We start from the raw sequence: 279,812 nt of genomic DNA on the forward strand, positions 1-279,812 counted from the left end.
GCACTTGATCTAATAGGCTTATTCGATTAAGTACATAGATTTTATGCATGTGACTTGTACAAGTCGACCCAGCCGATGAACAAGTCTAATGGGCTTGACCAAACCTTACAACAAATCAAGATATGTCATCCTAAAACCATATATTATAAGCTTTTTGACATTTAATACAAAATGTTACACTATTAAAACCAAACAGTTTAATATAATACAGTTTGTGTTGTTTTAGATTGAAGTATAACAAACAAGAAACTTTTAGACAAAAACCATGTTGTATTTTATTTATATGTCGATTTTTTATTTTTTCGGGGGACATCCGATTTCTTTTTTCTCAAAATTTAAAATCTGGTATTGTTTAAGATGGTCTTTATACTAATTTATATAGCCAGCTAAAAAAATCAAAACTTGTTTGGTATTTTCAATAAATCAGATGTAAAGATGGTATAGTTTAAATGATATCCTCCCCCATCTTAATTTTGGTTTTATGAATTAGCTGCTTTTCTTTTCATTTTTGGCTTGATAAGTAATGGCCGTAGATTGTGGGGGGTCGAATGTACGTGACACTGACATCTAACTGTGCTCTTTCTTTTCATGAATTGCAATCAGTGGCTCTCATATCTACAGAGCGTACGGGTTAAAGCCAATAAAGCATATAAACAGAATTAAAACTTTATTCTTCCGTCTTCAAAATAAATATTCCGTTTATGAACTTTCTTCTTCTTTTTATTATTCCTATAAACTACTACTCTATTAACTTTAAAAAACACTTAACCCTCATAAATTGTTTTTGTTTTCTTTTTAAAAGTAGCAAAAGTCAGATACCTCTTTAATCAACAAAACAAACTGTAGCTTCAGGGATTTTTTTTTTTATAAAACAAACCATCTAATTTATCTAATTAATAGAGTAATAAAATCTCAAACAAACAAATTTCGGGCTTTACATCCTATAACAGTTTGATTTATTCTTCAAGTAGTAAGATTTTTGTATAAACAAAGAGTTTTCTCTTCAAACAAATTTAAATGTTTATATAATTTTGTTTTCTCCTTTCTCATTTTTTTTTAATGTTCTTATCTTTTGTTAATAGAGAAACAGGATCGTTGATTACGAGACAAGCGAAAGCCATCCAAGTACACTTTTCCTCTTCACAGAGAATCTATCGGAAAAGAAAACTGAAAGTGGATGGGACCCACCTCGATCGAGATCCAATCGTTACACATACGCGCGAAGCTTCATCCGGGACCCATCACTTGTTGTTGGTTGTGTTTATAAAAAGAAAAAAGTTTCCTATAAACCATCCAATATATGAAAATATGTCAACAATTACATGAAGTTTATGTTAATATATGTCACATGTACGAAGTAAATAATAATATGATGGCAACATCACAATCGGATTTAATTGATTTTAAGCTAAGTTAACGAGGTCAATCCGTAATTTACTAAACTTAATAGACTTAATGATTTATTAAGTTTAATAAACTTAATTGATTATATTAATAAACTTAGTAATTTAATAAACTTTAACTTAAAAAACTTAATATTTTATTATACTTAACAAATTTATTAAACTTAATAAAATTAATAATTTAATAAACTTAATAAACTTAATGGTTTATTAAGTTTAATAAACTTAATTGATTTTATTAATAAACTTTTTAATTTAATAAAATTGAACTTAATAATTTATTATACTTAATAAATTTATTAAACATAATAAACTTAATAATTTAATAAACTTAATAAACTTAAACTTAATAAACTTAATAAATTTATTAAACTTAATAAACTTAATAATTTATTAAATTTAATAAATTTAACAAATTTATTAAGTTTATTAAGTTTATTAAATGAATAATTTTATGAATAAATGATTACGTTTATGAAGTTTATTAATAAATGATTATGTTTATTAATAAATGATTAATTTTATTAAGTTTAATAAATTTATTAATATTTATAAGTTTAATAAATTATTAAATTTATTAACAAAATCAATTAAGCTTATTAAAATTAATAAATCATTAAGTTTATTAAGTTTAGAAAATTACGAATTGACCTCATTGACTTAGCTTAAAATCAATTAAACCCGATTGTGATGTTGCCACCATATTATTATTTACTTTGTACATGTGACATGTATTTACATAAACTTCGTGTAGTTGTTGACATATTCTCATACACAAGATGGTTTTCACCATATTAGTGTAAACTTCGTGTAGCTAGGAAACTTTTTTCCTTTATAAAACATCCCGGTTACATTACTACTTGCTTGCTTGGTTCGTATGTAGTATGTAAAATTTTTTTTTTGGAAAACTGGGTGTATAACAAGGAAAAACGAATAATTCACCAAATAACCAATTTTTCCATCTTTTCTATACACATCGTCATATATATATATATAATAATATAGTATTGTCACTTTTTGCAACCGGCGTAATCTGCAGGACATTTTTTTAAAATAATAATAATTATTATGTGTAAAAATAAATCGTAGTTTAGTTGTCTTCACATCGTCACCGACACCGAGTTCCTCCAAATCGTCACCTCCATCGAATTCATCTTTTTTTTTCTTTATTCCTCAGTGGTTGCAACCTGTGCTCAACTACTCTTCTGGAATTGTCAGACACACGACATCGTTATAGTTGCAGCGGCGAATAGTGCGAACCAGTACCCATTACAATTCCAACCATCAATTCTTCTCATATCTCTTCAATCCCAGTACGTTCTCAGGTTTTAACCATCGATTCTCTTCATCTTCTTTTATTTTATTTCATATTTGCGCTATACTGAGAATTAGAGTACTCTTTTAGTAAATCTACAGTCTCGTTGCCGTTGCATGTCGTATCTGCTTTTCTGGAACGAAGTTCTCCAATTGATTTAGGGGTTGGGTGATTTTGGGTTGGGTATCCAGCTGTTCTTAGTCTTTGTTAAATTTGAATTTTGTTTTTCTAGCGGATATACATAGTACATGGTGTAGTTATATAGTTTATTGTATGGAATATCATTTGCGATATATAGGTTTGTCTGTGTTGACATAGTATGATATCTTTCATTCCTATTCTATTTGAAATGGTATAGGTTAGCATGCATGTGAACATAGTAAGAGATCATTCATTACTATTCAATTCGACATAGTCTAGTATAACTGTATGTAAACATGTTTTATTTGAGATGGAATTGAGTGGTTGCTTTTCCAGTATTTTGTATTTCATTCAATTTATTTGCACTATAAAAATTCATATCTATATAAATAGAGTTGAGTACTCTGTCCTAACTGTGTTTACCTCCTACCTTCATCCTTCAGATATGGCATGGACGATTTAAACCTTGCGAGTAGATTGTTTGAGACAAATTTTGAACCCACTGGAAACAAAAGTGTTAACAACTATTTCAACATATGTCATCGCCACGCCCATCCGCACACGTGCGCTTCTACATAACACAATTATTCTGTTAGAGCATCTATTATATATTTCTATTATATTTTGATCATGTAAAATGAAAGTCATCTTATTTGCATTCTTGCTATAAATTGGAACATTTAATATCACCTTATTTTGCTTCTGAATTCATACAAATTTAATACTTACGTAGTTTGATATATGGATTAGGGTTTATATTTTCATGTAGGGTTTAGTTATGATTGGATAGGGTTTAGTTTCTCGAATATTGGGTTCACCATTGGGAAAGCATTACTTGTTTCTATTCTGTTTGGATATGGAATAGAACCCTTCTGAACTTTCATATCATGTGTTTTAATTTTGGGGATATAAAATTGACATATTACATAATATAATTTAATATAACATAACATAATATAATTAAATATTACGTTACATTATGTATTTTTTAGATTTTGATATATGAGTTTAGGGTTTATATTTGGGTTAGGGTTTAGTGATTAGATTTTAGAATTTAGTTTTTAGATGATATGGAATAAAACATAGATTATATGTGTATGGCTTTTTCTTCTTTCCAAAAACCACAAGGTCACTTACTTTATAAATTGTAACTGGCAACCTACTACACGAAAGAGCAGAACCAGATAGAATGTGTACAAAAAGTCTAACACTAAATTATGTCAAAATCAATGATAATTACTTAATTTCACATTAAAACATGGCTATCTCACCAATAAACCCTTTTTTTGGTAAAATGTTCGATATATTATACCAAATTTTTAACTTTTTTACAAAAAAAATCAAAGAAACTAATAACAGAACTGCAAAAATTAAATTTAAACACTAAGCAATATACAAAGACGGGAACTCGACTAAGGCAAAATATGAAGTCAAAGTAACAGAAGACAACGGAGCAAGCTCAGACCAAGGAGACGGGAACGAAGCGTGAAGGCCCAACGGTTGCCACGAGTCCGAGAGGAAAACACCCTCAAACCTTAGGTGCATGGTGCATGCATCTTCTTCCTAGAGACCCAAATAACACAAACTAGTCCAAAGAATCACAAGCATTGACTAACTCACCACATGGAACGAACTACAACCGGTGACATAAGGTTGCAACACCATCTTACGATTCCATTGTATGAGTGGAAAAACCCCTCCAAATCTGCCTTTTGTGACCGTATACACTTTTTTAACCGAAAGTCTATATAAAATAAAAAGACTGAATGAGTACACACCTCTGGAGCAGTTAACTTCGAGCGAGAACACGCAAATCAAGAGTCTAATTTTCAACATGTCACTAATAAAGACAATCACTACAACCCTCAACAGAGCAAATGTACTTGTAAGAAACACAAGGAGAAAAGACAGAGGCGTAGAAGGCCACACCCCCCAGTAACTTAGGTTTTGAAGTGGAGAGCTAAAACTAACCACAAAGCACCGTCATTGAAGACCCCCGTGAGGAGGGTCGAGGCCCATCCTCAGAAGACTCCACGCTACCCACCACCAGTGAAAAACGAAACCCTAGCTCGAGACCGGAGCAGAACAGCTCCAATCAGACCCCAAGAGAAACACATCCTCACAAAAGTTACACGCCACACTAAAGGAGGAGAGAACACCTCGGAGAGGCCGCTAATGTCTCATGTGCCACCTGTCATGAAGAGCTGAAACGAGATATGAAAATTTTACTAGACAGAGATCGCCATCAAAGAGGAGATAGGTGCGACGAGGCGAGCACTGTCCTCAAGCACCTTCCACAACACCGAGAGCGTCCTAAATCTACAACGGGAGCTCTAGATTTGAACCGGGCGAGGTCGACTCGTTAAGTTACCCTCCGCCACAAAGAACACTGACGACTGTAAAGGAGGACGCTGCGACCGTCGGAGTAAAGAAAAAATAAAACTGTCTATAAAATTTTTTAGAGAAAAGCAAGAAAATATCTCTGACGGCTTGTTTTGATCGTTAATATAAAGATTTTTTTTTTTGTTTTAAACTATATCATCTTTATATATTTTAAGATGGTATAGTTAAAAAAAACTCAGTTTTAAAAAGTATCTGATTTATACCATCTTTAAAAAATATTGTATTAGTTTAAGATGCTACCGTTTAAGAAATTAAACTATACCAATCTTTATACTTATCTTTTTAAAAAAGTTATTTTTTCTACGCTTTTAACCTTGGAATATTCTGCAAAACTACCCTACGATTTTGTTGGATTGGATCATAACAAAAAAAAAAATTGAGAAAAGAAGAACACTCAAGACAAAAAAAATCGTTTAAATGTACTTTGAGGTCCCAACAAAACAAAACTCTCCATCTTGTCAGTCACAACCTTTGAACTGCTCTCGAGATCTCTCTCTCTTACCTTTTTCGTGTTTCTGCTACACTTCTTTTGTTCTGAGATTCCAAGGTTCTTCTTCTACAAAAATTAAATAAATTATTCACTAATTAAATCCCATTTTGACAATTCTCTCCTCGAAACTCGCCTTCCCTTTTCTATATATATATCGTTTTAAATACTCAAAAACCAGATTACTAACTAGGAAGAGAGATAGCGATGGCGGCTTCAGCATCTGAACGTCCTCAATTCATATCGAGTAACGGTGGGAACAGAAGCTTCTCCAACGCTCCACTCATCGACAACTCTGATCCTAATCAGATTATTGTCCCCGAGGTTTGGCTTTTTATAATCCCTTAAAAAATATTAATCTCTAGATTTACGTCCCTTGAATAGTTTGTAGATTTTGCATGTGTTCTAATCTTCTAAAAATTCATAGGTGTTCGATTGATTTGTTATATCACTAGGTAACTGAGTTAATCCAAATTCAGTTACAGTTGTTTCGGAGTCAAGAAATATCCCTGTCCGAGTCAACAAAACCACACCAAATCTAGATTTGATATGTTTGATTAATAACTTTATTTGATTTTTTTTCTGAATATGTTTGCAGAAAAAGAGCTGGAAGAATTTCTTTGCATACTTAGGACCTGGGTTTCTTGTTTCAATCGCATATATTGATCCTGGAAACTGTAAGATCATCATCTTTTAATATCATTTTCAGTAATTATAGATTATTAATGCCTAAACTCTACAAATATCATTCTTGTGTGTTTGCAGTTGAGACTGATCTTCAAGCAGGAGCACAATACAAGTATGAGGTGGGTAACTCTTTTATAGTTTTAGATTTATTAAAAAAAAAAATGTATATATATATTGATTTCTTTGTATAAAAACAGTTACTTTGGATCATATTGGTGGCTTCTTGTGCCGCTTTGGTGATTCAATCTCTGGCTGCAAATCTTGGTGTTGTCACAGGTTTAACAAAAGTTTTACTCCTTGCTTCTAAGTTGTTACACATCAACTTTGCTAAATCCATTTGGCTTATATGATCATCACAGGAAAACATTTGGCTGAGCACTGTAGAGCTGAATACTCCAAAGTTCCAAACTTTTTGCTATGGGTTGTTGCAGAAATTGCAGTAGTTGCTTGTGACATTCCAGAAGGTACCAACTTTCTTTACTGTTGTTTCAAATAACGTTTCTCTAATCAAATATCTCTCGTTTCTACAGTTATTGGAACAGCTTTTGCTCTGAACATGCTCTTTAGCATACCTGTTTGGATTGGTGTTCTTCTCACAGGCTTAAGTACACTGATGCTTCTTGCACTTCAACAATACGGGGTATTCTTTTTTTTTTTTTTTTTTAATATCTTTAATCATTTTAATTTCACTGTGCTATGGTTGCTCAACTCTTATGTGGTGAGATATACAGGTGAGAAAGCTGGAGTTCTTGATTGCATTTCTGGTGTTCACAATTGCTCTATGCTTTGTCATTGAGCTACACTACTCAAAACCAGACCCAGGAGAAGTCCTACATGGTCTCTTTGTTCCACAACTCAAAGGAAATGGTGCAACTGGTCTTGCAATCTCTTTGCTTGGAGCCATGGTTATGCCGTAAGCTCACTCACTCTCTCTCTCTCTTCACCCATCTTCATAAAAACTTTCTTTATAACGACCTCTCCTTTTTTTTCCACAGGCACAACCTCTTCCTCCACTCTGCCTTGGTTCTCTCCAGGAAAATCCCACGTTCATCTACTGGGATCAAGGAGGCTTGCAGGTTTTACTTGATAGAAAGCGGATTGGCTCTAATGATAGCCTTTCTCATAAACGTCTCTGTGATATCAGTAAGTGGTGCTGTTTGCAATGCCCCTGACCTAACCCCCGAAGACCGTGCTAAATGTGAGGATTTGGACTTAAACAAGGCTTCGTTTCTGCTACGAGTAAGTTTCTTGCTTGCTTACTTGCCTTATGCTTTTGTTTCAGAACGTTAAAGCTTTTTTGTTGCATCTTCTGTTTTGAAACAGAACGTGGTGGGTAAATGGAGCTCAAAGCTATTCGCCATCGCGCTTCTTGCTTCAGGGCAGAGCTCAACTATAACTGGAACTTATGCTGGGCAATACGTGATGCAAGGGTTTCTTGATCTAAGACTCGAGCCATGGCTCAGAAACTTCTTAACTAGATGTTTAGCTATTATCCCTAGTCTCATAGTTGCTCTCATCGGTGGTTCTGCTGGAGCTGGAAAGTTAATCATCATTGCCTCGGTACACACAATCATATCCCATCTCTAATCATATACTCCTCTGTTTCATACTAATTGATTATATAGTACAAAATCTACTTTTTCTTAAAATAACACAAAAAATATAATATAATTTTAATTTCTTTAATTATAAGTGAAATAGTAAAATAGTTTTGATTATAAAGTTTTTGATACTTAAATATGTGAAAAGATCTTATATTATGAAACAAAATAAAATCACATAAACATTGTATTTATTGAAACAGAGAGATTATATGACTTACTATATACCTTATGGTCTGTATCATATCATTGACTTGTTAACTTTAAACAGATGATCTTATCCTTTGAGCTCCCATTTGCGCTAGTTCCTCTTCTCAAGTTCACTAGCTGCAAAACCAAGATGGGTTCACATGTAAACCATATGGCGGTATGTAACTACCCAACACATTTTTTACTTAACCAAAGAAAAGAAAAGATGGAAAACCGCCCATTATCTATTAACTTCATATGCTACTTTGTTGTCTAACAGATTACAACTTTGACTTGGGTCATTGGTGCTCTAATTATGGGGATAAACATATACTACATAGTAAGCAGTTTCACTAAGCTGCTCATCCATAGTCACATGAAGCTTGCCCTTGTCATCTTTTGTGGAATTCTTGGGTTCTCAGGCATTGCTATCTACTTGGCCTCCATAGCTTATCTTGTCTTCCGGAAAAACAGAAAAGCTAGTCCTCTTCTTGCTTCAACAAACTCACAAACAGTGGAGACACTTCCAAGACAAGACATTGTTGACATGCAGTTACATGGTAAAGCGGCTGCCTCAGATCTTGATTGAGTCTTATTCAATCATATCTTGAAAATTAGGATTCCAATAAAATTGGACTCAAACCAAGTCCACAAAGACCTCTTTTTAGTAGTTAAAATGTTTTTAGACGTTATAAGTGTTGGTTTTTGTCATCTTTTTTAAAAGGGATCAGATTCTCGTAGGTTTATATAATGAACAATGTTACAATAACATCGGATAATAGAATTATTGCGTTATCATATCATACACTATGAGTGATGCATATTATAGATTACAAAAATAGCAATCAGCTATATATTTATGTGTGATTAGGATTAAACAAATAACTTTGTTGAATCAAACGTATTACTTTAGAATAAAGCTTTTTTATGTGGGTGTATGGTCAGAGTGTATGGCCGTTTCCTGTTCTAGGATTCGATTATGACGTTTTGGTTCGAATCTTGAGGAAGAGGAAGATGCCCTTTCTCTTGCAAGCTCTTGACAGATTCGTAGAGAGATTGCTTGATGGGTTTAAACTCCAACCCTAAGTCTTTTATCTTTTGAGTAGTGAACTTGTAAGGCTTTGCCCTCGGATTCTTCTCGTCTGAACACCTAAAAGAATTTAAAAAACAACAATATGATAATCAATATACGAAATGTGGATAAGATTTCTTGTGTAACACTCTGAAGTAATAACGTATCAGTTATTGAACTAGCCAAAAGAGATACAAGTCGTCAAACTAGTGACCAAACTTTCCTGGGAGTAGGTGAAGAAAAACAGGTACACTTCCGTTTTTTTTTGTCAAATGGAGTTAGACCCGTAACAAGACTACACGTTTTAGTGTATAAACAGAAAGACAAAAACACAAACACAACGTGTATAAATATGATTTTTTTGTGATCTCTACGTCAGCATTAGGTAATACATGACATGGACATTGTGTGTGGCAAGTGACAAGTGCCAATACCAAACACCACTCATGTCCCTTTTATCCTATCTAATAATATTTATTGATTGTTAAAACAAAAACGTATCTATGTATCGATTAGACTGACAAGATCGTGTTGACTTTGATATAATTTTAGACCAAAGTGTTAAAAGAGACAAACGTTTTGACTTACTTGGTAGGAAGCGGATACTCCGGGAAGAATTTAGCAAGAATCTCAACAACCTCCCCACGGTGAAGCGCCGTCTCGGCGAGGATGTAACGGCCTGAGGCGGAAGGTGATTCGTAGACCATAACATGGCCTAGTGCAACGTCACGGACGTCCACGTACACCTGAGTCAGATTAGCGTAGGTCTTGGCTGAGCCGGTGAGGTACTTGAGGATATGGACTAGACTAGCGTTGACCGCTGACTGGAGCGGTGGTCCAAGAACTAAAACAGGATTTAGCACCACTAAGTCCACACCTTTGACCTTCGCCGTCTCCCATGCTGATTGTTCCGCCACCATCTTCCCGTAGCAATACCAATTCTACAAAGTACCAAAAAGGTTAAAATATATTGAAGTTTTCGTGCTAAACACGTAAACCTACTACAGCCACATGCTACTAGGTCACGTGGATTTTGGTCGGTGGGTTTTGATGAAAACTTCTAGCCAAAAATAGATAAATATATATACCTTTGTGTTCTTGCAGAAATCAAGATCACTCCAACAATTTTCGTCGACTATGGTTTGATGGTCACGGTTAGGGTTCATGTAAACCGCACCGATCGATGACGTAAACACAACACGCTTGACCTTGGCTTTAGCCGCTGCGTCGATCACGAACTTGGCTCCGTTCACCGCCGGCTCCAACATTGTCTCCTATTTAAATTAATTAATAAGACTTAAACTAAGAAGACATATACGGATCAATTGATTTTATGAAAATAGTTCACTAACGGGGTCATCGGTCATTGGAGAAGCGGTGTGGAAAACGCCATCACATCCATCGATCGTGGCGCATAGAGCTTCATAGTCGAGAAGATCAGCACTGTGAAGAGTGAGTCTTTCTTTTGCTCCTTGAAGCTCTCTGAGATGGTTGTTCTTGGGATCAGCTGGGTTCCGTACGGTTCCTCGTACGGTGTAGCCTCTCTCCAAAAGCAACTTAACGATCCAAGAAGCTATGTAGCCGCCGGCTCCGGTGACGCAGACGAGTTTCCCGTCGGCTGGCATTTTTTCTGTTGCTAAAGCAAAAGATCGATGGCTAAGAAGGTTAGAGAATGGTATGGGTTATAATGTGTCGTTACAGGGAGACTTTGTGATTTATTTATAGAGTGACTTCAAAACAAATGACGGTTTTGAGGTTATGACTTTGCCGTGTTTCACCTAACCATGGTCAAGAGTTGGTGAGTCTTCATAAGATAGTAGTATATTTTTGTAAAAGAACAAACCGAAAAAATTGAATATTTTCTTTTTGTAGCCCTGTGGGTCTGGTGAATGAAATATTACCGGGATCAATACTTTATTTTAATATATTTAAGAACACTACAGAAGTAGAATAGTTCGAACTTCAAAGTTGTAGGTGATAAGTGTAAATGCATTTAGAAAAAGACCAAACGTACGAAATCGTTAACTAAAGGTGTTGTGAAGCTGACTTTTTCCTCCTTTTTTCTTTTGCCAAATGGAAATCCTTATTGGTTAGCTTTAAAAACTTAGAAATACGAAATTGCTAAATATGTTTTTTTTTTTAAATTGCCAAAGAATTATTAAGTTTTTCTTTTTGGTAGCTGGCTAAATAATCCTATTAAGTTTATAATTCAGATATATGATGGAGTTCTGGCAGACATTGATAAGAAGTTAGCAATCGTATAAGATCTTCCCTAAAAGTCTAGGAACATTGCTTTTTAATTTTTAATTTGTTTCTCAATTGGTTAATTATCATTATCTTGTTTTACAAACCACAAGTGGTGGTAAGAGAGGTTGAGAATATTGACATTTGACTCTATTGAGCATCCGTATTTCACATTATTAACTAATTAATTTGATCCAGGCCTAGGATTCGAATCCTACACTATGCAATTTATTGCAGATTATAGAAAATTCAGATTTCAAGTTATGGAGAGAGCAGTTTATTAAACAATTATGCATACTACGGAAGAAAAGCTTACAAGTGATATTCAACATGGTGCAAATAAATCTGGTCAGACGTAGATCTTCATAGAATAACTCAGTTGATACATTTAAGCGTAAGTCTTCATAAATCATGTAATACTAGGTTAAGATCCACGCCTTGCGCGGGATGAACGTATCAAATGAGCGTTAAAAAAAATATAACTAATTTGACGTATCTTCGTGGAAAAGATTGGTAAATCTTCAGTAGTCAATAAAAAGTAAGTAGTACATCATTATTAGGTGTACAAGATGGGTGTCTAATTCAAACCGTGTCCCTTCCAAAGATTGTTGAATGTCACTAAACACAGGATTTCCGAGTGGGTTCCCTCAATACAGAAGTCAAAGTCGCACGTGGGAAATAACTTAACAACAGACAGAGAAACGTGGCTCACTACAGAATCCAAATTATTGCGCTTGAATATTACGTAACAAATGGGGGCCTCATAAAAATCATAATCCATTCATACAGAACCAAGAACATGTCCAATTCGGATTCTTCTTACATTTTAATTCAGACCCAAGAGTTCAATTTCAGATAGTAGTGAGTGTTCATCCTCTTCACTTATGATCCTAATTTTCAAAATTCAAAGCCTGGATCAAATAAGTATTAGTGATCATGAATTTCATACCAGTAACAAAACCAACCAGACAATTTTAAGGAATTTTTATTTGATATCAGAGAGCAACCTGACCATTTTCAACACCTAATCCATACAAAACACCAGCATATTTCTGCAAGGGACCAGCAAAGAAGTTCTCCTTAAGCTTTCTGAAAGTACAAGAGGTCAGCAAACTATCCGACCCAGCCTGGTGACAGATCCCAACTCTCTCCACCTCCAGCAACTCCGCCAGCTTGTTCAGACCACCGTGAAGGCTGTTACAGAACTTCATCAAGTGCTTAATATCGTACACCATCGGAAAATAAACATTGATCAGCTGGAAGAAGCCCGTCTGCGAATCGGGAAGGTCTTGGCATGTGAGAAGCTTCAGCAGGTATCCAAAATCGTATCCACTGTGAAACGTAACCCAATGCACGTTCTCGTTCAACACGATCCCTGAAGACATTAGCAGCTCCGCGAATCTGTTGGACTCGATCCCTTCTTGAGTGTTTTTCGCGAAGTCGATGCCTGATTGCTTAAGAAGGTCGATGGAATCCACGGCGAAGATGTCGGAATCGAGATCGAACTCTCGGAAGTTGAACTGCCAGATGCAGTACTTGTCGGTTCCACAGGTAGGGAGGTTACCTTGCTCGTTGGAGAAGGTGAGACCGAGCTGGATTATGCTGAGGATGTTGACGTTGAGCTTTAAGGTTTCGTAGTGGTAATCGGCGTTTGATTTGAATGTTCCGACGGGTCGCACGACGATTCCGGGAAACTCGGTGTCCATGGCGACGTAGGGGAAGTCGTCGACGACTTGTCGGATCAGATCCATCTCCTCGAGGAGGTTATCGTTCCAGACTTCGCGGATTTGAATCGAATCGTCTTTTAGAAACAGAGACATGTCTATGTGCTACGAATCTCGGTAGCATCTGGATACGACGGTGGAGATCCGAAACGTGGAACGGATCTAGAGGTAGACCCGATCCGGTTTCGTCAAATCTGCGAGAAATTCAACATGCGAATCAATTAATATGAAATTTAATTGCAACGAATCTGCATATTCGGTGGAATCGAACCTGGTAATCAAAGGAGAAGTATGTGGAAGAGGCGGGCGGCGATTGGTCGTGGCTAGGGTTTCAGAAGAAGATGTGGTGGTTTATCGAAAGGGGAAATGGAAGGAGATGAAGTGATGATTATTACATCATAATTTATACCATTTTTTTGGTCAGCCATAATTTAAACTTTTTAATTGTTTTCTGCTCTCTCTTTTTTTTTGTATAGACAAATTAAATAATTATGAAAACTAATAACTATTGGCAATAGTCTATTGCTATTAGATCTGGGACGCATCCGGATATCTGTCTCTATATTCTATTATTCGTGGATATCCTCTATATTCTATTATTCGCGGATATCCAGTTACAGATTCGGATCCACAAAAATAATTTTAAATAATTATTTTTTTTTTAAAAACTACTAAAATTTTAAAAATAATACTTAATTAAATATTTATACAAGATTTATAAATAAATATATATATATATATGTGTGTCTATAATATTGTAAAAACTAAAATATAATACTACAAATTAATTTATGTATAAATATTATTATATAAAATATAAATATTAATGAAATATAAAAATTTAATGTGTTTTAGAAAATGGAACCGAATATCCGAACCTAAAAATTAAGATATCCGGATTCGGTTTGGATTCGGTTTGAATGTTTCCTGTGGGACAAATTGATTTTAAATGTATCATTTTATATGATTTCATTAAACAGATTTCAGTTAAAATGAAACTTTTTTACTACAAATTCACATATTTTATTTTCGAAAAATATATTATTTGCAGTTTTTCATTTTTCAAATTTTAAACGTCGATAAATAAATAGAAAGAGTGGAATTTACAATTCAATTAATAATTTTAGTTTTATTCTATTTTATATATCATCCATTTTTTATTTTACATATAAATTTTTCCAAACTCTCTTGATTAAAGTCATATGATGCAACAAACACGTTTTTTTTTCTATTATCATTAGGGAAATTGGCATGTAACCATCAAACAAATTTACGTATAAATATCTTAATACACTGATATTCCGTGCACCTTTTATATAATAATATTAATTTGCCTTCTTATACAACCGGTGGTAAAATCTGTAAACAAACAAAAAACTAAATTAATAATATTAACCTAACAAACGTATATCCACTGTGTAACCACCAAAACCATAGCTTGTAGAACAAAAGTGTTTTTTTTTTGTACCATTACTGATCCACTGTGTAACCATCAAAACTATTTATAGAGTAGCTTTTTCTAGGAGATGCCCATCTGCAACGGTTCGCTTGGCAACTGACGGGAAGCTTCGCGCATCTGAAATATATGGCGTCGCCGACAACGTAAACGGTGCCGCTGCGAGGTGTGTTGATTATTTATTACGGATCAATGAAGAGACGGATAATGACTCGAGTTGTTTTTTTCTAAGGTCAGAGCCTTGGACATAACGGATTTTTCCAGCCACATCTGCGAGTTTATCAGTTATGATAACGAAACATATTATAAATTCAGATGCAATATGATAATATACCTGGGAGTTCTAGGTTTTTGTTCGCAATCACTTGAAAATTGTCAAACAGTCTAATTATGATTGGAGATTGATCTCAGGAGCACCCGTGATGACTTCATCAATAATAGTTGGTGAGATGAAACGAATGAGGAATAGATGATCAATTATCTTGTACATGCTTGAGCACCTAGCAACCTCAAAATGATCGACTTTCACAATGGAATCGGCTTTCAAAGATGACATGTAATGATTAGCACGTCCGGCAGGAATAAACCCATAAATCACGGAATCTACAAATAATATTATTTAACAAAGAATTAGGAAATCAATTAAAAATAATTATATTAAATACGTGTGATAAATCGAAGATTAACTTACCTTTTCATCAAGGAAGAGAACCGTGATTCCCATAAACTCATTGTCTTTCTTGAAGTTCAGGGAATCCCATAAGCGAGGAGATTAGGGCTATGCTCTGACTACTACGACCAACACGAAGAGACTCGAATGTTGAGTGATGGATGCCGGGAACGCCGGTTTGAGGAACTAGAGAGGTAGAGAGACATTTTTTAGAATATCGTTAAATCTAAGAGGAATCAATGAATTTTGTGGAGATGCAGATTTGGTTCATTAAAGATGAGAATCATATATATATAGTTTACAGAAAGGCTACAAATCAAGAACATTTAAGATCAAGCGATTTAAGATGGCAAGATGAAGAGTTCACCGGTGAAAAATAGGCTACGAACAAACACACAAAGCAACTTTGTAACTCAAACTTGTCTAAGATAATGATGAAAAAAAACCATAACTCATGTTAAACGAAGACATTTTACAATATGGAAAAACTATAATTGTTGTTTTTTTCATATAACGTGATCACTTAAAAATGAAACTCATAATACACTTGTAGGTCCGACCCATAAAGAAAACCGAATAAGCAAAGGTTTCCGACCTTCATATATATATATTACTTTCAGCCATCAATGTACAAAATATCTTTTAGTTTAATGGTATAAATGTTGATGTTTATATCTTAATAACCCGAGTTTGAGCCATATGCCTGATACTTTTTCACATTATTTAAAAGTGAGATCTACCTAAATGCTGACGTGTTGTTTTGGAAATGACTCAACTGTCTCATTATATTATAGATTGTTTCGGTCTTCTAGAGTATCAAAGAGATTGGCGGTGCAATAAGTTGGATTGGGAAACGAAAGTATTATGATTACGAAAGAGCAAATCAATGACGATACAACTTGTTAACAATGGGATTGTGCGGCTCGATAAAGAGTTACATTAAACAAAAAACTTATTTATTTAAAACAGAAACAATATTTTGTATTTTTCATCTTAAAATCTGATTTCATAAACGGTGGTTCATCTGATTTCGTACTACAAAGGTATGTGTACATCTATAAAAAACTACGGCTTCGAATGGTATAAGCAGTTCAAACAGGACAGATCAAGCAGATCATGCAGATCAAGCAGGACAAGTGCAGATCATGCAGATCAAGCATGACAAGTGCAGATCAAGTGGATCATGCAGGAGAGAACCAGATCAAATAATTTAGTATAACTTATGAATGACAAAATCAGTTCAAAACTATAGATCAGATATTAAAACAATAAAAATGACACTTAGATATCTAAACAAATATCTTAGATGTTATATGATCGGCCGAAATACTTGTAAATGTTTTTTAAGATACTTATACTTCTTTTATTTTCTTATATATAAAAATTAAAAATTATATGACAAAAAATAATAAGTAGAGAATGATAATTTTGTATTGTTAAAGTTGTAAATAAAAATATTGTATTCATAAAACTAGATAAATATATTTTTAAAGTTATGTGTTGCAACAAAGTTATTTATTAACCAAAAAAAAGCAGATCAACACCACCAAATGTTGGCGGGTGAGATCTGCATGCAGATCTTCTGCTTTTTCTACACAAAGACAGAAAATATTGAACTGCATGCAGATCTCCCGCTTGAACTGATTTTGCAAACAGAAAATGGTGAATGGTGAATGCAGTGCAGGAAAACTCCATGTGCAGGAGATCTGCACTTGTTCTGCTCCTATATTCGGACACTACATATATGCTCTAAAATATAAAAACTGTATTTTTTTTAATTTTAAATTGGATGTGCAGCAAAAGAAGTCGAATTGGGAAACGAAAGTTATGATTACCTGTCAAATCAATAAGAGTTTTAAATATGACTTGTTAATTAAATTTTTTTTTGACTTGTTAATACATAATTGATTTGCACTACTCCATAAAAAGTTTATCTGTGCAAGTAAGAGTTAACATTAAACAAAAAAAATTATCTATTTAAAACAGAAGAAGGAACATCAGAGGTGGAAGCAACCAAAAATAAAAATAAGATGAACCCTAACCACAAGATCGAAAGCGATAAACTTGCAGATTGGCTGGCTAAGAAAATTGTGGAAGAGATAGAAAAGCGGGCGAACGAAATGGCGAAGCAAAAGAATGAAGAGCTGAAGAAAGTAAGGAAAGAGAAGAATGAAGAGCTGAAGAAAGTAAGGAAAGAGCTTAAGCAAATAATTACGGATAAAGATAAAATGTTGAAGAAAGTGATGAAGGAGAAGAAGGAAGAGCTTGAGAAAGTAATAAATGACAATGATAAAATGCTGGAGGAGGAGCGTTGTGAGTTAGAACAGTTAGGGGAACTCGGCACTCATCACAAAAGAACGTCAAAGCACTTATGAGTTACAAGAAGCACACTCAGAATTGATTAGGGTAACTTATATATTCAAGATTTATTTTCATTAAAAAATATTTATTTTCATTTTCTTGAGTGCTGGTGATATAACTTCTGTTTATGTATTTGCAGGGATTCAGAGATTTATCAGGTGAAGGATCCGTGATCGGAGTAAAGAGGATGGGAGAAGTTGATGAAAAACCTTTTCTGAAAGTATGCGAACAGAGATTCAATGGCGAAAATGTCGGGCTGCAACATGCCATGCTTTGTTCAGAATGGCAGAAAAACATCAATGACTCAGCGTGGTACCCATTTAAACTAGTAGTAACTGGAGAAAAAATGAAGGTATCGTTATATCTCATGTACCTTTACAAGTACTCTCTGTACAGTTTTACAAGTTGTGACTTTGGTGAATGGTGTAGGAAGTTGTGGATGATGAAGATGAGAAACTTAAGAAAATGAGTGAAGAGTGGGGAGAAGATGTGAAGAACGCAGTGACGACAGCACTCGAGGAGCTTAACGATTTCAACCCAAGTGGTCGGTATTCTGTTCCAGCACTGTGGAATTTTGAACACGGGAGAAAAGCCACACTCAGTGAAGGTATTGCTCACATGACGCAGCAAATCAAAAATCTCAAACGCCAACGGACCTAAAATGTATGTGCCACAACTTTGCAAATGAACCTCTCTAGGTTTGACGGTATACACATATACATATAGTGATGCGTCAGTTTCGTTTTATGTTGATGATACTAAGATTAGTGTAACTTGTTACAGGAAGCAGGATGATCAGTGAAGGATGTTAAATAGGTTCTTAACGGGTTTTGGATTGATAAGCAAGGAGATACTTGTTTTGTAAGGGCTTGTTACTTTCTAGTCAGTGCTTCTCTAATTTTATTTTAAGCAATCTAAACCCGTTCGAATGTACTGTTTTGAAACTCTACTACATTCCTATTAGTATTAACTATTTTCTTCTCGTTGGTTTTGGTAACACGTTTTTCTTTTGTGTCTTATAAACTAAAACCATCGTTAGGGTAATTAACTTACGTGGCCTTTCTCAAATTCTCATGTTTTTTTCTTGTAAACAATTGCTATGGACGTCTAGAGAGCTGAGTAATCACAGTTAGGCACCCATTTATTTGTACAAAACAACAGTGGAAAATTGATAGACTCATCTCATATGCCTCAGTTCATCACTCAACAACTGCGCAACACACAAGGAACAAAGTTTACCAACCTGATGAGAATGCAGAGAAGAGTTTAGTTTCAATCACTAACTGTTAGCACGCTTTGGTTTAATTGTGTGGCTCAAAGAACAATATTGAGACGAACTTCAAGTTCTTTATATACTCCCTCCTTTTTTTTATAAATGACTTTGTATCATTTCACACAAATTTAGGTAACTAATACTCCCTCCGTTTTTTAATATAAGTCGTTTTAAAGCTATGCACGTAAATTAAGAAAATCATTAATTTCTTATATTTTCGAAACAAAAACATCATTAATTATTTACCTAACTACAATTCAACCAATAGAAAAATAGAATATATATTATCATTGGTCAGACAACATTAATTATTAATAAATGTTACATAGACAACTGAAAGCGACATATAATTTGGAACAAAAAAGTTTCTCTAAAACGATTTATATTAAAAAACGGAGGGAGTAAAATATATATTCTTACCTTTTATAATTATTTAAATTTAAGAAAATTAAAATTTCGAATTTTAAAAGAATTTAAGTAAAATTAAACTTATAAAACCCAAAAAATTCAAACCTTGAGAAATTTTAAAACTTATAAAAATTCAAGTAATTTGAATTTTTAACTAAACTTATAACTACATCCACTTTGAAATTTTTTATTTTCTTAAATTTTAGACAATTTATAAATATTCAAATTTATAAATTATTTGAATATTTATAAATTATTTGAATATTTTTAGTTTGAGAAAGTTTGAGATTTATTACTTGAACATGTAATACTTTTTAAAAAAAAAATACGTTTAAAAATCATTTTTCTGACTTATTTCAGTTTCTGATTTTATTTATTTTTTGCTAAAAACTGAGACTCCTCAATTTTAACTTATAAATGAATAGTTTGGTCACATCCTTAACTTGATGAACATGTAAACTAAATACGTTAGAAGTTTGAAATGTAATTAAATACCATTTTGAGGATTTTTATGCAATTTTCTCGTTAATTTTCTGGCATCACTTTTTTTTCTTGGCACAAATGTTATGATGCTTGCTTTGAGCTTTTTTTTTTTTTTTGACAAAAGACTTAATTTGCTTTTATGTGTTTAGAGTATTTTCAACAACATTCCATTTTAAAGGTGGTTGATAGAGTTTAACAGTGAATTGTTCTAATGACAATTTTAAAAAATATTTTCATTTTCATTTTGTATTTTTCATCTTAAAATATGATTTCATAAACGGTTGTTCATCTGATTTCATACTACAAAGATATGTATCTATAAACTTACATATATGCTCTAAAATATTTTTAAAAAATGTATTTTTTGAATTTTAAATTGGCTGTGCAGCAAAAGAAGTTGAATTGGGAAACGAAAGTTATGATTACGAAATGTCAAATCACTAACGATACGACTTGCTAATAATGAATTGAGCTGCTCGATAAAGAGCATGCAAGAGTTCATTAAACAAAAACTTATCTGCTTAAAGCAGAAAGACGGAACATCAGAGCAACCAAAAACAAAAATAAGATGGACGTTGATGAAGATACGAAGAGAATCGAGGAAGAGCTGAATGAAACTATGGTAGAAATAGAAAAGCTGAAGAAAGAATTGAAAGAAGAAATGAAGGAAATTAGGGAAGAGATAGAAAAGCTGAAGAAAGAATTGAAAGAAGAACTGAAGGAAACTAGGGAAGAGATAGAAAAACTGAAGAAAGAATTGAAAGAATTGAAAGAACGGAAAGAAGATCTCGAGAAGAAGATTGAAGAAAAGCTGAAGAAAATAAGGAAGGAGCATAATGAAGAGCTAAAGAATGTAATCACTGAGAAGAACGAAATGGTGAGGATAGTGATGAAGGACAATGATAAAAAACTTGAGGAGAAGCGTTGTGAGCTAGAAGAGTTAGAGGATACAAACTCGACACTCATCATAAAAGAACGTCAAAGCACTGGAGAGATACAAGAAGCATTCACAGAATTAATTAGGGTAATATATTTACGAGTTATTTTCATGTTCTTGAGTGCCGTACTGCTGTTGGTATAATTTATATGTGGGTGTCTCATGTAAGTCTGTTTATGGTATATGCATGCAGGGATTGAGAGATTTATCGTGTGAAGGATCTTTGATCAGAGTAAAGAGGATGGGACAAGTTGATGAAAAACTTTTTATGAAAGTATGCAAACAGAAATTCATTGACGAAAACGTTGAGGTGGAATACGCCATGCTTTGCTCAAAATGGCAGAATGCCCTCAACGACTCAGCATGGCACCCATTTAAACGAGTGGGGACTGGAGAAAATATGAAGGTTTCGTTATGTCTAATGCTCTTTTCTGTACCAGTACTCTCTATATTGTTTTACATGTGGTGATTCTGGTGAATGGTGTGGTGTGGTGTAGGAAGTTGTGGATGATGAAGACGAGAAACTTAAGAGTTTGAGAGAAGAGTGGGGAGAAGATGTGAAGAACGCGGTGAAGACAGCTCTCGAGGAGATGAACGAGTTCAACCCAAGTGGCAGGTATTCAGTTCCTGTACTGTGGAATTTTGAACATGGGAGAAAAGCCACACTCAAAGAAGGTATTTCTCACATGACTCAGCAGATCAAAAATCTCAAACGTAAACGAACCTAAAAGGTATGTGCCATAGCTTTTCAAATTAATCTAATTAACCTAGGTTTAAGGCTATACACATTAATATATGAATGCGTCAGTTTCATTCTATGTTTTTAGCTTTGCATAAAATGGTTTTGTAAAAATATAAACTAAATGATGATACTAAGCGCTCGTGTTCTTGTGTTACAGGGAGCAGGATGATCAATGATGGATGTAAGATTGGTTATTAACTATCTTTTGTAACTGATAAGTAAGCAGCTATGTGTTGTTTTTTTAAAGGCTTGTTATTTGCTTCTCGGTATTTCTCATTTTGCATTTTAAGCAATCTAAACCCCTGGAATGTACTCTTTTGAAACTTTGCTACATTCCTACTAATATTAACTGTTTTCTTATCCTTCTCCAGCTCTTTGGTTTGGTGACATGTTTATCTTTGTGTCTTGTAAAAAAACCAACGTTAGGGTGAATACTTGGATACAATCAATCACTCACCGGTGTAAAGCACACCAAGCATCTCATAGTTAGACTCATTTTCATATCTAAGCAACAGTGGAAAATTGATAGACTCATTCTTGTATCCAGGCCTCACATCACTCAAGAACTGCAGCACATAAAAATTAAGCAACAAAAGTTTCCCAACCTGATGAGAATGCAGAGAAGAGTTTAGTTGCAATCATAATTTTCCAATCTAACAGTCGAACCAATAATGGCATCACATTTTTCTTTGGCACAACTGGTAGCATTAGCACGCTTGCTTTAATTGGGTTGCTCTGGGATGAGTTTCAAATTTCTTATACAACTTTTTAATGTTTAGTCCGAATTCACTTTTCTAAGTTTTCATCAAGTATAACATAATATACCAATATCTTTTCTTTAAAATATTTGGACGGGCCATATACATAACACGGTGGTTAATATGATTTCATATAAAAATACGTATATACACAGATATCCCCTATATATTAAAAGAGAAGCATTACAACATATTTTGTAGCCACATGTCATCACCACAATCATTCTTAGAATCCTTAGAAAAATATGTTGATCCATAGAAATATATAATAAGCTTTTTATTAAACTAACCATAAATTAATCATAAATGTTCTTCATTGTTTCCTTAAATAAAAATTACGGAATTACCTAATATGACTAAAGTATATATGATAATTAATGATTTTGAATAATAAAGATTTGATAAAATTTAGTCTATTTTCTATCATTTTTTAAAATTTTAACTTATTAAATTAAAATTAAACAACTACATTAATTATATAATAAAAAATTTAGATTTTTTCATATATTTTATATTTTGAATTTTTAAAAAATGAATACAAATGACTAAAGTTGTTAAAAAATATCACATTGAAAGTTTTGTGATCCTTGGTTTAAAATTTATGTTATAACAAGAAACAAATGATTACGAAATTAAGTAAGTAGGAAATCTCATTTAATAAATATTATATATGTATATTAATATTAATATTTTTCAAAAATAAATTATATACCATATAAAATACATATTTATTTTAATTTCGAATTTGTTTTGAATTTTTTTGATAAACATTTTGAACAATTATATATAACTTAATATTAAGATTTTAAATTTTGTATTGAATGTTCTTAAACTTGTAAATTACTAAAACTATTAAACATCCCACAATTTTTTTATTGTTATCATTGATTTAAAATTTTTGTTATAACGAAATACAAATGATAAAAATAATATGAGTATAAAATATTTTTTAACAGATGTCAATATTAAAAATGTACTATATATCTTAACATCATTTAAACTTAATTTTATACCATATAAAATAGAAAAATAATATTTGTCTGGATTAATAAAATTTATTTAATTATTTGTACCAATTTAATTATATACGTAATAGTTACTAAATTTTTAATTATTTAATATATATTTATTTATTTCATAATATGTAAAAAATATATAACACTTAAAAATAATTTTTATATAATATTCATTCCGCGCAAGGCGCGGATCTTAACCTAGTATATATATATATCATTAGAAGGACCAACAGAAGCGCTGAATTGAACGTTTTTCTTTTGGCCGAATCAAACATCGAGTCAATTATGCTAACCAAACAACTTAAGAAACAGAAGGGAAAAGAAGACAAAATAAGACTCAACGACTACAGTGAAGTGAGCCAGCTATATTTTTTAAAAAGAAATTAGAAAACAAAGAAAATAATTACGAAAATATGGAATATAGTTGACCAATTCATGCTAGCCACGATTAGTGAGGGACAAAATTATTTGGACCGGACTTTTTGATAATTTTACTCGACCCTACAACATTTCTATTTAGTCTCTTCTCTCTTTTACACTTTGATACATCCCCTTCAAAGTCATATCATATTCTTTTACATATACGCAACCAAAATAACTAGTCCTAATTTATTGTCACTAAGGATGTCATTAACAAACACACTGACACACACATTATATATATACTATTGTCAAAGATATAGTAAGACTCGATTAATTATAGATTTTGCATAGAAAAGTAAGTTAATTAATCAGAATTACCACAAAAGAGAGGAAGTAAATACTTTTTTTTTTGTCACAGAGAGGAAGTAAATACATGATTAAGGAATCCGGTTAGTACTAAAAGTTGATCCAATAAAACAAGACGCTACTATTATTATATCTGTAAAACCTGCGATGTGACGTCGGGCTTTAGAACAAACAGTCGCTTCACCATCTTCGAACGGTCCTGATTAGTTCCTCCACTCTCAACAATCCAACACCACCACACACATTGACACACAGTTTTTTTTTATTTTTTTTTATTTCTATAATTTTATATAATAATTCACCACATCTATTCGATGACGCAATGTGATGAAACATTAAGGGGATGGACGAAATTTAATTGGTAATCTTAGTCCTATGAGGTATAAATTCTTCGAATGTATAGACCTTTAGTTGTGCATATATAATATTCTCAATCAAATCGAGGCCATTCATTTCCTTAGTTTATAACACTTAACAAATAGTGTGTTCTGTACAGTTAGGCACAATTAAGAAAATTACATACTTGGGAATAAGTTATGAAAGCGAATAAAGGTCTACAAACAGATTCTTTGGAGAAAAAATATCAAATAGAATATGAAACGAAAAGTTTTATAATAATCACAAAACATGAACTGTAAACTGATTATAAGAAGAGAAATTCTCTAAGAACTAAAAAATTTTTTGTCACAAAAATAGATCTTAAAAATAAAAATGACCAAAATAGACTTAAATGTTTTATCAAAAAAAAAATACACTTATACCCATAGAATTAATTAATCTAGACATTAGGGTTTAGAGTTATAGGGTGAAATTTAAAGTTTAGGATTTAAAGTCTACGGTTTATGGTTTAAAGTTGATGAGTGGGGTTTTGGGGATAGGATTTCAAATTTTTTAAAATAAAATAAAATTAAGATTTTCAAAATAAAAAAAATATTGTTTTGGTCATTTTAGTTTTTAAGGTCTATTTTTATGACAAAAAATTAAAAAATGTATATTTGATAGAATTGCCCTTTTAAGAATACCGAAAAATCTCAGGTATATCTTTAATTTGACATGTAAACATGATTGAATCTTGTTTTATTTGTAGGTAATAAACCGCAGATGTACGTGACTTATTTTGGTGTCGTATTTTGTAAAGTCATTAATAGTTGGGTTTGTAACTCTACACACTTGCGTTAGTATATTTCTATCAATTAGTTTTACCCAAGAAAATGTCACACTCTCAACAGTATGTAGCATGACAGAGTTCAATTAACTAAAATATGAATGGTAGGAACTTTTGCTGTTCCACTTATTTTCATGCAGTATAATAAAATAATTTTATTTCCTTAACTTTTTAGTTTGTTAAAGTAAAATAAGTAAAGTTTTAAATACTTTTATTTTTTTACTTCTGAAACCAACAAGTTCCTAGACCCTTTCAACTAGTATATTATTATTATTAGAACTAGATATTTTATCTGTTTTGATTTGATTTGTTATTCATTTCGATTCAATCAGAAAAAATTAGGATATTCGGAAGAAAATAAATTAAAAATTGATATTTGCTAAAAACGAAACAAATCATAAATAATAAATTTTATAGAGTCTGATATCCATTACACTCTATTAAATATAGAATTTTAAATATATAATTTATATAATTGTTATTTTAACACATAGTTTTATTATTTTATTTGTAAAATTACTTATAAAAGTAATAAACTAAGACAAAAATATAAAATCTTTATAAATCTAAAAAAATTCTAAAATCTTATATTTAGACAAAATTTGAAATTTTTTAAAAATTTGTGCAACATATAATTTAACTAATATTTATTTTTATTTCATATTATGTAAAACAATATTTTAAAAAAAAAATATTGTATATTTTTCAAGATTTATTTATATTGAACAAAGTAGATAAAATATCCGTAAATATCCATGAATATTCGCAAATATCTGTAAATCTTTTGAATATCTGCAAAAACTAAATATCCGTATTTTTTTAAATTAAAACAGATCAGAATTAGATATATGCAAAACAAGAAACAAATCATAAAGACTAAAAATTATGGTAGTATTCGGTATGTGGTCACCCTTATTATTATTATTATTATTATTATTATTATTATTATTATTATTCATATTTTTTGTCAACAACATATATCTTACAAAGTGATATATTTTACTGCTAAAGACAAAATTTTTGGAAAGATATATAAAATATCTATTGCGACTTTAAAATCACCATAAAATCAATGAAAGAAAACAGTCATTGTTTATATTTATATGTATGTAAGACCTTCTTCAATAGTTTACTCTAGTTTTTATTCTAAAATAGAGTAAATCTATAATAGAGTTTGCTCCAAAGGTACTCTATTTTAGAGTAGAAAATAGAGTGATGAAAAAAAAAACAAATTACTCTATGTTTAGAGTAAACTTATTTTTCATTCTATTATAGAGTGATAAATAGAGTACCAATCAAATATTTTTACTATAAACTCTATTTTGAAGCGAAAAATAGAATGAAGTTGGAAATGCCCTAATAATGTATTAGAGATTAACCCGAAATGATTACCAATACACAAAAGAGTCGACCGTGACTAGGATCAAGAACCATCGCTTTTATCATCATTCTCTTTGCTAAACAACTCACAACCACACACAAACACCCAAGTATTCGATTTCTCGTGGAAAAGAACAAATTAAGCAAATAATGCATGTTGCGAGAGAGAAAGAGATCCCACAATGATTCCTTCATGCTAAAAGCTTCTTTAGCGTACACTACGATACATTATCATGTAAGTAGAAATATAAAAAGATGATATACACAACGCATTCTCATAAAGAAAAGCAACATTTCATGTTATACAGACAGTCTTTCTTACGACACATGGATTAAAATTGAGGATTACCAACCCACTCACTCTCTACTCACTCAAAACCAAATACTCACTCTGTTTAAAATATATAGTCCCTCTGTTTTTCAAAGTAGGATTTTCAAGATTTATTTTTTGTTCCAAAATGATAGATTTTCTAAAATTTTAAGGTACTTTTAGTAGTTAATATTGAAAAGTTGTATACTTTTAAGAAACATTAATTGAAAATATTTGAATTGTTTAAATACTATTGATTGATATTTATTGAGAATATATAGTAAAATAAATGATAAATTTAATTGTAAATATTTATTATATTCTTAATATGCGTAAATACTCTAGAAAATTCTTCTTTCGAGAACGGATAGAGTATGTTTTAAGCAAATACACAACTATTAAAAATATATTTTTATCCAAAAAATACCACTAAAACATATTAAAATTTATTCAACTAGATATAAAATAAACTCCATATAAATTTTACTGATCACACGGTTTTTAGTAAAATTATAATTATCTAAAATATGAAAACATTTTACGTATTAAACAAACACAAACTCTATTAAACATCTTACATTTCTAAATGGAGGTATAGTATCATTCTTGTATGTAGGATCCTACACTCAGAAGTCAACTCTCAAACATCTTCTCCTATAAATACCCTACACATCCTCTTCATCTATCCACAACACAACAATCACAAAACATATATATATCCTTAAAGATCCCATCTCTCTCCCTGCAATGGACCACGAGGAGATTCCATCAATGCCCTCAACGCCGGCGACAACACCGGGAACTCCAGGAGCACCGCTCTTTGGAGGTTTCGATGGGAAGAGGAGTGGACATAATGGTAGATACACACCAAAGTCACTTCTGAAAAGCTGCAAATGTTTCAGTGTTGACAATGAGTGGGCTCTTGAAGATGGAAGACTCCCTCCAGTCTCTTGCGCTCTACCTCCTCCTAACGTCTCCCTCTACCGTAAGGTACACACGTACATACAAACTTAACTTGTTACCCCTCCATATATAAGCACATAGCTAAAGATCAGTTTGTGTACAGTTGGGAGCAGAGTTTGTTGGGACACTGATACTGATATTCGCCGGAACAGCCACGGCGATTGTGAATCAGAAGACAGATGGAGCTGTGACGCTTATCGGATGTGCCGCCTCGGCTGGTCTGGCAGTTATGATCGTTATATTGTCCACCGGTCACATCTCCGGGGCACATCTCAATCCGGCTGTCACCATTTCATTTGCTGCTCTTAAACACTTCCCATGGAAACACGTCAGTTACTTTAATTTTATTTCTTGTATACATTTTTGGACGTTACTGAGACGCCCACATGAATTATAGACATGCACATGCACCTTCTATTAAACTAAAGATAATTTCGAGTGACTTTTAATGGAAATTATTGATTAGTGTCTAAATAATTCATTGTGTAAAAAAAATATCAGGTGCCGGTCTATATAGGAGCGCAGGTGCTGGCCTCGGTGTGTGCGGCGTTTGCACTGAAAGCAGTGTTTGAACCAACGATGAGCGGTGGCGTGACGGTGCCAACCGTGGCTCTCAGCCAAGCTTTCGCTTTGGAGTTCATTATCAGCTTCAACCTTATGTTTGTTGTCACTGCTGTCGCCACCGACACTAGAGCTGTAAGTTAATTAACACAACAATAACTTTAAAAAACATTTCAAACACATGTTTGTTTGTTTCTGAAAATATTCACAAAATTACAGGTGGGAGAGTTGGCGGGAATAGCGGTAGGAGCAACGGTCATGCTTAACATACTCATAGCTGGGTAAATATTACTCCAAGTTCTTAAATATAAGGTGTTTTAGATAGAAGCAAGCATATGAAAAAGGCTACTTTTCTTTTAAAATATTTTCTTAAAAACTATTTAATTGATTACAAAATAGATTGTAAAATATGAAGTAAAATTTACTTAAAAACATGAGACTATCTCATATCCTAATATAAAAATTTAAACATTCTACATTTCAGAACGGAAAGGAAAGAGTACATTGAATAGATCTAAATCACTATTGTCTCTTCTTGAATCTTATATATATTTTTATGTTTTGTTGATTATGATTAACAGACCTGCAACTTCTGCTTCGATGAACCCTGTAAGAACACTAGGTCCAGCCATTGCAGCTAACAATTACAGAGCCATTTGGGTTTACCTTACTGCACCAATTCTTGGAGCGTTAATAGGAGCAGGAACGTACACGGTCGTGAAGCTCCCAGAGGAAGACGAAGAACATAAAGAAAAGAGGAGCTTCAGAAGATGATGGATGATAAAAAAACTTCAAATACATTCGCTATGTTGCTCTGTTTCTGTCACATATGTTTATAATATAAGCTCTTAAGCCGACGATATCAGTATAAAATTGTGAATGTTTTTCTCCAAAAGGTCTCATACAGATTTAACTAAAAAGAAAACATAGTAAGTAGCTGGCTTCTTCTGGAAAACTATTGAGTTTCCAAAACATTTTCTATAATAGAGATAGAAAATGAAAATTGAAAAACCCGTTTGAGAGTTTAGAAAAAATATGTGGTTTAAGGAACCAATATACGCAACCTCAAACGTAAAACAAACAGCATACAAAATCGGCGTTAGGCCTGGGCATATTATCCAAAATCCGAAAACCGAACCGTAAAAATCAGGACCGAAACCGGATCAAAAATTACAAAAATCCGAACGGTTCTTATATTTCTAAATCCGAAAAACCAAAACCGAACCGGGACCGAACGGGTAATATTTTGAATATATTGAATTTTTTATTATTTTAAATTTTAATATATATAAAATATAATTTATAAGTAAAAAAAATCTAAAAAAAATACCCGAATAACCCGGATATATTTTTGGTATTATCCGTGTTTAGCTCGGGTTTTCGGGGTTTTTTGGTTTTTAGGTTTTAAACCCGAACCAAACCCGAATTATTTGTAATACGGTTCCATTTTGGGTTTTATAAAAAAACAGAAACCCGACCCGAACCCGACAGTATCCGAACCGAACCGATCCGAAAAAAGTCCGGTTCCTAAACAGTTCCTAAACATCACAATCCGAATAACCTAAAAACCGAATAAACCGAACCGATCCGAACCGATAACCCGAATTCCCAGCACTAATCGGCGTAGTGAAAATTCTATTTAATCAGGCTGAGGTTGGTTATGGAGATTGAGAATTGAGCAAATAACTCAATTTGGGCAGTGTAACTCTGACCGAATGGAGTCATGACCTAGTTGTGAATCACCACTAGCACCAAACTCAAACAATCTTCCCTCTCGAGTGAACACCACGGTGCAAGAGCCTGTCAAATCCTGACCTCCCGAACCTATACACCAAGCCAGCTTCTACAAAAAAAAAACATCGTGTTCATATAATCTGCACAAACCTGCAAATGTTGAAGACAATATCAATTACATTAGTTGAGCTTTTAAGAAAAAAAAAGAAACATTTTTCTCAGATATGAACTACTAAATGGTTCTTAAGGCTGAACACAACTTCAGGAGTAGTATGTCATTCTTGTCACCCTGTCCGAGAGTACATGAGATTGCTCCACCCCCATGTGTATACCTTACACTTCATAAAAGAAACTGTAACGAATCCAAAGAAAGTGAGCAAAATGATGTTTAGGATTGAAATCAAATACTCAAGCTTACATAGTCATTCGAGTCTATAGCAGCAACATGACTATCACCAACAGATATATACTCAATATATGAATTACAAAAACAAAAATAATTTACCTCTCCCGACTCCATGAATAAAATTGTTGGATACACTTTGAATTTTTGATTATCAATATATGCATCTGTCAATAGAAGGTAACTCAGTTAAAAACACTTCAGTGTAACTATTAACAAAATCTGTCACATTCAAGCTTACAGAAGAACACTTAACAAAGAAAGCTGAATATCGAAATGAGTTTAGAGAATACAAAACTTGCCGGCTGAAATATGTGCCATCTCATATATACCTCTATGACTTTTTGAATTAACAAGGATCCATTCCAGTTAAGATTAAATCATGAGTCTTACATACCCAAGATTAGAAATAGCATTGGACAATATTGCCCAAAATTTACACCACATACCACATGAATTTGATATTTTATTCCCAAGTAACATACCCGCAATATTCATTACATAATGGTCTATGATTAGGTGGTCAAGAACTCTAGCGAGTTAGCAGAAAATTGGTGATTAGTTTTGATTTTTTTAAAAATATTTTTGACATATATATATTAAAAATAAGTTTCTCAAGGACATCAATTATTTTGTCTTGGTCGATTGGACAACATCCAATCTCAAGTTCAACAACCAGTTATGCGATTTTTTTTATCATTCATTAATGTCATAAATGTAAATACGTAATCTTTTTCATTTAATTTTAATCGTTTTCCAGAACTCTGTGATTATGCAGAAAATCTATAACCTTTACCATCAACTTGCAAAGAAAAAGATGAATGACGAACTCGATTCAATTTGTTTTCGTCTCAAACTGACGTTGCTTTTCTCTTTGATATGAAGTTAGAGAACCATCAACAGATGATTTCGATCATTCACTACATAGATCTAAATCACAATTTATCTTCTTGTTTTTCTATATACATGTTTTGTTGATCATGATCAACAAACATGTAACTTCTGCTTCAATGAATCCTGTAAGAACACTAGGTCCAGCCATTGCAGCTAACTATTCATGAAGCTCCCAGAGGAAGACGAAGAACACAGTAAAGAGGAGCTTCAGAAGATGATCAGTGACCAAAAACTTCAAATCCATTCTCACTGTTACTATATTTCTGTCACATGTGTATAATATAAGCTCTAACGATATCAGTATAAAATTGTGAATGTTTTTCCTTTCAAAAAGCAAAATTGCATTAGCGTTTTTCCAAAGGTCTCACACAGATTTTTTTTTTTTAAGGAAAACATAAGTAGCACGCTTCTTCTAGTTCATTTTGATGATGAGATCGTTGATCTTGTCTTCACGGTTTCCAGTATCTCCACCATCACTGAAAACCTGTTTCTTCCCACGCAAGACACCAGCCTCAGGCTTGTTGAGTTTCAATGGTCCCAAGAATCTCATAACTTCTCTGAAATGAACACCGACCCTTGATATCTCATTCACAAGGTCTTCTATGCAGAAGATTCCATGTTCTCCTAGAGCCTACGTTACAAAACAGCATGGTCATTATCTGCAATAAGCTCTTGTATACTTTGAATAGGAAACTACTTATTACCTGTTCGATTATGTTGTTGTCGGTCAGAGGAACAGGATTGCCTTCTATGATTGTGTATCCCTTTTTGAATATTAGGTCCTTAACGCTCTTATCACTCGGGTATCTTCAAGAATCACAAACATTATCAATAAAGATAAATAGCATTGAAAGATTTGATTTTGTTTATGCTCACCCATAGGTAACGTAAGGCTGAACTTTGAGAAGCTTTTGAAACAAACCGTCAGTTGCTTTGGCAAAGACACCAGTAAAAGTGCTCCTTAGTTGCATACTGTTGAGAACCTTCTTGGTCTTTGGGTGCATATCATTCTTGCTGCTCACCAAAAAGCAAAGGGGAGGAGATGATGACGACACTCGCAGAAATAAAAAGACTAAAAATACCATTGGAGAACATCAATTACCCTTGTATGCGTATGATGAAGACAAGGTTTGAATTTATCGGTGCAGGAGATGACTTTGGCCTCTTAACCCTTTGCTTCATCCGAATAAGATCTACTTCCTACATGAACATTACACCAGTCAGATTACAAGAACTATGCAGTATACATAAACAAAACAAACAACAAGCCATGTAAGCACAATCTTATAGACTGGGAGAAATCTTAAATGAGAAACACATCCGACATGTAGAACAATTACAGTATAAATTTAAATTTAGTTCAAAGCCCTTAAACATTCCATGGATTACAAAACAAGTTCTACCAAGATGTGTACACAAGTCTAGAAGCAATACCATAACGTTAATGGACAAACAGAGTTCTGAATCAATTCATTACAAAACAAAAACTACTAAGATGGTAGACAAGTGAAACTAATGGAGATACAAAGGAGATTGAGGAGGTACCTTAGCTCTGAACTCTAAAACAAAATCTTCTGGGCGTTTGATATCAGCAACTTTCTTCTTCTTCTTGCCGAAGTTTCCGAGCTCAAGCTGTTTCTTCCTGATAAAGGCAAGCTCATCTCTGTTCTTCCTCTTCTTAAGTATAACCTCAGGTATGTAGTCCAAACCCTTCGGTTCTTCTACAGCCATCACTGTAGGTTCTTCTACAGCCATCACCTTAGGTTCTTCTTCAGACATTATTATTATTATCTCTACAAAGGAAACACATCTTAGATTCTTATACAAAAATGTTATGAAAGGGGACGTAACAAAACAAACAGGAAGAGAGCTAAACCCTAGAACTGAGTCTAGAGGGACAAAACACGAAGCTTAACGAGGCAAAATAAGGAGAAGAGAAACAAAACCTACCGGTGGCGACGAAGCAATTGAACGGTGGCTGAGAATGAGATTCTAGGGTTTATCAACTCTCTGTTAACAACAACCTAAGCTCTACGTCTACCATATATGGGCTTATGGGCTTCACTGCATTTTAATGAGTTAGCCCATTGTTTCGTGATATCCTTTCAACAAAGAGATGGGCTTCATAAGCATGATGGTTAAATCAAACACTGTATAAGGTAAAATTGTTTATGATAAATCAGGGCGTCAAATAGCCATTTACAAAAATAGCATTCAACAAAGAAAATGATAAAAATAATTTATTTTATTTTAAAAAATTTCATATTTATTTTTATTTTTAGAAATTTGAAACTCTATCCCAAAACTCATATCTTAACTCTAAATCCTAAGTCTAGATTAATTAACTTTAGAGTAAAAATGTAATTTTTTAGAACATAAACTAAAAATGGCTATCCTAAAAAATTTCTCTATATTAGGGGTAATTTAATTATTACTTAAAATCAAGTTTCTATAAATTTATAATGTTATAACTTTCAAATTTATTATATATATATATTAGAGATATTTTTTTAATCTACAATTTTTTAAAAAAAAACTCAAAAGAAACTTAATCTATGTATAAAATGATTTATACAAATTCCAGATCATGATTAATAGTTTTGTTTATCGAAAAAATTTAATGTGTTTGAACCTAATAGATTATATAGATGAAATTATACATATTTATAAGTTTCATATTTATAAAAGCAAATTTATATTTTTAATATCCTTAATTGATGTTGGTGTTGATGATAAATTAAAAATGATGCAATGATTTATTTACATGAAGTTATGTATAAGAACTCAATTATCATGTCTAAATATTTTCAAAAAAAGGATGTATAAATAAATATATAACACTAACAACTAAACATACAATAAGTAAATTAAGATTGAGATTAATTAGTTTTAATAAAACTTTAACTTAAAGTAAAGATGCAAAATTTGATCATATTTTAGTTCTATTTATACATGTATAAAAATATCAAATTTAATTGTACGCAACTTTAGACGAACTTCGGATGTTTTATACATCTTATATATTAAAACAGAAGTCATGACTTCTTTTCATGTGTGATTTTTTTAGTTTGGACTATTCCTAGAAAATATCATATTTTACATAATTTTATTATTATATCTTTTAATATCTTTATATTTTTATTTGAAATACAAGTGAATATATTTAAAATGTTCTAACAAAATCTTTTTAATATCTTCTTAGAATCTTTTTAAATTTACTTTCAAAAATTAGTTAGTTTTAATTTAAATTATCATAAAATATAATTAGAAATTAAAATTGAATATAGTTTTGGTTTATAAACGAAAATTTAAATAAAATGAAATTAATTAATTTCACAAATACGTTTACTAATAATTTTTAAAGATTTTGTTAGAAATAAATATTTATTTTTATTTTAATTTTTTTCAAATTTGTTTTCTAATAAAATAAAATTATGATTTTTTATTTTTATATATTAAAACAGAAGTCATGACTTCTTTTCATGTGTGATTTTTTTAGTTTGGACCATTCCTAGAAAATATCATATTTTACATAAGTTCATTATTATATCTTTTAATATCTTTATATTTTTATTTGAAATACAAGTGAATATATTAAAATGTTCTAACAAAATATTTTTAAAATCTTCTTAGAATCTTTTTAAATTTACTTTCAAAAATTAGTTAGTTTTAATTTAAATTATCATAAAATATAATTAGAAATTAAAATTGAATATAGTTTTGGTTTATAAATGAAAATTTAAATAAAATGAAATTAATTAATTTCACAAATACGTTTACTAATAATTTTTAAAGACTTTGTTAGAAATAAATATTTATTTTTATTTTAATTTTTTCAAATTTGTTTTCTAATAAAATAAAAATCATGATTTTTTGATGAGTGATATTTTTATTTGGACCATCATTTAAATTTTATATTAAATGTATATCACTAATGCTAATATATATAATATTTTTAACTACTTTAATCATAATATCTTTTATATCTTTTAATTTTTAAAAAAAAAAAAATTAAAATTCTAACAAATTTCTTGAAAAAGATTATAATAAGATCTTAATTGTCATAAATTGAATATAAATATTTTCAACTAATTTTGTAATTAGTAATGAAATGTTACTAAAAGAATAAAATCATATCCTATTTTATCAAATTTATAATAATATCTATCATTTTAAAATAAAAATGTTATATTGAATAAAATATGATAAAATTATTTTAAATTGATAAGTTAACATATTTTATTTTCATAAATATAAAATATTTATGCTAAAAATATAATATGTTGGTAGAATGGGTTAATATTAGTAAAATATATAATACATGTATAAAAATTTAACTTATCTTAAATTTTTTAATATACAGTAATTTATTATATAAATTAATAAACATTAAAAATTTACTACAAAAATCTAGCAATTTGAATTACGGATCATGATTATAATAAATTAAATAAAAAATTGTTTTCATATATGTTATTTTATACATTAAAAAATTTAGTTTAGTAATCAAACGCAAATTTAATAAGACAAATATATAATAAGCAACATATATATGTGATGATTTTAATTTACAGCATGAAAACTATAAAATTATTATATTTGGCATAATTATACAAACATTTAAATATGTGAGTAATATTAAAAATATATAATAATTATGTAAAACAAATATCTATATATATAAATGTGAAAATATATGCCCGCACGGTTGTGCGGGTGGAAATCTAGTTTTTTTTTTTATTTTTGCCTTTTCGTTTGGTTAATAAAGAATGAGAGGATGGTCCATATATATTTTTGGTGCGGAGGTTGGATCGACAAGGTAATCTAGGAGGAGATATACTGTCGAAGTTGATTAGACAAAGCAAAAATAAAAATAAAATGCATCACCTCACAAGTCACTACGGTGAAACAAAAAAAACATGTACTTTTGATACTTAAGCTTGGATGGTTTCTTTTTCCCAGCAGATGATGTTTTTAAATTTCAAAAGAAATCAACAATATGTATATTAGGGAATCATATGTTGGTGATAAGATTATAGTTGGTTGGATGTATTAAAATATGAAAATCGTAATCTCAATCATTGGCCAGCCAGAAAAAAACATTTCATGTATGAAAAAAAAATTTCATGTATCAAATAGTGTGTTTATAAACTGCAGAACACACACATCAGATTTAAATGCATTTTACATTTTACATACCTTGTTATAAAAAACTCCCCTTTTTTGTGTCACAAAGATAAAAAGGTCCTCTCGTATTTTTACGTGTGTATATTGATGTTAGGAGTTTTCAAGGCTCCTAAGACAAATGTTGTAGTATAAAAGATTGTCGAACCAGTTCTGAGGGATATCAAAGCACTGAAAATGCAAGTACTCACTTAATCTAAGTGCAACCAATGATTTAGATGAGTTTTAAACTACTACTAATACTAGAAAGCAATAACAGAATGATATTTTCTTGACTAAGGGAAAAGAGAACTCATGGGCATAGGGATTAGACCTTGGGTGATCAAGTATCGAACTAAGGATGACAAATGATCAATCAAACTATCAACCTTAAGCCTAGACACAATTCTAAGCAAGCTCTATGTCTAGATGAATGCTCATTTGCTAACATATCTCAAACATCAAATGTCTTTGGTTGAATAATATGAAAGCAATCATTACTAACAAGTCTATTAGCTATCTTAGCACCTTTAACAACAAATGTCTTTGGCAAAGTATACTAAAAGCCTAGGAGAGTTGTCTCAGGCATTTCATCAAACACCTTTTGGGTGGGAAATGCCTATTGATCAACTTTTGAGTGGCCAACTCAGAAGATGCATTATGAATACTCTACTAGCAAGGAACAAGAATGATCTACACTAAAACAACCTAGAACTAACCTAATCACCCTTAATCTCCCTAACCCATGAATTCAAAAGGTGATTACTCACTAATCTCTATGATTCCTCTTAAACCCATATTGGATTTTAGATTAACCATGTAGAGAAAATAGATAAGAAATCAACAAGAACACAAGATGAAAGCAATGAAATCTGAATCAAAAGAGGTTTTTTTACTAGTTCTTCTCTAGAAAAGAGATTATCTTGCCTCCAATGGCTTACAAAAGTACTTAACTTAGGTTTAGAAAGTGTAAAAACATCAAAACAAATGACCAAAAGGCCCCTGAAATAACATAAAAATCGTCCAAGCAAAACACGCAGAGTGACCTAGCATAGTCGCTCCAGGAGGTCACTCCCGACGCGTTTTTTTGTGTCTCGACGCGTCAAAACGCGAGTGACTTGAGCTGGTCGCTCTGGCTGGGAGTGACTTGAGGTAGTCGCTCTGGACTGGTCGCTCTGGCTGGGAGCGACCTCGGTAGGTCGCTCTGAGAGGTCACTCTGCGATGCTCGACCAGGATAGATATGCCTCTAGTAAATTGATCATAACTCCTTCATTACATCTCCAAATGACTTGAAACCACTTCCATTAGAAAGCTAACTCAATTTTCTGTGTCTTCACAAAATCTTAGCAACAGAAGATTTCTATAAAGGCTCCATCCATGCTCATCTTTCACCCCCTTTTGGATCACAATGCTCCCAAACATCTCAAATCACTCCATGGCACACTCCAGCACCTAATAAGGACAATGAATGCAAAATGCAACCTAGACATGGCTAAATCCTAATCTATATGATGAAAATGCTCATGGATGAATGGATAAAACAATGTAAATATGCAAGATATCAACTCCCCCAAACTTGTTCTTTTACTTGTCCACAAGTGAACTTTCTAGAACTCATAGGGAGAGAGGTTGAAGGTGGGAGCACATAGCCAAAAGAAACACAACTAGCACACTATCTTATTACACTCTAGCTTCTCTAGGCCTATCTTAACTCTTTTTGTTCTTACACTCATCATCAAGCATCCACACATTCAAATCAACCAACTCTCATATTCATTAAGCACAAAACATCAGGTGAATTCTTGCAAATGGTCAGTTGGTCCAAGTCATTTGGTTGGGTAAGGGAAGGCTTTTATTCAAGTGATTCAAGAGGTTCAAAACATATGATCTTTAAGGTGGTTTACTCTCGAAACAAGTAGCCTTGACATTGCACATAATATATCTAAGAAAGGGATCAACTCATGCATACAATGCTCAATCTCCATTGTTCTACCCTTTTCCCAAACATACAATTACACAATCATTCCCAAATGTCAAACCCAACTCACATCTCTCACCAAAAGATCCTAAGAACTTTAACTCCTTCTCTTTGAAATCTACAAGTGATTTTTTCAGAACCTCAAAATATTTCTTAGCTCCTAACAACTTTGCTAGCCCCTTTTTCTTTTTTTTCTTTTTCTTTTCTCTTTTTTTCGTTTTTTTTTTTTTTTTTAGGTTGGGGGCCAAGACTTTTCAAAACTTGAGCTAGAGGCTTCTCTACTTATCCCAATAAAACAATTCACTTAAGCACAAAGAGTCTATTCTTTTCCTTTTTCATTTCTCCCAAATCATAATCACAACACTCACCCCCCACCTATAGCTAGACAATAGAATGCCCAATCTAGCAAGAATGAAGATCAAGCATTGTCGTTCCCGATACTCTCAACATTATGCACATGTAAGACTTTCCGAAAAAGGCCTCACTCATCAAACAATGAAAGCTTAAAAGGAGGGAAAGGTTTTGGGAATGGTTTACCACTAGAGTTTGTCAAAAAAGATTGGCATAAAAGATGTGACAACTCAAGTGTGTATAGCCATGACTCAGTACACAAGGGACCATGAGCAAGAAGCATTAAGTTCGTTCAGTTCAAATAAGGTTGTAGTTGGGTTTTGGGAGTTTTCAAGGCGCCAATTTGATGTTAGGAGTTTTCAAGGCTCCTAAGACAAATGTTGTAGTATAAATGATTGTCGAACCAGTTCTGAAGGATATCAAAGCACTGAGAATGCAAGTACTCACTTAATCTAAGTGCAACCAATGATTTAGATGGGTTTTAAACTACTACTAATACTAGAAAGCAATAACAGAATGATACTTTCTTGACTAAGGGAAAAGAGAACTCATGGGCATAGGGATTAAACCTTGGGTGATCAAGTATCGAACTAAGGATGGCAAATGATCAATCAAACTATCAACCTTAAGCCTAGACACAATTCTAAGCAAGCTCTATGTCTAGATGAATGCTTATTTGCTAACATATCTCAAACATCAAATGTCTTTGGTTGAATAATATGAAAGCAATCATTACTAACAAGTCTATTAGCTATTTTAGCATCTTTAACAACAAATGTCTTTGGCAAAGTATACTAAAAGCCTAGGAGAGTTGTCTCAGGCATTTCATCAAACACCTTTTGGGTGGGAAATGTCTATTGATCAACTTTTGAGTGGCCAACTCAGAAGATGCATTATGAATACTCTACTAGCAAGGAACAAGAATGATCTACACTAAAACATCCTAGAACTAACCTAATCACCCTTGATCTCCCTAACCCATGAATTCAAAAAGTGATTACTCACTAATCTCCATGATTCCTCTTAAACCCATATTGGATTTTAGATTAACCATGTAGAGAAAATAGATAAGAAATCAACAAGAACACAAGATGAAAGCAATGAAATCTGAATCAAAAGAGGTTTTTTTACTAGTTCTTCTCTAGAAAAGAGATTATCTTGCCTCCAATGGCTTACAAAAGTACTTAACTTAGGTTTAGAAAGTGTAAAAACATCAAAACAAATGACCAAAAGGCCCCTGAAATAACATAAAAATCGTCCAAGCAAAACACGCAGAGTGACCTAGCATAGTCGCTCCAGGAGGTCACTCCCGACGCGTTTTTTTGTGTCTCGACGCGTCAAAACGCGAGTGACTTGAGCTGGTCGCTCTGGCTGGGAGTGACTTGAGGTAGTCGCTCTGGACTGGTCGCTCTGGCTGGGAGCGACCTCGGTAGGTCGCTCTGAGAGGTCACTCTGCGATGCTCGACCAGGATAGATATGCCTCTAGTAAATTGATCATAACTCCTTCATTACATCTCCAAATGACTTGAAACCACTTCCATTAGAAAGCTAACTCAATTTTCTGTGTCTTCACAAAATCTTAGCAACAGAAGATTTCTATAAAGGCTCCATCCATGCTCATCTTTCACCCCCTTTTGGATCACAATGCTCCCAAACATCTCAAATCACTCCATGGCACACTCCAGCACCTAATAAGGACAATGAATGCAAAATGCAACCTAGACATGGCTAAATCCTAATCTATATGATGAAAATGCTCATGGATGAATGGATAAAACAATGTAAATATGCAAGATATCAACTCCCCCAAACTTGTTCTTTTACTTGTCCACAAGTGAACTTTCTAGAACTCATAGGGAGAGAGGTTGAAGGTGGGAGCACATAGCCAAAAGAAACACAACTAGCACACTATCTTATTACACTCTAGCTTCTCTAGGCCTATCTTAACTCTTTTTGTTCTTACACTCATCATCAAGCATCCACACATTCAAATCAACCAACTCTCATATTCATTAAGCACAAAACATCAGGTGAATTCTTGCAAATGGTCAGTTGGTCCAAGTCATTTGGTTGGGTAAGGGAAGGCTTTTATTCAAGTGATTCAAGAGGTTCAAAACATATGATCTTTAAGGTGGTTTACTCTCGAAACAAGTAGCCTTGACATTGCACATAATATATCTAAGAAAGGGATCAACTCATGCATACAATGCTCAATCTCCATTGTTCTACCCTTTTCCCAAACATACAATTACACAATCATTCCCAAATGTCAAACCCAACTCACATCTCTCACCAAAAGATCCTAAGAACTTTAACTCCTTCTCTTTGAAATCTACAAGTGATTTTTTCAGAACCTCAAAATATTTCTTAGCTCCTAACAACTTTGCTAGCCCCTTTTTTTTTTTTTTTCTTTTTCTTTTCTCTTTTTTTCGTTTTTTTTTTTTTTTTTTAGGTTGGGGGCCAAGACTTTTCAAAACTTGAGCTAGAGGCTTCTCTACTTATCCCAATAAAACAATTCACTTAAGCACAAAGAGTCTATTCTTTTCCTTTTTCATTTCTCCCAAATCATAATCACAACACTCACCCCCCACCTATAGCTAGACAATAGAATGCCCAATCTAGCAAGAATGAAGATCAAGCATTGTCGTTCCCGATACTCTCAACATTATGCACATGTAAGACTTTCCGAAAAAGGCCTCACTCATCAAACAATGAAAGCTTAAAAGGAGGGAAAGGTTTTGGGAATGGTTTACCACTAGAGTTTGTCAAAAAAGATTGGCATAAAAGATGTGACAACTCAAGTGTGTATAGCCATGACTCAGTACACAAGGGACCATGAGCAAGAAGCATTAAGTTCGTTCAGTTCAAATAAGGTTGTAGTTGGGTTTTGGGAGTTTTCAAGGCGCCAATTTGATGTTAGGAGTTTTCAAGGCTCCTAAGACAAATGTTGTAGTATAAATGATTGTCGAACCAGTTCTGAAGGATATCAAAGCACTGAGAATGCAAGTACTCACTTAATCTAAGTGCAACCAATGATTTAGATGGGTTTTAAACTACTACTAATACTAGAAAGCAATAACAGAATGATACTTTCTTGACTAAGGGAAAAGAGAACTCATGGGCATAGGGATTAAACCTTGGGTGATCAAGTATCGAACTAAGGATGGCAAATGATCAATCAAACTATCAACCTTAAGCCTAGACACAATTCTAAGCAAGCTCTATGTCTAGATGAATGCTTATTTGCTAACATATCTCAAACATCAAATGTCTTTGGTTGAATAATATGAAAGCAATCATTACTAACAAGTCTATTAGCTATTTTAGCATCTTTAACAACAAATGTCTTTGGCAAAGTATACTAAAAGCCTAGGAGAGTTGTCTCAGGCATTTCATCAAACACCTTTTGGGTGGGAAATGTCTATTGATCAACTTTTGAGTGGCCAACTCAGAAGATGCATTATGAATACTCTACTAGCAAGGAACAAGAATGATCTACACTAAAACATCCTAGAACTAACCTAATCACCCTTGATCTCCCTAACCCATGAATTCAAAAAGTGATTACTCACTAATCTCCATGATTCCTCTTAAACCCATATTGGATTTTAGATTAACCATGTAGAGAAAAATAGATAAGAAATCAACAAGAACACAAGATGAAAGCAATGAAATCTGAATTAAAAGAGGTTTTTTTACTAGTTCTTCTCTAGAAAAGAGATTATCTTGCCTCCATTGGCTTACAAAAGTACTTAACTTAGGTTTAGAAAGTGTAAAAACATCAAAACAAATGACCAAAAGGCCCCTGAAATAACATAAAAATCGTCCAAGCAAAACACGCAGAGTGACCTAGCATAGTCGCTCCAGGAGGTCACTCCCGACGCGTTTTTTTTGTGTCTCGACGCGTCAAAACGCGAGTGACTTGAGCTGGTCGCTCTGGCTGGGAGTGACTTGAGTTAGTCGCTCTGGACTGGTCGCTCTGGCTGGGAGCGACCTCGGTAGGTCGCTCTGAGAGGTCACTCTGCGATGCTCGACCATAATGGATATGCCTCTAGTAAATTGATCATAACTCCTTCATTACATCTCCAAATGACTTGAAACCACTTCCATTAGAAAGCTAACTCAATTTGCTGTGTCTCCACAAAATCTTAGCAACAGAAGATTTCTCTAAAGGCTCCATCCATGCTCATCTTTCACCTCCTTTTGGATCACAATGCTCCCAAACATCTCAAATCACTCCATGGCACACTCCAGCACCTAATAAGGACAATGAATGCAAAATGCAACCTAGACATGGCTAAATCCTAATCTATATGATGAAAATGCTCATAGATGAATGGATAAAACAATGTAAATATGCAAGATATCAACTTCCCCAAACTTGTTCTTTTACTTGTCCACAAGTGAACTTTCTAGAACTCATAGGGAGAGAGGTTGAAGGTGGGAGCACATAGCCAAAAGAAACACAACTAGCACACTCTCTTATTACACTCTAGCTTCTCTAGGCCTATCTTAACTCTTTTTGTTCTTACACTCATCATCAAGCATCCACACATTCAAATCAACCAACTCTCACATTCATTAAGCACAAAACATCAGGTGAATTCTTGCAAATGGTCAGTTGGTCCAAGTCATTTGGTTGGGTAAGGGAAGGCTTTTATTCAAGTGATTCAAGAGGTTCAAAATATATGATCTTTAAGGTGGTTTACTCTCGAAACAAGTAACCTTGACATTGCACATAATATATCTAAGAAAGGGATCAACTCATGCATACAATTCTCAATCTCCATTTTTCTACCCTTTTCCCAAACATACAATTACACAATCATTCTCAAATGTCAAACCCAATTCACATCTCTCACCAAAAGATCTTAAGAACTTTAACTCCTTCTCTTTTTTTTTTTAGGTTGGGGGCCAAGACTTTTCAAAACTTGAGCTACAGGCTTCTCTACTTATCCCAATAAAACAATTCACTTAAGCACAAAGAGTCTATTCTTTTCCTTTTTCATTTCTCCCAAATCATAATCACAACACTCACCCCCCACCTATAGCTAGACAATAGAATGCCCAATCTAGCAAGAATGAAGATCAAGCATTGTCGTTCCCGATACTCTCAACATTATGCACATGTAAGACTTTCCGAAAAAGGCCTCACTCATCAAACAATGAAAGCTTAAAAGGAGGGAAAGGTTTTGGGAATGGTCTACCACTAGAGTTTGTCAAAAAAGATTGGCATAAAAGATGTGACAACTCAAGTGTGTATAGCCATGACTCAGTACACAAGGGACCATGAGCAAGAAGCATTAAGTTCGTTCAGTTCAAATAAGGTTGTAATTGGCTTCAAAGACTGAGTTTCTGCAATCAACAAGTTTCAGGAAGAGTTTTCAAGGCTCGAAACATACAAGTCTTTTTGAGAGGTGCAAAAGCTACTCAGGTGAAACGTAGTGTTCTTTACAAGGCATTTAAAATCATTGCTCCCAATGCAAGTGAATGCAACCTATATGTTCTAGACTATCCTAGAAATGCAAATGATGCAAACTAAATGATTGATTTTTTTTTATATATATGCAAATAGGTATGCAATGCATGACTCAATGAAACAACATCAAAGCAAACATGATCAAATACTTGGTACCTCCCCCAAACTTGGGTTACACAGTCTCTGTGTTGTCAAGTAGAGAGAGAGATACCGAAAAAAAAAACTAATATGCAAAAATGAAATGGTATATACAAGGGAGTGTGGTGGGTTACCTTCTATGGGGAATGAGTAGAGGGAGATGCTCTCTCCTCGTCGTCCTCAGGTGGTAACTCTTCAAGGTGCTCATCAGCAGGAGTGCCCATCTCTTCAATGTAGAAGACTTGCCCGAACACAGTTGGTTTCCTCATTTTCTCCTTAATGTCAAAGTGGAAGATGTTCTCTTTACCCAAATGGAGATCAATCGTGCCCTCCTTCACATTAACAATAGCTCCTGCTGTAGCTAAGAATGACCTTCCTAGAATCAATGGGTCTTGAGCCTCCTCACCCATCTCAAGCACCACAAAATCTGTAGGTATCTCATACCTTCCAATCTTCACAGGGAGGTCCTCTAAGATGCCCACAGGGTACTTCACTGAACGATCAGCTAACACTAGAGAGAGTCTACACTTCTTGTACTGAGTGAATCCAAGCTTCTTTGCAACAGACAAAGGCATCAAGCTGACACTAGCTCCCAAATCGCAGAGACATTTCTCAAATACCATAGGTCCAAGAGCACAAGGTAGTGTGAAGCTTCCTGGATCCTCTAACTTATCTGGAACATCAAGCCTCTGGATGATGGCACTGCACTCATGGGTAAGAATCATCATGCCTTCCATCTCCTTCTTCTTTGCAGCTACAACATCTTTCAAGAACTTGTTGTATTGAGGAATCAACATAAAAGCATCGATGATGGGCATTGCAACCTGAGCTTCACTCATTTGCTTCTCAAACAGAGCCTTGTACTTCTCTAGCAGCTGCTTCTTGAATCTACCAGGGAATGGAAGTTTGGATTCATATGGAGGAGGAACAAAAGAACTTTCACTTGCTGGAGTAACAACTTCACCATCCTTTAATGTCTTCTTCTCTTTCCCAACCTTTCCTTTACCTTTGGCTTCCACTATCTTCTCCAAGATCTCGTTATTGATCTTCTCATCAACAATCACCACTTCATCATCTATGTTGATGGCAACCCCCTCACTTAGTTTCTCAGCATCCTTGGTGAGGGTTCTAGGAGGTAACTTCTTACCACTCCTAAGGGTAATAGCTTTGGCATCCTTGGGGTTTTGGTCAGACTTTCCAGGTAGAGATCCTTGCTGGCGATTCTGGTGAGTGTTCATGGAAGCAAACTGATTCTCTAAATTCCTGACTGTAGAAGCAAGGTGTGAGAATTTGTTGTTGAGCTCTGTTAGGGTCAAAATCGGTCACGACGGAATCAATGTCTGAAAGTCCGTAAAAATCAGCATAACCGTTTTTACGAAAAGTAATCTTCGTAAAGATATCTTTACGAACAGCCTTGCAGTAAAATATCGTCCAAATCTCAATCGAACCACTAAATACCGATTGTCCGAAGGCAACGGACATGTATCCAAATCGGCCGCGGACAAGCTCGAGTATGGAAATCAGACCGCGGACAAGCCAAGCTCGATCGATACGCGGCGACCAAGCATGCACACAGCTCGGTCGCTACGTAGCGACCGAGCTCAGCCAAGCTCGGTCGCTACGTAGCGACCGAGCATCCGTCTCGCTCGGTCGCTACGTAGCGACCGAGCGATCATCCCGCTCGGTCACTACGTAGCGACCGAGCGATCGTCCCGCTCGGTCGCTACGTAGCGACCGAGCTCGAGCCAAAGCTCGGTCGCCACGTAGCGACCGAGCGATCGTCCCGCTCGGTCGCTACGTAGCGACCGAGCGATCGTCCCGCTCGGTCGCTACGTAGCGACCGAGCGATCGTCCCGCTCGGTCGCTACGTAGCGACCGAGCGATCGTCCCGCTCGGTCGCTACGTAGCGACCGAGCGCTCGTCCCGCTCGGTCGCTACGAAGCGACCGGGCTCGAGCCAAAGTTCGGTCGCTGTGTAGCGATTGAACCTTTCCGAACGTCAATACGACACCAGTTCTTGCATTCTTCGACAAAACCTTCGAATGCTATCTCCCGAAGACCGTAGCAAGCTCAGGCCATGTTTCCCGCCATTCTAATTCATCGATCAAACTTCGCGGATTAGAAACCGCGGAAAACTCGTAGTAAACGTGTCGAGTCGGAAGACGGCCCAAAGGGACCTAAAACACGACTCGAGGCCCATCCTACGATTTTCCTAATCAAAAGCCCGTAAACCACAGCCTGGTTTACGCTTGGTCCACAAGGAAGGATAAATGTCAAGTTTCCGCGGATAAATACGGAAGTTTTGAAGATAATTGTGAAGATCGGGAAAAATGGAATATCTCCATTTTTATGCTATGACGGCTTAAGGGCAGAAGAGTAAAAGCGTAAACCGACCTTGGAGCTAGTATATAAGGAGTCCTAGGCGAGGAGCAAGAGGGAGAACTTTTTCAGAGAAAACTTATTACTTAGAGCGATTTAGGCAACTTTCCGTTTTTGTTATTTCGAACTGCGACTCAATTAGGTTTAGCCGTCTTAGGGTTGCTAGAACTAGGAATCTCGCCGACAGCTCTCGAGCCCAGGCTTATACCTTGTTGTAACGCTCATACGCAGATTCGGAATAAGATCTACTTTGCTCTCTTTTCGATTTCTTATTTTTATCGTTGTCATTCTCGTGTTCTGATTGCTTGACGTGTGGTAATTAACAGATATCCGGGTCCTCTGGGAAACTAGGGTTTTCTTAGTTTCCTTATTTAAACGGAAATCGACAGTGCGAATTTCGGTTCCCACAGTTTGGCGCTAGAAGGAGGGGGACTTACGGATCAATCTAACCCGTAAAATCCACAACACTCTCAATCAGACATGTCAACTAACGACGCGGATAACGTGCAAACCCCTCTTAACGGAGGCAGCAGCACCGATCTCCATTCTCCAGCAGCGGACGTATCCGCGGCCAACGCACAAGCCAACGCCGCGACGCTCGAGGAGTTTAAAAAGATGTTCGCCACCTATGAGAAAAGGTCGGAAGAACAGGATAACCTAGTGAATACCTTGACCAAACAGGTTGAAACCTTAACGGCAAGGACTCGAGCAATCCATCCCCGCGGAACCACTAAAGTTCGCGGGAAAAGACTCGACTTCGAAACACCACTCGATAGGCCTGGAACCGCGCGGTAACGACCAAACTGTGGAAGTACGGATAAAACTGGGGGTAGATCGGCCTTGGTCCGACCATTCGCTACGTATTGAGCAACCAAGCCAATCGGTCGGTCGCTACATATTGAGCGACGAAGGCACTCGGTCACTCACTATGTATTGAGCGACCTAGCCATTCCGTCGGTCGCTACGTATTGAGTGACGAAGACTCTCAGTCAGTCACTACGTATTGAGTGACGAAGACTCTCAGTCGGTCGCTACGTATTGAGCGACCAAGACACTCGGTCGGTCGCTACGTATTGAGCGACCTAGCCACTCGATCGGTCGCTACGTATTGAGCGAGCAAGACAGTCCGTCGGCCACTACGTATTGAGTGACGAAGACTCTCAGTCGGTCGCTACGTATTGAGCGACCAAGACACTCGGTCGGTCGCTACGTATTGAGCGACCTAGCCACTCGATCGGTCGCTACGTATTGAGCGAGGAAGACACTCCGTCAGTCGCTATGTATTGAGTGATGACTCTCAGTCGGTCGCTACGTATTGAGCGACCAAGACACTCAGTCGGTCGTTACGTATTGAGCGACCAAGACACTCAGTCGGTCGCTACGTATTGAGCGACCAAGACACTCCGTCGGTCGCTACGTATTGAGTGACAAGACATTTGGTCGGTCGCTACGTATTGAGTGACCTAGCCACTCGATCGGTCGCTACGTATTGAGCGACCAAGACACTTCGTCGGTCACTACGTATTGAGTGACGAAGACTCTCAGTCGGTCGCTACGTATTGAGCGACCAAGACACTCGGTCGGTCGCTACGTATTGAGCGACCTAGCCACTCGATCGGTCGCTACGTATTGAGCGACCAAGACACTCAGTCGGTCGCTACGTATTGAGCGACCAAGACACTCCGTCGGTCACTACGTATTGAGTGACGAAGACTCTCAGTCGGTCGCTACGTATTGAGTGACCAAGACACTCGGTCGGTCGCTACGTATTGAGCGACCTAGCCACTCGATCGGTCTCTACGTATTGAGCGACCTAGCCACTCGGTCGATCGCTACGTATTGAGCGACCAAGCCACTCTGTCAGTCGCTACGTATTGAGCAACCAAGCCACTCGGTCGGTCACTACGTATCGAGCGACCTAGCCACTCGGTCGGTCGCTACGTAGTGACCAACCTGCGAACGAGTCGATCGCTATTATTTTTTCGGAAAAACTTTCGTAAAACTAAAATAAGCAACATTTGACAACCTTCAAAATTCTAACAACAATCGTAGAAAAAAAATCTCTGATAAGAGAAGCGATGGAGCAAAATCCGAGAATCAGAATTCGCTCATCCGCCTCTCTCCACGATCTCCCAATCCTTCCTCTCACAACTCGATTTTTTCGACGATATGCTCATTCATTTTCGTAAATCCAATGATATTAAGATCAAAACATGGATCACGAAAAATCGAAAAAATTGGTAGCTGCCTAAACGCGGCCAGGAAAGCATAGATATCCAGGAAGAATCAATATTCTTGCTATTCGAAATGAGCAGACAGACACGAAAAGAGTAAGGGCAAATGAGCAAGCAAAACAGAGAAGAGGCTAACCCAGATCTACGAGAGAACTAAGGTATTCCCTACTTGAAATCAGGCTTGGAATTTCGTAGAAAATTACTAAGAAATAGAAACGCCTAAGAGACTGCCGTAGAACTTTAGGGAACTTAAAACATAGGTGGATAGTCTAGCGAAATAAGTCTTAGGCGATTTTTCCTGTCTCGGTATATTGTTCCATAATTGTTCATCCAGATCTTGCAAACCGATCTAAACTCTCCGAAAGTCGAGAAACGATCGCCACGCATATCATGCTCGCTTCCTAAAGAGAGAAAAAGTTAGAGATATGAACGTCGTCTTAAAACCGATTCGTTTCTGGCAATTTTCTCGGAACCGACATATCCCAAGTCGTCAACGTGGAAACAACCAAATCACAGTCCAAGCGTCGTCTATAAATCGCCCCGAATTATCGATCATTCCAAACATCAGAAGAGGAAACGTACACAACCCTTCAAAGTATCGGTTCAACCGTTTTCTTTCGTAAAAAAAAAAAAAAAAAGGGGGGAGTAGGTACGTATACTACACTCGTATACTCCCAAACTTCAAAAAACTTCTTCAAATCGTCAAGAATAGGCAAACGACAATCTTAATATTCGTCTAAACGCTAGCAACATATCCAGACGATCATGAACATAATCTCAAAAACTATACATCATTTCTTGTCGCAATCATGCGTACAGAAAACTTGTACCAATATCAAACTGAAACTCGACGATTAGCCAAAGTATTGAAGCCTTTTCCGGCTTCAGAAAGCCAGTTTCGTTTTAAACTTAGCGGCGAGAAATCTTCAATCACCAAAGCATTTCTTTCAGTTTCCGTTGTACCAAGTAAGTCACGGAAAAGTATCGAAAACATTTGCGACGAAGAAAACTCGAGAATATATGTAGCATCGTGCACATTAAAAGGAGCACTTTCCTCCCGATGGTTAGCTAGATCCACTTCTGGTTGACCAATTCGTTCAAGAAACAAATGTGTCATGAGAATCCTCTCGAAAAACCTATGAAAAATGTTCCGCGACTAGATCGTATTGAAATAAACTTCGGTAATACTCCATGGGTAACGCCAAGCAACTTTCACCTAAGATCAAAATCACAGCGGGAACGTTTCTCGTAGAACCCGCAGAAACAATGCTACTTTGACATATGTATACATATCACTGATTTACGACCTTCGTAAAATCGGTTATATGATATGATAAATTATCGTATAGCCCACAATCGGAAATCATATGATAAATTCTTCATAACGAAACTAAGTCCTAACAACCAAACGGTTAACGGAAAATCTAAACTTTTCGAAAATTGACCAAGTTCAATACGCTCCACAATTCACTTTAAGCCCGCAACGTTTTAACCACAATACGCGGCATGTAAGGAAAAATTCGTAACAAAGCTTCTAGAGCTATACGAAACATCCTAAAAAATGCACGAAATACATCTCGGAAGGCCAACTCTTCACAAAGCACCATGAAGGAAAACACTTGTTCCCATGGACAAATTTACACGACACCTCAGTCATAATTCCTCGATCGCAAACAAAACTATTAGCATCCGAGCAGGAACAACAATTTTTGGCTGCGAACATTCTTAGTCAAACCAGAATGTTTCTCAAACACAGGGCTAATACTAAACCCTCGCAACATCGCGAAATATCTTCAAAGCCCGCGAACATTTCAAGCACGAAACGTGGCATACGAAAGAATAACAAATCTTCAGCATCGCGAGACGTCGCGGACGCCTGAAGATTAGTTCTTCGACGAAATTTCCTTCCTCGATAAAAACACCTTCATGGAAGACCAGACAGTCATACGCACTAACATCTTCTCAAAACATATTCTTCGCGAAGACTCAAAATAGTAATTTTTACCATTAAGTTTGTTGCTGATCACAACAAACTCTTAACGTCCTAAACAGACTTAGCCATCTCGTAGAAGATGACTCTCTTACATCCGACACAAGGATAATAGCGCTATAAAAGAAATCCGAAATTTTGGTCCAGCACTTCCGGTCTCCGGAGAGATGCTCGATTCCAACCATACAAGTCGTATAAGCCGAGAACCTATCGCGGACTTTAAATCGGTATGGAATCAGGATGAAACTGAAACGGGATACGTAAGTCGAATTAGTCATCGCACCCTCTAAAACCAGGAGTAAACCTAGGTCTTGCCCTAAACCCAGCGCACTGGTCTCTAACATCTCTAGGCATAGTATCAAACACCCTGATACGAGATCCCAAAATTTGTCTCTTTGCCAATATTCGAACGTCTTCAGAAAATCCCGCAAGTTTACACACTGCGGAAAACTCTCGAAACAGATTATGGATATGGCAATTCACACAGAGTTAGATTACGAGACGACAACTCGTAGTCTTCCCTCTACACCCATACAAAATGCCATCGGCAGCAACACGCCTTATAACCGCTACATAAAAACTAGACCATAAAGGTCCTACTGGAAAACTAGTCATAAGAACCTTAACTCCAAGATGAACTACGAAAGGCTTGATCCCTTCAACAAGGGTACGTAGGCAGCCGTCATAAGGCGCAGCCCCAATCTTATCGCGTTTTCTACTTTTAGGAGAGCGAGAAGATCACTTACCACAGACCTTTTCAACCATTAATTCCGCCTAACTCACCTAACTTGCCTAACTTGCCAAGCCACTCGCTAGAACCTCACGCTAGAAGCTCATGATTCTAACGAGCTGGGGGGCTAACTGTTGGGGTCAAAATCGGTCACGACGGAATCAATGTCTGAAAGTCCGTAAAAATCAGCATAACCGTTTTTACGAAAAGTAATCTTCGTAAAGATATCTTTACGAACAGCCTTGCAGTAAAATATCGTCCAAATCTCAATCGAACCACTAAATACCGATTGTCCGAAGGCAACGGACATGTATCCAAATCGGCCGCGGACAAGCTCGAGTATGGAAATCAGACCGCGGACAAGCCAAGCTCGATCGATACGCGGCGACCAAGCATGCACACAGCTCGGTCGCTACGTAGCGACCGAGCTCAGCCAAGCTCGGTCGCTACGTAGCGACCGAGCATCCGTCTCGCTCGGTCGCTACGTAGCGACCGAGCGATCATCCCGCTCGGTCACTACGTAGCGACCGAGCGATCGTCCCGCTCGGTCGCTACGTAGCGACCGAGCTCGAGCCAAAGCTCGGTCGCCACGTAGCGACCGAGCGATCGTCCCGCTCGGTCGCTACGTAGCGACCGAGCGATCGTCCCGCTCGGTCGCTACGTAGCGACCGAGCGATCGTCCCGCTCGGTCGCTACGTAGCGACCGAGCTCGAGCCAAAGCTCGGTCGCTACGTAGCGACCGAGCGATCGTCCCGCTCGGTCGCTACGTAGCGACCGAGCTCGAGCCAAAGCTCGGTCGCTACGTAGCGACCGAGCGATCGTCCCGCTCGGTCGCTACGTAGCGACCGAGCGATCGTCCCGCTCGGTCGCTACGTAGCGACCGAGCGCTCGTCCCGCTCGGTCGCTACGAAGCGACCGGGCTCGAGCCAAAGTTCGGTCGCTGTGTAGCGATTGAACCTTTCCGAACGTCAATACGACACCAGTTCTTGCATTCTTCGACAAAACCTTCGAATGCTATCTCCCGAAGACCGTAGCAAGCTCAGGCCATGTTTCCCGCCATTCTAATTCATCGATCAAACTTCGCGGATTAGAAACCGCGGAAAACTCGTAGTAAACGTGTCGAGTCGGAAGACGGCCCAAAGGGACCTAAAACACGACTCGAGGCCCATCCTACGATTTTCCTAATCAAAAGCCCGTAAACCACAGCCTGGTTTACGCTTGGTCCACAAGGAAGGATAAATGTCAAGTTTCCGCGGATAAATACGGAAGTTTTGAAGATAATTGTGAAGATCGGGAAAAATGGAATATCTCCATTTTTATGCTATGACGGCTTAAGGGCAGAAGAGTAAAAGCGTAAACCGACCTTGGAGCTAGTATATAAGGAGTCCTAGGCGAGGAGCAAGAGGGAGAACTTTTTTAGAGAAAACTTATCACTTAGAGCGATTTAGGCAACTTTCCGTTTTTGTTATTTCGAGCTGCGACTCAATTAGGTTTAGCCGTCTTAGGGTTGCTAGAACTAGGAATCTCGCCGACAGCTCTCGAGCCCAGGCTTATACCTTGTTGTAACGCTCATACGCAGATTCGGAATAAGATCTACTTTGCTCTCTTTTCGATTTCTTATTTTTATCGTTGTCATTCTCGTGTTCTGATTGCTTGACGTGTGGTAATTAACAGATATCCGGGTCCTCTGGGAAACTAGGGTTTTCTTAGTTTCCTTATTTAAACGGAAATCGACAGTGCGAATTTCGGTTCCCACAAGCTCATTGTAGCTCCCATCAATTTTGGTATGAAGGTTCTTGAACTCATAACCAACATGCTTCTCACTTCTAGTCTGAGACTCCAAGATTTGTTTCAGTAAGGTATCAGTGCTGCTCTCTTGAGGAGCAGAGGAACCAGACGAGGGGTTTTGCTGAGGCTGATAGCTGCCTTGCTGGTTGTTTCTAGGCGGATAACCACTCTGTTAGTTGTTGAGATAGGATTTCTGTTGGTAGTTGTTGTACTGAAAGTTGGGCTCTTTTTTGTACCAGCTACCATTGTTGTTGATGAAACACAGCTCTTCCTGACCTTCCAAACCCTCAACCTCATGAACAACAGGTGGTGTCTCTTGGCTTGGGTTACCCACAAAGTGCAGCTGCTCTTGGGTGGCTTTATCAGCAATGAGGAGGTCTATCTTATCCTGTAGAGCCTTCAACTCCTTCCTCGTCTGCTTATCATCTGTTCTACTGCTTCTGTCGTGATCTCCACTGTAGACTGCATCACTCTTTACCATGTTGTCAACCAGCTCTTCTGCATCCTCCTCAGTTCTCCCCAAGAAAAACCCATTGCTAGCTGTATCCAGTCTGGCTCTGTACTTAGGAAGAGCACCACGGTAGAATGTGCTCAGCAAGCTCTCTTTAGAGAAGCCATGGTGTGGGCATTGAGCTTGGTAGCCCTTGAATCTCTCCCAGGCTTCACTGAAGCCTTCCAAGTTCTTCTGTTGAAAGCTGGAAATCTCGTTTCTCAGCTTAGCAGTTCTTGAAGTAGAGAAGAATTTCTCCAAGAATGCTTTCTTGCAGTCATCCCAAGTGGTGATGGAGTCGCTGGGTAGAGACTTCTCCCACTGACGTGCCTTATCCCCCAAATAGAAAGGGAATAGCTTGAGCTTTAAGGCATCTTCGGACACACCATTGGTTTTTGACAACCCACAGTAGCTGTCGAATCTGTCCAAGTGATCAAATGGATCCTCTAGAGCCAAGCCATGATACTTGTTGTTCTCGATCACGTTGAGGAGTCCTGATTTGATCTCAAAGTTGTTGGCTGCCACAGCTGGTGCTCGGATTCCTAATCGATGACCATGAATGTTGGGGCGGTCGTAAGTGCCAATGGGTCGAGCTGCTCGCTGTTGGTTTTGAGGTATGTCTCCCATATCAGTATCCAATCTCTGCAAGTGAGCCTGTTGCTCTTCTTCTCTTCTCTTTCTAGCACACTCTCTCTCTAAAGCTCTGATGTCTGCAGCTCTTGGAACTAGGTTTGATGGACCCCTGCTCCTCAAGTTCATACACCTGTAGATTAAAGGGAGGTGAAGAAAGAGAATCAGTAACAAAAGAAAATAAAAATGACTTAGTCTCAAGCAAGTGACTAAATCTCAATGTTTAAATCTACTCAGAATTTGGCAACGGCGCCAATTTGATGTTAGGAGTTTTCAAGGCTCCTAAGACAAATGTTGTAGTATAAAAGATTGTCGAACCAGTTCTGAGGGATATCAAAGCACTGAGAATGCAAGTACTCACTTAATCTAAGTGCAACCAATGATTTAGATGAGTTTTAAACTACTACTAATACTAGAAAGCAATAACAGAATGATATTTTCTTGACTAAGGGAAAAGAGAACTCATGGGCATAGGGATTAGACCTTGGGTGATCAAGTATCGAACTAAGGATGGCAAATGATCAATCAAACTATCAACCTTAAGCCTAGACACAATTCTAAGCAAGCTCTATGTCTAGATGAATGCTCATTTGCTAACATATCTCAAACATCAAATGTCTTTGGTTGAATAATATGAAAGCAATCATTACTAACAAGTCTATTAGCTATCTTAGCATCTTTAACAACAAATGTCTTTGGCAAAGTATACTAAAAGCCTAGGAGAGTTGTCTCAGGCATTTCATCAAACACCTTTTGGGTGGGAAATGTCTATTGATCAACTTTTGAGTGGCCAACTCAGAAGATGCATTATGAATACTCTACTAGCAAGGAACAAGAATGATCTACACTAAAACATCCTTGAACTAACCTAATCACCCTTGATCTCCCTAACCCATGAATTCAAAAAGTGATTACTCACTAATCTCCATGATTCCTCTTAAATCCATATTGGATTTTAGATTAACCATGTAGAGAAATAGATAAGAAATCAACAAGAACACAAGATGAAAGCAATGAAATCTGAATCAAAAGAGGTTTTTTACTAGTTCTTCTCTAGAAAAGAGATTATCTTGCCTCCCATGGCTTACAAAGTACTTAACTTAGGTTTAGAAAGTGTAAAACATCAAAACAAATGACCAAAAGGCCCCTGAAATAACATAAAAATTGTCCAAGCAAAACACGCGGAGCGACCTAGCATAGTCGCTCCAGGAGGTCGCTCCCGGCGCGTTTTTTTGTGTCTCGACGCGTCAAAACACGAGTGACTTGAGCTGGTCGCTCTGGCTGGTCGCTCTGGCTGGGAGTGACTTGAGGTAGTCGCTCTGGACTGGTCGCTCTGGCTGGGAGCGACGTCGGTAGGTCGCTCTGAGAGGTCACTCTGCGATGCTCGACCAGGATGGATATGCCTCTAGTAAATTGATCATAACTCCTTCATTACATCTCCAAATGACTTGAAACCACTTCCATTAGAAAGCTAACTCAATTTGCTGTGTCTCCACAAAATCTTAGCAACAGAAGATTTCTATAAAGGCTCCATCCATGCTCATCTTTCACCCCCTTTTGGATCACAATGCTCCCAAACATCTCAAATCACTCCATGGCACACTCCAGCACCTAATAAGGACAATGAATGCAAAATGCAACCTAGACATGGCTAAATCCTAATCTATATGATGAAAATGCTCATGGATGAATGGATAAAACAATGTAAATATGCAAGATATCATATATAAAATCACACAATGACACACACATATATATATATATATATATTTTAATTTATTCACTCCCACGATTAAAAGAATAATGTCTAAACAAAACAAATACAACTCTTTTTGATGGATAAACCACAATTTCAGCTTAAACGAAAGACTGATTTAACAGTTTAGTTGACTTATACCAATGATGTATGGTTTTGTAAGTTAACGAGAACGCATATATAATCATAAACAATGATTAATGACATTTTTATGAGAGATGGATGTGTATGGTTTTTCTGTTTTGGACATTCAACCGAAACGGGAGAATCTATTAAAAAGAATTGAAACGAAAGGGATTGTCGGGGAGATTTAATTGGCTTCGTAATCCTTTTCCAGTGTGCTAAACTCACCTAACACTTAAAACAAATAAAGACAGCTTATTCGTTTAGGGTTTTGAATCAAACGTCTCACCTAAACCCTAAATAAATGGAACTACGTGCATACGGTTTAGATATGTTTCATAATTCAAAAAAAAAAAAATTATGATGAAAAAACGATAATTAAGAAATTTACATAAAAAAACTAGGTGAGGACAAAGACAAACTCATTTGATTAAGATATGGCTACTTATAGCATTTATTACAATTAATAGGTATAACATGAAATCATGAACATTCATTATTCATGTCCCTAATAAATCAATAATTCAGATTATTACAACATACTCTTTCAAGTGTCCACTACTATACAATTACATGTGTGGGCTCTGTAGCTCTAGGTCAGATTGCACACATCAAAAGTGTCTTTTTTTCTTCAAACACCATTCAATTATTTTAAAGGTCACATGTCTGGCCAATTCCATAAATAGAACACACACTTTCACTTCCCACGACCACATCACTTCACATCTATTTCCAAATTTTACTTTCTTTCTCTTTATATATTCTCTATAGGCTATATACACAAAATACACATGGATCCTTCCGTCAAAGAATATCAAGAAATGTTAAAAATCGAGAAACGAGGTCATCAAGATCTTGATTTAGGCTTGACCCTTTTCCGTGGTACGACTTCATCAGAGTTCAATCTCATCGATTCTTTTAAATCCAGCTCATCGTCGACTTCTCATCATCTTCACAATCATCAAGAACATTTGGAAGATCCGAGAGTGTTCTCATGCAACTATTGTCAAAGAAAGTTCTATAGCTCACAAGCACTAGGCGGTCACCAAAACGCTCATAAACGCGAACGCACCTTAGCCAAACGCGGGAAGTACTACAAGATGAGTCTCTCCTCCTCCCCTCCTTCCTCGGCGTTCGCGTTTGGACACGGTTCAGTCAGCAGATTCGCAAGCATGGCATCGTTACCGTTACATGGCTCGACTAGTAACAGATCAACGCTAGGGATTCAGGCTCATTCAACGATCCATAATCCCGTTTTAGGAAGACAAAGAGCGAGTTTAAGTCATGTTTTCAAACAGAACGTTCACCAGAGACCGGCCATCGGAAAGATGCTGCCAGAGAAATTTCACCTTGAAGTGGCCAGCAGTAATAACAGTAATTTTACTGCTCCTGAGTTGGAGAGGATTGGATATTTCAAGAACAAGCAAGAAGATCATAACCAGTTTAGCAAGATTGACTTGACTCTTAAGCTATAATCTCTTATTGTCATCGTCTTTTAGTCTTTATTACTGTAACTTTCAATTATATAAATATCTTTTGATGCTTATCTTTGCTTGATACAATGATTGACTGCAGAATGTGTAAAGAGTTTCATTAACTAAGCTATACCTTTTCCATGATATCTTGTTTTGTAGTTTAATAACTGAGGTCTCTTTTAATATATGCAGTACAATACTCAAAGCTTTTATTAAATTAAATTACTATGTTAGGTATTGGACATATATTATTAGGATGATTCAAATGAGAGAACTGCAAAAGTATTTGTGGAGTAGAGTTGATAAAAGAAACAAAACATGTCCTACGTTATACGCATTATTGCCCACTAAACTGTCGCCGATCAATTAGGCGTGAACTGACTTTAGTCAATCAATAAGAATAATATATATGTATTCTATATAGTATATATAAAAGATGATAGTCTAGTGGTGATAGTCTAGTGGTGGATTTTCTTCATCATATGACAAAATAAATTGGCATAAGCAAGAATTTACATTTTTAAGAACAAAATCTAGAGTGGATACAATGTGATTATCGAAGAGAGGTCCTACATGTAGTTAAAAGAAACAGACATTAATCTACAAGTGAAGAGTTCGTCAGAGGTTGTGTTGTTTTCATCGCCATGTGACTATTAAAGTTAAATTCCGATGGTCCTTTTTAATCTAATCTTGTCATGTCGCTACTATTATTTCACAATTTAATCACATTACAAAAAATAAAAAAAATATTATAATCGATTACCAACTCAGAAAATAATAATCTGCATTATTGCATATATATTTTGTAATAATTACATATGTTAATTGACATTTCACAACTTATATAGCTTTTGGAATGATATATAACCATGTGGGTGAGAGGGATCTATTAGTGAAAATGAATTATTATCTTGGATGTACTGAATTATATAACCCAAAGAATCTGTGAAGTTTGCTTTGGATGGGGTCCGTATCAAGTTGATGTTTACACTAAAGTTATAATTATGCTAATCATTGCAATTAACAATCAACTAGATATTGACCCGTCCTCGAAAGGACGGGTATATGTTTTGTTTTTAAAATTTATGTCTAATATAATTTATATGTTTGTGTGTTTGTATAATTATATTTTAGTATGATATGAATTTAATAGAATAGATTATTTTTGTAAGTATATTAAATAAATCAAGTTTCATATGTACTTGTGTCTTTCCTTGTATCATATATGTATTTGTTTATAATCATATTTATGATTTTTTATCTGTGATCATATTATAAACTACATGTAAGGGTAAGAGTTCGGGTTCGATTCCGACTATTCAGATAATGGTCTTTAGATAAGAGATTAAAACCTATTTGGATATTTATAAATTTTAGTTTGGATTCAGTTTGGATCATTACGGGTTCAGTTCAAATACGGGTACTCATTTAAATTATGTCAAAATATAGACATACAAATATACCCGTCCTTTAAATTATGTAAAAATATTTTTGTTTTAATTTTTTGAAAATTTTAGTTTTTATAGTTGTATTTTTGTAATCATATTATATTTAATTAATATATTTTTGGTAGTTAAATTAATGTTAAACATAATATGATTACAAAAAAAACACAAATTTTAAAATTAAATTTTAAAAAAAAATTAAAACAAAAATATACCCGCTAAAATCTAGTGCTTTTTAAAATAACCTGTAAAAAGTTCTAATCACAAATTTTTGCATGTTTGATGTAAACTTAATAAAATTCTAAGGTTATTGTTTATTAGTATAATTTTTATTGCAAGTTAATTTTCTTTCTAATAAAATGCTAAAATAAAAATAAATATAGTTTACTCTTCTTTAGATGACATCGTATTGGGTATCTTCATCGTTTGAAATAGTTTTTACTGGGTAGTTTTTTTTTTGATGAAATGATATGGCATTAATTGTATTAAAAATGACGTGGCTATAGAAAACTATTACATAAGAACGAAAGCTATGGAATTAAAGTAACTCAGCAGTTTTAGCTATATAAAAAGTGGGTCCCGATTATTTAGGAGTTTATAGTGGAAGTTATTTAGCGTACAAAGTAATTAGTGTTAATTGTGTTTTAATAATATTGATATATGAAAATAATTGTTGGACACTATTTTTATCAATAGATCACACTGCTGTTTTAATAGATTAGATTTATAAATTGAATAACTTATTAAAATCCCGTTAAACTAAATGAGTTTATATGAATATTTATTTCTATTAAAAGTTCACTTATAAAAATTAAATGTCATTAATAACCCGTTCCACCACTAATTAATATTAATATAGTTAACTTTTTCTGTTTGAAAAAATATTAGTTAACTTTATGAGTTAACTTTTAAAGTTTCATTTTATAGTAAACAAACTTAAAAAATATATTTCCACCGGTTTATATATATATATTTAATATTATATATATTCAAAAATATTTAATATTTCTTATAATATATTTCTTAAGTTTCAGATAAATGTAGTTATATATTAAGTTAAGAAAGAGGTTTTTTAATATATACAGTATAATCTTGGTCTGTTGGAAGCTTGGGCCATTTTACACTCTTGTATTCGATAGATATATTTATGTAGTGTGTATTTTTTTTTTTTGAGTGGCATATTTGTAAATATTTCCACCTTCCCTAAGAATATTTTAGAATTCTCTGCAACATTTCAATGGCAACCATACTTTCATAATCGATCAACTTTTAAGTTTTTCTTGTTGTTTATGCCTTAAACTTGTAATCCATTACAAAATATCTGATTTCAACCTTTTAAAATGCAAAAAGTCAGGTACTTTAAATTTTCTGATTTCTTGTCCGATTATGACAAATCAACACAGTGAACCACCATGAAACGTATAATCGCCAGAGAATCGATCACCATGGACGCGTTTTGATCAGGTCTAAAATCTAAATCAATGAATCCGATATTGTTGTGATTGAAGAAACGTAACTGATTGTTATAGACAAAAAACGTGATTAGTTATTTAATATAAGCAGTTATAAAATAATCAGTTTTTTGGAAAAATAATAATTGGACTCTACTTTTATCAATGGGTCACACTGCTGTTTTAATAGAATAGACTAGATTTTGACCCGCGCTTTCAAAGCGCGGGATTGTTTTCGAAACATTCTAAATTTATTTGATATAAATTTGTATTTTAATTGTATCTACACTTAAATATTACAAATAGAACATTATATTCAATGTTTTGAAACCCGACCCGATCCGCAGTAAAATTGGTAAATTCGGTGGTTCATATGTAATCCATTTTAGTTTTCAAAAAAAAAATTGTTATTTAAAAATTCTATAAAACCCGTAATAACCGCTAAAACCCGAGATCTGGTTATCGGTTGAGTTGGTAGATGATCCAATATGTAATTCGGTTTGATTTATTATTATATTTAGAGTATTGTAATATATATTCATGAATGTTCAGATGAATAGTGAATATATTATGAAAGTGATATTCCAATTTAAATACAATTTTAGTCCAACTAAAATTTCATCTTGTTAATGGATCAATATTTGAGAGGATGCATACTAAAAATGAAATAGATTTGAGCATCAATAATGTGTATACGTCTATTACAAATTAATGATTGACGTTTGCAAAATAAAATTGTTTATTTATTTAGTTAGTTTACTTTTGTTATTCACATGTTATTAGATATTTTTTAATGTTTTGTCTATGGCTTATTTTAAATTTAAAATTTAATTTCATTATTTGCATTAGAAATGTAAATATTTATTATTTTTTTTATATATATATTTTTATTATATTTAATTCTTAATTTTTATAATTTATATATATATATATAATTATATTTTTAAATAATTATAATATTAACCCTTACTCTCTAGCATCGATTCATGTTAATGTAATATTTTATGATATATTTGGAGTAATATATAGTTGTATATATACAAATGAATAGATATATATATAAATATATAAGTATTTATTACATTAGTAACTAAAATATAATTGATTAGTTATTTAAATTTTGTATTAATATAAATTAAATTCATTAGTTTAAAAAATAACAGATTAGTTAGTTAGTTCCTTAATTTTAGGTATGATGTATATTTAATAATCAAATTAGATATGAATAGAAATAATAGGAAATATAATTAAATGTAATGGTTCAACCTAGACTATTTGTAAGTAGATAAAAATTGCTTCTGTTTTAATAGTATTGATATTTTTCACAATCAAGATGTTAACGATGCGGAAATCATGTTGTTATGCACCATTATTACTTCACTAATCCCTCACATTATCCTACAACGTCACATCGATTAAGATTTCTATGTAGATACCAAAGTCATGTATCACAGTGGAAAAAGATCCAATATTCTCCAGACAAGGATATATTATCATATCCTCACTACGCAAGCTTATTAGATGCTAAATTACCCTTTTTACATATGATTATTTTCATCATAAACTAATGTCAGTAATTATTCACCACAAAGAGAGATAAGTAGCCTAACAAATAAAAAAAAATATCCACATTATAATTACGATTGTTTTTCATCATCATAATAATAAAATGAATTCAGCTGGCTTGTCCCTTTTAACTTCTGGTGTTTCACAGTAAATCCACACTAGGGAATAAAAAAAAGAGTAAAGAAGTCATTAAATCATGGAGTTGCTCCTCTGTTAAGGAACACTAAGAATTGGTTTGGAAGTCACCAAGTCTGTCTGACAGAAGTATTAGCTAGCAAGTTCCCTAAGGGGAAAAGGAAAATTACCCCGAGAAGTCATCATTCTACAAGCTTAACTTTCTAAAGCACTTTTAATCTCTTCATTTCTGGTAAGAAACAGTGCAAACAAGCAGTCATACCCACATACTAAAGAACGAGACACAACATATCTGGAATGTTGTACATGTGACTGTCTATGCTCGTAATTATGCACCAAGGAGTCGTTTTTACACAATCTCCGAGCTAAAAAACAAGTCAAGGGTAAACTTTTGTATATTGAAACTGATTTGCTACGTAGCTTGAATACTTCGTTTCTGCATCGGTAAAATGTGGAATGTTAGTGGCAGTTCTATGTTCCATCACTTGTGTTTGTTAAACTCTTGCTTTGTTTTTCTTGTAGAGTTGACAACTATCTTGGTATTCTACGCGGGGCCAATTTGGAAGAGACTTCCATGCATGATATATCATGATTATATTTCCAACAGGTGGATCTCCACTTTCAGGTATGTTCTTCCAGCAGTTTGTATTATCATTATTTCTATGGTCGTTGATACAATCATTTTCAACACTTAGAAACGAAAAGTGAACATTCTAAGTCAATTAAAAAGAAAATGGGGTAATCTTCAAGACAAAAAAAAGTTGAGACAAAGATAAAGGAATATTAAGCTTTATATTGGACCCCATAATATACTGAATTATTAAAGCAGCATACCGCCAATGTTAATTTATAAACCACAGAATATAAGCGATTCGTGCAGTAACGCCTGAGACTTATGATAGGTACTTAATTCGTTTATGAAAAAAAAATCATAACAAGCGAGGATAAAATAATTTTTTTACAAAATTATTAGTTTGCAAATATAGCAGAGCAGAATATTTGAATATAGATCTCATATATAAGTTTGCAAATAATATATATATATATATATATATATATATATATATATATATATATATATCCCCTAAACTATATTTGAGAAGTGATTTATATATGTGTGTCATCACTACATTAACTTTCACAAAAAATGATGACATGGCTTAAAAGAAATATGACATGACATAAATCTAATTGTGACATGTAAAATTTACTATATTTAGATTTATGTTTTTGGTAAGATTTCTTAAATATAATAATGATAAATTTCTATATATGGATTTATATTTTTGGAAAAGTTTCATAATATAGTAATAACTAATAAATTTTATATCAAAAATATTTTTTCTCAGTACATATTCATTTTGGTAAGATTTTATGATACCTAATAACTTTTTTATATCTATTAAAATAATATGTTTTTATATATAAATAATAATTACGAATATTTAAATTTTACATCAATATATGAATCATATTTTAATTATTAAAATAAGTGTAGTTTAAAATATATTTTATCAACGTATATAAGTTATTTTTATTTAATGTATATATTATTAGAAATAATTTATATATTTACAAATAGACATATTTAAAAATGGTAATTAAATAAAGAATAATATAATAAAGTAACTTTATAAATTTCAATTATTTTTATCAAAAGTTAAGTAATGCAAAATTAAAGGGTCAAAGTAAACTTGAATAAATCAAAGTAAAAACAATTACATTATGGTTTTATTTTTTAAACTAATAAAAGTAAAATATAAAAATAGAAAATTTTATTTATATATAACATTTTAAAATATTTTATATCTGCACATGGCGCAGGAAAACTCCTAGTATATATATATATATATAACATTCTGTTCATCAATGATAACAATAATCAAATTTGAAGTTATTGTGAAAAAATGGAGGCTGTTTGAAGCTAGAGAGACTAAAACAGTTTGACAAATATGGAAACTATCATGCTTGTTTTTCGCGCATCCACTCAAAAAAATTGTCTAGAATCAGTGGCCACGCAAGTTCTAGACTGTAGTTGGTCATGTCCGGGAAACTTATCTGTAATGTTTAAAAAAAAATCACATTAGATGCAAATAACGTTTGGTTAAAGAGGATGGCCATGGAGGAGGAGGAAATATGGAAATATATGGAAAGTACCTCATTGCAGAATCTATAAAAACCCATCCATTGGTCCATAGTGATGACTTTGTAATCATTCTGGATCTATTCACAATGAGATGATACCATTTACAAGTGCCAAACACTTTGAAGAAGATGTTTTGAAGACAAAAAAAAAAATAGTGGAGTCAAACCTTTAGGTAGTCGACAAAGTGATCAACCTGGTCACGGAATGTTGATCCTAAGACCAAATCTAGGAGTTGACAAATAGTCTCAATGTCTATGCAATTTTGTCTTTCATCTGGATGGATTATAATAATAATATAATGTTATTATGTTTATGTTAAAGGTCACACAAGCAAACAAAACGAAAAACACAAATCATATAATGTCATGCTCATGATGGAGTAGATGATTTCACCTGTCAAACAATAACGAAAGGCATAAGCATAGAAGTCTGCAAAATGCAATGGCTTTCTGACCTGAAATAACGTAGAAACATTAACGCAAGGATATATATATATAGAACATGCTATTAATCAATATGAAAAAAAAAATTAAAAAAAAAAAATATATATATATATATATATATCAAACCTCTTTCTCGAGCTCAGGAAGGGCTTTCTTCAATTTTTTGATAGTGTCAACCTTTAACGTCTTGAGTGCTCTTCTCCATTCAGCCTATTATAGGTGTCAAGCGAGTAAATTAAGATCATACAAACAAAAGTAAAACCAAGAACCTAATTTTAAATATAAAGGTCAAGGGTTTGATGGAATCATGTGAATCCATATATATACATATATATATATATTGTAAAGGGGAGAACAATGCTATTACCTTTGTGAAGTAACCTTGTCTTTCAGCCTTCATTTTCCTGCAAGGAACGAGTTTAAAAAACTAAGGTATTAAGGTTATGCACTTGTGCTCGGAACCAAGAGTTACATATATATAAATATAATAGAAGAAAATTAATAAATATTGGTGGATTGATTGGTTACCAAGCTAGCATCAAGATCTTGATATCAGTATGAGAAACTTTCAATTTTGAGCAAAGTTTCTCAATTCCTTCTGGACTGTTTGGTGCAATAATTAAGAAGAAAAGTGTTAGAACCTTGTTCGTAAACTGAGTTGCATTATAAATACCAAGAAGAGGAATCTGATCTTGTGTGCTTACTCAATGACACCAGAAGATGTATTGGCATACTTATTAAACAACTTATATTTTTCATCATTCTCTTTGGACGACTTTTTAGTTTTACTCGAAGCTGTACCAAACACACAAAGATTGTTGACTTACTTGCTAGATTCAACCGAGTTCAAACTTGACTATGACATAAACCCTTATGTTCTTGTTATACCTGAGGGAACAGGATCCGTGTCTGAAGAGGTAACTGTATAAGGTTTACTCCGTTTCTTCGTCGGCTTGGATGCAGTACGAGGCATCTAAACCGCAACCAAAGTGCACTTTATTTGAGACTTCAGAACAGTAAATATATAAATATATAAAAAAAAAAAAAAGTAAATATATAAATATAAACTACATATAGAGTGTATTTGATTAATTACTTTATCAGCGGGGACAAGGCGATTTCTACCAGGAAAAGAGCGACGGGAAGTTTTTTTCAATAGAAAAAGAGAGTAGTAGCTTATGTCAAGGAAGGGCAAAGCAATAGAAAAAGAGAGTAGTAGCTTATGTCGAGTTCTCTTCTCTTGGTCTTCTTCTTTTCTTTTCTTTTTTTTTTTTCTCTTGGTCTTTTTATATGTATATATGATTTTATACAATTTTTCTTTTAACGAGATAAACTAATATTTTCCTAAAGTTTTTTTTTAAAACTAATATTTTCCTTTTTCTTTTTGATAAAAATCCTTTCCTTTGTCAGTTTACCTTTTTTCTTTTTGATAAAAATCCTTTCCTTTGTCAGTTTACCTTTTTTCTTTTTAATATCAGTTTACCAATTTTCTAAATAGTGTATTTTAATCAGATATCTCTAAATTTGTGTTATCTCAAATAATTTTCTTTTATAATCTACTTTCTAACGAAGAAAAATTCTACATTTAAAAACAATACCGAAGCAGACGTGACTGCTGCTAAGATTCACGAAGATGCTAGACAGTGGTTTGAGGTGCATCAATCGGATAGGAATGGGATAAGAGCAACTTCAGTTTTGTGCAAAGGGAAGAAGAAGTGGCGACCCGATACTCTGAAATGTAATATTGGTGTTTCTTGGTCCGGTGGTAAGAATGTAACGCCCGACTATCCATGGTGGATCATTTACGCGTCGTTCATTTGGTCTGTGGACTCCATCCCATTTAACGGTGCAAGGTTCGATAAATTTTGTTTACTAATTTTGCAATCATACGATTTCTTTTTTGTTTTGGCCTCTCACTCGCACGGTATCGCGAATCACTTTCCGAATCATCCATTTTTTTACTATTTTAACCCAAACACACTTAACTCTAGAGTTTTAAACAGATGTATGACAAAAAAAATCAACTTTAGTAACCTAGATAGTCAAATTAATTTTTTTAAGTTTTTTCATATACCACAAACCGGAAGACTGTACGGCGTCACACAGATTACATAAGGTGATGTTGGAAATAGAAGCGCCGGAGTTGGTGGGAGTGATTACACTGAAACTCCAATATCTTTAATCTTAGCTTTTCTCGATTCTGTTATGGATTGCAATTTATGATATTGGAGTTTTCACGTGAAAAAAAAAAATCGAGAAGTCTACATTTTTTTCAGTTCTCTAAGAAAAGACTTTCCCTTTTACATCTATTTTTTTTACCTGATAGTGTAACAATAATATTTATAAGATTTGGGAATTTTCTAAAACAACATGACAAAATCAAAACCATTCACGCTTCTAAACAGATGACAAAGCCAACCGAATCTCTTCCACTGACCAGAGTAAACACAAAGACCCTCCTCCTCCTCCTCAAAGAGTAATAAGCAATGAATGGGTCACTAAGCTGATGTTTGGTGGCCTGTCTCTGAGAGATATAGAGAGAAGAGAGAGACAGCATCTTGCAGATGAGATGATCTTACATCTTCTGGTAATGGAGCTTTGAAGGCTGTCATAAAACAGCTTAGCTGAGAGTCTCTATCAGGATACACACTCAGACCTGATAGAAGCAACTCGCAGATTTCCTCTGCCATCTTTGTGTATGCGACTCTGCAGCCATACCAAGAGAGTTTGTACGTTAAGTGTAGTGTGTTGTAACCAAATTTAATAAAATGCTTTTGGTGAATCAATTTAGAATGCGTGTGAGATGTTTGACCCGTATCTGTCCACACAGCAAACTTGAGTTATGTAGTCATCAGAAGCCAACTGCCTTAGTTTAGGAGCAATTACTATGGATACCACCAAATTTAGAAGGATCCATCCAAAACTGCTCCATTATGTATTACTTTCTAGGTTATTAATATGTAAGACGAGGTCTACCTAGTAGGATCTTATACAATGCAGTGGAAAATATGAATGAACAAGGAACAAACAAGTGCATGCAAGTAGTGACTAGTTCTTAAGCTACTGGCAAGTGTGAGATATATGGAGTACGTACCTGGCTTCAACCGGTAATCTATCACCCCAAACAGCCAATGACTCGTTTAAACGACCGACAAAACTTCTGCACGACTCGTTTTTGCTCTCAGGGGAATCCTGCCGAAGCAAAAGTTGTGTTGTTCATGTCATGCATGTAATTCACACATCAAGAAAACGATCATCATCATTTCCATGAGCATAGGGAATTGAAAGCAATTTCGTTGAGTATCAGTACAAGATTTAAGCAGCTGCCTAACTAAAGTTTAAGCAATTTGAGAGCTCTACGAGTTGAATCTCAAATATAAAGATTATCACGACATAGACGTACCAGTTCTAGCATTGTATCAGCATCTTCTTCCAGTGAACTCTTTAGTAAATAAAATGACATGTAAATCCCAGCACCCAGGTCCCAATTTTCAATCTCAGACTTGCGGTCGTCCATTGAAGTAGCAATTCTCCATATTTCTGAGTGGTTAGCTGCATTTATTAAAGATAAAACAGATCAATCCAAACAGATCGTTCCTACACTGCACCGGAATCGTGTTCCAGTTGAGCAATTGGGTCTGCACCATAAGGAAATGAAGAAGCTTACCTGACAAAAACAATGAATGAGCAACTGATGTCATAAAAATGGAATGAGCTCTTTGCCAGTTAGCGCATTCGATAAAGTGGTCAAGATCCTTTACGAAATCTCCATGGTAATTGTAATAAACTGCCTGCAACAGAGGCAAAAACAAACAGCAATCAGCATATCAGTATAAGATGGAAAACGGTTTTGAATAGTGTGCTTACCAGAGCTTCGTGCATCCATTCAGAAGGGATACCCAAGTTCTTGATAAATTGCCGCTGTGATTCCACAGAACTCCAAGTTTCACAGAACTGAAACAGGATTTCCCGAATGACAGTGAAGTGTAGATATGGACGGTCTTTGCGGTAGGGCATGTGAAGAACAACGTAGATAGCCCAATGACAAAGGCCCTGAGAGAGAAGCTGTGCAACAAATCCCATATCGAGAGCATGGAGGTCATCTGAAGTGAAGGCTCCAACTGCTTCTAAGATTCCTCGCTGGTGCCAGATCATATGATAGTCAAGTGGGTCATCAGTTGAAGAGAAGGCACTGAACATAGTCTTCAGAAAACCAATTTTCCCTCTTCTCTGCTGTGCAAAAGCATAAGATAATACAACAGGTCAGAATGCTTGGTGTTGCTTACAATTCCATCTGCTGGTCCTTCATCAATATATATTGGGACTGGCCACGGAGCCTTTCCCTGATCTAGTAGGAGTTGGTAATTTCTGAAGATGACAGGCAAGGAACTGTCTGGAGCCAGATGATGCCACATCAGCAACCCTAGGAATCTCTTCCAGTCAATTGCAACATCTTGTAGTGCATCGTGGATGTTACCAGCAAGCAATTCGTAAAGCTTAATTCTATCCTTTTCAATGTAGTTAAAATCCAGCCCATTCCTTCCCCAAAGGTGAAGCTGCTGCATGATATCATCGCGGTTTACAGTTGATCCACCAACCTGGCTCAACAAACAAGCAAGTCTAACATCTCCCTTAGATATGGCAAGTTCCACAGCTGAATCAAGCTCTCGTCCCATTAGAAGAAAGAACAAGTGCTTAAGGTAGCCAGAACCATTTAGATCACTCACGTCTTCTTGTACACGGTGACTGACACATTCTTGGAGCCAGCAACTGAATTCTGCTCTTCGGATAAGTGGAAGAGCTTCTGTATCAACTTCCGCAGACTCTTCTTTGACATCTTGCATCATATCTTCCTCATTATCAGAAACTGCATAAGTACTCTGTCTCTCACAAAAGAGAACTTTTATGAGTTCCCACACCATGACCTGGTGAGTCAAAAAGAGCTTCGCAGAGGTGGACAACCCAGGAAACTCCAGCTGTTTCTCGATTATATCAATATAGTTTCGGCAGATATCTGAAAGAACCACACGATCAGTGACAACTTTCTGAAGTTTAAGACTAAAAGAGCCAAACCTGACTTCTTTTTCTTCTTCACGATACAATTCCTTGTGGAGACTTAAGGGAGTCTCAAATGCAGAGTCAATAAGTTCTTTCTGAACTTTTCCCTTTTTATCCCGAACCACCTTGTCAACTGCTATCTTATCTACATTGATCACAGAAGACAATACTCTCTGGGAACTAGAACTGCTTATTGGATTACCAGTGTGAAGAAGCACGCCATTTGGTCCCCAACCTGCACGGAACGACCTTCCCATGAATAATGCTGCATCTACAACATTGCGGGAATAGTTATCAGTTAATGGCGTCTCATGGCTGATGTCCAGCTCGAAACCTCCCATCTTCGACTTTCTGACTGCCAGGTTCTTATTTTGTTGGACCATCAGGATACTGCCTGGGGAGCTTTTATCATTCCCAGGGTTATACTCCAGCAAAGCAAGTGGCGTTTTCCGCACAACCGGTGGAGTATCTTGATGAGTATCTCTTTGAGAATGTTTCTGTGAAGTTCTTGCCCTTCGTTTAGTCAATGATGTCATGGGGAAAGAAGTTTGATCTCCAAACTCCTCACTTTCGTCAAGATCTTCCCTAGGAAACATCAGCATTCTCATTTCTTTCATCTTTCCAGGATCAAGTCCTAGATGCGCTGGAAGAGAATGAGAAAGCTCAGACTCAGAAGTTTCCATTTTGTCAACGTCAGCTACCACCATGTCACCATTCAGTCCCACATGATTCTCCAAACGTGGGGCATCATCCATAGTAATATCTTCTGCCTCATCATCACTCAACCCAAATCTGCTGAAATGAGGAACCAAAAACTTCCAGAAACCCATCTCAGGAACAAACGAGATGAAAGTTGCCCCTTGTCTTTCAGTAATCTGTTTTAATTTATAAGAAACATAGCCAGCCCGCTCTTCCCCACGAGCTATGTTAACGATCAGAATGACCTCAGCAGGCTTGTTAAGCCCCTCGCCAAAAGCAGGTTTGGAGCTCTCATCATCATAAACAACCACATCGTGCCTCTGAAACTTAACAACCTGATCCAGGTCCAAGTTTCTAACATCTGTACTTCCAAGAAACTTGATAAAACCGTAACCGATCCTCCCAATGGTGAAATCAGGAACCCGGCTGCAAAAACCAGGGGTTTCAATTTCTCGCTGGACCAGCTCGTTCATGGATGGCTTCAAGAAGTAGTCGGGTGAGTTCAAGGAAGGCAATGAATCTCTGATATCATTTCCATCAAAAAGGATCTTTCTGTGTGAGTCCAAACTTGTGGCCATCGTTGAAATCTCTGTCAAGAAAGAGTATAGGGAACTTAAGAGATGAGAGCTGATAAAAAAGGAAGCTCAATCAACCCTAAGCAATGCAAAGGACACTCCTTTGAAACTCAATGAATCAACTGACCAAGTCGATACAGTGAAAGAAGCCATGAATCGCTACAATCAATAGTCCAAAGAGTTACCTGGAGCTTGAAGAATAGAAAGAGACGCCGTGATTGACCACCAAGGTAGAGAGAGAGAGAGAGAGAGAGTCCACCGCTCACGGACGGTGGCGCTGAAGGACGGCGGCGACAGTCTAAAACCCTTCTTCTTCTATCTAAGACGCTGTAGAGAGGGAGGGAGGGAGGCCGAGCTCTCAAATTTTGTCAGATCTGCCTGCTTTGGTTAGGATCCGTGGATCCGTTTTCCTACCCGACCCGTTAAACACTAAATAAATATTGGGCCTAGGCCCAATACTAAGGCCCATTTACATTTTCCTTTTAATTTTTATTTATGAGTTCATCAGCGTCCGAACAACGCTTCGGCGGACGTCAATTAGACGCCAGGGCGGAGGATCTTTCTATATATAAACTCTTCTTTGTCTGGCTTTCTTTTTCCGACTCACTTCGTCTTCTGCTTTCCGGAAACGTCTAATCTCCCACGAACGTTCTCTCTCTCTCTCTCTCTAGGTAAAATGGCTACCTTTGGTGCGACGGCGAATACTAATCCTAACAAATCCTTTGAGGTAATTCTTCTGTGGCCGTTGTTTGATTTAGACTGAGAGATCGAAGAGCTTTCTCTTGGCTTAGGGGAGTGTGTAAACTAATGACCAAATTGGATTCTCACAAAGTTTGCTCCTTTCTTTATTGCTGCGAAAACCCTTTTTTAACTGTCTTGCTTTGTTGCTGTAACTCGTGTTCTTGAGACTTTTGTTTCTATTAAAGTTCCAATCTTTTTATACTTGTACTACAAATTTCACATAATGGTTTCTTTTTTTCGTGCAGGTTACTCCATCACCCGCAGATTCTATCTCCAGCTTAAGTTTTAGCCCAAGAGCCGATATTCTTGTCGCCACTTCTTGGGACAATCAGGTTTTATTCTTTCCCCTCCTTTCTTTGTTTCTCCTCTATTCGTATTCTAGTGTTTGAATTTGCTTCGTCTCTCGTTATAGGTGCGGTGTTGGGAAATATCCCGTAGTGGAGCCTCTCTAGCAAGTGCTCCTAAAGCATCTATATCTCATGATCAGCCGGTAATTTCTTGTTGCTTCCTATCTTTTTTTTCGTTATCTTGCTTTCCCTTTTACTTATAATCTCATGATTGTGTATATCTTTTCTTGTGTTTAAGGTCTTGTGCTCTGCTTGGAAAGATGATGGAACCACTGTCTTTAGTGGAGGTTGTGATAAGCAAGCCAAAATGTGGCCCTTGTTGTCCGGCGGTCAACCTGTTACTGTTGCTATGCACGATGCTCCTATTGTTGACATGGCCTGGATCCCTGGAATGAATCTCCTTGTTACTGGAAGCTGGGATAAAACATTGAGGTAAAGATTGATTTGTTAATGTCTATTACGAAATCAAACAAATGATAGAATTGCCTGACTGATAATAAAACGAATGTATGTTGGTTTCCTTTCCAGATATTGGGACACAAGGCAGCAAACTCCTGTGCATACCCAACAGCTTCCAGATAAATGCTATGCTTTGTCTGTGAAACACCCTCTGATGGTTGTCGGAACTGCAGATAGGAATCTTATTGTCTTCAACTTGCAAAATCCTCAGGTTTGTTTTCTGTTTTACGACTTTTGTGCGTGATCTCTGGGTGCTAACTAAGACTGCTGATCATCAAATAGATGATCAATTTAGCAACAGATGGATCAATTGAATATGCATGTATAGTCTATCCTACGAATAACTACTCTGGTGGCTCATGAAAGCGTTTCGACCATCTGATTTACTATTCCACTTGTGTATTGAACTTTTGATTAATTTGGTAAACTGCAGACTGAGTTCAAGAGAATCGTGTCACCACTGAAGTACCAGACGAGGTGTGTTACTGCCTTCCCTGATCAGCAAGGATTTTTGGTATGTCTTCTTATATTATCCTTTACGATTGTGGTTTGGTTAATTCGATGGCACAGGACATTGATCTCACGTGCTTGTAATTATACTAAACGTTATCCTTTTCAAGCTTGAGAAGTTTCTGTTGGTTATTCTAGTAACAAATTAAGTATAGTAGTGTTGGAAGTTGTTTCATCAGTCACATCTTATCTAGATCACAGAAACTGTCAAGTATATAACCAGATCCGATGCTCTCTCTATATAGGTTGGTTCAATTGAAGGGCGAGTTGGTGTCCATCATTTGGATGATTCTCAACAGAACAAGAACTTCACATTCAAATGCCACAGAGATGGGAATGAGATCTATTCTGTCAACGCTCTGAACTTCCACCCGGTAAGCTCTCTATGACTCAGTAGTCTTAAAGCTTCAGCACCATGAAAGTATATTGTACAGATGTTAATTGTTTGAGTTGTGTAATATGAAGGTACAAGGAACTTTTGCCACTGCTGGCTCAGATGGGGCTTTCAATTTCTGGGACAAGGATAGTAAACAAAGACTCAAGGTAATATCATGTTGCTTATGTGCTTTTCATTTAACTATTGTGTCTTCTATATAACATAATATCTAACTGTTGAGTGCATTGTTCACTGATGAATGTCAGGCCATGTCAAGGTGCAGTCAGCCAATTCCTTGCAGTTCGTTTAACCACGACGGGTCGATATATGCATATGCGGTATGTATGCTACATCTTCTTTGTTTTCACTTTATATGATGTTAAATCTGCAAAATCAAAAGTGTATTTTTATCATAATATAGAAATGACTTTGGAGAATATAGAGTAGAAAGTAATGTTCTTTTGAACATTTTTGTATTGTAGTCGTGCTATGACTGGAGCAAAGGTGCAGAGAATCACAACCCAGCAACTGCGAAAAGCAGCATCTTCTTGCACCTTCCACAGGTGTGTTTAGTGTGCAACTCTCAACTCATTAAATCTGCTTCATGTTTCCAAACATTAACCATTAGTAGTTAGTGTGTACTAATTTTGTATGGCTGAACTTGCAGGAAAGTGAGGTCAAGGCGAAGCCAAGAGTAACGACCGGCAGAAAATGAGATTAGCTAATTGCTTTCAGTGAGAGAGGATGTCTTCCTCCTTTATAATAAGTGGTGGATGATGCTTTTAGCTGTCTTGATATTGTTTTAATGTAGAGTCTTTCTTTCCCATCAAGTAAATTATCTTTCTGTCTTAGATGTTTCTCCTTTCGGCTCAGTTTGGAATTGTGTTTGTCTTAAGTACTACTACCCTCTGAAACATAATGAAACGCTTCTAGAACTCTTAATATATTAATTATTATCCAGTTATTAGGATTAAATGGACAACATTATACGCATATTGCATAGAATATACGCATGTTTTTTCTACGCATGTTACAAAAAAAAAAAAAAAAAAAATACGCATGTTTTTTCTTTTGTGAAAAAAAAAAACTATAATCCTTGAACGGAGAGAGCAAGAATAAAGTATCGAAATATGGTTATGGCTAGGGTTAATATAGCAAAAGAATACAGAGAGAGAGAGAAAAGAAAAACAAAAACAAAAACAAATGGGAGTTGATTAGTGGAAGCGGGAGTAAAGCGAAGGACCTGGACTTTGTCCCATTGCAAAAACCCCCGCTCCTTCACTACTACATAGGGGTGGACGTTCGGGTACCCGTTCGGGTTCGGATCGGGTATTTCAGATTTTCGGGTATTTCGGTATAGAGGTGTAGGACCCGTTCGGGTATTTCTATACTTCGGATCGGGTTCGGGTATTTTTAGTTCGGTTTCGGTTATTTTGGATCGGGTTCGGATATTTAGATTTTGAAAAAAAATTAAATTTTTCATTTCTTAAATTTCTTGTATTTAAGAATATAAATTTTACTTAACTTTTTTTTATTTTTAATAGATTAAATGGTTAATAGATTTGGACATAACATTTTAAAACTAAAAATGCATTAATTTAGTTATTGTTTTAAAATTTTGGATGTAACTTTTTGTTAATTTTTGAAATAAAAAAACTTGACATGCTTTTTAAGTGAGTACTAAATCATTTTTTTCGTAATTGCATGTATATCATATGAACTTAAAGTATGTGTAGTATTAATATAAATATTTTATATAAAATAAGAGATGTAAACTAAAAATATAAGGTTAATTATACATATGTTCGGTTATCTTCGGATATCCATTCGGGTTCGGATATTATCCATTCGGGTTCGGGTATCCAATCTCTCCTAATTCAATACCCGTTCGGGTATTTTGCTACTTCGGTTCGGATTTCGGTTCGGGTTTTTCGGATCGGGTTCGGGTGCCACTTCGGATATCGGATAAAGTGCCCACCCCTACTACTACAACTGCTAATCATCTTCACACTCTCTCTGATATAAAACACTTGCAAACTTCAGGCTCCACCTGCAAACAAGGAGAGTTAGAAGCTGTTGGTGTTCACACTTTCTCTGGCAAAGCTGCTCATTTAGTAGACAGCACAAACCAAGAATGCCATTTCCAACAAGTGCTGACTGCTATAGGAAACTTCTGCAACTGCTCCATCGCCATAGGTATGATCATTGGGATCGTTGTGATGTATTCTATTCAACACCGTGCTTATAGAAATGGTATAGACTATCTTCTTGTGCTTCTCATTGGAGGTATCTCTATTGCAATGCCAACTGTTCTCTCTGTCACAATGGCTATTGGATCTCACCATCTCTCTCAACAAGGAGCTATCACAAAGAGGATGACATCAATTGAAGAAATGGCTGGGATGGCTGTTTTGTGTAGTGACAAGATTGGAACTCTTACACTCAACAAGCTTACTGTTGACAAGAGTATGGTTGAGGTTTTTGTCAAAGATTTGGACAAGAAACAGTTTCTTGTGAATGCAGCAAGAGCCTCTAGAGTTAAGAATCAGGATGCTTGTATTGTAGGAATACTTGGAGATCCCAGAGAAGCAAGAGAAGGTATCACTGAAGTCCATTTCTTTCCTTTTAATCCTGTGGATAAGCGTACTGCTACCACTTACATTGATGCTAATGGAAACTGGCACCGCGTCAGCAAAGGCGCTCCAGAACAGGTAATAAATGCATAAACTTAAGTTCATCATCAGATATGCATGCACTAAGTGGTAGAGCTTGGGATACGTCATTGAGAACAAGGTGAGGTTAACAAGAACACTAGTCCTTCTGCAGTAGTACTGTTTCTAACTTTGTTCCTTTTGTTTTAGACCGCTTTCACTTTAAAGGAGACTATGGAAAGGGAGAGAGAGAAGAACAGTTGGTACAAGCTCAACGTACCTGATAGACATCTAATATCAGATGCTGACGTGGGAAAGGAATAGAGCAAACTCTCCGGATGGTTTGGCAGGTTTGCCGTTAGAAGAAGACTCACGATAGAGACTGAGATATAAATAGAGTTCTCCTTCTTCATTCGTTCTTTATGCTTTGATGTTGCTGTAGATTGACGCCATGAGTCATCTTGACCCGATCACCATGAGATCGGTGACGAAGGTGAAGCTCGCCATGAGAGCCTAGCCGGAGTCAAGCTCAAAGCTATTCGTTTATCATCTTGTAATCTCTGTTCTAGCTTGTACTTGGTGTTGGAGTGATCAATAAGAAGAGTCTGAGAGTTAGAGATATCTAAACTCTATCATTGGTGCGGTGATACTGGTTCGGATTCAACGCGGTGCTGCGATTGTGTGACGGAGCGGCGAAGACGAAGTGATCGGATCAAACTAAGTGGTGCGACAGAGTTGACGGAGCGGTGAAGCAATTTGATGGGAGAGTTCGTCCTCGATCAATAATACAATTTTGTTGGTGACGAGAGTTGATTCGTGATTTTACAAGCAATTGGTGTGTTGGTGAGCCGTTCGATTGCTGCGAGGTGACGGTGAGCTCGGATCGTGTGATTGCGACGGTGTACTCCGATCGATCAGACGCAACTGTGAAATCGGAGCGTGACGATGAGTTCTGAGAAAGTTACGGTTTTCAGTGGCGTTTCAGGTGATTTGCGGCCATGGATAGCATATATGGAGTTTGGATTCTCTCTCTTCAAAAATTTAGAGCTTGACAAGTTATCTTGGGCTAAGCTATTCATGGATGGTACAGCCAAAGAGTATGTTAAAAGGTTAGAGAGGATATCTCCTTTTAAGAGCTGGCATGAGATGAAATACGCTTTGTTGTTGGTGTTTGGGGAGAATGATGATCCTGATAAAGTTAGGTTGCAAATAGAATCTGAGCAGAAAATGAAGCGTTGGATGGATTATTATGATCGGAAGAAGAAACCATGGAGAAAGTCTGAAACGATCCAAGATGATGCGAAAATGAAGCTTACAATACATCATAACGTCAATTCTCTGGATATGAGTGGTTCTGCAGTAGAAGTGAATTTGGGAGAGGATGCAGGCTCAAACGAGAATTCTGTTGATGAGATGGAAGTAGAGCAGGAGACAAACTCATTACTTATGGAAGATTCTGAGGATAAAATTGTGACAGAAAATACAGAAATTGTGATTAAGAAGGGTTCACTTTCTGTATTTGATCACATAGCAGATTTTGGAAGTGAAGTAGGATCTACTGACCTTGTGGCGTTGAGTGATTCTTTTACACAGTACGAACCGCAGAAGCCAAATCCATCAGGTACAGAAGCAACTGAGGAGAAAATAGTTGACAAAATTGTAGAGATGTCTCAGACTCAGACAGATATGGTGCAGCAGATGACTTTATCATCGGTGGATGGATTGTCTGTGAGTCCTAGTGGTCGTCTTGTTAATAGTTGCTCGTCACCAGAATTGATGCTGAAGCAAGATTCATTTTCTATTGCTGTTCAAGAATCAAGTTCTGAGACTGTTCAAGCGGAAGAACCAAATAAGGAGATAGTGTTACCACCTGTGGTAGAAGTTACAGTGAGATTGGATGACTGTCTCGGCTGGAGTAGTTCTTCTCCAGAAATTTTACTCAATAAAGATTCATTTGGAGAGATTGACCACGAGATTGAGTTGCAAGACTCTGCTGATAATCTGGTGCTGAATGATTTGTCTGTGGAGAATGAATTGCAGGTGTCGAATTCATCTTCTATGGAAGAACTCGAGGAAAAATCTGGGGTGCAGGAGTCTTCTTTGAGGCATCCAAGCTGCTTCCTTGACCCTGTTTTGTCTATGAAGTTTAAAGCAACTGCAGAAAGGCCTCACTGTTGGTCAGAGTTTTTGAAGCCTGCAGTAGAGCATGCCTATGATGCGTATTATATTGCTCAGACTGAAGCAATGCTGCAGATGAATCAGCAGTGGACTGATGTATCAAGGCAAGGTCGTGGAAACCAACAGAAGTGCCGCAAAACTTGGAAATTCAAGTTTAAAAAAAGGAAGTTCTCGCAGAGAGTTCCAGGACAGCGTTTCAAATTCACAGAAAAGAAGTTTAAGCTCATGAGCAGAGTAGATATTGTGGGGGAAGAGACTATGAATACGAGATGGATGAAGGTTGCAGGTGTCTGGTTTGGGATTTGGAGGACGTTGATTAATGAGGCAGCTATACGGAATGTCAAATGGAACTGTTGTCTTTATTTGCTTGTCGTGGCATTCAACAATAAGAATTTGCAGGAAGGGGACAATGCAGTGTATAGGAGCAGACTGAGACACACACATACATCACGAGTGATATGTAAAATGAGATTGATTCAACCGGTCAAGGAACTGAAACAGTTTGCTTTAAAGGATGGCAAGTTTCAAGTGAAGCATAAATGGAGGTTTAAATCTGCTTCAGTTTGGTCAAATGGGTCTTCTCATGAATGTTTTTCTATCATGTTAATCAGTCCAAGCTTGTCGGCAAGCTTGTCTTTGAGGGATGGAGTATATACGAGAATAAGAGTGTGTGGGCTGATAGAGGTTGAGGTGATTTGGTGCGTTAGCCAACTGTGGGAAAAAGAAGTACGAATTACACATTATCTGTTACAAGTTGTGAAGCATCTACTGAATGATAAAAGATGCAAGTGGTGGATATACATCAAGAGTCAGTTACAACAAGTTCTCGTACAACAAAGGCATACGTGGAAGAAGTGTCCCAAGACATGGATGTTCAAATATAAAGCTAGAATAAAGCACACGCAAGCTCTGCCATTACATGTTTTGCTTAGTCTGTGGAGGTGTTCTTGCTTTGTTTGGCATCGCTGGAGAAGTAAGGATGATTCCACTTGTCCTTCTGAGATGGTTGGCGTATAAGAGTGGCAAAAAAAAAAATGTATAGAGATTGAAGCGGGAACGTTAAAGGCATATAGACTTTCTCAATGGAGCTGCACGTCAGTTTATGAATGCATAAGATGGTGGTTTCTTTTCATACAAGCTTGAGGGCAAGCTTGTTTTGGTTGAGGGGAGTATTGATAGACATCTAATATCAGATGCTGACGTGGGAAAGGAATAGAGCAAACTCTCCGGATGGTTTGGCAGGTTTGCCGTTAGAAGAAGACTCACGATAGAGACTGAGATATAAATAGAGTTCTCCTTCTTCATTCGTTCTTTATGCTTTGATGTTGCTGTAGATTGACGCCATGAGTCATCTTGACCCGATCACCATGAGATCGGTGACGAAGGTGAAGCTCGCCATGAGAGCCTAGCCGGAGTCAAGCTCAAAGCTATTCGTTTATCATCTTGTAATCTCTGTTCTAGCTTGTACTTGGTGTTGGAGTGATCAATAAGAAGAGTCTGAGAGTTAGAGATATCTAAACTCTATCAGTACCCTTCATGGATTGCAACCTGCTCAACCCTCAGAGATGTTCAACGACAAGAGCACTTATAGAGAACTTTCAGAGATAGCAGATCAAGCCAAGAGACGAGCTGAAGTTGCAGGGCAAGGCTCTAAGCAACTGATTAATCCATAACATTTCTGTTCCTAAGAATATGACCTTGGCATAATTATTCTCTTGTAATTTTTCAGGTTAAGAGAGCGTCGTCATCCATTGAATCAGTAGTGAAGCAGAAGGGGGTTGACATAGAGGCTATCCAGCAACACTACACCCTGTGATTTTCAGAAACAGGTGGTTTTTTAGTTTCGTTTAGAACCAAACCCACAAGAGTAATAATAAACCACCGCCTTCATCATTAGAAAAATACTGCAAAAAGAACCAAAAAATGTTTATTTGACTAGCAGTGGCTGTTGGCTGCTTTATTTGTTTTGAGATATTTTTGTTTTATTGCCTTTACAAAACTAATAAGATTTCACATTACAAGTTTTATAAAATAGCATAAGGATTGAGATATGAGGACCAAAACAAATTCTGATACAGATCAACAACCAAAACAAATTAACAGATAGCAATATACTTTAGGCATCCCTCCCTTGTTAGAAATGTATAATGACTAGTCTACTAAACTCTCAGGTTACTTCATCTGAGTAGATGATGATGAGTTACTGATGCAGCTTTTGTCTGCTTTGGCTTTACATGGTCAAGATACCAGAGCGCTCCTTCAGCTGCATGCTCAGCAGCAGCTTTCTTCTTGTGTTTGGGATCACCAAAACATTCCAAAACAGTTGTTCCTGAAGAATCTCTAATCTCAACCACAACTTTATATGTAAACCTTGACCCAAAAACATAAATAAACCAAGTTCATGCAAATTAAAAGGTTGTGAGTAGAAGCAAGGTGCAGGTAAGTTATGTGTGACTTACAATCTCATATGACAAGGTCCATCAACATTACAGCAATCATAAACAGGAGGTTTCCATCTCTTGGAAATACACATTTCGTGTAACAATGATTTTGCTGAACCTTTCTTAGATTCATCTGGACCACAAGCGTTTACACAAAGAAACAAATCTCAGCATGAGAAAAAAAAACAAAACCTAAAAGTTAAAACCAGTCACTTTAATGTGATGAACCTAAAAGATAAAACAAGAAGATGACTAAGGGAGGTGAATGAAGAAAAGGTAACACCTTTAGATATTGATTTGGCATCTTCTACAGGTTTGAGAACAGGGTGATTCTCTTGTGTGGTGCTAACGCTTCTTGTGCTATTAGGATCGATCTGAATGTTAGAGAAGGAAGACTTGACATTGTCTTCTTCAAGCCTCATCTCTTGGTATCTCTGCTTTGGCACAGTACCTGGCACCATCATTGTTCTTGGCTTCTGACAAAACAATTGAAAACGTCTTTGGTATTAAAAAAAGAATAGCCAAATCAACGAGGAACGTTACAGAACAATCGAATTTGGAAGTAAAATTGAATGAAGAAAGTATATATTTATATTTACCAGAGAGGAGTGTGTTGGGGGGATAGAAGAAGGATCCAAAGGAGGAATGTCTTTGAGACTGATGATGATAGATCTTCTTCTTGATGTGGTTTTCTGATCCTCCTCCATCTTCTCTCTCTCATAACTCAATTCGTCAAGTTTCTCGCTTAGGGAATCGAACAAACGGATAAGGTTAATTAATTACAACTCTTTCTCTTTCTCTCAGAGTTTTGTCTTCTTATGTTTGGTCCCCAAAGTCAAAAGCTTTTGTCTATTTTTTTTTGTGTTTGGTCAGAAAGTCAAAAACCTAATTAATTGTACTTACCAAACTACTTGATACGATTACCAAAAAAAAAACAGATAAAAAGTGGAATTTTGCACAAGAACACCAACAACATTCAATTCAAAATGAAAAGATTACAATAAAGGAAATGAAAATGTGTTTTTATAAAATTCTCAATGATCCGCCGAGGTCTAGTGGTAGAAGAGGGATGAGTGAGTGCAACACATCGGTTATAAGTGGTCTGTAACTTGGCTCTGGCTGCACACACAACACTGCCACCGCTGCTACCTGATAAAGATGCTTCAAATCCATGGTTCCTTTGATTGCAGGATCCAATATGTTTGGCAGATTAGCTCTGTCACTCAGCTTTGGTACAGCCTGTTCAACAAATAGATATCTTAAAAAAGCCAAAGAGGATTTAAAGCACATTATCTTGAAAGTTTGTACGTACCCAAGTGACAACGGATTCTGGTTCAGTTGATGGTTTCTCCACTACTGATCTCTTCCCCAGGAGAAGTTCTAGGAGAATCACCCCAAATGAGTATACATCATTCTTGTCTGTTACTTTCCCTTTAAAAAGATGAAAACACACAAAGAGACAATTTTGAGCAACAGATAAAGAAAAATGTGAGAGACTAGTTGTTTAGTTATTACCATCAAGAAGATACTCAGAAGGTCTGTTCAGATTTTTGTTCTGAGTCATCAACACAGTTGCATACCCAAAATCTGATATCTGAAGAGAGAAGCAAACATATATCATTACAAGAAGAATGTTACATTATTATTATACATATCAAGCTTTTATCTTTTTACCTTTGCGTTGAAATCAGAGTCTAGAAGGATGTTAGACGATTTCAAATCTCTGTGAACTACAGGAGGATGGCAATGCTCATGAAGATACTCTAACCCTCTTTATTAAAGAAAAAAGAGAAAAAACTTTGTAAGCATACAAATGTGCTTGGAGATTAAATGAAACTGCTAATGGATGAATGGACTTTACCTTGCTATATCGACCGCGATTTTCATTCTAAGCTGCCAAGTTAAACCTGAACCTTGACTAGGCCCTTCAAATATATCCAAAAAAAAAAAGTAAGAAAAAATGTTAAAAGATTGAACAAAGAGTTCATAAACTAGGATCATCTCCCTTACCATGCAGCCGACTCTCCAAAGATCCATTCTGCATCATCTCATACACAATACATCTCGTTTGCCTATAGACGCTAAACCCCAAAAGGGAGATTACGTTCTGATGCTTGATCTTCGCCAACCAGTCTACCTCATTCTGCATTATAGTTCAACAAAGAAACCAAAAGAGTTATGATTCATTAAATGAGATGGTTAAATACTGTGGAAGGAAGCCGATCAAAACCTCAAACTGTTTTTCAATGTCTGTCTCTCCACCAACATCAAGCTTCTTCACAGTGACAGAAGACTTCCCATCAAGACAAGCGCTGTAAAGACATCCACGACCACCTCGGCTCAACACATTACCATCGCTAAACTTGTTTGTACCAGACTCCAGCAGCTGGTATTCATAGACAGGGATAGTTCCTTTCTTCACAGAATCAACCTTGTGTACAACAGGTTTCGTGGATCCACTACTCTTCACAGAATCTTCAGATAATAAACAAAGAACCAAAAAAAGTAAGCACAACAACACCAAGAAGATTACATTTGTAAAGGATAAAAAGAGTTAAGCTTTAACATTACCGGACTTCCCCTTGATCCCGTTGAAGCTGTTGTTGTTCATACTTCGGTACCTCCATAGCAAGAGGTAGAGAATCATCATGACTGTGATACAGAGGAGTGTTGAGGAGGCTATAAGAGCAATTAGAATCTTCTTGTTCAGGTCCTGGCGAATCACCACTTTGACAATGGGAGGCCCTGAGAGAAAGTGTATAATTGAAAAAGGTCAACTTTTTGTTTTATCAGTGGAAAGTTTCCATTTTTGTTATACCAGAAATAGTATCAATTTCATGTAAAGTCGATTCCTTTTGGTCTCCTCTAGCACTCAACCAGTAAGACCCAATCACTCAAAATCAGTAGCTTGATTTTGAATTTTACCTGGGGATTGAGCTCCTCCGGTTCGAGGAGAAGCCTGAGAGATAAGGATTTCTTGGGGAGCAGCAGTAACGAAAACAACGGAGAAGAAGGAGAAGCCCAGAAGAACCCAAATAGGCAACATCAAATGACGAAGGAGACACATTCTTTTTAGTTGGTGTTTCACAAACATGCAGAGAGAGAGAGAAAGAATGAAACTATTATGAAGCTTCTTCCTTTTGAGTTCTTTTAATGGAGATGGGAAGAAATCTTTGAGATAATCTTTGTCTGAAGATGGAGACAAGAGAGGAGGACAGGACACAGTTGGGGTTGGGAAACGGAGAGAGAAAGACAGTGTATTGGTTTGGTTTTCATGTGGCAGTTATCAAAAGGTGTAAAAAGTTGAAACCAAACCCAAAAAAAGAGAGTGCTGCCTTGATGAGAGAGAGAGAGAGACTGGACGTGGGGTGATAAGACGTGGAATTGTGGACTGATAGAGAAGATTAATATCATGCTCCATTCTCTCAATTAATTTGTATTTTACTGTAGATTACAAACAAAAATTAACATCCCAAGATAAGATAAATGCTCTGCTTATATAGAGATAGAAAAAAAAGGAATATAGTAATCTCTATAGGTTTGTTTGCATTGAGGCACATTACTCCAAATGATTCGATTGGGTCACTGTGCATAATTCAATTCATGCGGATTTAGGGACAAGTCATGGTTGAAGGAACTGAATCCAAAGAATATATTTTTTCCTTTTTTAAAAAAATATTGGAAGAAAGGTCCAAAAGTCTTGAACATTATTCATGTGAACTTTCTATGTCTGTCCTCTTCAACTTTAATTGCCCACACAAGTGGTCACATACACTTACACACAGCTGTACAGTTGACAATCAGCTCAAATTAAAACTTTTTTCCAAAACTGAACTGATTGGGCCTTATAAGAATAATGAGCCTGAGAAGATAGTAAGCCTTAACAGGCCCAACGGATCTTAAAGAGAAGCCTTTCAAGATGCTAGCAAGACCAAGAAAATGAAGTAAAACTCATATTCATGTCTGAGATAAGATACATTGGATTGGACTATAATTTAACTTTATTATCAAACTTCTCACACAACTTTAGTCTATTTGCCTATATAGCCTGCAGTAATAAACTCTAGCACAACTCTTCTCCCCCAAAATGATGGAACAGAAAGACCAACATTATCTCTTTTGCCAAAATGAAAAAAAACAAAAAGAGAGTTACAGAGATCAAGATTCATTTGTTTAAAACTTGTAATCAGGGTTGTCACGAAGACCGAGTTTTGAGAGTGAAAGGCAGTAAGAGTCCCAGTCTGTTCGTCTCATATACTTGAGCAGTTTCTTCCGTCTATGCACCATTGCTATAAGTCCCTTTCTCGAATGCTTGTCCTAGATTAGGTTTCATAGGATACACAATTATGTTACATAATCGAAAACCGCCTCTACTGGCTTCAGGAAGATAAAAAAAAAAAAAGAGGAATAAAAGCTACCTTTTTATGTAGAACAGAGGATAAATGCTTGATCTTAGTAGTCAGTTGTGCCACTACAAAGGAAAGACCATAGAAATCACTAACCAATTATGTAACAAATAAAATTCTCTGTCATTAACCAGTCAGATTAGCCTTGTATTGATAGCTAAAGACAAACATTGATCAGGACAGAAGCTCCCTTTGTGGGATTCAAATATACCTTGAACACGTGCAGAACCACAATCGGATTCAGACATCTTGAACTCTTCCCTGACCTTTGCAAGCTCGATTTTCATCTTCTCCGCAGATGACATGTTATCCGGGTGGAAATACTGCGTTTGATTTTACACATAATCAATGCCTAAAATCTTAAAGATTCAAGAAACTAAAAAAAAAAGACTTACAGTTTGAACTAGCTCCTCTTTGGGAGGCTCCAGCAAATACTTTGGAGTATCACTAAACACGCTGAAAAGATCCACGTTCTGAACTGCAAACAGCAGATCAACCTTCCAATTAAACCACAAAAATATCAACAGAACACCAAGAATATCTAAACACTGCAGGAGGCAGGGGAAGTCAGGAACACACGTACATGCTAGTGATTTTCTGGCTTCTGCTTCTTTCTTTTCTTGAATACCAAACCTGAGATCATCGAAGGGAAGCCCCTTCCTCGTCCCCTGAGCTGCTTCCTCTTCCACCTCTCTCAGCTTAACAAGCCTCTGGTTCAGCTCCTGCAACGAGAACCAACCTTCTTCTTTCTTCCCCTCTGGTCTATACCGTCTCAGCATCTCCCCCAGCTCTTCAGTGTTGTATCTCTTGATAAACTCCGACTTCATCTCCTCCGTCTCATCTCCCTTCCTCTTCCTCTCTTCAAGCTCCTCCCCAAACACTGAAACAGGCAAACCGACGTTGTTATCATTACGTTTCGCCTTCATGATCCCCTGAATGCTCGATAGATTAGACCACCTCGTCTCTTGTGGTGGCCTCATCTGCCTTAAGTTTTGCTTTAGGTTCTCAAAAGACGAGCTTTCGGGTTTGGGTTTAGACAGCACGGTTTGCTTGTAAAGATCCTGCAAACCCCTCGCCGGAGGAGATGCTGCTCTTCGCCGGAACTCGTTGAGATTGCGCCTGATGTCCTGAAAGTCTCCGCCGGAAAAGGTTTGAGCTTTGGCATCGAATCTAGCTTGAGATTGTTGTTTCAGGCTGCTCTTGATGCCACTGAAGTAGGAGGAGATTTTGAGATCCGACGGTGGTTGTTGAGGAGGCTGTTCGCCGGATTCGTTCCCGTCTTGAGGAGATGAGGTGGAGAAGAGATGAAACAGAGAGGGGTTAGATTGTAGCCTTTGTTTGCGTCTGGCGAGGTGAAGCGCCGCCATTGGAGCTGATGATCTCGGCGGCTCCAGGTGCTTTAGGGTTTTTTTTGGTGATGAATGATGATGGAGAGAGGGAGGTGTTCAAGTGGAAATGAAAGTGATGGAGTCAGACCGGTTATCTGTAAACCGGAAATTAGAAAATGCGATTTTGAAAACCGGATTAGTGGGGGAACGGTTTTTTAACTTTCGGTAAAAGTGAGAAGACAACAATCATCATTACTTTTACTACTGACTTCAGGAAACTAAAATCCTACGTTTGTGAGGTCAGAGACTCGGAAGGTTCTTATTCGCTAGCATCTTCTTTTCAAAATGCAACATTTGTTTTTGGTTCAACTAAAGTATGATTAAAATGATTTCAATAAAATGAGGTCGGAGATGAATTTAAAACCTACGCTTATGAATTATGAACTATTGTAGATGATAGTATACAGGCCCAAAATGTGATTTAAGATGCTACTCTTTTGAATGCTAGCTCCCTGACGATAAGGTACATTTTCGAGAGAGAGAGAGAGAGAGGGAGAGACGTATGTGGTCGACTCATATGAAGATCAACGCTTAGCAAAGGATGTGTATTTACTGAACGAATTCATTGATGTCATGACACTTGTTGTTTACACTTTGGTGTTAACACACAGAGGGAGTACTACTAGTATACCTTGCAACCAAAACGTGTCTAAAACTCATTCAAATGGTTTTTCCTTGCATCTTGTTCCAACTTAATACTATCCAGTTTTAAATTTAGTATATCAAAAGATTCAAAACACCTTCCAAAAATCGAAGGTAAAAAGCGCTCTCGAGAATTTTTTTAAAGTTCTATTTGACGACTTTTATATTGGTTTAGCTGTTGGTTTATAGGTTCGCTTATTTATATAGGGGCGCATAGATTATGACGGTCATCCATCTCCATACTTCAAGGCCATTCCATAAGTAAGTAGTCGACGTGACCAAGAAATTGAATAGTCATAAATACGTTGGAAAAATAGAAATTTCAAAATAATACTACTCGGTCATATTCGTCCTCGATAATACATTGAAATAAGTTTATGGATAGAGTTTATGAATAAAGAATTCTGGACAGAGTTTATGGATAGATCAAAGCAACTGTCGAAGATATGCTCCCGACCGGATCTATCAATCAAGTGTTCTAAGTCCAAAAAATTTTGTTCGTGCGACCCACAAAAAAAACATTGAAGATTCAAAAAACGATTCTCTAGGTGCCCCGACAGATTTAGACGCAAGAGATTCTTTCGGAAGAAACGAGGCTTAAGGAAATCAACAAAATGCTTTCTATGTCGAAATGAATGACATTTTGCAAAAAACTGTCCGAACAAGTCAGCTAAAAAGAAGCAGTACTTAATCAATTCAATATCTGAAATAGCACCAGATATTGATCTCGAAGGCCACGATTTAGAATCAGTTCTATCTTATGATAGTAACGACAACGATGCCATTTGTGGTTACTCAGATTATGACAACTCTTCTGATTCATCTGCCGAAGAAGAAAATGATTGCTGCTTCAAAATTACAAAAATGCCGCGACATGACGACATACAAACTCCTCATCTACCAGTGATGATTTTAGACCCATCTGGTCAAGAAGACCCGGTTCGCGCCATTGCATTCATAGATACCAGAGCCCACACAACGATCATTAATCCCAAGATTCTTTCTCCGTCGATGTGGCTACCTCACCAGCAAGAATTTCGAGTCGCTAACTCAGGTTCATTGACAGTAAAGCTCAAGTCAAAACCTATCAGAATCGAACTTTTCTCCGGTTGTCATATTACTACGGAAGTCCTTGGCTCTACGGCACCTGGGAAAGATCTAATACTGGGATGAGATTCATATTATGTCTTCAAGAAAAAATTTGATATCTCTATCGAACCGCACGGTTTAAAATGGAGAAGTCTCTTCAAAGCATTCACGTCAATTCCACGACTTTTCGCAGTTGAAGGATTAATTTCTCAAGAATTTACTAAGATCAAGGAGAAGTTGACGGAGATTTCTTGTGCAGACTCTCATACAGAATTCCTACAGAAGTGCAATAACCCGCTGTGGTTAAATTCGGAGTTCTTTGTTTCTTTGCCATTCAAAGAAAACATACAAACAACTCCGACTAAAGCGAGTCATGCGGGAATGCCACCAACCCTACTACAACAAGCGAATGAAGAATGCGACCAGCTAGTACAACAAGGAGTAGTCTCTGCAACCAACTCGCCATGGGCATGCAAAGCCTTTTACGTTAACAATCGTGCAGAACAAGCAAGAGGGAAGCTAAGACTAGTCATCGACTACAAACCACTGAATCAGTATCTACAAGATATCAAATTTCCGCTACCAAACAAAATGGCGCTTCTTCAACATCTTCAAGGGGCAACTATTTTCTCAAAATTTGATCTTAAGTCAGGATTCTGGAAACTTGGCGTTCATCCTGAAGAAAGATACAAAACTACGTTCTGTCTTCCTAATTGTCATCTGCAGTGGAACGTCTTACCTTTTGGACTCAAGACCGCACCATCATTATTCCAACAAGCGATGCTTCGTATATTCAAGCCTCTACTTCATACGGCCTTAATTTATATTGATGACATATTGCTGTTCTCGTCTACCGAAACCGAGCACATTCAGCTTCTTCAGCAATTTCAAAGCATTGTCATTCAATATAGAATCATGCTTTCGGCCCGAAAAATGGTCATAACCCAGCCCAATATCGACTTCCTTGGAATGCAAATTACAGATGGCAACTTTACGCCTCAGGCCCATCTGGCTACAAGGCTCTTAGATTTTCCCGACGAAAATCTCACAAAACGACAAGTCCAACAATTCCTCGGTGTCATCAATTATGTTAGCGACTTTATCCCGTAACTTTCGCAGCTGACAAGACCCCTACAGAAAATGCTTACGAAGAATCCACCACAATGGACAAACCGACAAACTGAAGCTGTCAGAAGCCTAAAAATAGAGGTGCAGAAGCTACCGCCTTTAAAGATTTCCTCCACTGGAACACGCATTTTACAGACTGACGCGAGTGACAAATAATGTCAAAGCATGGCAATTATTTTTCGAGTGCATTACTTTTTAGGATACTTTTTTTTATCTTTTTGGACACTTTAGAACACAATTCGCTGGAGGCACACTTTCAAAGAATCCAAGAGAGATGTTGGACATTAATACCCTTTTGTCCAAGGAAAGTACAAAAAAAATATATTTGTTTTATTCAGTTTAGTTAGTAGACAGAATATTTAGTTTCTTTTTTTAATTAAGACTTACCTTCCGATATTAATATTTTATTTGTTTTTATTTGTTCTTTTCTCAGTTTTTTTGTTGTTTTATTTTACAGCAAAATTCTTATTTTTTTGTTTTTTGTCAAAGTTTAAAATATTTAAAGAAAATATAATCATCACAGTAAATTGTAATTTGTTTTTCTCTATATTTTAACATCCATATTCATATATATATTTTATATATATTAACAATTATATAAAAAATGTATGGACATAAAAACTATGGACGAAAAATTATGGACAAGTAAGAACAAATACATGAAAAAAAAGATGTGGACATGGATAGATACAAAAATATAAAAAATCTTTTAAGAAGTTTCATGGATGTGTTTTCGTTGATAACATTCTTATATTTTCAATCATCTATAAAAAAGTGGATATGGACACTTAGATAATAGAGTTATAAACTATATGTGGACATGGACATCAAAGCTGGACACAAACACTAAAACGTTAACATCCATACTTTTCCCAAGTTTGGTCTATAATAATTACATATGTTGACATAGATATGAAATACAAGACCAAGTGAAAGTAGATAAACCACGTTTTGGAGTCTGGATAGGAGGTGTCGAGCTGCATCATCCATAGACTCTTAATGGGTGGGAACAAGATTGATGTTTAGGACGTTGTTGTTGTGGACTACGTCATAGACTTTTGATGTGGTCATGTAGTTAAAATATCTTGCTGCATTATCATGAATTCTTGTTGTGGTCATGTCAAGTTTGGCCCAAAAATCCATCTAGTCATATAATCAAATTATCGATTCAGAGCACTAGTTGTGGAAAACCAAAAAAAAGATAAATAAAAAATTGTTTTAATTAAAGTCAAAGACTTTTACTTCTCAGATCTCTAATACAAAGAAGAAGTGTTCAACATTTAAATCCCAGAAAGATTCTGATAAAGAAAGGAAGTGAAATTGGAATCTGTAAATGTCAAAATTGAGCTCTTTGAAGCTAACCTTCACACCACGAGAGCTTGTCGTCTTCTTTTCCACAATAGAGGCATGACCTGTTCGTCGCCGCGTCATCTCCGCACCGGAGCTCAGATCTGCTGGCCGTCATGTCATCCTCTCCACAACAGAGCTTGGACATGCTCGCCGTCACATTGCCCTCTCCACACTGGAGCTCTCAGATCTTCTCATTATCTCTCCCATCCACAAAATCTCAGAGATTCGATCCAATTGGAAAATTACAACATAAACAAAAAAAAACAAAAAAAGTTAGGGATTTCAAAAACTCTTTAAAGTAAAAAAGAGTTAAAGAATTCAAAATATAAACTTCTGTTGTCGATCTGCGATGAAGAAGGTTGACTATTGAGGTTCTCTTTCTTCTTCGACTTCGATTTCGCCATGGTTTCTCGAAGCTGAACGAGGTTCGGGGATAGATGATGAAAAGGGATCATTGCAATTAGATTTTGAGAAACTATGAAAGTGATTTCAATTTTTTGTCTCAAAATATGAAAGATAATGGATGAATTGTATTTTACTATGTTTCTTTAATTGAGATGTGTGTTCAATTGGACAGATTATTGTTTTATTTAAAAAAAATTTAGTTACGAAAGAAAAAATGTTAAGAAGAAACAATATTGGAGGTATAAGAGACAATCACGAGAGAGAAAGTGTACCTCCAGCAACATGTGTTTGATTGTGTAAATTGAAAGTGGAAATGTATCTTAAAGCTTAAAAATTTCTTATTTTTCCCAACTCATGCAGTGTCATGTTACCATAACTTATCTCATCAGTGGATCCGCGCGACGTTACCCTACTTCTCCTACAATTCCAGCACACGATAGAATAAAAAACATTGCCACAAATGGTCTATGCCACGTATGTATTTAAGTGGGTCCCACAGTTATCGAGGATAAATAAATAAAACAAAACTAGTTCTCTTCAATCTAACTCCTCAATATATATAACAAAATCCACACATTAAAGTTTGCCTCACAGATATCTTCCTCTCTACTTTTTCGCCACCATCTCTCCCTCTCCTTACCTCTCTCTCTCTCTCTAAAGCTGTGTAAGATTCAGACTATGTTTGGAAAAAACTGGACTCAAGTGGCTATGTCTGACGACTCGTTGGTGGCCGACGCGCTGCTCCTGCTCCGCCACTCGGAACCAACACCACCGCCGAAGAAAGCCGAAGCATCTCCCATCAAGTTGAAATGGAGCGTGCGTCAACGGAGATCGAAGAAAGGAGACCAAACGCGAGCCAGCCCCACAACTCCTCTTTCCTTGAGCGGGGCCACGTCTCTTAGCGGTGGTTCGACCACCGTAGAAGGCCTTGGAGAGTCCAGCGCCACCGTCAAACCCTCTGAGACCTTTAGATCTAAGGTTTGTCTCGACCATTTCACTCGTTTTATTTTTGGTTTACCCGATTTGAAAACTACGTGTAGCACGTAGACTCTTAGGTAGGTACTGTTTCGTGCGTCTGTGACGTATACATATCCCTCGCGATGCGGCGTTTCAAACAGTCATAGGTCTTTTAACGAGTTTCCTTGTTGTTTGGGCTTATCTGTTTCCAATTATACCCTTGACCTTACCCAGACGGCCACACGACGAGACTTGGGATCTATCCACGATCGGCCTAGTCTCTTAATGATGATCATCATCATATAGGTACACCGACTTCTAGTTGACCAAAATACCCCCACCGTGGACTCAATATTAGGCAACTTGATGTGTTTCTTTCTTTTTTTTTCCCAAGAAAAACTTTCTCGATATGTAGATTTGGTTGTCTTCTTGGAAACACTTCTTGATTTGAGTTTTAAAACTCGGTGCTCTCTTGCTCTTTTTTTTTTGCTCCTTTTGCAAAACAAAGAGTCACGTTTCCCACTTTTGGTGCATCCCAGTCACCTCTCTTTCTGCTTTTACGGAAAGACCAAAAAGTCCTCACTTCAAGGGAGGTGCCTTCTGGTCAAATCACACATTCATTAACAATTAAATTGAAAAAAAGCACCCCTTGTCAGCAGATGAGCTCTTTTTACACGGTAAAGTGTTGTCCCGGTCAATGCGAGAGATTATCGTTTGGTTTAGGAGGCGTTTTCGTAGAATTGAATCTACGTTTAGAAGAGTATGAGTGGATTAGGTACGTGTGTGGTAGGGTTTAGTGGGGACTGGGGAGGGCGGTTATTAGATGTGGCGCGTTGTCAGTGGTCAAAGTCAGTTGTTGCAAGTGATTGGGTTCTCGTCCGTCATATATTATATTGCTGACAGGCAGTTGAGTTAACCAGTTTATGTAAAACAAAACATTAGTTAGCTAAGATTGTTTTCTGATCTTTGAAGTTGACTTTGATCGGTGGGTATAATTTTCTTTTGAGAGCCAATGTAGAGAGTCTTCAACTAAAGAAGAAGAGGAAATTAATAAAGAAATATTTTTAAAATGATTAATAAGGACAAGTGGTGCTGTGGAGAATACGTGACACTAGTTTGGTTTTGAGGAGGAAAAAGCATGACGTGTGAATGTGACGACCAAACACACGCGTTTAAGTCCAAGAACTCACGCTCCACTCACGTGATTCTATGTTTTCTCTTTTTCTTTTGAGGGGCATATGTTGTTGACCAAGAAGATTCTGAATTTACACGGTTAGAAGTTTTCAAAGTTGTTATTTGTTAATGCTAACTCGAGGTGATTCTTTTCTTTCCACCTTATCGTGCCTCTAAAGTCATCTCTTGAATGGTAGGTATTAGTGTTTAGAGATGAACAGAAGAGAAAGATCTCCTTACGTCATTCATGGAGGTTTAGAACACAAGATGACAAAAGGAGAGAGAGAGTAAAAGGAATACTTTTCTGTTATTGAGTAAAGTGTGAGCAACACACGATATATACATGTTGACGGCTTATCCGGAACAAACCGGTTATTGAATCAATCTAACTGTACCACTAAACCGTATACAATGTACCTATAATAAACCAATATTCCCCCTCAAGATGGAGCATATATGTTAATGAACTCCATCTTGCTCATAAGATGTCGGAAGGAAGAAGGATACAAAGGTTTAGTAAGGATATCAGCTAGTTGATTTGCTGTTCTGACATGTAGAGTTCTCACCAGACCTTTCTTAACCCATTCTCGAACAATATGACAATCACGTTCCACATGTTTAGTCCTTTCGTGGAATACAGCATTGTTGGCTATATGTATGGCAGCGGTGTTGTCACAATATAGCGGTGCAGCTTCCCGACTCTCTATCCAAAGATCCTCCATCATATTTCGAAACCAGATCATCTCCTTAACTGCTTCAGACATTGCACGATACTCAGACTCAGCTGAAGAACTAGAAACGGTGTCTTGTTTATTTGACTTCCAAGCAATGAGAGAAGGTCCAACAAAGACGCATAGACCAGACACACTCTGACGAGTATCCGGACATGAGCCCCAGTCAGCATCAGCAAAGGCTGAGAGCTTCATGTCGGAATTAGCAGAGTAGAAAAGTCCCAAACCAACCGTCCCTTTGAGGTAATGCAAGACTTTATATGCTGCTTGGAGATGTGGCGCTCGAGGAGAGGAAGTGAACTGACAGAGTTTATGTACTGCGAAGGTAATGTCTGGCCGAGTAAAAGTCAGGTAAAGAAGCTTCCCAATCAACCGACGATACATCTCTGCGTTAGGTAGAAGATCACCATCTTCAGTAGATAACTTGACGCTGGGATCCATAGGAATGGAGGAAGGCTTACATCCAAGAAGACCAGTGTCAGTTAACAAGTCAAGTATGTACTTGCGTTGACATACAGAGATGCCTGCTGATGATCGAGCAATCTCAAGACCAAGAAAGTAACGTAGAGTGCCTAGATCACGCAGTTTGAAGGACGCATGAAGAGCTGCTTTGAGTAACTCCGTTGCCTTATCACAACTACTTGCAATGATGATGTCGTCGACATAAACCAATACAGCCATGTAAGCTTTGCCAGAATGCTTGAGGAAGAGGGTGTGATCACCGGAAGAAACTTTGAAGCCCATCTGTAATAATGTCTCAGAGAATTTTAAGAACCACTGACGTGAGGCTTGTTTGAGTCCATAGAGAGACTTCTTTAGTTTGCAAACAGCATTAGGAGGGAAAGATTCCCCCTGTCTCGGTGAGTATCCCGGAGGAAGAGACATGTAGATTTCTTCATCCAAGTCTCCGTTTAAGAAAGCGTTTGAAACGTCAAGTTGAGAGAGAGACCAATTCTTTGCAGCAGCAACAGCAAGAAGCAACTTGACAGTGGATAGCTTGGCAACAGGGGAGAAGGTTTCGACATAGTCAATACCTTCTTGTTGGGTATATCCCTTTGCAACAAGCCTCGCTTTGTAACGCTCAAGAGTGCCATCTGCATTCAGTTTAACCTTGAAGACCCATTTGCAACCCACAGCTCGCTTTCCTTCAGGCAAAGAGCACACCAACCAAGTGTTATTTTCTTCCAAAGCAGTGATCTCAATTCCCATAGCATCGCACCATTCTTTTAGTTTGCACGCTTGATCAAAGTTACGTGGCTCAGGAATGCTATTGACAGCATTGATGAAGATCAGATAAGGATCAGATAGACCGTCATATGAGAGGAAGTTTGAGATAGGGTGCTCGGTGCATGAGTTGATGGAGTTGCAGTCATAGTCTTGAAGGTGACGCGGAGGTTTAGAGACTCTGCGTGTAGAAGGCTGAGGATCTGTACCAGTAGTAGGAGCTGGGACAGTATCAGGGGTATCTGAATCAGTATGCAACTGAGGAAAGAACTCAGCTTGACCCGCAGTAGGAGTGGAGTGAAGGAAAGGAAAGAGATTCTCATGGAAGACCACATTTCGGGATATAAAAACTGCATGGCTTTGAATGTCAAGGAGCTTGTAGCCTTTATAACCTGATGGATATCCAAGGAAGACGCAAGCTCGTGCTCTATCCTGAAACTTGTGGCGACCCTTCGGAGACGTACTAGCATAGCAAAGACATCCAAACGTCTTTAAATTAGAGTAATCTGGAAGCTTGGAAGTGAGCATCTCAAAGGGGGTCTTGTTGCCAATAACTTGAGAGGGTGTTCTGTTTATTAAGAACACCGCGGTGAGAATGCAATCTCCCCAGTGGCTAAGAGGGACACCAGATTGAAAGAGTAGCGCTCTTGCCACGTTGAGCAGATGTTGATGCTTGCGTTCTACGACAGAGTTTTGCTCAGGAGTTTCAGGACATGAGTGATAAGGTATGATCCCCTTTTCCTTGTAAAGAGCGTCAAAGCGTAGCTCAGGAGCATTATCTGCTCGAACAGACTTAATGTGAGCATCATACTGTGTCTCCACCATTCGAATGAATTCCGGGAAGATAGTGAGGACATCACTTTTCAGTTTAAGAAGGTAAACCCAAGTGACGCGTGTGTGATCGTCAACTATGGTGAGGAAGTATTTATATCCTTCTTGGGTAGGTTCAGAAAAGGGCCCCCACACATCAATGTGGAGAAGCTCAAATGGCATAGAACACAGCTTAGGATGTAAATGGTAGGACAATTTCTTTTGTTTTGCACGATGACAAACGTCACAATGCATTAATCCTTTATTCTTTGTCTTTGAAAATCCAAGTACATCAGAAAGAAGCTCTATACGCTCAAAAGAACTGTGTCCAAAACGTTGGTGCCAAACAGAAGCATCAACAACAGTATTAGCAAATGAAGAAGAAGAAGCAGGTGCCGCAGAGCTTCTGTCAGCGACATCCAGGACGTACAGCTTCGCAATCCTCTTACCTCTTCCAATCGTCGATCCCCTGATAGGATCCTGTATAGTGAAAGAACCAGAATCAAAGATCACTTGAGCGCCAATATCAGAAGTTAATGAACTGACACTCAGAAGATTAAGTCTGAATTCGGGGATGAAGAGAACATTCTGTAGAGTCAAAGTGTCATTGATATTGATCCGACCGATTCCACTAACTTTGAGAGTGGAACCATTAAGAAGATTCACGAAATGCTCAACAGAAGTATCAAGAGTATCAAAGGCATCACGTTCATGAGATACATGGTGTGTTGCACCAGAGTCTACTATCCAAGTGTGCTTATCAGTGGCACATTGAGTGACACTGAGAATTCCAATAAAACTGAACGTGGAAGAGGAGAAAGATATACCCGACTGGTCAGTGGACTGAGATGCAGAAGCATGAGAAGCACCACGATCAGGTTGGAGCTGAAGTTGTGAACTGAAGTAGGCAATAAAGTTCTGAATTTGATCTTTGTTCAGCTTCCCAACGAGATTGTCAAGACCAGAAACAACAGAAGAAGTGTCCTGGACAGCAACGTTGGCTGTAACAGCAGGAGGCTTCGGTTGTGAAGGTTTATCATTGTTCCATTTCCCTTTCTTCCAGCCAACTGGGTATCCATGTAGCTTGTAACAACGGTCAACTACATGGCCAGTGTTTCCACAGTGAGAACAAACAGCTCCAGGCTTCCTTTGGAAAGCATTCAAGGCGCTCTGAGTAGAAACGTTTGAGTCACCAGCATTTCCACCAGGTGAGACCGAGTTAGAGGATGCAGGCAGCACAGAGGACTGAGAGACACCATGACTAACTTGAAAGGCAGTTGGTGCAATGACAGAGTTAAACTGACGCTGGCTATCATCTTGATCTAAGATGTTGCAAATCTCAGCAAGATCAGGGAGAGGCTTTCTCATGAGAATCTGACTACGGATGATAGAATACTTCTCATTAAGACCAGCCAAGAATTTTATGATTCTGCCTCGTTCAATCTTGGCTTTGGCTGCACGTTGGCTTAAACAACTTGTTGTCTTGCAACAGAGACAGGTTTCAGGAGATTCCGTGCCATCCAAGTTATCCCAAAGGGTTTTGAGAGTGGTGTAATACCCAGAGAGATCAAGGGAACCCTGACGAAGGTCCTGTATCTGTTGAATCAACTGAAAAGTCCGTGGTAGATTTGTCTTATGGAAGCGATTATGAAGATCAACCCAGATCTCAGTGGCGTCATCAAACGACAAAATACTACCATAGATTTGAGAGGAAACCGAGTTTAGGAGCCAAGATTTTACCATACTGTTGCAACGAGACCAGATTCGAAAGAGAGGGGTAGCGGAATCAGGACGAGGGAGAGACCCATCAACAAACGCGATCTTGTTCTTTGCGTCGAGGGCAATCTTCATCGCAGAGCACCATTGGGTGTAGTTGGAACCGTCCAAAGTAATGGAGATAATCAACAACCCGGGATGATCGGCATGGTGAAGAAACAGCGGCGAGTGAACGCTATCTGGGTTCATCGCGGCAGCAAACGGATCCGGAACAAGCGAAGCACCCACAGTTCCAGCGGAGGGAGAAGGGCTGTTAAGCTGTGGATTCGAGCTACCAGCACGCGTGAAACGACCAGTTCGGCGAGAACGGCGGAGATTAACCACCATCGCAGCAACGCAGCAAAACGACAAAAGAAACGAGATCGAAGAAACAGAGCAAAACGAAGCTCAAAAAGATCAGGAAGAAACGATGTTGAGCTTGAGCTCAACGCTCTGATACCATATTAGTGTTTAGAGATGAACAGAAGAGAAAGATCTCCTTACGTCATTCATGGAGGTTTAGAACACAAGATGACAAAAGGAGAGAGAGAGTAAAAGGAATACTTTTCTGTTATTGAGTAAAGTGTGAGCAACACACGATATATACATGTTGACGGCTTATCCGGAACAAACCGGTTATTGAATCAATCTAACTGTACCACTAAACCGTATACAATGTACCTATAATAAACCAATAGTAGGTGTGTGATTTCTTTATAAAGAAAACAAAACTAATTTGTTTTTATGGTATAAGTTTGGTGTGAGCTGGCTTTTTATCTGGTGGGGTCGTAAGTCATAAGCCATAATCTGATCTGAGTTTTGGCTTTTGGTGTACAGGTTTTTCAAACGAGTGCAATAACAACAACTCTGTTCAAAAGATCAAGGAAGAAAAAGGTAAAAAAGTAAAAAACAGAAATGACTGTTTCTTCATTTACTGGGACTATATTACAAGGCTCATCCATGGCGTATATGAATATGTTTAGACATATACTCTGAAGTTCTGCCAAGGAATATCATTACATATCTGTCGATTTTCTCTAATAAATGCGTCCTTGTGGACAGACTCTGGCGGAGCTAAAAGATGAGGAAGTCATGCTCTTGAAGGAAAGCAGAGGCCTGAAAAATGTACAAGCCTTCTTTTGACTTTCTTATGCATGTCTCTATATTAAGTCGGTGTGCTAATCTTAGTATTGGTTATTGTTTTTTTCTCTCTTGAATCAGGAATTAGCAAGTATGCGCGAGTTGGTCGAGCAACAAAGAGCAAGAAACAATGCTCTAAAGAAGATGAAGGTGAGCCTATTTTTCCCTTTCTCTCTAGACATTTACAAATTATCATGTAACTGAACAAGTAGATCATATTCATATGTTGCAGGCTGAGTCACAATCTGCCTTGTCCTGCAAACGCGAACAAGGCTCCTCCTTCTTGCTCCCTGACCTAAACATGCCACTAGATACCGACACGAGCCCATGAGCATATTATTCTTTAGTTTTTCCCATCACACTCAAACCACTATACCTCCTACCCACAAATATGTTTTTTAACTGTAACTATATGAGTATGAACAATGTAGATTACTGTTAACCCTTTTGGCCATTTCCCGTGGCCGCTGTAGAATATTGGCCTCAAGGTGAGGTCATTCGAGTTTATGTTTCTCGATATATCCTCTTCTCTAGGCAGTAGTATGATTTTTTGCTCTGTCATTTTCCCATTTTCACAGGATGAGATGTAATCACCATCATAGATACACTTCTATCTTTCTTACTGTCTTTAGTAATATGTATTGCAAGATCACATGGTCCTTTCTATCAATATAACACGTTCCAAAACTCTTTATACTGTAACTGGATTACCTATTTTGGAATGAAATTGTGTGGAATGATCAGTTCCATTAATTTCATAAAGAAATTTACCATCTAACATGAATGGAATGGAATGATATTATATCAAGTCCAAAAAAAACGAAACAAAATACAAAACAAAACATTTCATATCAATTCTATCTTTCTATTACATTCCATTTCATTCATTTTATTCTATTCCTATTAATTCCATTTTTTTTTTAAAGTGTACCAGTTACAAGTTACAGCTATAACTTTGTAATTTGATTAATGAATTGTTTATGTCATATGATGTCTCTCTCTAGTCTCTACTGTCTTTAAAATCTCCTCTTGCTAATTTTGGTTCACATTGTCAATCCAACACAATCAGTCCTAAACTGTAATTATGAAGAAGTATAGGGTTATTATCAGTTGATTTTAAATCTAAAAGCCTAAAACCCTACACTTAAGTTTAGTTTCAGCTTCACTGTCTTTTTTTAACGACTCTGTTCCTTCTCCGACCAAAAGCGAAAAAAGAAATGGCGTCTCTAGGCGAAATCACCCTCCCGCGAGCGCCGTGGTTGCAGAAGAGCCTCCTACGCCGTCCGATCAGAACCCCAATCAGATTCAACGGCCGGATCGCGAGTGTATTGACTAACGCGGGTTCGGTGAAAGCGAGCGTGAGCCAGAAGGTGATTGAAGAGGAGGCGAAAGTTCTGGTGGGTACCTACGCGCGTGCTCCAGTGGTTCTCTCGAGTGGGAAAGGTTGTAAATTGATGGACGCAGAAGGGAAAGAGTATCTTGATTGTGCATCTGGAATCGCTGTGAATGCTCTGGGCCATGGAGATCCTGATTGGCTTCAAGCTGTCACTGACCAAGCTGCTCTTCTTGCCCACGTCAGCAATGTCTATTACACCATTCCTCAGGTATTAATTTGGTATCTTTTAGTAACATTAGTCCTAAGGTTGGAACTTGGAACTTGTGTCTAGGCCATATATGTGCATTCTTAATCATTGTGTATGCTATCGTGCTCATATTGTATACTTCAACTTCATACACCACGATACTAGAGTTTTGAAATGTTACCAACTTCTCTGCAGATTGAACTAGCGAAACGCCTTGTGGCAAGTTCGTTTGCAGACCGTGTATTCTTCTGTAACTCTGGAACAGAAGCCAACGAAGCAGCCATCAAGTTTTCTAGAAAGTTCCAGAGATTCACCCATCCTGAAGACAAAGAAGTCGCCACAAGCTTCATCGCCTTTACGAATAGTTTCCATGGTAGAACCTTAGGAGCTCTTGCATTAACAAGCAAAGAACAGTACAGAACTCCTTTCGAACCTATCATGCCAGGCGTTACATTCTTGGAATACGGTAACACTCAAGCAGCCACTGATCTTATCCGCTTGGGTAAAATAGCTGCTGTGTTTGTGGAGCCTATTCAAGGAGAAGGTGGGGTTTACTCTGCTACAAAAGAGTTTCTCCAGTCTCTTCGCTCAGCTTGTGATGCTGCAGGATCTCTTCTCGTCTTCGATGAGGTACATATCATAGTGTAATAGCTTGAAAGTTCCTGTCTAGTGCTGCGCATTTGGATTTTTGGTTCGGATCCGTTCATGTTATTTGGGTTGGGGTGTTTAGGACCTGCACATTTTTTTGGATCGGATCAGGTAATGTTAGGTTCCACTCGGGTTTCTAGTATAAAACCCGAAGTGAACCGAATTAGAAAAAGTTCGGGTTTGATTCTGGTTTAAAGCTAAAAACCAAAAAATCCCGGCAAAAACGAAAACCCAAAAAATATACAGGTAATTTGGGTAATTCCGGGGGTGTTGGGGGGGGGGGGGGTGTGGTGGGGGTGGATATTTTTATTTATAAATTATAAAATATAAAAAATAATTATTATTTTTATTATTTATAAATGATATTATATATATAATTAAATAATTAATATTTTTATTACATTTCAAATATTAGGTACCCATTTAGTTATTTGTTTGATTCCGGTTTGGTTTTGTTTTTTTTTTAGAGAAATAAAAACCGTTTGGGTTTTTGTAAATTTTGGTTCGGTTTCAGTTCGGTTTTTGGGTTTCAGAGAATATTCCCAGGACTATTCTTGACTTTGATCTTGTTCTTTTGGTCTCTCTACGTCTCCAGGTTCAGTGTGGTTTGGGTCGAACCGGTAACCTATGGGCATATGAAGCATTTGGTGTAACACCTGACATAATGACAGTTGCAAAGCCTTTAGCAGGTGGTTTACCAATTGGAGCGGTGCTTGTAACTGAAAAAGTTGCTGAGACCATCAAATATGGAGATCATGGAAGCACATTTGCAGGGAACCCTCTTGTGTGTAGTGCAGCCATCGCTGTTTTTGATAAAGTATCTAAACCCTCTTTCTTGGCCAGTGTCTCCAGCAAAGGTTTATACTTTAAGGATCTGTTGGTGAAGAAACTCGGAGGAAACTTGCACGTGAAGGAAGTTAGAGGAAAAGGGCTTATTATAGGAGTGGAGCTGGACGTGCCGGCAGGTCCGTTGGTCGATGCTTGTCGTGATTCTGGTCTTCTGATCTTGACGGCAGGGAAAGGGAATGTCGTCAGGATTGTTCCGCCGTTGATTATATCGGAGGAGGAAATCGAACGTGCGGTTGAGATTATTTTCCATAATTTAACTGCGCTTGACTGAATATTGAGGTTGAACATAATTGTTCATCGACTATGAACTGTGTTTTTAAAATTCTATACTTTACTTAAATAAGCTCAAGTGTAACAGTAAATTTGCCTGTTACAGTTCGTAACTGCTGTTTCTTGGTTCTGTTTTTTTTTGAAACATGTTTTTCCTGGTTCATTCATGATTAAGTGTGTATAATTCTTTTTTGATAGGGTATTAATAATTAACTAGGGATACGCGTGGATTATATACTATAATTTTTGTACAAATTTATTTTTAATATTGTTATTTGACTTGTTTTGTGTTCTTTTATATTTGAATTATTGTTTTTATTTCAGTCTGTGTGTATGTATTATAAATTTTACAGAAGGTTCCAACATTTAGAGAATGAATTGTTTCATTTAGAATGTTATAATTTTGTATGCCATGATATTGCTGTTACTCTAGTTTTGAATAGTTGTATATTCACTTAAAATTGAAATATCTAAAACGTAAGTAACAAAAAAAAAACTGAATATCAGTTTTACTTTTCACATAATGGAGAAAAAGAATGATCATATGTGACTTTTGAGTTTAAAACAACAATAAAGTATATAATAATTTTAGATGTTAACTTATTTTATGTATCATTTATGTTAATAAACTCAGCAAAATTTAATTTTTTATTTAAACTGAAAGGTTGTAAATTCTCGTTGTTTATTTAAACTTGTTCGATTTGTTGTCAAATGAATTTTGTAAAGATTTTTATTTTTAAAGATATATTTTATTTTATTTGGGAGTGGTTCTGTTTTAGGTGAAGTTGCTAAATAATAATTTTTGTTGGTAATGGTGTTTCTAATTTTTTTTTTTTTTGTAATTTTGTAGACAACTTGCAATCTATCTCTATCCAAAAATCACACAAAAAGTTTTGATTATTTGATATTAGAATGTAAAAAACTTGTATTTTTGGTAAAAGAAAGTTATAAAAAAATTTAATGGTTATTTCTTAGAAAACTGAATTACACTTTGTTTTTTATTTTTGTATTCTCTTTTTTTTTTTTGACAGCAAACATTTACAGACTCATGTAGACTCTGTAAACCAATGTGGCATCTTTTCATCCATGTGTATGACGAAAGACGACTAAATCCGCGCACTGCGTGCCAAGCGATCCGCCTTTGTGTTTTCCGTCCTAGGCACATGAACGATGCTTGAGTTGGTGAAGCTCCTTCTCAGAAGCATAATGTCTTCTAGGTAGCTTTCAAATGCTGGACATTCCTCTGGTTCCGAAACTATCTTCACCACTTGGGAACAATCCGTTGCAAATGTCACCCAAAATTGTCTTAAATTCTTCATACATTCCATTGTCCAAATTAATGCCTCTAACTCCGCATGAAGAGGAGAGAGACATGCCATTACATTCCTAGCCTCTAACAACCCATCGAACCCTGGTAGTGTACTATACCATCCTTGTCCTGAAAATCAATCCTTATCTTTCCAGAAACCATCCGTAAAACACCATCTTCCTGTATCTCATATTTATGTTTCTATAGCTTTTTAGCAATTCATATTCAAACTGGTGTTAATTAATAATTTGTACACTATTTTAATATATGAGAAATATAGTATTGTGATTTTGTTTGAATTGTTTTTGATCCAAAACACTTATATGTTCATCAAATATGAAAATAAAAATTATTTTATTTATATATATATATATATATATATATATATATATTTTTGGTTATTTATTATTTTTCATTTTATGCTATTTAATACTTTTACTTCTTTAATATATTTGAAATATTTTGGTATTTTTTTCTTTATAGATTGTTATATATTTTGTTTCTTTAGGTATTATGATAAGGTTTGTGTATTATATATAGAGAAATAAAATTTTATGTTCATCAAAGAAAATATGTGCAATAGAAAGTTTGTTTATTTTAGTTATGACTTTCCTAATATTCATAATATTTATGTCAAATATTTAGCATAAGTACAAAATTTATGTCTTGGGCGTATATTTTAAATGATCCATTAATTTATTACTTATCGATCATAATAAAACAAATTCAGTATAATTTATTGTATATTTTTTTGATAAATGCTTTTGTTCATTAAAATTCTTTATTTAACCCACTTACTCATATCAAATAAATAACGTATAATATTTTTTTAATGTATATGTGTTACTAAAAACACAATATAAGTGGCCATCTTGATATAGAACCATAGATGAAATTCTATTTTAGAGTTGATGAAACAAAATTTTTATTTGTTATTGCTTAAGCGTAAATATTGAATAGTTTGAATTATCTCTATAATATTATTTGAGAAGTCAGTTTCCTATGTGTGGCTCTCACATTAACTCTGACTATGGTTGATTACACTGATACCCTTAATGAATTAACTTACATTTAAAATACAATTATTTATTATTTTATTTAGTTTCCTTTTAAAAAAATTCTGAAAATATACGCATATAATAAAAAGGAAATTTTTATAAAGTTAAAAAAAATAATTGAAAAAACGAAAATATAAGTATATATAATATGATTTCATAAAAAAGGAAACTTCACAAAATAGAAATAATACATGTAAAAAATATTTTTAAATAACATAAAATATAATTTTGAACTAATAAAATACTTTCTTTATATATATATTTTTTCTTAGATGAAAATTATAAATTTCTATATAATGTGATTTCATTAAAAACATTTTACCCAGATAATATTGATATTAGAAACATAAATATTATTTCTTTTAAAACATAATTTAAACAATACAAAAAAATTCTAAGTAATAAAAATATTTTTATATCTATATATTTTCTTAGATGATTACATAAAATAATTAAGTTACATAAACTGATATATGCTTAATTGTCTAAAAATATTTTATAATTAGTAATATTGAATTGTTTTATATTTTATTTTTCATAAATTTAGTTGACTTTTATATCTTTCAATTACAGAAAAAATATTGATAAATTATATTTTACTTATATAATATTATTTTAAAATACAATTACAATTTTTACTGCATATTTTAAGAGATATTAGAAAAACTAAAATTAAAATTTTAAAATAAAAATAGTTGCAAAATAGTTTAATGAGGTAGATATATTATATTTTATCATTATTTAAGTTATTTTTTCTTAATATTAAATATTCTTTTAAATATTATGTTTTTATATTTGTGGAACTTAATAGAACCATAATCAAAATACCAAAGCAAATCTGAATTCTCATTTTTAAGGTTATTTAAAATAAATTTTAGTTTCCATTCAATAAATCAAAGGCATAAAGTTATTTAGAAATTTTAAAATATTTTAATTATTGTAAATATTGATATGTGTACATGAGCTTTCAAAAATGTATCAGCTACTTTCGCATGTAACTTCCTATTGATCATCGCTTTATTTTCTAATATTTTTTTACAAAAACATCAACATAAAATTTGATATATATTATGAAATACATACACATTTGACTTAATTATAATAAAAAAATAAATATACTTCATTTTGAATTTGAAGGAATATATGTAACTCAATATACTCACAACATGAATGATTCCACTAATCCAATTTATATCTAAAATTATAGATTTAATTACGATAAGAATATATAATTTTATAAGAAATAGTAATTTATTTTATAAATATAAATCATAGAACAACTCAAAACATATTTAAAATGAAAATAAAATATTAACTAACTATTACAATTTAGTTCTTTTGTAAAATTTATATATATGCATGAGACTTCAGAATATTATCGTTTCGTTATATTAATTTATGTAATTTGGAATTAAACACTTTAGTTTATTTTTTTATTTCATTCTAAGCACAATATATCTTAAGTTATACATAATCTTCATAAAATATATTTACATATCGAAGAAAACAACCACCTAAATGCAAACAAGAAATTAATCAAAATTTTAAAATATAGAATAAAAAATACTATAGTTGAATTCATATATGCAATCTAATTTACCGAAATGATAATTAAATCGACTGAAAAACAACAAAACTGATTAGATAAAACATATATAAAATCATATGTATAATTAAAGTAATATAATATTATTAATATAAATGATGCATATAAATTATAAATTAATTTGAAATTAAAAGTAAGTAACAATCAATTATTATAATATATTTAATTTAAAAATATTTATACCCGTGCATGAGCATGGAAAAATCACCTAGTTGAGTAGTATTTTACCATCTCAACGAAAAACAAAATGCACCGTTTACATCAACCGGATTTACCGATTTGGTTACTTCAGATTATTTTACATTCCTTAAGTCATTATATAAAGATAAGCAATTTATGTAGCTTCTTGTAGGAATAACTAAATTCTGCATACGAATACAAAACGGGAAAGTTCAAACTAATTGACAATCCACAAACTGTAAAATGCCATTGTCCATCTCTGACATTAGCATGATCAAAACATGCACAACAAATATTTGCTTATTCTCCCTTTGTCAAAAAAAAAAACTCTTATTCTTCAAGTGCAGCAGCATTTACCAGACGTTTTCTTATCTCTTCCAATTGTTCAAACGACAACAAAGTGAATGTTTATATAATTACATATCCAAGCTTTGGGTGAATGTTTACTTCTTGTCATGTTATGTTCCAGTATCTAACATTACACCAAAATTATATAAGCAAGAATTTATTTATATACTTACTCAATATAAACTTATGGAATCCTATTTGATTACTACAATATAAAATCACTAAAGTTAATCACCCTGGAGTTCAAAGATGTAGATAAGAACAGTATTGATTCCTTTTATTTGATCCTAGTAATCAGTCAACTCGAAAACCGACTCAGATAATTACATTTTCTATTATTATCTGACAAAAGGAATTTATAATGTATATTACATGGTAGTTTCCTACTATTTTCGAATTAATTATATGGAGTTTTTGACCCCTTAGATTTCAAACTTAAGCTTAGCATATGGGTAATGTGTACATATATTTATATCACATGTTTAATTTTCAGTTTGATTTCTTAGTTAGGCTTTTAAATACAAAACACTGAAGTTTTTCAAACCACTCCAATTTTGAATCTGAAAGAAAACATAATTCGAATTTGAACTCTTTATAGTTTTCAAATTTGATTTATGAAATTTGTTTCCAAAAAGAATCTAACACCAATGGATATTCTAATACAACCAATTCATATGGTCGTTATATAGACTTACTACTAGGTGTTTTGTCCGCAATGCAGGCTTAAATATTTTCATAATTTTTGAAAAGTTCTTTGTACACTATATTTTATACTAAAATAAATTTTAAAATAACTTAATATTATATTTTTAATTATATAATTAAAAATCTATTTGATTAATATTTAATTATGTAATTTATGTATTTAACTTTTTCAGATAACAATACAATATATATATATAGAAATTATCTTTTTGTTAATTTTATTTTTAGATTTTAGATAATTAAATATTCTATTTTTAATTATATAATTAATAATTTTATTTGATTAATATTTAGTTATATAATTCATGTTTTTAACTTTTTACTAAAAAACTTTTTCAGTTAAAAATACAATATATACAGAAATTATCTCTTTTTTTAATTATATTTTCAGATTTTTGGATAACTCTTACTATTATTAATTTTAACCAATTATCTAATCAAATAAATTAAATTTTCGTTTTTAATTTTTAGTTTAGTTATACATTTTATTCATTAAGGGTATAAACGTTATTAACCACTCTAACTTTTAACGTGAGAGATTATCTAATCAAATAAATTAAATTTTTGTTTTTAATTTTTAATTTAGTTATACATTTTATTCATTAAGGGTATAAACGTTATTAACCACTCTAACTTTTAACGTGAGAGCTCGATTCCAAAAATTTACTTCGCAAATAATAGTATAGATTAAGGGTATAAACGTTATTAACCACTCTCACTTTTAACGTGAGAGATTATCTAATCAAATAAATTAAATTTTGTTTTTAATTTTTAGTTTAGTTATACATTTTATTCATTAAGGGTATAAACGTTATTAACCACTCTAACTTTTAACGTGAGAGCTCGATTCCAAAAATTTACTTCGCAAATAATAGTATAGATTTGTCTTATTCATAATGTATAGATAATTGTGAATGTGAAATTTTCATCTCTGTATTTATCTTAGCTTATGTTTCGTATTTAGTAAAGAACTTATGGAAAATGACGGCGAAGTTGACATATACGCAAACAACTATCTTCCTATATATTAATTGAGAAGTCACTTTAGTGATTTATGCTGACATGTTGCTCATAGAAGAATTCTCCAATTAATTATTATAATTTTATTGGTTGATATTTTTCATTTTTATTTATTTAATTAAATTTTTTAAAAGGAAACTATTCATAGAATTACCAAATTTAATCTATGTTTCCAAACATACAATTAAGCATCTTAAATATAGATGAACTAACATAATTTGTTAATGTGGAAGCACCGTAGCCTAATGGTTAAGGTTTAAAGGCTTCTACACCCAGGTCTGAGGTTCAAATCCCAGGCTATGCAATTTCTTGCAGATTGCGCATTATGTGAGGTCTAGGTTTCAATTCCAGGAGAAAGCGATTTATAAAACAATTATACAGACTATGGAAGAAAGACTTACAAGAGATCTTCAACATGGTGCAAGTAAATCCGATCAGCATAGGTCTTCGTAAGACGGCTCATGTGATCCAGTTAGGCGTAGATCCTCATAAGGCAGGTAATATTGTCGGTTGTCGAATTGTCTATGTAATCTTTCTCATAATTTAACTCTAGAACTAATTAATACAAATTACCAAATAACACAAATGATATTACAAATAATGATTTATGGTAACTAATTGTAGAATTAAAGAAAGAATATATATGTTTTATCAATTTCTTCATTTTATCAATTAGTTATATATAATTAATTAAAATGCTTTAGCATTTTTTATAGAAATAAATTTAATGGTTATATATTATTATATAAAAGAATTATATTTGTAGGTAAGAAATTATTATAACTTTTATGTTTTTAGAGCTCACCCAAAACCGTTTACAAAAGATCTTTCATAATAAAAGTCTCCGATCATTGTATTAGTTATACTTGAGTTACACAAAAAAACACACTCTTTTTTTTTTTTTCTCTCTTGAGAGCTAGAGTATTTTCGGTTTTTCATGTATTAATCTAAAATATAAAGTAATTCTACAACCAATTATCTGAATTAATTACAATATTCTTTTCTGTAATAGAAAGATTTTTAATGACTAAGGTTTATGTTTTTGAACTATTTTAAATCTCACATATCTTATAAAAATATATACTGAAATTTTGATTATCCAAATATTTGAAATTAAAAATTTAAAATTAAAAATTAAAATTAAAGTTAAAATTAAAAATTTCTAATTATTATTTAAAAATTATAATAGTGTAAAAATAATATATATTTTTTTATATAATATAACTACCCGTAAAATTGCGGATAAACACCTAGTATAACATATACACACTGACGTCATGCCATTGCCGCACACAAAAAAAAGAAGTCAAATAAGTAAAATATGTTACAATATATATATATATATATATATATATATATATACACACAATATTAAATAGTTATATATATATAATATAAAATCTGAAACAAAGAAAATACAGTTTAGTGCTCTTTTACAATTTAAAAAATAATTAAACATATTCCACCAAACAGAATTTATCATGTTGGAACAACAATCTCTGACTCTGAAAACTAAACAACATAAACATCATGTCTAACTGTAGGAGAAGACGTGAAGTGGTCTTTATTACTCTCTTCATAAAACTCCTCACTTCTTGGATCCCTACACAATGATTTTGTGATTCTTTAGATTATCAACTTTGCTTTTTGCTTCTCCAAGCTTTGACAACATCTTGTGAGATTGATTACCAGCTAATGCATTCTCCTCTTAAATCAGTTTGATCCATCTCTTTAGGGTTTCCACAAAACACTGATATATTCATCAAAAATAAAACAAAATAATGACCTGATTTTTAGTCAAAAGTCAGTATTGTCATTTGCTGCTGAAACCGGGTAATAAGAATGACACAACACACCTCCAGACATTACTTGATTTGCATCATTTTTTTGCAACGCTATTGCTACGTTATCTCCAACTCTCGCAATGGTGCAACCCTGAGAGCCACGCTCCAGAGAGCGCATGGTTCCTTGATCTGCCGAATCGGAGTCCCGTTGGCGTAACCATTAATTACCTAGCAGAAAGTTCCACTCATGTAAGCCTTTAGTTGAAGCAGTCTCAATAGTAATCTTAAACAATATACTGTAAGGCAAATTCATAAGAAAGTTTTCCGATTTAAAGCTAATGACAACAAAGAGAACTTGGAAACCCATAATGCCAAAACATAACTTGTACACGAAATAGTAGTTCGGTACCTTAGTTCCTGAAACTTGACAGAGTCAACTGCATCCAATAAACATGGACCTTGATACCTGTATTTCAACAAAAAATAAACCATGACATGAACTGTTTCAGATTTGCTAAATAACTGGAAAATTTCGGTTTCTCAAATATCTAGAAAATTTTAGAATTTTCACGGATATCCGATTTGATACATAAATACAATAAAAATTTAAAAATAAATGAAAAATCTAAAAATAATATAAATAATAATATTTCATTACAAAAGCAAATTATTATTTAACTTTATTAATTCTAATACCAAATATAATAAATTTAATACATAAAATATTGTAAAAATTATATAAACTATAATATATATAACTTATATATTTAATTATTTAAATATATGCATATATTTGCATATAACTGATCAAATCGGATATACGTTCCTAAAAATATTAGTATTTTTTATATGCCTTTTTTTACAGATATTGCAGTTTAGTATTTGATTTACTTCGTATTACAGATATCTGAATTTTTTGGTTCGATTCAAAATGGATAACGAATCGAAAACAAATTTACGAATATTTTGTCTAGCCTATCCGTAAATAATAAAAATAATACTATATGTATAATTGGACTTTCGATTCATTATCCATTTTGATTTGAATCAAAGAATCTGGATAGTGTGAGTTTTACTAGAACCTTACACGTGAGTTTTATATTTAAAAATAAAACGTAAAGTATATAGCGTGAACACATTTATGTAGAGTTTGGCTGAGAAACTCTGTACACATGACACGTCAGCGTGCTCTAAAATCGCCGTGAGGTTGCCACGTATCGATTATAGTGTGAATGCATTTATTACAAAATTTTTTATTTAATATATAAGAGATTCTAATTTATATAACATTATTATGTAACAATACTATTTTCATATTTCTTTGTATTTGTAAAAAAAAATATTTTGTAAACATTATTATGTAACAAAACTATTTTACATAATTTTGTGTTTCATTTCTAAAATTTGGAATTTATATGAAAATTAAATTAAAAATGAACCTAGATAATCGAGAAGATTTTTTTGGGATACTAGGGAAAACAACAAAACTTATTTTTTTAAAAGAAACTATAATATTTTGTACTTGCAAAATGATTTTGTAGTAAAGATCCTATTTGAGAAATTGCTTGAAATACACCAACTTGGATAGCATTAAAAAAATCAATTAAAGATGTCCTAACATTTAAACATAGTGTTTAACGATTATTGTTTAGGATTTATTATTTATGTGGTGAAATTGAATTTATAAACTTCTGTAAATATTTCTTATATAGTTATAAATGTTTTGGAAGGGTTAATTTTGTCTTTTAATAATAAATTTAAGATATTTCTAAAAATAAAATAATTTAAATGTAAATTTGAAAAATAGTATTAAATATGAAGTAAAGTTCAACTTTGTTGAAATTATGTTATATACTGTAACATTAAATTAGTTTGATAAATGTGTGTTCTCTTTGTATAGAACTGTGTTGGAATATTAACCTTTTTGACATATATAGGTCATTCATGCTAATGACATTAGTATGCATATAGATGATAAAAACGTGTTCATTGTTTAATGTATTCGTTAACATATATATTCATTTTGTATATATATGTATATATTGTTCGTCATTTATGGGGTGAGTAGGAGATATAAAACTTTATATATAGTGATTAATAAACCAATTTGGTCTAGTATTTCAATATTAAAATAAAATGGTTTTTTAACTCAATTGAATATATAAACGCTAATAATAGTTGACTAAAGCTTTATATATACGATACGTAAAGAGGTTAAATGTTTCATTTACAAAACGGTTGTAAATTAAAATTTAATCACTAATAAGAATTAGATTTGTGTTAAAAACTATTGACATAAGTTATAATTTTACATGATAAAAGCATTTAAAGTTGTGGCCTCTAAGAGATGGTGTAAATTTAAAAGTCACATTTGTAGTAAGTCATGATTTATGTGTTTAATAAATAAGATATTTTTAATTTAAAATTTTAATAGAAATGGATATTGCTTGCCAACAAAATCTTTGTAAAATGTATTTTTGAAAAGTAATAAATGTAAGTTGTTATTATCAATAAAATATTTTATATAATTTTTAATTTTTGTTCATAAATCGAAACTAAATTAAGTTTAAATTTTTGATTGTATTTTATGATAACTAAAATTTAAAGTAATCAATTTTTGGAAATAAAATTTAAAATGATTCTGAAAAGATTTTTAAAAGATATTGTTAGAATTTTCTTAAATAAATATTTATTTTTAAATAAAATTAAAGATATTTAAAGAAATTATAATTAAGTTATGTACATTTGATAAAATTTCTAAATAATGGTCCAATTTTGTGAATTCTATTTAATAGAATAAATGTTTCTCAGGTTAAGATTTTAATGTCTTAGACTGTATCACATAATTTGAGGTAAAAAATATATATGTGCAGTGAAAAGTACATTCTCTCTAAATGTAAGAAGATGTGTTATAGTTAGCAATAATGTATTACTATATATGTATTTCATAATAGTCACTAAATTTTATTAAGTTTTATAAAAAGCGGTATAGGCGGCCGGCTACGTGGCGCTTAAGCGCTAAGTCTTATAAATCGTGGTAATTATCTTCTAAATCGCCTAAATAATTATAATACTGTATAATAAATCATATATAGTTTATTACGCAGAAAATATAATAATTATTATTTTATAATAAAAATCTTACAAGACCAAAATAAATAAACTTTATCATTTATAAATAATGATATTTAATATAAAACATTATATGTATTTAGTATATTGTTATAATTTATAAGCATTTAAATCGCCTAACTAATAATCTAAGTGTTCGTTTAGTCATTCTAGAAATTAGGCGTTGAATTATTGTTTTCTTAGAGTATCATTATCCCTAAGAGACACTTAGAGATTTTTAATCATTTTTAATATTTTTAAATTGAAAAAGTGAGTTTAAGAGACTTAGTTAAGAGACGGGAAAATTTGTGTGGATCCATTGCAAGTCTCTTATTTTAGGCTTCTTAAAAAGCTTTATATATATATATATATATATATATATATATATATATATACTAGGTTAAGATCCGCGCCGTGCACGGGATGAACATTATATATAAAATAATTTTATATATTATATGTTATTACATATTCTGAAATAATAAATATATATTGAATAATTAAAAGTCATTAACTAAAAATCATTCTAGTGATGACACGTGACTACAAAAAGAAGTTAAAATACTTTTCAAATAATATATAGGAGATATATATATATATATATATTTCAAACTATGTTTTATCCTTTTGCTAAGAAAAATAGTAGATTCTATTGGTATATTATAATAAATACATTATACATGTATCAGCACGTTTTAGATTTGAGACGTGTAAATTGCTCGGACTACTACCGCATAGCTTGACTAACCGATTGAAGTCGGTCAGTGTAAGCACGTGAGGCAGTTTTATGTAATAGAAGCCAGCATGTTAGACTTTGAGTACCGTCGAAAGTTTGCGAAAGGAATCAAAGGTTTTGTTGGGTCGCCTATCTTCGTCATTCTTAAATAAAAATTGATTAAACGAAACAAAAGATAGCGACCCCACAAAACCTTTGAATATTTTTTTTTTTTGAAAATCAAATGTAATGCAAAGGTCCTCGTGTAAATAACGAAACATTCAAAAACCTCCACTACCAAATGTAATTAAATAGTTTATTTTTATAGCACTAATGAAACGCAACCCGAGTCTTGTAAAATCTATAAATATAACGTAGTCGTACCCAACATTCGAAAAGGCATACATAGCTACAACTTTAGAAACATACCTCTTCTTGCTCTCTATGTCCTAGACTCTTATCCACAACTCTAAACGAACATGTTTCACGGCGCTGACAAGGCAGTTGAGGCGCTGCTTCGTGGCCAATAAAGCGCCAATCTCTTGAAGACGGTGCTCGAACACCGGAGGACAAGCTCAGTTTCAATCGAGCCTCTCTTCGATACCCTTCTTGATTCCTTCTCCTTTGCTATCTCTCTTTTTGCATCTTCTAACACTCAACCACACCGTGACTCTTCTCAGTGCAAGGCAACCCCCGGGACGGCCCGAAAATCTTCCAAGAAGTAATTGACTGAAAAAATACTAATAATAATACTTGTATATTGATTATTGGACGTTTGATTTGATCGTTTAGAATATTCCATGTTGAAGCAACAGCAATGAAGAAGAATGTTTAGAGCAATACAGCCATGATTCACCAACTCCGCTTCTAAACGACGGTTTTAGTTGGAGGAAGTACGGACAAAAGAAAATCAAAGCCTCTTCCCACCAAAGGTTAGAAAAAAATATCAAAACAGAGTATTACTCTGTTTTATTGAGTACTCTTGGTAACTAAATAATGAGTTTCGGACTTACTTGCACAGGTGTTACTACCGTTGCGCCTATGCCAAAGACCGAAACTGCAACGCTAAGAAGCGGGAGCAACAGATCCAAGACAGTCCTTCCGTTTATAGAACAACTTATGTTGGAAAACACATCTGTGACGTTAATGTTTTTTCGGAGCCTGATGACGATATTGCAAACGGTTCCAAGATGATTCGGTTCGACAAAATGGACCAAGCCATGCCTGACTCGGTTATGCCTCGACTCGCTCCAGTAGAACAGCAAGCAATTACAATCGAAGAAGACACGGACCAAATCATGAACCTAGAATTTGACATTAACGAGTTTTTGGTGGATGATGACCAGTTATGGGAGTATCAGTTTCCTTCGTTTTCTCCTGGATTTTTGGACGATCTTTCTGAGTTTGATCACAATCCTTTCCTCGTTTGATTGAACAAGCACCCTTTTCAAGCTTCTTCTTATGTTCACATTATCACATAGAGGGCAGACCATGTCCTACTATAATATTAGCTTATATTTTGGTGTGTGTTAGTTCATAGTTCGTCAAGCTGTTTTTGCGTCACCCGTTAACGCTGGTGTTGTGACCTATCTGTTTCAGTTTGATTCAAATACTGAAAACAACTACTGTTTTCTTTTCCCTCTAAATGTCAATATTCATTATAATGAAATTTAAAATGTCAATATTCATCATATAATTAGTGTTTCCTTGGCAAAAAAAAAAAGAAAAGAATAAAAAAACAAGGAGAACACAAGGGAAGATTGGGTTGTTGATTCACCGAATCCATAAAGACACGAGGGTACAGAATTTTCTCATCTGCCTTCTTGCCGTAATTGTGTTTCTTACATCTTCATCCACCGTTTTGAAGATGTGAGGAGTAGAGGATCCGTTGAGATGCAGTATGTTGTTGCGCTGTCCTCAGATATTGTAAATTCTTGAGTGTGCAGCAAGCATCGTTAGTGTTGGAGGTGCTGCTGGAGACGAATGTCGGGTCCAGGAAAGCAGTTCTCCCCAGGTGAGGATTAGCAGGCGATTAGAATCCAGACGCGCTAGTACCACCAATTTCCACAGAAAATAACATATTTAAGAAAAAGAGTTTTCAAGACTATTTAGATCATATCCCGGTTATGTATTATACCAGTTGGTTTAGCTTCATTTTACTAAACCAATGTAATATATAAACAAACCCATGTAACAAACTTTAACTAAGAAGCTTTAACTGAAAACATTCAATATGGTATCAGAGCCATCTATGGCTTCTTTGTCTTCAACATTCACGAGTTTTTGAGTTAATTATATTTCCGTTTCAGGGCGATGAGCTTGTTTGAGCTTTGATTGATATCTCTCTTCATCAATCTCATTGTTTTCCTGGTGATTCAACTCTTTCTTGGTGATTCAACTCGTTTCTGTCGTTTCGTGATTCTTGATTTCGTGTCTCTTCGCCTGAGCTTGCGATCTTCTTTTGATCCTCTTTTGCTTCACTTCAATCATGAGTTCTGCTGCTGCGATTCCTCAGTTCTTGGACCAATACGAGAATCCGTACTTCCTTCATATTCCCGGATCATGTTGGATTGGTGCTTTTCTTCTGGTGCGGATTTTCATTCTTGGAAGCGCCGGTTTGTATGGACATGAATGTTTGTAACAAGCTCGGTTTCGTCGATGGTACAATTCCTAAACCTCCTGATAATTATCGTGATGCTGGATCTTGGTTTAGGTGTATTGATATGGTTGTGACTTGGATAATGAACTCTATTTCTAAGAAGATAGCTCAAAGTCTTCTTTACATGTGAACTGCTGAATCAATTTGGAAGGATTTGTTGGCTAGATTCAACAGGATGATGCTCCTTGTGTCTATGAGAAAGAGTAACGTTTAGGGACTATAAAACAAGGTTCAATGGATGTCACTACATACTACACTAAACTTGTTAGGTTGTGGGAAGAGTACAAGAACCTTGTTGATCTTCTGGCTTGCACTTGTGGCAAATGCGAGTGCAATTCTGCTGCATTATGGGAGAAGTTACAGGAATGAAGTAGAGTGATGAAGTTCCTAATGGGACTAAATGAGTCTTATGATGCTAGCTGAAGACATATCTTAATGATCAAACCAATACCTTTTCTTGAAGATGTCTTCAACATGATAACTCAAGATGAAAGGCAAAAGTGATGATGTGGTGTTTCAGACTACATATACCAGTACACCACGTTACTAGTCTTTTGATTTTTTTTTTAAAAGTTTTCTGCAGGTTAAGCTAGCAAAACGCCTTGTGGCAAGTTCTTTCGCAGACCATGTATTCTTCTGTAACTCTGGAACAAAAGCCAACAAAGCAGGCATCAAGTTTTTGAGAAAGGTCTAGAGATTCACCCATCCTGAAGACAAAGAAGTCACCACAGGCTTCATCACCTTTACAAATAGTTTCCATGGTAGAACCTTAGGAGCTCTTTCCTTGACAAGCAATGAACAGTACATAACTCCTTTAGAAGCCATTATGCATGGGGTAACATTCCTGGAATACGGTAACATTCAAGCAGCCACTGATCTTATACGCTCGGGTAAATAAGGTGCAGTGTTTGTGGAACCTATCCAAGGAGAGGGCGCAGTCTACTCTGCTACAATGGAGTTTCTCCTGTCTCTTCGTTCTGCTTGTAATGCTGCTGAATCTCTTCTCGTCTTCGATGAGGTACATGTCATAGTGTAATATTTTGAAAGTTATTGACTAGTGTTGGACATTCGGGTTTTCGGTTTGGGTTATTCTATTTTCGGGTTATTTGGGTTGAGGTGTTTAGGAATCAAAATTTATTTTTTTTGGATTGGATCGGGTAATGTTAAGTTCCGGTCAGGTTTTTTATTAAACCCGAAGTGAAACCAAATTAAAAATAGTTCGGGTTTGATTTGGGTTTACCAAGAAAAAATGAGTTAAACCGTAAGAAGAACCGAAAATGTATTTGGGTAATTTGGGGTTTTAATTTTTGTATTTATAAATTATATTATATATATAAATAAAATTTATTAATATCTCCTATAAATTAATCTTGGAACATTACAACATGTTTTCGTAGTCACGTTTCATCACTATGATGATTCTTAAAATTCTTAGAAAAATAAGTTGGTTTATATATATATTATACTTTTAATTAAACTAACTATCAAATTTATTAGTAGTGTAAAAAAAATATTATTTCTTTCATTAAATAAAAACTACAGAATTACTTAATATGATTAACATATATGATAATTAATGATTATGAATAATACATATTTGATAATAATTTTTGTATCCTTTCTCTTTTTTTTGTTTAATTTTATATTATTAAAAAATTAAATAGTCACATTAAGCATATAATAAAAAATTGTAATTTTCTTATATTTATATTTTGAATTTTTTTAAACGACTATAAAGTACTAAAAATGGTAAAAGTCTCACATTGAAAATTTTATGACCAATTGTTTAAGTTTTTTTTGTTCAACCAAGATACAAATAATCATAAATCGTATGTATATGAAGTCTCATTAATAGATATTCATATTATATATATATATATATTAATATCATTTAAATTTAATTATATACTATTTAAAAATATAAAATATGTTAATTTCAAATTTACGGTGAAATTATTGAGATCTTCATATTTTAATTTTGAATTTTGTATTGAAAAGTCTCACATTAAATTTTTTGTGATTAACTGTTTAAATTTTTGTTACAAAAATATATAAATGTTAATAAAATCATATGAGTAGGAAGTGTCAATAATAAATATATATATATATATATATATATATTAAAATATACAATATATATTCATGTCAATATCACTAAAGTGTAATTATATACCATATAAAATAAATAAATTGATTATTTTGATTTATTATAGCATCGTGAGAAACAACTTTACAATTGAGAACATAAATCTGATCTACCAACAAATACGAGATAATCTCACAGGAGAAGAAGACGAGAAAGAACATGGGCACGAAGGTGAGTCTTTTCCGGTAAAAGTGAGAAACACCGCACACTGAAAAGGTAAACGAAATACATATATAAAGGTTTGTTGCTTAAGTGGGGCATGATTAATTTTTAATTATTAAAACTAAGAGAAGCAATTTTGTTAAGCAACACTTAGTTATATGGGTTTATTGGCAGTTGCTTAATTAAGGATTTTAGAGAAGAAGATGCCATGAGATGAATTTTTTTAGATTTTTATAAGTGTGCTTGTGATGAGAATTGATGATCAAACGATGATTTTGATGATCAAACGATGATCTTGATATCGTAAGAAGGAGAATATGTGTGATAAGAAGAGACAACGACTGAAATGAGAGATGAAATTTTTTCAGACTCATCATTGTCATTACTTAAACATGAAACAGAGAACAGAACAACAAACAAGTTATCATTCTCATTACTTAAACATGAAACAGAGCACATAACAACAAACAAGACATCATTCTCCTAAACTAAACATGAAACAGACAACAATGAAGAACATGAAACATATAACAAACAACTCAAGAAACCTTAAAAATACACTTAAACAGATGAGCTTCTTCTTTTGATAGATGGAACAAAAGAAGGATTCAGTTTAATAGAGGAGAAAAAGAGAAATGCATTCATCACACACACACAACCAAATGGACTTGACATTTAGCTAACTCATTAACCACACTTACACATTCGTTTCTATCTATCTCATTAATCACACTTACACAATGGTTTCTATCTAACTCATTTATCACACTAACACTTTTCTATCTAACATTAACCACACTTACACACCTGTTTGGCAAACTTATATTAATCTACAGAAGCTACAGCATCAGAAGAATTAGTAAAACAAACCTCTATTGCAATAGTATCGATGAACCTTCCTCATGTTTCTCTCCACAGAACAAATCAAAACTGGATATCACAGGGAACAATAGCCTTCAAGACCGTTTCGAGACCAGGACTGTTATCAGAGAACCTTCCGACATGCGTGATAAGCTCATGAACTTGTTCATCTTTAGCTCTAAGCTGAGCTTCGTAGGAGAGGTTCTGAGCTTTGCAGCCACCACAGTAGGAAGCATACTCACACGGAGCTTCTACTAAGTCACGGTGTGGAGTTAAAGTCTTGATCTTTGTCACCTAAACAACATATCAATAAGCAATTACGAACATAAAAATTGTAACTTTATTGCTAAAACAAAAAAAAAAAGCTTTTTTCAAAAACAAAAGGAGAGATTTTTAATGGAACCTCGGCGTAGCTGCCTTTGCGGCGAGTGACGCAGCCGAGGAAACGCTCGCCGGGAAGAGCACGGTCGCATATGACGACGAAGACTGTGCCGTGGACTTTGCAGATTCCTTTGCCTTTGAACCCCAAACTCTCGCAGACGAGCTCCATCGTCACACGGGAGAGTTCACGAAGAGTGACGAAGCCACCTCTCCTCTCTCTCCACTCACTTGCCCACACGTGTCCGTAAGCAACATTCCTTCTGGACCTTAATTAAGCTACGACGCTTCTATTATCAAGTCTTTTTGATTTTCTTTTTAATGAAAATTAGGCTAAGCAACGCCTTAAGCGTCCGCAATGCACATGCTCTAAGCAGCATGTCACAGTTTTAATACTGCCAAGATAAAGCCTCCCTGGTGGGCCGCTATCTTTTGTCTCGTTTGATCTATTTTTGTTTTACTCACGTTTAAATAATTATTTTTTTAATAAAAATCGTCAGAAAAAATATATTATAAAATTTAGGGACAAGGGTCTGGTCCCTCATGCACAAAAACAGATGTTTTTTTTATTTCTCCCTTCCATCCAAAGTTCCAAACACTAAAGGGTATATAATCTACCATGAATGTGCGCGAGTCTTCTCATGCAGCATTGCAATTTTATTAGAATATAAGTCATTTGTCTTAAAATACTTTAAATGAATGGATGATTTGCGGCTTAATTGTGTGAAAACACTTCATTATTATTTCTGCGCAGCTTTTTTGTTTTGTTTTTCTTTTGATAATTTGTGTAGAAGTGCTAGTAATAACTAAGTTCATTTTTCTACTTAATTATTTAGTGCTATCTTAATATAATTTTTGTGGATGTTATTTAATCTTATACTAGGTTTTACATACATAAAACATATGGATGTCTCATCAACAATGAATACTTTAAGTGACTTAAAAATTCTTTTTTATCCCTTTTATCCATTCATTTGTTAGTTAGAGGAAATCTCACAGAAGATTGGTCTTAAACTGTAATACATAAACTTTTTACTATTTTTCTGTTGACAATATTTTTTCTGTATGATTATATCATTGTCAAATTATATTTTTCTCACAGCCCAACGAAATAGTAGTTTATATATCCCTTATATATTAATTGAGGAACATTTGAAAAGATGTAACCTCAATTTTGTATTAATTAAAAGAGGCCCCAATGCATAGGTGGCACTCAATTAGGTAGTCAATTACATTCAATTGAAAAATAAGTAGGTCCACATTCGATTTTTATATGTTGTTAGATACATAAGTTGGTCAAACTATATGATATAATGATATGATATGATATTTTCTTTCCTTAAATAAAACCTACGGAATTACCATAAATGACTAATATATATATGACAATTAATGAGTTTAATAATAAAGATTTGATAACAATGTATATCTCCTCCATCATTTTTTGTTTAATTTTATATTATTAAAATAAATTAAACAATCAAATTAGCTATAAAAATAAAATTTAGATTTTTTCGTATATGTTATATTTTGAATTTTAAAAAACGACAATAAATGACTAAAACTATTAAAATTATTATGTTAAAAATTAATGATCAATGGTTTAACATTTTTATTATAAGAAGATACACATGATTTTAAAACCATATGAGTAAAAAATATCATTTAATAATAAAATAAATATATATATATATATATATATATTAAACACTATATACCATAAGATTACATAAATATTTTAATATTAAAACTTTCAATGAATTTTCAAGAACATTTATAAATTATAAACTTATTAAAGATTTCAGATTGAAAATTTTGTTATCGATGATTTAAATATTTTGTTATAAAACGATATGAACGATCATAGAACCGTATGATTATAAATTCTTATTTAATAAATAACTATACAAAATATACTATTCCTAGAAAAATAGGTTGGTCCATCTTAACTTATATTACACTTTTTATTAAACTAACTATCGAATTGATAAATAACGTACCAAAAAATGTTTTGCACTTTCCTTAAATAAAAGCTACGAAATTACCTAATATGATTAACGTATATGTGAAAATTAATTATAATGAATAATAAATATTTGATAACAATTTTGTATCTTAGTTCTTTTTTTAATTTTATATTATTAAAATATATTTAAAAATCACATTAAATATATAATAAAAACATTTATAATTTTTCTTATATGTTATATTTTGAATTTTTCAAACGTCTATAAATTATTAGAAATTTGAAGATCCCCACTCTGAAAATTTTGTGATCAATAGATTATTTTTTTTGTCATAATAAGTTACAAATGATCATAAAATTGTATTAATATGAACTTTTATTTAATATTATAAGAAGATACACATTATTTTAAAACCATATGAGTAAAAAATATCATTTAATAATAAAACATACATATTTATATATATATATATAGATTATACTATATACCATAAGATTACATAAATATTTTAATATTAAAACTTTCAATGAATTTTCAAAAACATTTATAAATTATAAACTTATTAAAGATTTCACATTGAAAATTTTATTATCGATGATTTAAATATTCAGTTATAAAATGATATGAATGATCATAGGACTGTATGATTATAAATTCTCATTTAATAAATGACTATATAAAATATACTATTCTTAAAAAAATAGGTTGGTCCATCTTGACTTACATTATATTTTTTATTAAACTAACTATCGAATTGATAAATAATCTACCAAAATTTTTTTTGCACTTTCCTTAATTAGAAGCTACGAAATTACCTAATATGATTAACGTTTATATGAAAATTAATTATTATGAATAATAAATATTTGATAACAATTTTGGTATCTTAGTTTTTTTTTTAATTTTATATTATTGAAAGATATTAAAAAATCACATTAAATATATGATAAAAATATTTATATTTTTTCTTATATGTTATATTTGAATTTTTCAAAACGTCTATATATTATTAGAAATTTGAATATTTCCACTCTGAAAATTTTGTGATCAATAGATTATTTTTTTGTTATAATAAGTTACAAATGATCATAAAATATAACGCATATGAATTTTTATTTAATAAATATTCAAACTAAATAATATATATATATATATATATATATATATATATATATATATATATATATATATATATATATATAAACACTAATGATTTAAAGCAACAAGATTGGCTGATCAATTTAGTCGTCCAGTTGAAATCTTTCAAAAGTATGTGAAAGACTAAAGTCAAAGTAAATATGGATTTAGAATAGTAGTTATATTTTACTAACCAAATACCGAAAAAAGCGAACCGAACCGAAACCAACCCGATATTCGGATTGAACACCTGTAATCCAAATGAAGCCAAACTATTGTTTCATTCTCCAAAATATAATAAAAATAATAACTTAATCCCGCGCAAGGCGCGGGTCTTATTCTAGTTTTTATAGTATTATCTAAAGCAACCTGTGTAAACTAAACCATAAAACATCCGCTACTCAGGAAGATTCGTCGCAACTCAAAATCTCCCTTTTACCCTTTTCTCCTTTCATCCACGTATTGTCCAAAACTACTATAAATATTACCTACCCATCGGAGAATCAAAAAGAACAAATGTACAATTACAGAAGCAGATCTCTTCTTGCTCTCTAAGTCTTAGACTCTTCCACAACTCTAAACAACCATGTTTCACGGTGCTGACAGAGCGGTTGAGGCGCTGCTTCGTGGCCAAGAAAGCGCTAATCTCTTGAAAACGGTGCTCGAACACCAGAGGACAAGCTCAGTTTCAATCGAGCCTCTCTTCGATACCGTTCTTGATTCCTTCTCCTACGCTCTATCTCTTTTTGCATCTTCTAACCCTCAACCACTCTGTGAGTCTTCTCAGAACAAGCCAACCCCCGTGGTGGCTCGGAAATCACCCAAGAAGTAAGTAAAATCAACGATATGAAATGTTTAAAAAACTTATATGATTAAGGGATGATTGACTTGATCGTTTCAGTATTGCAGAAATAGCCATGGAGAAGAAGGTTTAGAGCAATACAACCATGATTCACCAACTCCGATCTGCAACGACGGTTTTTCTTGGATGAAGTACGGCCAAAAGAAAATCAAAACATCTTCCCACCAAAGGTTAGAAAAATTAAAACAGATTATTACTCTGTTTTCAGTTGCTTGTTTTATTAACTAAGTATTCTTGTACTTAAAAATAAAATAAAACTAAGTATTCTTGTTAACTTTCACGGTGTTACTATCGTTGTGCCTATGCCAAAGATAGAAACTGCAACGCTACAAAGAGGGTGCAACAGATCCAAGACAGTCCTTCGGTGTACAGAACAACTTATGTTGGAAAACACATGTGTGAGGTTAATGCTTTTTTGCAGCCTAATGAAGATATTGTTAACGGTTCCAAGATGATTCGGTTCGACAAAACCGACCAGGGCATGCCTGAACCTGTTATGCCTCAACTCGTTCCAGTAGAACAAGAAGCACTTATCATCGAAGGCACGGACCAAATCATGAACCTAGAATGTGGTAGTAACGAGTTTTTGGTGGATGATGACCAGTTATGGGAATATCAGTTTCCTCCATGTTCACCGGGAGATTTTATGTTCTTGGACGATCTTTCTGAGTTTGATTACAATCCTTTCCACGTTTGAACAAGCACCTTTTTCAAGCCTTTTCTCATATTCACATTGAGGGTGGGCTATGTTGGTACTTGCTATATCTTGTATTAGTTTATATTTCTGTCTTTTTGGTGTGCTAGATTCATAATTCGTCACACCGCTTTTTGGTGTGACGTATCTGTGCAGTTTGATTCAAATATTAAGAACCTGATTTTCCTTTTTGGTCAAGTACTCTTTATCTTTTGAACGATATAACGGGCGTTTATAGCACATAAAACGCGTCGGCTGACTGAGTATAATTAAGAAAAAGAGTTTTGAAGAGGATAAATGAAATGAAACTTAATTCAATTAAAAAAGAAAAAAGACTTAATTCAGTTTAACTGATTTTAGTATAATATCCATAAAAAAGATCACGTCCAAAACGTTATTACATCTACACTGCAACTGTATTATTAATTTTTGGAATAAAATACTGTGATATTATATGTTCTATTAATTTTATGATTTTTACCGTATAATTTGAATGGAAGAAAATAATTATGTTATCAATTCTACAAATAGATACATAAAATATGAAAAGAACGTTCTATAACGAATTTAATAATTTATAATTATAATAAATATATTCCATTTTTTTCTTTTATTTCATTTAGGTTATTACATTTATTTTTATTCCATCAATTTTATCACATTTGCTAGTTGCAACGTTAAATGTATAACGGAAATGAAAAGTTCCCAAGTCTTTCGGTATATGTTTACTTCGGTCATAAGGTCAAACTAGATCTTGACCCGACCGGGCGGGTATTTCTTTTATGTTTTTAGTTTTTTTTTGTTTATATTAAATGATGCATTTGTAATATTGAAACATAAATTTATATTGAAAATTAATCTTTGCAGCTATAATAAAAATTAAAATTAAAATTTTAATAAAATATTTTGATATAAATTTTAAATTTCCTAATTAAAATAATATAGAGGTGGTCATATTTTTTCCAATTTCAAAATCTAAGTTTCCTTAAAGACAAAGAAAATAAATTTATAAGTACATAAAATATATAAACATATTTGGAACTATAATTTCTATTAAAATAAATTTGATAAAGAAAAATAATCTTGCTGTTGTTATTTATTTCTAGAGCTTGACCCGTGACCGTATGAATATTTACTACACATTTGTTAATATAACATTTTTAAACATAACAATTTCATTTATTACTTTGAATAATTATATTTTGTGATTTTAATCATCTATTATATCACAATGTATAATATAAACAAATCCAATATTTATAACTAATTGGACTTATATTGTAAAAGCATTATACTAATATATGAATAAACTATTTTATATTTTATTTATATGTTATATAAATTGATTATGATGTGTGATTTTTTTATTTTTTTATTTATTACTTATAAATATTAAAAATATTGAATATGTTAATACGAAATACATTAGAAAATTTATTTTGGTTATGATTTGATAAAAGAAATCTATTATTTAAATTTTGGAAAGACGTTAAATGCTTAAATCTATTATTTAAATTAGGAAAAGACAAGCATGCTTAAATATAGGTTCAATAAATATCTCAATGGCATTTTAATATAAATAAGTGGTAAAACTAAGGGGTATTTCTATTTTGTATTTCTCTTTTAATAATATAGATAAACTAATGGATGATACCTAATATGGACTTGTTGGAATATTGACAACGGGTGAAGAGTCAACATGGCATACTCGTAATACTTTGGAGCTGCCTGCTGCCCCTATATGACTCATGACTTTGCGACAGCTTAGGAAATTAACAAATTAGTTTTATTTGCTTGATCATGGACCCATCAATTGTTCTCGAGTGGGAAAGGTTGTAAATTGTTGGACGCAGAAGGGAATGAGTATCTTTCGAATAGCTGTGAATGCTCTGGGCCATGCAGATCCTGATTGGCTTCAACCTGTCACTGACCAAGCTGCTCTACTTGCCCATGTCAGCAATGTCTATTACACCATTCCTCAGGTTTGAATTTGACTTATCCATTATGAGAAAAGCTCGAAACTTTTATTGAGCAATAGTCACGTTGGTATCGTTTAGTGACTTTAGTCCTAAGGTTCGAACTTCTGTCTAGTGTCTAGGCCGTATATGTGGATTCTTGATATCTGCAGACTGAACTCTCTAAACGCCTTGTGGCAAGTTCTTTCGCAGAGCGTGTATTCTCCTGTAACTCAGGAACTGAAGCCAACGAAGCAGCCATTAAGTTTTCTAGAAAGTTCCAGAGATTCACCCATCCTGAAGACAAAGAAGTAGCCACAAGCTTCATCGCCTTTACGAATAGTTTCCATGGTAGAACCTTAGGAGCTCTTGCATTAACAAGCAAAGAACAGTACAAAACTCCTTTCGAACCAATCATATGCCAGGCGTTACATTCTTGGAATACGGTAACTCTCAAGCAGCCACTGATCTTATCCGCTCGGGTAAAATAGCTGATGTGTTTGTGGAGCCTATTCAAGAAGAAGGTGGGGTTCACTCGGCTACAAAAGAGTTTCTCCAGTCTCTTCGCTTAGCTTGTGATGCTGCAGGATCTCTTCTCGTCTTCGATGAGGTACATATCATAGTGTAATATTTTGAAAGTTCATGACTAGTGCTGGGCATTCGGGTTATTCGATTTCTGAATTATTCGGGTTGGGGTGTTTAAGACCGTTTAGGTACCTGACATTTTTTGGATCGGAACGGTTTATGTAATGTCGAATTCGGGCTGGGTCTCTATTTTTTATGTATAAAACCCGAAATGGAACCAAATTAAAAATTGTTCGGGTTTGGTTCGGTTTAAAGCAAAATATTAGGGTAATTTAGGTTTTTGCATATTTTATTTACAAATTATATTTATATAAAAAATAAAAAATAATAAAGATTTATATAATAATTCTAATATTTGGGTATCATTATGTTCTCAGTTTGGTTTCAGTTTTTTGGATCTAGAGAAATAAGAACCGTTAAGGTTTTTGTTAATTTCGATCCGGATTCCATGTTTTGGTTCAGTTTTCCAGGTTTCAGATAATATGTCGAGGACTATTCTTGACTTGTTCTTTTGGTTTTGCTACTTCTCCATGTTTAGTGTGGTTTGGGTCGAAGTGGTAACCTATGGCCTATGGGCATTTGAAGCATTTGGTGTAACACCTGACATAATGACTGTCGCAAAGTCTTTAGCTGGTGGTTTACCAATTGGAGTGATGCTTGTGACTGAAAAAGTTGCTGAGACCATCAAATATGGAGATCATGGAAGCATATTTGCAGGGAACCCTCTTGTGTGTAGTGCAGCCATCGCTGTTTTTGATAAAGTATCTAAACCCTCTTTCTTGGCCAGTGTCTCGAGCAAAGGTTTATACTTTAAGGATCTGTTGGTCAAGAAACTAGGAGGAAACTTGCACGTGAAGAAAGTGAGAGGAGAAGGGCTTATCATAGGAGTGGAGCTTGATGTGTCGGCAAGTCCATTGGTGGATGCATGCTGTGGTTCTCGTCTTCTTATCTTGATCTTGACAGCGGGGAAAGGGAATGTCGTCCCGCCGTTGATTATAGAGGAGGAGGAAATCGGACGTGCGGTTGAGATTATGTTCCACAGTTTAACTACGCTTGACTGAGTATTGAGGTTGAACATTAGTCTGTGTTTTTAAAAGTCTAATACTTTTCTTAATTAAGCTCACGTCTATCAGCAAAATTGTTTGTCGCAATTCATAGCTCTTTTTTGTATTTAAAATGTATTAGCTTTTCAGAGACATAATGCTACATATCTCCAATTTAGTGTTCGTAATTCCATCAAAAACTTGTAAATTCCCTCCATAACTAATGTCGGCAAACCCTAGAGGGGTGACTCCAAAGGCGATCAAATATGGCGGCTCTCGAGATCAAGATTTCCTTTGAGATTTTGATCTTCACCTGATCTGAATGCTCTTTGGCGTTAGATCACCTGGTTTCTTTCTATTCCCTGTCTCTTTTCCGATCGCTTATTCACCATCTCACTGGAAAAACCTTTCTTTTGGGTCTCAAGTATTGATTCCATCGGATAAAAGGAGAGCTTGTGATCCTAAGAAGCAAAATGGATGATCAAGATGACTCCCACACAATAAGAGAGTATCATATGTCTCTCATTGGAAAGGTTCTTAATCCTAAGAAGCAAAATGTTGAGAAACTTATTCAATACATGCCCACTCAATAAAAGATGCAAGATAAAATCACAGCAAATGATTTTGGAAAGGGAAAATATTTGCTCAATTTTTTATCTGAGGAAGATCTTCAAGCTGTTTTAAAACAAGGGCATTTCCATTATAATTTCTTTATGTTCGTTTTGGTGTGTTGGGAACCGATAGTTCACGATGACTATCCATGGATCATACCATTTTGGGTGGAGATCACTGGAATACCATTGCACCTCTGGACAGTGAAGAACTTAAGAAACATTGGAAGCAAGCTCGGACACATCAACACTATGGAGCTATCTGCTGGACGGCTTCTGATTGATGTCGATACAAGAAAGCCACTTGTGTTTACAAGGAAAGTAAAATCACCTGAAGGAGAGGAAGTAACCATCAAGATCAACTATGAGTTGCTATTTAAACATTGTTCATTTGGTGGTATGTTGACCCATAAGGAGTCTTACTGCCCTAAGAAGATGGAGTTCACGAGTGTTCAATCAAGTGAGGCAAGAGTCTTTGCTCGTGTCCAACTACCTGCAGACAACCTCACACAGCTGAGTTTACAGTCGGTGCCAAGGGAACGTGATAGCCATATTACTTGTAAGGATTACACCTCGCGCAGGAATTATCATGATGATGTTGTTTCAAGACCATACAAGCCTGAGAATCATTCTTCCCACCGATCTGAGAGAGAGTTACGCTACAAGAATTCTGCTCATCACGAGGTTTCAAACCGTGACAGTCAAGATAGGTATGGTCGATGGTCAGGAGATAGCTGCATCATTGGCAAGTCTTACGATGCAAGATACGGTCGCCGTTATGCTCCTTATGAGCAGAGGACGCCATATCACTCGAAGGAAAAGTATAAAAAAGGTGGTGAGTCGGGTTTCTACAAGGCCGTAAATCCCTTTGCTATCACTGAAGGTGCATCAAAAGCTCTCTCCCTTCAACATGTGCAGGATGATCACGTTGTGGCAATGGCTAGCAAGACCGAGAACCTGAGTCACAACAGTGGAAAGAAGCTGGCTAGTACTATTGTTACACCATCAAGTAGTGCTCTCCGTAGCGATGCGAACGTTATTGTGCGTTTGATATGGACTTTTCAAGTGTTCAAGGTTCAAATCGATGTAGTATTTTAGATGTCAATCAATAAATCAATGTAGTATTTTAGATGTCAATCAATTTTTAACTGTTTCGATGCAAAAAGAATATATGTTCAAATTTAATCTAAGTACATTCAGTGATTTGATTAAACTAACAAGACTCTAACACAATTAACTAGCAAACTTTCAAGCAAATAGATAAAGAAGGAATCATGGGTATAAGAATTTGATGTTAAATAACTAAGATTCAATCTAGAATGGCAAAGTTTCAATCAACACATTTCCCTAAGTCTAGATAACAATCCTAAGCAAGTTTTTTTGTCAAGACAAATGCTCATTTACTCTCATTGATCAAACATCAAATGTATTTTGTTTGTGTCAATCATGCAATCATTAAGAACATATCATTCAACTATCTAAACTCCCCTAACATCAAATGTCTTTGGTGGGGTAATCGAAGAGCATGTTGAGTTGGCTCATACATTTCATCGAACAACTTTCGGACAATGAAATGTCTAGATTTCTAATCTAAAATGGCCAACTCTAGATTAGCATTAAGATCATTCAATTAAGCAAGGAAACATATTAATCTAACTCTAAACACTCTAGATCATCACTTAATCATCCTAATCATCTTAACTCATAAATTCAAAGATGACTACTTACTCATTATCATGATAGACACTAAATGATTAGTTGATCTAAGTCTAAACATGATTAATGATCAAAGCAATCAAGCAAACACAAAAAGATATAGATCAAAATTGAATTTTTCACTACAAAATGGTTTTTGATTTGATAGATAACAAGATCATCTCTAAGATTAGGTTTACAATATATTTTATACTAGCTTCGAAACAAAAGGTAAAATGGTAAAAAGCCTAATTTCGGACAACGGCTGTAACCTCCTCTCGGCCGCGACCACAGCCTGCGATCGTCATGCTCCGGCCGCGGCCTCCACATGCTGCGAATATGGCCTGCGAAACGCCTTGGTCGAACTCGTCGTGACGCGGCCGCGGCTGGCTTCACCCCGCGAAAGTTGCCTGCTACCAAAGCCCTGTTCGTTTGGTTGCCGCAGGTTTCTGCGTCGGCGTCGGCGGCAGCGGCAATGGCTGCGTCATGTACATTTGGTTGTTGTTCGTTTTGCAGACGTTGACGCCGACATAGATTGTTGTTTGTTTCGAAAACGCCGGAAATTGACGCTGACGCTGACGCAGAAAACAGATTTGTGTTGTTCGTTTGGAAGACGCTGCGGCTATTTTCATTTATTTTAATTTTTAATTTTTATAAATTTGTAAAATTATATTTTAAATAAATAAAATATAGTTTAAATATATTTACATCCATAAAAATATTTTATTTAATTGGTAATAAATTTTTGGTCAAATATAAAAATATAACAATATTTTTTGTCATAAATCAATAAATCATAACTAAAATATATTAAAATATTTATCTCAAAATAAAAACAGTAGCAAGACACTGATAACAGAATCAAAATCAACAGAGAAAATGAACAAAGACATGCTTAATCTAGAGAATGGGCTTAGTTGTACACAGACAACACAAATCCTATCAGTCTATCACAAGAAGTATTCAAGACACAAAAGATTACATCAGAACAAACCCATTCTCTTTCCCCATCAGATTCAAAACCCATTCTCAAAAACTCATGAAATACAAAAAGAGCTTCTTCTTGTCTTAGTTACCTCAACAATGCTTGAAACCCAAATCGGAGGAGATTAGAGAGCTCGTGGTCAGCGTCAGAGATGAGAGCTCGAGGTTTGCGTCCGAGATGAGAGAGCTCGAGCCGAAGATGAGAGAGCTCGTGGTCTGCGTCAGAGAAGAGAGAGCGCAAGCCGGAGAAGGAGAAGGAGAAGGAGAAGAGCGAGCTCGAGCCGGAGAAGCGAGAGCTCGAGCCGGAGAAGCGAGAGCTCGAGCTGAGGTCTGCGTCAGAGAGAGAGAGAGAGAGAGCACTGGGTTTGCGTCGGAGATCGAGAGAGAGAGAGAGCTCGGAGATGTCAGAGATCAAGAGAGAGAGAGAGAGCTCGGAGATGTAGGAGCTCGGAGATGCGTCATGGAGTTCATGCTCCTCCGCCGTGCTCAGCCGCGAGTTCTCCATCTCCACCGTGAAATCAAAGCACGGTTTCACTCGTCGTTTTCTAATCATTGCGCCTCCGTTGAACCACAAATCCTCCATTGCCGTGCTCCGTCGTCACCGGAATCGAGTCTCACCATCGGGATCGAGGTGGAGTAGACAACAATGGTGATCTTTGCCCTTTTTGAACATCTGGCCCTTCGACTTTTGGATATTTACTTTTCGACCCCAAAACTATCAATTGTGCAGAAAGGTCCACCCGGGTCAACCCCAAAGCTTTTGATTGTGCAATCTAACCAAAGGGAATATTCTGAATTTGCAGTGTTGGTCCCTGACCTCTTGATGGTCCTCATATCGACCCCAAACTTTGTAAATTGCAACAATAACCTCACGGTTTAGCCCCAAACTTCTCAAGTGTGCGATCCAAACCCTAGAATATGCAAATGAAACACCTAATATGCAATCTAATGATCAAAAATGCATTAATATGTGTTCCCATGATGCCGCAAGAACTATAACTTCTCTCCTATGGAGAAGGCAAAGCATCAATTCTCTGAAGGTGATGATCTGAATATAGATGCATTCCAAGATATGGATATTGCGGGATCAGGTATTTGGGGATCTGATTATCATGATATGAGAATGGATTGTGATAATCAAGAAGATGATCTTCTCGGTGAAGACTTGGAAGCAATGGAGAAAGAGGACCTTGCACCGGTGATACTGTTTAAGATCAACATCTAGGACGGGTAATGCAAAGGATCAGTCTTTAAGGTGGAGTCGTTCAAGAACGAGCGTGCCATTAGGTTTTCACGGCAAAAAGGCATAAATATTACGTAACGGATCTCCAAGGCAGGGTGCTTCATCAAGGTTTTTTCTTATAGGAAAACCGAGCAAAAATAGAATCGACACAGTGTATCAAAAAAATCTAAAGTCAGCTCTCATTTGGAAAAGGGCGTCGAGGAGTCCACAAAAACCTTGGAAAATCATCCACGAGGACGCTCGGTTGGAACTGTAGAGGGATTAGGAATGATCTCACAGTTCGACACTTTACAGAGATGTGTCAGAAGCATCACTAATGACTTGTTTTCCTTTTTGAGAGCAAGAACAGAAAGCTGTTGTTACAAAACATTCAGGCCGACTTAGGATTTGATCACTTGTGTACCGCTGAGCCACTTAGTCTTAGTGGAGGTTTAGCTCTTTTATTTATGGATGAATTTCAAGTTAATGTTTTATTTTCGACGGAATGATTGACATTGAGGCAGTCATTAATGGAATAAAAGTTTTTATGACATTTGTTTATGGAGACCATGTTTTAAAACGTAGAGATCAGGTTTGGGAACGTCTTACCAGTTTCTCAACAACACCAAATGGACATTGGTTCATGATTGATAATTTTAAAGAAATTACTGATCATAGCGAAAAGGAAGGAGGCGGAAGGCATTCTGATAGCTCCTTCTTGCCTTTCAAGCAGATGTTGTGTGATTGTGGCATGCTGAAATTTTCATTTAGTGGGAATATGCTTTTTTGGGTTGGAAAAAGATCTGGAAGGACAACTGTTGGATGTCGATTGGATAGAGCAGTGGAGACTGAGGATTGGCATGACTAATTTCTTCATACAACTATTAAGTATCTCAGGCTGTAGAGCACATATCATCGTCCGGTCCTAGCGAATATTCTCACAAAACCAGTGAAGAAACAAAAGAAATTCAAATTTCATAAACGCTGGTTGGATAATGAGGAACTAAGGCAAGTCATTCTGGAAGGGTGGAAGTCATAGGATCTACCTCCTAAAGCGAATATAATGGAACATATTGCTAGTTGTCGAAAAGCTTTGAGCCAATGGAAGAGACAAAACAATGTGAATTCTGAAAAGCTACTGGAAGAGCTTAAGGAGAAGGTAAAGGGCCGAATGATAATGCTACTTCCGAGGAAATAACAGATGCTCAAAAGGAACTATCTACTGCTCTTAAAGCAGAAGAGATGTTTTCGAGACAGAAAAGCAGGGTTCTCTGGTTAAGGGAAGGTGATAGGAACTCAAAATACTTTCGTAACTGAATGGGAGGTTAAACTAGTGCTTTTCGCCATGCACCTAGAAAAATCCCCAGGACCAGATGCAATGACAACCCTCTTCTACCAGAAGTTCTGAGATATTTTTAAAGAAGATTTAACTCGTATGGTTAATCAGTTTTTTTTAAGGGACAATGGCGCAAGCGCTAAATGATACCAATATCTGCTTAATCCCTAAGACGACTAATCCAAATGAGATGACAAAATTTAGACCTATCAGTCTATGCAATGTCAATTATAAGACAACGGATATCTAAAACCTAGTCAACCATTGTTGCTGGAAGAATATCATGATAATATCATGATTGCTCAGGAGATGTTCCACGCATTGAGAACCAAGCCAGGTGGAAGAGTTAGGAGAATGACCATAAAAACGGATATGAGTAAAGCATATGATAGGATGAAATGGTCATTTATTAAGGCTGTCATGCAGAAGATGGGGTTTTCAGAGATATAGATTGACTGGATTATGAGATGCATCACCTCGGTCAAGTACGAAGTTCTCATGAATGAAGAGCCAAGAGAAAATATTGTCCCATGAAGAGGTTTACGTCAAAGAGATCCTTTGTCTCCTTTCATATTTGTTCTATGCACTGAAGCGATCCTTAGCCTTCTTAATCATGCAGAGAAACAAGGAAAGATAACGGGGATGCGAGTCGCACGAGCTAGGCCCTCTATATCACACCTTCTCTTTGCTGATGATAGCATTTTATTCTGCAAGACGGATCCCCGTGAATGTGAAGAAGTTATAAAAGTAGTCAGGAAGTAAGGAAAAACGTCAGGTCAATGTATCAACTTCGATAAATCCTCATTACTCTTTGGTAAGAGGATTTCAGCAAATGATCGACAACTGATTAAATATACACTTGGTATCCAATACGAATGGGGAATGGGCTCCTACTTAGGAATCCCAGAGGATATTAGTGACTCCAAGTGTAAGCTATTCGCTTTCTTAAAAGAAAAACTATTACACATAGTGAATGGTTGGACTGGTAGATGGCTATCGAAAAGAGGAAAGGGAGTTTTAAGTAAATATGTTTTATTAGCTTTTCCGACATGTCATGTCCAGCTTCTTGTTTTCTTTGGAGATATGTGAGAACCTAGCAAGTGCCATCACACAATTCTGGTGGAGCTCAAATTCATAAAAACGAAGAATTCACTGGGCTAAATGGGAAAAGATGTGTGCACCTAATGCGGAGGGAGGAAATGCTTTCCGCATGATCCATGAATTCAACCTAGCTCTTTTAGCAAAGCAGCTTTGGCGTCTTGTTCAATTTCTAAATTCATTAGTGGCGACAGTTCTTCAGGGAAATTACTATCGCATGAGCTCGCCTTTGCAAATTGGAGTAGTGGATGACCCATCATATGTTTGGACGACTATTATAGCGGAAAAGAAGCTATTACTGTTGGGTATCAGGAACAAAGTACATTCAGGATATGAAATTAATGTGTGGCAGGATCCATAGATTCCTTCATCGCCAGCAAGGCCGGCTCGTCCCAGGCCCCAGTAGCATATCCAAAAATGACCGTCAATAGTCTTATCAATTTTGAATCGAAGGAATGGATGCTCGATTACTTGAACAATATGTAGATTAAGAGGACATACCGATGATTCAGAGTTTGACCATAAGCCCTACTCATCGACGGGATAACTTTTGCTGGAGCTACAACAAAAATGGTCAATATATAGTCAACTCTGGATATTGAGTAGCTACAAATATATTGACAGATGACCCCGAAAAAGAAGTTCTATAGCCCAGTATAACCAAACTTCAAAACCTTTGCTTAGAAAATGAATGCACCACACAAAAATTTGTCATCTTATTTGGCAATTAATCTTAAGGCAGGTAGCGGTCACAAGAAATCTAGTACGCTGCAATATGCGATGTGATAACTACTGCCCATGATGTGGAAAGCCAGAAGAAATTATTACTAATGTGATCTCCGAATGCCCATTTGCCTTACATGCATGGGCATTATCATCAACACCGTCAAGTTCTCAAACTTTTTTTTATCTTGAGAATCTACGCCAATATGGACTATCTTTTTTGAAGGAAGAATACTATGATGGAGACAAAAGATGATAGAGACCTTTATTCTTGGATAATCTGGTACATTTGGAAGGCTAGAAATGATAAGCTATTCAGGGGTATAGTCAGGGATCCGTTGGAACTAGTCAAGTATGCAGAGAGTGCGTGTCAGGGCTGGTACAATGCAAAGGATACTATACATGCTCCTCCACAAGCACAAATTGTTGAAGAAACACAAGCCTTAAGCGTGGATAATATTTGTATGATGGATGGTTCATGGAGCTCCACTTATCAATTCAGTGGAATTGGATGGGTTTGAAAGGATAACATGGAAAAGATCCAACTTATGGAGACACACAACTTAAGGAGACGTGAGACAGTATTACACTCGGAACTGGAAGAGCTAAACTGGACAATGGAGAGCATGCTACAACCTTCGACCTGTCAGAGATTTGAGACAAATTGCAAGGATCTGATTGCAATGATAACGAAGCCACAAACTTGGCCAAACTTCTCAAATGAGCTGGAGGTCGTTCAAATTTTCCAGATGTGTTTTTTGGACTTCAAGATCAGTTACTTCCCAAGAACGCAAAATAAAATTATTGATTCGCTAGCTAGGAATGTCCATTCTTTTCATAGATCTCTTTGTTTTATTGGTTGTTCTATTTCGGTCTAATTATCCAGACCATCTCACATTTGAGTAATATAATAGCCGTTTGTTGTAAGAAAAAAACTTATATTATGAATAAAATACTTTAGATTTTTCGATGGAGTAAACCAAAGGATATTGCAACTATAAAAATAGCAATCATAACCTATTTCACCATTTAAATAACATAAATATATGTGAGATTATACTATTTATGTTATACAATTAATTTGACATTGACTAAAGAATACATGAGATCATTACATGATAATATATGCGAGGTGAAGTTGGTGTTTGGATGAAAATTTCACGTTATGAGATACGTTTCCACATTTGGTTAAATTATATTATTTATTTTGTGACAATCATCCCTTTAAGATTGTAAGAATGTCTTAACCTTAGTAAATTAATTATAGAGCTTTTGAAGGGGACTTGCAGATAGTTGTTTAGACTAAGATTACACTATTTCAGTTTAACAAAAATAAAAGAAATCTACATATAGTTAAAACAACTGATAATACGGTATAGACCAAGCAATTTCCACGTTCGATAGATGATAAAAAAATCCACGATCAAACCCCAAACGCACGCAAAAATATGTATACTTGTCAGATAGCGTTATCCTTTTAAGACACCACGTTACACTTTAAATGCTGGCAATTCAACCTTCGTGCCTTCGTGGTGCTTACTGATTGGTTAAGAATGTTTTGAGTAATTTTTTGGCTAATTTGATCAATATTTTTATTTTATTTACGCCATTACATTTTTCTTAAACAAATATCCAAAAAATATAGTATAGAATTATATGCTTTTAAACTTCTAAGAAGATGAATATTTATAAATGCCACAAAAAGAAATTGGTGTATTCAGCGTCAAAAGCTTTCTCTAATCTTTCTGTGGTATTAGAACAGTAAAAAGATGATCCATTATATAGTACATACAAAATAACTATGGTACATATGAAAATGAATTTTCTTATATTTAAATAATAAAAGACTAGTGTGCCCAACCGTGGAGGTTGGGGACTCTATGCTTCCGCGAAGTCTGTCTTTTCTTTATCTTTCTAATAAAAAATATTATTCTTCCTAATTGCTTAATATATCAAACCATACAAAAAAAAATTTGATCAATACAAACAAAAGTTTGCATACAAAATTGAACATATAAAAAGTGAATCCTTTTACCACAGAAGCATATTAATGACTAGGAAATCATTATTTAAGAGAGGCCGTAGCAACGGTGACTGATAACCTTTTGAGTAGAGGTATGAAGATTGATTCTAGATGTCAGGTCTGTGGTATGGAAGGAGAGTCCATAAATCATGTGCTGTTCACTTGCACTTTGGCTAGACAATTTTGGGCCATTTGTAACTTTCCTCGGCCTCACTCGGACTTCTCTGTTTCCTCTATATATTCTAACATTTTCTATGTTCTGAAAGCAAAGGATATCCCCTCCATTCCTTTGAATATCAGTAGAGCGGGTCCTTGGATCATATGGAATATCTGGAAGAACAGAAACTCTCATTTCTTTGAGGGTTGCGTAACCAAAGCTCCATAATTCCTTGAGAAAGTGTATGAAGAAGCAAATCACTGGTTCCTGATCAAGACAATTGAAAAAGAGGAAAAAGCCATTGACCTTGATCGGAAGAAGAAAATAATGTTTGGTTGGAAACCTCCACCTTCGGATTGGATCAAATGCGATATAGGTTCTGCTTGGAGTAGTTTCAAAAATGAAAGTGGAGCTTCATGGGTTCTCAGAGACAGCGATGGAAATGTTTTGTTACATGGTAGAAGATCCTTCTCAGGAATTTACAGTCGTATGGATGCTTATATGGAAAGTTGGTTATGGGCAATTGATAGTCTCAAAAACCTTCACTTCGATTCAATTATTTTTGCAAGTGATGATAAAGATCTAGTTGCGGCAGTTACTAAACCATCTGCTTGGCCATCACTTAAGTTCTTCTCTCAAAAGATCTGCATTCAGCTTCATAATTTTTTGTTCTGGCGTGTTCAATCTTTGAAACGCTCAGATATCAGAGGAGCTTCTCTGATTGCTGATAGTGTCATCAAAGAGGATCGCTATCAATCTTACATTGCTGCTGGATATCCTGGTTGGTTAAGACATCTCTTTGTTTTATCATAAGGTTGCTTTGTAATGTTTAGATTCTGGCTGATCCTTTTGTAAAATTCTATCTGATCGATACTATGTATCTGTAATACCTTATTTCAATGAAAAGTGTTTTAAAAAAAAAGAGAGGCCGTAGCAAAACAGTAAAATAAGAAGAACGACGTGTGGTAGTAGGGTCCTCAATCATACAAAAGAGAAGTGTAGGTGTAGATTTTTCTCCAGATACAAAAGGGTAATAATAATCATATCGTCCATGACTGTTCAACGGAGAGTGGAAAAAGCGTGATCGTATTGCTGACGGGACGGATAAAATAGTATTGTGTCAAATTTGGTCTTCTTCAATAAATTCAACTTTGTTTCTTTCCTTCTATCCATTCTTCGCTCGGTTGCCCTTCACTATTTTCAGTGTTGTGTACTTGTGCTGTTTTGCCTGCCGATTATGGCTCTAAAAATGAACTTTTTCTGCTGGCTCTTGATTATGGGAATCTAGAATTCGCCGGTTTTGATTTAATCTTGTGTAATCCTTGGTCTAATATATCAAACTAAATTTTAATGAAAATGTTTATCTTCGTACAAAACATTATAAATTTATCATAACTAATTTATTTATCTATAGTAAAATTGAATGGACCGTTTGCAGTTCGATTTTATGAATATATATTATGAACAGTTTAAATACTTCATTTATTTAGTCTTCCTAGCTTTATAAAAGAAAAAGACAAGTTGAAAAGTCTGCATACAGCCAAGCCAGCTCATATCGGTAAAGTAATTTAATGGTATTCACTTTTTTTGAACAAACTTACTGGTGTTCACTTAATTATATTTATCCTGCTTTATATTAATTAACTAGGGTCGGTCCGCCCTACGGACGGGATATACTTTATTTGTAATTTCGATTTTTATTCTTTTGTATGATTTTGTGGTTTGTGTTTTAGATTTGCATTTGCATTTATAAGTGATGTGTATAATAATGATATTTCTCTATTAGAAAAGTTTAAGTGATGAGGATATTACATTTATTTCAGTTAACGTTGGATGTTGTTTATTTTTCTAACTTGTTTATGTTTTTTTATTTGTTTTCAAATACATTTTCTGACATTGTACTATTTTATTATTATTATCTTTCTTTTTTGTTATGTTTTTTTATAATGAACACACATTTTTATATCATTTTTATATATGTCTAACTAAACTCTTTTATTTTTTATTTTCTTATTAGTGTTATTAGAGATTATAAGTTTGTATTAGCATGACATGATGTTCATGATTGAAATGGTATTATACGTTTTTTTAAATGTTTGCTCAACTTTTCTTATATATAGTAAGTAGATTTTAGTTTTTATTGTTGTGGTTAGGTTTAATACTCAAAATATTGATTATTTTATAGAGTTTTTCAACATTGTACGTGGGTTTTGTATTTTTTTTATTCTTATTAAAATATTTGTATATTTATGTATTAACATATTAACATGATTATTTATTTTAAAATTCAAAATAAACCAATCTACATCTTTTTGCTAATAATATATAAATAGTTAATTTTTTATTTATTGGTTCAGTAATTTCACATTTATTAGAATAATTTACTTATAACTAATATTTAAAAGAAATAATTGGATAGACAACAAATAAAATTTAGAATCTAGCTATTACTTTATATGTTATAACTATATAAATTTTATGCATTTTACCATTTTTAAAAAATATTTTATTCTGCTAATATGAAATCTAATTAAAGATTGAGAGTGAGTGCCGTATCCATGATGTTTACTCATGGACGTAACCAAAAAAAAAATATTAAGCCCATTATTGGACAAATACACAACAAACGAAAGCCCAATATGATTTCTAATTAAATGAATCGCAGCGTTTAGCACAGGGAGACACATATCAGCTCCTCAGAAAGCGAGTTTCCAGCTGGATAGTCTAGGAGTGAGGCAAACAATTTTATATATATATAGATGTTATCGTAAACTTATACCATGTACAACAAGCATATGGCTACATCAACCAGGAGCAATGATGAGTACTTTTAAGTGATTTTCGAATTTCTCTTTATCAATTTATTTGTTAATTAGATGAAATTATTGTCTGGGAGAAATTGACTGAATATTCTGTAGACTCTTTTTTTGGTAGTGATATATTATTGTTAAATTATAACGGCGTATACTAATACTAGTTCTTCTGACCGCCCAACGGCAAAGGCATAAGAGTTTTTTCTTATATATAATACCAACTTAACACGAAAGTAACGCCAACAAAAAACCTATCCCACCCAATAGAAATATAGGCAGGTAGATTCCTCGCAATGGTTCGCCCTCCACATTTTCCCCCGTCTATAAAAACTCAACGAACCTTCAAATAACAGAAAACAAGTTTTGAAACAAAACTCTTCTTTCTCTTCAAGTCTTAGGACTTCTCCACAGTTCTAAACTAAAAAATGTCTCACGGTGTTGACAAGGCGGTTGAAGCCCTGCTTCGTGGCCAAGAAAGCGCTTACCGCTTGAAGACCGTGCTCGAGCACGCAAGCTCAGTTCCAACCGAGCCTCTCTTCGATACCGTTCTTGATTCCTTCTCCTTCGCTCTCTCTCTTTTTGCATCTTCTAACCCTCAACCACACCGTGAGTCTTCTCAGAACAAGGCAACCCCCGTGGTGGCTCGAAAATCGCCCAAGAAGTAATTGACTAAACAAAAATCAATACTTGTTTACGATTAAGGGATGTTTGATTTGATCGGTTCGTATATTACATGTTGCAGAAATAGCCACGGAGAAGAAGGTTTAGAGCAATACATCCAAGATTCACCAACTCCTTTCTGCAATGACGGTTTTTCTTGGAGGAAGTACGGCCAAAAGAAAATCAAAACCTCTTCCCACCAAAGGTTAGAGAGTAAAAAAAAAAAGAGTATTTCTTTGTTTTTGCTCTGTTTTATTAACGGAGTTTATCTTTACAGGTGTTACTATCGTTGCGCCTATGCCAAAGACAGAAACTGCAACGCTACAAAGAGGGTGCAACAGATCCAAAACAGCCCTTCTGTGTACAGAACAACTTATGTCGGAAAACACATCTGTGAGGTTAATGCTTTTTTGCAGCCTAATGAAGATATTATTAACGGTTCCAAGATGATTCGGTTCGACAAAATCGACCAAGTCATGCCTGACTCGGTTATGCCTCAACTCGTTCCAGTAGAACAACAAGAAGCAATTATCATCGAAGGCACGGACCAAATCATGAACCTAGAATGTGGTAGTAACGAGTTTTTGGTGGATGATGAACAGTTATGGGGGTATCAGTTTCCTCGATGTTCACCTGGAAATTTTATGTTCTTGGACGATCTTTCTGAGTTCGATTACAATCCTTTCCACGTTTGAACAAGCACCTTTTTCAAGCTTCTTCTTATGTTCACATAGAGGGTAGACTATGTCGTACTATGGTACTTGCTATATTTTGTAATAGTTTATATTTTGGTGTGTTAGATTCATAATTCGTGACATCGTTTTTGTGTCATTAGTTTACGTCATCGTTCATGACGTATATGTGTAAGTTCGATTCAAATATTGAGGACAACTACTGTTTATCTTTTGAATGATATAACGGGTGTTTATATAGCACTTCAAACGCGTCATTTGACTCTATTTTAGTAGAGTATTTTCGTCGAAAATAGTCTATAAAATAATATAATTAAGAAAAAGAGTTTTCAGGATGATAAATGAAAATACTAAAAATTGATTGTTTATGTATTTTAATTGATATAAATATATAAAAGATTTATAAATAAAAATAAGTTATTAGTTTCTAAATCTAACATGTTAATTTTAATTCGTATTTACAAATCTGGAATTTTTCTATCAGATTTAACTATTTATATTTCTTAAAAAAGAAATCTTTCAAAACCCATTCAAAATCCATTCTCAAATCAAGTATAACAGTAAAATTATATTGTGAAATAACGTTTGATTTGAATTAAGATTTATAAATCATATAACTAATAACACATCATTTAAATTAAGATTTATAAACTACATAACCAATAACACATAATTTTAACATGAAAAAATTATATATTGAATAACACTAGATTTTTTAGATTTTTAAATCCATTAAAATGCATAAATGAATAACTCCTAAACTATTCTAATTTTAGTTTTCATACCATAAAAATGCTAAAAAGATCACTCCACAAGATGATTACATTTAAATTTAATCAGAAATGGAAAGCTCTCAAGTCTTTCCGTAGGTGCTTGTTTACTTCTGTCATAAGGTCAAATAAACTAATGGATGATAACTAATATGGACTAGTTGGAATTTTGACAACGAGTAAAGAGTCAACATGCAGACTACCGTACTCATAATACCATGGAGCTACCTGTTCCTGTGCGAGTCATGACTTTGTGAGTGACCTTCTCGCTAGATCTCGAAGGCAATTATAAAAGAGACACTTGAATTAGATTATTGAATTCTTCCCAGTTTTGTCAAGTTTCGACAGCTTAGGAAATTAACAAATTAGTTTTATTTGCTTGATCATGGACCCATCACCTAATCTATCTGAGTAAACAAGGAAAAAAAAACATAGCATTATCTTTCTTTTTTTGCCAATACTTTTCCTACCAAGTTTATGTTATTATACATGATATTATGAATATCAAAATACATCATATATAGGATATCTCATCGATTTTAAGCATCATCATGTCAATTTAACGCATACTTCGTAGGTTCCCCCCCCCCCCACCCATGGAAATTATACATATACGCATGTTCCATGATTTATCATTTATAAATATATATATGTATGTATATTTTTCATTGTTTCAATAGTTTCACCTCATTTTGATATATAAATGGCAGTAATTCTTATATATATATGAAATACTGAAAAACTGTTAAAGATAAATTAAGGATACTTTTCAAAATAACTTTTCTATTTCCCCAGGTTTTATGGAGACTGGAGAGGACTTTCTCATTACCCAATACAAATGCAGAACTAAAAAAAAATTTCAATGGGTTGACGAAACAAAATGTTCAATGGTTCACACACTATGCACACGTATATAACTGTATACAGGTAGAGAGAAGTTCACTACTAGTCTTTACTTGCTCAGCTTTTGTGGATTTTAGTTTCAGCTAAGCTAATGCCCAAAGTTTCCTCCAGAGTTCCTCTGCAGAAGAAACAAGATCTATCAAGAAATAAAGGGGAATATTAAAGAGAGAGAAGAGAGAGAGAGAGAGAGAGAAAGAGAAAGAGAAAGCGTGTAAGGTAGCCACGGCGTCCGGTGGCGCGTCCGAGCGCGTACCGGCGCCGTTGGCTCTTTACCCTGTCATTCCGTTCAAGTCATCGTCTGGTTGTTCCGATCTGTCAGGTATCTCCGACATGCGCGCGGATCTGGGGTAGGGTTTCGTTCCGGGAAGAGATCGGCTCGCGGCGACTTTTCTTCTTCTGGATTCGCGGCGAGGAGGTACGTCTGGTAGATCTTCGTTTCAGCGTCGTTTTGGTCACGGGATGTAGAGGCTCCCATAGCTCTTGCATCGCCGCTCAAGTTCCCGGGTTGTGGAGGCTTCGTCAGCTCTGCAGCGCCGCTTAAGCTCCCGGAACGTGGAGGCTCCGACAGTTCCATTGTTGCCGGCTAACGGTCCCTTAGTTCCTTTCTAGGGTCTAGTTTTTATTTTCTGTGTTTGTCACTAGTTATGTGTTGTTGGCTCTGGTTTTGTTGGCTGAGCCCTCGTCGGAGGACGATGGATGCTCTCTGGTGGAAGATCGTTTGTTTGAGCGAAGCCCCCTACTTTTTGGCCCTGTATTGAACTGTGGCGGATGAGATCTCGGCCACGATTGATTCTCTCCGAGATTAGGCTTAATTGGGAGGATAGGCGGTCGCGGTGAAGATGGTGTGGAGTCGATGTGCTCCGGGGTGGTTTCGGTGTACCGGTGGGTGGTTCTCCGGTGATAGTCGAGGCAGAAGTGATGCGGCGGTTCGCGATGGAACGCGGCCGACATCATTTTGCTCTCTTGGGCCTAGGGCCGTTCTTGGGCTTGCGGTTTGTTAGTGGTTTGTTAGTGGGCCGTATTTGATGTGGGCCTTGTAATTGTGATGGGCTTTGGGCCTTTATTAAATAAACTTTGTCGGAAAAAAAAAAAAAGAAGAAACAAGATCTATATTCAACTATTCACAAAAAAAAAGCTACACTGATCCCATGATTTCTGCGCCCAGCTTCTATATCCTATGTTAATTACTACCTCTATCTGACCCAACAATTCACATTTTATATTGTCACTGGAACTGTAGTGCCAGTTTCATTTAATTCTTCACCAATGTATAGTCATATCCCCAAAAGTAAAACAAACGGATAATGTATTAAGACAAACTACATGTTAAAGAATTATGTCCAACAGACCAAGAACTGCAGTTCTCTACATTTCACAAACAATCAAAAGAAAATACTTCATTCATATTCATGCACACAAAATAACCCAACAAAAGAAGACATTAAAGAACGTAACTATTAAGCAATAAGTGATTAACAGTTTCTAAATAAACCTAAACCCAACTTCAAATCAACCTCTAAGAGCACCCCCATTAGTGAATTTATGGGAGGTTCACACAGATTCCAAAAAAAAAAATATTAAAATAAGGAATAGTGATGATGAACTTGTCTCTCTGCATCTCTTCCCAGTGAACTTGGTTCGTCACTGTAGCGCGGGCCCCACGGCACCTGACGGCCCGCGATTGGTCCGAAAAAGTATTTTTTTTTTTTTAAAACAAAAATCAAACTAAAAAATAATAATAAAAAAATACTTTGTGAACCCCTTTCATGGGGTTCACTAATGGGGGTGCTCTAAGCCCATTTTCTCAAGATTGTTAAAGGGATTAGTCACGTTTCCATCATTACTAGAAGAAGTTAAGTTCCTAGTGGTATCACTGAACAATTGTTCAACCGATGTGACTTTAACACACTTCCTCACGTTCACCCTCTTCTTCTTCTTCCTCCTCCTATCCTCCTCCGTCGTTGACGACTGAGTCTCAGCTATCTCCTCCGGAAAGACCGGATGAACCACGAAATTGGTCTTAGCTTTGGTCCCTCTAAGCCTCACCGCCGCCGCGTCATACGCACGTGCCGCCTCTTCCGCCGTGTCGAACGTTCCTAACCAATGTCTGCACCGCCCTATCCTGTCTCTTATCTCCGCCGACCACCTCCCCCACGGACGTTTTCTCACACCTCTGAACCCTCCGTTCTTCTGCGGCGTCTTCCTCCACCGCTTCACGCCGTCTCCGGTCTCAGTTGCCGTGAAGTGCTCGGAGACTTTTATGTTGTTATTCCCGAACAGTACGTTTTCGCCAACTATGGCCGCGATGGAATCATCCATAACCCGACGCTGACTTACGAGTACGGGTTTTGGGTCAGGAGAGAATAGAGATGAGATATCAAACGTGTCAGGTCCGTTAAAGGGCTCCGTCACCGTGAGGTTAGAAAACGGAGTTTTAGCTCCTGAAAGAGGCATGCAGACTAACGGCGTCTCTTTGTGTAGCCCATACATTTCTAAACTTTGATGAGTTTCGACGCCGAAGCTTTGCGGATATGAAAGTTGGAGACGGTGATCATCAACGGTGTTTTCCATTTTACGGCGAAAGATAAAATATAAATATATTGAGTTTGTATAGAAATTGTGTGTTTGGAAGCATTTTATAGGCACAACAACAACTGCTACTACATGATTAGTGGAGTAATTAATTTCCTCGAATAAAGATTTTACTATTTTCCTATTTTGTTTCTTCTGATGTTTACATATATACACTAATTAATGGTTGGGAGGGAAGTAAAATCATGAAAAATTTATTGTAAAAGTATATTTGTAAAGTGAGATAATCAAAAGATACTGCTGTCAATTTCGATAGATAAGACTGTAAAATCTTTCACATTTATGCTTCCTGTCTTTCACAATTCAATAGTTCATAGAAGAAGTTTTGTACCTTTTGTTTCTTTAAATTCAATCTTTTTTTTCAGTGATTATATCATCAAACAAACTTAAGGGTGGGAAAATTAAACTGAACACAAAAATTTGATTTGAATTTGATCCAATAAAATACCGAATGAATTTTGTTCTGAAATATATTTCAGATTATGGATTTTATCCGAACCTAATTTGAATCCACATGGATATCCAAAAAATTCAAAATTGCAAAAACTCATAACAAATGCAAGTACCAATAGTGCTATAACATAAATAATTAAACTAAATACTTAACTTAGTATATATTTTTAGTATTCGATCAAATATTAAAGCTTTTATGACAACTAGAGATTTTATCCGGGCTACGCCCGGGTCTATATAAAAAGCATTATATTATATATATTTACATTATAATATATTACATATATGTTATAAAAAATATAAATAATAAATTAAATTAAAATGAGTAAATTCACAATTTATTGTTTTCTACTAAGTGGAATAGTGAACAATGTAAAATGAATAAATAATTTATTAAACCTAAGCTATTCTCAAAAATATTTTTCGTACATATTTATTTTATTATGAAAATATACTATTTATCTCAACATCGCGTATTGTTCTCGTTATATGTGTTATTATATCATGTGTATGTTTTTATTTATCTCTTATTTAATCTTTTTAATCTATTTTTACGATTATAATCTATTTTTTACAATTATAATTAGTAAAGCTAATTTAATTACCTATTTCTTTAATTAAAAAAACTTTTAAAAATGTTTTATGTGTTAAATACACTGAAAATTCTATGAAGATATTATTATTTATTTTATTATTTGTTTTTTATAAACAAAAAGACAAATCTTACAGTCCAGCTATAGTTAAAATATTAACTCGGCGTAAAAAGATAATCTAAATATTCTGAATAGATATTCACAATTTATTTAACTTTTATTATTAAATATTAGTTGGTTTTACAATTAGTATTTAAAAAAACAAAATCAGGTTATTACACTGTTATAAAAATAAAATTTTATATACCAATTGGGGGAATTTTGCATATACTTCCAATAACATTATCTTCATACTATTTTTTTGTTTACAGTAAAAACAAACCAAAGCTTAAGTCAATTTCTTCATTCGAGTAACCTAACTTTCTGGGGGAATAATATCCTTTAGTGAGTCTTGGATCGATTGGGATCCTATGTGGCTCTATATCCTTATGATGTCCCTCGAACATGCACGCTCTCCAACATTACGTACCTTTCTGAGTTTTCAATTCGACTTGATCCTTTGAGATTATATTTTCCCCTTTCTTTAGTTTTAGTGATCTTTCAAGGAAACATTTGTGTACTTTTATCCCCACCTTGTTGAAAAACGCATATTAGTAGGTATGTTTTCACGTACTATCAAGCGGAGGAAGTTTGCAAGTTATCAAGGTAACTATTGCCAGACATGGCCTAAACATATTTTCTTCACTAATTGTCCTTTCATATCTCTTTTCATTTAGTGATAGATAGATTGCTAAATAATCAGTAGGTCCATATTACAATCTTTTTTTTTTGAACACAAGTCCATATTACAATCTAAATTTGATATTCTGTGTCAGATGTCTAAATCCCAATGTTTATTTCCTAATCTTGGGCAGGTCTGGCAATCATATCGGACTGAACGGGAAGCCCTTTAGCCGACGAAGAAACAAAGAGTTCTCAAAGATAAGTTTACAATTGTAAAAGCTGCCACATGCATCACATGGTCTGTAAAAAATAATATTTTTGGCTTAGGACATAATAGGATTTTATCCCAGGAAAAAATACAGGTAATTCTATTTTCAAAAGGTTTATTACTTCCTTCATTATCCACTTCAAAATTGTAATTCTATTTTATAAAATCAAGAATGTGTTCATTAGGCCTTTTATATTTGTTACTGGTCATCCTTCACTTCATATTTGTTATTGGCCATGCTCTGCTGTGACCAACACATAATCCGACCTGCATGATAAATGAAAAACTGACTTAGAAAAATTAGAACTTCTATTCTCTATTGACACATTGGGTTTTGAATGGGGTATCTCTTATGGTTTACCTTTATTCATTGGAAGCTCATTCCTATTTCAGCAAAGTAGAGCCATCATTAAAAGTCTTCCATGCCTCGCATTCAGTGAAGATCTTGTAACTAAGATAGAGAACTAAGGTTACAATTCACAGCAACCAAAAATATTAAAACCAAGAAAAGATTGTATTTGTTTCCTTACTTTTACACAGTGTTTCAGTGACAGAGAAAGCTTTTCGATGCCGAACGTGTAAAGATCATTAAAGCACATGCAAATATGCTGCCAGCTAAGTCCTTTCCAATTGAGTGTCTTGAGAGTTGAAACCCTTGCTTATGCAGTTCAATTTAACTGTAGCATCCATAGTACTTACAGTTTTCAACTGGGGAAAGAAAAAACAATGATGTTGAATGATCTTAGTCCAGCTAAAGAAAGCAACCATGATAATATCAATGAGAGAAGGTAAGAGATTGAGTCACCAACCAAAATTATCGAAATCCTTCTAGATCAATGTTTCTTGATTTCTCACACTGCACTGCGTTCTTAGCTTCTTCTGTATATGTGCAAGTGTTAAATTAGTTTGTGGTCATTGTAAGATGCTAAAGACCCATAAACTCTTGGAAACCTTGCCGTCTGCAGTCTTCATGTTGGCAAATCACCTTCATGTTACTTAAGGTAAAAGTTGTTTAACCTACTTGAAAAAGTTAGGTGAGAGTAGTAAGGTAAATGATAAATTTTTTTGTTTCTATTTACAGTTAAATGCAAAAAGTTAGGTCCAATCGCAAACCTGAATTCCTTTGCAGACACCACAAAAGCACATAACGCAAGATCGTATGACTCCTTTAAGCCCTCTAACCCTTGCCTCTGTCATCTACCATGTTGACATACACATCAGCTATATATAATTTTTTTCTGTCACACGAAGGGAAACAAAATCAGAAAGCCACTATTTACCTTTGCGCCTCGAAGAGCGTTCACAGTTAGTCCCTCAAGTATTCTAAAACCCGGAAGTTCTTTCACAGCAGGGATATCGAAGACTACGTTATACACTATATTATATGCATTATAAATCAAACACGAAGATAAACATATACCACCGATACACACTTTTTTCTGCGACTTGTGAAAACAGTATAGGGTCAGGTTAATCAGTAAAAGATCATACCTGCTTGTTTAAGAGAGAGCTGCCGTTCAAAGCCAATACGGAGCCCCCTGTTTCTTGACTCCCATAAGTGAAATAAACTAAAGCGTAACTCTGAGTCCGAGAGGCCTAGTGTGATGGCGTTGAAAAATAGAGCCGCCCGAGACTTGCCAAGAGATTTTTCCGACTGACTTTGCTTTTACCGGAAGAAGTTTTGTGGATGTTGTTGAATGAGCTTGGAGGTCGATCGGAAAAGGTTTTTATATAGGAGGAGAGACATAGGGAGTCAGAACGGTGAAACACATAGACGGTAGGGTTTCTAGACTTTGGGACGGCAAAGAGAAAGTGTAAAAGTCGGAGAGATCGTGAAAATTGGGCCACATCAAATCACTAAGAGCCCATATTATTTCGCATGATTATATTGTTGATAGCATGGCAGATTAGTGCATTTTAATTGGACGATTAAAAAATCTGACAAGGCACTCTCTCCATTGAGAATATCTTCCTTTTAGTATAGGATAGATTGCAGTTGAAGTTCAATTATGAATATGTTTGTTTTTGAAGTTTACAAGATGTTATTTCAGTTTGAAGTTAAATAATATTTTTATGTGTATGGAGTTGTTAGTCAGTAATTTTAATTTATTTTTATTTTTTGCCTCTTAAACACCATTTCTACATCATTTCACCAAACTTTTGTTAGTGAAAATTGTTTAAATTTTCACAAGTTTGCGGACTAACATGTGTATTTTTGAATTACAAACAAGTATTTGGTTAACCGAAACCCAATGTAGGACCAAACCCAAAATTAAAACAACTGAATTTACGATGTGTTATTATGTCTGAACCGAATATGAAAAAACTAGAATTGAATATCCGAAGATTTGATCTTATGATAAATTGGTCACCATACAACTTAGACTCATGCATATAAATTGAAACTCGAAAGTTGAATTGGAAAAAATGAATTCAAAACCAAGCTGATGTTCACAAATATCTAAACAATTTTATATTTTTGGAACCGAAAAACAAAACCAAACTCGAACCAAAAACCAAATATCCAAAGTATGGTTTATATATGTATAAATATTAATTATGTTTCCTTTTAAAATTACCAAATATACTAATAATACTAGTTATAAACAGAACTACCATAGTAAAACTAGATTACCCAGATATTTCGAGCTTATATATTTGAAATAATCCGAATTATCTAAAAGAACCTAATTACTCAAATAGTTTTATCCATAATATTTAAATTTATCTCTAATATTTAATCCAGAAAATAAAAATATAAATTGAATGTTAATCGAATTATCCAAAATTATCCCTAAAAGGGAAACCAAACTAGAACCAAATTAAATTCAAAAAATTTATCGGATATTTGACTGATTTCAACACCGTTACATAAATTAAACCAAAACCAAACCAAAATACATAATAACCAAACGATTTCTATATCTCAGGAACAAAAAAACGAAAACTGAACACCCAAACCTAATACAACTGTTGATTAATAATTAATACTTTTGACAATTTGCATCAAAACTGTAGGGGTGGAATGTATCCAGATATCCAAAAAATAAGGTATCAGGATCCAGAATCGGATCTATCGGATCTGTTGATTTAATACTCGGATTTGCTACTTCCATATATCAAGATTTCATATATCCGTTTAGATATTATACTACTGCAGATATTCAGATCTATAAAAAAAATTCTAGACTTTTTAAAATAATACATAAATTAATTATTTATACAAGATTTATTAATATTTATATATGTATATAGTATTATAAAATTTAATATTATAAAACTAATTATATATTTAAATATTAATATATCAAATATAGTTATTAATAAAATTAAATATTAAATATATTTTAAAATACATATTCGGATCTAAATATCATATTTGGATCTGAATTCGGTTTTAATAGATCTGAGATTTTATTATCCGGATACAGACATACACTTTGAATATCTTATTTTTAGAGCAGATTATAATGAGGGGTTTTTGCCAAAACTAACCCACAACTTGATTTTAATCTCAAACCTATACCCAAACTTGAATCAAATACAAAACTAACCTAAAAGCCTAGTGAAATTACAGCTCAGCCCCTTGTGACCAAACAAAAAAACAGAAGCCATTTTTACGAATATAGCCCCAGTAAATCGTCTGAGTCGTCTGAGATGTTGGAAGTCGTCTGGACGACTGAAGTGTAAGTCGTCTGGTACCAGTTTATTTTAAAAATAATTTATAAATCTTGTAAAAAAATATTTTGATGCGTAAAAAATAAAAATCAAGTAATTATAAACAGTTTTAACTGATATAAATTAAGATATGATAAAATTGATTTGTTTTGAAGATAGATGAATGGAAGTAGTGAATCATGAAATACTTTGGTTTAGAAGTTTGGCAAACATATGTTGTAGTATTGTATGTATTGTTAGGGTTAGATTTTGGAAAACTAAAATGTTTTTTTCAAAAATTAGTTTTCACCTATATGTGTTTATTTCTGTGTATAGCAAACACTTTTCAAGTTTGATTTGGTTTTATGAAGTGTTTAATTAGATAATTAAGTTTAGGGGTTATGTTTAGGGTGTGGACGACTTATATTTCAGTCGTCTGTTGAATAATTTACCCGGACGACGTATATTTCAGTCTTCCACATCGTACCGAACCTTATATTTTACCAATGTACGTTTTAACCTAACCGGATCATTTTACTCGGACGACTTACATTTCAGTCGTCTGGTGAAGAAATTAAAACAGACGACTTACATGTAAGTCGTCCAAATATTCCCGCCTAAAATTTTTTTTAAAAATTATTTTCCGCTTAAATAATTTAAACCAGACGACTTACTTGTAAGTCGTCTGGAAAGTCTTCTATCTTAGTTTCCCGCTAAAAATATTTAATTTCCCGCTAAAAATATTAAACTCTTCTGGACGACTTACATGTAAGTCATCTGTTTTAATTTCTTCACCAGACGACTGAAATGTAAGTCGTCCAGGAAGTCGTCTGAGTCAAAAATATTTAACCTAATTAGATTTTTTGTCTCCCTATATAAAGAAAAATTTACACATTCTCTCTCCTCCTCTCAAATGGCTGCAACAAAAATGTAATGTTCATCATTCTAAAACTCTCCAACCTCTCTCTAATCTCTTTGACTTGAAAACACCAAACTTTATATGAATTTTTCAGTTTTGTCTCATGTATTTCTTACTAATCTATCTCTTTTGCAGGTTTTTAATCAAATGGTACTCATCTTCCACTAATTTAGAGGTAGATCTATTAATTTTAGATATGTATTTTTGTGTGTTCTATAAATGTAGATTTATCTAATCTTCCACTCATTTTCTCTATTTTTAAGTCATTTGAACGTTTTTGGATATGCAGGTTTTTCAGATCTGGAAGACTTCTGGGATGACTTACCTGTTAGTCGTCTGGAAGTCGTCTGGAAGTCGTCTGGACTTCTTGGAAGTCTTCTGACAAAGTCGTCTGGACTTCCAGGAAGTCGTCTGGACTTCCAGGAAGTCGTCTGGACTTCTAGGAAGTCGTCTGGATTTTTCTGAGCGTTTTGGTAAGTTCTTATGTCTGATTTTTCTTCATTTGGTAATTTCTTGTTGTATAAAGTTCTTACTTTTTTCCCAAACTAAAACTCTCCAAACTCACTCTAATCTCTTTGACTTGAAAACACCAAACTTTATATGAATTTTTCAATTTTGTCTCATGTCTTTCTTACTAATCTATTTTTTTTTTTGCAGGTTTTTAATTAGATGGTACTCATCTTCCACTAATTTAAAGGTAGATATATTATTTTTAGATATGTATTTTTGTGTGTTCTGTAAAGGTAGATTTATCTAATCTTCCACTCATTTTTTCTGTTTTTAAGCCATTTGAACGTTTTTGAATATGCAGGTTTTTGAGATCTGGATTTAATATGCAGGTTTTTCAGATCTGGAAGACTTCTGGGACGACTTACTTGTTAGTCGTCTGGAAGTCGTCTGGAAGTCGTCTGGAAGTCGTCTGGACTTCCTAAAAGTCGTCTGGACTTCCTGTAAAGTCGTCTGAACTTCCTAAAAGTCTTCTGACAAAGTCGTCTGAACTTCCTAGAAGTCGTCTGAACTTCTTAGAAGTCGTATGGACTTCTTAAAAGTCGTCTGGTCTTGTCTACTCAAGTGGAATCCAAGCTTGTCTTTGTAGATGAATGATCTATAATAGTTTTGTTTGTGGTCTGTTTTGTGAATTGCATGTATACTCTTTTAGTTGTGAATTTTTTGTAAAATCAGTAATATTGTTTTCCAAGATGTATTAAATGTGCTAACAATGTGTTTACACATTTACAAATCAATGAAATAATAGACTTCAGTAGCCTTTTTCTTATCTTTGGATCTCTCATATGCAATAATAAACTCCAATGGCCTTTTTCTCATCTTAATAAACAAGAATGTTGGTAGCTTCATATTGATATAACATTTTAAGAAGTATTTTAACCCTTCTTCCAACTCATAACAATAGTCATCATTATTGTCTATAACAATAATACTTAAGAGATGGAAACAAACAATAGTAACTAGTCAAAGCATATCATATTTTTTATAAGTTTGCATTGAAAAACTTAGTCAAATTTAGTAAAACTAAGGGAGAGAATATATTTTGTAAATATGAGTTTTACATATCTTGAAGTTACTTATCGCTCTTAAAAATACAAGTTATTCAAAAACAAACGTAGAAGACTTAAAAACTAGTGGAGAAGACGCGGACGACTTCAATCTAAGTTGTCTAGACGACTAAACTATATGTCGTCTGGTCAACGCAGAGGTTATTTTTGCAATTGACTTTGAAATCTGTTATTTCGGACGACTGAAAGTTAAGTCGTCTACTATTGTTTGGTTAAAAAAAAACTCCAAAAAAGCTAGACGACTTACATTTCAGTCGTCAGAGGTTAGTTTTGCATTTGACTGGATTATTTCAGAAGTTTGACTTTTTGGACGACTTACATTTCAGTCGTCTAGTGAAAATTAAAATAATAATATTTTTTTAAAAGTAGACGACTTACAGTTAAGTCGTCATAGGTTAGTTTTGCAATTGAAAAAAAAAACTTCAAGATTTAATTATATACAGACGACTTATAATTCAGTCGTCCACGAGACGACTGAAATGTAAGTCGTCCAGGATTTACGAGGTTTGACCAGAATCTCGGAAAAAAATCCTGGACGACTTACAATTAAGTCGTCTGGTGGACGACTGAATTATAAGTCGTCTGTGTATAATTAAATCTTGAAGTTTTTTTTTTCAATTGCAAAACTAAGCTATGACTACTTAATTGTAAGTCGTTTACTTTAAAAAAAATATTATTATTTTAATTTTCGCCAGACGACTGAAATGTAAGTCGTCTGGGGAAGTCAAACTTCTGAAATTATCCAGTCAAATGCAAAACTAACCTATGACGACTGAAATGTAAGTCGTCTAGGTTCTTTGGAATTTTTTTGAAACCAAACATTAGTAGACGACTTACATTTCAGTCGTCTCAGGTTACAGATTTCAAAGTCAATTGCAAAAATAACCTCTGCGTTGACCAGACGACTTAGACGACTTCCAGGTAAGTCGTCTACAGCCAGACGACTTCCAGGTAAGTCGTCTACAGCCAGACGACTTCCCAAGTAAGTCGTCTGACGAACAGATCTGGAAAAAAACTCGATGTCATACCTTAAATTGGTGAGATAAGTTCCTTAGCATACATAAGGCTTCTCCAAGCACACAGAATCACAAACGAAAGTCACCCACCCATAATCGTTAGCTTCTATGACTCTATGAACCATAAAAATTTTAGAATCAATATCTTGAGTTTTTTTAGCTCATTGTGGAGAGAAAGTGAGAGATATGTTGTGTTTAGTTCACAAGAATGGAAAAAGAAGAAGGGTAAATCGATTTTGGGAGCATTAAGAGCTTCAAATTGGTTGTTCATGGTGGTTGTGGTATTGATGACAATAACAATCTTGTAATTACTTGAAGATGATGAGGGTGAGAGAGTAAAAATGTCATTTTCGAAAAAAAAAAAAAAAAATTGATGGTATTTTCGTAAATTATATGAACTTGTGGGGTGAATAGGGCAAAACCAATTTAAAAAAAAAAGGAGGTTAGTTTTGTGTTTGACTTTGAGTTGTAGGTCAATTTTGCAAAAACTCCTTATAATGATCTCAGATAATAATTTCCGAATCTAATAATAGAGACTATCAACTAAAGGAAAAGTTGGGCCTTGTAAATGTTTTAAGGCCAGTAAATCAGAAGGAAACCATCAACGGCAAAGTCATACGATTTGTAGATTTGACTTGTTAAAAATGACATCCGTTTCATTACGTAAGGCTCATGGTCTCTTAAGTCTTAATCACTCATGCTGACGTCAACAGACACGATTGTTTGATTGCATCTCACTTTTTTTTAACAATATCATATCAAGAGATATTTTACGTAGTAAAACACAAACTATTAGAAAAAAAGCCTTCCACGTTGAAAGATATCCTTAAAAATATAAATATATGGACCAATCCACTTATCATCAATTAGTTTCATGTAAAAAGTTTATCTAGTTTAACATAATATTATAGCCACTCAATGTTAAGCTACCCTATGGATATTATTCCCGCGATTTTCCATGCTTGAGAGTGAATGAAAGTGCGAGAATATATACTCTTAAAACGAAAGAGTTATGACCAATCTAATTATCTCCATTTAGTTTTATGTTAAAAATTCATCTAGCTTACATAGCTAGATCCAAACAGTTCAACACGATCCACATCGATATGATCCAATGTTGGTCCATCGGTTATTACCTAAACATTCCAAAATTGACGTTCAAAAAACCATCATCTAAAAAAAAACGTATTATAAACAAAGATTCTCACATCGGATGTTGAAAGAGATCCTAAATAAAATATACAATAGTTGGATCAATACACTTATTACCAATTATTTTTTATGTTGGAACTACGTCTAATTTAACACAATCCACTATATAGATCTTAAAAATCTGTTTGACAATGCAGATTTCACACACAGACAAAAACAAACAGTGTTTTAGTAGACATTCACAAATGTTACCAAATTTTTTAAAAAAGTACAACTATCTAAACATCCTCTACCCTCTAATGTTCTATCATGTTTTCATTTTTATATCCCAGCTGTAATATCGAACAAATTACAGCAAGACTATGTTCTAGCATCTTCATATTAGAAAATGAGTATCTTTGGGTGTGTAGTAAACAGTTCAGAACTGAGATGGTGAATATTATTACCGACATAAGATCTTTAACATGTCAGGTGAAGTCAAGCCAGTTGAACAAAGGATCAAACCAGTTACGTGCGTTGTGACGTTGTGATAAAAATGCGTACGATAGAATAAAATCTATTAAAAACTTAAAAATCTTCAGAATAACTGGATATTAGCTCATGTATTAAACCAATACAGTTAGAATTATTTTCCTTTAATTACGAAGCTATATTTAGATAACCCATCAGCTATTAAGCAGTAATAATTAACCTAGCTTCTCTGTTACACTAAAAAAAAAAACTTAGCTTCTGCAATCGTGTAGTGAATGAAGATCTAAAGAGAAAATGTTTATGATGATAATTTTTATTTTTATATATATATATATATATTTTTTTTTTTGAAACAGTTTATGATGATAATTATTATTTTATTTTTTCCTCAAAAGGAATTATATTGATTTAAGCAATGAGATTAGAGTGCATTTTTTTTTTTGAAACTATGAGATTAGAGTGCATATAATACCAAAATACAACCATTAGAGGTCAAACACAGACCACATCTTTGATCTATACAAACAGCCAAAAATCAACCAATAAAACCCCAGTAATCATCCATAAAGAGACATACATAGATGACTAGCTTTTCTCAAGAGATATATAAACCCCTAAATCTGAACTAAACTGAGATTAGATATATGTACAATTGACCATCTGACCACAACTAAACCGATTACCCATAAGTCAATTTACTAAAGACTAATAGGAAGAGCCAATTAGGTCATGCATGAAGCCTACAGCTTACGTACACCTGCATTAGTAATTTTCTGACCACCAAGAGCGAATATTTCACACTTCACATTCACAAGAGTAATATGTACATGTATATGATATAAAGCGAATGATGTGATATCAATACATCCACGACAAGCTAACCTAAAAGATAGAGACGTTTTTTCTTTGACTAATTAAAAGATACAGACGCTGTAGCACCATTAACACCTCTTATTGAAACCTGAGGACAATCTTCAACAAGCAATTCCAGCTTGTGAGTCTTAGCAAGTGGTCTTACCCCTTTGTCTGTAACTCCCAAACACTTTGATTTTTTTTTTTTTGTCATAAACAAACAGACTCATATCACTACAAGAAAACACAAGTTTTACGAGGGCAGTTTTCCTCGCTAATTCGTCGTAAAAGCAGTGTTACGACGAATTAGCGAGGAAACCCGTTTCGTCGTTATATGTTTGTCGTAACGCATATATCCTCGCTAAATCGTCGTAAGTTAGCGAGGAAATAATTTCGTCGTAAAAGCGAAGGAGGATATTTCGTCGTAAAGACCACGTAAAGATTCCTCGTAAGGACGTCGCTAATTTTCCTCGTAAAGACCACGTAAAGATTCCTCGTAAGGACGTCGCTAATATTCCTCGTAATTACCACGAAAATCTTTCCTCGTAAGACACACGTAAATAAATACTCGTAAAATTGACGTAAATACCTTGAAAACTTTCCACGTAAAGAAAACGTAAAAACCTTGATAGATTTCCAAACGTTTCCTCGTAAAAACCACGTTAAGCTTCCACGTAAAGAAGCCGCAAAATTAGCTACGAATTTACTTCGTTTCATTATTTTATAGAAATATAAAAAATTATAATTATAAATATAATTTAAATTATTAATGAAATTAAAATTCTAAAAAAATCAAAACCAAAATATTTTATTTATAAATAAGTTTTGAATTCATAATACAATAACCGAAATTAAAAAGAACTTGGGTGGTCGTTAATTAATCGCCTCGTAGAATTCATCACTCCTCGCCTGAACATCCGCCTCGGCATGTGAGTCGTCGGTCGGTGACTGGCCTGGGATAGGATTTTGTTGTCGCATGGTCCTCAACAAAGTCGCCCATTCCGGATTTGTGGCCGCTACAACGTCCAAGAAGCCCTCGAGTCCACCCATACGAGATCGCAGCTGAGTAGAATCTCTACGCAGCTCAGTAGACTCTCTACGCAGCTCTTCGGACTCCCTACGCAGCTGAGCGACTTCATCATCCCGTCGCTGAACATAAGACGATGTCGCTCTCGGAACATCGTTGACGGAACCAATCCCCAACGTCCGTCCCTTTTTTTTAGGGACAACCTTAAAAACAAAAAATAAATTTTGTTAGTAAAAATTTAAAGTTAAATTAAATGAATATTTAAAAAAATTAAAATTTTAGAAAATTTACCTCCTCGTAAAGCTTATCCACTTCAGGTGTGGATAAGGTGACGGGTAATCCATCGGTGGACTGTTGGGTCAGCTGGGTCTGGCGTTCTTCAACCCGAGCAGCCAAATCGTTGTAGATTTGTTCGGACTTGCCATCTATAAATCGGCCCGCCTTGTTCTTGTGGGTCCTCTCGTAAAGTTGCATAAGAGACGGGAATTCTCCCGTCTCTTTGGCCTAAAAAAACATTTAAGAAAGTTGTTAATTAGAATATATATATAAAAATATACTAAAAATTTAATATAATTAAATTTTTAATTACCATTTCCAAACGGACACCAGCGTGAGGTTTTTGGCCCGTAGTGTGAAGCATCGGCCCGTTCCCGTGCTCATCGACTGTGTTACGGGAGTTAGAGCAAGACTGGGCGATTCTAATGGAATCAGGAAGACGCCAATATCGGATGAGGCCATCCCAGACATCCGTGGTGAGCTCAGCGGGTTTGCCACGCTCATACCCCTTCACGATCCAGTCACCCTTCCAGTTGGAGACCGTGTCCAACAAGCGAACTTTCGCCTTCGCTTCAAACTTCTTCCTCACCCTCTCAGTGATCCCGAAGGCCCAATTATATTTTTGCTGTTGGAAAAAATAATTTATAATTAGTTTTTCAGAAAAAAATATATATATAAATAATTAAAAAATTTAAAGATATATATTTAATTAATAGAACTTACAGCGTAAATTTTGAACCACGTCTTTCTGACGTAGTGGGGCGTCATTTTCCAGTTCGGATGTGCCATGGAGAAGTAACCTTTTATCGTGTCGGTTACGTCCGATGCAAGACATCCGTCAATCCCCCACCTGAAAAATACAAATTTAAAATATAAATTATTTTTTAAAGTTATAAAATAATTTAAAAAGAATAAAAAAATAATGAAACATACCATAAAGTTCCGTCCGGTCGGTCGGGGTCGATGACTGGTAAACCTTCTCTGCCTGGCAGACGGAGAATGTCCTCTACGGTGTACTGCGAGTAAGGAGCACTCGGAGGCACCATCAAATCGGGATGAATCTCGGCCGCGGGCATCGGAGGTGCCGGCATCGTAGGAGGCACAGGAGGAGGAGGCATCTGGGGAGCACTAGAAGAAGGAGATCCAATGACTCTCTGAGTGTACTGAGTCTCGGGGACAGTCTCCTGACCCGAAGAACCGGGAGCTGAAGAAGACGACGGGTCTAAACGACTACCCGGCTCTCCGAACATCTCTCTGTAATGGGCAGTAAGTCTACCTTTTCGAACCTGAAAAAAAATTTAATTTTTTAAATTTTCGTAAACATATACTTCCCAAAATTATCCACCTAATCAACACTAAATAACATAAGATCCGTAAACCTATCTAAATTCCCTATACTAACCACCTAATCTATCCTAAACTAATCAAACTAGAGAGGAATTAGGGAGACTTACCATTGCTACGAATTAGGGAGGAAGTGGAGAGGAAGTGGAGAGGAAAGACGGAGCGAGCTCGCTCGGGATATATATAAGATTACTTGTCCTCGTAATTTCCTCGTAAACTTACGAGGAATTACAGAGGCCCGCGTTTTCAGTTACGACGAAATAGCGACGAAATACAAAGGCCCGCGTTTTCGTTAACGACGTTTTTACGACGAAAAGGGTTACGTGGAATTAACGAGTTAACCAGTTACGAGGAATTAGCGAGCCTTTATTTTCTATAAATACCCACAACTTTCCTTCTCAAACCACACACACAAACTCACAAAACACACCCTATCTCAAATCACACTCCTCACCAAAATACTTTTCAAATTAGAAATATTTGAAAAAAAAAGAAGAAAAGAAGATATTAGAATTTATGTGGGTGAGACTTAAGTCTCGCCACATATAATTCCAGTATCTTTCTTTTTTTCTTTTTTTCTAGTTTTTATACTCCCGCTTTTCACCAATTTAGAAAATTTGGAAAAAAAAAGAAGAGAAGAAGATATTTGGAACTCATGTGGTCGAGACTTACGTAAGTCTCGCCAAATGTGATTCAAGCATCTTTCTTCTCTTCTTTTTTTAGTATTTTTATATTTTCGTCGTAATATCGTCGTTATTTTACGACTCTTTTACGACGATTTTGGCTTACGTGGAATTAGCGTGCCCCGCTTTTTTAATTTCGTCGTAAAGTCCTCGTGGCCTTACGAGGTGTTTACGACGATTCTGTCCTACGTGGAATAAACGAGTGCCACCTTCGTCATTTACTTTACGTGGCATTTACGTCAATTTAATTTACGAGGTCTTTACGACGATTCTGTCCTACGTGGAATAAACGAGGATTACGTCGTACATTCGACGTCAGGTTACGAGGAATTAACGAGCAGTACGTTTAAATCCCTAAAATCCGAAACCCCAAACCCCAAAACCCCATATTCCTTATCTTCTACTTCATATATTCCAAACCCCATCTTTATTTTCATTCCAAACCACAATTCCCACATTTACTTATTTATAAAACAAACTCCCACAATTTCTTATTCATAAAACAAACTCCCACATTACCTTATTCATAAAACAAACTCTCACATTACCTTATTCATAAAACAAACTACACAAAATCAAATACATCAATCGGATACATCGACATTCTCGTCATCACTAGAAATATCATCATTTTCATTAAACTCGTCTTCTACAGCTTCGTCTGTGGCATCATCGGTAAGATCTTCGTATTCGTGATTATGCGGATCAATGAGAAGGATGTCATCAACTTCTTGTTCAGGTTCCTCGACTTCATTTATCTGTTCTTCTTGCAATGGTGGTTCTTCTCCACTGATGATTCGTCCTCGAGGTGTAACTTTGATCACTGCTAACCAATTTATACCCGAATCTCTCATCCGAGGGTATGGAAGGAAGCTAACTTGGTCTGCTTGTGAAGCTAAGATGAAAGGCTCGAATTTGTTGTACCGACGTCCACCGTTGACATCAACTACACCAAATTTGTTAGACCGAACACCTCTGTTGACGACGGGGTCGAACCATTCACATTTGAAGATGACGCATTTCAGCTTCAGTATCCCTGGAAATTCGACTTCAATAATCTCCGTCAAGATCCCGTAGAAATCTGTTTCCCCTTTCACACATATTCCATAGTTACTGGTCGCCCGCTGTCTACCATACTCATATGTGTGAAAAGTGTAGCCTCGTGTGAAATACATCTGTGATGTGGTGACCTTTACAAGTGGAGATTGAATTACTTCGTGTAACCACTTAGGATAATCTGCATCGTCGTCATAATCAACCTGCAAAAATAAAGAGAACATTAAAATACAAATCATGTATGAAAAAATAGTTTGAGTTATAATACCTGATTCCGCAACCACTTAATGAAGTGCTGATCTTTCCTTTTGTCTACGTCACTTGTGGATATACCAGGAAATGTTTCTTCGACTTGAGAAACAAATAGGCTGTAAAATTAATCACATTTCATAGGAATGAATCTCTTGCAATTATATAATTAATTATATGTGTTTTGAAGTGTCCATATATGTTACCTTTCAAAATAACGCATCAATGGATCCTCGCAATTGAGTAGAATATAGGTGTGTGCACTATGAGCGTCTTGTTCACTCGACCACCAAACCTCTTTAGACTTCCCACCGAGTCGTCCAATCTGGCTAAAGATGTCTGGAACACCAGCAACTGCATATGTTGGCGCAACTCCACCATCATCATATCTTCTTGGAGCTCTTCTACGGGTACGTACTTTTGACGCAAAGTAGTACGATGTGAAGTGAGAAACTTCTTCCGTCAAACTTCCAGCAATTATAGAACCTTCAACTTTGGCGAGGTTCTTTGCTTTTCCCTTCAAATATTTCATGGCTCGCTCATACTGATACATCCATCCGTAATGTACAGGTCCACGAAGCAATGCTTCATATGGGAGGTGGACAGCTAGATGCTCCATGACGTCAAAAAATCCAGGAGGAAATATCTTCTCCAAGTTGCACAATAAGATGGGAATGTTCTCCTGAAGCTGTTCTACAACTTCTTCTTTAAGAGTGCGTGTGCTCAGATCCCTGAAAAATGCTCCAATGCCTTTTATATTCCAAAAACAATTAAACACATTGTTAGTCGTATATTATTTTGCAAACTAGACCGTTATAAAATTATTGTGATATAAAACACTACGAACCTGCAAGTGCTTCATGTACGTTTGTTGGAAGTAGCTCCGCAAATGCAAAGGGCAGTAGTCGTTGCATAAAGACATGACAATCATGACTCTTCATCCCAGAGAACTTTTGACCCTTTTCAACACATCTAGAGAGATTTGAAACATACCCATCGGGGAACTTCACTTCTGATGCCACCCAGTTGAACAACACCGACTTTTTTTCTGAAGACAGTCTGAATATCGGAACAGGAACTTGTCCATTGCTTTTAATATGTAACTCGCTTCTTGAGCAAATATCCGGCAAGTCCAACCTCGATTTTATGTTGTCTTTTGTCTTCCCTGGGACATTCAATATTGTATTCATGATGTTCTCAAAGAAATTCTTCTCTATATGCATCACATCGAGGTTGTGGCGCAGAAGAAGATCCTTCCAATATGGCAACTCCCAAAATATACTCTTCTTGTGCCAGTTGTGATGAACACCGTAAGAATCAGGCATATTACGAGGGACATGCCAATTACCACCCCAACGAACTGTTTCGTTAGCTCCGTAGTAGTCGATTTGTGCTTCAATTTGTTCTCCAGTTAGATATGGTGGAGAAGTGTCTCTCACAACCCTTTTGTGCCTAAACAAATTCTTGTTTCTTCGGTAAGGATGGCCAATGGGAAGAAATCGACGATGACAATCAAACCAACTTGTCTTCCTACCATTCTTCAGTTGAAACGCATCTGTCGTTCCATTACAATATGGACAAGCTAATCTCCCATGTGTAGTCCATCCAGACAACATCCCATATGCAGGAAAGTCACTTATGGTCCACAAAAGCATAGCTCGCATCGTAAAATTCGTCTTCGTTGAACAGTCATACGTCCTCACCCCTGTTGACCACAAATCCTTCAACTCTTTTATCAGTGGTTGTAGGAAAACATCCAGGGACCTTTTTGGATGGTTCGGACCAGGTATCAATATCGTCAAGAATAGCAACTCCCGTTGCATGCACATCTCCGGTGGCAGGTTGTATGGCGTAAGAAAGACTGGCCACAATGAATATTGTCTCCCTGACATTCCGAACGGACTAAATCCATCTGTGCATAATCCGAGATACACATTCCGGCTATTGCTAGCAAAATCCGGATGTACTTTGTTGAAATGTTTCCAGGCTCTTGCATCTGATGGATGAGTCATCTCACCATCCGTCTGAGTATGCTCGGCATGCCATCTCATCTTTGCAGCAGTCTGCTCTGATTGATACAATCTTTTCAATCTGTCTGTAATTGGTAGGTACCACATCCTTTGGTACGGTACCCTATTACGTCCCCGTCCTTGCGGCTTGAATCGTGGCTTCTTGCAGAATCGACATACTTCTAGCTTCTCATCATCTCCCCAATAGATCATGCAGTTGTCGATGCAGACATCTATCATCTCCGAAGGCAACCCAAGACTATAAACTAATTTCTGAATCTCATAATAAGAATCAGCAGACACATTGTCTTCCGGCAAATACTCTTTAAACAAGTCCGCCCATTCGTTCATGCAACTTTCAGGTAGATTGTGATCAGTTTTAATATTCATCATTCTAGCAGCCAACGACAATTTAGAGAGACCTTCTCTACAACCACTGTAAAGTGGTTGATTCGCCGCGTTTAACATTCCGTAAAACTTTTTTGCATCTATATTAGGTTCTTCATCTTCATCATGAGCTACGAATGCATCAGCTACCATATCATGAACCCTATCATAATCTACCATCTCCTCCTGATGGTAACTATGTTCATTATGCAAATGATGATTAACCGGTTCTTCCTGAAAATTGCTATTACTACTACTAGCTTCATTCTGATCATAATTATAACCTTCCCCATGTTGAAACCAGATATAGTAATTTGGCGTGAAACCTCTATTTATTAAATGCTTCCAAACATTTTCACGGTTTGCCAATTTCGAATTGTTGCATTTCCGACAAGGACAGAACATCTTACCACTTTCTTGGGCGAGCGGTGTTGAATCTGCTTGGTGCATAAATGTCTCCAGCCCCGCAAGGTATTCTTTCGTCACTCTCCCGTTAGCATCTCTATGCATATACATCCAATTCCGCAACTCGTAAATAGTCCCAGAGCCAGCCATTTTTTTTTCTTTCACGTTTTTTGTTGTTGGTGTGTTTAAAATGATGTTCCAACATCCATATTTATAGAAAATTTCGAATCTGGTAGTTGTAATTTTACTATGAAATTACGACGAAAATTAATTGTATGGCCAAAAAAAAAACGTGAGCCACCTACCAAGTTGGTGGATTCAAAATTTCCTCGTTAAGTACACGTAAAATATTTCGTCGTAAAGCACTCGCGAAATTTACGTGGCTTTTACGAGGAAAAATTATTTCCTCGTAAAAGCCACGTCAGTTTACATCGTCTTTACGACGAATTTTTTTTGTCGTTACCTTACGACGAAATAACGATGCTTTTCTTTCTCAACGTAATTTCCTCGCAAAATCAACGTTTTTTTACGAGGAATAGTTTTCCTCGTTAAACTTCCTCGGTAAAGATACGTTTTCTTGTAGTGTATAGACTCTGCGAACCAAACTGGTAACTCCACATCCATGTGAACGACGAAAGACGATTGTTTTCTGGCACATCGTGATAGTTTCTTTTTCTATAACACTTTGATAGTTTCAACACAGCGAGGGAAGGAAACTGGCTCACTAGAACCAACCCCTCGTCGCTCATTTCCTGACATGGGACAAGCTCCAAGATCTCTAGATTCTGAGCCAAACACAGAGCCTCTATGCCCCGTTGCTGAAAGAACACACGTGGTCAAGAAAATGTACATTTAGACATAGGTCTAGACAATTTATCTCGAATCGAAAAACCGAATTGTACCGATCAAAATAACCGAAACCAATCCGAATTTCATAAATATCCGAACAGATCATATATTCCTTGGAATTGACCGAATATTCTTTTACCAAAATATTTTAAATTATTTGAATTACCGACGTTTTTATCTGAACAAGCTGAATTACGCTATATTTAATTTGAAAAACCTAAATTATTCGATGTTTATACCAATATTATCTGAAATTATCAGAAAAAACTGAAATTGAACTGAAACCAAATTAGACCCGAATTTTTGGATATTAACTGTTTATCAACTTTGCTATCAAACCAAACCGAAAATCAAAATAATTGAACCAAAACCATACTAAATTTTGTAAATAACCAAATGGTTTCTAAATCTCTAGAACTGAAAAACCGAAAACCAAAATCCTGAACCGCAACCTATTTAATACTTTTAGTTTATTAATAGGATTTTTTGACAGCTTAATTAGTCATGATTCTGTTTTAATTTTGGCCATAGCATAAGTTTACTTAGCTAGGTTAAACATTAGTGTCTAGAAAAAAAAATTTGGACATTCAATTTGATATCCTACCTACAGTAATCTGATGGAAGGGACTTGAGTGACTTCAAACGAACACTAAAATTTTAATTGGATTTTCAGGCAGTTTAATTGGTTATGATTCTGTTTAAATTTGGTCATAGCATAAGTTTAATTAGGTTAAACATTAGTGTCTAGAAAAAAAATATTTGGACATTCCATTTGACACCATATCTACAGTTATCACAAATCTGATGGAAGGGACTTCTGTGTCTTCAATCTAACACTAATTTTTTTTTTTGTAGTCTTTGTATAATGGAAAACAGGTCAAACCCGCTATGTTTGACCCTCACACCACAGGTTATGTTATTTTTCATTCAAAAATCCGATCTATATAATCCACAAAGAAAATAGTCGATTTTTCATCTGTTTCGCTGAAATTTACAAGTCACCCACATGTTCCGCAAATAATTTTAATTTTAAATATAATTATTATTATTAATATTCAAAAGTAATATAAATTATATATTTATATGTTGAAACAATATAAAATTGTATTTTTACTTTTTAAGAGTTTTTGTTTTAAAAACAAATCTGTATTTACAATTTATTTTATAAAAATTCACAGATTAGCTGATATCCATAATTCAAATTAGACCGATCCGTATCAGCCCATCTAAAAAAAAATTTAACCTGCATTTACAATTCAATTTTTTTTATCAGTCAATCTGCATCCTCCCTACGTCGGGCCAAACGAGACGAGACTGGCAGATATTGATTCAAATTCCCAGCTCTATCTTTGTATTAAAATATCTTAAACTTAATATTAAAAATCAAGTTATTTTAGTATTAAAATTAATAAATATAAATAATAAAATAAAAACATAGGAAAGGTGATTTACATGTAATAATACATGTATTAAAATATATATTTAAATTTATGATTTAATATAATTGTATACTGAAATAGTAAACATCACTATATTTTAAATATAAAATAACTATTATTATTATCAAAACTAGGCAAAAAAGTTCGTGTGATACCGCATGAAAACTCATTTTATAAAAATGTTATATTTTATAAATTATCCTTTTTAAAAACTGTTTTAATTGTTTTTGACAAAATACATATGTTCCAATTCAAAAAATCAGGTTATGAACTGGATTCAAATACACACAAATACCCGATTGCACAAGTGTTTCAAAATAAATCGGATACGGGAACAGCTCAGATTATATCGGATCCAAACAAATATCTAAATAGATGCGATATATAGATTAGTAAAGCGATCTAAAATTTTAAAATACCCAAACAGCACGAGATCCGAATCGGATAGCTTAATGTCGATGCCTAGTTGTACCTTGGCCCAAACTCTTAGTAGAACTATCCCGGGGGGGGGGGGGGGGGGGGGGGGGGGGGATTTCACAGTTCACAACAACAGTAATATACATGTATGATATTTTTCAAGCGAATGATGTAATCTCAATACATCCATGACAAGTCTTGCCTAAAAGATACAGATGTTGCAGCACCATTAACACCTTTTCTTGAAACCTGAGGACAATCTTCAACCACAAGCAACTCCAGCCTGTGAGTCTTCGCAAGTGGTATCAGTCCATCGTCTGTGACTCCCAAACACTTGGATAGTTTCAACACAGTGAGGGAAGGAAACTGGCTCACCAAAACCAACCCCTCGTCGCTCACTTCCTGACAGTGTACAAGCTCCAAGATCTCTAGATTCAGAGCTGAACACAGAGCCTCCATGCCCACGTCGTTGAAAGAGCACACATGGTCAAGAGAAAGCTCTCTAATGGGGCATTTCTTGATCAGAGTGATTATCCCCTGGAGGGTGAAAGATAAGAGGGAAGGAAACTCACCGTCTGAGAACGAAACCTTGAATGATTCGAGCTTTGAGCAGTGTTGAGCTATGGCACTGAGACTTTCATCGGTTAATCTCATGGTCGCGTTGTTTAAGAGAGGCAGAGTGAAATCAGAAGGAACACGTAGCGAGATGCTTCTGAGTTGTTTAGCTTCCTGGACCAATGCTATGATGTCCGAGTCGCTGACACCAATACACATGTCCAAATGAAGTTTCTCCAGGCTCTTGCACTTTCTCAGCACACAAGCGAGCCCTCTCCCTGGAGCTATGACGCAGTTCACAAGGCTGAGCTCCACAAGATTATCACAGAGAACCAACTGTTTCCGCCATCGCTCCGCAGCTAACTGATCATAATCCTTCATGTTCCTGTAGTTTGCGTCTACCTCAAACTTCAGAACTCGAAGCTTTCTCCAGATAGTTCCCAGCTTCACTAAATCACCTTCCCCAACCCCTCTGCAGTTCTTGATACAGAGCTCTTCAAGAACCTCAAGCTTTCCGAAATACTCCAACCACTCAACGCTCGCCACGTTTACGCATCGAATGAGATGCAATATCTTGAGTTTCTTGCACCCTACAGCTACCGACAACACGCCACAACCAGTGATTCTTGGAGCGAAGTTCAACTTCAAGGAAGAAAGCTTTGTACAGGAAGACAAATGACGAATGCCAACGTCGGTGATGAAAGTGCAGTAGCTAAGAGTGAGATCAGAGAGCGAATGGCAGTTGGTGGAGAGGAGAAGAAGGCCTTGATCGTCAAGTTGTTTGCCAAGTTTTGACATCCAACCAGAGTAAACGATCTCTACTTTGGAGAGATTTGGAAACCTCTTGCAGAGAGAAAGTAAGGCATCGGGTGCAGGAACTAAACCGCAGCCAATCCGGAGAGACTGTCTTTGCTCGTTGTCTAGAGAGTAGAAACGCTTGCAAGAGAGTGAAAGAGAGTTTCTGTCATTGGTTTTGTGAAGGTTCTTGAAGATGTCCCAAACTAAATGGTCTGGCAACTCTTCCATTGTCTCTTTTTGATCTAAAGAGGAAAAAAAGCATAGAGAAACTTGTGAAGTGAAACATTTCAGCAGATAATTATTCTTACAACAGATAGATATTGCACAAACGAAGTTATCATTTGAACTATAATAAGAAGACAGCGCCGCAAGGGAACACAGAGACTATGCTGACCTCGCCCACATAAGAATATACTCAAAAGTTACTGATTAACACAGATGGAACTTTCCAAGAAACAAAAATAAGCGTTGACCTCTATCTAAACGTGATCTCAAAGGGAAATATGTTATAAGACGGAAGTTGAAAATACTAGCAAAACACATAAAGAAAATAATAATCCATAGAATCTAAAAGATAGATAGATCCCCAAGGATACCTGCTAGAGATGAGTCCAGGCCTGAAACTAATCGTGCTATTGAAAACAAACAAAGAGAAAAATTGATCTAACCAGAAACAACGTTGAAGAAAGCAAGTGCGAACCTGAAAGGGACGGTTTATTCATCAACGGAACTACTTTCTTTTTTATATTCCCACTACAGGTCGGTCGGTTGGATAAGGACTACCTCCTACTATTTTAAAGATTATTAAAAAATAGTTTGCCTTTTAGTAAAATATATTTTCAGTTGCGTATGATTTCAAGCTCTGATTTACTTTGTTAATCAAATACAATATTTCATATTTGACACAAGAATAATCCCACCGTTCCTTTCAGATCTTTTCATTACCACACATAACACGAATAGCTAGATTGCTTCAACATCTAAGTCTCTACTACGAGCAGCTTAGGGAGGTCTTCAACCCTTTCTTCTGTTACTCTTGTTTTTACTCGCATTTTTAACTTTCTCAGACCCACACGAAGTGGTAGTACTATCGGCTGATATGGGCAACACAGTACCGTCCTTGACCTCCTCCTTTAACTCTGATCCTTCACTCTCACCACCATCCATTTGGGCCATTAGCTTTCCAAGCTGTTAGTCTCAATTAAACACGTTTAGTAACTGTCTTTTAATGACACAGTAGGTTGTATTGTCTATACTATACATGTTTCTTTACCTGTTCTTCCAAGCGCTCAATCTTTTCATCCTTCACCTGAACCGCCTTCTTCTCCCTAAAAGTCCAAGCTTAGTTTAATCTATGACGAATAAACAATTAAAATCCTTAGTTCCTAATGCACACCACATGCAACATACCTTTCTTCCATTTCTGTAATCTTGGTGCTCCATACGTCCTTATTTTTCATCAGGTTTTCGTTCAACTACATATGAACGAGAACAAAAATAAGTCATTCCTCTACTGAAAAAAAAAACAATATGCAAGAGAAACCTATATATGTATACTCACATCTTCAAGAAATTGCTTCTCTTTGAAACATCTGTCACGCCTGGCTTGCAGCTTCTGCAGTCTCTGGCTTATTGCCTTGTTCGCAGCTTCTGAGACTTTCTGTTCCGTTTCCTCTTTGACGTTTTGTAGCAATTTTTCAAAATACTAACGGGAGACAAACGAGGAAACAAACAAAAAAAGAAGTCTTAATATATTTGCTAGACATTATTAAACACTTCAAATTGTAAGTCAGACAATTAAAGATTAGTAGTAATGGCGACATGAAATGTATGCGTGCTTACTTGTTTTTGGTTCTCTAGTTGTGCCTGGAGGAGTTCGTTGTACTCACTGATGATCTGCGGTTTGGAGATGAAAAAAATGAGTCAGCAATAAATTAACTTGAGAGTTCTAAAGGTGAACACGAGGATTGTGAAAACATGAAACAAAAACAATACCATGTCCACTTTGCTGTTCAAGAGAGCATCAGTCATACCACTGTCAGAATATTCACAGCTTCCACAACCATCCTTGCTCAAACTACCGTGAGAATTCAATTCTACTAGCTTGCCATCAGTTTTGGATTGAATAAGCCGGTGAACATAATTGTCACCAGCATAATCCCAAACACGCTGTGTTTCAAGCTCAAGTGAATAGCAATGATCCGTCTCCTCCCAGTGCGTTCTGGCATGTGCTCCCTTGTACCTACAATAAGTATTTAACAACGAGAAATGGTTCTCAAGAACAAGAATATAATTAATTGTCACTGGGCTCCATGCTAATTGCAGAAAATGCAATCCATACCTTCCGCAGCCAACAACCCCACAGATAACACACATCCAGAGATTCTCCGTTGTTTGGCAAACACAACATACTGAATTTTCAGGCTGCTGCTGGCAATATCGACAAACCTGAAAACAAAAAACAACACCACATCAGGATACATAAGGAAAATTGACAGAGGGTCCGAAAATTGGCATGAAAATGAAAAAAAGAACCGTACTGGGCAAGAAGAATCTGGCCAATTAGAAATACATGAACAATGGAATGAATGATTGCACATAGTTGTTAGAATACCACCAGTGTCTTGGTCCAATCTCTCTGAAACATGAACATATATCACAAAAGGTTCAGAATATTAACGAAACCAAACGTATTCAACATATGACACTGACGATATTGTCAATCTTTATACCATCAACGAAGTTTGCACTTCGTAGGGCTATAGATTAAGCCATATCAAAGTTAATAACTCCGGTTAAAACCTTACCAAGACAAACTGGGCAAGTAGGTTGCTCAACTGGGCCAGCAGAAGAAGGCTGAGTATGGTCAATAGATCCACTATAACCAGTAAACTGAACATCTAGAGTAAAAAGCAAACGACACACCTCTTCCTGCAAAAAAAATTGGCAACAGCAAATCAATCACAAAGAAAAGATGTAATTTTAGATCAGCCTTAGGGCGTCTCTCAAAACAAAACCATACCTCAAGTGAGTTGAATCGTTTCCCTCTAAAATGCTGGTAGTATGTATCGGCAGACTCTTGACTATCAAACCTTATCAAAATGTTATATCTATTTTCCATCCCATCATTCCTGTAAAGATGAAAAGCAAGTAAAGAAACTAACTTTTCAGAACCAAATACAGTAGTTCACAATTTAGAAAAAGAAGAGAGTGATCTTCTTACCTCACAGTTCGCATTTCGAGTATGTGCTGGATGAAGGAGCCGCAGAACTGGCAAAAATCTGCGTACGTCATATGGTTCGGCACACCAAGAACGCAAACAAGAGGGTTCCTCCCAATCTAAACGACAATAACATCATTCCAGATTCAAATCGGAGATAAATCGATGCAATCATACGAAAGAAGGGCGGATTTGAAGAAATCTTACAGGGAGAATCGAAGAGGAAGAAGAAGAAGACGACGGCGAAACGGCATCGTCGGGAAATAGATGCATGACGCCGCGAGTCTCTCCGATCCTAGGGTTTCCAGAGGAAAAATGAACTGTCTGAGTCATATCGGAGAGCGACGATTCGCCGGAAACACTTGCCAGCGGTGGAACGACCGAATCTTCCCCGGCGATTAAGGTTGAAGTTGAGGGCATCATCACGCGAGACTACTAACAAACACTTGCCGCCTAAGAAAAGAGACGAGTTTCGTTTATTTACTACGGAGATCTCTCGCTAGCAAGCCTTAATATATTTATTTTCCAGTGAAACTCTGACACGTCATTGACTCCAGCCAGGATATATTTTGTTTTTCGTCTTAACTCCACCAGGATGTTTATTTTACAGAAAAGCACGTCAAAAGTTTCAATGTGATCAAATACGTCCAATAACATTAACATCACACACACTGTGGCTGATGAAACTGAGACTCTCACTTATTGTTGGAAAATGATAAAAAAGTTTCTCTTCAAAGTTATACAGATGATTAAACAGAAGCTTGAACGTGGGAATCCACTGACTTCAGAACTTCCTCTCCCATCTCCTTGCAGCCCACAAGTTTCTGATTCCAAAAAGACGAACAACATAAGTATTGATTACTATTGCCTGCTTGTTTAGCTTTACAAACACCAAACTCTGATGAATGTTCAAAGCAAAAGGTGATAATGATTAGTTCGAGAAAATTACAGTTCCTGCGGAGTAGATGTCTCCTGTTCTGAATCCTTTGTTCAGAGCACCCAACACAGCGTCTTCAATTCTCTTAGCTGCCTTCTCCTCTCCAAGTCCGTATTTCAGAAGCATTGCAGCGCTGAGGATGGTTGCCAACGGGTTTGCTTTATCCTGAAAAATTCAAAGAATATGCATAAGTTTAGCTCTTCATTTTTGGCATATATATAAGTAGTTCTGATACTGGGGAAGAACAGAAATAGAGTTAGGAGGACCTGTCCAGCAATATCAGGTGCAGAACCATGTATAGGTTCAAAGAGTCCAGGTCCCTGTAATAAGTAGAGCAGAGTTTTTTGTTGTTCAGAAGTGATCATACTGCTGCACGCTCAAAGATGAGATCATTTCATATCATACCGAATCACTGAGACTAGCAGAGGGAAGCATGCCGATGCTTCCTGTGATCATCGACGCTTCATCGGATAATATATCACCAAAAATGTTGTTTGTAACAATGGTGTCAAACTGCATTTAAGAAACGACCAAACCACTGTAAGAATTTAGAACATCAAGGCGCTATCAAATGCTGACTAGTTTGGCAAATATAAGTACCTGTTTGGGGTCACGAACAAGCTGCATGGCAGCATTGTCAACATACATATGTGACAGTTCAACATCAGGATATTCAGCTGCTAGTGCTGTTACTCGTCTCCTCCATAAAATCGATGCCTGCATAAGAGAAAATTGCATTAAATTCTCGTGTTCTTTGCGTCACATAAGCATTTCAAGAAGAAAACAATGTAACCATACATCCAAGACATTAGCTTTGTCAACAGAACACAGCTTGCCACGCCGTTTCCTAGCAGTCTCGAAGGCAACACGAGCAATTCTATCAATCTGAGGAACATAATAAACGCTTTATTACATCTGTCCCAGGTACTTAACAAGAGAGGAGGTTCTGAATCAGTCCGCAAAAAACTGCATCAAGGTTTTTAATAGAGTACCTCGTGAGCAGCATAGACCTCGGTATTATACCCAACTTCCTCACCATTTTCATTAGTCTTAATGCCCCTTGGCACTCCAAAGTAAATACCTGTTTCCATAAGACATGATCACACACTGTAAAGATACTATACCAATATGGAACGAGAAAGACAAGAAATTTAAGATCAGTCTCAACCAAGTTACTAGACATACCTCCTGTAAGCTCCCTAACAACCATCAGATCAACACCTTCTGCAACCTCTCTCTTCAAGGTCGAAGCATCCACTAACTGAAAGATAACTTGAGTTTCACACAGGAAACGAAACTACAAGCTACCGAGAACTCCTGAGACTAAGAACAAGAAGAAGGTTACCTGTGGAAGAACAGTAGCAGGTCTCAGATTAGCAAAGACTTTAAGACCAGCCCGAAGTTGAAGCAACCCAGTCTCAGGCTTCAGATGCTTTTCATTCTTATCCCATTTGTACCTGAAATCACACCAACACTGTAAGCACAGAACCAACAAAAAGAGTAGAGCCAACGTGCATACCCTCCAATGGCTCCAAGAAGCACAGCATCTGATTCTTTAGCAGCAGAGACGGTCTCCTCAGGCAAAGGCACTCCGACCAAATCCAAAGCAGCCCCTCCTACAGGCATTTCCTGGAAGCTAAACTCCAGACCTGATAAAACATCACAGACTCAATCGTCTAAACATTATCCAAATAAATCCTAAACCCCCAATGAGAGAAACCTTCCAAGGAACCAGCTTGCTGAAGCACATTTTTAGCGATGGAGATGACCTCCGGACCGATTCCGTCGCCGGGAAGGAGAGTGATGTTGTATCTCTTTTTCCCGGGGGAAGCAGCGGCGCATCTCACTCTAAAGGGTGCGGGAGAAGATTGTTTGGTGAGAGCTCGGAACGTAGCCGGAAACTTAACCGGTCGGATGTTAGTCTGCAGAGCCGCCGCCATTTCAGGATTGCCTTTGTTTCGGATGTTGAGACTCGAGACTTTAGTAGGTCTTTTGCATTTATGGGTCCTTTTGGTAAGTTATTTAATTTTCATTATCGGTCCCCCAACTTCTTAACTATTGATGGAACTGCTTACATTGTTAATTAATAACATTTATATCCACCATCTATTGAGTTTAGGGCTGTTCAATATGGTAAAACCGAACCGTACCGAACCGAAATAGACGATATGGTTTGGTTTTGGCATATACCATATAAACCGAATGGATATAATTTTATAAAAACCGTAGAATTTGGATATGGTTTGGTATATAACCGATTAAACTGAATAAACCGAACAAAACCGATTAAAAGTAGAAACACGTAAATATGTATCTATTTTATAACAATACATGAAAATCTATTTGTTACATAAATTAAATTTGTGTTAATAACTATTACTATAATTTTATAATAATAAAGAACATTAATTTGTAAAACACTTGAACTATAATTAAATAACAATACATCGCAATTCAGACATCTTATTTTCTAAGTCTTCTTTTGATCTTTTTGCTTTATTTTAGTCTTCACTAAATTAATATAAAGATTATAAATTTGATGGACAATAATTAATGGAAAATTTTTACAACTTTTTTCTTATCTGTAAACAAACAGAGTTTCGTGTTCAATTGAAAAGCATGATTTTAATGAACACTAAATAGGGAAGAATGGAAAAAAGTTTCTTTCATATTTCTGTTTTGTTTCATATTTTTATTTTTAAAATTTCAAGCTTTGATTTTAGTTATAGATTTGATTATTTTATTTGATGGTAGAAACATTTTTACTTTTTTGTTCATTTATTTGAACATGTAATATATTTTTAATAAATGACTGTGTTGACAATATGACTCTAAAATTCATATAATATGATCTCAAACTAAATAATTATGTTTTTTGGTATAATACCGAATAAACCGAAAACCAATCGTATATAAACCGAACCGAACCGAAATAAATATGAAGTAAATATGGATTTAGAATGGTGGTTATATTTTACTAACCGAAATACCGAAAACCGAAAAAAAACCGAACATAAACCGAACCGATATCCGGATTGAAAACCCGTAATTGAGTTTATACTCTTTTACATTGTTTGAACGATTAAGCAGATACAAACAAACATCGAAATTTATTTGAAGCTAAACCAAACTTCCGTTTGAAACAGAGACTCTAGCATCAAGGGATCTCAGTATCTCCTCTCCCATTCTCTTGCAACCTACCAATGTCTGTCCAAGAAACCAAGTTGCCTTATTATCTTCAATTTTGGTTAGAAAAAAGAAAGAAAAAAGAAAGGATAACTTACCGTTCCAGGAGTGAGAATGTCACGAGTTCTGAATCCGCGGTCCAAGACATCTGAAACTGCCTTCTCGATCCTCTGTGCAGCGTTTTCCTCTTTCAGTCCGTACCTGAAAAGCATTGCAGCTGATAGAACAGCTGCCAAGGGGTTCACTGTGTCCTGCAGTCCGCAATGTGTTGAAAATGCTTATATACACAGGAGTGGTTTTCACATTCAGCATCATATATATTATATATACATATATGAAGATTGTGAGTATACCTTTCCGTAGTGTTTAGGTGCAGATCCATGCACGGGTTCAAAGATTCCAGGTCCCTGTAACCCATCAGCATATGAGAAATCCAATATTCTTTTATCAAGAAAAAAACAGGATTTGAATCATACTGAATCACCAAGGGCAGCAGATGGAAGCAATCCTACACTTCCAGGGATCATGGCCGCAAGATCAGAGAGGATATCACCAAACATGACTCCAGTCAAAATGGTATCGAACTAAGAACATCGCAAGATTGAACGCAAATTGTAAGAATCATTGTAGCCTAGACAGGATATCACCAAACCAAAAAAAAGTGTTACTAAAAGAAAACCTGTCTTGGGTACCGAACAAGATCCATCGCAGCGGTGTCAATAAGCAAATGACTCACTTCAACCTCGGGATACTCTAAGCCCATTGCTGTGACTCTTTTCCTCCACAACATTGATCCCTGCTCTCAGAGAAGGTTTAAGAAAAAGCATGAATTATGAATCTATCTCATTGTTTTTATTATTCAGCTAGTAGAAGTTTTATGCAAATAACAAGAGTTTTTTACCTCAAGGATAGTAGCCTTGTCAACAGAGCAAAGTTTACTGCGCCGTTGCTTGGCAATATCAAATGCAACACGAGCAATGTGATCAACCTAAGCAGAACCAGCATGATATTTATTGACCAGCTCCTCAGTTAACAAGACAACATGTAAACTTTTTGCAAGAAGACAAAAAAAAAATCAACAAAAACAGTATACCTCACTTGCAGAGTAGGACTCAGTGCAAAAGCCAACTTCGTCACCTTGTTCATTAGTGGTAAACCCCCGAGGGTGCGCATTGTAAATACCTATTTTCAGCAAAAGAAAGACACCATCTTTCATAACGAAAAGCAAATCTCTGTCTCTATGTGAATAACAATGGTGACTGACCTCCAGTAAGCTCCCGGATGATCATAATGTCAACCCCTTCGGCCGTGTCTTTTCTCAGATACGTCGAATCAACCAGCTGAGAGACACGTCCCAAAGTTCAAAGAAGATCAAATTACCGAAACAGTGATGAACAATGATGTGTCTGTGAGATACCTGAGGGAACACAGTGATGGGCCTTAAATTGGAAAACACTTCAAGACCCGCACGAAGCTGCAACAGCGCCGTTATAGGCTTCAAGTGCTTCGGACTGTTATCCCATTTCGGCCTTCAATCCCAATAAATAATAAATAAAAAAACTTAACTATTACTGTTTATCAGAAAAAAAAAAAAAAAAAAACAAATCAACTAAGATGAGCACGTGCCATCCAACAGCCCCGAGAAGAACAGCATCCGACTGCTTTGCCTTTCTCAATGTTTCCTCCGGTAGTGGAACTCCGACGAGTTCCAAAGCAGCACCTCCTATGGGCAGCTCCTCGAACCTCAAATCTAGCCCTGATACATGTATTGATGATGCAAAGAGACATCAAAGTTTGAATCTTCCGTGAATACAGTTCGAAGGTCAAGCAATTTTGGCGTCATGAGAGAGAGAGAAGGAACCTTCGAGCGATCCAGCTAGACGAAGAGCGTCCACGGCGACGGGGATGACTTCATTGCCGACGCCATCGCCGGGAAGCACCGCTATGGTGTACCGTTTATTCGGTGGGTTGGCGGCGCATCTGATCACAGAAGCTCTCCTAAAGGTCTGTTTGGTAGCGGAGATAAACGCAATCGGAAGCTGTGTAGTGATGACGTGTAATCCTAGAGCTCCCGCCATTTAGTTCGGACTAGAGAAAGCTTTTAGATTATGAATGAGTGGGAGAGTCAAAGAAGCGCAGATCATCTGCTTATGTAGGAGAATTGCATTTGAAATGCCATTCAGCCTTCAGTTCAGATTTTTTTTTTTTTTTTTTTCTACAAAAGAAAAAGCAGATTTGCCACATGCAGTAATATCCGTTTACACATTTGGTGATTGATATTCACCCCCTTTTTTTTTTTTTTTTTCTTTTATGACTAGTAAATAATTTTGCCACAAATTATTAATATATTTAATATCTTATAAATAACACCATTTTCATTATATTTTCTTACAACTTTTACAATATTTTACCCCAAAAAAAATTTACAATACAAAAAATTCTCATTTTCTTTTTGTCTCTCTATCTTATTTTTGTCATATAAATTATACATTTATCAAATTATTTATATGATGTCTGTGTTTTTAACTATTTATGTAAATAAATAGTATTGTAGTTTATATATATATATTTTAATGGAAGATAGATGTATTTGGTTAATTACTATTATTTTCATATTTTGATATTGTTATTTGTGAATTGTATATATATATATATATATATATATATTATATTTTGGTTTTTGTTGTCATTTTTATTATTTGAATATCTTCATTTATATATTAACTTGCAAATCACTTGGCCAACAAAATTCTAACACATGGCACTGGTTTTTAAAATAAAAATAAAAATAAAAAGTAATCGATTGTTTTTTTTCATCCCCTATTTTTCAGCAATTCAAACTACCTAAATTCTTATTTTTTTCTCAGAATTTTGATCCCACTTTTCGATCTGTTTTTCCATTATCAAACTGCTTTCTTCCCCATATAATGCTATCGTCTTCGAGCTCACCATATTACTCTTCATTTTCTCTATATCATCATTGTTTCAAATTTTAGAGTATCAATATAGTAAAGAACTCAAAAAAATTAATGCATTTCTTTTTTGTCCTTATTCTATAAAGTTTCAAACTGAAAATAGCACTTGAGTATACACTAGTCTGGTGTCCAAGTTTATAAAAAAAACTGGAAACAAATTTTATCGGCAAAGAATGTAACAAAATAGCTGTACTTCTTTTCTCTATATATTGTTTTTCATATCTGTTTTGTGACTTATTTTAGAAAAATTATGTTATCTATTTGTTACAGATGTAGAAAACGTAGTTGAAACAAAATATTGTCTATTAATAAGAAACAAAATAGAAAGGAAAGAAGAAGAAAAATATGTACCCATTAAGAGTGTTTTGAATTTAAAAGATAATGAACATGTTTGGAAAAATTGTGAAGAAAAATATCAAATGTGTTTTTCTGAACACTAAAATATGTGGATATTGTTTCCATACTTTCTATTAGGTTTCTACTAGGTCTCAAAATATCAAAATAGGTATAAATTTTTAATAATGTTATAATTTATAATTATTTTATTTTTTTATAATAAAAAATACAAATTTATGTTCATTTACAAGACAAATACAAAGAAACTGGATGAATCAAATACAATACTTTAAACTATATTTATATGTGTTGGTAAGATATCTTAATTTATAAACATAAGATGCTTGCAAACAGATATCTATTTTTTTTTAATATAAGAAATATTGTTTTACCATTTCCAAATTTTTAGTTTTAATGAAACCAAATATATGTATTTATATACTATTTAATTAAAATAATAATGTCTTCTAATTATAATTATAGATAAAGATATATTAGTAAATCATTTAAATATATAATTATTTTATCCATGCTATGCATGAGATTAACACTAGTTTATATACTAAAGCACAAGTCACTTTACCAATCTATTTATGCCACATGTTTATTGTTAAAAAAAATTTGGAAAAAAATTAAAATAAAAATAGTTCTAAAACAAGCACTTTATTCTACAGCTAAATAAAAAAAGTGAAAATAAAAAATTTCCACCTTCTTCTCATATACATTACATCAACTCCATACATCAACTTCTACAAACAATTTAATTTATTCCACAAAAATAAAATATATGCTTTCATATTTTCTTTTTCTCTGAAGAAAGATGAACTTCAATCTGATGGGCTGTAAAGGTTTTGAAGTCGAAGAGAGTTCATGAATAATAGAAGAGAAGATGGACTCCAATTTTGCTTAGCTAATTCACCCTTTAGTTAATAGGTCAGATGCAAAACTTTGATTAATATTTTTTTTGTTTTCCTTTTTTCCCTTTAACCATCAAATAATGCTGAAAACATTTTAAGATTGACAACTTTTGAGTAGTATTTTATATGATAATAAATATCATGGGTAGTATATAAGCATGTATGGATGCTTGAGGCCATTTTTAATCTGCTAAAACAAAATGAAAGTAATATAAGTAATTTGTTAAATATGTTTACACTGTAATATTATCATACAGATTGGTCAACCAATTATAATACCTAAATTATGCAACATTTCTCTTAGTAATTGTTTTAAAGTATAGATATACTAAATGACATAACTTTTTGAGATATTTCCATCGAAACAATCCTTCTCATTGTTTAAATATAATTTCATGTAAAATAAACATTAGTTTTTATGGTTACACAGTTAAGTTGAACTAGAAACAAATGTTTTTTATTAATTTATAAATAAACAAAAAATAACATTTATATTTTATTGAAAAGTAATTAATACCCATGCGTAGCATGGGTGAAACACACTAGTATAATCTATTTTGTTTGAATAGTTTTTTATCATTATAATATGTAATAAACTGTTTGATCTACATTTTTCTTACATGATCTGCACTTGATCCACTTGATCAACATAATTTTTTTGATTCAACATCACTTGAATTGTTTTTACCATTCGAAGTCTAGTTTCTTTTTAAAAGGCTAAAACGAATTCAATGTAGTATTTGAATTTTGTCTTCTTCTCTTTCCATCTAAGGCTTTTTTTATTCAATATTGTCTATCAAAAACAATAGCTTAATAGTTGATATGGTACATCGCATCAAGAAAGCCAAAACAAGCTCTTGAGAAAATAATGTAACCGACAGAAATATGATTTGACAATTACGATTACAATAAAAATCAATGGTGAATTCCGATTGGTTGGATGATGACAATACATTGATATCAAGCTAATCTTGTTTCGCGCTTGTTATCAATCAAAGTGTTTTCCCCCATCACAACTGTATATTTCAATTTTGTCTTCAAACTGTATATTTTACTTTATATGTCTAATTAATATATTCTCTTGTAAATTAAATAAATTATTTTAACATTAGTCAAATCTCAAATGCATCATCATATAATCTGTAATATATTATATATGATGATTAACTACATGCAACATATGTGATATAATTAACAACTTATCGAACAACGCCTCCACGATGCAGCTCTCCCCCTAAAGCACGGATCACAGACAATTCTGCATGTATGACATCTTCGATGAACATTCTCTCTTCATAGCACACGACCACAACGGCTCTGCATACAACACTATGGAACGTTCGATTAGCTTTGCATCCTAAATCTGCAATAAATTGCATCTTTTGAGAATAATTAGTATATTATTTTGTGCAAATAATTACTTGCGTCTTGTGAGCATATATGTTATGTACACAAATTTTTGCTTCATAAATTATATCATGTTATTATATTATATATTTGCCTTGTCGATTTCAATTATATGAGTTATTATCATTTTTTTGTCAACGAGCTATTATCATATTTGTTTTCATAAAACCTTACCTCGGAATCTTTTATTTTGTATCTAGCAGCCGTTAACTTTTCATCTCAGTTTCCATCTCTCCGGCTGTCGGTGTTCCTTGCCGTCACCGGAGAAGGCATCTCATCTCTCTATTTTTCTTCTTTGGGCTTGACTGCGTGTTTCTGGCAAATTTTGTTGTGGTTCGATATGTGGAGTGGTTTCTCGAGTCTTCTCCATCCTTTTCATTGCAAGCCTCGTGCCTTGGATCTTTGTCTACTTCGCTGCAGTGATCGTAGATATGCAATTATGGTGTTGTTCGCAAGTTCTGAGGTGAATTTTTCCGGCTCTAGTCCAACGGTTTGGAATTTTGGGTCATGTTTTCTTAAATTTACGAAGTCGTAAGGTGAACTTCGAAAGCTTCATACTCTTATCAAAACGGAAGTGATAGGTTCTTAGTGTTGTTTCTCGGTATATAGATGATTTCAACTTTGGTTATGACAATAAATGCAAGTCTTCTCAGGTTTCAATTCTGCTTTTTGAGCTCAAGAAGAAAACAGTTCAAACTCAACCTTATCAGTGCTATTTTTTTACGTTTCGATGGATCTTGGTTGGGAGCAGTCTTTGTTGTCTTGCTCTTTATTGTGAAGCTATCATATGGTATCTACTGGTGTTACTGTTTAGTCTTCACTCGTTATGGCGTTCAATTATCTTTCATTGAATAGTTTTTTGTTAGATTTCTCCATGTGTATAGATGACATCCTTCATCATTAACTCTTTCATTTTGATATACAAACCCATCGTTATAAATAAAAACCTTATGTTGTACAAGTTCTCCTAAAGGACAGATGGGGTTAATGTTCTGTACATTAACAATATATTTAAAAAAAGCTAACACACTAGCCAAAAAGGGCTCACATTCAATTCATAATGAATGATGGACGCAAACTCAAATTAGGACAGAGTTTCACAAAATCAAATAATGGTTGTAATGTGTTATCATTGGCGTGACTTCCAGACGTTGCTTTCAATTTAAATCTAGACAGAGTTTGATTTCTCACTGGACTACTAGTCCCTGAAGTGGAGAAGAAAACACCATCTTCTAGAGAATTAACTTCTTTGGATTTCTTGAAAACAAAGCGAATCTTAAAGAATTACAAGTTATAGACGTAACAGCAATTTGATTAAATGACTGATTTTTTGAACATTGCAAAAAATAAAATTCATCTATTTCTAAGAAGAAAAACAAAAAAAAAAACAACATGAGACAAGACTTGATTTGAAGTGAGGATTATGGAGGTGAAGAATAAGACGTTTTTTCCTACCAGATAAACGCATCACCGGAATCAGTTGTAGCTCCTTTTGGCACACCAGATTTCTCATAGTTTCCGAGAGATTTCAAAAACCCAACGACATCTCTGAGCTTTGATTCAAGAGAGGGTTACAAAACTTAAATAATCAAAATCAGTATTTCAAAACCAAATCAAAACCCTAACCAGCTCTTTCTCTTGGTCGTCGCCGTGAGAAGCGAGACCATGAGCCAGTGGTCGCTGTCTTGATCCTGGAAGTCTGGGGCTAGAATGGGAAAATGTTGGCGGTGATAGGCTCAACATCTAAGCTTTGAAGATCCATCATCGCGAGATTTAATTTTTGTGGGAGATCGTACGTGAAAAAACAGATAAGTGATCTGGTGGTGGAGGTACAAATAGAACTATGATTTTTCGGGGAGCAATACAAGAAATTTATATTAAATTGACTAGTATATAGTTATGATTTAACTAGAAAGAATAAAGAGTAGAATAAACAAGAGAAGAGCAAATGACATGTTGGTATTTTCATGCGTTAAAGTGTATGAGAAAGGTGAGTGTATGAAAAAGTGTGTTGAGAGCAAGAAGTGATCTAGAATGTAATAAGAAATTTGAAATATGTCCTAGGCTGTAAATATCTCAGAGAGCTTTTTTACAGTGCATGTCACTTTTTGAGTTTTTATTGCACTGAAAGTCACTTTGTGCTCCTGAGGTAGTTTTTTTTAACGCTGATTTATTATGATATTACAATTATGAGAAAGATTATATAGACGATCTGACAACCGACAATACTACATATGTTATAAGGATCTACGCATAACTGCATAACCTGAACGGTCATACGAAGATCACGCCTGGTCGAGTTTACTTGCACCATGTTGAAGATCCCTTGTAAGCCTTTCCTCCGTAGCCTGCATAATTGTTTAATAAATCGCTTTTTCCGGGAATTGAAACCTGGACCTGCTGGTGTAGAAGCATTAATGAACCCTTAATCAAACCATTGGACTAAAGGGGCTTCCACTCTTGAGGTAGTTTATAAAGGAAAAATGACAAAGTTGTCCTCAACTAACAATTTTGTTTATATAACTATTTCTATTTTTTCTCCCTCTCTTGAGAAGATTAAAATAGTTTTCAGATTTCAAAAAGCATAAAGTTATTTTAATTCATATAATCACAGCCACACAAAAACATCGTTGGGAGTGATTGGTTGAACTACAACTATAGAAATTTTACTATATAATTTATCATATATAATGTTTTGATGTAGATGTAAGTCTGTAACAAATGTAGTTGTAGAAATTAAATGAGAAAAAAAGGAAAGAGATTCTTACAACAATTTTTTTTTGCTTTAGAAAATAAGGTTCATACAGTTCTTTCTTTAGTTTTTTTGGCTTTAGCTTTAATAACTACATAAAGCATGATTGGTAATTTTTATGGTTGTAGATAGAAAATAAAGCTAGTCACTTGATACAGCTCAACCAATCACCCCCATTATCTTAATACTCTTTTCTTGACATCATATATTTACCTTCCTTATCTCAACTTACAAAGTTTTTGTTGATGGCTACGGCGACTTCGACAAAATATTTATCTCATTCATCTTTCCATGCCTAGTTTGAGATTTCGACGAACCGACCACAACCCGGTTCACAGAATTTCAACCCGAGAGATACTCATCCATGGTCAATATGACAAGTTTTTCTTTCTTCTGGTCCCAATAAGCTCCTTCTTTTCCTCAGTCGCCATTGTCTCCGCCAATTTATGTATGTATCGAAACCACAATTTAATTTGGAGGAGACACAGTTTCAAACACCTGTTGCGGTTAACCACACTGAAATGAGTTGTGCACGATACCCATTGCAGGATCTAGTGATTATTGGCTTGGCAGAGGGTGTGAAATGTAAGGGAAGATTTGGTAGAGTATTTGAATGGGAACCGGCTTGTTAGGACAATAAGAATGAAGTTTAAAAACATGGACAGTTCGTAGAAAAACCGCAACAGTGTACACAGATGGTTCTTGAGGAAGCGTAGCAATGTACACATGGACATGGCTAGATGTATATACATGGCTAGACGTTGTACATGTGGACATGGCCAGACGGTGTACACATGGACACAATGTTTTAGGTTTTTTTGTGGATTGTTGTATTGAGCCGTAACCTAACTGGGCAACATTATTTGGAAAGGACCAAATTGTCTAAGACACAGTATGATTATTTCGACATGAAACAATTATAAGGCCATGATTAACCCGGGCTCTTAATGTGGGATTCTTAGCTTCGGCTAAGAACCGTTTCTTAGCTTTTAACTAAGAAAAAGAACCGTCTATTAAATAAGAGATATAAGAGCCGGCTCTTAGCCGAAAAGTGTTGAAAAAGTGTCAAATCATGAGTTAAGAACTCCAAATTAAGAGATTGGGTTAATCATGCTCTAAGTGGATTACTTTGTTGAAAGCTTGAAGAAATACTTGTTCTTGCCAAAACCACATGTACAATATAATATAAGTGTACATATGTGTAGAAAAAAGTCATTTTTGAAAAAAGTATGCGAAAGGTGGTTCACATTGCATCTTATGGATAAATTGTTTACAAAAAATCTCATAGATATCATATAAAGTGTACACATGGATATAACATAAGAGTAATATCACATTATCAAACCGTTACAAAATCAAATCCTGGCTGTATTGTGTTATCATTGGCGTGAGTTCCAGACGTTTCTTTCAATTTAAATCTACACAATTTGGTTTCTCACTGGACTACTAGTTCCTGAAGTGGAGAAGAAAACACCATCCTCTAGAGGCAAAAACCTTAACTCATTTGGATTTCTTGAATACAAAACGAATCTTAGAGAATTACATGTTATAGATGTAACTGCAACTTAATTAAATGACTGATTTTCAGAACATCGCAAAAATTAAATTCATCTCATTCTAAGAAGAAAACACACAAAAACCCAAACATGAGACAAGCTTTGATTTGAAATGAGGATTATGGAGGCGAAGAATGAGACATTTTTTCCTACCGAGATAAATGCATCACCGAAATCAATTGCAGCTCCTTTCAGCACACCTGATTTCTCATAGTTTCTGAGAGATTTCAAAAACCCAACTACATCTCTGAGCTCTGATTCAAGAGAGGGACTACAAAACCTAAATAATCAAAATCAGTATTTCAAAACCATATCAAAACCCTAACCGCCTCTTTCTCTTAGTCGCCGCCGTGAGAAGCAAGACCATGATCTAGTGGTCGACGATGTCTTGATCCCGGAAGTCTGGGCCAGAATGGGAGAATCTTGGCGGTGATAGGCTCGGCATCTAAGCTTTGAAGATCCATCATCGCGAGATTTAATTTTTGTGGGAGATCGTACGTGAAGAAACATATAGGTAATCCGGTGGTGGAGGTACAAAGAGAACTATGCTTTTCGGGGAGCAATACAAGAAATATATATTAAATTGATTAGTATATATGTATGATTTAACTAAAAAGAATAAAGAGTAGAAAGACCGAAGGACATGTTGGTATTTTCATGTGTTAAAGTGTAAGAAAAAAGTGTTAAAGTGTATGAAAAATTGTGTTGAGAGCAAAAAGTGACCTAGAATGTAATAAGAAACTTGAAATGTGTCCAATGCTGTAAATGTTTCCTCAGATTATTGGTACGTGAATGTGTTATGCTACATTCATAATTTATGTGTGACAATCTGTTATGTGGATCTAGGTTCACATTTCTGCACGGCACCGATCATAATCCTTCACATGTGAGTCCTCACTGACTCCTTTATATAGGTTATTAGTGTGTTTGATGTTTGTCGAAAGATCTTACTTTTTAACAATATTCCAGAAGACAAATTGTGACCAATTGATCGGGAAGACTGTGAGCTTGGGTTCGCGGATTGTCATAGCATTTCACATTTATAACTTTTTCTTGTCTTTATCGTACTCGTTAATTATAAAAAGTACCATATCATCCTTTTTCTTGTCTTTATACTCATTCTTTGGTCCCAGCGCCCAAGCAATAGACGCCAGTCTACTTGAGAATCGCACACGTTTTTTTTTTCCCACGAGAAAAGTACTTCATTTCATTCGAAGAACACATACACATTTAAAACATAAGCTGGCGGATGAAAGAACAATCCCCAGAAACAAAAGCCCACATGAAGGCGGCAACTAAAACCCACACCGGGGTGACTTATAGTACTAAAACATGAAGATTAGAGCTGAAATAAGACTACATAAAGGCTAACAATTGCCAAAAGCGATCGGAAAGTTAATTTAGCAGAATTTAAACCTTAGCAGAGGCCAATGATGGGAATTGCCGTGCTGCCTATAGCCCGCACGCGCTAATCTCCACCTCCTACACCACGACTAAACGTTGCTGCACATGCTCGCCAACCGTTAACGTCCAAGAACCAAGACCCTACGACTTCATAACCCAACAGGAAGAACCATTACTCGATTCACATAACCTTCGGGTACGGAGGCGACGCGTTTCACGCCCGCTTTACTCCTAGATAGAAGCCCAAACACACTCTCAACGAAGACGAAGCCTTACCAAACGGACCCTCCAGACACACTGCCTAAGAACTGAATCTGTAAGCTATCATTGCACCCACCACGCTGCGAAGAAACTCTGCTAAACCAACTATCACCACACCTTAACACTACCACTACTCAAAGACACAGAGCTCTCTTGATACCAACTGACTGGAACAATCCACAATGACACTGAAGAGAACAACTGCTTCAACCATCAACATCGAACGCTATTGCCATCAACTCTGCAGTACCACCACAGAACCAAAACGGGGCACTTCATCACAACCAAACAGAGCATCAATAAACACCACGAGGAGGATCTAGTTTAACCGGTTTTAATTTTACTACCACCTATCAGTCTCCTAATGGTAAACCATCAGTTTGTGAGCTAACAAGATCGTCACAAGGTGCTAACCGGCCAAAACTCCATCCCTCCGGTCATCACCATCTCCGGCCCATAGCCTTAAAACACCTAACACACCAAACTAAAAGACGGACCACAACTCCAGTAACATCGCGGGAACCACCCAATTGCAACTCCGAGAAGCTTTCTGCCATTGTAACACACCGCTCCTCCACCAGCCTCCCGCCGCTAGGTACGATAGATCTGAGGTGAAGGAGATGTCTAGCCCCGTCAACGCGCCGTCGCCATGACGATTCCAACGCAGATCTCAAAACTGGAAAATCGGATCTGGCCAGATATCGGTCCTAAAAGCCGATTCCCACCACCACCGTCCCGCCAAGAGTCTCGCCACCTCTCCATTGAAAGCTGGAATCCGCCTCCGGTGAACCACGAAGGATCCTCCGAGACAGTCTCAACAGACCCAGAAACGGCGTGCATCTCGACCTAGAACAAAGACAAGATGGATGAGAACAAAGGGAAAACAAGGAAGAAAGAGGCGGAGGTGCCTCCGACGACAAAAGCCGCCGCCGGAGCTAGGGCTTTCTACAGTCCGAGTTTCGTTTATTGCGTTTAAGAAATAGAATAAGAGAGAGGGACACATCTCTTCTAAGTTCTAATTATATCCACGTGATTAATTATAAAAAATAGAATAATATTGCGGAATCGCACACGTCTCCTTCAGATTTTATCCACGTGATTAATTATAAAAAATATCATCGTCATTTTCTTTAGTTTAGCCCTAACAACAGTGAACAGTGTCGCTTTCCTGCAATTATTTATCGTACCCTTTTATTCGCAAACGTCCCATACTAAATACATATGTATATATATAACAAATAATATTTGCTTCTATTTAAAAAAAATATATTTATATCATCATATATATAAAAAGACATTCTTACATTTTTTTTAGTTATGTAACAATGTAATCATAACTAAAAAAATGTAAACTAGTGGTAGAAACTCAATAGAATTCACAATATAAAATTTAATAATAATAAAAATCAATTATATTAGTGTGACAAATGGCAGAGAGTATTTCCAAAATGGGATTGAATCTCTTGTTTGAGAAATGATAATGTTATATTTCCTCTATTTTGTTTTACTTAAAATATATTTTTTTTTTTGAAACTGTTACTTAAAATATATATTTATCTATAAAAACTCATCTAGAAACTACCATTGTGGATGATCTAATGCTATATGTTTAATCAGTTTGTAACTTTGGTAACACTCTGGAGATGTAAATTTTTGCAAAGCATTCGAAAGCATCTAAAAACTGGTGTTGGTCTAAAAAGTGTTTTCTATTTCGGTCATATTGCTCCATGTGAAATTACTCCAAAAATGATTTGTTGTGTTTTTAAGGAGGGGGGGAGGACAAACATACAATAGTATTTTGTCATGTCTCCTGTGTATCATAGGAAAAGAGTACCCGACCAAACAATCATTAATCAATGTGGAGAAATAAAACTAAACCACGCCAATAATATATTGAATGCATAGTAACAGATATTTTTTACACGGACCAAGCAAGTCTCAACATTGAGACGTGTCGTTTTATTTCATGCAACAACACAATTATACTAACGACATTAAAATTGAAATCAGTTCATGGATAATTGTCGGCAGGCTATGAGATGTTGGTTTTGTGATGCTAGTTCAATTGATACGACGGAACTCTGACGTAAAGTGACTTCAATATTTCTTCACCCATCTTCTTGCATCCCACAATTTTCTGTCACATTAATCGTCAATGATCGTTAAAAATCATTTAAAACAGCGAAATTTAACCTAATTCATCAATTAAGCAAAAAAGCTTACGGCTCCGGGAGTGGAAATATCACGCGTTCTGAAACCTTCGTTTAAGGTATCAAAAATAGCATTTTCTATGCGTTTTGCGACCGCTTCTTCCTTCAAACCATACCTCAGAAGCATCACGGCCGTGAGAACCGCAGCCAGTGGATTTGCTACGTCCTATAATTTACAAATCATTTTAATTTCAATTTTTACGTACCCTCCACAAAAGTCATATATAACCATCGAAGTTTAGTGATTTAATTAAGTGTTACCTCTCCCTCGATGTCAGGAGCTGAACCGTGAACAGGTTCGAAGAGCTGCGGTCCCTTTATCAAATAATGCATGAATATTAGGCATGTATACATACAGATTAAATAATAATATGTTTTATTAAGGGGTAATTTATATGTGTGTATTTTTTTTCCTATAAATACCGGGCCTCCGATGCAGGCGGAGGGAAGCATTCCAATGCCGCCGGTGATCATAGCTGAAACATCCGACAAGATATCTCCAAAGACATTCGTTGTCAAGAGTACGTCGAACTGAAAACCGGTTTTAATTAAATTAAGATTATAGTTTCTACACTGTAAACCGAATTAAGTTCACTAACTAAAACCTAACGTACTTGTTTGGGGTACCGAATCAGCTCCATGCCAGATGTGTCCACTAGCATATGCGACAGATCAACTTCTGGATACTCTTCCGACATAATCGTCACTCGTTTCCTCCACAACCTCGACGACTAATATTAATCCAACGACCCCAACACAAAAAAAAAAAAAATTTCCTGACGATATGTTATTCAAATATTATATTAGTTTGTATAAATTGTCGAAATTACTTCCAAGATGGTAGCTTTGTCGACTGAGCAGACTTTGCCACGTCGTTCCATTGCCATGTCAAATGCAATTCGAGCGACACGATCAACCTAATTAAAGGAACAATTAACTCTAAGTAAATAATTATTATTGGCTAAAGAAACTTTTGAATTTTAGTGTTATATGATTAGCTAATTTAAGTTCTTTTTTTCTTGACCAATAGCTAATTAAGTATACCTCGCTACTGGAATAAATCTCGGTGCAGAAACCGGTCTCCTCGCCCTTTTCGTTGATTCCAAAGCCTCTTGGCTTTCCATAATACAAACCTAGCGTTTTAAATTTCATATCATTCAGTTAATATAACTATTTCTATTGAGACAAGTAGTAATTTGTATTGTCATAAACAAACCTCCAGCGAGCTCTCTTATGATCATAAAGTCAACCTCTTCCGTCACACTCCTCTTCAAAGAGGAAGCTTCCAATAACTTTTTAGCACAATTAACCACAATATTAATTTTATATAAATATATAAGAGTTGTTATAACAAGTTTATAGTATATAGTTACATTTACACATGTGTATATCAACTGATTTACCTGAGGAAAGACGGTGATGGGTCTGAGATTAGCATATACTCCGAGAGCTCTTCGGATACGCATCAGGCCAACTTCAGGCCTTAGATGCTTCGGTAGATGATCCGACGACGGCCTTTAATTACGCATACACATCTTAATATATATCATCATAAATATATGTATATGTGTGTGTGTAAGTTGTACTTACATCTTTTTGGTGATACCAACTGCTCCTAGGTAAACAGCGTCGGACTCAAGAGACGCTTTTAGGGTTTCTTCCGGGAACGGAACTCCGGTGGCCTCGTAAGCGGCACCACCGACCAACATCTCCTTAAACTCGAAATCAATTCCTATAAAAACCAAGGAAAATCACTTTAAACACATTACTTCCGCAGCAAGGAAACTCTTGAATTGATTATATCAACAAAACTTATTGTAATATAATTAATTATAGTAACCTTCGAGAGAGCCAGCGAGGCGGAGAGCTTCGACGGCAACTGGAGTGACTTCAGTGCCGATGCCATCACCGGGGAGGACGGCAATGGTGTACTTTTTATTTGGTGTGGTGGCGGAGCATCTGATCCTACCAACACGTTTACTAGCCCTAGAGATTTGTTTGGTAGTACTAGGAATAAGTGAGACCGGTAATTTGATTCCGCTTGCGTGGATCTGAAGTGCTGTCGACATTTTGAGTTAGAAGAAACTAAGATAGAGATGTATCACTAAAATTCTGATTCTTGATTGGATGCTTTTGACCGACGTGGGATTTTGCCTTCCGCCAAATACTTCTATTTATAAGAGGACTTTTTCTTTTAACCCAATCTTCATTTTTACCATTGCATTTTACGGATTTATTTTCACCTGTTCACATTTTTTAGTTAGTACTATTTTCGACACGTTTTTAGGTGTTTTTTGGTTGTTTTGATGACGACAAATAAAGTGAGACAGTTAGTGTTCGTACGTGTGTGGAGACTGATAACCGTCTATGTTCCCGTCTCCTTGGGATTATGATTGTCATGCACAACCAAAAGAGTGAAATAATTATTACACGTGATTTTGTAATACATCAAAATTGGTTATAGTATTCGATAAAATTTCTTATTTCTGTGTGATCAAGGTTCCCTAATTGGGACTGTGTAGTATATAAAAAGACACGACTTTTTATTTTATTTTTGTTGTTGTTGACTTGTTGTTTCATTTTACATGTGAGTGACAAATTTCATAGCGGGAATCGACCACAGATAATAATTAATCATACAGAGAAAATGGCTTTTGCTGACCGTCTTTCGGGAATCAAATACAGTACAAGGTGATATGAATATTTTACTTTATTTATGTTTTTTTGTAAAATACTTTATTTATGTTGCAAGTTATTTTCACATCGTGCTGGAGAAACGACTCTTTGAACTTTCTTTTTTCTGTAAATACCGTTTATAAAATATTCCTCCTCCCTTGAAAGAGACATCAGTCTTACAGATAAAATAAAGAAAACGAAGCTTACAAAATACACACATGTTAAAGATGCATAAGTGAAATAAAGTTAGCTAATAAGGCTGGAAATACTTAAACCAAGTTGTAAGATAGTATTCTGAGTGATGATGGATTGGGGTCTATGACCTGGAAGACTCGATGAATTTTTCACTTGAATATATCATTTTCATTTTTTTTAGTAAATCATTTTCATTTCATGGCCAATATTTTTTCACAGAGATCGTTAACATTAGTATTGGAGGTTTGTGCAACAGTTTTCCAACATTAAAAAGTATTTTTTCTCTGTTCACAAATTCATTAAACTTAGACGACGCCTCAGCCCAAGGTCTGGCCCAAACGTTGGGTCCATTACACTAGAATTTCCTAAAATGGTTTTTGCCAAACTATCGGTATCAACATTACAACAACGAAGAAAATGAAGAAACGAGATATTGACAGAACCTTAAGAGAACTGTAGAATATCTTTCACAATACCATAAATCTCTTTGTTTTGGATGTCGTTGTTAATAGCTCTAACGAGAGTTGAGTTGTCAGAGAACTTCTTGAGTGTTGATAACTCAAGGTTCACTGCAGTGAGAAGAGCGGATTAAAGCGCTAGAGCAGTATCCTGCGTGGTCGATCCTCGGGTGTTGCTTATTCTGGATTGTTCTGTGAAGATCCAAGCTTTGGCTATGCTCATTGAAAAGCAAGATTTGGCCATGCAGTCCATTAAATAACCCAGATCAACTTCAATACTGACGATGATACTCCGGGAAACTAGGTGAATCTCAACTGTGCCGGAGAACATATTGTTCAGCGAGAAAACCGGTGAGACGGTTGCATACTTGTGACTGAGGCTAGAAGATGATGAGCTATGTATGTTGGCTTGGTTTGAGAGGCGGGATGGAAACTCCACTAAGGTGTCTTGGAAAAAGAGAGATGTGCCATGAACGCCGGTTTTAGAGAACTCATTGGTAAGAACAAATGCTACAGTTACCAAACAAATAAAGAGTCTCATCGTGACAGTTAATGGCGTGAACATGAAGTGTGGGGTCAAACCATAAAGGAGACGATTTGGTGAGTCGAAGATAGACAGGGGATTAACTGATTAAGGGTGAGTGTGTAGCACCGGTTACAGCTCACAGATAACACAGACCTCAAGAATCCAATTTGACTTCTCAGACCTACCAAAAGAAACTGCCTTCTGTTTAGATATGCAGGGTCAGCATCAAGGTCTTCATAGCAGCCGTATCGGAGCCAAGAAGCTTTAACGGCACCGATCGCTGAGCCGCTGGTCATCAAGATCGGTTAAGCTATATATGAAGCACACAGCGACTGTATTGAGCACAATAATGCACTTGTGAGGCAAAGGATCCAATGGAATCACAAAGGAGGAGCTGGTGAGACATAGATGGTGTAAGTCTGATGGAGTCCGTACGTAGAGGTACAAACGGTAAACAGACGGATACGATGAAGACAAAATCAGCCTTACATGTGCCATAACCTGTGACAGGGGCGGAAACAAGGCGGAGAGAGCACTAGCCGGGGGAGTCTATTCATATAAAAATCATCTAAACAAACCTACATGTATATATAACTATATTTTCAATGTTTATTTTCTTGGCGATATCGCACATAATCAAGAAACAATATAACTCCTAATGGACTAAAAATTCTGCCGTTATTCAAGGTGAACATCAAAAACAAAAAAAAGGTCAGTAATATACTTATTGAATACTTTAAAGAATATCTAATTGGCTAGATGATCATCCGTACACATGCGCAGTAAATTTTTTTTATGTTAATGTTTGTTCATTAAATGGTTTTACATTTTGCAACTACATTTTTTATCGATTGTAATATGACGAATACAAATGTTAGTCTCTTAAATGTATAATCGTTGTTGAAGAGTTAACGTATTACAACTCACTAGGATAAGACATTCGCCTTGCGCATGGTAAATTTATATGAAAATTATTTAAGAAATATCGTACGGAAAAAAAATTATATTATTAATCGAATTAATATATTTAGCTCTTAAACAATTTTTTTAACATTTTTGTTAATTACATAATATGTTTACTAATGAACTAATCCCATTTAAAAAATATTTTAGGTCAAAAAATTATTTATCGCATAAAAACCTAACGTTTAGGTCGAAGAATCTCATGCCTACTATTTGGTTACAATGAAACTATGTCAGTTCGGTTTTATATCATGATTTAGTAATTTAAAAGTTAATTATGGTTATGAGAAGTGTACGTTCACGTACCAATCATATCCATCTTTGATATTTTTCTCCTTTTTCTGTCATTTTGGTTATTGCTCGATATAAATATTAATTTTTGAGTTTATTCTCATTTCTTTCTTTTATTTTGGTATGATATTTAGAAAATGTTTAAGATTCAAAATTATTAAAGAGATACATACTTAGGTTAAGATTTGTGTCTTGTGCAGAATAAATACTTATTTTATATTTTTCTGCATATTATGAAATAATAAAATAATAATTATATATTAAATAACTAAGAAATCAGTTACTATTATGTAATAAATTGGCTTGCACATATAAATCAAATGACCGCTCTTGTTTATTCGCAATCATTTTAGAGTAAATAAATCAAAACAATCAATCTTATCTATCATATATGATATATAATTAAATTTAAACGATATGGAGTGTATATATATATATATATAATATTAACATAAACACCTATTAAAATAAAATTATTTATTTATATGATTTTATTATCATTGTATCTTCTTATAGAAAAAAATTTGAACATTGATCACAAAAGTTTATGTGAGACTTTTAACAGTTTTAGTAATTTATACTCGTTTTGAAAAATTCAAAATACAACTTATACAAAAAAATTTAAATTTTTAATATATGATTAATGTAATTGTGTAATTTATTTTAATAGTAAGGAATTAAACAAAAATGATAGAAAGCATACAGATTATTAACAAATCTTCATTATTTAAAATTATTAATTACTATATAAATCATAATCATATTAGGTAATTCCGTATCATAATCATATTAGGTAATTCCGAAAGTTTTATTTAAGGAAATAATATATAATAAATAGCCACCTTGCTTTAGTTAATATCATATGATATCATATAGTTGATATTAAATGTTTCTAGTGAGATATAAAAATCGAATTGGACCAACATGTTTTTCAATTTCAATGTGAGGCTGACACGTAAAACTAATTAACTACCTAATTGATTGACACATAAGCAATGTGTCTTTTTTAATTATTACAAAATTGATGTTACATATTTTTAAATGTTCATCAATTAATATATAGGGGATTTTAATTATTTTTAACACTTCATATGCATAAAAAGAAAACAGATTTTGGAGCATGTGGTCAGAATGGTTTTGCGATTGACACAAATCACCAAAACGAGATAGGCAACATCGATTGTAAAATGACAAAAGTGGATAATATTTTCTGCTCTCGCTTTGTTTACTATTGACTCTCCATAAGTGATTTCATTTTCTACCTCTAGAAAATCATGCTTTCACTTTTTTTTCACTAATATAAGTTTTTTTCTTTTTTTTAACTTCTTCTGTGAATTTGGTGAATTACATAAGTGTCAATTTAAAAACATGGACATCTATAAAAATTAGTTACACTCCAGATACATATCTAAGAATCAAATTTTTGAAGAAAATCACCAGAAAACTCTATTCACAAGTTAGTGTTCAAATCTAATATATCAAGCTGTTATAGATTTTATAAATACAAACTCAATATATAAATGTTTGTCTAGTATATATTCACCAATTCGGTCTAAAATACATCTAATTTTATAACAACAAAACAAATTACTTATTTGGTTAACCTACTCTTTTGAGGTTTAGTTACTTAAGAGTACACCGATAAAAAAAGAATACTTTACCATTCTAATATATGTAAACTATGTATAAACGAATTTTTTTTATTTATTAAATGATAAACCAAAAAACTTATAATAAATAGTCCAAATATCTCATTCTTATAATTATAATAGACAGATAGGATATTACAGAGAAACAAACATTAGACGAATGATCAAATCTTTCATTCTTTGAAAAAAAACTCAAAAGGAGGTAATTGAAATCTTATCATGATATTTCATTAAAATATTTTTAAGAATAAAATTTAAGACTCAATTATTTAATCTGTATGAAATAATATATATATATAGTGCTTCTAATATTAAAAATCACTTTGACTTAAAGAAATGTATTTTTGAGATTGTCAAGATCAAACAACATATTAGAAACCACCTATTTAAAAAAGAATTTGTATACATAAAAGTGTATACATTCGAGTAAACACATAAATCAAAACCAATACCTTTTGTTTATTTACATTCATGTTCTTTTAAAATAAAAATTAACTAATACATATTTTGTATATATAAAATAGTGTTTATTTTACCCAAATGTTTTTGAAATTTCGAATTCCGAGCCTTGCGGAGGTCGCACTCCCTGCATTCCTACCTAAGCCGCCCATAGTCGCATCACAATAGTATAATATTGTCCCATCTACTCTAATATCAAATGCATTTGAAGTAAAACAAACAATAAGAAAACAAATCATACATGTGAATAGCATAAACGAAAAACAACCAGCGCGAAACGCGGGTACACCACTAGTTACAAATATTTTTTAGTATACACAATTAATGTACACCGGGGAAGAGAAGCCACGTGGAATTTACAATTTTTCATTGTGATTTCACATAAGATAGTACATTTCAGCCAATGAGAGCTTAAACAGTAATTAATATAGCTTGCTAAACTAGTTTAAGAATAACAAAGGATGCACAAATTCTGAAAACATAAATTCCTAAATAAGTTAACAAAAGAGTTTACATTTTTTATTGTTGATTTCACATAAGATATTACATTTCAGCCAATGAGCTTAAAGGGTAATTAATAGAGCTTGCCAAAATGATTTTACAAATGAAAAAAAAAAGAAGTACAAAATTCTGAAAACATAAATTCCTAAACAAGGTTACAAAAGAGTTTACATTTTTTCATTGTAGATTTCACATAAGATATTACATTTCAGCCTAATAAGAGCTTAAATAGTAATTAATATAGCTAGCTAAAATGACAAAGGATGTACAAAATTCTGAAAACATAAGGTCATCTCAAACCTAACACTAAAAATTTATTTTAGTGTGATTTTGACACAAAAACTTTCTCTAACCCAACACTAAAAATTACATTATTTCAGTGCAATACTACAATTTCACACCAAATTTGGTGTATAATATGTTGTTGTGTGTATAGTAGTATTTGTTAGTGGTGAATTGAGCTTCTGGTGTAAAACATATTAAATTTTAATAACTTTGCATTTAAGCATTTGTTAATTCTAACATTAACGGTTTCAGGGTCAAAATTGTATTTCATATTTTCCTATTTTGAACATAATTTTTTTAACAAAGTCAAACATTATTCTCCTAAGATATTTTTTCCGTCTCCGCATATTTTGACTTGAGTCGTCACCATCTATGTATTTTGTTTACATTTCCGGTGTGGGTGTTTCTTACCATCACCAGAAAAAGACTCACCTTCGTTTCTCTTATTTTTCATCATCTTCTTCTCTTGTGAGATTATCTGATATTTGTTGTAGATCATGTTTATGAGTTTCCAGTTGTGAGGTTGTTTCTCATGATGTTGTATGCAGTTCTGATCAATATTTGTCCTCTTCTTCCACAGATTTGGCTAATGTTAGGAACTACATCTCCTTGGGTTGGGTCAGACTTTAGTTGTCTTTTATGTTGTCTTCTTCGTAGTTGGCTTGCCGTTGATAGTCTCTGCTCGTCTTGGTTTTCAAGATCTGGATTTTGGTGATCTGACTTTTATGTTCTCTTCATAACTCGAGGATGGCTCCACAGTTTGTTGTTTTTGTGTAGTCTCATTTTCTCTCTTTGTTCTCTCATCTTGTTGCAGTTTTCATCGCTGGTTGCATCTCTGGTGGCTCTCCATTTCGCCATGTTTTCCACTCCAGGTTTGGATAGTGTTTTCCTTCGTGTATGTTTTGTGGGCTTGAAAAAATATTTTTTTGTCTCAAACTTAAACTTTGATTTCTTTGTGGTTGGCTTCCATTCTCTCTCCTTTAGGTTGTTTTTCTTCTTCTCATGCTTCCCTTGGTATAGATGTGTGGAGTTAGTCTCTTGGAGCTTTCGTCACTTCTATTCAGAGCTTTGTGGTTCTTCATTGGCATAGGCGCCTTGTATGTGGTTGTTTTGTTTGTGAGGTGCTTCTTACCTCTTAGCTGGTGGTTGTGCTTTAGGCATGTGTTTTCCGGCTTTGTGGTACTTTGGTATTTCGGTGATTATTCTTCCTCTGATCCGCTTTTTTTTATATAGGTGTTTGATCGCATTCATTTGTGTTCCACAGTTTGCTGATTTTGTGTTGTCTCTTTTTCTTTCTTTGTTCTCTCAGCTCGTTACACTTTTCATCGTTGGTTGCGTCTCTGGTGGCTTTCCATTTCGCCATGTTCGCCACTCCAAGTTTGGATAGTGTTTTCCTTCGTGTATGTTTTGTGGGCTTGGAATATTATTTCTCGTCTCAAACTTGAGCTTTAGTTTCTCTGTGGTTGGCTTCGATACTTCCTCCCTTAGGTTATTTTTCTTCTTCTCATGCTTCCCTTGGTATAGGTGTGTGGAGTTAGTGTCTTAGAGCTTTGGTGTCTTCTATTCAGAGCTTCGTGATTCTTCATTCGCATGAGCGCTTTGTATGTGGTTGTTTTGTTTGTGAGGTGCTTCTTGCCTCTTAGCTGGTGGTTGTGCTTTAGGCAAGTGTTTTCCTGCTTCGTGGTGATTTTGGTCTTTCGTTGATTATTCTTCCTCTGATATGTTTTTTTTTGTTTATTGGATTGGTGCTTGATCGCGTTCATTTGTGTTCTAGACCCTTATTGAGTTAGTGTTACTATAATATTTTGATTTTTCTTTGTGATGCGGAGATATATGTTTAGATTATGTGTCGTATTCTAGTTTTTTCTTAGTTTAATTATTTTATAATTTCTAATAGTCAAATAAATTTATAATTTATAATACTATAATAAAAGTGTATGTTATTTTTTAATTGTGAATACATAAAATATTTAAAATATATTTATATTTTTTTCTTTTATTCATCTTCAATTTTACTGACCAATAAAATAGATTATAAAACTTCATATAATAATGATTAGTGTGAGAAATATTATAGTGCACATTAAAAAGTATTAAGCCAAATTGCAATAGTGTAAAAAAAAATGACATAAAATGTAAAAACAAAAATATATGGGGACACATGTCATCAAACCCCCCCCTGCCACTTGTCATAAGAAAGGAAATACTTAACTTTATATATATATATATATATATATATTAAATTAGCTTTTTGTGTAAAATTTGGTGTTGTGATTGGAGAAGAACTTTTTTTAGTGTTGAAATTATACTAAAATAGTGTGATTTTGTCACTAAAATAATGTTATGAGTTGGACATGCTCTAAATTCTTAAATAAGGTAACAAAAGAGTTTACATTTTTCATTGTTGATTTCACATAATATATTACATTTAAGCCAATAAGAGCTTCAAAAGTAATTAACATAGCTAGTTAAAATGACAAAGGATGTACAAAATTCTGAAAACATAAATTACTAAATAAGGTAACAAAATATTTAGAAGCTCCCATCGTTTCATCTTCCTTATCCTCGATTTCCTGGGGAGAAATAAAAGATTCTCATTAATGCATAATTAGATAAAACCCCTTTTTAGAGATTCAAAAATTAGAAACGTAACCAAACAATCAACCAAGAGAGAGAGAGAGCGAGAGAGAGAGAGTATAATGCTTGACAGAGAAATGACGTCGTTTCATGGTCGCCGGCGTCTCCTTCTTATCGGCGTTGCGATTCTGGTCACGTCCAGTTTGGTTTCTTTATGTCATGGAGTTTCATCTTCTTGTCATCATCATCCATCTTCAACCTCATTTCAAGGTTCTTCACGTTATAATAATCGCATAAAAACCCTATCTTCTTATGTATACACATATTTGATGACAACGACTATGAAAATTTATATAGTTTCTGTTTTTTCTTTTGCATTTGAAGGATTGAGGAGGCAAGTTCTGGAAGGAGCAAATGGGACGTTGGTGTTAGCGGCCGAGAGAACACGGCGGCCTGATCCTCTTAACCATTTCAATATTTATACCGATGGTTGGAACGTTACCAATTCTCATTACATCGCCGTGAGTCCCTCCTTTAATTATTTGACCTATATTCCCAAAACGTAACCGATGTGTCACATATATATTTATGTGTAAAATACTAAAATCGTATTTCTTGTGATTGATATAATATTGTTTAATTTTTCAGTCCGTTGGATTTTCTGCTGTTCCATTCATAGTAATATCAATCGTGTGGTTCGTATTGCTTGGACTCTTCCTCGTCTGCTCATGCCTTTGTTGCTGTTGTTGCGGTTGCGGTCGCCGGAGCTACAGTTACTCTCGCTTCTGCTACACTCTCTCTCTCGTCTTCCTCCTCCTCTTCACCATCGCCGCCGTGTAACAGTCCTTTTCCTTGACAATATATATCAAAATCACATTAATTAATTATTGTTATAATTCTCTACCTTCTTAACGATGATTTCTTCAGGATTGGGTCTGCGATGTTGTACACTGGGCAAAAAGAGTTCTACGGTAGCGTGGAGAAGACGTTTATGTACATTGTGAATCAAGCAACTGGTGTTTTGACTAAACTAACGAGCTTATGGGACTCTATTCAGTCTGCTAAAGACATTCAGCTCGATGGACATAACCTGTTTCCTCCACAGTTTAGAGGTAACATTGATCATTTCAACAACATGATCAAGATGTCTAACATCACCTATCCTGATCGTGTCGCTAACCAGACCATCCGTTATCTCACCGGAGCACTGAACCCAGTGTAAGTATCAGTTAGACAGATAACTTGTAAGTCTCTCTTTGATTATTTAATTCGATTTCTTTTTTTTCTAATGTTTTCAGGAGATTAGTGTTGAATGTGATCGCTGGCATTATGCTCGCAGTCACATTCCTCGGACTTTGTAAGTTCAAAACCTAGAACATTATGCGTTACAAGTTTGATTGCTTTATTTGTTTTAACATATTTGTAATTTTGAACAGTGTTTTCCTTCTGTGGACTGCGAGTTCTTGTCTACCTGTGAGTTACCACTTAGACTTTTATATTGTATTTCATATCCAAATCACATGGTTAACATTAATGTATAATCTGCATGCAGCTTAGTAATTGTGGGTTGGATTCTCGTCACAGCAACGATCCTCCTCAGCGCAGTCTTCCTTGTCTTCCACAAGTAATGACACTGATCTAATTCAATATACCAAGTTTTATTGTTTTTATCATGCTAATGATGTTATTACCTAAAATCAGTGTGGTTGCGGACACTTGTACGGCTATGGACCAATGGGTGCATGATCCAGCAGCAGAGTCGGCGTTGAGCCAGCTGCTTCCATGTTTAGACGCTAAAACCATTGGAGACACATTGGATATAACCAAGACGATGACCTCTACGGCCGTTGACATGACTAATGCGTACACAGTCAATATCAGTAACTTTGATCACTTCCCACATAATAACCCTTTTTACCATAACCAGTCTGGTCCGCTCGTTCCTCTTCTCTGTAACCCTCTCGACGAACATCACAATCCACGTCCTTGTGCTCCTAACGAAATTCTCCTCGCTAATGCTTCTCAGGTACGTATGATATTTATATGTTATGTTTTACTCCAACGGACATATATTAAGAAAAACTATATTTTATCAAGAGTATCATTGAGTTACAATTTTAAAACTGATTTATTTAATTATAAATAGAAATAATACAAATTTAATTGATTACACGATTTTTGATAAAGTTAAAATTATATAAATTTGTGCAAACATCATATATTATGAAACAACAAAAATTTTCTAAAATATCAAGTATAGTGAAACGGATGGAGTATTAATATTAGAATCATAAGAGTAAATAATCTTATTAGAAGAAGATTAACTGTATTAAAATAATGTTAATACGTTTCTGTGTGTTTTTTTATTGGGTAAATAGATCTACAAAGGGTTTGTGTGCCAAGTGAACGCAGAAGGGATCTGCATAACACAGGGTAGGTTAACTCAAGCTTCATACGACCAGATGATGGGTGCTATCAACGTAGGATTCACGTTGGACCATTACGGTCCGTTCTTGGCTAGTATTGCTGATTGCACATTCGTCCGAGACACATTCAGAGACATAACCACCAAGAACTGCCCTGGACTCAGCATCACCAGCCAATGGATCTACGCAGGACTGGCGTCACTCTCTGGTGCAGTCATGTTCTCACTTATCTTTTGGATGATTTTCGTCAGAGAAAGACGTCACCGTTCTCATAGTAAGAAGACGGTCCAGATGAATAGGTTTTGATTATTGCAAACAGGCCCATTCATTGTCCGAGTGAGCATATTATGTTATCTAATTTCGTAATTTTTGTTGGAACCTTTAATGATATATATGCTTCCATAAAAAAAAACTAAAAAAATTCCGTTTATATATATGGGTACATATATAACTCAACAACACAGGTTAAACATTATATTTTGAACCTCTCAAGAATCATTTTATTCTGAAAGAGATATATTTATCAATAAAGAGTCAAAAAAATTGCGTATATAATAATAATAGTAATATTACAAGAATCTGGTCTGTATACATAGAAGTGACGGGTAATGATTAAACCAATTCACAAACAGGTGAATCTTTAGGCTTAGCCTGAACAGAGAAGCCCATTGATCAAGATCCTCTAAAGGTGCATGTAGCAGTCATAAAACTGAATCTCTGATTGGTGTAATCTATCAATCTGATTTGCTTCTGAGACTGTAAATGTTGCCAAGGGTTCCCACAACACTAACCACCACGGCCAAGATAAGCATCAACCACGACACAGATCTCTCCACCAGGCTTAAAGCATTGCTCTGTTTCCCTAACCGTAACGCAATCAAAGCAGGGAACGTGAAACCAAGCGAAACCGCTGATGTTGCCCCAGTGAATTTGAATGCAGTCCATATATTCGGGATCATGGTCGAGCCGACATATATAAGAGCCAGCAAGACAACTGTGAGCCCCAAAGATTTCTTCTTGGTTTCCGACAGAGGAGGAGATCCTTCAAACAGTAAAGTGTTGACGGTTTCTCTCAACGAGAAATGGACCACGGGGAAGACGAGGACTAGATGAAGAATGTATCCTATCCTGACAATGTAGTTCACCGCAGAGCTGAAACGGATGCCTAGATCTTGATCAAAGTTGGTCAAGATATCTGATTCAGTGTCCTGACCAAAGAGAAGATAACCGGAGACAGCGGTTGACGCATAGACAACAACACAAATAGCTGTAGTGATTCTCCCAACGCTGTTCATCTTATGAGGCGATCTACCTTCAAGCTCGTTATAGATCGGCTGCACATTGAAATGACAAACGTAAGCGTTCGACATTATCGGAATCACCACGAGGAGATCCAAGATCGCCTTCTTGGAACCAAAATCAGGACTCATCCTCGGAGTATCAATAGTTCCTTCTACAAGCTTAATAGCCGCCACAGCGAAACAGACAACAACGAAAACAACAGCAAGAGCGACGGAAGCAGCCGAAGTCACGCTCAATGAATCAATCTTGTTCAACGCACAGAGAGGAGCCAAGAAGACGACCATAACAATCAAGATCAAAACTTTACGGTGGTCCCAGAACCCGTTACCTAACCACTGATCCAAAACACCGACGTGGTGAAGAGAACCGGAGATGACGTCACCCATTATAATGAGGTAGACAACAAGAACGCCACCGTTGTTGACGATGATGCAAATCTCAGACAAAACCCTAGCGGTTTTCCCTAAAGCGGATTGGACTACCTCGCCGTAGGATCTGGACTTGTAGAGAACTGAGAATCTAACGAGAAGCTCGACGCTGATCTCGGATAAAACTCCCATGAGGATGATTAAAACGAAGCCGAGAACCAAGCCGAGGACTTTCATGGTCGCCGGCAATGCCATGATCCCGGCGCCGATGATGGATGTGGTGAGGTTGAAAACGGCGCCGTAGATCCCAGATCCACCTTGACTCGATTTGGATCCGTTGACGAGGGGGTAACTAGAGACGTCGAAGTCTAGATCATCGACGAAGCTTTCTTCATCGTGGACGAAGGTTTCGTCATCGGAAGGAAGCAACTTGGAGGTGGGTTTTGCATTGTGAGTCTGTTTCTGTAACTCGAGGTAAGAGTTTTTGGAAATGGCAGAGTAACTGCTATCCATTCCCCCAGATCTGATGTAGAAATCGAAGGAGATGAAGTTGCAGATAATGCGAGATCCAAGAAGACGAAAGAGAGAGAGAGAGAGGGACTTTTCTTTCCTTTAGACGAAAGAAATCAAAGCGGGTGAATGGATCTGGGGGTTAAGGAGTCAAACAATGTCGGGATTGGTCGTTGGTCCTGCCTCGTCGGAGATTGAAGGGAGAGATAGTTTGGATTTTGGAAGGAGAGAGAGAGAGGTAACTTCTATCTTACTATTGGTGCTTTCGCTTCACACGTGGCGTCCTCTTTTAAGCAAATGCAGGATTAGATATTTCTTTTTTTTGTACTTCAATCAAGTATCTTCTTACAGTTGCTGATTAGCAATTGAAGTTTTGCTTATGTTAGGCGTTTAATCCTTTCATATTGGTCTAAGATATTATGATGTACAATGATAATTTACTTTTGTTTTAAATATTTTATAAAAGTCATAAAATATAATTATAGATTGACATAAACCATATAAAAAACAAAGATCAAATAAAATAAAATATAACACATAATCCAAAGTTATTTCCAAACAATTATTTTGTTTTAATAGTATAGTTTATCATATATTTTTTTCTTCAATCGATTCAGTTCAAACTTCAAAGTAAAATTTTCTTTTATGTGTATGCTATTCCAAAAAAAAAAAAAGTGACTTGATAACAACCAAAACTGAAGTAATGGGTTTGGATTGGAATCATTTCTCATACTAATATGCACAACACAATCAAAGACTGATAATCAGTATCTCTAAGTTCTCAATTAAACATAATTTCAATTCATGGCTAGAAAAAATATTACATATTACAAGCACATCAGAATTCTTGGTTAATTGAATTCTTCAAATAAATAATATGTATATATAGTTATTTTCTTAGCAAAGCTTGAAAATTACTAATTCACATTTATATTTGATCGATAGTCTGGTGATTCAATATGCATCTCTCCGCATTATATATAATATAAAAATGACGTGTGATGTACAACATCTTCAGATTTTAAACATTACCTAATTAACTATACATAAAACTCAATGTTTAAACATTATCTTTTTGTTTTCATATTAGATTGTTATTGATAATCAACCATTTCCAAGTTTCAAGACCCATTTGAGAAACACTTCGATATCAAGAAGGAAAATTTCTAGATTGTCCTACCCATTACAACAGAGGACAAAATAGATGTGATATAATCAAACATTATGAAACATATAATTCCACTACTTCAAAACTATAACTCCAACATAAAAGTATGTACTTCAGGCTGTTTGTAGTGTAATTGATAAGTGCGTTTATGACGACTTGAGGTAAAAACAAACAAGAATGTTTTGAAACCTTTGGTGCAGTCTTGCTAAATCAACAAAGAAGACATGTATGCACTTCAATATGCTTTCAGACGATTCTAAAACATTATTGAAACAGTTTATCAGCATCAATCACGTTTCCACAAAAAAATGCATACCACCCAATCATGCAATTCAAAAAAAAAAATCATGATGGATTGTCAATTACCATGGAATCCAATTCCCATTAGTAAATACAAATGACATGTGAAATAACCAAAAAAAAGATTTGTTAAAGACATTGAAAGGCATGAGTCTCCAAAAACTGTAATAACAAGATGCATTTTGAGTTTAGGGAGGAGATTATTGAAGATTTCATATTCGAATATTCAAACCGTTTCTCTTGCTTTCACTCTCTCTATTTTTCTTCTTTTATTTACTTACTAGATTTTATATTTTATACACATGAGTCTGTATTAGTAGTTTAATTTATATTTTACAAAAAAAATTTAAATTTAAAAAAGAATAAATTTATATAATTTTTTTTTTAATTTTTTTTAAAATATATTTTCTGTTTTTACTTATATTTTTCTTAATAGTACCTTTTAAAATATTATTTATAGCTATATATGGTTTATAGTTATAGATGCATAATTATGTTTATAAATATTTATATTATTTTTTTAAAGATAAAATAAATTATTATGCACATTTCTTGATGCATATAAACTATTTATACACTATGTATGCATATAAACTATTTATACACTATGTAAATATTTTTACTATACATTTTATCTATCTTTTTAATAAGAAATGCAAAATTGATATATCTATCTGTACAAATTTTAAATTTTATTTGTACTTAATTTTTTTTAAGAATAATGTGTAATTGCCATAAATTTATTGTGTGTACAAACCTACTTAAAATTAAAAAAAATATATTTATATATATAAAAATATGTTCGCCTCTCTCCTGTGATGCCACGTCATCAAGTCGTGCGTTATGGGAGTGACATGTGTCCTATTTTATATTTGGGGCCAAAATAAAACAAAAAGCTGTCAAGAGTAATTGAACCCAGCACCTCCAGCACTGATAATTTCTCTTAGAACCACTAGGCTAAAGTCACTTTTAATAAATATGTGGCCGCGAAAATACTTATTATCGTGTTAGCTGGAAGTCCATGCTTCTTCTGCTTGTGGCCAGAGCCGGCACTGAACTGACGTCAAGATGAAGATCGTGAAGTTAAAATTTTTGCTCCAAACAGTTTTGCAATGTTTCCAATCTTTATAATTTGATGCATATAATATATATCAAAATACATTTGTTGTACACGTTTTTATTAGTTTTGCTTTTAAAAAAAGGTATTTGCAGTTATAAATGTTTTGTGTCAGTGAAGTAATGGTTGAAAAACCTCTATACATATGTCATTTTAAAATAACACCCAACTTCTATATATAGTCAATACATATGTCCATGTTATATTCTAGACTAAATATTTTCTCTTTTAAAAATATAGAAAATAATTTTTTTTGTCTACAAGCAAATATTGTAGAGCAAATATAAAAATATTTTGTCTACAATTTTATGCATTATACAAAATCTATATCTATATATATATAAAAATGTTGGTGACACTCCTGTGATGCCACGTGGAAAGTCTTTTGTTGTAGAGGTGACACGTGTCCTCATCTCTGCACCAAACCGGGTTTAATTTTGTCTATTCTTTGGGCTTCGGTTAACCGTGATGGTTACAGTACGCGACACATCGTTCTTCCCAACTCCGTCTTCTCCGCCATTCCAGACATATTCCAGAGATCTTTTATCAAAAAGATTCCAAGGATTTAGAATCTGAAGCCGAAGTGAAGAATTACTTCATACGTCGCGTCGTTTGATCTACTTAAAAACAACCGAGACACTCTCAGTTACAGATCCATCGCATTAACCTCTTTCTTAATTACATCAATCACGATCTAGCCTTCAATGCGTGTTCATCCTCTCCAAGGCGGTCTATCTGAGAGTATAAAAAGGTTAGACTCCCTCATTATATTTCCTTACGTCATTTATAAGAAGGGATGATCTAGATCGTCTCTGCTGGTGGAGAAATAGAAAAATAATACAAAGCCGGCTAAACTTAACAAGGTTTCTACATCTTCTTCATAATCTTCAAGCTATGGTGCTTACGTGAACATTGAGGAGATTGGAGATGGAGGTAGTGGCGTCGTCAATGGCTTTGAAGAAGTGGAGAGCAAAAGAGTCTGTTGTTGCTGACAACGCTGTGGCTGAATCTTCAGGTATTGTTTTACCTTAGCTTCTCCATGTGATTGAGCAAGGTAGAATTGGATAGGATAAAAGTCGATTCATTTATTTGTATTCCCATATTTTATGCTGATTTTGAATCAAAATCATCATCAAAGCCTAGGCTATGTTAATCAAAGACTGAGGGACAATAGAGAGTTACCCACATTCCTGCTGAGGATACCGCTAAGATATTCGATCTGTAGGGAAGATGGTAATTCTTTTACTTTCAGGATGTTTTTTTTGCTCCTATTTTTAGTTATTTTACATGTTATTCCTGTGATTCAGTATTTTTCGGCGCACTATTACGCTCGCGCTTACATTACTCTCTCTTAGGGTCAATGACCACGGGGATCATTACTAGGTAATGTTTATTAAGCACTTTTGATTATCAAGAAAGACTGGAAAAATATACATTCTCTAATGAACGCTCATGGTAAGGCGATACTGAGTTGTCATTTGCTAACGAGTCTTTTAAAATTGTGTGAGTTAGTTTTGATGGAAGTTTGTAGCTTCTCCAGATTTAGTTGATTTAACTTTTCTAAAAGATGTCGTTGATTTATATAATCTATAATCTCTATAATGAATGGTTAACCCACTTGGAATCAGTGAAGAAAAATTGAGTGCCATTATCTAGAAAGTTTGTTAATAGTTTTGTGACACATGTTTTGAGTCATATTTTAATTAAGACGCATTGTTGATTTGAAATTACACAAAAGAGTGCTACAGTATCCTCCAATTCACCTCTCTGCATCTCATTACAATCCTGGTATACATTGTTCAAATTGTGTGCGCTGGTTTTGGGTTTTCTCGCTAATCCGCACATAATCTTTGAAGATCATGATGAAGAATGGATTGTGTCTGTTCTATTTTCAGCTTACGTATGTCTGTAATAAAGAAAACTGCAAAGAAGAAGTTTAGTTCTTTTTGTACACAACATTGTAAGACTTACTGCTTCTGTTTTTAACTCTGCTACTTTGGTTGTTGCTACTCATAATATATGTTTTGGTAAAGAAAAAGAAAACTTGCAAATTTAGGAACGGGATGCCACACAAACCATGTTTCTTATTTGAACCAATCTTCTACTTCTATGAACTATCCCGGACCATTGTTGCATCGTAACACAAGCTGACTTCCATTTGTTGAACTTGAACCTATGGTAATGCAGGTAGGATGGCTCACATATTAAAAGTATTTTTTAAAACCAAAATTTTGTAACAACATACTTTGTTGAAGTTGTTCCTGCGTCGTTTATACTAAAGATTCTGTTTTTTTTGAACTTTTGTTTTTAAAATTTCAAGGTGATATATAGTACCTTTTTGAGATCAAGTCACTTTAGTAAGACACTACTTGAAATTGTATATCACTACAGAAGTTCAAAGGTGGTTTTAGGTGAGCCAAAAATGGTTTCATATATCTTCATTATAAACCGAACAAACAACACTACGAGAATAAAGATTAGTGTGACATTTATATAAATATATATATATTTGGACCTCAAAGTAATTTTACAGATGTCAACCAAGTGATCCAGTCCCATTTTTCACTCAACGACAAACATGTTGATAAGGCTTTTGTGGGAACCAAGCTGATATGCTCTTTCGTTATTGGTTTCGTGTCAGTTGAGATTTGTGAGAAACGTTACAACTTACAACCAAGTTTTTCCAAAATTAAGTGGGTAGATTGGAATCTCAGTTTGCAAATGTAGAAAAAATCTCCGAAAACACGTTTATGCTTATGGGAGCTGGAGGATGTGGAGCTTGCTTTTCAAAGCAAAGATGTCGCGAAACATATACAGATATACTCTACTTACCTCCATTGAAATGAAATAGTTTGATGATGACTCAACAATGAAGTTTACTTTTTTATACCAACTAGCTCTTTCACGGGTACAAATATATTTCCATGAAAAATAAACATCTCCTTAAAATCTCATAATCTGTAAGATTTTCAAGATATTACAAAATTAAATAAAACGTACATTTTATAACTTGCAATAAATATTTAGTTTCAGCAAATAATTTACATATTCAAACCAATAGTATAATATTTTAATATACAAACACAAATAAGTCAATATTCATACATATGATATAGTCTCTTTTGGTGTGTTAGACCTATTACTCTATTTGCTTTTTGTATAGCACTATATTTAAAAATAGAAAATTGTGTTACATAGATTAAAAATTGACTTAAAATTATCTCTATTTGCAATAAAAAATTGAAAACTATGAAATATTCAATTTTAATATTTGAAAAATATACTGAGATAACAAAACCTTTTATATATGTAAATAAAAAACAAAATTAATACAAAGAAAATAAAGTATCATATTTAAAATTGAATTTTTAGTACCATCGGAATCTACATATTATGATTTTAACGTAACTATTGGTTTGAATCTATTTTTATAACTTTTTAGTATAGTAATAGACTGTAAGGGATTGTTAATTTCATAGTAATATATTTTTTTTAAAAATCCTGCTTAAATGAATGAGTGTTACTTAATCAGAAAATGTAGTACGACCTTGGCTTCATATGGTTTGTTTGATAAAAGTTTGGATGATATGGTTTATTTCATGAAGTTTTAATAATGTGTGTATGCTTAAATAATCAATTTTAGATTGTTATGTTATTTAACTAACTTTAGAAAATAAATTGTAAATTGTTCATTTTCACTTTATCTATATCAATAGGTTTAAATGTGTATAAAAAGTACCAATGCATTCAAAAACAAATATATAAGAATGAAAAATAATTCATAGCTTATGTAAACATAACAAACACTAAAAACGTAAAATAATTACATTAATGAAAAAATAAAAGATTTTTTATTAATTTATCAGACCTTTTATTTTTAATAAGAACAACATAGAAAATAGTAAAAATTAAAATTATTTTTAGTTTATAGTAAACTGCATATTTACACGTATATGAAAATACAACATATCTTTTAATTGATCTTCACTTGCTTAACAAAGATTAATATAGATAAAAATAAGTTAATAACAACATCAATTACAATAATTGATGTTAAAACAAATATTTTTTTATAATTTATTAATAAGTGTCTCAAATCGATATCATTCGTTTTTCTGGTACTATTTATTTGATGTAATATGATTTTTTTTGTAGTGTATCGTACACATTTCTTGCAAATGCAAACCTAAAACACAAACCACAAATTCATACAAACAATAATAATCTAAATCACAAGTAACGTATATCCCGCCCGTAGGGCGGGCCGACCCTAGTATATATATAAAAATATGTTCGCCTCCCTCCTGTGATGTCACGTCATCAAGTCATGCGTTATAGGAGTGACACGTGTCCCATTTTATATTTGGGGCCAAAATAAAACAAAAGGCTGTCAGAGATAATTGAACCCAGCACCTCCAACACTGGTAATTTTTCTTAGAACCACTAGGCTAAAGTCACTTTTTATAAATATGTGGCCGCAAAAATACTTATTATCGTGTCGGCTGGAAGTCCATGCTTCTTCTGCTTGTGGCCAGGGCCGGCACTGAACTGACGTCAAGATGAAGATCGTGAAGTTAAAAACTTTGCTCCAAACAGTTTTGCAATGTTTCCAACCTTTATAACTTGATGCATATAATATATATCAAAATACATTTGTTGTACACGCTTTTATTAGTTTTGCTTTTAAAAGAAGGTATTTGCAGTTATAAATATTTTGTGCAAGTGAAGTAATGGTTGAAAAACCTCTATACATATGTCAATTTTAAATAACACCCAACTTCTACATATGTCATTTTAAAGTAACACCCAACTTCTATATATAGTCAATACATATGTCCATGTTATATTCTAGACTAAATATTTTTTCTTTTAAAAATATAGAGAACAGTTTTTTTAGTCTACAAGCAAATGTTGTAGAGCAAGTATATATTATACAAAATAATATATATTTAAAATCCATACACAAAAACATAAAAGTTGATATATGCATCTTTCTGACACATGCACACTCCACTATGAATAAGAATAAAAAAAAACAGTATTGTCATCAAACTTTATCACAAATCCACATTTGTACGTCTATAATTATGAGTTAGACAATTAGTTAATTTGATACAATACCAAAGCAAAAATAACCGAAAGACAACTATACCACCGCATACTAATAAGTAACACATAACAGATAACCAAATTCTTGAATCTTAAAACAAATTTCAACTCAAGCATTTAGTGAATATTAAATTAACTAATATCCCGCCCGTAGGGCGGACCGACCCTAGTATTTTAAATATGTATGTGAGGGTATAAAGTTCTTATATAAAATTAATAGTAAATATTTGAATGAACTTTAACTATATTTTAAAAAATTATAGAATATTTTATTTATTGAGATAGTAATATAAATAATTAAGGACATTAAATTAAATTTATTTAATTGATTAGGTGTTGCTTGTTTCTTCTGTCTTTTTATTTAAGCATATCAGAGTGTTTAGGCAGCCCAAGGCCCACATCCCACGGCCCAGAGTTATTTATATTTTATAATAAAAACTTTTTTTATCTTGTATCTGGAAGAAGCCACAGCCGATTGATTCAGCACTACCTTTCACTAAAAATGGCTACGCTATCAAAGCTAGAGATGGCCACGACCTTCCTCGCTTTCACCTCTCCTCGTTCCGCCACCGCCCTGAACTACCGCTTCTCTTCTGCCGCCGTCCCGATTTTCTCTAGGCGCATAGCTAAGCCCGTTTCCGTCAGGGCGAAACCGTCGTTACTCTATCCCCCGGTGGTTAATTCCAAACGACTTCGAAAATTCTCCTCCGTTTCGGCCTCAGCTTCCGCGTCGGCGCCACCGCAAACAGACGATTCCGATGTTACAACTAAGATTCCGCCGGACAACCGAATTCCAGCTACTATAATTACGGGGTTTCTGGGCTCCGGCAAGGTTTTCATCTCTTATTTACAATCCGGATTATAGTTTTGGTTTAATCCGGTTAATGAAGTAGTTGTGATTTTGTTTTGGTTTAGTCAACTGTGTACTGACTTTAGTTTTGTTTGTTAACTTTTTTCACAGACGACGTTACTGAACCATATACTGACTAGAGATCATGGGAAGCGCATAGCCGTGATCGAGAATGAGGTATGTATTGTTGATGATACATACATACTCTGATTAGTTGAACGTGGCGGATTCTAAGCTGATTCATGTTTCATGTGAATGTCTCTCAGTTTGGTGAAGTTGACATAGACGGCTCACTTGTTGCTTCCAAATCTGTGGGAGCAGAGGATATAGTGATGCTCAACAATGGCTGCCTATGCTGCACTGTCAGGGGTGATCTTGTGAGGATGATTTCTGAGTTAGTCAACAAGAAGAAAGGGAAGTTCGATCATATCGTGATAGAGACAACAGGTAGGGAACATTTTGTTATCTTAAAGAATGTGGGGATTGAGAGTTATGTATAATTAATTCTTCTTCCAGGGCTGGCAAACCCGGCTCCGATTATCCAAACCTTTTATGCGGAGGAGGAGATTTTCAATGATGTCAAACTGGACGGTGTTGTTACTCTAGTTGATGCTAAGCATGCTCGTTTGCATCTTGATGAGGTCAAACCCAAAGGTGTTGTCAACGAGGCTGTTGAACAGATAGCCTATGCTGACCGTATCATAGTTAATAAGGTAACTAAACCTTACTACTTCCAAGAGAATGTGATAGTTCCTATCTATCTTTATGTAGTTCATTTTTCACAAATTGCATTGGCACGTGGTAAGTGATTGATAGATGTTTTACCCTAACGTATGTGGAAGTTATTGATTGTCCATAATGCCTTGTTATTACTTGGCATATCCGCTCTTGTTCTGAGAAGTGATTGTGCTTTGTTGCAGACTGATCTTGTCGGTGAGTCAGAGTTAGGTTCAGTGGTGCAACGCATAAAGGTCGATCCTTCTTCTTTCTTCTCATTGATGTTACGTGTTCTGCCATGTTAACGTATTTGATGTGGTTATCTGCAGACAATAAACAGCATGGCTCAGATGACTAGGACAAATTACGGAAACGTTGACTTGGACTATGTTCTTGGAATTGGAGGTTTTGATCTAGAGAGGTCTGCTTCTTTCTTGTTCCATTTATGATAGTGGTGTCTCGTAGCTTTATGCATTTATTAAGGTGTTTGTTTGTTACGTAAATCCTGCGTCTATCAGAATCGAAAGCTCTGTGACCACCGAAGATGATAAGAAAGGTCATGATGAGTGTCACGACCATCATCATCATGATCACCATCACCACAATGAACATGGTAAGTTCGGTACCAGAAAAATGCAGGATAGCTTGCTTATTGATGTGTATGCTTCAGCTTTATTAACGTGAGCTATTGCTTCTGGTCTTTATCATCACAACCTAATAATGTCTGAACTGCAGAGCATAATCATTCTCATGATCATGATCATACCCATGATCCCGGTGTTTCTTCAGTCAGTATAGTTTGCGAAGGGAGCTTAGACCTTGACAAGGTAATAAACAGAGAAGCACACTAAAGTACTAGCATTTTTAGCAATTGATTGTTAACCTTTTATGTAACAATCCATCAGGCAAACATGTGGCTAGGGACGTTACTGATGGAACGAAGTGAGGATATCTACAGGATGAAAGGTCTGCTGTCGGTCCACACCATGGAGGAGAGATTCGTGTTTCAAGGAGTCCATGACATCTTTCAAGGATCCCCAGACCGGTTATGGGGAAAAGACGAGGCGAGAGTCAACAAGATGGTCTTCATTGGCAAGAATTTGAACCGGGAGGAGCTAGAGAAGGGTTTTAAAGCTTGCTTGATTTGAATTCTCTAAGCATTACAATTCAAACCCATCCCTATTTCTGCCAGATGTTGTATCCTATTGTCCTAAAAGTACATTATCTATTTCACTTATAGTTCTGTTTTTGTAACACTGATTTATCTATTATAAAATGTGAGAACTATTATAATTCGATCCTATCATTGATAATTTTATTTGTTTTATAGTTCTGTTCTACGAAAATTTATTCCACTAATTCTACTAATCACAACCATTATAAACCTTTTGATGGCTTTATAATAACTAGATTTTTTAACCGCGCGTAGATATTATATGTATTTCTCAATTCTAAAAAAATAATGTATAATATGGTATTACATTATTTAAAGAATATAAAATAATACTACATAACATGAATATATATTTTTTAATTTTCTTTGTGGAAATTATTATGTTGTTTGATTGTTGTACTTGATTCACATATTTGCATAGTTATTTGTGATAGATGAATAAGTATATTTTTATTATCAGTAAATAATATATATTTATTATATAATATAAGAAAAATAAAATTATTTACTTTTAAAACAAACTTATCTCATGTTGGGGACTCGGTTATAGACATATCATATTCGAATGAGATATTTTTACAGTTATCAATCTTCTTAACAGTCAAGAAATAAATCTAAATATCAAAACAATATTTCATACGATCTCTTTGTAGAATAACTGCTCTGAAAAAATTGAATTTAGGCATAAAAAAGACTGAAAATGGATGAGCAGATGTGTTATCTAAGTCAGATTTACAAAATACTATTCATAGTTCATATATCATTTATGTCCATCCTATTTTTTTGTCCATCCTTTCTTAAACATCTTGAAATAACTGATGCTAATTAATAATAAACTTTTGGCTGGAAAAAAAAAATTAAATTTGTCTAATTATCGCTTAATTTGTCTAACTGATATATATGTATTTCTTAATTCTAAAAAAATAATGTATAATATTGTATTACATTATTTAAAGAATGTAAAATAAGACTACCTAACATAAATATATTTTTTAAATTTTCTTTGTGGAAATCACTATGTTGTTTGATTGTTGTACTTGATTCACATATTTGCATAGATATTTGTGATAGATGAATAAATATATTTTTATTATCAGTAAATAATATATATTTATTATATAATATAAGAAAAATAAAATTATTTACTTTTTAAACAAAGTTGTCTCATGTTGGGGATTCGGTTATAGGCATATAATATTCGGAGGAGATATTTTTACAGCTATCAATCTTCTTAACAGTCAAGAAACAAATCTGAATATCAAAACAATATCTCATACGATCTCTTTGTGGAATAACTGCTCTGAATAAATTGAATTTAGGCATAAAAATGACTGGAAATGATGTGCAGATGTGTTATCTAAGTCAGCTTTACAAAGTACTGCTATTCATAGTTCATATATCATTTAAGTTCATCTTTCTTAAACATCTTGAAATAACTGAGGCTAATTAATAATAAACTTTTGGCTGGCAAAAAAAATCAAATTTGTCTAATATCGCTTAAATATTTTATTAATATTGTCTAAGAAGCTTTCAATTGATATCATAGTTTAATTTTTATTAGTTTTTTTTGTTAATTTTAGAGTTTTTTGTATTTAAGATTTTTTTTCCATATTAAGCTTATATTTCTTTCACATAATATATATATATCATAAAAATTACCATCAAATCGGTTTTATTTATTTATTATTTTGTTTTTAATGAAAATACACTTTTTAAATAATTTAAAATAAAATTATATATTAATTTGTTGTATTCTAACAATTTGATTTATTTAATTAATTTGCTTTGGTGGATAACTTAAAAAGTTTTCATATGAATCGGGGAAAGCAAGCTTATGTTGTTATATTATATTTATTTGTGTATATGCAATCCATATATAATGCTAGTGTAATAAAGAAAAAAAAATATTTTTTTTGTAACTTCAAAAAGATACATTATTACAATTTGATATTAATCAAAATTGAATAAAATGGTAACTAAATAAATCTAATTGCTTTTATCGTGTTTAGTTGGATTCTCGTGAAAAGAAATCGATAGGTTAAAAAAATGTTTCAAAATTTGTTGTGTTATTGTTTGGTCTATAAATTACAAAATGTATTGAATTGATATATTTAATTATTGCACCTTTAAAAAATATTTTATTAAGACATTAGAGAACTATGTTTTGAGTTGTTTTGTCAAAATTGTACAAAAATCTATGCATTTTCATATTTGTCACGAAAATTTATATGTTAAACTTACTTTTAAAAAATTCTTAACTTTGTCACGAAAACAAAAATCTATGCTTTTTCATATTTCTCAATGTTCTCACACTTTCAAAGAATATATTAGCTTAGTCACTTACTTATTTTTTTTTACAAAACAAAGTATCGGAGTCTTGAAAGTTGAATCCATATTATTGTAAATTTACATAAGAGTTTGTGATTACATATTTAGTGATTTTTGTATATGTGTCCAAGAAGGTTACATATTTAGAGAACTACTAGTTTTTTTTCCCGTGCTATGCACGGGCACATGCATTGTTTCAAGATTTACCATGGAAAGATATTATTTTAAAGTTTATATGATTTACAATGAAAATAAAGTTATTTCGAAGATTATATTTATTGGTAAATTTTAAAAGAAAATTAAAAGCTTGTTGTTAATATATCCCTTATCAACGGACACATGAACGTTACATATTAATCTCTTCCTAAACCACAACAAAATCATTACATATGAAAGTTTAAATAAAAGAAAATCATCTCTTACATAAAACACAATTAATATGTCATAATTTTGTAGATTTAGAAAGCAGACCGGAATCTTTCTCGTATTTTCTATCACCCGAGTTTCTTAAACTCCATTGTTATCTCGTGAACAAATATACTGCGAATCTTTTTTATTATTATGCTAAGAATATTGAATAGCAAAAGAAAAGAAAAGAAGAAAAGGTTATAAAGAGGTTGGAAGAGAATTATGTTCATGAAAAAAAAAATTCTGAGCATGGAGATTATAGTCATTTTTAGTTTCACTAACCTGGACTTTAACCTTTATCTTCCAATTTTGAAGTACCCCCTATCATGCCATCGTTTCACCATAACTATTTCGGTATGGTTCTAGAATTGTGGTTATGTGGATACAGTCAATAGAAGTTGAAAATTTATATGGTTAGAAGTTGAAAGAGAATAAGCGGAGCTGTTGCAGAGATTTTTAAAATTTACAATTTCTTATTGCAAGAAGAAATGAATTTAGACACAGAGCATCATGAGTAAATTTTATCTTGAGAAAAAAATATATTTTCAAAGATAGTGGGATCATGGGTGTAGTAGTAGTGTGAGAAATAGTTGTATTTTTATTTTACGTAGAAAATAAGTAAATAGAAATCAGTTACTAAAGAAAACTGTTTTTTCTTTTAAGCATTTACGTTTTTCTTTTCTTTTTGTTGCATTTTTCTTTAAATTTTTAAATATATTCCATGTGTCATAATTTTATTGGCAAGGTGACTTGTGCTTTAGTATATAAGGGATGTTTTGAGTTGTTTTGTCAAAATTGTACAAAAATCTATGCATTTTCATATTTGTCACGAAAATTTATATGTTAAACTTACTTTTAAAAATTTCTTAACTTTGTCACGAAAACAAAAATCTATGCTTTTTCATATTTCTCAATGTTCTCACACTTTCAAAGAATATATTAGCTTAGTCACTTACTTATTTTTTTTTTACAAAACAAAGTATCGGAGTCTTGAAAGTTGAATCCATATTATTGTAAATTTACATAAGAGTTTGTGATTACATATTTAGTGATTTTTGTATATGTGTCCAAGAAGGTTTCAATGGCTTAGTGGTATATGCTCTATATTTATGTCGTACTAACCCGGGTTCGATCCTTTCCTTTGCATTGTTTTTTTCATTTTTTACGAAAAAATAAATGAGATGACATGGCAAGTTTGGACTCTCTGATTGGTTGATTTTTTGTGCTTACGTGGACACCTTAAGAGGAGCTTATATCCCCTTTTAGTATAGTATATATAGATATCATGAAAAGTAAAAATAACTGATGGAAATGAAAATAGGCCCATTAATGGGCTAATAGTAATCAAAATAAGCCCATTAATGGCTCAATAGGCATGCTCAAAAGCTCAGACAAGCAAAAACAAGACATCCTAAAAAGTAGAAATCATTTGCGCGATTCGAGAGATCTGCTCTGCTTGATTAGATTTCGATTCCCTAGGGTTGTGGATTTCAGATCATGGAAGACGATGACGACTACGTGGAGTATGTTCCAATGGCTAAGCGTAGAGCGATGGAAGAGCAGAAGGTCCTTCAACGGAAGGGAAAGGTGTTAGAGCTAGAGGAAGAAGCCGAGAAGGAGAAGCTCGCCGAATCCAAACCCAGCTTGCTAGTTCAAGCAACTCAGCTCAAGAAATACATACCCAAAGTCAGCGCTACGGAGCAGATCATTCTACAAGAGAAGGAGATGATGGAGCATCTCTCCGATAAGAAGACGCTGATGTCTGTTCGCGAGTTAGCCAAAGGTATCACTTACACAGAGCCTTTGTTAACAGGCTGGAAACCTCCTTTGCACGTTAGGAAGATGTCTAGGAAGCAGATGGATTTGATTAGGAAGCAACGGCATATCATAGTTAGTGGTGAAGAGATTCCTCCTCCGATCAAGAACTTCAAGGAGATGAAGTTTCCCAGAGCTGTTTTGGATACGCTCAAGGAGAAAGGGATAGTGCAGCCGACTCCTATTCAAGTTCAGGGCCTTCATGTGATTTTATCAGGAAGGGATATGATTGGGATTGCGTTCACTGGTTCCGGGAAGACGTTGGTTTTCGTGCTTCCTATGATCATGATTGCTCTCCAGGAGGAGGAGATGATGGCTATTGGTCCTGGAGAAGGTCCCATTGGGCTTATTGTTTGCCCGTCTAGAGAGCTTGCTAGGCAGACTTCTTTATGAAGTTGTTGAACAGTTTGTGGCTCCTTTGGTTTAGGCTGGATACCCGCCTTTGAGGTCTTTGCTGTGCATTGGAGGCGTGGATATGAGGTCCCAGTTGGATGTTGTCAAGAGAGGTGTTCATATTGTTGTTGCAACCCCTGGGAGGTTGAAGGATTTGCTCGCCAAGAAAAAGATGAGCTTGGATTCCTGCAGGTATTATTACCGTTATGAAACCGCGTTATTCTAACTTGTTTTCTCATATTTAGAGTTGTGCACTAGGCTAGGTTCGAGGGAGTGTCTGTTTTAATGTGCCTGTCTCGTCGTTCCTGGTGGATTGATAGGATTGTCTAGGTTCTGTCAGAACTTCACTGTATAATTAGGCATGGTAATGTTAGTTGGACATGTGGATGATGATGCTTATTTTTTCCTGATATAGGTACCTGACGTTGGATGAGGCAGATAGGTTGGTTGATTTGGGTTTCGAAGATGACATTAGGGAAGTCTTTGACCACTTTAAGTCTCAGCGTCAAACGCTTCTCTTTTCTGCCACGATGCCCACCAAAATTCAAATATTTGCCAGAAGTGCTCTTGTGAAGCCTGTGACAGTTAACGTGGGAAGAGCCGGAGCTGCAAATCTAGACGTCATCCAGGAGGTTGAGTACGTCAAACAAGAAGCAAAGATTGTTTACCTCCTCGAGTGCCTGCAGAAAACCTCTCCACCGGTTCTTATATTCTGTGAGAACAAAGCTGATGTTGATGATATCCACGAGTACTTGTTACTGAAAGGAGTGGAAGCTGTGGCTATACATGGAGGAAAAGATCAGGAGGACAGAGAGTACGCCATCTCTTCATTCAAAGCTGGGAAGAAAGACGTCTTGGTCGCGACTGACGTTGCTTCTAAAGGGTTAGATTTCCCTGATATACAACACGTGATAAACTACGATATGCCTGCGGAGATTGAGAACTATGTGCATAGGATAGGAAGAACAGGCCGGTGTGGGAAAACTGGGATAGCTACTACGTTTATAAACAAGAACCAAAGCGAAACCACACTGCTTGATCTGAAACACTTGTTGCAAGAAGCTAAACAGAGGATTCCGCCTGTCCTTGCTGAGCTGAAGGATCCAATGGAAGAAGCAGAGACCATTGCTAATGCAAGTGGTGTCAAGGGTTGTGCTTACTGTGGCGGTCTCGGACATCGTATTAGGGACTGTCCAAAACTGGAGCACCAGAAGAGTGTGGCAATATCTAATTCTAGAAAAGACTATTTTGGCTCTGGTGGATACAGGGGAGAGATATAATTTGGTTCCTCTGATGTTGAGATTTATTGGCTCGATCCTGTCCTACTTTTGACTTCTCATCTGGATAGTTTATTCACCGTCTAAGAGGAAACACAGGTCTAGTGATACTGGCAAATGTATGGGTCTGTAATTTCAAGTTTTGTATCCTTTAAAATTTCTGTATTCTGTGATAAACAAATCTGTCGACGGAAACAAGACCTGTAGGGAGTATAAGCTTTTTGTTACGTATTCAAATTGATGTTTTCACCGTATAAACATGGTTTAAAACATACTTCAATGAGTTTTAACAGTTAAAAGAAGATATATTAAACAAGTTATCAATTATCCCGTAAGGCTGTAACTGAAAAGATGACACATTCAAATGTAAAAGGTAGCAAATCTTATAATATTAAACCCTACAAACTTACAATAGATGATATTTCTGTATGACACATTCAAATCTAATAGCATCCGCAATGGTGTTATCCAAAGAGGAATCCTTAGAAAAAATGTATTTTAATTTTGTAAGTATTTTTTTTTCAGATTAAAAAATATATATATATCAACCAATTGCGGATCGCCACATGTCATGGGGACCTGCATCACTAAGAAAGAGTTCTTATCTATACTATTAAAGCAGAATCCCTATTAGGATTCTGCCCTTAGTTTTTCAAGTTAATTACAAAGGAATGCCACTATCTTTCCTTTAAAAAAAATGAATTACGACCATTTATAACTCGGCCAATCAGAAACAAGAGTAAGCTTGACCAATCAAAATATCAGCACCATTTCAGCCCAACAATTTTAGCCAATTTCGTGTGAAGTGTAAACCCAACTTATTAAGCCCATGAACCATTCGTCTATAACGTATGTAAGAAAATTTTACCGATATGCAAATTATATTGGAGTTCACTCCAAATACCCATATCTTTTTTAAAAATTTAACTAGAGCTTGACCCGCGCACCCGCGCGGATATTCATTTTTGGTTTGCAAAAAAAAATATTTATCTTATATAAATGGTAATATATGTTTTTAAATTTTATATATATATATATATACTAAATAATTATTTAATATATTTCTAAACACAATCATTTTAGAATTTATAATAAATAATTTTATTTTATTTTTTTGATCCGTCAACTGTTACAACCATATTTTTAAAATATAACTCGTGTGTTCGTGCAAATGTATTTTTTATGGATCAAAATTTTAATGTAAAATAAAATGGTTATCTATTTTTATATTTGATTTATACGATTAAATAATTTAATATCTTATTTAAAATTTTGTTAATAATAAAATCTTGTTATATTTTTGACATTGATTAAGTATAATTTATTGTTTACCTAGATTATAGGAAACATTTTTTAAATAAATAAACATAATTTGTTATACTTTATTTTAGGAAAATGCATTAATTAAACTATAAAAGACAAGAATACTAAAAGGTAGGTAAATTTATTATTTCAGTGGCATTCAAATGTAAATAACTTTGAAAATTAAGGGGTAATTTATATTGGTACTTCTCTTTTAATAATAGAGATTTATGAAGTTGATAAAATAAAATAAAGTATTTACATTGTACTACTATCACTTTAATAATCCCACAAATATGAATATCGATTTTCAACCAAAGGTGTTACAGTATATTCCGAATTTAACAAATTGTGGATTTCTATATAAAGTTCTGTATAATTTGGTTTTATAATTGTATTGAACTTTTAAACAGCCACTAATTTAATTTCCCTTTGAAACTAATCAATTCCAAGTATATTCTCTAACTCATTCCTTTTTTTTTGCGTATTTGCTTACAATAAATTTAAAACAGAATATATAGAAACAAGAAAAACAAGAATTTACGATTTAACTAAAATCACGGTGCCTAAATAACTAAACTAAAATCACGGTGCTCAATCACTAACAAGATTATACGATTGAAGTAAAATTAACGTGAGGAACACACAGAAAATATCTTGTATTTGAAATTGGTAACTGAATTTGCCTAAAAGTAATTATAAATGATATCGATAATAAAGTTCACACAATCTGGTGAGATGCGATTTAGAGTATCCCCCAAGTTTCTCCTATAACCATAGAACCTCTCCCTTTAACATATAGATATTATAAATAGGCAACGCCCTATTCCTATTCAAACCCACACCGTCAAACAAACTATACCCACACCGTCAAACAAACTATGGCTTCAAACATGCAAATCCAAACGACAAAAGCTTCTACGAAAAAGTTACTGCCATTAAAGACTTGAGGTCTTGGAAAAATACATGGTTTATTCATGTGAAGGTTCTACACTCTTGAAAACAAAACATACAACTATCAGGGGAAACCATAAAATTCATCTTGGCTGATGAGAGTGTAAGCTTTTGTTACTCTCTACTTGCTACAACAGAATATATCAAACTAAAAGTCTAAGAACTTTCTGTTTAAATAAATAGTCTTTTTACAATTGTTTAAAGGAACTTATCTTTCACTGTTGTAGTATTATATATCCTTTCCTCGCTTGCAGCCGGAGCAGACAATGAATCCATGTTTCCTACTATTCACCATCAGTTTATGCATTAATCATCTTATACTTTAAAGTTATTGCTCTAGAAAAATATATCTTACCTTTTTTTATGTTGGTTGTGTGAACATCGACCGGTTATGCTAACTGTTATGTATTGGGCATAAACTGAATGTTCACTCCAAGTTTTGAGATCCAATATTCCTATTTAGATTTAAATTAATGAGTTAGTTGAAAACGGAAATCACCGATTAAAGAGGACAAAAGGAACTTAAGAAAAGTTTGTAAATAATTAAGAAGCTTACAAAAGTCACAGAACCACAATTGTTCTTGCTCGTGGTTTCCATCTGAAATAAAAAGAAAAATCAGCCGGATTCTTTATTTTTAATTAAGATAACATTCCAAACATAAAACGAATCTTCCTCAATCAAACATGGTATCGTCGATGGTACTGTCAAAAATTAATTTTCTACCCAATAACAAATAATCACAGTTACAAAGAATCATAGGAGAAGATTATACAGTATAAACCAGGTTTCTTCAGATTTATGCAGAATCCCCGACGTAAAATGATTGCATGGTAATCGTCTGTTCCCTTTCATAATATTTCAGATCTAAGAACACATTCATCTGCATGTTACGATCTGTCAAAAATCTCGATTACGACTCTGTATTTCAGATCTAACAAAAACAATTAACAGATGAGGGAACGATAGTATACCTTTTGATTTCGAGTTTCTGAGTTGTTATTTACTCAGGCAATAGTCGACTACCTTTGATTTTCACCATGGGAAACGATTTGTCTTCATATCATCTTTCCTCGGTAAAGAGACCGTTTTAGACCTGTCCTTTTTTTTTATTTTTCTTTCCTTTCTGTTCTTTTTTTTCAACACGTAAACGGTCTTTACGACCAAGTACTAAATTGGCCAGCAAAAAAAAAGACCAAGTACTCGACTTGGGTGGGTCAGGTTTACGGAAACATTATTTGAGCCCAGTACGCTGATTAATCTTTTTTCATATGGGATCTTACGTCTGATAATTTCTATTACTTAACATGTATAAACATATTTGAGCCCAATACAATTTTTTTTTCTCTAAAAATTTACATGTTTAAACATATAAAATAACTATTAAATTTTCTTTTTCAAACTAACAATTACTATATAAATAATTTACACATGTCTTTTAAGAACTTCAAATATAAATAAATTGAATACAAATTTTTAAAACTTCTATTATTAGAAATTATCATGTATTTTTTTTATAAAGAGTGTTATTTTACAATAAACACATGATAAATATTTATAAAATTAAATATTAAATTTAGACTGATAAAAATATATCGTAAGAACATGGTGCAAACCGATGTCAGTTCAGTAAGAATGGTATAAAGTAAGTGAGTAACACACTTTGATTTTGAAATAAACAACCTATATCATCAATATATTATAATAATGAAAATATTTATGTAGTTAGATATTTTTTAAAAATAATATAGTCCCGCGCTTTGAAAAGCGCGGGTCAAAATCTAGTTTAAATATTTTAAAGATTGAATCATTAGCTTTTGGTGAGATCCACTGATTATTTAATTATTTTTTCTTAAGAATTCTTCTTCAAGGACTCCTCCTCAAGGACTCTCCCTCAAGGACTCCCTCTCAAGGACTCTCATTGCGGATGCTCTAAAAGATGACACATTCAAATCTAAAAAAAATTTATTTACATGGCAATTTGGCAAATATGTGAAAGAATTAAAGATATATGTCCATATAGAAAATTTAAACAGGTAAAACGTGAAAAAATATTAAAAATCATTTTGAAATATAGCGAAAGAAAAAACCATAATGTGATCGCAATTAAATCCACCAATCATGGAAACAACTAAAACTTTGACTACATTAAACACTCCATAATGTGATCGCAAATAAGACTTTTTGACTAATAAATATTTTTGAACAGAAATGTTGACTGAAATTTACTTGAGTTTACTGTTGAACTTTGACTAAATTTTTTAATTGAAATAATGTATTCCTTTCGTTCTCGTGACTATAAATAGAGACCATTGCATCATAAGTAATTCATTCATAAACATAAACATAAAAAAATAAGAAGAAGAAGAAAATACACAAGAAAAATGGGGAAAATAATGAGCATGGTGTGGATAATGATGTTACTAGCCGTAATGGTCATAGAAGGTGAAACAAAATCAGAAACAGAATGCAGTAAGATCTGTCGTGACCATTGCCAGCGCTCATCACCAGCGTCAGAATGTGCAGCTTGTCGTACAAAATGTTACAAGTCCCCACCAGTTACAACGAGAGTCAGGAACCGTCGCATGGTTCCGGAAGTACACATATTTATATATAAAGTACACCTTCACTCTCTTCTCCTTCATCCACATAAGAAAATATGTCAAGGAGAAGCCGCCACGTGTCCCATTTACTTATACGTATGAGCTTTGTGTTTCGATGGGCCGTTACTTGCTTCCTGGAGCCCAAGCCGTGCTGTGTCCAATACGTCGTGGTGAAACGCTGTGTTTTCTTCTAGGGTTCACGTGAGTTCATCTTCACAGCTCCAGGAGCAGAGACGACTTCGTTTGCGCAGCCGATCCTTCACCTCCTTCCTTCCGATACCAGAAACAGATTTAACATCTTTAAACTCTCCATTAATTGAACACCCACGATCTAGATTCAATGCGAGCTTTTTTTTTTGTGTAAGGCAGTGGAGTCTAGCTATAAAAAGGTATGCTTCCTTCTTCGGATGAACCTCAACTCATTCATTCTAAGCTAATCAGCAAAAAGAAATTGTGAGTCATGGCTAGAGATGTCAAATGGGCGGGCTATAAATGGGTGGTCCGTGTCCAAATCGATATGGTCCAAAATGGACAGACCCAGATTAAACCATAATTAAAATTTGTCCAGATGGGTGAACCCAATTATATTCATGGACAACATTGGGCTTAACAACTTGGACAATGGGCGGCCCAATAAACTTAAATGTCTAGGGTTTGAAAAATTGGGGGAAAACATAAATCAACTTTTTTCCCGTCTAACTCTTACGATATTTCTTCGTGTTTGATTCTTCCTCTTCGAGTCCTCGTCTTCGATTTTTCCTCTTCGAGTCTTCGTCTTCGATTCTTCCTCTTCGTGTTCGATTCTTCTTCTTCTTCCTCGTTTTCGTTCTTCTTCGATTCTCTTTCGATTCTTCACCAACTTCTGATTTCATCATCTCTTAAGATTTGATTTCGTGATTTGTGTTACTGATTTTCACTATTAGCTACTGATTCGTATCATCTACTAATATTGTGTTATAGGTTATGTATTAGATGGATCGGTGATTTGTGTTCATAACGAAGCTGGTGGCGAGTCTGGCGACTGTTTCTGTTTCCGCAAGTCAGACGAAATCACGAATCTTTTGAACTTATCTTGTGTTTTTTATAACTTTGAAACATGAAGTTTAAAACATAAAGCCAAGTATATGACATCTTTAAAATTGAAAATTTGAGAATCTTTAAATCTTTAAATCTGAAATTATGTTTTTACATTAAATGGACGTATGGGCCGTCTATGGATAGCCCAACAAATTATGGTCTTATTTGGTTATGGTCTCATTTGGACATGGTTCTATTTGGGCTTCGACCAAAAATGTCCAGCAAAAAAATAAAACCCATTCGGACACACCCAAACCCGCCCAACCCGCCCATTTGACATCTCTAGTCATGGCTAACCCTTTGGTCAACCTCTCCGATCTACAGTCTGGCCGCTCTTCCTACACCGTTCAAGTCCGATTGCTCCACTTCTGGGAGGCCAGGAACGTCTGACGCGCTGGCGAACTCATGGTACTCGATATGTTGCTGCTTGATTCCCAGGTCTGTTTTGTCCCTCGGCTTGAGCTTTTTCCTAAGAAAAGTTATACAGCAGCTTTGTGTGCAGTTTTTTTCTAATAAGTTTCATAAATATGCAGGTGAAACTTTGGACACGCTGAAGAGGGCGATTCATGTACGAGATGCAACTGCAAAAAGTCAAAGTGTTTGAAGCTGTAAGTTCACCTTGCTCCTCTTTAATCTTTGCATGTTTAAGAAATTCAAAACTGGCTTGAAGTTGATTGTTGTTTGAGTCTCTGTAGTTACTATGAATTTTTCTGCTGAGTTTATTGCATAGAGCCATGTTCATGTCTAGATTGCTTCAAGCCTCCAACAAACTAATCCATTATGACTCTGTCTTGGCTACCCGCAAACAGATTGAGAATTCACTTGCATTATCTCCCAAACACAAAAAACAACAACACTCTCTATACAGAGATCATGCGGATAAATCCCAGAGTTTGTTACTCAGATTTCTATCACCGCTGCTGGCACTGGTATCACTGTGCTGTTCAGTGTGATATGTAGCCTTGCTTCAAGTCGTGTACCCTTTTGCACAAACAAGTTCTTCAACACTGGACTTGGTTTAAGTGTGGTAATACTGTTTTGGGCTGTGGATAGACTCAGGGAGATGATTACTTAGAGCATGCCTTTTCAATGGGTAAGACATTCTTCATGTCTGATTGTGCTGTTCTTGCGCTAAAGGAGCCTGAATCAGCAGATCCTGCTATTAACCCTTTTCTGATATTTCTGTTGCTTTGCAGGTTATGGCTTTTAAGTTAGCAATGAGAACCATAGTTATATCTGTGGAAGCAAAAGCTAAACAGTATTTTATTTTCTAATGGGAAACCTCTTATTATCCTTTGTAAATTATATGTTTCTCCAATGACCTGGAGAATATATAAACTGGTTTATGTTTGTGAGAATCAAGAACAAACAAATACTTGAATATAAAACATGTTTACCCAGGACGTACTCTTTTCACGTGATGGTCGAGAAAAAACAATTAGATAATTTGCAACAATATGATATGATCAACAGATTATAAAATATTTTCTGTTTAAGAAGTAGAAAGTGATATTAATGAAGGAAATATGGGATTAGTGTTAATGTTGAAAATAGATATGCCAAGACTGAAATAATATTTGTGTGTTTGCTCAAAATACTTGCTTTGATTTATGAAAGATAAAACTTGAGCTTCTCGGGTTAGTTGTGCCATTAGTTTTAGTGTTATTTATTCAATTAGGTTTGTTATGGCGTACATAGTTTTAGATGATGAAACGTTCCAAATTATAACCCGACAATCAAACCAATGAGAAACACATGACTGTGCAGCTCATATTTATACTTCATATTTATCTTCGTTTAATATTTCTACTTCATATTTATCTTCGTTCAATTTATACAAATTTGAAACACATGACTGTGCAGCTCCTAAATACGTGCAGACAGGCTATCTTCTGTTAAAGACAGATCACTACTGCTTCGGTGTTGTGCTCAACCAGATTATAACCCGACAATCAAACCAATGAGAGAAACAAACCTGACGTTGAACCTGCTGATTTATGGCTCCACAATAACTACGCAGCTGCAAGAGCATGGAGTTTTGGTAGACTTGCTGATCTTCGTTTCAAAAAGAAATATAACGATCGGCCCAAGAATGAAGGTTGTAGTGGTAACTCGATGAAGATTATCAAAGAATCAGAGAGTGATATTGTTAGATGGCCATGAGTAAGGAGCAAGAATCGAGCCACATGACATGTGAGGGGGAAGAGTTAGTGTTGGAATAGAGTCGAGCCACATGACATGTGAGGGGAATAATTAGTGTTGGAATACAAGTTTCATACTATATATAAATCAATCAAAGTCAGTATAATGGCTCATGCGAGTAATTGGTTTGTCAAAAATATCAATGACACTATCACTTAAACTATTATCAAATCCCAAAGCTTGGTTAGCCAAAATTATAGAATAAAGGATAAGCTTCATATAAATTTTAATACTTGAACATGTTATTTTGTATTGCATATGTATTTATTTCGCCATCCAAAAGAAACACGAAGAAATGTACTCAGGTATGCCATGAACTTTATTACTAATACAAGCATTACATTTCCTCAACTTTCACACTCCCAAAACTTATCTAAAAACAACCGAGAAAAATTACTATGAAGTTGATGACTCTTTAGCTTTGTGTTTTCATAATTGTTTTTTAAAATGTGGAATATATTTATGTATATCGATCTCTTCTCATTATTTCATATATCTTTCTAGACAAAAAGAACTATTATAAGGTTAGACATTATTTTGCTACCACCTCAACAAAGAAAACATGACACATCAATATAAAATTTATAATAAATTCACACTTTTAACATTTGAACCATATATATTAAAATTACATCAAATGCTTCATAAATAATATTTATAGCTAACAAAACATTATGGTTTCCTGTTATTTTTTGGTTTCGCCTAAATTTGGTTGTTAAAAAACGGAAAATAGTTGCGGAATTCATTATGTTCAAATTTGTGTTGATATGGGTTTAAAGAAACATAAAAACAACATCAATTTAGTTTTCTAACATAAAATAATACATCAATATATAACCTAACATGTTAATAAACAGTAACAATTAATATCATATTTTTATGCTACTTGCTTCAAAAAAAAAAAACAAATTGGCTTTTCTTTTTTCGAATTGTTTAAACTGTAAAATCTAAGAAGAATTGTATTGAAAATCTATTAAATTCAAGAAAAGAAAATATTTTTAACAAAGTAAAATAGTTTTATTCCTTTATGAGTTGTTTTAATATAGTAACAAATATATAATTTCTATAAAAAGGAATATTAAAATTTGTAGTAAAAATTATAATTAAAAATAAACTAAAAATTTCTTTAAATTCTAAATACATTATATTTCGTTCATTTGCTTATCCGCCCGTACGGGCGAGTCCGACCCTAGTACAACAATAAATCTTACTTGTTTTTAGTTAAATATATGTAACGATACACATGGTGATATATATGTATCATGTATGGATGTTGAGTCGTCCAAACCTTTCAATACTTATATGTAACGGTTTTTTAATAAGATGAGATTATTCAATGTTCTATCTTCTGTGTTCTTTTTCTTTTTGTTATTTTGTCAAAAATCAACATGTTCATCCTCTACCAATTCAAGCTTAAAGATCACACGAAGTTAGTTGTTGTGGAAACTAATAAGAAAGAAAAGAACAATCTTAAATATTCTACAAGTTCATTTAGATTGAAAACACCGAAATTATTTATTTGATAGTGTGTTATGTTGTTATTGATAAACCAGCTCAATGTTACTGATAGTATTCCCTCTATTTTAAAATGATACAAGTTTTTTCACACAGATTAATAAAAGATTAGGTGGTAACCCGCGTCATGCGCGGTGTGATGGAATAAAAGAGATTATAACTTTAAAACCATATACATTTATTTATTGGTGTAATTTAAGTATATTTAATTTGTGGAAATAAATCTATAAAAGTAAATAAAGATATAAATTTAATATGAATTTAAGATAAAACAAAACATAAGCAGTAGAATTATTGTTTTCATAATATAAATTATGAACATAAATAAAACAAAACATAGACAATAGAATAATAAAATACGAAAGAAACAAATTATAAAGATACACATAAAAAAACTTATAAAACCACAACTGCTGTGAGAAGTGTCTTCATAACTCTTGATTTGCAATCCTATAAAGAGCTATAACAAGGAATCAGCTTACCAAACTAGACACACTTATTTACCAAATTCACTAAACGAAATGATATACCTCTTTCTGAAACCATCGATTTCTAGAATATCATTGGGTTCAAAAATAATTTTGGAAAACCCATCTTTGTTAGTCACGTTCTTCAATCGACGTATCATGATAAACAAAACAATGTAAGAAAAATATTAAGGGAATATCATTTCGAATGAATCCCTAACTTTTAGCTGCCAATTTTAAAATTATGGAAAGTAATATAATTAAGAAATCAATATATAGGGAATATTATTAAATTTGTAAATTAACCTGATCGAATATAATCATATTGACGTGTTGTGACGTGTTGATTCCTTAATTAGAGTTTTGGTGCTTAAGCTAAGGAATTAAATGAAATTTGTAAATTTGTATCGTACAATAAGTTAAAAGATAAGATTATGTTAGCGTTATATGATTAATATTCATATACAAATTGTATTATATAAAGAGAATTTGTATTCCCTACACACCAAATATCACATATTTGCACTCTATACACTATATCCCTCTAATTTTTTCCCCCTATCATTACCATTTACCCCCCCATTCTATGGTATCTCACCATTTTTAGTATATTCAGCAAATTAGCTCTTATATAAATATGCACCATAAACCTAACATACCAAAACAATAGAAAAAAACACGATGATGTCAAAAATATATATAACAAAATTAGATCCAACTAAATTGTTAACTTATATGGTACATAAGATATAACAATAAGACGTACATAGATATGATAAGAAACAAATATATATTAGTTTCACACCGAATTATCAGAAACCTTTGCAAATAATTGTGAAAAGTAAAGTTTTTATACTAATATAGAATTGATTTAAGTATATTAACACGACCGGTTCAGCATAACTGCAAACCAGTCATATTAACACGACCGGTTGACATGCGCCTTGTGATGATATATCTCTTTTGTAGTTATAATGATATCTTTTTCATAATAAGTTTAGTGACATCAAAAGAGGTCGGTTGATTACTTGCTTAATACTATTATCAAGTTGCAAAAAATATAAAGAGATATTTTTTTTATCATGATAAAAAGAATGAAAAGATTTAAACGTGAAAAAGATTAATACATTTTTAGATATCACATAGAAATAAGAGACATGCAATCATAACCAATTATAATATGCACTAATATGAAAGATAAATGACCAATGGCATTACATGTAAATAGTCTAGGAATAGAAAGATTATTCACTAAAGACTATGAAAAAAGTTCTCATGATGACAGTAATGACAATTTTGCTAATAACACATGGAGCAAATCCTCCTATACATTAAAAGAGAAGACACTTTAGTGATTTCTGTTGAGGTGGCACTCATATAGAGCTTCTCAGAAAAAACGTTATAATTCTATTGGCTGATTTTTTGGAATTTTTTTTTTGATTTATTTTAATCAATCGCTTATGTAGACAAGCCCAAAACTATTGTCGGTTTCGTTAAGCCCATATATAGATAGGGGATAATAATTATCGATTTAGTTTAGCCTTGGGAAAGATTTAGAACTAAGACAAATATTAAAAATTTTCCTTATTATTCAAACAGTAAACTTGCGCATGTTGATATCATATTAATTTCATTTGCTTAGAAAATATTTTAATGTTTCTAATTAGTAGGGGTGGACGTTCGGGTACCCGCTCGGGTTCGGATCGAGTATTTTGGATTTTCGAGTATTTCGGTATAGAGGTGTAGAACCCGTTCGGGTATTTCTGTACTTCGGGTATTTAGATTTTGAAAAATTAAAATTAAAATTTTCATTTCTCAAGTTTCTTATATTTAAAAATATAACTTTCAGTTAGCTAATTTTTTACTTTTAATAGATTGAATGGTTAATAGATTTGGACATAAAAAATTAAAACTAAAAAGGCATTAATTTAGTTATTTTTAAAAAAAATTTGGATGTAACTTTTTGTTAATTTTTTAAATAAAAAACTTGACATGCATTTTCGGATCGGGTTCGGGTGCCACTTCGGATATCGGGTAAAGTGTCCACCCCTACTAATTAGGTTGTTTGTTTTTAATAACTTACCTTTCTAATATGGATTACTTGCGCAAGTTGAAATCATTAAATATGTAAATAACTTATTGACAAAATTTGTTTTTAATAAATTATCTTTCTAATATGGATTACTTGCGCAAGTTGAAATCATTAAATATGCAAATCACTTATTCACAATATGGATTACTTGCGCAAGTTGAAATCATTAAATATTATCGATTTAGTTTACCCTTGGACAAGATTTAGAATTAAGATAAATATTAAAAACTTTCCTTATTATTCAAACGGTAAACTTGCGCGTATCATATTTATTACATTGCTTACAAAATATTCTAATGTTTCTAATTAGGTTGTTTGTTTTTAATAACTTACCTTTCTAATATGGATTACTTGCGCAAGTTAAAATCATATCATATGCAAATCATTTTTTGACAATACATATTTAATATCTTTCTTTAAACGATTTCATTATTTATTGTGCAAAATATTGTGCGTCATTAATATGAGAAATAAATCGACTGTATATATATAGGAGACACCCAATGTCTTAAAATACAAACATTCTCTTTTCATTCTTTAAAGTATTATTCACAAATCTTTCCTCTCATACTATTAAGGTATTACGACGATGCTGCTTGTGTGCTAAGAAAAATGTGTTTAGACGCAAAGGCTCCTCATCTTTCATCGACTCTGCCACCCACTTTGCCTTGGAAGTTCAATAAACATGTACAGCCTAATAAAGGACTAACCCGCCAAGGCAATGGGAACTCAGAAGAGCTACGTTGTGTCATTGCTGTTATTCGACAGTATGTTTTCTTAGCATATAAATCACCTTTATCTCTTCTATACTTCTATCTGTTAAAATTTTGTTATTACATGACAGTGGCGATCGAACTCCAAAACAGAAGGTGAAACTAAATTTTACAGAGGACAAACTGTTAAACCTGATGCTGAAGTACAATGGTGGAAAGCCAAGAGCTGAGGTGTGAGAGGCTCCAGATTTTCTGTCATCAATCTTTTATCAGAGCTTTGATTCATTTTATATATATTTTTTAAAAAGCTTTGAGATTACCTTTTAAATTTATTAGACACTGATTAATAATGTTTTATTTGTTACTTTTAATATTTATAATTATTTAATTATAAAGTATCATCCATCTTTTCTGCACAAATAACAATTTATAGAAACTAATTCTCGAAATTATAAAAAGATTAATAATGTTTTATTTATTACTTTTAATATTTATAAACTATAAAATACAATGAACGAAATTTTATATAAGATAATTATAATAGTATTATACTCTACTTGATTCTATAAAGAGATATAATACTATTGGTCGATTTTTTTGAATTTTATTTTTCATTTATTTTAATCAATCGCTTATGTAGACAAGCCCAAAACTATTGTCGATTTCGTTAAGCCCATATATAGCTAGGGGATAATAATTATCGATTTAGTTTAGCCTTGGGTAAGATTTAGAACTAAGACAAATATTAAAAACTTTCCTTATTATTCAAACAGTAAACTTACGCATGTTGATATCATATTAATTACATTTGCTTAGAAAATATTTTAATGTTTATAATTAGTAGGGGTGGGCGTTCGGGTACCCGTTCGGGTTCGGATCGGGTATTTTGGATTTTCGAGTATTTCCGTATAGAGGTGTAGAACCCGTTCGGGTATTTCTGTACTTCTGGTCGGATTCGGGTATTTTTAGTTCGGATTCACTTATTTCAGATCGGGTTCGGATATTTAAAAAAAAAAATTAAAATTTTCATTTCTCAAGTTTCTTATATTTAAAAATACAACTTTCAGTTAACTAATTTTTTATTTTTAATAGATTGAATGGTTAATAGATTTGGACATAAAAATTTAAAACTAAAAAGGCATTAATTTAGTTATTTTTTTAAAAAAATTGGATGTAACTTTTTGTTAATTTTTTAAATAAAAAACTTAACATGCATTTTTGGATCGGGTTCGGATGCCACTTCGGATATCGGGTAAAGTGCCCATCCCTACTAATTAGGTTGTTTGTTTTTAATAACTTACCTTTCTAATATGGATTACTTACGCAAGTTGAAATCATTAAATATGCAAATAACTTATTGACAAAATTTGTTTTTAATAACTTACCTTTCTAATATGGATTACTTGCGCAAGTTGAAATCATTAAATATGCAAATCACTTATTCACAATATGGATTACTTGCGCAAGTTAAAATCATTAAATATTATCGATTTAGTTTACCCTTGGGCAAGATTTAGAATTAAAACAAATATTAAAAACTTTCCTTATTATTCAAACGGTAAACTTGCGCATGTTGATATCATATTTATTACATTGCTTACAAAATATTTTAATGTTTCTAATTAGGTTGTTTGTTTTTAATAACTTACCATTCTAATATGGATTACTTGCGCAAGTTAAAATCATATCATATGCAAATCATTTTTTGACAATACACATTTAATATCTTTCTTTAAACGATTTCATTATTTATTGTGCAAAATATTGTGCGTCATTAATATGAGAAATAAATGGACTGTATATATATAGGAGACACCCAAGGTCTTAAAATACAAACATTCTCTTTTTATTCTTTAAAGTATTATTCACAAATCTCTCCTCTTATACTATTAAGGTATTACGACGATGATGCTTGTGTGCTAAGAAAAATGTGTTTAGACGCAAAGGCTCCTCATCTTTCATCGACTCTGCCAGCCACTTTGCCTTGGAAGTTCAATAAACATGTACAGCCTAATAAAGGACTAACCCGCCAAGGCAATGAGAACTCAGAAGAGCTATGTTGTGTCATTGCTGTTATTCGATAGTATGTTTTCTTAGCATATAAATCACCTTTATCTCCTCTATACTTCTATCTGTTAAAATTTTGTTATTACATGACAGTGGCGATCGAACTCCAAAACAGAAGGTGAAACTAAATGTTACAGAGGAAAAACTGTTAAACCTGATGCTGAAGTACAATGGTGGAAAGCCAAGAGCTGAGGTGCGAGAGGCTCCGGCTTTTCTATCATCCATCTTTTATCAGAGCCTTGATTCATTTTATATATTTTTTTTAAAAAGCTTTGAGATTACCTTTTAAATTTATTAGACATTGATTAAATGTTTTATTTATTACTTTTAATATTTATAATTATTTAATTATAAAGTATCATCCATCTTTTCTGCACAAATAACAATTTATGAAAACTAATTTTCGAAATTATAGAAAGATTAATAATGTTTTATTTATTACTTTTAATATTTATAAACTATAAAATACAATGAACGAAATTTTATATAACATAATTATAATAGTATTATACTCTACTTGATGAATTGTGTTCGAATATAATTGTATAATAACTATTTTAAATATTACAAAATCCAAAAATGCTTATTAATATTATTTTTAAATTATTTATCGTTGTTTAAAGAATAAATTTATCATAATTTTAAAATAATTTATAAAATGCTTACAAAATGCAAGGCAAAGTTGCACTTTTAAGAGTTAAGTCGAGATCTGGATTAAAAATCCTAATAACTGGTAAAGAAGGGAAGCCGCAGACAAAAATATTGAATGTTGTCTACAAACAAGTTTTTCAGAATATTTCGTAGTCACGGTACGTAATTTTAATCTACTTTTTTTTCAAATACAAATTTTAGAATAAATAAACTGTTGTAATTATTTATTTTTTGTATTTGCTAGATGGATTGTGATGAGTTAGGAGACCGATGACGATATGTCAATTTAATATTATTTCATGTTCAATAAAATTTAGAAATTTATAAATCTATCAAATAATGTTAACCCGTCAAATTGCTTACAAAATTTATTTAATTTTTTGCAAGTTTCTAATTGAATTTGCTTTCTTTATCGAGAAATGTACTTCATAATTTATATTATTTATGGATAGTATTTTGATTTTTATTATATTTTCTTTTAATATGTCTACATAAATGTTTGCTTATTATTTATGGAAAAATAATATTATTCACCTAAAATAAAGAATTACGAAACATATACAATACAATTCTAATTAATGATAATATAAAATCTGTTACTTCTAAAACTATACACTATTTATTCCATTTTTTGAATGAAACTATCTTCGTAAACACACAAAATATTTTGTGACGTTGCAATTATACATACACACAATATCTGCCTCTTTATACTGACGTTATTGTGTTCTTTCTCGTGAGATACATGCCGAGAGAGAACACAGGGTGCGGGTCGGTCGTGTTCTTATGTCCGCACAGGGTGGAGGCCGGTCACCTAGTGTTTATTAATTAGAATGCTCCTCAAATAATATTAAGAGAATATTAAATTACAGTATTAAATGCATAATTTTTTGTGATTATCTATTTTCCATAGTTTTAAAACAATAAAAATCTAGAAAATACAATTATTTTCTTAAAGTTTACAGTTACCTATTATTAGTTGACAAAATTGCATTGAAAATATATAAAAAAATGTATCTTTTTGAAATTTTTTTTTTCTAAAGCATGTATTTTTTATAATATTATTGGTAAACCAGCTCACCAAAATTGGTTTGTTACCTTTATCAGCAGTAATCAATAGAAGTAGATAAACCTCATTTATCAAAATCCGCTTTTTTTTGTCAAGCATATATATTCATAAAGAACATCAATTCATAATGTTGGATAAGATTATTGTATTTTGTTATTTAGTTGGAATACGACTTTTTCATATGTATCAAGACTAACAAGATTTGTGAACAGACATAAGAGTTTATAAAAAAAAAAGTCAAGGATAGAAACGGTTAAAATTTTCCAACGTTAGAAGAACACATGGTAGATGGAGCTGAATTTAAGTAAGATGATCTCATAATATTGACCTTCCACCAATAAAAACCATAATGAATACATCATCATCATCATCCTCTAGAGTAAATGTGAACGGTGAACTCTCCCAACAATATCTCTGACTCCACTTTCCTATAGATAGGGAAGAAAGAAAAGGAGCATTCATTCATTCACCAAAAAGAAAAAGAAAAATGGCAGGAGAAAATGGTTTTATTGGATCAATAGATCAAGGAACAACCAGCACCAGATTCATCATATACGATCACGATGCTCGTGCTGTTGCATCTCATCAAGTCGAGTTCACTCAGTTCTATCCCGAAGCTGGGTACTCTCTCCCTCTCTCACCTTCTTGTTGACTTTTTCTAAATATGTATTTTTCCTCATTTGTTATGTGATTAGTCTGAGAAGTAGGTGACAGTGTTATGGTCGATGATCCTGTATTTCATTATAACATTTTTCTGAACGATCTGTAATTAATAGTAGTTGTTTGTTCTTTTTTTCATCATTTCCATAATTCATGGAAAACTTGTTTCAATTATGTGCTCTTTGTTTAGTGGATTTGATGCATACATAATCACGTCTCTTTAATATTCTGTGAATTTTGACACTGAATATTATTTTTGTGAATTAAGATGGGTGGAACACGATCCAATGGAGATACTAGAAAGTGTGAAAGTGTGTATTGCCAAGGCTATTGACAAAGCCACAGCCGATGGACACAACGTCGACGGTGGCTTGAAGGCCATTGGGCTTACGGATCAGAGAGAGACCACCGTCGTCTGGAGCAAATCCACTGGACTTCCTCTCCACAAGGCTATTGTCTGGATGGATGCTCGCACCAGTTCCATCTGCAGGTACATTACATAATAATCACTCTTTCTTGTTTCTCTGCTCTGTCTTTGTTTATATGGTTCTTCCTAAAATCATATTCTTGGTTGATAATATTTGGTGTCTGATGATCTTCATAGGAGACTAGAGAAGGAACTATCAGGAGGAAGATCCCATTTTGTGGAGTCTTGTGGCTTGCCTATAAGCACATACTTCTCCGCCATGAAGCTGCTTTGGCTGATGGAGAATGTAGATGCTGTCAAAGACGGTATCAAGAAAGGAGATGCCATCTTTGGCACCATCGACACTTGGTTGATATGGAACATGACTGGCGGTTCCAATGGCGGGCTACATGTCACTGATGTCACCAATGCTTCTCGCACCATGCTCATGAACCTCAAGACCCTGAGCTGGGACGAGGACACTATTAAGACTCTTGGCATTCCTGCTGAAATCTTGCCAAAAATAGTAAGCAACTCAGAGGTCATTGGAGAAATCTGCAAAGGCTGGCCCATTCCTGGCATCAAGATCGCTGGATGTCTTGGCGACCAACACGCTGCAATGCTGGGACAAGCTTGTAAGAAAGGCGAGGCTAAGAGTACTTACGGAACAGGCGCTTTCATTCTTCTCAACACAGGAGACGTGCCCATCAAGTCAGGTCATGGACTTCTAACCACGCTATCTTACAAACTTGGGCCTCAAGCAAAGACAAACTATGCTCTGGAGGGATCGATAGCTATAGCTGGAGCTGCTGTTCAGTGGCTAAGAGACAGCCTTGGCATAATCAAAAGTGCTAGTGAAATTGAAGACTTGGCGGCTATGGTAGAATCAACAGGAGGAGTTTACTTTGTGCCAGCATTTAACGGTTTGTTTGCTCCTTGGTGGAGAGAAGACGCTCGTGGTGTCTGCATAGGGATCACAAGGTTCACAAACAAGTCTCACATAGCAAGGGCTGTGTTGGAGAGCATGTGTTTCCAAGTGAAAGATGTGTTGGACTCTATGAATAAAGATGCTGGTGAAAAGGGCTCACTAGACAACGAGAAAGGAGAGTTCTTGCTTAGAGTTGATGGTGGTGCCACTGCCAACAACCTTCTCATGCAGATTCAGGTAATGCATTGTGATGATTATGAATGTAGTTTAGTTTCAATGTTAATATTCTCATTGTCCTTTTGAAATGTGGACAGGCTGATTTGATGGGAACTCCGGTGGTGAGGCCAGTGGACATAGAGACAACAGCACTTGGAGCAGCCTATGCAGCTGGACTGGCAGTTGGATTCTGGAAGGAAGAAGACATATTCGAGTCAGGAGACAAGTCTAAGAACTCAAAAGTATTCAGACCAGTTATGGAAGAAGCGACCAGGAAGAAGAAAGTGGAGTCATGGTGCAAAGCGGTGGAGAGAACATTCGATCTTGCTGATCTCTCTCTTTAAAACTTGAGTTTATATTTCCTTAAAACCCACGTTGTCCTTTTCTTATAGCTCTGTCGTTAGGGTCTACACATCATGTAAGCATCTCTAGTATAATATGTTCGTTAATCAAAAGTCTTTTGTGTTTGCCTATTTGAACTTGGAACTATTCTCTTTTTAAAACCGCATTGCTTATCTCATAGATTACTTGTTATTTACCACATTAGGTCTCTTTCTTGCAAGTCACGTTATCTTTAATTTCAGTTCTCTACCCTGACAACATTCTTGTGAAACTGGTGATCAGTGGTCACACAAATCACAGTTTAGCATCTGCCTTGGTAAAGCAAAATGTATAGTTGATTAACTGAGAGACAGTGACAAAACTGGACTATAGGCATATGTAAATTTCAGATTCACTAGCAGACAATAATTTAATCTCTTCTTACGTATGTAAGGAACATTGGAAAGACTTAGAAACCAGAAACTTTGTATTTCTATGTGAAATCAGTTATAGTTAAATAAATAGCGGTAACTAACAAGACAAGTTGGGTCCATAGCTCAGTGGTAGAGCAATTGACTGCAGATCAATAGAAAGACTTAGAAACCAGAAACTTTGTATTTCTATGTGAAATCAGTATAGTTAAATAAATAGCGGTAACTAATAAGATAAGTTGGGTCCATAGCTCAGTGGTAGAGCAATTGACTGCAGATCAATAGGTCACCGGTTCGAACCCGGTTGGGCCCTTATTTTTCTTTTCTCTTTTTTGTTCTCTAAGTTAGAAAGGAATTGCCTATTAGAAACAAACAACCTGCATCAAGATTCAAGGCATAACATTTTGTGCAACATACTGTTAATTAACAGATCCAATCTACACGTGAAGATAAGATGTTGAATATGCGAAAAAATGTGCAGTCCAAAGAGCATTATATTAATGGCTATTATTACCTCAAGAATTCAAGGGAAAAACAGTGGAAACACAACAAATAATGACAAAGAGTCAAATGAAAGCAAAGGGAAGGAACAAAGAAAAAACGTGAAGTGAAGCATGAAGAAAAATCTTTTCTTTTTGCCTACTTATTCCTTCACGCAACCTAAAGGGCCTTTCTTTTTCTTTGATTATTCAAATCATTTTAAAAATTGAATTTTCATATTTATTTGTCCTTAATAGGATGCATCTTAATTATATATATATCCCACGTTTTAATATCAATTTAAAATGTCAGGTAAGAAGAAGCCAACTTAATCACAAGCTTTCGACAAAACAAAATTGCAACTACTCAATTAACTATGTAAAATGTACTGGTCTATATTCATTTAATCTGTTATTCTTCAAAATTTTGAATTTCTTATGAGTTTTGTAGGAGAAGTTATGATGCATTCGTCGTTGCATTTATTTCTTTGAGAAATTCAAAATTCGAAAATTAGAAATTATGGATGTGATCATTATTATATCACGGTCTCAAGAATCTCGTTGGTTTCTTTATTACGAAACTCGTACAAAAATCATAACATTGACATTCAATGTATGGTTTTTAAATCACATATGAATTCATCAACGTTATAATTTTGCAGTTTGTGTATAAGAGAACATTGTGTGAGATATTAGACAAGTGAGATGCTTGTGGAAATAATTAATTAATTTGCTTACCAAGTCAACAATGGACCCGTTATTTTCATCATCATATGTATGTTCTCACTTCTAATGTACTCAATCGGCAACAATTCTAATAATGTATTGACTTTAACATATTATAACCATCTACTCATCTAGAAAACGTTTTAAAATCCAGTGTTCAAATCATAAATATGACTAGAGAATATTAGCAAATACAATATGTATTTATTTACAATCAACTTTATCAACTACGAATTCTAGACGTGCAAAGTCAATCATATTGGAAACTTTTATAATTACTAAATTAATAAATATGTTGGCAAAAATGTCAAGAAAACACACGCACACAAGAAGACGGTCTTCTTTAAATAATTGGGTACTAGTAGGCAGACGAATGTCTTTCGGACAAAGAACAAGACATACTTCTCTTCTCTTCTTCCAAAGGTTTCAACTTAATTCATCTTATCCACCACCGCCATGAGCCACAAGAATCACCACTCCCAGCGGCCAAGCTATGCTACCGACCCAAACACCATGTTTGTTCAAGCAGACCCCTCCAATTTTCGAAACATCGTCCAAGAACTCACGGGAGCACCACCGGAACTCTCCCCCGTCTCCACCGCACAGCATAAGCTTCCTTTAACTCCAAAGAAACAAGCATTCAAGCTCCACGAACGCCGTCAGTCATCCAAGAGGATGGAGCTGAAGATCAACAATGATTCTTTGGGCCAGTTCAACCGCGGGTTCCTCGTCTCACCGGTCTCTCACCTCGACCCATTCTGGACGCGCGTGAGCCCACAGTCAGCACGTGAGAATAACCTCGCCATGCCGGAAAAGGAAGAGCAAAAAGCCATAGCCGAGAAAGGGTTTTACTTCCTTCCGAGTCCGAGAAGCGGGGACGAGCCAGCACCGGAGCTTTTGCCTTTGTTTCCTCAACGGAATGAAAACGATTATTGCCACTCATCTTATTAACTAAAGAGTTCTTATTGATCGTAAGTTAGTGGCACTTGATATCGCTGTTGCTTTTTTTTCTACTGTTTTTGTTAGGGGTAGCTAGTATCCGTTTTTTGTTTCTTAATTAACCTTTTGGACCTTTATTAATTCTATCATCCCTTCATTAACCTTCTTGAAGGGTCAACTATTCCGGCGTGTGTAGTCCACTTCCTTTAGAATATAAAATATTTAAAGTATTTGTAGTTTTTCTTACGCGTCAATTACTTCATTAGTCAAGGAAGACAACTTAGACAAGTTGAACAACAAAAGCAAGTTGAAAAAAATCGAGGAAAACATCATTTCACAAGTAGATGGTTTGATTTAATTCCACAAGCAGATTGTTTGATATAATTTCTGATTTCTTTTCTGGTGTAAATTTGTTTTATTTTCTTTTTTTTTTGGTAAAAAAATGTTGCATCCAACGGTTGTTGTTTTATTTTCTTGTAAGCCACTACGCTTAATACGTAGGACCCAAAAAAAAACATGCTACGTAGTTTTGAAAGTTAACGACAATAAAAATTTATTAATTACATCTCCATTTTTCTCACTTTATTTAATGGTATCTACTATCAAAATTATATTTTTTCTTTTTCTTTCCTTCAAAGGAACAAGTTGATGCATGATGATGATGAGGTGAATGAATAGATAGCCTACTACATGTCGCGGGAACGAAATAATAGCATGTCATATAATAGATACAAAGATGTGTTGACTTTTTGGTAAAGGAAGAACTTAAAGAAAATATCAGTTATCGTTTTGGTGATAAGGGTACACTGCCCTATTTACTTTTAGATTTGGTGGTAGTAAGTGAGAGTCATAAAGCTGCAAGCCGTTGGATTTAATGACAAAGGTGTGACGCAGAATGAAGCGGCCGGCTTCTATTTCCTCTGCAGATCCAACGGCTTAATTAGCTAAAAAGTTCTCCTGGTAGATAATAGTAAAAAGAGGATGATGCATCATCTCCTTTAATTTACAGAGAAGGAACCAAAACATTAAATACTAGTAGATGTAACTTGTAACAGAGGGTGTCTCTGCAGCTATCTTTAAAGTCCAGTCTATCTTCGAACTCTGCCTCAGGTGTATAATCAAATCCATATTTCAAAAAAAAAAACCTCTTTCTCAAATCCTAGCCCTCCATTTGACCTCCCTGTAAGCCCAATTAAGTTATTAGAGGGCATCAACATTATTATTTGGTCTACTGGACCTCACTCCAAATACTAAAATAAAAAATGGGCTTTATTAGTCTGCACAAGACTTAACTTAAGGATCCGTTATGTTATTTCGTCAAGAAAAACATGCAAAGCAAAACAAAGAAGAGAATTACTAAAAGGACAAAAAGCTTTAAAACAAAAAAAAGAGCGTGAACGGCAGGATTCGAACCTGCGCGGGCAGAGCCCACATGATTTCTAGTCATGCCCGATAACCACTCCGGCACGTCCACTTATGTTGAGAGCTTTCAATTTGTTAGATTCAAAACACTTTACCTGATTCGAGAGTTAATATCGTCGACACTCTCTGGGCTCAAATTGACAGTTCTCTCTCGATCAGGAGGAAGAAGGAAACAGGGTGCGTTAAGGTTCGTCGCTTTGTGGTTTAAGTCAATAAATAGTCTTCTCCTGCTTCGTAACCTCAGTGTGTTGATGGGATAGGTTTAGATTTAGCGTTTTTCTTTGATGTTTCTCTGCTCAACAATGCAAAATGGCTTTGTATTCATTTTTCGAATTCCCATCTTTTTCTTCTTCTTGTGAAATCAATCAATCAATCTGAAATCGAATTCTGATCGATACACTGTAATTATCCTGGCGATTTTTGGGTTGGGAACTTCCTTGAAAACTGCACCATCTGTTTGTATTGAGATTTGATTTGATTTGCAGGCTTTGTGTGTGTTGTTAGCGATAAGTAGTATCTGCCAAGGACTAAGATGTCCCAGAAGCGAAATCTTCCTTCTTGGATCAGTTCAAGGGATCCTCCTCATCCTCAGCCTGAGAGTAAGAAGAAGCCCAAGGATGATGATGATGATGAGCACAACATTCGAAATGCTCCTCAGTCAAGTTCAACTACCATGGATTTCTCTAAACTTCTGGTCTGTGAAAACTGTCTACATTTTTTTAGCTGTCATTGTGATTTGAGTTTTTTTTAAGGATATAGAATCTGTGTGTACAGGAAGGAGTTGTTTTTGTGTTGTCGGGCTTTGTTAACCCTGAGAGGAGTACACTAAGGTCCCAGGCCTTGTCAATGGGAGCCACTTATCAGCCTGACTGGAACTCTGACTCCACCTTGTTGATTTGTGCTTTTCCCAACACTCCTAAGTTCCGTCAAGTCCAATCTAACTCTGGAACCATTGTCTCTAAGGTTTACCTCTTTTGCCTTTCCTAACTCCTCCAGTGTGTAACTGAATTTCTACTTTGCGCTGAGTGTCTTCAGGATTGGATAGCTGAGTGTTATACGCAGAAGAAGTTGGTGGATATTGAGCAATACCTTCTGCATGCTGGAAAACCATGGAGGAAGACCAGTGCTTCCCAAAATACTACTATTCGAGGTAATAAAAGGAAAACATATAGGAAGAGGCTTTAGATGGCGTGTCATTGTCTAAACTACCTTCTTGTCTCCTGAGTTGTTTCAGAAAAGAAGAAACAGTTGTCTATAAAATCAGAGGAGAATCAAGTAGAGACAAAACCAGGAACAAGGGGAACGTCATCTGCTTCATCCAAGGTCTGTCTTTATAACTGATGGGTTTGGTTAAACAGAAAGGAACCGTATGTTGCTCCAGTCAATGGTTTTATTTCCGTATTCACAGAATAGACCAGCTTGCAATACAGTGGAAGAGCCCTTTTCTGTTACCGAGGTGAAGAAGTGGGCAAGGGATGACCTAACTGAAACCATCTCATGGCTAGAGAGTCAGGAGGAGAAAGTAAGGGGCGTTCTTTATGTTCTTATTCCAAAAAATACTTGTTTCTGCTGTCTAACCATTGCAACAGCCAGCACCAGGAGAGATCAAGCGAATAGCTGCAGAAGGAGTCTTAACCTGTTTACAAGACGCCATAGATTCCCTTGAGCAAAAAAAGGTTAGTCTAAAGCTTTCGTAGAGTTTTTCATCTTTGGCATTTTCTCAACTTTGAAAAGATGGTTTGTTGAATCAATCAAAGCGTTTGAATTGATCCTCGAATGGTCTTTTACTTTAGGACGTTGGATCAGTGACGGAGCTGTGGAGCTTTGTCCCTCGCGTAGTGAAGGAGCTTGGAAAGATGGAGTCTTCTTCAAAAACAGAAAACTCCACAGCTTCAAAGGATCAACTCTGCAAACAAGCAAAGTCGTGGAAAATGATTTACGAGGCTGAGCTAGCACAAAAGGGTGAAGAAGCATCGGGAACAAAAAGCAGAAGGACCTCTGGGGTTGCTTCTGGATACGACAGTGATGAAACCGTTGAAATGACTGAAGAAGAGATCGATCATGCTTACAGGAACGTTTCTTTAGAGTCATCTATTTAGATCAAACTTGTTTCATTTTGCTTGCATATGATGAAAGAGCACAGAACGTTGCCTTTTCGGTTTGTTCGGTTTAGTTTTTAATCTTTGCAGCTCGAATCGATTGCACTAATTCGGTTTTTGATTATGAATTGATTTGCGGTTCTACAATTTTGATCCGGTCAATTAGGTTTGGATCCAATTTGCTGAATGTATTGATAACCGGTTTGATCGACTCTCTCTAAAACTGATCAACCGGGAGCTTAATTAATACTAACCGGAGAAGACAAATCTAAACCGGAAACGCGTGTACCAATTTGGTAAGGAGGATAAAAGGAAGATTGAAGAAAGACCAGACCCTAATTTATACCCCTTTTGGTCGTGCCTTGTTCCGCAGTAAGGTTGAAGCGAATAGTACGCCATCTCTCTCGTCTGCTTCCTCCGCGAGCTCTCTCAGTTGCCCACGAACAATGGGAGCTCCTCTTCCTCCTAAAGAGGCCAACCTCTTCAAGCTAATCGTCGTATGTTCCGATTCTCTTCTTTTTGTTAAACCCTAAAATTAAGTTAACCCTTCAGTAATAAATTCGTTGACATGACAAGTCAAGTGTGTTGTTGTCTTATGTTGCCTAATGCGTAAGATTTGATGTCTCTTAAGTTACTAGTTTCAGTTACGTTGACTATCGTCTCTTGAATGGCCTTCTGGGCTCGCCGCCTAGGATCTTTGACACATACTTAGTTGGGTAGATTTTTTAAGCTTAGCGATGATTCTTATATTCCTTTGAGTTACACGAAAACCAAGCTTTAAGAATATATATAACTTCTGCTATTTTTCTACTTTCATATGTTATATGCATCATTCAGTGTTTATATGATTATGCCCTCACACTTGCTCCACAAACTAGCTAATAATCATCTTCCTAATGTCTACTATTGCATTGGATTTTCACTTTTTTGTTCAAGCTACTTGGCATTTGCCCAAATATATATATATATATATATATTTCGCTTAAATTTATTCTGATTAATCTTAAAATGCAGAAATCTTATGAGACGAAGCAGTACAAGAAGGGACTCAAGGCTGCTGATGCCATATTGAAAAAGTTTCCTTCTCATGGAGGTCAGTTTCCTTTTATCCCAAATCCAAAGCTCTTCTATTGTTTTTTTTTTTGCTTTCATGTTATTATCTCATTGCTATATCAATTTGGGAGCTTACATCAGTTGAGATCAAACGAATTGTATCTGTTCTAATAGGCGCTTTCATGTCCTTTTCTTTGTTATAAAAAGCAAATAAATAGAAGGCTATACTTGTATGATCACATAAGGAAGCGAAGGAGATGATTTTGTATTCTTTATTTTTGTTAGTTGATATCTTTTCTGTTTTGCCTTAAACGCAATTGTTGCTTCTACTGATTGGTTCTTTCTTGCCTGCAGTATTTGTCATGTCTTCTAGTTGTGCTTTTCCTTCTATTTAAGACTTGTTTCTTTTACTCTTTGTAATTTACAGAGACTTTATCGATGAAAGGATTGACTCTAAACTGCATGGACCGTAAAACTGAAGCATATGAGCTTGTTCGCCTTGGAGTCAAGGTTCCATTATGCTCTTTGATAATTATAACATTCATTCGTTAGTTTCCAGAGATGTTATGATTCTTCATGGTAACATAGGATTTGTACTTTACTATTCCGTGCAGAATGACATCAAAAGCCATGTTTGCTGGCATGTGTATGGTCTCCTGTACCGGTCAGACAGAGAGTACAGAGAGGCCATCAAATGCTACCGAAATGCTCTTCGAATAGACCCTGATAATCTTGAAATACTCAGAGACCTCTCACTCTTGCAGGTAATTATGGGGGGAAAATTGATTGAGGAGAATTTAGTAAATGTCAATTCGTACTTTATCAATATTCCTTTGTGTAAGCTCGTTTCAGTATTAATATCTCTGTTGATGCTTTCAACAATTTATCGCTTACTGTATACTTTCTTACTCCTAGGCACAAATGCGGGACTTGTCTGGCTTTGTGGAGACCAGGCAGCAGCTTTTGACTTTAAAGCCTAATCACCGAATGAACTGGATTGGCTTTGCAGTCTCCCAGCATTTAAACGCAAAGTATGTTATGGTCCTTGAAGCCTTTACTCATTTGAATGGAATGCTAGTTTTTCTTCTTTGGACTATTTCCTGTGTATTTATATGATTTGCAATTGTAGTCTGTTGACATTTTAAGGAGTAAATAGTGTACACCTTTGCTCGGATGAATAATCTTAATCAGAATTTTAGGAAACAATATACCAATGAACAGTATTCAGTAGAATTATATGCCTTTCCAATAAGTTAATTGCTTTTTTTGGTTTGACAGAAGCTCACTTTGATCTCTTAATATGTTTTCTTGTTTAAACCAGTGCTTCTAAAGCTGTTGAAATTCTGGAAGCATTTGAAGGCACCCTAGAGGATGATTATCCTCCTGAGAACGAGCTATGTGAACACACTGAAATGATTATGTACAAGGTATGGAGCAAAAAATGTACAAGTTTCATACCTTTGTTATCTCTCTAGTCCTTTTCCCCTGGAAAATCATACTTGTCTTTAAAGGGTCCATGTAGCTGGTATTCATTTGGAATTAGCACAGGTTTATATCTGTAAATCTCAACTGTTTTTTTCTTCCAGGTTTCCTTGCTTGAGGAGTCCGGTGCTTTTGGAAAAGCTCTCGAGGAGTTGCACAAAAACGAGCCTAAAATAGTAAGTTCTGGAAGCTGATTGTATTGTATATGTGGATCATAGGATACACGCATATAGTTTATAGTCCTCGTGTGGTTGTTTGTAGGTTGATAAGTTGTCCTACAAAGAACAAGAGGCATATCTCTTGTGGAAGCTTGGTCGCCCAGCAGAAGCCAGCAAACTCTACAGGGTTCTACTTTCCATGAACCCTGACAATTACAGGTTTTTTTCCTTTGTACTTCTAAATAATTATTTTGTTTCCTTAAAAGTGCACTATCTTTTCCTGTGACATTCTCAAAGGCTTCTATATATATTTGGGTACTGTCAATTCATGTCAACAAGTAAATAGTTCATTCCGGTACTTTTCAGGTATTATGAAGGCCTCCAAAAATGTCTTGGTTTGTATTCAGAAAGTGGACAATATTCGTCTGACCGGATTGAGAAGTTAAATGCATTGTACCAGTCTCTAAGCGAGCAGTACACTCGGTCATCCGCTGTTAAGGTGAGAAAAGACGAATCAGTGCCTGTAGTGAAATACATTTTTTATACCCTTCCACTTTATAGGGAACTACCGGTTACTCATTTTGATCTCTCTGATAATTTCTGGGGTGCTGATAAATAAAATTGGAGTACTGATATTAAGTTATTCTATATTTTCCCATTTTCAGAGGATACCATTGGATTTTCTGCAAGATGAAAGGTTTAAGGAGGCTGTAGCAAAGTACATTAAACCTCTGTTGACAAAGGTATCTTTTCTTTCCGTTATGTCTCTGGGTTTACAATACAATGCTTTAATAGAATATGTTTCGTATATCTTGATGCTTGTCTCAGGGTGTTCCTTCTTTGTTTTCTGATCTATGTTCTCTGTATGATCACCCTCGAAAGGTTTGTTTCCCTGCTTTTTCCTTTTGCATGCTGTCGCAAATTTCATTGTATCTGGCGTCATTTTATTTTGCGATAATGTTTTATGCGTGTTTTGTTATCCAGCCTGATATATTGGAGCAACTAGTTGTTGAAATGGAACATTCAGTTAGGACTACTGGAAGTTACCCAGGAAGGTATATGACTGAATTTATTACTGAAACTGAAATGTTATCAAGATTGGTGACTAGATCAGTCATTTATTGTGATTATTTCTAAATTGATGCAGTGATGTGAAAGAGCCCCCGTCAACTCTATTGTGGACATTATTTTTCTTGGCTCAGGTTCACTTTTGCTATCTGTCTTAATTTCTCTCCATAATTAACAGCTTTTTGAATTTTTGCGTATCTTATCATGAATCGTATTTTTCATACTGCAGCATTATGACAAGCGTGGTCAGTATGATGCTGCCCTTGGTAAAATTGACGAGGCCATTGCTCATACGCCGACAGTGATTGATCTGTACTCCGTTAAGGTATGTTTGTTTAACTTGGCCAAAAAATTTAAGGTTATGCTCGATCAGGTTTGGTATGTCACGGTTACTGCTTGCACCTGTTTTGAGGCATTTTTAGAAACTTAATTGACAGGATGGTGGTTTTGAACTTCTCTAGTTATAGCGACTGTGTTAACATAATTTGTATGATTTGTACTCTTGTTTTTCTTAATCATTGTACTGGTTTATCTCTACAGAGCCGAATAATGAAGCATGCAGGAGATTTAACTGCCGCTGCCGCACTTGCCGATGAAGCTCGATGCATGGACTTAGCAGATCGCTATATTAACAGTGAATGCGTTAAGCGTTTGCTGCAAGCAGATCAGGTTTACATCTCGGTTTTGTTCATATTATATTGTTTTGGTCGATGTCCTCAGAGGTTAGGCCTCAATCTGTGTATTTTTTTGGTGAAGGTGGCCTCGGCTGAGAAAACTGCTGTTTTATTTACAAAAGAGGGGGATCAGCTCAACAGTCTTCATGACATGCAGTGCATGTGGTACGGCTCTCTAGAATGAGGAGTTTTGCTAATGTAAAATTGACATTTTGAGATGTCTTTCTAATGGCTATCTTTTGATCTCTTGTCGTAAAAGGTATGATCTTGCATCTGGCGATAGCTACTTCCGTCAGGGTGATCTTGGACGTGCCCTGAAGAGGTTTCTGGCTGTGGAGAAGCACTACTCTGACATTTCTGAAGATCAATTTGATTTCCACTCGTACTGCTTAAGAAAAATGACTTTGCGTTCGTATGTTGGCATGCTTAAGTTCGAAGACCGATTGCACTCATTCCCATATTTCCACAAAGCAGCCATCAGAGCTATCAGGTAAACTCTTTGTTTCACAAAACTACAGTATCTAGTAGATGGAAGCATGATAGCTTCCATGAGACTGTAATCACAATTACCTCTCGGCTCGATATTCAGGTGCTACCTTAAATTGCACGATACTCCCAAATCAACTGCTGAAGAAGATGAAATGTCAAAGTTGGCTCCTGCTCAGAAGAAGAAAATGAAGAAGCAGAAAAAGGCAGAAGCCCGAGCAAAGAAAGTACGTATTTTCAGTGTTTTGCCTAGTAAATTGACACTTAGGTGGCTTAAGATTGGTCTTCTTCGTTTCAGGAAGCTGAGAGTAAGAGTGAAGAATCAACTGCCACTGGTGTCTCTAAGTCTGGCAAACGGAATGTGAAACCTGTAGACCCAGATCCTCATGGGGAAAAGTTAATTCAGGTTGATGTTTTGCTTCATTTGTAAGATGTATTGTGGTCTTCTCCATAATACTGTATTATGAGTATTAACTTTATCAGAAGCTTACTAGAAAACTAAATCTGCACAGGTGGAAGATCCAATGGCAGAGGCTTCAAAGTACTTGAGACTACTCCAGAAGCATTCACCTAACTCTTTGGAGACTCATCTACTTTCTTTTGAGGTTAACATGAGAAAAGAAAAGTTTCTGCTTGCATTCCAGGTAACTGACTATCTCTTGTCTGGTGGTTATGCTCAAGTCACGGTTCTATAATATCCTTTGTTCAGTTAATTTAAGGGCTTTGGTGTCTGATTTTTCATTCTTCAGGCTGTCAAGCAGTTGCTTAAACTGGACGCGGAGAACCCTGATTCACATCGTTCACTGGTATGGAATCTGTGCTACTTGTGATGTTCTAAAAAAGGGATTATACTGTTTTCCCGTCAAGTGTTAGTCATGCTTTTGAACTTGGATTGGATGGCAGGTTAAATTCTTTCTCAAGACAGGATCTACAAGTGCTCCAACGACTGAAGCTGAGAAACTTCGTTGTAGTGTCCTAGAGGCTGAGCGCCCATCAATCAGGTGACTACTCAAACTATTATTATTATTATCCATTATTACTGTTTATTCTCTATATCAGTTGTGACTTGTGAAATAAATTGTCCATTCGTTTGCGTTCTAGTCAATTGCAGAATAAGTCATTAGTGGAGGCAAACAAAGAGTTTCTTGGTAGACACGAAGGTGCGTTTCAAACTGATTACATGGCACCCCTAACGAAGATATCACAGTTTCTGATAAATAGAAAAATGTTTACGTCTGCATTGCAGATTCTTTGGTGCATAGAGCTGCATACGCAGAAATGATGTGCCTTTTAGATCCAAGCAAGAAAACTGAGGCTATCAAACTAATTGAAGACTCAACCAATAAAGTGGTTCAACAAACGTAATGTTTCTTCAAACATATTTACCTTGTGGTTCTATGGTGTCTCTTTTTTTTTTGGGCAAGTTATATGGTGTCTCTGTTCTGTGTTTTGTTTGTATGTTTAACATCGGTTGTCCATGTGCAGAAATGGAGCTCTCGGAGTAGCAAGAGAGTGGAAACTCAAAGACTGTATAGCAGTTCATAAGCTCCTAGAGACAGTTTTCCTCGACTCAGAAGCTGCCTCTAGTAAGCATTAGATATCTTCAGTGTGTTGTTTCCATAAAATAGTGTACCGATATGACTGTCTGTGGCTGCGTTTAGATTTAAAGTCCTTAAGAATTTTAGAAGTATTAAGCCGCGTTTTGGGTACACAATTGCAGGATGGAAATCACGCTGCGCCGAGTATTTTCCATTTTCAACTCACTTTGAAGGCAAGCGTAGCTCTGTGATGCCTGATTCAGTGTACAACTCGTCTCTCAAGAGTAATGAGAATGGCGACACACCAAACCATCCAATGGGTCAGACTGAATTGAACGATGGACAGCTCGAAGCATTCAAGAGCCTTACGGTCTCAACTTGAAGCTCTTTTTGTATGAATAAGAGGCAAGTCTACCCAGGAGATTATATACACAAAGACAGACGATCCGTTGTTGACCTTCGATCATACTTGGATCAAAAGATGTTTGGAGTTGTAACAACACCAAATGTCTATACTGTTTTTCTATATAAGAGGCTGGGTATCTCAAGTTTGATGAAGAATGGCACATAGAAAGCAAAGGGTCTTTTGTCTTTTTTTCGTTTTGTTTCCTTCTCTGCCACTTTACAAGGATGTTTGGAGCTTTTTTGTTGTTGTACCCTTTTGACTTCTTTACATTATTTATTCAAACCCACTACATTCTCTCTTTTTAAGATTTTGAACCATTAACATTTTACAAGCATTTTCTTTGTGTGGTGTTGCTTGCATCTACATGCCTAGCAAATGCAGAAACATATAAACACCATTATTTTGGAGATTTATTGATGTGGGAAAGTTACAGCTCTTGGAACAAACCAAAATGAATAAAACAATCTCTCAACTATACAAGTCTGAAAGACTATTTATACACAACACAAACTCGATGTGGGAATAGAGAGAGGTCTCACTTTTCAGTCTATGAAGAGGAAGAACTAGTGCTGCTTTCTCCGACCTCTTTTTTGCAGAGAGGGCAAGTGGCATTGATTTTAAGCCATTTGTCTACACAGTCCACATGAAAGACATGCAAGCATGGCAGCTCTCTTACTTCTTCATCGTCTCCATATCTGGCCAAGCAGATACAACAGCTCTGCACAAACCAATAACATCCGAGAATAGTTAGGCACAACTATACTAACCTACTCATTTGAATGATCTGAGTGTTAAAGTTACTTACGGCATCTTCGCCTGATATAAGACGTTTCTTCTCAGACCCTTGTAGAAGAAAGCCACCTTCACCTTCCTCTGAAAACTCCAGATCATTTCTGCTTTTTGTTTTGAACTTGTAGACAGGCAGTGCGTTGATGGCCTCAGCAGTGGCTCCTCTTGTTTGTGAGAAGTTTTCTCGAAACCCGAGAACAGAGATCAGGCAAGGCAAGCAACAACATATGGTTGCGCATAGTATGAAAGGCATTGCGTATCCAATGCAACTGAAAGTAAGGAACGCTATACATAACCTGCAACAAGGCCCCAACCACCAAACAGAAAACATGAGTTTTTCGAGTTCCAATTCTCATCCATTGGGACAATAAAGAGTGGATGAAGCCGACCTGTAGAGTTTAGGAGAATCAGAAGGAGATGAGTGACCTCCAAAGATCCATACATTCCCCACAACAAACCACACCGCAAAGAAACAGTCAATCGCCATCTTGAAATGGTCCACTAGCCCATTCAATCTGCACCAAGTCGTCAAAACAATGATCAGATTAGGTTAACTTAACTAACCAAACTAACTAATTTACTTGTACCTTGTTCTTAAGCTATCCCCAACTTGATTGTTCCTATTGGTGGTGTTTTCTTCGTCTGGTGGCACTTGATCCGCAGAGACGGGTGTATACGGCATGGACTCTGAAGGGTTACTATTATTGCCCTGTGTAGAAGAAGTACTACCACGTTGTGAAGAATCTTGGCCACCTGTACCTCGGTTATAAGTGCGAAAACGCCAATAGAGAATAGGGAGAGTGGCAACGCAGCCAGAGGTATACCCAACAACCCATGTAAACAACGGGGCTTCGGGATGTTCATCTTTAGCAAGAACCATAACAACAATGGCAGCAACAATCTGAGCAACGGTGACAACTAACTCAACAGAAATCCAAAGGCCAGAGTTCAATGGACTCCTCCTACTAGTACTACTAGTGCGGCCACCATCTGCTCTTTGCTGAGAAGGAGGAGGTGGGAGTTGCGTAGCGTTAGATGATGATGCCCTCTCTTGAACTTGATGATGCGGAGTTGGCTCATCGAGAGAAGATCTTGACGAGGAAGAGTCGTCGTCATTGCTAGTGATGTCAACGATGTGCTCGGGGTTATGGTGGTGTTCATCCATCAACAAAGGATCTTGATCAGTTTGGGATGTATTTCGACCAATAGAAGAAACGTCCATCTAACTCAAAAAGTAAGAAAGCTGAAAAGCACCAAGTCAGCTACTACTAGAGGCTCCCAAATGTTGTTGACATGTCATTTGTGATCACCAAAGCCAAATGACACATTCCAAGAACAAAAGAGCAATGCCTTTTAGCAAAAGGTATAAACAGTCACCTGTTACAGAACAGAAGCAAAGCAAAAACTTTATGATTCCAACCAAAGCAGACAGATCAAAATCGTAAAGTCATATAAGTAAGAAACTCTTAGAATTGGCCAAATTTTTCAGAGACTCCCAATTCAAGTAAGACTCTTTCAAACCCCATCAAGTTCCGATCTTTCTGAAGAAACCCCAAAACTAGGATTCAGATAACGATTTCAATTGTTCGTATACGATTTTCGAACATAGAAGAGTAGAAAGAATGATGAGTAGGGGGTTTTACCAGAACTGAAAAAGATTGGTAGACAATCACGATTTCAATACAGAGAAAGCTGATGTTGGTCTTGTCTTACTTCTACTCTTCTTCGTGAGAAAGACAAAAAGATGAGAGCTTTTCGTCTTTTGCTTTCTCGCAGTAATTCATTCGGGAGGAGGAGGAGAGTGATGAAGAAGAGACTTCTTTATTTCAACAAATGATAACCGTTGGATCTTGAGGGTTCGTCTGAGTAAATATCTTAATCGGACGGTCATCTTTAACTCCTCGTTTGTGGTTTTTCCATCTTTTAGTAGTTAACTAGGATAAGACCTGCGCCTTGCGCAGCATGAATTTATTTGAATATATTATCGATAATTTTTTTTATATTTGATTTTTTTTCTCAAACATATATTTGATCATTTTATTTATACATATACAATATTTTTTGTTGTTATTATATAATTCCTTTCCGATGGGCCGGATCAATTTTTATTAAAAATTGTGGAACTAAATTATAATTAATATATCATAAATTGATCGGATTGAAAATTAAACAAATTATGACACAAAAACCTTACTTTTTTCCACCGAACACATTTTTGAAAAAAATGAACAGTATTGTTTCCACAGTTGAATTATTTAGATTTATCTTCCATATGGTTTTGAAAGGTTTCAGATCAACCATCGAATTGATACATGCCATTTTAATGCTTTTAATCGTATGCTTAAGGAAAACTTACATTTTTGTAATTTAAAGTTGTTTAAAAAAATTAAAAATATAACATATAAGATTTCCTTATTTTCGTAATTTAAAGTCGTTTTAAAAAAATTTAAAATATAACATATAAAGTTTTCTCATTTTTGTAATTTAAAGTCAATTTAAAATATATCATATAAGAAAAAAAATATTTTTTTTATTATATGGTTAATGTGATTGTTTAATTTTTTAATAATATAAAATTAAAAAAAAATGAAGAGTGATGCAAAAATTGTTATCAAATCTTTATTATTCATAATCACAATTGTCATATATAAGTTAATCATATTAGGTAATTTCCTAGCTTTTATTTAAGGAAAGAATACACACTACTTATATTTTAGGTTAATAAAATGTTCCCTGGTAATTGAATTTGAACCAACATTTTTTTCAATTGATTCTTAAGCTGCAATGTAAGCTAAATTGTCATTCTAATTAAGTGACACCTAAGCATTGTTTATTTTTAATTTATAAACTAAATGTTACAATTTTTTAAATGATTCTAAATTAATATATAGGCGATATGGTTTTAAAAGGTTGCAGATCAACCATCGAATTGATACACGTCATTTTAATGCTTTTAGTCGTATGCGTAAGGAAAAATTCTATTTTTTTAATTTAAAATCATTTTAAATTTTAAAATACAACATATAAGAAAAAATATAACATATAAGAAAAATATAACATATAAGATTTTTTTTTGTAATTTAAAGTCGTTTTTAAAAAAATTAAAATATAACATATAAGGTTTCCTCATTTTTGTAATTTAAAGTCATTTTAAAATATTCAAAATATAACATATATGAAAAAGTCTATTTTTTATTATAAGGTTAATCTGATTTTTTAATAATATAAAATTAAATAAAAATGAAGAAAGATACAAAAATTGCTATTAAATCTTTATTATTCATAGTCATTAATTGTCATATATATGTTAATCATATTAGGTAATTCTGTAGCTTTTATTTAAGTAAAGAATACATGCTTCTTATATTTTGAATTAATATAATGTTTCTTAATAATTGAATTTGGACCAATATTTTTTCAATTGATTTTTAAGCTGCCATGTAAACTAAATTGTTATCTTAATTAAGTGACATCTAAGTCGGGTCTCTTTTTAATTAGTATAAGCTTAATGTTACAATCTTTTAAATGATTTTCAGTTAAATAGAGAGGAATTTTTTTAGATTAACGTGTGCTACAAAATGACATTAACTAATACAGAAGCCTTGGTTGCAAAGTTTTCGTGTATTTTCCTTATCTTATCTTACGCAAATTGTATTTTCCTTATCTTACGATAATTTAATTTCGATTGAAGCTTTGGTTGTTAAGTTTTCGTGTATTAAATACAAAATTAACTCTTTTAACAGATACACAATTTTGCTTATCAAGGCCAATAAATTCGATAAATATTTCATCCCTCAAAAACGAACAGTGATTCTTAATTGTTATTTTTATTAAGGAAATCTACATTAAAGTTAACAATTTTCCTGTTATTCAATGTGCATACTTACCCACCACCATTAATTTGCATTGTCCAACAGACTTTTTATTGATTATGCTTCGGTTCAATGAAAATGGATGCCACAGTGAACCAACATAGACATTGCGAAACTGTGTTCCATAATTGGGTTTTTTAATTTAACTAAACGACCACAAAATGACAAATGAGTACTGTTCTTGAGTTTAACAATCGGTTTGTAAGGCAAGACAATCGTGTATCCACAATGCATACTAATTAACATGTTCAGCTACTGTGATTATATAAAGTGTAGGTTAATCAAGCTGCATTAGACATTTGACACGTTTGACACCATACGTGATTTTAAACAGGCCACAACCATTGTTACAGGAACTGATGTTTTTCATTTTCATGTTTAAAACTTGTACGTATAGCTGCATTAGTATTTTTATTCATGTGTAAATAATATGCAAAATGGTTTTATAATTCCACTAACTGATCTTCAAAATTTGTTTGCTAAAGTTAGAGGCAGCGCTATGCGACTGTCTTTACTCAGACCACTAACTGATCTTTAAAAGTATTTTTATTAGACAATTATAATATGCAAAATGGTTTTGTAATATCATCCGCTGATATGATATGATCCGAACAATATCATGAGTCTATGCGACTGTCTTTGCTCCGTCCGAAATTGTATTTTGCTAGGGAATTTATTTTTAGACTATGTTATTCCTAAATGTTTTCTACTTCTGCCATGTCAGCTTTTAGAAGGCTTAAAAAGCTGCCACATAGGATGGGGTTTATTTTTAATTAGTACAAAATTCAGGTTATAATTATTTAAAAGATTCTCAATTAATATATAAGGGATACCCCTGCTATTTTAATTTTTAGCAAATTTCTTTCCAGATTAACAAGCTTATAAGTTTATTGAATTGTGTATTTAAGTTTACTCTTTAAAAAAAATATATTATGTGAAAAAAATAAGTGTTATTCATCTCCTGCATAATAGCTAAAACTTTGCTGTTTTAGTATACAAAATGTAAGAAATAGCATTTCAGAAGACACAATATAACAAAGTGTGATCATGTAGTGTTAATACTCTTTTTACATACAACATGTCATTTAGGTAGCGAGTATGGGGTTCCTTTCTTCATCGATATCTATCGCAAGCACACGCTCTAAGTCAGAGCCGCTTGGTCCTTCCGCGTACAGGGTCGGAAGATATGCCTTATATGCCGGCAAATACCTCGACACAAAATCATTCACCTATAACAGATGTTTCAACATTATTATATATAACAAGCACAAGAGTACTAGTTAGTAACTGTCTAACACGGTCAAAACGTTACCAATACCTCATCATCTGACATCCCTGGTTTGCCAGCCTGCCTCATTGCTATTTCCGCCTGTCCAAAAACCAAATCACAGTATAGTGTTTGTATAATAAACGCAGCGAAAACTTTTCATATTTTTTTTTTTTTGGTTGTTGATTAGATATACAAAACCTGAAGACGCCACCTATATACATAACTTGGGTCCTTGATTTTGATGACCACCCAAGCGTTTATGTACTTGTCCCATGCCTCGTAATACGCTTCAAGGTTCTTGTTCACAGTCTCCAGCTATAGAAAGAGAACAGAGTTTTTCATTACAGGATGCAAGTGATATCAGATGTATATCGTTGTATTAGTAGTACTCTTGAGATAACCTGAGGATCCACTGCTTTAACGGCGTCAGCAGGAAGAGGTTTAAAACCAAGCATCCATCCCTCAAATAGAATAACCTAAAACCAAAACAAAATATAGTGGTCTGTCGTTAACTTTGAAACAGTAACAACTTGACAAAGAAGATAGAAATATATATATACATGCCTTTAGAGGTCCTTCAACTTCAGGCCATGTTGTTGCATCGGCTCTATCACCCCTTCCGCTATAAGCAGACTGCACCCAAAAAAAGGAATGAATATCTCAACAAGTTAATACCTGCTTTCTCTCTGTTTAATGATACAAAGTGATAAAGGCAGAGAGAAAGTAAAATCAAAGCTGTGACACTCACCTTATCGTACCGAGGAACTTTTATCTTCATGCCTATCAATGACCAAACAAAACTCACAAGGTAAATAAAGATATCAACAGCCAAGAATAAAACTTGTCTTAATAGAAACTAACCGTCCTTGGTCAGTTGAGTCAGGGCTTCGATTGTTTCGACAGAGAATGGAAGATCATGGCTTCCTGCATTTCCACGATACTGAAGAAAAAATATAATATGATACAAAATCAAGATATGTTCAAACTAAAGCAGAAATGACAAAATGTTGAGAAATTTGAAGATGTGTCTACCTCTAGGAGTGCATTTCCTGGATTATCTTCTCTCAGTTTAGCCTGAGACAAAACTAAATAAATAAATAAACGGAGAAGAGAAGAGAAGGTCCAGGCAAAGAGAGAGAGTACAAGTAAAACCTTACCTGGCCTTGTGCAGTCAAGTAAAAATCGTCAATGGATATTGTTGCCGACTTCCTGAGATATATTGCTTTTAGTTAGTACTAAAAACCATCACAGGGACTTAGATGTAGTAAACTGCAGTGTACATTTTGGTAGTTTTGAAGAGATAATCAAGTGCAAACACAAGTGTAGTCTTGCCACATCCTTGAGGGGCGCTGAATCCAATCTGCATTTTCCCAATCACATGTATCAGATAAGTCATGCATCATCTTAAGATCTATAGCCCAAAAAAAAAAGTAACTAGTACCACAAGTGGAGGCACATCATCTCCATCTTTAAACTTGGAAGTATGCAGAGCAATCTGGTCTTGGCACCAAACAAAGACGGGGATATAGTAATGGTAAAGCCTAGCTTTCTGGGGAATGGTGAGCATAAGCTCATTAAGCTGAAAGAGTCTGCAGAGCTGGGATCCATAGAGCAACCATTTGTCAATGGACTGTCCAACATTATCAGGAGTGATGCCGATCTTGTCCACGAGTGGACCCGAGCAAATGAACTCAAAAAGGTCAGACACTGAAGAGACATCCACTGTTTTGCTTGGTAATGCTGAGCATTTCTTGGACGTCAGCAGCGCATTACTTGTAGGCGAATCAAGAACCATTGAATTGTCTTGAATCCACGAGCAACCACACCCTACACAACACGTATTGCTAAGAATACATCAGTTAGTCAGTCTCTAACAATAAATTTCAAGCAGATGAAACATAATACCAACTGACAAAAGATGGATAGGTGTGGCAATCATCAACCAAACTGTTTAAGTGCATTAATCTGATACTAAAGTTTTACCTTAAAACCAAAACAATTCACAAAAGATCAAAACTTTGAACCACAAAGGAGAGAATAAAGGGAAGAGGCATCGTTTTTACCAGAGAAAGAGAAATGGGTCTGAAGCGGAGAAAGCTTGGAGGAGGCAGAAGAAGCGGTAACGACATGGTCATCGTTAAATTTGGAAGAGGAAAGAAAACGTCTTTTGAAACTAAAAGTATTGTAAACAGAGTGACAAGGAAAGGGATAGCCTTTTTTGAGATAAAATCTATTATTAGTAGTAGTAGATTGCTGAAGAGTCGCTTGCCATGGCGACCATATCAAACTTGACGATGTCGCCCCCGCCATTCTCTCTCCGTCTCTCTCTCTCTATCAGTAATAAGAAAGCAGCGAAGGAGAAGCAAACTGATGATATTTATTTTCTATTATTTCCCAAAAAAACAATACTTGCTTACAGTAGAATAGAATATGCGAGTCATATTCATCCGTGATAATGTGTTGTTAATGCTCTGTCATTATGTCAAATACTGTTTCTTTTTTTATACCCAAAAAAAAAGTCTATTCTGTCTTTTAAACCAATGACGTAACTTCAATTTTTCTAGTAATAAATTCTGACTATTAATTAATTAAGGGGCTGTGTTAAAAAAAAAAATGAAGGGATTGATTTGAAAATTGCTTTCAATTAGTAAAAAAAACAATCTCGACCAGAACAAATCAGGTTTGGAAGAACCAAACAAGTCTACACTAAACCGGATTATACCGGTTACTCTTTGGTATGATGAGACCGTGGAAAGATTGCTGCTACCGTTTTATTTGACAGAGAGAGAGAGAGGGAGTGAGTAACAGATGATCAAATCAATGACCGGAGGACGGTCCACCACAAAATGTTGTTACAGTCTTCGTGTTAGGAGATGAACCGCGCTCGGTTTAGTCTCTTTTGCTCAGAATAGCCTATCAGGTAGCTTAGGAGAAATGAACACAGCTACGGATTTGAACTGCAAAAATAATGGTAATTACCAAACAAAAATAAACTGTTACATTTATAACACGATCGATGAGCCGAACGTTTTTTTTTTTACAGAAACAAACTGAGATATTTTTACCTTGTCTTGTCTGTACTTCATGCGTATGGAGTTTAAGGGACATCCTTTGGTGTTCAGCTGCAGCTCTTGCAAGGCCTCAACACATGCTTTCAGATCCGAGGCTTTGTACGTTGTGTAATGCTCCAGTGTTGGATTCTGGGACAAGAATAAAATTCGTGTGAGTTTCAAGAATCCTGGAACAGAAACATAAGCGATGTGTGTCTTAACGACATAAGAACAGACCCAAGGGTGGCTTGATTGGTTCACTGTCCACTTGGCAAGAAACACAGCCGATGCAGCTATAACCGAAGGAAGGTACTTCAAGAACTCATACTCTACTAACGTCAGTTCCGTCAGATAATTCGCCAGAAACTCCATTTCCACACTTGGCATCATCTGCATATCAACATTCCCCCAAATAAAAGTTTTAATCCTTCTGCTATATGTTTGATTAGCATAGATACATTTGTACAAGAAAGCAAAAGGTAAAGGGAAGCAAAATTACAAAGTGAGAAGCTTGAGCTGCTCGGAGAAACCTCCTGAGGAATGTTTTAGAAGTGGGAGTGTAAATTTGAAAGCTAAAATGCTTCAGTACTTGGCTCTCCATTTCCAAGACCGCATCTCTTGTGTAAGTGTTATCCGTGATGCTGCAGAACTCTTCAATGCGTGGTGCATTGATTTCCTCATACTTCCTTCAAAACAAGTTTCAAGAAACAAACATACAGTAACTTCTTTTAGACGCTCTGCCTTTCAGATTACTGTTTGATAATTCTGATAAGATATTATTATTATTAAGTGAACTTACGAAGCAATAAGCATACAAGTGACGCCGAGCAATTGAAGTCTTTGTCTTTCCATGTAGTTCCCTTGCAGAAACCAATCTATGAGATACACTGTGAGGTAGAGAGTGTCAGGTACAAGTGTGTATTCCTCTGAGACCTGCAAGAGTTATATGACTTGTGAGAATATTGTCATAAGTCACAAGAAAATAAAATAAAATAAAAAGAGTGGATCTAGCGCTAACCTCAACAAGCCAATCAACCAGGATTCCCCTCATTGTCTGAGTCACATCTCTTTGTGTTCTCTCCATAAAACCAGGACATGGTCTGCGTTTAAGCTGCTCAAGTAAGACAAAGTAGTTAGATAACCAGATGCAATGTCCTTCCTAGGATATCAAAAAAATCCAAGAGGGTTATTAGTACCTCAGCAACACGCAGGTTGTAGTGTATTTCAGGTGCATAAAGGCTACAGAGTAGAGGATCCTTAACATCTGAATCAATGTCAATGAATTTTGGGCTACTTGTCTCAACTGTAAATATATTGCAATAATTCAGAAGTATCAGCAATGTTAACAAACCACTCACATAGCAACAGTAGGCTAGAACACTTGTAAAATTTTTACCTGTAGAAGAAGTTGATCTCACAGGGGGTCTTGGAGGCAACCTGGAAAAGCTACAAGATGCTTTGTTTGTGCCTGTACAGCCAGACAAGCTTACTCCTGCTGAATCTGACACGACCTGTGACTTTGCATTATCTGTAACTTCCGAAGTAGTGGAAGATGATGCCACCTTGGAAGAACCTGCCCTTCCTTTCTCTATCTGCTTAACATTTTCCACCTTAGAAAATGGGAAAGAGACCACAACTGTCAGCTGCAACAGACATATTTTTTGGTAAATTTTAAAAAAAAAGCAGCATTGTGCATATAAACAACCTGTGTTTTAGCTGCACTGAAGCAGCTTGTGGTATAAGAATTCTCGCAGGTAACATTTGAGATATCCTTAAGAACAGCTCTCTTCTTAGGTGCATTGGTTGTCGTATCATCCAAGGCTGTTCTTTTACTGTTTGCTCTCAGAACCATTCCCTTGTTGATCAGTGTGATGGCAGCCACATCTGAAGATGTAACCAGTTTAGAAGAAGCACGAAGAGCAGAAGCAAGGGCACGAGTTATAGGGCGAGCAAGGAGCGGAATGGTGGTGTTTCCAGAAACAGCTTTCTCCTTCCCCATGATTGAAACGATCCTTTTGACGTTTTGGGTGGTCTTAGCAGCACATCATCAACTAGAGATCTGTGGAACAGAAGTAGAAGATGATTAATAAGAACATGTTCAAGAAAAGGATGCAACAGGACAGCACAGAGAGATATGTGTATCCAGCTAAAGCAGACAGACAAGCTAGGATGAAAGTAAAGCAATTGCATATAAGATGTTGGGAGATATACATGGTTTAGTCCCAAAAAAGAAAAAAAGGGAAGTTGATCTAATAAAGAGACAAAGTGATCTTTGATGAGACAACCCCAAATGTATATATCACATAATTGTTACAGAGACTCTTTCCAAACTAGTCCAGACAAATTGGAGATTAAAATCATCAAGTTATTTTCTTTTTGCTCATTGAAGAAGAAAATCAAAACAGTAGCACAGGAAAATCCTCAACGCTTGAAAAAGTCGCATCACAATTAAGTGCAACCAATAGCGTAAAATTTGGAGATATTAAAAATATTGAAGAAAATCTTAAAAGTTTTTATTTATCGATTAGAAACAGGAGTAGATGAAGAGCTTCATCTCGGAAGCATCCACCTTAGGAAAACCAACAGACAAAACTCATGAAGATCATTTGCCAAAGAACCCTTTATCGATCCCATGGACGAACCCAATCAAACTCACATTTTCTTTTACCCATCAAAAAATTCCGAATGAGGAAAAAAGCTTCAAAAATCTAGAGAAACTTTTCAAGAAAACCCCTTCCGAACATTGATCTCTACAAACCCATCAACAACAAACAAGAAAAAAACTTACTCCGCTTCAGAGAATTTTTCAAGAAAAAAAAAGAAAAGAAAGGAAACTCCTTTTCTTTTTCTTTGTGGGAGCTCTCCGAAGAAGGGAGCTTTGGGGCAGATGGAGAGAGTAAATGTATTAGTCTATTCTCTTTTATGCGAAAGCAAGTGAGCGGGATATATGAGAGAGCCTGGTTGGGTTTAAAGTTACTAATTTAATCATTCATCTTTTAAAATTAGAAACTTTCTTATTTCTATCATAAAATTGTTTATTTGTGAATCTCGTTGACTGTTTGACCATCAATCAACTGAGGGAAAATGAAACAACTTAACATAGTCTTTTGTGTTGAAAATCTTGATTGTTAAGTGATTGGTGATTCATTTTTCTTTTCAATTTCAAGTATGTGATTGATCATAATTTTTTGTTTGTTTTAAGCTAACTAATCATTTGCCTTTTTTATATCTTAATCACATTTGCTATTTTAGGTATTCATTTCTCCATTTAACTTCTTGTAGTTAATTAGAACTTATACATATGTTGTTTTTTCCTTTCGAATGTTTCTTACTTTCTTTTTTTATCTAATTTTTTGTTAGTAAGGTCTTAAATTAAACAAACAAAAATTAGTAAGGGAAACAATAGAGAGCAATAGTTATGTTTTCCGATGAATTTACACATTTATCTACACCGTTCAAATCCGCTTTCACTTTGACTCATTTTTAAAATGGGATGTTACTCTAGACAGCGTGGCTATTCATCCAAAGGTAAATGTCAGTGATTATAAAACATAGTTATATTTTAAAGTTGAAATATAAGTGATTAAGTTACGAATTCTGTTCAAACTTTTAAGTCTTGAATGAAGATTCCACCAGTTTTTTTTTTAATGGTTAAGTTTAAACTTTTGAAATATTTTTAAAAACTAACTACTAGTAAAATAAAAACAAAGACCAAATGCATGTTTATCCTTGAATCAGTCAATTCTTGTTTATCTTTTTACGTTTCGATTGATCTTTAATTATTCCTTAAAGCTTATTTGGATACCACATGCTAAGGATGATCATCCATAAATTCTAAGTTATCCTTTCAGTTTTAAAATGATATTGTGTAGAGCTTAAAGAATCTGTTCTATTCCTATTGGATTTGCTCCGTTTTAAAAACATACTTGGACTTTGTCGTCTCTAGTATTGATTAAAAGATAGCATTATTTTGATAAGAACTTTTAACTTGGTGTAAAACGAAACTTACATCTAATTTCCCTATAGAACGGTTACTTAGACCAGGTCCACATGAACTTGGTTATTTAGGGTGGGGGATTTGTCCACGATAAAACGCTCTACAAAATTATTTGAAATAACAGGAATCATAAAACTGTACTAGATCTCCTTCTCCTCGGACGCCATAAGATATAATAAATAAATTATAATAGTATTTTGATGCTGAGATCTGCACGAGCCACTCAGAAAAAGAAAAGATACTGATAGAGTGAATAATAAAGTGGTGGAATCTGCATTTTCAGGTTTTGTTGTGTTCCACGACTTAATGCTCAATCTGATGATGATGATCTATTTTTCTGTATGTATACACAAATTTTAGACTAAAAGAGCTATGAGACTATTATGCATCGTTACATAAATCTCTAGCCGTTTCTTCATCATCTAAGAAACATATAGATAGTATTTTGTTTTGTTTTGTTTTTTTTATAAAAAAGCCAAGTATTTTGAAATTTCAGAGATGCATAATATGAATTTGACCATTTTGTTGTTTGATAGGCTTTTATTGTTCACTATTTAAATGGGATGTTGTCTTGAAACGTGTAAGACTAATAGTTTAGTGGTGTGTACTGTATACTAGTATTCTCGTTGTTTATCACCCGAATTCAGAACTTCCCATAATGAATATTATAAAGGTAATTTATAAATATATCGATTTCAAATTGCATCTGAAGAACGACTACTGAAAACAGAAGATGTAGAGATACAACCATATTTGAAACATGAACTGAATTTATTTTGAAATAAAGATCAGACTTTTTCGTCGATCGGAAGAAATTTGAACCAGTCTAATCTCTTCCAAAACCCGGAACCAGCAGACGCATGATGTAAAGGACTTTTCCTAATGAAAATTAAACTAAAGAGTAGTAAAGACATAATAAATTTAATATGTGTGTTAAATCATTACGTTTTTTTTTTGTTAAACTTTAAATATCATATAAATGAAAGAAAATTTTATAATGCAAACCTAATGTCTGAGCCAGCAAAAAGAAATAAAAACAAAATGGATCACCTATTTTCCTTACAATGAATAGATTCTATCTCAACCACATAACCATAAAAAAACAGAAATGATTTTTTTGTTTCCTGGCTGAAATAATGTTTCTAAATCATTACGTTGGTAAAATGTAATACTTGAAATTTTGATTTTATTTGAAAATGTACGTTGTCTTTAAAAGCAAAATTCGATGGTTCGGTTCTTTTAAGCGAAACTGTAATAAAGTCAAAATGATTTATAAGTCAAAATTTTCATGCAAAAATTTGATGTTAAATGATTATAAGTTATAACCGAAACAATCATACAAAAAAAGGAACAAAAAATTATAGTTGTTACTAGTTATATATACAGGCACTGCACAACACACGAGTAATTTCAAAAGCTACGCTAAAGGAGCAAGAACCAAAAGTCTTAACCACTGACCACATCATGTATGGAGTTACATAAATTCAAAAGCTATAAATATTGAAATTGAAATTTACGAAAGATATCTATTGTATGGATCGAATTAAAAAGGAATTAAAAAGTATAAATAAAAATATCTTATATGGAAGATGAATGCGTTAAAGCTGTTAGTGTGAGAAGGACGTAACGAGGGAGTCGTCGTGGACCTTATAATAATAACGTTTTATTGAAAGACCAAAAAAAGGTTAGAACTACAGTCTACAGAATTCAAACTAACACACACACCCACATAGAAAAAAAGCAAAAATAATATAAAAGGGTACTTCAAACTCACAAACAGATCTCTTACATACATTAAAACATGTCATGTTTGGTTGTTACACTTTTTATTTGAATCACCAACTCTCCCCCACATCTGACCACATAAGAAAACACCAATAAATTTGCATGCAAAGTCTGAGTAATATGATATGATGATCCATTACTTTACTCCCTTTGTAATAACAAAGTTGGGGTCGATTAGAATATATGCATTACACAAACAACCATGAAACGTATGTGGGTGCATATATTTATACAAACATATGTTTGTGGGTGTGTGTAGATTATACCCAGTCACACACAAGGGCGGATCCAGCAACAAAATTAGTATGGAGTATGTAATGTAAAACATATTTAGAATTAACATGGGTATTTACATGAATTGTAGGTTAATTCTTCAAAGAAAAAAATTTCACCATGGGGCACAGGACCCACCTAAGCCCTTACTGGGTCCGGTCACACACATACACACACGGAAGACCAATAAATTTTGACGCAAAGCTTGAGTGGTAACGTGATATAATGGGGTTTACTTGGTTTGTTACAACAAAAATGGGGTGGAGGAATATATGTATATATATACACACACAAGTTACACTTGCACATTGAGGTGAAATTGAATTGAATGGAATGGGGGTATAATGAAAATATGGGTTGATATACAGAAACACAAAGGGGCCATTATGTGAACTAGTGGTATTCCGGCGCTACGCGCCGGGTTCGTATGTTTTATTCTCTAATGAATTCAAAATTGTTTGTAATCATGGAATCACCAGTATCTCTAGATAAACTCTTACATTGTGTGTGTCTGTTCTTTAGCTGCTTCATATGATATTGTTGGGAGTTACATTTGATGGATGTTGTTGGGAGATGTTACATTTGATGGTCGATACGGGTTTCTAACAAACATAGATTATGTTATTGTGTTTTCTAGTTATGGGTATTCTTTCTTTTCGTTGTTCATTGGCATATATAGTTGTTTTTATTAAATAGTAAATTGGTAATTTGTTTTAGGAGAATTCCCATATATAATTAATGTACTATATCTTTAGAAGTATTTCTGTTTCTAAATTTTCAACGTTAGTCTTGATATTGTTTTGTTGCTGATTTTGAATTGTAAATTTACTATAATAGGCTAATTATAGGTTTATTTTAGGTCAATAGATGTGTACTTCCATAGTTTTACAATCACAATGAATATTTTTATTTTTATATAGTTTAATGAGTATATTGACACGTTATTCGTCATTATATTATTTTCAATTTTGTATCTCTCAATTCATTTTTTTTATATGTTTTTGACATGATTATTTTACTATCAGTGGTAAGTTCACTATCACATTATATTTATATCTATTTATTTTTGGCTTTCTAGCCATTATGTTGTTGATTTTCTTTTTAAAAGAATACCTAATAATGTACATTATTCTTCTTTAATATTTTATTTAGTCTAGTTTTTGATGTATATTTATTTGATTAAGTTTGTTATACTCCATAATTGTGTTATTGTTTGGATTAAGCTTTTTCATTGTATATTAAAATGTTTTGGTCTGAAATATTTTTTATATATCATCTGGTGTGTCAATTACCACTTGATGAGTCTTTCTTCTCAGCCTTTCTGATTTTTTGACATTAAATGTTATGATAATAATTTTCTATATTGTATAATTTAAATTTCAGTTATTTATATATATATATATATATATGTTGTTTGGTCATCAAATTTGTTACTATGATGTGTTAACTACCATTTGATGAATCTTTCTCATTAAACTTTTTTTAACTTTTCTGGTTCTAACCACAGGGTGGTGGGCTAGTGGTCTTGAGGTTGTTAACACACCAATACGGACCCGGGTTCGAATACCCCCTGTGGCCACGGAATGCTTTACGCCCTCCCCAAGTTTAAAGTTATCGCGGCGTTGGTGCTGGGTCCTTGGGTAATGGGTATTAGTGCCGGCTGGTTCCGGGCCAGGGGGATTAGATGGTTGGCAATCGGAAACCATGTGCGGATTACGGGCCTTTGGGCAAACGGAAACCACGTGCGGATTACGGGTCACCTTTGAACCTCCTGTTAAAAAAAAAAAAAAAAAAAAAAAAAAAAAAAAAAAAAAAAAACTTTTCTGGTTCGTTGTATTCAGGATATGCAATGTATATCTTGGTCTCAATAGATTGTGCGGTTTTGTGATGTTACATTTATAAATCATTGAGTGCTTGTTTATTTTAGAATCAAATATCTTCACCTTGTTTGCAAAATATTAATCTTTTAGCCTGCTAGGTACCTTTGAGTTCTCTGGTAGTACGTGATGGGCCAGGTGAGTTGATCATCCCAGCCAGGGATACTATGGCGATGAGATCATTTGAAGCTTCAAGTGAGTTTTTTTATTTTGCAGAAGTCTTTTTCTTAACCATATTGACCGAGAAAATGTTAGGTTGCAGTGAATATTTGTAGTGTTTCTTGTGAGGAAAACGTATGAACCGCTTGAGAAGGTGTGAGTTATGAAATTATATTCATGTTAGATGGCTCGTGTAATTACCAATGTTTATTACAGGTGACGTCTGATCTAATAGTTTGACCTGGCCCACAAAACCGGTTTGGTTTTCAAACAGATGACGTACAAATAGATGAACACTGGGAGTCGTGTTTAAATAATAATTTTGGTGGGGGCTAGAAGGAGGTAAACCAGAATGCCAAGTGTCAATGTCCACAAGTTTTCGGAGGAGAAAGTTTAAATGTTCCAGATTTTATAAATTTCGGACAATGATGATGTTCATGAGATGTCTCAGTAAAAAGCTTTTTATTTGATGTTTGGATATATCAGTGAACATGACCTCTAAAGATCTAATGAATCACTATATCACGCCTTTTAGAAAGAGTGAAACAAAAACAACGATGCTGTTCAAGTTCAGACAACCATATTTGAAGGAAATTTTATTTTATAAACAATAGACGAACTTTGTTTCCAAGTCAGAACGAAAACTAAAACCAAAGATAAATTAAAACACCGAAGAAGGTTTCATGTGAGGAAAATCTCTAAGAATTAAAAGATCAAAACAGAGGAAAAGAAAGAAAAAACGATAGACTCGATGTAACCGACTTTAAGCTTAGGTCCTCCTTAGCCTCTAAAGTTATGCAATGCGTGGCTTCTTACCTTCAGGCACATTCTCTGTGGGTGGATCCTTCCGATTAATCAGAACCAACCAAAACAGTAGCATCAGTTGATTGAGGTGGAGCAGCATCACTCTCTTCAACAATCCAACCACTATCACTCGTAGCTTTTTTTTTCTCAGATGCATGATGGAGCATCATATCAGATGGCTTAGTTGACACTGCTACAGCTCCAGGCATGTCATCACCAGGTGGTTATCACTTCTCTGGACATAAACAAAAAGGCAAGTAGTCAAGAGCAAAGAAGGGATGTTCAGTTCAGGTCTTAGGTATTGGAACTTATTGAGTCTGTACACTCAAGCGATAACATCATGAACAGTCAAAGCCAAGGTAATTGAGGCCTGAATCAGAGTTGCCTGCCATAACCGAAGGTACACCAAACTAAAAAACTTAGTGTTGTTTTTAAACACAAAGGTAAACTAAATAACTCAAATAGCAATTACCTAACTAAGAAAAATAATATTTAGTTTATTCTCAATTTGAAAATATATTTATTATTCAGTTTTGTTACTTTTATTAGAAACATATGTCTACCTAACTAATAATTAAAATTTTCATTGTTATTATGTTTAAGCTTAAGGCTTGGTGATATATATAGATTTACCTGAGCTGAAAGTTGAGATGCAATTTGGGGAACCTTCTGTCTTCCAACATCTTTTTTTTTTTCATAGCAAATCCACCTATCATCCAAAAGGAAAATGATTACTCATATGAAGCCAGCAACCGACTACAAAAAACTTATAAAAACGGAAATCATTATACATCGAATCCACTTAATTCTCTGAAAATGCTTCCTCTAATTCTCTGAAAGTGTTCAGCCCGTGGACTTTGTGTGTTAGAGGCTTGGATGAGTGGCTCCTGTAGTCCTGTTGCAGTGAGAGAGTTGAATGTAAGTGTGAAAATACTAAGCGTTGTAAAGATAGTTACAAAAACAATAACCATAAGACCAACCTTATCATCCAATAGTAACATATAGACGCCCATGTGTTCAAATCAAGAATGTGCTATTTGATTTGGTTGAAGTGTTGCATTTCATCGCAGAGAACAATCTCTTAAACCACAATTGAACTGAAACTTTAGAAAAAAGAATATCTAAAGTTGAATTGAACAATTGAACTTTTCCAATTTCTTGGGTTGTGAAAGACGCGGAGCTAATTAAGATACCTGAGAAGTGAGAGCCGAGAAGGAGCTTATCCACACTTCTTCATGGGGCCAATTCGTTAAAGATTTCCGCAGACCCATCTCTTCCTTGCAATCGCATTAATTCATAATCCCGAGAAGCGAGAAGAGTACAGAACAATAATCCTATGGCATTACGAAGCAAGAGGTTAGCGACACTTATCTTATCCATCTCTAACAACTCTCAGGTCTGCAATTCCGGTGGGATCGCAAGCATCGGGACATCGTTCAGCCGCCGGATCTCCTCAGCTACCTCGTCTGCTGCTGTTGTGGTGGATGATGAATCTAGAGCTTACGTAATTTTATATGCATTATATAATGTAATAAAGAAAACGATTCGGGTTCACTTGCCATTGAGTTTCTTCGAGTGGGGATTGTCGATGGAGAGGCCGGAAGAGACACTGGTTTTGCCGATGAGTTTGGTCGGACTTGAAGAGGAGACCGCCGCTTTGCCTTTTGCTTTCTTCGAGTTGGGATCGCCGATCTTGAGGCCGGGAGAAACACCGCTTTTGCCGATCGTCGATTCTCTGTAGGAACTCATCGCAGTAGAGTAATGAGAAGAGACAACCAAGTTTGATCGAAACAAAACTCGGATTAAGAGTTTTATAAAGAAAAACAGAGCGAGAGAAGAAAAGAGAATCCATAAATGAAATTAAAGGGAGAACCGAAGTGGAGTCTGTATTGATTGATCGTAAATCAGATCGTGAAACGGAATCGAAGAAGAGGAAGAGGAAAGGGTTTCACGAACGATCTACAGAGAAAATGAGGAAGAAGGATTCGTGTCGTTGAGACAAAGGTTACGATGCTTTCCATAGGTGGGCTTGCTGGGCCGTTAAGATTATTTTGACAGATCAGAAGTTATTTGAAGCCCAATATCCTAAATCAGTTATGACGTGGCAAAACGTTATAACATGATTGGCTGTTTTTTTTGTCTGACGTGGACAGCCTATCTGAGGCTTATATCTCACTTTTAGTATCGTATATTGATTGAAAAGGAAAGTGAAACTAGATCAAAGTCGAAACGTGACGTTTTGACAAGTATTGTGGTTGATCACGTAAGCCTGTAGAAAAGAAGGCATCAGATGTGAAGGACCCCGATAGAAAGGAGTTTTTACTTATATTTGGATGTATTAGAGCATGTTTATTGTAGATGTTTTAACGTAATATAAAATACGGTTTTTTAGTTTTATAATAAAATAATTAAGAGATTTTTATAAGAGACGTTTTTTAGTTTTTTTTTTAGTTAAAAGTTAAAAAACTGTATTTTATATTGTGATAAGAGATCTAACTTAAAAGATGTGTAATAGATATGCTTTTAGATTTAATATAATACGGAGTTAAATTGTGTGGGTGGATTGGATAGAGTGGAGGAGATCCTAACAAAGGCGTTACTCTTTTTGAATAGTTTAATTAACATAAAAGCTGATAACTTTTTTATAAGTAAAAATTAAGGGGGTTGGTGAAGCAGACGAGGACGAAGCACAAGAGGCGTGTTAAACGCTCATTCCTCTGTTTAGAATTAGATTAGGCTTCCTTTTTTTGCATAAGGTGTGCTTCAGAATTCTTCTTTACACACACACATATATATATCTATTGATCGAACAGTTGGTTGGACCCTAATTGCAAAATCCCTCTCCCTTTTTTCCTTCATCCATCATCTCCTTGAGGTCTCGAGATCAGTTGCGGAAATGGGATCGTTCGGGATGCTGTCGAGGAGAACATTGGGCACTGATACCCCCGTCATGACTCAGGTGTCAACCTCGTACTCCCGAATTGATTCCTATTTATTTGGTTTTGGTTATTGTGAGAAACAGTGTGTTGGGTTTTGCGGTGCAGATTCGGAAATTAATGGCGGAATTGACAAACCCCATGTCTCTTGCTCAGGTTCCTTTCCCCCTCTCTCTCTCCAACTCTTCTTTTTGTTCGCCTCTAGAAATACTTTGGGTTTCGTGAGTGCTTTTATTTTTGTATGGATGAACTGAACTGTTGTGTTATTATTATTTAATTAGTCTGCTGATTCTCTTTTTATGTAAACCAAAAAAAAAGACATAATGAACATTGTGATTCCAGGGAGTGGTGCATTGGCAGCCTCCTAAAAAGGCCTTGGACAAGGTCAAGGACATTGTCTGGGATCCTATTGTTAGTTCTTATGGTCCCGACGAAGGTATTCCCGAGCTTAGACACGCTCTTCAGATTAAGGTTAAATAATCACATAACACCCTTTCTTGATATTTAAATATAGTCGGCCTCTTTCCCTTGTCTGAGCTTTGTTTTTTTTGTTCTATTAAAGCTGCGTCAAGAAAACAAGCTAACTGAATCAGCAGTGATGGTCACCGCTGGTGCCAATCAGGTGGGTATACCCGCCCGCCCGCTCTTTGTCTCTCTCTCTTCTTTTAGTCTCACACTCTTGTCTTTTGTTTATTATTAAAATGCAGGCGTTTGTGAATCTTGTTCTTGCACTTTGCGATCCTGGTGATTCGGTTGTCATGTTCCAGCCCTACTACTTCAATGCCTACATGGCCTTCCAGATGACTGGTGTTACCAACATCATCGTTGGTCCTGGCCATCCTGATACTCTCTACCCCGACGCAGGTAGAACCTTGTGAATCACATTTTTTTCATCAACTTTTTGAAGTTCTGACTCGTGAGACTTTTTTTTTTTTTTTGCCAGACTGGTTAGAGAAGACGCTCTCTGAGTCTAAACCCACCCCAAAAGTTGTAACTGTAGTGAATCCTGGTAACCCAAGCGGCACCTATGTCCCTGAACCGCTTCTCAAGAGGATTTCAAAGATATGCAAAGATGCAGGGTGTTGGCTGATTGTAGATAACACATACGAGTGAGTTCCTCCTCAACTCATTTGCTATGATTTGAATGTTAATTAGTTTAGTTGATGTAATATAAGGGGATTATGAAAAATGGGCAGGTATTTCATGTATGACGGTTTAAAACATTGCTGCGTTGAAGGAGACAACATAGTTAACGTCTTCTCCTTCTCCAAAACCTATGGCATGATGGGTTGGAGGCTTGGATATGTGAGTAGTGCCTTTTTCTGTTTCCAAATTCTTTATTATGAAACTTCTTTAATCTTGTGAAAACGTTTTGATGGAGTCGCGCAGATAGCTTACTCAGAGAGACTAGATGGGTTTGCGGCAGAGCTCTTGAAAATTCAAGACAACATCCCAATCTGTGCCTCCATAATATCTCAGCGCCTGGCTTTATACGCACTAGAGGAGGGTGCTGGGTGGATAACAGAGCGGGTAAAGGGTCTGGTGAAGAACAGGGAGATTGTTAAAGAGGCCCTTGAGCCGCTGGGGAAGGAGAACGTGAAGGGAGGAGAAGGAGCGATATACTTGTGGGCAAAACTACCGGAGGAACATGGAGATGATTTCAAGGTGGTGAGGTGGCTGGCTCACCGTCATGGAGTGGTGGTGATCCCGGGGAGTGCAAGTGGTGGTTCAGGGTATGTCAGGGTGTCGTTTGGAGGGTTGAAGGAGGAAGAAATGAGAGCTGCTGCGGGGAGGCTGAGGAAAGGATTAGAGGAGCTAGTTCACCTTGGAATGGTGGAGTGAATTGTTTGTTAAGAAAAGATGGTTTACTTTGCGTGTTACTGAAATTATTATAGTTTTTTAAGACTACAACTAATAAAGAGTGTTTCTATATCTGATTCAAAGTCATTTTGTATTGGGAAACTAATTAAATGGTGTGTTCCCTTTGGTGTGTATATACACTCTCTTTACTTATTAAAATGAGTTTTCCATTCAATATACGCGCGTAATTAGCCTCTTCGGTAATCTATAAACAAATCCACAAGTGAAAATGTTGGATTAGCTTTATTTGTTCTAACTCTTTGTGGAAAATTCGAGCTTGAGATGATTCAAATATTGGTTAGACGTTAAACATAAGAAGAGGGTAAGCTGACAATGGACACTTTTATAACCAAACCTTCTTTAGTTTGAAACTTTAATTTTTGAACGAAACAAGAGAATAAAGTTGTAAGGAATCGATTGTTTAACTTTATTGGATTTAAGGTGGGCCGTAAATGGGCCTGGATCTAAATTTGAAATAAACCCGAATAAAGAGAGAGTGGACCATTTACATGACGTCCATCTTCTTCTTCTTCTACATCGTCTTCCACATCGGTTCCAACTTCGCCGACGAGTCTCGTAAATCTGGAGAGCCGAGAGAAGGGGGGAAAATTTATAGGTCCCGAGATTTGCGAGACTCAAAGAGATTGTGTATTGAAATAGAGGAAATGGGAAGTAGTAGTAACTCGTTGGCGGGTCTACAAGATCACTTGAAATTAGCAAGAGAATACGCACTAGAAGGTTCCTACGACACTTCTGTCATCTTCTTCGATGGCGCCCTTGCTCAGATCAACAAGTAACTCTACCTCCTTTCTCTCTTTTATCTACATTTTAATTTGATCAACCCCTTCGGCAATTGCTTCGAGCCCTAGCTAGTTTGATTCTAGGAGGAACTGTATGTAGAGAAAGAGAGATGATGAGATTATTGGTTACTGTTTGTAGGCATTTAAACAGCGTTGATGATCCTATGACGCGGACTAAATGGATGAACGTTAAGAAGGCTATAATGGAAGAGACTGAAGTTGTGAAGCAGTTGGATGCAGAGAGGAGAGCTTTTAAGGAAGCTCCCACTGGTCGTAGTCGTGCTGCTTCTCCGCCCATCAATAGTACCAGATCTTCCTTTGTCTTTCAGCCCTTGGATGAGTATCCTACTTCCTCCTCCTCCTCCGGTGCTCCCATGGATGATCCTGATGTCTGGAGGCCTCCCACCCGTGATGTTT

At 34.9% G+C, this 279,812-nt stretch overlaps 40 protein-coding genes, 6 long non-coding RNA genes, 3 other non-coding genes and 2 pseudogenes across 54 annotated transcripts in view; 27 read left to right on the plus strand and 24 right to left on the minus strand.

Annotated features, from left to right (window-relative positions):
• Positions 1–5,679: 5,679 nt before the first annotated feature.
• On the plus strand, positions 5,680–9,029 carry LOC106429708 (metal transporter Nramp1). Of its 2 annotated transcripts, XM_048755812.1 has the most exons (12): positions 5,680–5,809; positions 5,943–6,073; positions 6,348–6,426; positions 6,515–6,555; positions 6,634–6,712; positions 6,796–6,900; positions 6,967–7,076; positions 7,168–7,349; positions 7,432–7,675; positions 7,760–7,996; positions 8,309–8,404; positions 8,507–9,029. In XM_048755812.1, exons 1-12 carry the CDS (start codon positions 5,680–5,682, stop codon positions 8,813–8,815), a joined length of 1,743 nt encoding a protein of 580 aa, XP_048611769.1. In that variant the 3' UTR covers positions 8,816–9,029. The 2 variants fall into 2 exon arrangements, with proteins under 2 accessions (XP_048611769.1, XP_022559219.2); XM_022703498.2 differs by having other exon boundaries at positions 5,709–6,073.
• LOC106429710 (cinnamoyl-CoA reductase 2) lies at positions 8,940–10,991 on the minus strand. Its single transcript, NM_001315585.1, has 4 exons — positions 10,651–10,991; positions 10,387–10,572; positions 9,887–10,239; positions 8,940–9,376 (listed from the first exon to the last, which is right to left on the minus strand). The coding sequence occupies exons 1-4, from the start codon at positions 10,921–10,923 to the stop codon at positions 9,193–9,195; spliced, it is 996 nt and encodes a 331-aa protein (NP_001302514.1). The 5' UTR covers positions 10,924–10,991; the 3' UTR covers positions 8,940–9,192.
• Positions 10,992–12,511: 1,520 nt separating this feature from the next.
• Positions 12,512–13,744, minus strand: LOC106429712 (probable CCR4-associated factor 1 homolog 6). The gene is made up of 2 exons (XM_013870463.3): positions 13,538–13,744; positions 12,512–13,460 (listed from the first exon to the last, which is right to left on the minus strand). Exon 2 carries the CDS (start codon positions 13,360–13,362, stop codon positions 12,538–12,540), a length of 825 nt encoding a protein of 274 aa, XP_013725917.2. The 5' UTR covers positions 13,363–13,460; positions 13,538–13,744; the 3' UTR covers positions 12,512–12,537.
• A 4,136-nt stretch (positions 13,745–17,880) lies between these two features.
• LOC125586037 (factor of DNA methylation 5-like) lies at positions 17,881–19,293 on the plus strand. The gene is made up of 2 exons (XM_048755821.1): positions 17,881–18,105; positions 18,183–19,293. The coding sequence occupies exons 1-2, from the start codon at positions 17,881–17,883 to the stop codon at positions 18,411–18,413; spliced, it is 456 nt and encodes a 151-aa protein (XP_048611778.1). The 3' UTR covers positions 18,414–19,293.
• A 1,192-nt stretch (positions 19,294–20,485) lies between these two features.
• On the plus strand, positions 20,486–20,998 carry LOC125584276 (uncharacterized protein PF3D7_1120000-like). The gene has a single exon (XM_048752514.1). The coding sequence runs from the start codon at positions 20,486–20,488 to the stop codon at positions 20,996–20,998; it is 513 nt and encodes a 170-aa protein (XP_048608471.1).
• A 24-nt stretch (positions 20,999–21,022) lies between these two features.
• LOC106429676 (factor of DNA methylation 5-like) lies at positions 21,023–21,972 on the plus strand. Its single transcript, XM_022695949.2, has 2 exons — positions 21,023–21,260; positions 21,352–21,972. Exons 1-2 carry the CDS (start codon positions 21,042–21,044, stop codon positions 21,580–21,582), a joined length of 450 nt encoding a protein of 149 aa, XP_022551670.2. The 5' UTR covers positions 21,023–21,041; the 3' UTR covers positions 21,583–21,972.
• Positions 21,973–27,628: 5,656 nt separating this feature from the next.
• LOC106429690 (aquaporin NIP6-1) lies at positions 27,629–29,373 on the plus strand. Its single transcript, XM_013870435.3, has 5 exons — positions 27,629–27,944; positions 28,021–28,245; positions 28,419–28,613; positions 28,698–28,759; positions 29,060–29,373. Exons 1-5 carry the CDS (start codon positions 27,702–27,704, stop codon positions 29,250–29,252), a joined length of 918 nt encoding a protein of 305 aa, XP_013725889.1. The 5' UTR covers positions 27,629–27,701; the 3' UTR covers positions 29,253–29,373.
• Positions 29,374–31,806: 2,433 nt separating this feature from the next.
• LOC106429669 (60S ribosomal protein L7-1-like) lies at positions 31,807–33,579 on the minus strand. Its single transcript, XM_013870416.3, has 6 exons — positions 33,460–33,579; positions 33,055–33,302; positions 32,612–32,709; positions 32,386–32,523; positions 32,214–32,316; positions 31,807–32,140 (listed from the first exon to the last, which is right to left on the minus strand). The coding sequence occupies exons 2-6, from the start codon at positions 33,286–33,288 to the stop codon at positions 31,922–31,924; spliced, it is 792 nt and encodes a 263-aa protein (XP_013725870.1). The 5' UTR covers positions 33,289–33,302; positions 33,460–33,579; the 3' UTR covers positions 31,807–31,921.
• A 20,771-nt stretch (positions 33,580–54,350) lies between these two features.
• LOC125589695 lies at positions 54,351–54,457 on the plus strand. Its single transcript, XR_007325869.1, has one exon. It is a non-coding gene; the product is annotated as a small nucleolar RNA R71 (small nucleolar RNA).
• Positions 54,458–56,716: 2,259 nt separating this feature from the next.
• Positions 56,717–58,283, plus strand: LOC106421869 (zinc finger protein 1-like). The gene has a single exon (XM_013862709.3). It carries the CDS (start codon positions 57,530–57,532, stop codon positions 58,211–58,213), a length of 684 nt encoding a protein of 227 aa, XP_013718163.2. The 5' UTR covers positions 56,717–57,529; the 3' UTR covers positions 58,214–58,283.
• Positions 58,284–64,436: 6,153 nt separating this feature from the next.
• LOC106411576 (DCN1-like protein 4) lies at positions 64,437–66,658 on the minus strand. The gene is made up of 10 exons (XM_048755834.1): positions 66,496–66,658; positions 66,288–66,372; positions 66,104–66,194; positions 65,928–66,002; positions 65,767–65,803; positions 65,526–65,609; positions 65,350–65,410; positions 65,123–65,229; positions 64,968–65,033; positions 64,437–64,868 (listed from the first exon to the last, which is right to left on the minus strand). Exons 2-10 carry the CDS (start codon positions 66,370–66,372, stop codon positions 64,773–64,775), a joined length of 702 nt encoding a protein of 233 aa, XP_048611791.1. The 5' UTR covers positions 66,496–66,658; the 3' UTR covers positions 64,437–64,772.
• Positions 66,659–67,656: 998 nt separating this feature from the next.
• Positions 67,657–72,107, minus strand: LOC106396734 (annotated as a pseudogene).
• A 111-nt stretch (positions 72,108–72,218) lies between these two features.
• On the plus strand, positions 72,219–75,124 carry LOC106396744 (protein RAE1). The gene is made up of 11 exons (XM_013837222.3): positions 72,219–72,458; positions 72,718–72,804; positions 72,885–72,962; positions 73,058–73,251; positions 73,348–73,489; positions 73,712–73,792; positions 74,034–74,162; positions 74,254–74,331; positions 74,431–74,502; positions 74,647–74,727; positions 74,832–75,124. The coding sequence occupies exons 1-11, from the start codon at positions 72,408–72,410 to the stop codon at positions 74,877–74,879; spliced, it is 1,041 nt and encodes a 346-aa protein (XP_013692676.1). The 5' UTR covers positions 72,219–72,407; the 3' UTR covers positions 74,880–75,124.
• Positions 75,125–76,041: 917 nt separating this feature from the next.
• On the plus strand, positions 76,042–76,948 carry LOC111202871 (ATPase 9, plasma membrane-type-like). The gene has a single exon (XM_048755852.1). It carries the CDS (start codon positions 76,363–76,365, stop codon positions 76,888–76,890), a length of 528 nt encoding a protein of 175 aa, XP_048611809.1. The 5' UTR covers positions 76,042–76,362; the 3' UTR covers positions 76,891–76,948.
• A 3,947-nt stretch (positions 76,949–80,895) lies between these two features.
• On the minus strand, positions 80,896–82,247 carry LOC106396767 (ribonuclease 3-like protein 1). Its single transcript, XM_048755849.1, has 4 exons — positions 82,034–82,247; positions 81,718–81,910; positions 81,453–81,567; positions 80,896–81,363 (listed from the first exon to the last, which is right to left on the minus strand). Exons 1-4 carry the CDS (start codon positions 82,139–82,141, stop codon positions 81,171–81,173), a joined length of 609 nt encoding a protein of 202 aa, XP_048611806.1. The 5' UTR covers positions 82,142–82,247; the 3' UTR covers positions 80,896–81,170.
• Positions 82,248–82,366: 119 nt separating this feature from the next.
• On the minus strand, positions 82,367–84,809 carry LOC106396781 (probable receptor-like protein kinase At1g80640). Its single transcript, XM_048755842.1, has 9 exons — positions 84,360–84,809; positions 84,006–84,179; positions 83,665–83,909; positions 83,445–83,577; positions 83,296–83,359; positions 83,109–83,205; positions 82,950–83,028; positions 82,747–82,865; positions 82,367–82,673 (listed from the first exon to the last, which is right to left on the minus strand). Exons 1-9 carry the CDS (start codon positions 84,526–84,528, stop codon positions 82,458–82,460), a joined length of 1,296 nt encoding a protein of 431 aa, XP_048611799.1. The 5' UTR covers positions 84,529–84,809; the 3' UTR covers positions 82,367–82,457.
• A 608-nt stretch (positions 84,810–85,417) lies between these two features.
• LOC106396791 (probable 37S ribosomal protein S28, mitochondrial) lies at positions 85,418–87,282 on the minus strand. Its single transcript, XM_013837279.3, has 5 exons — positions 86,424–87,282; positions 86,236–86,318; positions 86,052–86,163; positions 85,853–85,905; positions 85,418–85,751 (listed from the first exon to the last, which is right to left on the minus strand). Exons 1-5 carry the CDS (start codon positions 87,205–87,207, stop codon positions 85,608–85,610), a joined length of 1,176 nt encoding a protein of 391 aa, XP_013692733.2. The 5' UTR covers positions 87,208–87,282; the 3' UTR covers positions 85,418–85,607.
• Positions 87,283–90,919: 3,637 nt separating this feature from the next.
• On the minus strand, positions 90,920–91,970 carry LOC125586060. Its single transcript, XR_007322749.1, has 2 exons — positions 91,450–91,970; positions 90,920–91,230 (listed from the first exon to the last, which is right to left on the minus strand). It is a non-coding gene; the product is annotated as an uncharacterized LOC125586060 (long non-coding RNA).
• A 420-nt stretch (positions 91,971–92,390) lies between these two features.
• Positions 92,391–100,321, plus strand: LOC106396800. The gene is made up of 5 exons (XM_013837292.3): positions 92,391–92,820; positions 99,330–99,386; positions 99,555–99,617; positions 99,714–99,782; positions 99,865–100,321. Exons 1-5 carry the CDS (start codon positions 92,521–92,523, stop codon positions 99,961–99,963), a joined length of 588 nt encoding a protein of 195 aa, XP_013692746.2. The 5' UTR covers positions 92,391–92,520; the 3' UTR covers positions 99,964–100,321.
• A 451-nt stretch (positions 100,322–100,772) lies between these two features.
• LOC106411585 (acetylornithine aminotransferase, chloroplastic/mitochondrial-like) lies at positions 100,773–103,149 on the plus strand. Its single transcript, XM_048755860.1, has 3 exons — positions 100,773–101,236; positions 101,411–101,845; positions 102,459–103,149. Exons 1-3 carry the CDS (start codon positions 100,850–100,852, stop codon positions 102,981–102,983), a joined length of 1,347 nt encoding a protein of 448 aa, XP_048611817.1. The 5' UTR covers positions 100,773–100,849; the 3' UTR covers positions 102,984–103,149.
• Positions 103,150–114,907: 11,758 nt separating this feature from the next.
• Positions 114,908–116,616, plus strand: LOC106422965 (probable WRKY transcription factor 67). The gene is made up of 4 exons (XM_022708827.2): positions 114,908–114,933; positions 115,351–115,539; positions 115,634–115,750; positions 115,840–116,616. The coding sequence occupies exons 1-4, from the start codon at positions 114,908–114,910 to the stop codon at positions 116,246–116,248; spliced, it is 741 nt and encodes a 246-aa protein (XP_022564548.2). The 3' UTR covers positions 116,249–116,616.
• A 3,575-nt stretch (positions 116,617–120,191) lies between these two features.
• LOC106348806 (uncharacterized RNA methyltransferase BH0687-like) lies at positions 120,192–121,389 on the minus strand. The gene is made up of 2 exons (XM_048755874.1): positions 121,050–121,389; positions 120,192–120,940 (listed from the first exon to the last, which is right to left on the minus strand). The coding sequence occupies exons 1-2, from the start codon at positions 121,194–121,196 to the stop codon at positions 120,710–120,712; spliced, it is 378 nt and encodes a 125-aa protein (XP_048611831.1). The 5' UTR covers positions 121,197–121,389; the 3' UTR covers positions 120,192–120,709.
• Positions 121,390–124,410: 3,021 nt separating this feature from the next.
• LOC106422973 (probable WRKY transcription factor 67) lies at positions 124,411–127,019 on the plus strand. The gene is made up of 3 exons (XM_013863762.3): positions 124,411–124,956; positions 125,038–125,160; positions 125,306–127,019. Exons 1-3 carry the CDS (start codon positions 124,715–124,717, stop codon positions 125,685–125,687), a joined length of 747 nt encoding a protein of 248 aa, XP_013719216.2. The 5' UTR covers positions 124,411–124,714; the 3' UTR covers positions 125,688–127,019.
• Positions 127,020–127,543: 524 nt separating this feature from the next.
• Positions 127,544–130,471, plus strand: LOC106412601 (acetylornithine aminotransferase, chloroplastic/mitochondrial). The gene is given in 5 exon segments (XM_013853522.2): positions 127,544–127,666; positions 127,813–128,055; positions 128,058–128,261; positions 128,763–128,786; positions 128,788–130,471. Coding segments are annotated over 5 exon segments (1,092 nt in total). The 3' UTR covers positions 129,286–130,471.
• An 11,124-nt stretch (positions 130,472–141,595) lies between these two features.
• On the plus strand, positions 141,596–143,521 carry LOC106412607 (probable WRKY transcription factor 63). Its single transcript, XM_048755876.1, has 3 exons — positions 141,596–142,590; positions 142,672–142,794; positions 142,867–143,521. The coding sequence occupies exons 1-3, from the start codon at positions 142,355–142,357 to the stop codon at positions 143,282–143,284; spliced, it is 777 nt and encodes a 258-aa protein (XP_048611833.1). The 5' UTR covers positions 141,596–142,354; the 3' UTR covers positions 143,285–143,521.
• Positions 143,522–145,134: 1,613 nt separating this feature from the next.
• On the minus strand, positions 145,135–147,870 carry LOC111203942 (ethylene-responsive transcription factor ERF084-like). Its single transcript, XM_022698096.2, has one exon. The coding sequence runs from the start codon at positions 147,523–147,525 to the stop codon at positions 146,731–146,733; it is 795 nt and encodes a 264-aa protein (XP_022553817.2). The 5' UTR covers positions 147,526–147,870; the 3' UTR covers positions 145,135–146,730.
• A 1,697-nt stretch (positions 147,871–149,567) lies between these two features.
• Positions 149,568–150,815, minus strand: LOC125586081. Of its 2 annotated transcripts, XR_007322751.1 has the most exons (5): positions 150,697–150,815; positions 150,393–150,600; positions 150,114–150,291; positions 149,945–150,034; positions 149,568–149,850 (listed from the first exon to the last, which is right to left on the minus strand). It is a non-coding gene; the product is annotated as an uncharacterized LOC125586081 (long non-coding RNA). The 2 variants fall into 2 exon arrangements; XR_007322750.1 differs by having other exon boundaries at positions 150,393–150,749.
• An 18,588-nt stretch (positions 150,816–169,403) lies between these two features.
• LOC125586086 (F-box/LRR-repeat protein 14-like) lies at positions 169,404–171,491 on the minus strand. Of its 3 annotated transcripts, none has more exons than XM_048755889.1 (2): positions 171,419–171,491; positions 169,404–170,960 (listed from the first exon to the last, which is right to left on the minus strand). In XM_048755889.1, the coding sequence occupies exons 1-2, from the start codon at positions 171,438–171,440 to the stop codon at positions 169,543–169,545; spliced, it is 1,440 nt and encodes a 479-aa protein (XP_048611846.1). In that variant the 5' UTR covers positions 171,441–171,491; the 3' UTR covers positions 169,404–169,542. The 3 variants fall into 3 exon arrangements, with proteins under 3 accessions (XP_048611846.1, XP_048611848.1, XP_048611851.1); XM_048755891.1 differs by having other exon boundaries at positions 171,315–171,464; XM_048755894.1 differs by having other exon boundaries at positions 171,387–171,431.
• A 77-nt stretch (positions 171,492–171,568) lies between these two features.
• Positions 171,569–174,441, minus strand: LOC106398352 (BRAP2 RING ZnF UBP domain-containing protein 2). 2 transcript variants are annotated; one of them, XM_048755887.1, is made up of 12 exons: positions 174,146–174,441; positions 173,942–174,057; positions 173,741–173,810; positions 173,526–173,649; positions 173,259–173,356; positions 173,060–173,166; positions 172,714–172,960; positions 172,561–172,614; positions 172,280–172,423; positions 172,129–172,193; positions 171,992–172,046; positions 171,569–171,906 (listed from the first exon to the last, which is right to left on the minus strand). In XM_048755887.1, the coding sequence occupies exons 1-12, from the start codon at positions 174,359–174,361 to the stop codon at positions 171,733–171,735; spliced, it is 1,470 nt and encodes a 489-aa protein (XP_048611844.1). In that variant the 5' UTR covers positions 174,362–174,441; the 3' UTR covers positions 171,569–171,732. The 2 variants fall into 2 exon arrangements, with proteins under 2 accessions (XP_048611844.1, XP_013694379.2); XM_013838925.3 differs by having other exon boundaries at positions 173,741–173,849.
• Positions 174,442–174,485: 44 nt separating this feature from the next.
• On the minus strand, positions 174,486–176,858 carry LOC111197702 (3-isopropylmalate dehydrogenase, chloroplastic). The gene is made up of 11 exons (XM_022703587.2): positions 176,596–176,858; positions 176,395–176,524; positions 176,221–176,332; positions 176,061–176,136; positions 175,868–175,956; positions 175,674–175,760; positions 175,476–175,592; positions 175,281–175,388; positions 175,142–175,195; positions 174,888–175,040; positions 174,486–174,762 (listed from the first exon to the last, which is right to left on the minus strand). The coding sequence occupies exons 1-11, from the start codon at positions 176,813–176,815 to the stop codon at positions 174,688–174,690; spliced, it is 1,221 nt and encodes a 406-aa protein (XP_022559308.1). The 5' UTR covers positions 176,816–176,858; the 3' UTR covers positions 174,486–174,687.
• Positions 176,859–177,889: 1,031 nt separating this feature from the next.
• Positions 177,890–180,271, minus strand: LOC125586100 (3-isopropylmalate dehydrogenase 2, chloroplastic-like). Its single transcript, XM_048755906.1, has 11 exons — positions 179,923–180,271; positions 179,688–179,817; positions 179,479–179,590; positions 179,326–179,401; positions 179,155–179,243; positions 178,963–179,049; positions 178,741–178,857; positions 178,538–178,645; positions 178,415–178,468; positions 178,160–178,312; positions 177,890–178,082 (listed from the first exon to the last, which is right to left on the minus strand). Exons 1-11 carry the CDS (start codon positions 180,137–180,139, stop codon positions 177,996–177,998), a joined length of 1,230 nt encoding a protein of 409 aa, XP_048611863.1. The 5' UTR covers positions 180,140–180,271; the 3' UTR covers positions 177,890–177,995.
• Positions 180,272–191,536: 11,265 nt separating this feature from the next.
• Positions 191,537–194,023, minus strand: LOC125586102 (3-isopropylmalate dehydrogenase 2, chloroplastic-like). Its single transcript, XM_048755910.1, has 11 exons — positions 193,720–194,023; positions 193,470–193,611; positions 193,283–193,394; positions 193,096–193,171; positions 192,924–193,012; positions 192,710–192,796; positions 192,494–192,610; positions 192,303–192,410; positions 192,141–192,194; positions 191,893–192,045; positions 191,537–191,806 (listed from the first exon to the last, which is right to left on the minus strand). The coding sequence occupies exons 1-11, from the start codon at positions 193,946–193,948 to the stop codon at positions 191,726–191,728; spliced, it is 1,248 nt and encodes a 415-aa protein (XP_048611867.1). The 5' UTR covers positions 193,949–194,023; the 3' UTR covers positions 191,537–191,725.
• Positions 194,024–202,520: 8,497 nt separating this feature from the next.
• Positions 202,521–205,283, plus strand: LOC106422982. The gene is made up of 9 exons (XM_013863770.3): positions 202,521–202,729; positions 202,844–202,980; positions 203,108–203,295; positions 203,387–203,677; positions 203,758–203,816; positions 203,896–203,932; positions 204,012–204,083; positions 204,161–204,485; positions 204,838–205,283. The coding sequence occupies exons 1-9, from the start codon at positions 202,582–202,584 to the stop codon at positions 205,189–205,191; spliced, it is 1,611 nt and encodes a 536-aa protein (XP_013719224.2). The 5' UTR covers positions 202,521–202,581; the 3' UTR covers positions 205,192–205,283.
• Positions 205,284–205,412: 129 nt separating this feature from the next.
• On the minus strand, positions 205,413–207,343 carry LOC106398408 (amino acid transporter AVT6E). Its single transcript, XM_013838972.3, has one exon. The coding sequence runs from the start codon at positions 207,066–207,068 to the stop codon at positions 205,620–205,622; it is 1,449 nt and encodes a 482-aa protein (XP_013694426.2). The 5' UTR covers positions 207,069–207,343; the 3' UTR covers positions 205,413–205,619.
• A 7,864-nt stretch (positions 207,344–215,207) lies between these two features.
• On the plus strand, positions 215,208–217,624 carry LOC106398413 (P-loop guanosine triphosphatase YjiA). Its single transcript, XM_013838974.3, has 9 exons — positions 215,208–215,591; positions 215,721–215,786; positions 215,876–216,056; positions 216,126–216,322; positions 216,530–216,580; positions 216,656–216,747; positions 216,845–216,939; positions 217,062–217,153; positions 217,232–217,624. Exons 1-9 carry the CDS (start codon positions 215,262–215,264, stop codon positions 217,472–217,474), a joined length of 1,347 nt encoding a protein of 448 aa, XP_013694428.1. The 5' UTR covers positions 215,208–215,261; the 3' UTR covers positions 217,475–217,624.
• A 4,026-nt stretch (positions 217,625–221,650) lies between these two features.
• Positions 221,651–223,954, plus strand: LOC125586114 (annotated as a pseudogene).
• A 2,372-nt stretch (positions 223,955–226,326) lies between these two features.
• Positions 226,327–227,213, minus strand: LOC125586117. The gene is made up of 4 exons (XR_007322752.1): positions 226,950–227,213; positions 226,751–226,872; positions 226,534–226,575; positions 226,327–226,432 (listed from the first exon to the last, which is right to left on the minus strand). It is a non-coding gene; the product is annotated as an uncharacterized LOC125586117 (long non-coding RNA).
• Positions 227,214–229,532: 2,319 nt separating this feature from the next.
• Positions 229,533–231,055, plus strand: LOC125586118. The gene is made up of 4 exons (XR_007322753.1): positions 229,533–230,093; positions 230,189–230,263; positions 230,465–230,748; positions 230,852–231,055. It is a non-coding gene; the product is annotated as an uncharacterized LOC125586118 (long non-coding RNA).
• A 9,727-nt stretch (positions 231,056–240,782) lies between these two features.
• LOC125586121 (glycerol kinase-like) lies at positions 240,783–243,114 on the plus strand. Its single transcript, XM_048755934.1, has 4 exons — positions 240,783–241,052; positions 241,360–241,581; positions 241,696–242,662; positions 242,740–243,114. The coding sequence occupies exons 1-4, from the start codon at positions 240,919–240,921 to the stop codon at positions 242,983–242,985; spliced, it is 1,569 nt and encodes a 522-aa protein (XP_048611891.1). The 5' UTR covers positions 240,783–240,918; the 3' UTR covers positions 242,986–243,114.
• Positions 243,115–243,634: 520 nt separating this feature from the next.
• TRNAC-GCA lies at positions 243,635–243,706 on the plus strand. The gene has a single exon. It is a non-coding gene; the product is annotated as a tRNA-Cys (tRNA).
• Positions 243,707–244,685: 979 nt separating this feature from the next.
• Positions 244,686–245,776, plus strand: LOC125586130 (VQ motif-containing protein 11-like). The gene has a single exon (XM_048755948.1). It carries the CDS (start codon positions 245,055–245,057, stop codon positions 245,547–245,549), a length of 495 nt encoding a protein of 164 aa, XP_048611905.1. The 5' UTR covers positions 244,686–245,054; the 3' UTR covers positions 245,550–245,776.
• A 1,153-nt stretch (positions 245,777–246,929) lies between these two features.
• On the minus strand, positions 246,930–247,011 carry TRNAS-AGA. Its single transcript has one exon. It is a non-coding gene; the product is annotated as a tRNA-Ser (tRNA).
• A 5-nt stretch (positions 247,012–247,016) lies between these two features.
• LOC125586126 (DNA-repair protein XRCC1-like) lies at positions 247,017–249,205 on the plus strand. The gene is made up of 8 exons (XM_048755946.1): positions 247,017–247,146; positions 247,445–247,653; positions 247,734–247,922; positions 247,995–248,109; positions 248,194–248,282; positions 248,368–248,481; positions 248,549–248,635; positions 248,753–249,205. The coding sequence occupies exons 2-8, from the start codon at positions 247,492–247,494 to the stop codon at positions 249,056–249,058; spliced, it is 1,062 nt and encodes a 353-aa protein (XP_048611903.1). The 5' UTR covers positions 247,017–247,146; positions 247,445–247,491; the 3' UTR covers positions 249,059–249,205.
• Positions 249,206–249,397: 192 nt separating this feature from the next.
• On the plus strand, positions 249,398–256,221 carry LOC106398456 (N-terminal acetyltransferase A complex auxiliary subunit NAA15). Its single transcript, XM_013839009.3, has 26 exons — positions 249,398–249,555; positions 250,073–250,151; positions 250,539–250,621; positions 250,726–250,875; positions 251,027–251,142; positions 251,433–251,538; positions 251,698–251,769; positions 251,855–251,970; positions 252,118–252,250; positions 252,417–252,494; positions 252,580–252,633; positions 252,736–252,806; positions 252,899–252,953; positions 253,049–253,144; positions 253,360–253,488; positions 253,576–253,658; positions 253,753–253,983; positions 254,083–254,206; positions 254,278–254,385; positions 254,492–254,623; positions 254,729–254,785; positions 254,883–254,980; positions 255,081–255,139; positions 255,226–255,340; positions 255,465–255,565; positions 255,700–256,221. Exons 1-26 carry the CDS (start codon positions 249,505–249,507, stop codon positions 255,897–255,899), a joined length of 2,697 nt encoding a protein of 898 aa, XP_013694463.2. The 5' UTR covers positions 249,398–249,504; the 3' UTR covers positions 255,900–256,221.
• Positions 256,222–256,309: 88 nt separating this feature from the next.
• LOC125586123 (E3 ubiquitin-protein ligase At1g63170-like) lies at positions 256,310–258,538 on the minus strand. Its single transcript, XM_048755939.1, has 5 exons — positions 258,356–258,538; positions 257,300–258,089; positions 257,102–257,227; positions 256,729–257,008; positions 256,310–256,641 (listed from the first exon to the last, which is right to left on the minus strand). Exons 2-5 carry the CDS (start codon positions 257,932–257,934, stop codon positions 256,471–256,473), a joined length of 1,212 nt encoding a protein of 403 aa, XP_048611896.1. The 5' UTR covers positions 257,935–258,089; positions 258,356–258,538; the 3' UTR covers positions 256,310–256,470.
• A 2,976-nt stretch (positions 258,539–261,514) lies between these two features.
• Positions 261,515–264,264, minus strand: LOC125586134 (D-glycerate 3-kinase, chloroplastic-like). Its single transcript, XM_048755954.1, has 12 exons — positions 263,918–264,264; positions 263,296–263,681; positions 263,135–263,214; positions 263,012–263,063; positions 262,887–262,928; positions 262,716–262,794; positions 262,603–262,634; positions 262,419–262,487; positions 262,256–262,330; positions 262,053–262,169; positions 261,903–261,953; positions 261,515–261,813 (listed from the first exon to the last, which is right to left on the minus strand). The coding sequence occupies exons 1-12, from the start codon at positions 264,162–264,164 to the stop codon at positions 261,670–261,672; spliced, it is 1,374 nt and encodes a 457-aa protein (XP_048611911.1). The 5' UTR covers positions 264,165–264,264; the 3' UTR covers positions 261,515–261,669.
• A 212-nt stretch (positions 264,265–264,476) lies between these two features.
• LOC106422989 (cyclin-A2-4) lies at positions 264,477–267,842 on the minus strand. Its single transcript, XM_013863777.3, has 10 exons — positions 267,693–267,842; positions 266,610–266,963; positions 266,301–266,514; positions 266,101–266,207; positions 265,923–266,015; positions 265,704–265,837; positions 265,404–265,590; positions 265,142–265,294; positions 264,920–265,054; positions 264,477–264,811 (listed from the first exon to the last, which is right to left on the minus strand). The coding sequence occupies exons 2-10, from the start codon at positions 266,901–266,903 to the stop codon at positions 264,758–264,760; spliced, it is 1,371 nt and encodes a 456-aa protein (XP_013719231.3). The 5' UTR covers positions 266,904–266,963; positions 267,693–267,842; the 3' UTR covers positions 264,477–264,757.
• A 4,953-nt stretch (positions 267,843–272,795) lies between these two features.
• Positions 272,796–273,525, plus strand: LOC125586143. The gene is made up of 2 exons (XR_007322754.1): positions 272,796–273,031; positions 273,212–273,525. It is a non-coding gene; the product is annotated as an uncharacterized LOC125586143 (long non-coding RNA).
• Positions 273,526–273,576: 51 nt separating this feature from the next.
• LOC125586145 lies at positions 273,577–275,956 on the minus strand. The gene is made up of 4 exons (XR_007322755.1): positions 274,780–275,956; positions 274,591–274,694; positions 274,433–274,508; positions 273,577–274,034 (listed from the first exon to the last, which is right to left on the minus strand). It is a non-coding gene; the product is annotated as an uncharacterized LOC125586145 (long non-coding RNA).
• Positions 275,957–276,589: 633 nt separating this feature from the next.
• Positions 276,590–278,770, plus strand: LOC125586149 (aromatic aminotransferase ISS1-like). The gene is made up of 9 exons (XM_048755967.1): positions 276,590–276,627; positions 276,688–276,758; positions 276,844–276,891; positions 277,078–277,206; positions 277,298–277,357; positions 277,443–277,599; positions 277,679–277,844; positions 277,932–278,040; positions 278,125–278,770. The coding sequence occupies exons 2-9, from the start codon at positions 276,696–276,698 to the stop codon at positions 278,575–278,577; spliced, it is 1,185 nt and encodes a 394-aa protein (XP_048611924.1). The 5' UTR covers positions 276,590–276,627; positions 276,688–276,695; the 3' UTR covers positions 278,578–278,770.
• Positions 278,771–279,104: 334 nt separating this feature from the next.
• The window catches only part of LOC125586152 (katanin p60 ATPase-containing subunit A1-like), a 2,743-nt gene continuing 2,035 nt past the window's right edge, over positions 279,105–279,812 (plus strand). Inside the window, exons 1-2 of the mRNA XM_048755972.1 lie at positions 279,105–279,388; positions 279,535–279,812. The exon at positions 279,535–279,812 is cut by the window's right edge and continues 209 nt beyond it. Coding sequence (XP_048611929.1) covers positions 279,105–279,388; positions 279,535–279,812 — 562 coding nt within the window. The remainder of the gene's footprint in view (positions 279,389–279,534) is intronic.

Source organism: Brassica napus, chromosome A2 (genome assembly GCF_020379485.1).
Source record: "Brassica napus cultivar Da-Ae chromosome A2, Da-Ae, whole genome shotgun sequence".
NCBI lineage: Eukaryota > Viridiplantae > Streptophyta > Magnoliopsida > Brassicales > Brassicaceae > Brassica > Brassica napus.

Coding starts and splice junctions, on each gene's coding strand:
- LOC125586121 (XM_048755934.1), top strand. CDS start 240,919: ATGGCAGGAGAAAATGGTTTTATTGGATCAATAGATCAAGGAACAACC. Junction 241,053..241,359: donor CAGTTCTATCCCGAAGCTGG/GTACTCTCTCCC, acceptor TTGTGAATTAAG/ATGGGTGGAACACGATCCAA. Junction 242,663..242,739: donor ACCTTCTCATGCAGATTCAG/GTAATGCATTGT, acceptor AAATGTGGACAG/GCTGATTTGATGGGAACTCC.
- LOC125586126 (XM_048755946.1), top strand. CDS start 247,492: ATGTCCCAGAAGCGAAATCTTCCTTCTTGGATCAGTTCAAGGGATCCT. Junction 247,923..247,994: donor CTGGAACCATTGTCTCTAAG/GTTTACCTCTTT, acceptor GAGTGTCTTCAG/GATTGGATAGCTGAGTGTTA. Junction 248,283..248,367: donor CGTCATCTGCTTCATCCAAG/GTCTGTCTTTAT, acceptor CCGTATTCACAG/AATAGACCAGCTTGCAATAC.
- LOC106411585 (XM_048755860.1), top strand. CDS start 100,850: ATGGCGTCTCTAGGCGAAATCACCCTCCCGCGAGCGCCGTGGTTGCAG. Junction 101,237..101,410: donor TCTATTACACCATTCCTCAG/GTATTAATTTGG, acceptor ACTTCTCTGCAG/ATTGAACTAGCGAAACGCCT. Junction 101,846..102,458: donor CTCTTCTCGTCTTCGATGAG/GTACATATCATA, acceptor CTACGTCTCCAG/GTTCAGTGTGGTTTGGGTCG.
- LOC111203942 (XM_022698096.2), bottom strand. CDS start 147,525: ATGGAAAACACCGTTGATGATCACCGTCTCCAACTTTCATATCCGCAA.
- LOC106429710 (NM_001315585.1), bottom strand. CDS start 10,923: ATGCCAGCCGACGGGAAACTCGTCTGCGTCACCGGAGCCGGCGGCTAC. Junction 10,573..10,650: donor CTCCAATGACCGATGACCCC/GTTAGTGAACTA, acceptor TAATTTAAATAG/GAGACAATGTTGGAGCCGGC. Junction 9,377..9,886: donor GAGTATCCGCTTCCTACCAA/GTAAGTCAAAAC, acceptor AAATTCTTTTAG/GTGTTCAGACGAGAAGAATC.
- LOC106422989 (XM_013863777.3), bottom strand. CDS start 266,903: ATGGGGAAGGAGAAAGCTGTTTCTGGAAACACCACCATTCCGCTCCTT. Junction 265,838..265,922: donor TGGTTGATTGGCTTGTTGAG/GTTAGCGCTAGA, acceptor TAACTCTTGCAG/GTCTCAGAGGAATACACACT. Junction 264,812..264,919: donor TGAAGTACAGACAAGACAAG/GTAAAAATATCT, acceptor TTATTTTTGCAG/TTCAAATCCGTAGCTGTGTT.
- LOC106398413 (XM_013838974.3), top strand. CDS start 215,262: ATGGCTACGCTATCAAAGCTAGAGATGGCCACGACCTTCCTCGCTTTC. Junction 215,787..215,875: donor TAGCCGTGATCGAGAATGAG/GTATGTATTGTT, acceptor AATGTCTCTCAG/TTTGGTGAAGTTGACATAGA. Junction 216,057..216,125: donor TATCGTGATAGAGACAACAG/GTAGGGAACATT, acceptor TTCTTCTTCCAG/GGCTGGCAAACCCGGCTCCG.
- LOC106422965 (XM_022708827.2), top strand. CDS start 114,908: ATGTTAGACTTTGAGTACCGTCGAAA. Junction 114,934..115,350: donor GACTTTGAGTACCGTCGAAA/GTTTGCGAAAGG, acceptor TGGCCAATAAAG/CGCCAATCTCTTGAAGACGG. Junction 115,751..115,839: donor AAAGCCTCTTCCCACCAAAG/GTTAGAAAAAAA, acceptor TTACTTGCACAG/GTGTTACTACCGTTGCGCCT.
- LOC111197702 (XM_022703587.2), bottom strand. CDS start 176,815: ATGGCGGCGGCTCTGCAGACTAACATCCGACCGGTTAAGTTTCCGGCT. Junction 175,389..175,475: donor TTGTTCGTGACCCCAAACAG/GTACTTATATTT, acceptor TCTTAAATGCAG/TTTGACACCATTGTTACAAA. Junction 175,041..175,141: donor CACCTGATATTGCTGGACAG/GTCCTCCTAACT, acceptor TGAATTTTTCAG/GATAAAGCAAACCCGTTGGC.
- LOC125586130 (XM_048755948.1), top strand. CDS start 245,055: ATGAGCCACAAGAATCACCACTCCCAGCGGCCAAGCTATGCTACCGAC.
- LOC111202871 (XM_048755852.1), top strand. CDS start 76,363: ATGATCATTGGGATCGTTGTGATGTATTCTATTCAACACCGTGCTTAT.
- LOC125586100 (XM_048755906.1), bottom strand. CDS start 180,139: ATGGCGGGAGCTCTAGGATTACACGTCATCACTACACAGCTTCCGATT. Junction 179,818..179,922: donor TCTAGCTGGATCGCTCGAAG/GTTCCTTCTCTC, acceptor TACATGTATCAG/GGCTAGATTTGAGGTTCGAG. Junction 179,591..179,687: donor CTTCTCGGGGCTGTTGGATG/GCACGTGCTCAT, acceptor TTGGGATTGAAG/GCCGAAATGGGATAACAGTC.
- LOC106429669 (XM_013870416.3), bottom strand. CDS start 33,288: ATGTCTGAAGAAGAACCTAAGGTGATGGCTGTAGAAGAACCTACAGTG. Junction 32,710..33,054: donor TTTTAGAGTTCAGAGCTAAG/GTACCTCCTCAA, acceptor ATGTTCATGTAG/GAAGTAGATCTTATTCGGAT. Junction 32,524..32,611: donor TTCATCATACGCATACAAGG/GTAATTGATGTT, acceptor TTTGGTGAGCAG/CAAGAATGATATGCACCCAA.
- LOC125586102 (XM_048755910.1), bottom strand. CDS start 193,948: ATGTCGACAGCACTTCAGATCCACGCAAGCGGAATCAAATTACCGGTC. Junction 193,172..193,282: donor CCATCACCGTCTTTCCTCAG/GTAAATCAGTTG, acceptor TGTGCTAAAAAG/TTATTGGAAGCTTCCTCTTT. Junction 192,046..192,140: donor CTCCTGACATCGAGGGAGAG/GTAACACTTAAT, acceptor TGTAAATTATAG/GACGTAGCAAATCCACTGGC.
- LOC125584276 (XM_048752514.1), top strand. CDS start 20,486: ATGGACGTTGATGAAGATACGAAGAGAATCGAGGAAGAGCTGAATGAA.
- LOC106421869 (XM_013862709.3), top strand. CDS start 57,530: ATGGATCCTTCCGTCAAAGAATATCAAGAAATGTTAAAAATCGAGAAA.
- LOC106429712 (XM_013870463.3), bottom strand. CDS start 13,362: ATGTCTCTGTTTCTAAAAGACGATTCGATTCAAATCCGCGAAGTCTGG.
- LOC106398408 (XM_013838972.3), bottom strand. CDS start 207,068: ATGGATAGCAGTTACTCTGCCATTTCCAAAAACTCTTACCTCGAGTTA.
- LOC106398456 (XM_013839009.3), top strand. CDS start 249,505: ATGGGAGCTCCTCTTCCTCCTAAAGAGGCCAACCTCTTCAAGCTAATC. Junction 254,207..254,277: donor CAGAAGCCCGAGCAAAGAAA/GTACGTATTTTC, acceptor TCTTCGTTTCAG/GAAGCTGAGAGTAAGAGTGA. Junction 254,624..254,728: donor AGTTTCTGCTTGCATTCCAG/GTAACTGACTAT, acceptor TTCATTCTTCAG/GCTGTCAAGCAGTTGCTTAA.
- LOC106412607 (XM_048755876.1), top strand. CDS start 142,355: ATGTCTCACGGTGTTGACAAGGCGGTTGAAGCCCTGCTTCGTGGCCAA. Junction 142,591..142,671: donor GCTCGAAAATCGCCCAAGAA/GTAATTGACTAA, acceptor TACATGTTGCAG/AAATAGCCACGGAGAAGAAG. Junction 142,795..142,866: donor AAAACCTCTTCCCACCAAAG/GTTAGAGAGTAA, acceptor TTATCTTTACAG/GTGTTACTATCGTTGCGCCT.
- LOC125586134 (XM_048755954.1), bottom strand. CDS start 264,164: ATGGCGGGGGCGACATCGTCAAGTTTGATATGGTCGCCATGGCAAGCG. Junction 263,064..263,134: donor CTCTTCAAAACTACCAAAAT/GTACACTGCAGT, acceptor AATATATCTCAG/GAAGTCGGCAACAATATCCA. Junction 262,170..262,255: donor TTAAAGCAGTGGATCCTCAG/GTTATCTCAAGA, acceptor CTCTTTCTATAG/CTGGAGACTGTGAACAAGAA.
- LOC106396791 (XM_013837279.3), bottom strand. CDS start 87,207: ATGGCGGCGCTTCACCTCGCCAGACGCAAACAAAGGCTACAATCTAAC. Junction 86,319..86,423: donor AGCCAGAAAATCACTAGCAT/GTACGTGTGTTC, acceptor TGCTGTTTGCAG/TTCAGAACGTGGATCTTTTC. Junction 85,752..85,852: donor CCTCTGTTCTACATAAAAAG/GTAGCTTTTATT, acceptor AACCTAATCTAG/GACAAGCATTCGAGAAAGGG.
- LOC106422973 (XM_013863762.3), top strand. CDS start 124,715: ATGTTTCACGGTGCTGACAGAGCGGTTGAGGCGCTGCTTCGTGGCCAA. Junction 124,957..125,037: donor GCTCGGAAATCACCCAAGAA/GTAAGTAAAATC, acceptor TCAGTATTGCAG/AAATAGCCATGGAGAAGAAG. Junction 125,161..125,305: donor AAAACATCTTCCCACCAAAG/GTTAGAAAAATT, acceptor TGCCAAAGATAG/AAACTGCAACGCTACAAAGA.
- LOC106396800 (XM_013837292.3), top strand. CDS start 92,521: ATGTTTGGAAAAAACTGGACTCAAGTGGCTATGTCTGACGACTCGTTG. Junction 92,821..99,329: donor CTGAGACCTTTAGATCTAAG/GTTTGTCTCGAC, acceptor TTTGGTGTACAG/GTTTTTCAAACGAGTGCAAT. Junction 99,618..99,713: donor AAAGCAGAGGCCTGAAAAAT/GTACAAGCCTTC, acceptor CTCTTGAATCAG/GAATTAGCAAGTATGCGCGA.
- LOC106411576 (XM_048755834.1), bottom strand. CDS start 66,372: ATGCCTCGTACTGCATCCAAGCCGACGAAGAAACGGAGTAAACCTTAT. Junction 65,610..65,766: donor GACAAGGTTACTTCACAAAG/GTAATAGCATTG, acceptor CACCTATAATAG/GCTGAATGGAGAAGAGCACT. Junction 65,230..65,349: donor CTTTCGTTATTGTTTGACAG/GTGAAATCATCT, acceptor TAATCCATCCAG/ATGAAAGACAAAATTGCATA.
- LOC106429708 (XM_048755812.1), top strand. CDS start 5,680: ATGTACTTTGAGGTCCCAACAAAACAAAACTCTCCATCTTGTCAGTCA. Junction 6,556..6,633: donor GAGCACAATACAAGTATGAG/GTGGGTAACTCT, acceptor GTATAAAAACAG/TTACTTTGGATCATATTGGT. Junction 7,676..7,759: donor AGGCTTCGTTTCTGCTACGA/GTAAGTTTCTTG, acceptor GTTTTGAAACAG/AACGTGGTGGGTAAATGGAG.
- LOC106429690 (XM_013870435.3), top strand. CDS start 27,702: ATGGACCACGAGGAGATTCCATCAATGCCCTCAACGCCGGCGACAACA. Junction 27,945..28,020: donor ACGTCTCCCTCTACCGTAAG/GTACACACGTAC, acceptor GTTTGTGTACAG/TTGGGAGCAGAGTTTGTTGG. Junction 28,760..29,059: donor CTTAACATACTCATAGCTGG/GTAAATATTACT, acceptor TATGATTAACAG/ACCTGCAACTTCTGCTTCGA.
- LOC106396744 (XM_013837222.3), top strand. CDS start 72,408: ATGGCTACCTTTGGTGCGACGGCGAATACTAATCCTAACAAATCCTTT. Junction 74,503..74,646: donor GGTCGATATATGCATATGCG/GTATGTATGCTA, acceptor TTTGTATTGTAG/TCGTGCTATGACTGGAGCAA. Junction 74,728..74,831: donor TCTTCTTGCACCTTCCACAG/GTGTGTTTAGTG, acceptor CTGAACTTGCAG/GAAAGTGAGGTCAAGGCGAA.
- LOC106422982 (XM_013863770.3), top strand. CDS start 202,582: ATGCTTGACAGAGAAATGACGTCGTTTCATGGTCGCCGGCGTCTCCTT. Junction 203,933..204,011: donor CTGCGAGTTCTTGTCTACCT/GTGAGTTACCAC, acceptor ATCTGCATGCAG/CTTAGTAATTGTGGGTTGGA. Junction 204,486..204,837: donor TCCTCGCTAATGCTTCTCAG/GTACGTATGATA, acceptor TTGGGTAAATAG/ATCTACAAAGGGTTTGTGTG.
- LOC106398352 (XM_013838925.3), bottom strand. CDS start 174,361: ATGATGCCCTCAACTTCAACCTTAATCGCCGGGGAAGATTCGGTCGTT. Junction 173,167..173,258: donor GGCCAGATTCTTCTTGCCCA/GTACGGTTCTTT, acceptor TTTTGTTTTCAG/GTTTGTCGATATTGCCAGCA. Junction 172,424..172,560: donor AACTAGAGAACCAAAAACAA/GTAAGCACGCAT, acceptor GTCTCCCGTTAG/TATTTTGAAAAATTGCTACA.
- LOC106348806 (XM_048755874.1), bottom strand. CDS start 121,196: ATGGAGCTCGTCTGCGAGAGTTTGGGGTTCAAAGGCAAAGGAATCTGC. Junction 120,941..121,049: donor GCAAAGGCAGCTACGCCGAG/GTTCCATTAAAA, acceptor TATGTTGTTTAG/GTGACAAAGATCAAGACTTT.
- LOC125586149 (XM_048755967.1), top strand. CDS start 276,696: ATGGGATCGTTCGGGATGCTGTCGAGGAGAACATTGGGCACTGATACC. Junction 277,600..277,678: donor TACTCTCTACCCCGACGCAG/GTAGAACCTTGT, acceptor TTTTTTTGCCAG/ACTGGTTAGAGAAGACGCTC. Junction 277,845..277,931: donor ATTGTAGATAACACATACGA/GTGAGTTCCTCC, acceptor AAAAATGGGCAG/GTATTTCATGTATGACGGTT.
- LOC106396767 (XM_048755849.1), bottom strand. CDS start 82,141: ATGGAGGAGGATCAGAAAACCACATCAAGAAGAAGATCTATCATCATC. Junction 81,911..82,033: donor CCCCAACACACTCCTCTCTG/GTAAATATAAAT, acceptor TTGTTTTGTCAG/AAGCCAAGAACAATGATGGT. Junction 81,568..81,717: donor TGCCAAATCAATATCTAAAG/GTGTTACCTTTT, acceptor CTTGTGGTCCAG/ATGAATCTAAGAAAGGTTCA.
- LOC106396781 (XM_048755842.1), bottom strand. CDS start 84,528: ATGTTTGTGAAACACCAACTAAAAAGAATGTGTCTCCTTCGTCATTTG. Junction 83,206..83,295: donor ATCGCGGTCGATATAGCAAG/GTAAAGTCCATT, acceptor TCTTTAATAAAG/AGGGTTAGAGTATCTTCATG. Junction 82,866..82,949: donor TTCTGAGTATCTTCTTGATG/GTAATAACTAAA, acceptor ATCTTTTTAAAG/GGAAAGTAACAGACAAGAAT.
- LOC125586123 (XM_048755939.1), bottom strand. CDS start 257,934: ATGGACGTTTCTTCTATTGGTCGAAATACATCCCAAACTGATCAAGAT. Junction 257,228..257,299: donor GGGGATAGCTTAAGAACAAG/GTACAAGTAAAT, acceptor GACTTGGTGCAG/ATTGAATGGGCTAGTGGACC. Junction 256,642..256,728: donor TTATATCAGGCGAAGATGCC/GTAAGTAACTTT, acceptor TGGTTTGTGCAG/AGCTGTTGTATCTGCTTGGC.
- LOC106429676 (XM_022695949.2), top strand. CDS start 21,042: ATGCAGGGATTGAGAGATTTATCGTGTGAAGGATCTTTGATCAGAGTA. Junction 21,261..21,351: donor GGACTGGAGAAAATATGAAG/GTTTCGTTATGT, acceptor GGTGTGGTGTAG/GAAGTTGTGGATGATGAAGA.
- LOC125586086 (XM_048755889.1), bottom strand. CDS start 171,440: ATGAATAAACCGTCCCTTTCAG. Junction 170,961..171,418: donor GAATAAACCGTCCCTTTCAG/GTTCGCACTTGC, acceptor TTTCCTCTTTAG/ATCAAAAAGAGACAATGGAA.
- LOC125586037 (XM_048755821.1), top strand. CDS start 17,881: ATGTATTTGCAGGGATTCAGAGATTTATCAGGTGAAGGATCCGTGATC. Junction 18,106..18,182: donor TAACTGGAGAAAAAATGAAG/GTATCGTTATAT, acceptor TGAATGGTGTAG/GAAGTTGTGGATGATGAAGA.